Raw genomic sequence first — 225,563 nt, 5'->3', positions numbered from 1 at the left:
ACGGAAAGGCATGCTCAAACGCCAGCGCTTTTAAAAGATATGACAGAAGCCATGTTTTACTATTCCCTACACTCCTGGGTGTTAGTGCATCCTGGATGGTACCACACAGACAGTTCAGCTCTCCAAAGCCAGAGAATCCTGGGCTCTTTGCTGCAGAATTTGGGGCCACTTGAGCCGGTGGTTATCCCTGTGTTAATCAAAAAGCAGCTGTACAGCCCAGTCCAGAGGCTGACCATACAGCCTAACCCATCAACAGCACCCAAGCTGGCTTAGGCACCTGGGACCATCCCCCCACTTGCCCTGACTCTACCTTGCCATTCACAGAGGAAGGGGGAGCAAAAGGTGCAGCCATGGGCCCATGGGGACCCAGCAGCTCCTTCCCCTGCTCTGGTACAGAGCAAAACCCGCTGACCTGACCTTACCTGAGACAGCCACGCTGTGAGCCCAGCTGTGAGCTCCAGCGGCTGCCAGGCAGGTAGGACTGGCAGTAACTGGCATTGTGCTTGGGTTATGGGAAGGGGAAGTGTTCAGAAAGCTGGAACTGAGGTCACTGTATTCTGTTTGAGTCCCGTGGGAAGAAGATGCCACTTGTGCTCCCGACCCTGGTTGTGCTCCTGACTCTGGTTGTGCTCCTTACTCTGGTTGTGCTCCTGACTCTGGTTCCTTGTAAATGGCTGGAGGAGTCCAGAGGTGAGTGAACAAATAAAGAAACGATTTGCTCCTTGTGAGGTCCCCGGTGTCCACCTCTGACAGGGGAGCACAAAGGAGGAGCCACCCCAGCATCTGTGTCTGCTTCTGCCTCCCACCGGCCAGCCCGCATCCCTCTGTGCTTAACCCCCGCCTTGCCACATGCCACCTGCCCATGCCTTCCAGACTGCTACCTTTCTCTTTTTCTTTCTTTTCCTTTTCCTTTTTTTTCTTTCTCTCTCTTTTTCTTTTCCTATCTTATTCCTTCCCTTCCATTTATGTTTCTCTTCTGTTTATCCTTCCCTTCCTTTCCCTCCCCTTTATCCTTCCCTTCCCTTTCCCTTTATCCTTCCTTTCCCTTCCTTTTCCCCTTTCCGTTTTCCTTTGCCCTCTCCTCTCCTTTTCCTTCTTTTCTTTTCCCTTCCTATTTTATTTTCTATAAAGATTTCCTGCATTGCAGCTGTGAGGAAGACTCAGCGGAGCCTTCATCCAAGGAACAGCCATGCTGCAGCACAGCGCTGTCTCCACGCCAGCCAGCACAAAGGGTGAGCTCGGGGATCTCGGGCCCCACACCTGGCTGCTCCCCAGGCTTTGTGGCCAGCCCCTCTGGGCTGTGTCCAGGTAAAACACCAGATGATGGTTTGGCATCCGCTGCGTGTGCCTCCCGAGGAGCAAGGAACAACACAGTATCTTCCTGGGTCCCCGTGTGCATCGCAGCTGTCTTCAAAAGCAGAAAAGCAGAGGTCGGGCTGTGTTCAGAGAGGACAAGTGAAATCCTGAACCCTGCCCGGGGAAGAGATGGGAACAGTGAATCCAGGAGGCTGATTCCCAGCTAGGATGTGTTAAAACATCAAACTGGGGAAACTTGGGAAGAAATCATTCCACCTGAGTTCCCAAACTGCGAAAAGAAACAGTGTCTCCAGGAAACAGTAGATTCTAGCTACTCACAGAGAGGAAATCTTCTTCACCTGTTGGAACAGCGCAACAGGAATGCAAGGACTAGCAACTGCCTGCTCCTTCATCTTCTTCTTTGTGACTGTTCCAAGTCTCCTTTGGCTAAGGATATCATTAGTCAATTTAATTAACTAATGGAGGCAGGTAACTGGGAAATTGCTAGACCTATGAAGGACATGCCTGGCTTTAAGATGGACTCCCCACAGTGGGCAGATCCCTGTTTCATCATCTCCTCCTTCAGCTTCTTCAAAATGTTTTTTTTCGGTGGGTATTGTACAGTTCTCCCTTGCTACGCTCCTTGCCACAGCCACTGGAGTCCCCTTCTCTGGGGCATTGCCAGCGGTGTGGGAAATTGATAGAATGGACAAAGCACCTCTAATGCATAGAAGGAGAAAGTAAGCAAAAATAATAAGAATTAAGTAGATAACAGGGCTGGAGTCCCCAAGGTGGGGGAAGTGTGGAGGAACAAGCTAAAGGAAGACTTAGCTAAAGTTTGCTGTAAAATGGGCAGGTCAAAACTTATCTAAAAGCAAAAGCTTTGTTTTCTAACCATGGACCTATCCCCCTGCATGGGATCCCAAGCCCAAACCCCATGGAGGAATGAGCAAAATTGCTGATGGTTTTGCACTAACTTGCCTGAGAACATGGGGATTCTCATGCAGAAATGCATCATTGAGGAGGTGGAGAGCATTAACATCAGCTTTGGAGTTTATCAGGAAAGGAAAGCCAAGGCAGAAGAAGGTTTTTTAATGAGATGGGCACCCAGAGATCTGGAGGAGGCAGATCTTCAGGCATCCTTCAGGCATTGTCACAGAGAAGACTCCTGCGGCAAGGCTGGAGAGGAGGGGTAGGTTAATGGCAGACCTAAAATAGGAAGCCAAACAGGACCTGTCATGTTCTGCCCTTAGTGGTATGTCACTGAAACACATTTCTCTTTCCTCCTCTGAGGAGCATTTCGTCTTGCTCCATGAGGAGGAAAACAGTGTCACAGTGTCTCCTTTCCCCTATCCTGTGGTCAGAAACCCACTGACAGTCCACAGGGACTCATCCTTCCAGGCAGGAGACAGCGACTGAGGGAGCACGGCTGTGATCTGAGTGGCTGCTGGCACTCTGTGCATCACTGGGGCAACACCCTGGCTTTTCCCTGTCCAAGTAGGACCAAACTCTGCTCCAGCCTGGATTATCTCATCTTTTAAATGTGTCTGTGTCTTTTTCTTGACCAGGACATCCCATGATACCCATTTTTTTAAAGGAAATGTTGGTGGTGACTTCCTTACTTCGGGAACAGGTGCAGTTTCTGTAAACCCTAGCACAGAGGTTAGTCTGCTGGAACAGAGGCACTGTGAAGAGAAAGGAGGAGGAGGAGGGTGGGAGCAGGAATGTGTCCCACCACTCTTCCTGGAGACAACTGCAGGTTCTTCTGGCTCTCTAGAGCAATGACTGGGGAGTGCAGCAAAACAGTGCAGTATTTATTTATGTTCTTACTTCTAAATGAAAGTGGTGAGGTTCAGCCATCCTCAGCAGAGGGATCTTGTTTGTACACAGTAACCCTCCAAATGACAATGTGTTATTCTGAGTCCACATTGCCTGGAGCAATCACTCTTAGAAAGTCGCTTCACCTCTGCCTCTCCCTCCCCTGCACTGGCAAAAGGCACTGAACAGTATTGTTAAACAGCAAGCTTTCCAAGGTGGTGTAGGTGTTGCCCTCTTTAAAACAGCAGTCCAGACTGCCACACATCCCCTTTGAGACAGTGTCACCATGTGTGACCCTGAGGATGAGCTGGGCTGTGTTAGTAGAGGATGAGCAGAATACCCCTGTGCTTCTGTCTCCTGAGTTGAGACACTGGGCTTTTTTCCTCCGTGGCTTCTGCACACAGCCACTGCATTCTGTGGTGTTAAGCAAAACTGCTGACCTCCAAGCATGTAAATTATCCCCTCTGTAAGGTATGTGTTTTTATGTGAATAAACCCCATTCCCTATGCTAAATTATCTGGCAGCAGGATGAAGCAGTGGAGAAGCATCTCAGGAGTGCTCTACATGTCATTTGAGTGCTGTGAAGTTGTCATTGCTACCTTTACAAGTTTGGAAACATACTTGTTGCTTGCAGGTGATTTGAATACAGAAGTTCCCCTTCACTAACATCGCAGCAAAGTCTGCACTCTCTCAAAACCAGCATGGTTCCAGAGGTGTAATGGGGATGGCTTGTGAGCACAGAGTTACTCAGGTGTTTAATGGACAGGAGAATTATACACACATCACAAGGATTCTATAAAAAACCTCTCCAGCTTCTCTAAAAGCTTGCTCCCTTTGGGGGATTGGTCTGGATGCCTTTTCCTACCACACCTGCTGTGTTCTACTCCTTCTCCTGGGAAGCACACAGAGGGAGGGAGCTCAGGGAAGGTCTCTGGGAGCACTGCAGGTAGACCATGCCTCATGCCCTGAAGGGCTTCCTACTCACATCGGACAGACCTACACCCACAACCCTCCAACACCTGTTGTGTGTGTCCCAGCGATCCCCATCCCACTCGGGAGGTGCAGCTGGCATCATGCCCCAGCCCTCCCAGCCACACAGCAACAAGGGGTTTGCTGTGCTCTCCACCAGCGCAAGCTTCTGAACCACCTCAATGTGTCACTCTGTGGGATGAAGGTGATAACTCGATGGCTGCCTCTGGCAAACTCTGTGTCCCAGAGATGAAACCCACTCTCTTCTACAGCTTCTGGAGGGAAAAGTAACTGGTGGCTGCTGCTTCTGTCACAGCACAGCACACGGGGAAGCTTAACAAAGCCAAGGGAGAGGGCTGCTGGCATCTCTGGGTGAACTGGGAGCAGCTGTCGATGGATCCAGCTCTGGGCTTCACCACTCACCCCATCAGGGCTGGTGAAATGAATATGGGGAGGGAAACAGGGTCTCAGAACAGCGTCTCTGCTCATCTCTTGCTGAGCCAGGCAAGCGGCAGAGAGGATTTCCACTCAAATACCTACCCGAATAGCTAAAATCATCCTCTGCGGCATGTGGAAATAGAAGCCTTCATTTTCCCGCCTGCTAAAGCCACCTGCTGTTGTCTCCTCCTGTTTTCTACTTTTAGCTCATTAGTTCCACCACAACTACACTGTGCAGACTCGCTGCCTTTTACCAAAGGCACGTCAGAGGCAACTAAATGCATCTGAGCAGCTGTGTGACCCATTTGCTGCTGAAAAGCAGCATGGACCAGCATCGAGTCCCTGCTGAATGACAGCCCCAAGGAAGATGCAGCCCCCAAACTCCGACAGCTCCAAATACTACCAAGGTCTTCTTGTCATAGTCTGCTCCCTAACTCCTTCTGGGTGAGAAAGATGAGCCTCCATGGCTATAGTGATAATTTTATGAGTTGGCTTCTTAAATATCAAGCACAACAACTGCTCATGGAAGGGTGCTGCCAGCTTACTTTCTTGATGGTGATATCCATGCAAAAAGTTCCCATAATCTTCTACTAATCACAAGGAATGTGAGTGAAGCTCTGAAGAACTACACAACGATTTCCCACATGTCACCAGGTGCACTAGGTCAGGCTTAACCAGGGAAGGCTCTGCTTCAATTCCTTTCCTTTGCTGGGAAGGTGGTCTTCCTCTCCGACAGCAGAGAGCATTAACTGCATCAGCATCACCTTTACACTCAAAATACAGTTCCTCCTTGGCAAAGATGGAGGAAGAAAAGTGCCATGCAGCCGAGATAGGCAGGCAGGATTTGCTGGTTGTCTGGGTGTGTGGCAAATGCTTAACAGCATTCATGAGCTTCCGAAATGGGAAGAATAGCAAATGCACCAGAAGTTAAGAGAGAAGAGAGGTGTAAGGAAGGAATTTCTCATTGCTTTGCTAAACCATATTGGAACATGGGCGAGGAGAGGGGAAAACAAGTTCAAGGCTGAAGACAGCAGTGCAAACTGCTAAAATCAGGAGTAGCTTGAGAAGTTACTGAAGAAGCAGGAAAGAAAATACACAAAGAAAAGGTATGTGAATGAGGGGGCATGGGGAACAGGAGAATCTGGTGGAGAGAGGAGATTCTGGGACACACCACAGGACAATCACACTGTGGTGACAGCAGGCGGCTGTGGAAGTTCTGTGACCCCTGCCTATGGAAGAGAGCAGGAATGAACAGGATGAAGACATAGAGGGCATCATGCTTGTCCAGGAAGTCATCTCTGGCAGTGGATGACTCTAACCTGGAGCTTTCAGCTTGATCTACTTTCCACAACCAGTGCTTTCCCTACATGCCAAGCCCTCCTGTCTCCGCACCTCTGAGAACTAAGCCACCTCCTTGCCTCCAGCTACACTGAAGTTCCTTATTACAGAAAGTTGTTTTGAGATGAATCCATTTCTGTGGTGTTTTGCTGAGTACAAGCTATTAACATTTGAATCAATAATCATGGAACTCCTACAATTTCAAATCAGCAGAGAGGTCTGCAGAGAGAAGGTGATGTTTACAGTCCTAACGGGTTACCATTAATAAAGAAGCAAAACTTCAGGTTCAGAGAGTGCCACAGAAATAGTCTTATTTTTCTTCTTGCAGCTAATATGTTGTTTTTCTTCTGGGGTCAGACAACTCTTCACTTACTGAGTGAACAGTATGGATTTTTCACCACTGCCCTCCTCCTTTTTCCTCTTTCCCTTGTGCTGGCATGAATTTGCTCTTCCTGTCAGGCATCGGTTACTGCAAACCCACAACGATCTCATCTGCTTTTAACTTCCTCCTCTCGGCTCAGGGTCTGCGCTGCTGCTTCTCCATCACAGTGCCAGCTTCTTGCCAGAAACCAGCTCCGCCGCAGCCTGAGCTCAGGATCACGCTGACCCCAGCCTTCCGTCGGTGGCACTCCCTGCACTCACAGCTGCTCCACCTGAACCTCCGGTGAGACAGTACCACCGCTGGAGCTCTCCTTGCAGGAGATCAGTCATTGCAGCAGCCCTGTGCAACACCCGTGTGCTGGTTCTGAGGAGCAATCCCCTGGAGGGGCTGCTTGAACACGCTGTATTGAACCCGTCTCCCGCCCCCCGCCTTGATGCTGCTGCTTCTCCATCCTCTCCAAACCCCACTTGAACACACAGGGTTTCTCCAGAGCAGCAGCAAGATTCCAGCAAACCCTGACCTTCACCAAGGCTGTTCTCAGAGACAGTGGGAGCCCTTCAAATGATGGAGCCTACAGGGCACAAGGAGTGCTTTCCCCTGTAGTTCATTGCCTAAAACACATATATTTGTGTGGATGGGAGCACGTGTTGCACCGGCTCCGGTGTGGGCAAGTCTACAAGCAGGGTTCAGTCAAAAGGCACAGGGATCCCCAGTCATAAACTGGCCACAGAATCCTGTCAGGAACACTTCACTTGCTAACTTCAGCCTTCTGGCATGGGTAAGGATGGTGACTTAAGGAGGAGAGGGATGGAGGTGCAACATACTGCTCAGTAAGGAGGAGAGGGGCAGGTATAGAGACTGGGAGACAGGGGATAACAACTGGGGAAGGGAAATCGGGTGGGAACTTAAGGTCAGCATTTGAAAAGGGAAGCAGGGTGGAAAAAACCCAGGTGAAACAGTAAAGACATGGCTAAGAGTTGGGCAAAGGAGAATAGAGACTGACTACGAAGATAAGCAGCACCAGAGGTTTGTCAGGCTTTCTCTGTGCAAATATACATCAGACTTCATGGCAAGATGTCCATGTTGAAGAGCAAGGATCCTGCTGCCCTGAAAACATGAATGTGAAGGCATCAGGGAAGATAGGGCTGTACTTTATGACAAAAAAGGGGTGCTGACCAGGTCTGCATTGACAGTGCTGGTGCTGTGGATGTGTTGAACCCAGCCTGTTTGCGGGGTACAGCTCCCACAAGGAGACTGACTTCAGTCAGTCTCTCTGTTTCAAGCACTCTCTGTTTCAGTGCTTGCTACCCTTTTGACTTTGGCTTCTGCCAGAGGAAAAGGAAACACTGAGTATCATTGCCTGGCACGTGGGTCTTTCTAGACCAGATTTACCTGTGGCACCGGGAAGGATGTTGTATTTTATCTATGCAGGGATGTAAAACGCACTTCCTTGGGAACCACACCGTGTTCACACTCTTCCTCTGGCTCTGCTATATTCTCATCAAGACCCCAGCCAAAGAGAATAAGAGAAGCCAGCACCCCTGCTAGGGGCATATGTCTGAATAGGCGCAGGCTTAATAATGTCCTTATTTAAATATGTATAGAGCCAATTGTGAATTGTTAATGTAAAGCACGAACACGCTAAAACATTTTGGGGTGGCTCGGCTTTCCCTTGGCAGCCAGGTTAGGGCACCCTCCCCGAGGTCAACGCAAAGGGAAATACTGGTGTCTTCCCTTCTCCCGCTGCTTTGAAACCGGGATCTCTGCTGGGTTTATTCCCGGTCTTTTGTGGCTACTGCAAAGGAGCATCGTCCGGAAGGCACCGTGTGCTCGCTCCCCGGTGGCTGCAGCCCGCCCGGCCCTTTTCCAGCCGGGGCCCCCCGCCGCGATCCGCCGGCCCGGGGCTGCGGGCGGGGCGGGGGGGGGGGGGGAAGGCTCTCGGTGGGGTGTGAAGGGACACGAGGGGGGATGGGAGAGCAGCGGGCAGCTGGGGAAGGAGGGGCGGCGGGGGGACGGGAGGGCGCGTCCCGGGGGCCTGCCGGTGCCCGCGCTCCCGGCGCCGTCCCTTGCGCAGAGCCCCCCCGGCCCGCCTGCCGCTCCCCCCGGCCATTTTCCGAAGGGACGGCTCCCTCGGCTCTGTATGAGCGGGCGGCGGGAGGGCGGCGCGCCCCGCGCTCCTCGGCCATGTGGAGCTGGAGGCTGCGGGTGAGGCAGCGCTATGGGGGGCCGGGGTCCCCCCCACCTCCTCGGGGGTTTCGGCACGTCCATGCCTGCCGCCCGAGCCGCACACGCTATTCCAGCGCAGGAACCCCACCCTAAGGAAGCATCCGGGTAAAGCAGCTGTCGGAGGGGAAGGGAGCACGGAGGTGAGCCCGTGGAGCGTCCGACTGCCCCGACGCCATCAGGCCACCGCTGCCCCCCGCCGCCCCGCTCCCGCTCCCGCCTTCCCGAGGAATCTGGGGCAGCGTCGACCCTCAGCATCTGCTGGTGCAGCTCTGCCTCACCCAGCCCTCCCTTCCCTTCCCTTCCCAGACGGAAAGATGTCTTCCCTACTCACCTTCCCCAGGAAGCCAATCCCCCAGCCCTTTGGCAGGCTTTTTAATTAATCATTGGGCGGCAACAGTTGCTCTTGAAGGGGGAAAAGAGAGGGGAAAGCACCACCTATTAATTTTAAAAGCCTCCCCAACCATTTTATGGGCACATTTGTAGGTTCCTTGCAGTCAACACCCCACCTACTCAACTAGACATCGATTGAACTCGCTTCACCCCAAAGAGTTTTCTCTGGTCAAACACCCAGCTGCAAAGGGATGGTGCCTACATAAAGCCACTTTCCACTGCTGCTGCCCTTAAATTATCTGTTAGATTGGGCATGTGTCTGTGGAACCTGTTTTATGGGCTTGTAAATGCTATTAAATCTGTTGGGTTTTAGCAGGTAGTGCAAGTTCCTATCCAGCCTCTACTCGGGGACCTCCAGGGTAAACCAGGAATACAGATAATTCACATTTTGGACTTAAAATGGTGTATGTGGAGCCACCCACCAGCCCCAGCGCCGGTGCAGATCTGACTCCATCGGTGGGGCATGGCTGCTTGTTTGGAAGAAATACTACAGGATGAGTGGGAAAAGGGTAATTTCTCCCCTTCCCAAAGGGCTGTTCTCTGTGCTCACAGGCAGGTGTTTCGGGATGTGTCAAAGGAAAGTCAGCATTTCATCTGTGATGCTAATGAGCTGCACTGGCCACTATTGCTCTGTGTTTCCTCTAGGACTTGGTGGCTCCAGTCAAAGCAACCCCATCACGTCTATCCCGGATATTTCTTAATAACATTACACTGTTGAGCTGTTTTCCTGAGGAGTTTTGAACTTCTCCAGAACAAGAACTTTGTTATCAGGGATCACATCCTTGTTTTAGAACAACTCATTGCTGTGAGGGGAGAACCTTGGCCACAGCTGAGAGGGGCTTAGGTTTGGTGTTAATGTATCCCCCCTTGGTGCTGTTTGCTGTTTAATTTAGTTACTATATAGACTGGAGTTTTAAAATAGCAGCTAAGCATAATGCAGGTTCTTACTCCAAGGCAGGGAAAGGTTTTCATCTGTCACTTGATTAGTCATTGAGGAAGATTTCTAATGCAGGCAGGAGCACAGTGCTCTCCCATATCTAAAACTTACTCCCAGTTTGTTTCAGCGATGGTGTAAAAACAGTTATGGAAAAGAATGGATTTCCTGGAAATACTAAACACTGTATTTGGTATTTAATTGCAAAACAACACACCACTTTTGTTTTAACTCTCTGGTTACTAATTCTGGATTTTTTTTTAGCTCATTTCTAGTTTTAGATGTTCTCGCTCAGGATTTAAGAATATTTGTATCCTTCAAGTGTATAAAAAGAAGAACAATGATGTTAATAAAGATAGGAGCTATGAAGTCGGTTCTGAGATTATAAAATTTAAAAAACTTATCAGAAAATGTGTTAGATGAAAATATGAGTAACACTTTGTCAACAAAATAACAATAGAGGAGGAAAATCATACATTTGTAAATATACTGCAGATACAGAAGAAAATATTAGCTTTATTAATTCAGAAATCCCTGGATTTTGCCTATTGTATTAAATTCTGAGTATGGGTTCTACACACATGATGTTTACAACCAGAAACGGGCATTTGATAACCAGATCTCAGAATTTTCCACTGCTTGACCTACAGCTTCAGAACTGCAAAGCAGGTCCTGGTTTGTTCTGCCTTTCCACCAGGCTCTGCAGAAGTTTTGGGATGAGGCTGTTTGTGCACTGATAAAGAGGCTCCTGCTTCAGCTTTGCAACAAGATGCCCAACTTCTCAATAAAAGACAGAAAAAAAGAGCCCCCCCCCCCATCATTTTGTACAAGAACAAAACTAATCAATGGCAACTTTATTTGCAGCAGATGGAAACAGTGTACCTCTGCACAATAGGGTTCTTGTGGGGATTTTGGGTATGAAACTACCTATCTTTTTCACTCATAAGTTAGAGAGAGAACAAAATCTTCCCTTAGGCTACAGTTTTTCAAGGTTTTTTCTTCCTGCTCAAAGAGTTTTGAAGCTGTCCGGAAGCATGCATGGGGCAAAATTTATTTTTCTGATTGGAAAAGAAAGGGTTGTTCCTTCTTTCCCAATTAATTGGGACAACTGAACTTTGAAACCAGACATTTCACTGCTTCCCATTGGAATACTCCCATGAACCACTTCGAAGTTGGTTTTGAACCTCTGCAAGTTCCTTATAGGACATGGGGAAAACCATAAAATAAGTTGACAGCGTTTGCATCCAGAAAGCTGATCTGGTTTGTTCTGTTCCTTCACCAGCCACTGTTTGAAAACCCCATTAGCAGCTTGCGAGCACAACCTTTTAGCCAGGCCAGGGAGCGAGTTCCTAAAGAACAGAGCAGGCACCTGTTGGCCTTTGACTTGGGGGGAGCCAGGAAACACCACTGTCTGGCTCTTCCTATTGCTTGTTTCTCCCTGTCCACACTGTACTCAAAGTAAATAACCACAACTTGCTGAAAACATACACACATTCAAAACTAACAGCATCAGGGCTAGTTTGAGCTTCCCCAAGCCTAAGGCAGTGTTAAAAGTGGGCAATTAAAATTAAAAGGTGAGGATATAAAAAAGTTATATTCAATCAAATAATTAGACTGTACTATTGGTATGAAACATCCCCATTTATTCTCATCACCCTAGAAATGAAGATTTAATTTTATTTTTTTTTAATTTATTTTAAGGGAGAAAGCTCTGTTTTTATTAACTTGCCAGTGCTGCAGGGAAATTAACCAGAATTTCCTGAATTTCAGGGTTTAATTAAGCAAGTTGGACCCTGAGCTCAATGAGCTTACACTACAGCTCTGTTGCGTTACCATCAGAACTGCTCTTTGGATTTTTTTGTTTTGAAAACAATTAATTATTTCAGTTCAAAATGAGGATTTCAGCATTGAGTATTAATATTAGAAACCTGCACAGAGCTAAAACAAAGGAGTACAAAACACTTGTGAATTTTCCTTCCCTTTTTTCTGACATCATTGGATGGAAGGAAGAAGATTGAAGCGTGCAATTAACATCTCTTTTTTTTTTTTTTTTCACCCAAAGAACGAAAATAAACAAATTCTGCCATTTCTTTGCTAACACAACCTTGAATAAATTTTTACATTGCTAACTTATGGCAAATAAGGTGGCCATTAGCCTTGCCTCTAGCTGCTGCCTATGAGAATGTTTCACTGACTGTTTGCATATAGGCTGGGGCTTTATCACAGGTCTGATGCAAGAAAGCTGAATTTTTTCTCTGACCTCCGTGACCCCATTATGGTACTTTGTTAGTGTGCAATCTGTGAGCTCAGCCTCACTCCTACAGCACGACCAGACCTTCAAACAATGGGCTCAAACCAGACTTGCAAAAATTAGCTTCAAACTAGACTTGCAGGCTTAGGTTTGCCTAAATATGTACTTTGTTTCAGGTTTTCCTACTTGTTTTTCTAACTTTGGTTTAAGTAGCGCTTTAAAGGCATTTAAAGGCTCAGATAAAGTGTTTACTGTTGCAAAACTTTACAGAAACCAAAAACATTTCTGGAAGAAAAACCTGAATGTGAAATTTGTAGAAACTGCTACTTAGTCTAAGATATATTTGTGTGCCTCCAGTTGTATCAAGGATTGCTCAATTGAGATGTAAATTGAGCTTTAAAACAGGAATTAATTAGCATGAAAGTAAGGCTATATGTATGCACTTTAATTTTGCCAGACCAAGGCTTGTATTTATTTTCACAGGCTGTACCTATGAGGGTGCGGGGGATTTTTGTTTCAGATCTCTCTTCACCTACTTAAATATTTAACTTTTGTAGAAGTTTTAGTTCCCTGACTTAGATCCCTTTGGCAACAACCAGGCTGTACATAAAATGTTTTGGAAAAAAATATAAGGTCAAACTCCATTGAGCAATTAACTGTCAGAGAAGCAGAACTTGGGAGAGAAAAATATAGGTATTTCCTTACAGAAAAAGCTTGTGCCAGCCATTTTATACTGACAATACCTACTCAAATCGATCACTTGTAATCAAAATTCCCTACCATTTTATACCTAAACATTGTGTAAAATATCCTAAGGTAACCCATTGCAAAGGAAACAGTTACACGTTATGGCTTTCAGGAGAAACATAGAAGATTAAGCCTGATTTATTTTAAACCAGATAAAGAATAAGTGAAATGACCTAATGAAATTATTCAGATATAAGCACTAATGTCTGCAGGAGGAGCCAACAATCCTGCAGCTCTGCCTTCAGCCTCACAGGTAGTTTAAAATTGCCATATACTCCATGATTCTCCTGATTCAACTATTCAGCCTCCTTAAGAAACAGAGCAGAAACAAAAACTTGACCATGTTTAACATGAGGTTGCTTTCTGAGCTGCGGAAAAACTAGTAAGTAGCAAACGATAAAATACATACTGTGTTGAGGAAACACATTTTAAATACAAACATTCCTGACCACGTTCTTCAAAGGATTCATGAATGGCCAATTTAAACAGCTATTTTCATGAATGTTACATCAGAATCGGAGCACTTACTATACATTAAATTTGTAAAAGAACCAAAATCTAAACCAAACTATTGCCTGCAGTGGAAGGCAATGATTTCTTACCAACCTCAGGCAACAGAATAAATATATTTAGAGATATTAAATGAAATTAAATCAATCAAACAAAGAAAAACCTATGAAACTTCAGTAGCTAGCATCTCAAATTTTGCTTTACTATAACAAAGCCACTAATCTGTATCCAAAATAAGATTTTTTAGAAATATATTAAAACAAAAACGTTTCAGAGTTTTTCCAAAGGCCAGCATCACACCAGGATTTTTAGCGAAAAAGATTTTTCTTTCCTTATTAATAAATAATTGCTACTTGTAAGAAAATCCGGACATCAAAATCTGACCAGTACTAGGTATTAAAAAGCAAATTTAACTCTCCTTCCATGTAACTTTAAGATGTGAAAGGTCCTGGGGCTGAATTCACCACAGACCTATGATACTGCTCGCTGCAAACACCACTATCATACCAGTAAGGCAAAAGAGATTCTGGAGAGGAGGGTCTCATTGTTCTCGCCAAAGGGATTTCATGCTTGGGTTCCTGCCCCATTTTACTCCCTTACTTGATATTTTTTTCCCCTCCCTTGGCAAAAGAGCTCCTTGATCAAAGGAGGAGCAAACAAGAAATACATTCTGATTTCTCTAAAATGTAAGAAAACAAAACCAGAACAAAAAAACATCTGAGCAGAGTTAAAATGCACTTAAATAATGAGAAACACTTTTCCTTTTGAAATAATGCCTTCGTTTTCAGTTCTCCTCTCCTTGTAAAAGCCCCACAAAATATTTTGTAGCTAGAGGAAGCCATGTTGGCAATTCTTCCTGTCACTTGATCAAATAAACTTCTGAATTTGCCCGGCTGCATTACACATGATATATTTATATTTTCTCTACATTCCCTTTCCACCACAATTGCGAAGATCTCAGGTTTCAGATATCAAACTGAAATACGGTAAGTTCAGGTTTGAAAGTCCCCATTTTAAATCCAGCTGTGCCAAGCACAGGGAGCACTGATGAAAAGTTTATGTAGATAGAGGTTCAAAAAAGACTGTGAGCCATTTCCTCGTCATTTAAATGTCCCCGAAAGCATTTTTTTGTTTTGTTTTGCAAGATCTGTTTGCAAATGTTTGAAAGCTGAAAATAGATCAAGTGAGCAATCGGTGTTTGAATAAAGATATGCCTGGACGAAATGGAGTAAAATTTAAACACTTGCTTTTGGGTCAACATGCAGAGACTCGGTCTAAGCCACAGCCACAGTGTTTTATGTACCGGAATACTGATCTAGGAATCGTTTGTATTATTTTAATACAATAAGGCTGTGATAACGCCGCATCACTAAATGAAGAATTCCTGCAAATTTCCGGTAAGCAAAACAGCACAGACAGCTAACCTCGGTGTGATTCTTTTTTATTGGAAAACACTAGATCAGCGCTGCCGGCAAGGTTTTAGCCCGAGCCCTAACCCTCCCGGTGCAGCCGTGCCATTGATTCGTTTCGTTTCCCACCGGCACAGCCACCCGCCGCGCTCCCGCTCGACAATTCACCGGCGTTTGTGCGGAATTTTGCCATCAAAACTTCCAAGCGCGGCGGGCGGGGAGCGGCTCCCTTGCTGCAGCCGGCTCTCTGCGCGGCCCCGGGCAGCCTCACCGCTAACACCGAGCAGGGAAGAACCCGCTCCCGGCGACAGGAGCACAACCAACCGCCGACACCGAGCCGCCGCAGCAGCCGCCTCCCGCACAGCCCGGGGTGCGCGCCCGGGCCCGCCGGTAGCACCGCTCCAGCACTCGGGGCAGCCCCGATCACGGACACCCGCCGCCGCTGCCGCCCCGCTGCTCCCCGGTCCGGGCATCCTGCGGCGCCGGCCGCGCTTCCCCGTAAGGCGGCCTCTCCCCGCCGCTTCTTTGTTCGCCGCTGTGCCGGGCACGCCTGCGGCGAGGCGGCAGGGCTCCGCCGCTGGGCCGGGCGGCAGCAGAACCGGCACCTCTACGGCGTGGCACCCACTTACCCCTGACAAAGCCCCGGCCCGCCGCCGGGAGGGCGGGAGGGAGCGGCCCGGCTCTCCCGTCCCGTCCCGTCCCGTCCCTGCCCTGGCCGGTGGCGCCGCGCCCCCCACCCGCCGCCGCCCCTCGCCTCACCGCGCACCGCCCCCGCCGCGCGGCCACGGCCGCCGCTTTCGCGCCACGCGCCGCAGGGGCCGGCGCGGAAGCCAATGGGCGGCCGCGCCGCGGCGACGGGCGGCGCTGGTAGGCGCAAGGCGCAGCCAATGGGAGCCGGCGCCGCGCCACGGCCCGCGCCGCTTACTACGAGTTACTATGGCCGCCCGCGGCTGGGCGCGCGGGGTGGCTCCGCGTCCCCGGGGCTGGCGGCCCCTCACGGCTGAGGCGCGGGGATGGCATGGGACGGGACGGGAGCGATGGGAGGGCTCGGCGGCCGCGTGTCCAGCACCTTTGTCCCGTCCGGTCCCGTCGGCGAGGGGGGAAGATTCCTCCCCGCCTTCAGCGGCGGCTCCGCACCCGCGGCGGCGTGAGGAGGAGGCAGGGCCGGCGGGGAGGAGGCTGTGGGCCCGGCAGCCGTTAGGCCCCTCGGTGGCTGCCCGGCCCCGCTGCCCACCGCGCCTCAGCCGCAGATTCGGGCGGGAGTCTGCCCTGGTACCACAAAAAACACCCCTAAAAAGGCGTTTAATGGTAAATATTGAGGCTGCCGCCGGCGGGACAACGTGGTGCCGCCCCGGCGGGAGAGGAGGGCTGTGGTATGGGCTAGGGAGCAGGGAGGGAGCGCCCTGCCCACCGGTGCCCGTGGGACGGGGCCGGCGGAGACTGCCGGTGTCTCGCCCCGGAGGTGGGACGAAGCACATGGTTGAGCTTTAATTCCAAATGGCAGACTGTCGTAAAAGCCCTCGCTAATTAAAGGTTGGCTTTGCTCCCTAGTGTAGAATATTTATGTAAGTATTTTAACTTCTCCTCTGGCTGTGTGGGCAACAAACGTAAACATCGGAAATACAACGGAAATATTTTTTTTTTTTAATAATGCCTTTTCAGACAGAGAGATGGCTCGAAAAAAGACCTTCACTGTGAGACTGCTCTGCTGCGTGCTCACGCATTTGATCTGTGACTGCCAAAATAAATTGTATCTCAAATCATAGAGCTATATTCCCCATAACGTTAGTATTTGGGAATGCCCAGCTGACCTGGACCGTGCCCGTCTGCACTGGGAAGTGGGGGTTTGGCAGGCAGGAGGAGCAAGTTTTTGTTGTTGATTTGCCTTTTTTGGCATTCCAGGTTTGGGTTTACTCTTGAAACCACTAACCAACCAACCCACGCTCCTTGACAAACAAAGCTATACATTATTGAGCCTTACTTGATAAACAAAGCTATACATTATTGAGCCTTACGAAAAATATTTCAGCTTAGTAGCAAGATGCTTTCAGAGTATCAGAAATAACAATAATAAAAAGAGATTGCTAATAAGGAAGGGTTATATTTCCAATCATCTGATTACAAAACAGTTTATGATGTTATTGGACAACTGATGCACATTGTTATCATGAACTCGCAATCTTAATTTCTTAAAAAAAAAATTAAAGATTAAAAAATCTCCCAGCAAAACAGATTCTCAAACTAGAATATTAAATTAAATATATTCACCCTGCTTAAAATCTTTCACAGGAAATACCAGGTAACGTTATAGCCCAACCATGTAGAAGAGAGTATGAATCTATAATGCAGACTGCCTTATAGTTTTGGTACAAATCATATTTCTAAAGAATGCAATTAATCTACAAGAATGGTTACTAATTCCTTTCACAAGTTTAACTCAGAATCCAGTCATTTGGAGGGGGGGCGGTTTTAGCTTGGATGGCCAATAATTTATTTTAGCCAGACTGCACAAGATGGGGTTATGAAATACAAATTCATTTAGGAAAAGTGCCACATCCAGCATCAAAAAGTCAGAAGCAGGTTAATGTTGTAGGTGGAAAAAAAAAAATTACAAATTTCTTTCTATCCTCAAGATAATTATTTGCTAATTTTCTACAAAATGGAAGTTGTGATTAAATTCTGCTGAGCGGAACACAAACCACTTGGTTTCCTCAATCACAAGCTAACAATTAAAAGTTCATTAAAATGACACTGAGGTTAAACATTGGGTTGAAATCACAAATATGAGAGGGTTTTGGGTGTTTTTTTCTCCCCGGTAAGCCAAGCGCTCGGCTGCACACCACAAAAGGGCCGTATTCCCAACTTACTCCAACATTCCCCCAGCCCCTGCTCATTCCACAATGGTCCGGGGCTCCAGCCCTCATGGTGAGACATGTCTCCTTGCATCATACCACCACAGGCGAAATCCTCAGCCACTTCCCCCCGCTCCCGGCCCCTGTACCCCCTCCCCAGCCCAGCTGCCGCGGCTGGCGGGTGGAAGAGGCAGACCCTTGCCCATTCCCCGGCTTCTGAGGAGATTTAAATTCCCCCTCTTTAATTCTGTATTTGTCCCAAGTTAGGCACAAAACTATGAAGTGTTCCTCTTTACGACGGATTTCCAGGACATGTGGAAATCCATTCACTGCTCGCTAATAAAAGCATTTAACCATTTTCCATGGATATACCTATTAAAACGTACCGCAAGGAGCCTACCACGGAATAAATGAAACCTTCGGCTAAAGTGCGTTGAATTATTAAACAAAACCTGCTAGATCGCTATATTAAACACAGTGCTGGCTTTCATTTCCGTATCCTTTCTTCATCTTCAGGCAACGTTTTGTTTGCACTGGAAAGGCTCCACACCCCCAAACCCCTCCCCCACAAGCCCACCATTGTATCTGTACCAATGTGGAGAATTATGAATGGTTCCTTAGACTGGGCCGGGGGGTGGGGGAGCTAGGGAGGAGGGGGGTCGCCAAATCCCTTTGTGTGCCGTTACCAGCCGGGGGCAACGGAGCCTTCGCGTTTTCCCCCTTCGTCGTCCACCATTTCCCAGATGGAGCGTGGTCCCCCCGCCCCTCCCCGGGCCGGGCCGCGTCTCCCTCGCCCCAGGACTTTCCCCCCTCCTTCATCATCCCCCTAACTCTCCACCACCCCTTTGTCTTTTTTATTTTTACCCCCCCCCCCCCCTTTCTCCTCCTTTCCGTAGGGCTCAGCTCAAGGGGCGATGCGGGCACGTTACCATGTGGGGCTCCTCCGGGGCTGACAGAAACCCCCCGCCCCGCGCAGTCCCCCAGCACGCAGCCGCGGCGGCCGTGCGCGGGAGCGGAGCCCCGCTCTCCCTCCCCCCACACCACACCCCCTCTTCGCCTTCCTTCCCCCTCCTCTCCTTCCTCCCCCTCCCCCCCCGCCGACCCCCGGTGCCGGGGAGCGGGATCGCCCAGGCACGACCCCGATGAACAATCCCCACCGCCTGGCACGGCGGGGAGGAGCGGAGCGGAGCGGGGCGGGAGAGGGGGCCGGAGGGGGGGCGGGCATTGCGGTGCCTTTTCCCCTCCCTCCGCGGGCTCACACCCGCTCGCTCGGGGGGAGGTACTCCCGCCCAGCCGTTTTTGGGCGGCGGGGGCGCGCGGAGCGGACTCCCCCTGCGGAAGGGCAGAGGCGGTGCAGACCGGAGCCCACCCAACTCCGGTTTCCCCTTCCCCCGCCCTCCGGCCCTCTCTAAACTTGTCCTGTCCTGTCCAGCCTCCCCCCACCTCTCCTCCCCGTCCTTCACCCCGGCCCTCCTCCTCCTCCTCCTCCGTGAGTGTGTGCGCGCCCCATCCACTCGCTAATTGAAGAGCTGGGATTCCTCACGTGAGAAGTTGATTTGTAGTTTGAACACGTGGCTCATTCAAAAAGACGGAATATTCAAGTAATTTTTTTCTCTCTCTCCCTCCTTCCCTCCCCCCCTCCCCTTCTCTCTCCCCCCTTTTTTCACCCAGGGAAGGCGGCGCCTGCATGCACGTAGTGTGACATTTCCATAGTCCGCCTGCTGCTGCCAAAGGGGCTCGGGGGCAAGACAAAAAAAGTAGTTTTTTTTCTCCTTTCCTTTCCCCTCCCCTCCTCCTCTCCTCAGCCCGCCATCCGCGGCCGCGGCGCTGGGTGTTTCCCCCGCGCCCCCCATGCGCCCGGGTAGCACGGCAGGCACTTAGGGCTCCCGTTTGGAAAAGCTTTTTTTTTGCCCCTTTTTTTTCTTTTTTTTTTCCTTTTTTTTTTTTTTTTTTTTTTTTTACCCCTTGAGAGAGAGAGGGAGGGACACAAGCTGCAGATCTGATTTTTTTTTTTTCCCTCCCCTCCCCTGTCCTCTCTCTCTCTCTCTCCTTCCTCCATCGCATTTTGTTTTATTTTTCCCTTCCTCCCCACCTCCTCTCGCAAGACGAGGGTTGCAGCCCGCGGTGCGCGCCTCCCCGAGCCGCCAGGAAGATGAACAAGCTCTACATCGGCAACCTCGGCGAGAACGTCAGCCCCCTCGACCTGGAAAGTCTCTTTAAGGACTCCAAGATCCCCTTCTCGGGCCAGTTCCTGGTGAAGACGGGGTACGCTTTCGTGGACTGCCCCGATGAGAGCTGGGCCATGAAGGCCATCGAGGCACTTTCAGGTGAGCAGCCCCTTCAACTCCCCCCTTCTCTTTTCCGCAGCCCCGACGGCTCCAGCCTCCCGCGCACCTCCGCGGCCGCGGAGACTGGGCCGCGCCGCCGGTCTTGGGGTGGAGGGTATGGGGGGAAAGGCTGGGGAGGAGGGTTCCCCTCCACCCTGCTCCCCAGCCCCAGGTGAGGTGCGAACTGTTGTTTCCTTACCGCGGCTAGGGCCGCCCGGCCTCGCCGAGAAGGCTTTGCGCGGCGGCGGCGGCCCCCCGGGAGGGGCGAGCCCGGCGTGGCGGGGGAGCGGGGCCGGGGAGGGGCGGGAGCCCGGACCCGCGACTCGGCGGTTCCCATGTTTTTCCAAAGCCCGCTGCCAGCCCTGCCCGGCCGGGGGCCCTCGCTGCGCTGAGGTGGGGGGCTACGAGGGAGTGTAGTGACGGGAAGCAGGCTGCGCTCCGCGGGGCAGCGCTGCACACCCCGCCTTGGGCGCAGGCGGACCCCCCCCCCCCCCCGCAGCCCCTCGCAGGGGCCACCTCCCCCCGCAGGGAGCTGGGGTTCTCCGCTGCTTGGTGCAGGCCGCAAGGGCCGGGGGCGAGCCGCCGAATTGCCCCGAACTTGGAACTGGGGAGAGCCATGCCTGTCCCCCCCCGCGCTGCACTGCTATTTATTTCGGTTTCTCTTCGCTGCTCTCACGCACCCATCACCGCCTCCAGCAGCGCGCCGGCTCCTGGCCCCGACATCCTGTTTTTGTGTGCTTAAAAAAAAGAATTTAAATAGATAGAAATGTATTTCTTTCTCCGCGTGAAGCGGCTTTGCGGAGCTCTGCCGCGAAAGCTTCCCTGGAAAAGATGGGTTCGGGCTGCGCTCGGTGCCTTCGTTCGGCTCCCTTCCCGCTCCCTTCCGCGCAGAAATCTCCCGAAGTTGGAGGCCCGGCGGCCGCACCAGGGGCGGCGGAGCACCCGGTCGCCCTCCCCGGGACGGGGCGGCTCGGTAGAGCCGAGCTCGGCTCCCGCACACGGCGTTTCGCGCGTGTCTCCGAGATCGGGGCTGGGGCGGAGGAAGGGGGCCCGCTCAGGGGAGCTCCGGCTCGGTACCGGGCTCTGCCGCCTTCCCGGGGCTGTGCCGGGTCCTCGCTCCGCCCGTGCCTCGGTCGCCGATGAATGGGCTAACGTGTTGCGCTCCCGCTTCCTGCCTTGCACCCCTGCAAACCCGCGCCGGCAGATGGGGACTCGTGGGACACACAGCCGAGCTTAGCTATTTTCGCCTTTCCGTTTATCTCTCCAGGTAAAGTGGAGCTGCATGGGAAACTCATAGAAGTTGAACATTCAGTCCCTAAAAGACAAAGGTAATTTATTTCATTTTGCACCCCTTCTCTTGCTTCCCCCTTGCCCTCCGTTACCCAGTGAGAAGCAATTTGAAAAATGCTTAGGTTTGTGTTTCTTTTCCCTGTAGATAAATGGAGCGCTTTCTTAAACCCACAGGCATGCACTCTGTGCTGTCCTAGAGGTTTTCTAGAATCACCCCATGTATTTCTAATGTAGTCTCTTTGCTGGGCAGCAGTGCTAGTATTTAATTTATTAGAGGGTGGGGTGGGGGGGTGGGGGAAGAAGGGGTATTTTTGTGGGAGAAGCGAGTTATTATGGGCTGAAGGCAGATGATTGTGAAGATTTTAAAATTTAAAGTTCTGTGTGGAGGGTTCAGATCTGGGTATTATGAGGAAATGAAACGTGGTGTTGTGAACTGTGTAACGGGCAAGCACATCAGCTTTGCTCCAGCAAGAAAACGCATCTTGTAAATATACTGGTATACATATTTTTTTGGTCCTGCCATGCTGGAGTCTGCAGCGTTTTATAGGCACATAGTAGAAGTCTCATCTGTATTTGAGAGGATTTTTTCACCAGTATTTTGAGCTGGTCTATAGAAGCAGCAGGAGAATGACTTTTTCCCAATAAGGGCAGGATTTATGCACCCTTAATTTCTAAATGTATGTTTAATTTTTGCAAGGCAGTAATTTAGTTGGGCCTCACGTAAAGAAGCAATACTTGCAGTAAAGCAGGGTAGTATTTTTATACTGCCTATAGCAATTCAGCCTGCTGCTTTCACAAATATTTAGATTATAGAAAACCTGGCATGCACTAAAGGGTAAAACAAAATAGATCAAACTTTCCACGTGCTTGTTCCTGTACTCCATTATTCAATCTGGGAAGTATGTCTGTCTGTGTAACTTTGTTAGAAGGGGCTTCTACTATTTCAGGGCTATTTTTAAAAGTATGTTTTTTTTAAATACTTGATTTGAAGAGATGAATTGGTGGTCTTTATGGGCACTGTATCTTGATATTTTGAGATTTAGAACTTTAATCACTATTTAGTGTTAAAAGAAAGCTCCTCTTGAGAAAGTGTGGAGGATTTTTGCTCCAGTTAAGTGTGGAGGGAAACTCCTTCCTGGATCAATTTATACCATGTTAATCTATGTGATGCTATTTGTTTGATACTTTGCATTGGAAATTAATGTGCTGTGTGTGCGCTTCTATAATATGCAAGGTATATTGCTCTGATTTACAGTACCCTATATTTCAGACCCTTTGTATATAAAAATACTGTTGTAGGTGGAATATATTTTTAGATTTAAGAATAAAACTCCATGGGGCATATAAGAATTGACAATTTCTTATTAGTCTCTCTAATATGATAATAAATTTATTTATCTTCAGCTTACAGAAGTAGTATTCTATTTATGATGTTGAAAACTAATTAATTTTATTCAGATAAAGGTAAATTTAAAATCACTGATGACCCCCCCCAACTTTTACATATATATATATATATATATGTCTTCATTTAATGTGTTTAGAAGTATTTTCCTGTCCTGTCAGCTGAAATGGTGTAAAAGTCCATTCTTCATACTGGGTAGCATATCTTCCTGTTTGTCTGTGGATAACAGTGATCAGAAACATGCATCTGTCTGTAACTTGTTGAAAAGAATTCTGCACTGAACTTAAGCACTTTCCTAGGCAGGAGTTGCCTACATATAGACACATTTGAAAAATCATAAATGTAATTGTATTAGCATACCCCTATTCCTTCTCCCAGAGCCCTTATTTGTTAAAACACCGCTTCATTGTGCAGTATCATGTTGGAATGCATTAGATAGATTTCAGATTTATACTGCTGTTTAACAGAAAATTAAATTGCATTTCTCATAACTGTACTTCCTTCCTCTTTGTTTCCGCTCCCCCTCTCCCAAAATCAAATATAGAAAACCACTTAAAATTCATTCAGTAGCCTCCATATGTAAAAGTGACTCTCTCATTCCTTTCATAGATGTGTAATGCTTTTCTGTTGTCATGTTTTTGGGTTTTATTTTATTTTGGGGGGTGGTGGTGTCAAAAAGTTGAAGTTTTTTTGTCCTGTCTCTGTAACACTGCTTGCTGGGTGTGTATTTAGAGTTGTTTGGTAGCAGTTTGCAAATGTTGAGTATTTTGGCGAAAGTGGTTATTAAGGAGCTTCTAAAGTAACTTATTTGAAGTCTTTGTATCCCTTTGCACCAGGGGAAGGTGTAGATGCGGGTGGTGGGGGGGGTTGCTCATGAGGCCCACCCAAAGTGCTTGCACACTGCAGGGCCAGGAAGCGCTTACCATGGAGCCCTGTGCTCTCAGTGTGTGAGACATGGTCAGAGGTGTGACGCCATTAGTAAAGCAAAAGTGGGTGTGTCAAGTCTGTCTTTCAGCATGTGCACACGATTAATAGTTTGGTCAACTTATTACTTCATAAGAGCAAAAGTCGTCGTGTAGCGCGCTGAAATGATTCAATACATTGTATTGACCTCTGCTGCTGTGAGGCTGCTTCATGGAGAGCCCCGGCTCCCCTCCTTGAGACCTCCTTAAATAGGTTTTTATATATATAAACCCATATATTTATATATAGATATATTGTTGTTTTTTTTTTTAGTGGAGTGTGTATGTTGTAGCTGACAAAGGTAGTTTGTGAGTATCGTCCTCCAGAGGCTGCTGAGGTGCATGGGAGGAAAGGGTAAGGGTTTGGTAATCCATATCCTTGTCACAGAAAGGAAGGTCAAGAGGTGGTGTCAGCTAGGGTTGCCATAAAGTTGAGCTGAATGCAGAAGATGGTGGAGTGTGCCTAGCTTGTTACTCAGGCTGAAATACTTAGGCCCAGTAGTCACTGCATTCCAGCCCTTGCTGGATCTTCAGATTTGAAGTGGGCACACCCAGGTTTGCAAAATTACCTCCCTACCTGCTGTGGAAGGAAGGAGAGAGCTGTGTGTGTGGCTTTCTCCCTCCCCTCCCCCTTGGAAGCATTTAAAAACAGACAAGGGGATATGCTGTGGTTGAAAGAAGGGGCCTGGTCAAGGTTTCCTTGATGGAAGGGTGGAGAATTATTTTGGGGGAGGTGCAAAGTATTTAATAAGCTCGGAGTAGATGCCTGACTTACTATTGAAACCTCAAGGGAATGCCAAAGGAATGCAGCGTTTCTGCATACAGACCCCTCGGTGTGGAGGAAGGCTATGAGAATATTTCAAGGTTTAGGTCACTTTATGCAAAAGTTGGGGAAGGCATTGTGATAATTCTGCTGCTAGTCATGCTCTGTGAGAGAAGGCAGGGCACTGCTAGTGACAGTCTGTGCTGCTTAGATTGGTTTTCTTCTCGCAGAGCAGCAATGCAGGAGGACAGCGGCAGCCCATAGCATGTGTGCACCCTTGCCCATGGAACTCGTGGTGCCAGGCTTTGGGTACTACCTTGCTGCAATCCAAGAGCAGCTGGTATCTCACAAGGCGATGTAGCTGCAATCTGATTATTCAAATGGCCCTGATGTCACTTGTGTGTGATGAGGGGGGAGGGCAGGCGCTAACTCTAACTCTGGGCACCTGGGGGTGTGCCTGGTGTAGCCTCCTGGCCCTATCTCTCTTCCTCCCATGGGCTTTCCACCTGGACCTGGTCCACCATGGCTGCTCCATGGTCTTCAGGTGCCCAAAATACTCATGACACCTCAACTGTAGTAACGATGAGGTGGTTTTCCAATTAGAAGGTTAATTTTTTGTTTCCCCCCTACCTTGAGGGCTCTTTATCGAGAAAATAAATACGCTATGTTTCTTCTGGGGGATTTGTTTGGGAGAAGAGCAGAAGAGGGTAGCAAAGGTGTACCTTGTCAGTAACGCTGTCTCTTTATCAGCTGTGCTATGGGGAGTGCAATGACCTAATAACAGCTGAGCTTCACCTTTAATGCTGAACTATCTCAAGCCTGATATTAGCAAAAAAAAAACAAACCAAACCCCTCACACAACCACCTCTGTTCCATGGCTGTTGGATAGGCATCAGATTGTGTTGCTAATTTTCAGCATAATGAGGGCTCGTATCTTGTGCGCACAAGGCGATGGGAAATGTCTTTGTGAGGCTGAAGCATGTATTGTGGCTACAATGGCCACAGTTATTAAAAAAAGTAATTTAGTAGCATTGATTTTTAGTTTTACTTCTGTAAATATCAAGCAGGGAGAAACATGCTGAATGTAAGAAAATAGGAGAGAAAATGTGTCATTTATAGGCCATATTCGTGCTCTTTGCTGCAGAAAGAGGTGGAGGACCGTGCCTGGGCCCAAACTAGAATGTTTTTGAGAGTGAAGAGCCAGACTTTCTGCATAGTGATTTTGAGTTCTTATTTTCTGTTTCCACATTTATTTTTGCAAATGTGAACAGAAAAATTAGTGTGTATGTATATATATATTATTTTTTGTTTAAACCTTTGAAAGCTTACAATAAGAGTGGAAACAAACCTGGATAGTTGCAATTCTTACACAAACAAGTCAGTATGGCGAAAACAGATAATTCTTTGCTAACTGTGTTAAGTATTATGTTGTTGGATGTTTAATTTTTAACACTCCTCACACTGATCATTAATAATAGTAATTAAAAAAATCCCTTCTTGTTGCAGTATTTAAAGATAAGCTGGAGTGTATGAGAGAGCTCTCTAAATGCATGTCCTGAAAGGTTGGTCCTCCTCTCCCTTTGCTACTGCCCCATTAGGTACCATTATAGAAGGTACTCTGAGAACATACTTGCAGCAGATCTTTAATTGTGCATGGATACGGAAAATTTTGAAGAGGTGGAATATAAAAATACATTTTTGGAAGTGTCATTTGAGGGTAGCAAAAAATAATCAGGAAACATTTACATTTTCTAATTTTTCCCTTGCTTTCACCCCTCCTCATGGGGTAATAACATGTTCAACATTTTGAGACCTTGAAGGTGGTATTTTTGTGAAATGGGGCTGTGTTGATTTCAGTTGCTGTTTTAAGTGCAGAACATAGGACTTTGCAGTGCTGGAGTACTTTTAAGGCTTCTGGTTAGCAACTGCATGGACTTAACATGCTTTGTTTTGACCCCAAAATATCTTAAATGGCCTGGGATTTACCTATGTAGCAGAAAACGTGAGGCTTCCCATAATGGCTATGAGATGCACCCAGGCAGAATTAAAATACACCTGACACTTAACCACAGACACAGGGTTAGCCCTTCAGGGAACCTCACAAAAAAGCCTCTTTGCTCCTTAAACCTGCTCCTCTCCTTAATGTCATTTTAGCTTTTAGGATTTTATCCTCTTGGGATTTTGGTAATAAATACATAGTGCCATGGAGCACAGTTAAAGACACTTTTGTGGTGATTATGTCCTTACATGAGCTCAGGGAGACAGGCACAAGGCAACATTGCTGTGGGATTTCTTTTTTTTTTTCCTTGTAATTTCAGAGTCACATTTATGATTGGAATTTGATTATTTGGCATCAGTAAATAGATGGAGATGGATACAAAAATTAAATGCTAGAAGGTCCAAGTATAACTTATGTTTTATTGAGGGAGAGGGGAAGGTGCAAAAGTTTGAATAGGATTGATGCGCTTATCAATATTGAGGTGTTTTATGTAGTTACAGAGTGCTTCAGTATGCGTCAATATGATTATCTTTTTAATGTGTGTTCTCTCATTTTGTTTTCATATGCAAAATGTTTATCTGCACGTCAGTCCAATTTATCTCAAATGATGCAGAGTATAGAATTATATGTTGAGTTATATGCTAATTACTGTTGAAAGCTAAGAAAACCGTAAGTTTTCCTTATTTCTTCCCAAAATGTGACATTGTCACCAGAAATACTTGTGCATTATTTTATGGTTTGGTTTTAGTCTGAGGCTTCTATCCTTTTTTATTTTTACCCTGAGCATGTCAAGCGTATGCCTTTCCATTCTGCATCTTTGCAGTCTTACGAGTATTACATTTACAGTCCCAATAAAGAAAATGTTGAATGTGTCATCTAAAAATCATCCCATACGCCCAGGTCTAGGTTTTGCTGGGGAGATCAGTAAGCCCACTGCTTACTGGTGTTACTCAGCCTCTCTGGCCACATTTATCCTTGTGGGTATTTCAGTGGCAGTTGTTCCTTCTCATCACCTCAAATAAGTAATTTGGCTTTGAAAGTTTCTGTATAGGAGCACGAGGTCCTGTGTGTTTGGGCACTTTTTAGGTAATTAGGGAAAAATTCTCTCCTAGTTTTGCTTCTTTCCAGATCTGCAATGTTGGTTTGTGAGTTCATGTTGAAGGATGCATACATTTCACCAAGGAGAAAACCTTCATGTCTGTAGTTGGATACTTAGCAAATAGTGTATTACGAGAGTCAATATTATGGTAAATGTTAAAATACTCTAGGTGTAATGGCAATAAGAGTGGGGCTGAAAAGGTGGTGTTTTCCATTTGTTTTCTTTTAACTTTTTTTTCTGTAAGTGCATTGAAATTTTGAAATGGAAAAATATACTAAATTAATTATACTAAATTATATTAAATGTTATTTTGCTGAAGTGTATTATCACAGCAGCTGGCACAAGAGAAACCTGTAGTATAAAAGCTATCTTCTGTGCAACGCAACCTTAGCAGTAATGTATCTCTCCTATTGCCTGCCTTTTCATGTTGCAATGGAATTAACATCAACTAAACTCATCCTTTTGCAAATCTGGATGAAAAACTGCCTCTAAAAGGTAAAATGAGGCATTTGGTGTTTCTAGTAAAGTTAAAATTTGGATAGGAGTGAGCATAACAGTGTGCCAAAGAGGGATCTGACTCTTCTTGGGTATGGGACTAAGTATTGAAATAAAACTGTTTTGAAATGAAAGGTCTTCAGCTGGGAAGGGCCTTACTCCATTTTAATTTGTTGGGGTATCTTGATAATTTTGTGGCTGTACTCTGGTGAGAAATAATGGAGAGAGTGTTTTGAAGAGAATGTGTGTGTATGCGAGTCTCTGTGTGTATATATTTATACACACACACACATATTTTAAAATATTATATTACCATAAAAATAATTTGTAGTTTAAGAAAAGACCAGCTAAAAATATCTGGAGAATTTATAAAAATAGAAAGGTTGGTGTTTTTTTTGCTGGTACTAATACACTTGAACACAACCGGGGCTGAATGTTCACTTCTGAAAGATTAACTTTCATGCTCAGCTGAACTTTAGGAACGCCATTTTAAAATACTTAGTCTATGCCATGTGCCCAGTGCAATTTTCCCCTTTGAAAATAGCAGTGCTTTATTGGTTTTTGGTAAATAATTTTAATTTTCTAATGCTAAATGTACAGGCCCTAGGGTTTTCCTAAAAAATGGATCTTGCTTGAACTTAATGGAGCCTTAAATATTGTAGTGCAGAAATCAAAATTCCTGATAGAGGGAACTCGAGTCTGTGAACAAAAATTTCTGTTGGGGAGGGAAGAAAAACAATCTTAAGTTTTTAGTTGGGTTCACAAACACTTATTTCCCTGAAATCTGATGTTAAATAGTGGTTAGGGATGAAGCAAAAACCTTACTGTGTTTGGATTTGGAATTACCTGTTAAATATCTAGTACACATAGGTCAAGATGGAATTCTAATTTTCTAGGAGTAAGCAGGGCAGGAGGGCTAGCCATGAAAAGGAGGGGGTTAAAAACAGACCCAGCCTCGAGTGAGCTGTACTATGCAGTCACTTCACACAGCTTTCATCCTGGGGCCCGACCCTGTGAGCTCCCTGCCCCTTCTTCCCTGCCCTCAGAAGAAGTCCTTGGTGTGGTGAGGGGAGGCTCTTGGGAAACAGAGTTTGCAGAGTTGCTCTAGCTTAGACAGAGAAAATGCATATATTGATGAACAAAGGCAAAAGATAAAAGGGATTTTTCTTAAAAAAAAAACCCAGTATTTTTAAAACAGTTAAAGAACAGATCAGTAGGAAATCTATTTTCAGTGATAGAGTGGATTATTTGATTTATACATGTAGGGGAGGTTCTCTACTTGATGATGGCTTCCCGGTTATCATGGAAGAAGAGTTCATTTTTTTTTCCTTCTCACGTCTTAAAGTAAAAATCACAAAACAACATCTCTTTAGTACTTGAAAAACATAATCAGGTGTAATCTGTAGGATGTTTGAGGAATTTGCGTAGCAGTTTAATCCAAGATAGTAGACTATGCCTATAATGTAAACCATATCTTATTTTTCTCGTAATATGAATTAGAATTCTGATAAACTCGCTGTATAAACTTTTCCAGTGAAAATTTTGTGACAATCTTAAACAGCTAACGGTTGGGAAAAAAATATGAAATGTATTACTTTGTGTCTTGGAATATTCTGAAATAATATTTTAAGTGAGTTTGCTGATTGTATACCAGTGTGCACAGGTTCACCTCGCCAGCGAGGCACTGGTCTAGTACAGGTGTGTACTGCTGTGCTCTAAAGATCACAGAGGTCTTTCCTACCAAGGGAACTGGATCCCTAAATGAACCACATCTTTCTTTGTGGAAAAGTCTGGTGTGCAGAGGGAACTTTTCACCAGGGTCGGGTGAGAGGGATTTGGTACCAAGTGTCTTTCAGTGGTATTGGTCACAGTGGGAGCTGGTGTTGATCAGCAACAACAGTTTTTATACCAGGAGCTTTGTGTTAGTAGAAGTTTGGTTATTTAAGTAAGCTCTAGGTGGTGGTGGGTGGCAGTGTTACAGAGAGCTAAAAACTGCCTTTGCCAACGGGGAGATACTCCTTTTGACTGTAACCAAAGTGCTGGAGTATCTCGATACTTGTTACCTGATTGTATGAACTCTGCATCTGCACAGAAATTTTTAGTGTAGGATCCTTTTAAGAAATGTGCAACTTCCAAGGATGCTGAGCGTTTAAAACTGTCTACAAGTTCAGGTTTACTTTCAATCTCAAATATGTACTAAAACATGGTAAGCATATAGTTTAACATGTGGTCTTGTAGATTTAGTAACACAATGAGAGAATTGGAGGATCCTGGGTATAGCACAGGTGTTTAAGCTGTTTCTAGTAACCTGTGCAAAATACAGGAGAAATGGACAGTTCCTAAAGTCAAAGCAGAGATTTTTTTTTTTTAAATGCTCTGTAGTCATCACTAGATTTCTCTTCAGTTTAATGCTGGTGCTCAGTAGCAGTGGTGTAAGATCTTACTCTGCTAATACAGCTTCATTTAAAGAAGCGCCAGAATGCTCATTCTATTGAACTATTTTTCTTTAAAAAACACCCCAAAAGCCCCACACTAAGTTCTCATCATCAGAATGTCGGTCACCCCTTATTTCTGAACTGCAAAGAGTGTTTCTTAGTGATGGTCTGAGTTCTAGTAGCAAATGTCCCATTCTATTGGTTACCTTGCTTTGGGTTGCTGCTTGTTTTGTTTGCTTTAACAATGTGTTTGGATAGAATGAGTTCTATTCCTCTCTAGAAGTTTTCATTTTCTGTTATGCAGTTGAGAGGAAATTCTTCATAATAATGTGATTTCTACTCCTCCTACCCTGGCTGCTTTCTTAAATAAGAAGTGATTGTTGACATGTAAATATACCTGAAATTCTGCATTTGACACAAAACTGTAAATTTTTGCTGAAGGTTGTGGAGTGCACACCTTTGTACAACTGGGCTTCGTGACAGTTGTTCAATTAAACTCAAATCATGAGCAAAAATCGTATTTTCATGTACGTAGCATATGCTTATCCCATATAAAGTTAAAGTTGCCCATCACTCCTTGGAAGTAATCTTGGGAAAAGATTTAGAAGATTTATCATTATAATTTATAGAGCCCAACAGCTTTTAGATGGAGCTAATGATTGCTTTAGCTTTGTGTTTGACTAGCAATTTTGTGATTTTATTGAAGCATATACTCTGTGATTGGCTTTTGCCTGCCTCTGTGGCAAATAATAAGCTTATGTACGTTGCTTTTCTTCCTGGCCCTTTCGCTCACATCACCTGATCCACACAGTTCACTTATTGTGACTGTTGCTGGTTTTGCGTATGTTTAAGTTCACCATCTTAACATGAAAATGCTACTTCTGAATGCATGAACGACAGTACAGATACAGCATTGCACGTGTGGTTACGTCAGTCTCCCACTGTATAGCAGTGCTGTGTTGTGTACTGCAGCCCTTCAAAATGGCTTTTCAAATGCAAGTTCAAGCTGTCTTAACTTTTTAGCTGTAGAATGCTGGTGGAAATCATACATGGGTCTGTATTACAGAAAGCCACTCTTTGACATAGTTCTGCCTTGTGTCACTGGGTGTATCATTCTGGGTGGTACCCTTTAAGGGGTGGGGGGGGAAAGAGGGGGCGTGGGAATAAAGAAAGGGAAAAAAGGCAAGGCATGGAAAAGTCTGGCCAAAACTTAGTCGTGTTTCATCATGATGAAGTCCTGCAAGTTCCTGAGGGTGAAATGGTGTTTGAGAAGTGGCAGTCTTCTGGAGATGGCTGTGGTGCGTGTCTGACCTGATGGGACTTGGGGTCAACAAGGAGAGCTTTGGTTTTGAGGGGCTGAGCAGGTGCCTTGACCTGTTTCTTTTCCCTCTAACATCCAGCTTTGTGAACTTTCCTTGCACTCTGTGGATAACGTACATGTGGTTATGAACTATTAAAGCATGTCTTTGAGGTTTGGGGGAGGAGAGGGAGGGAGCTATTGCTTTGTCATGAGGCTTTTGGTAGCTCCAGTTCTGGTTGTTACTGGTAGTTGTCTCTTACTGTGTAGTACAATACTAGGCACAAAGCTGGTGCCAGCAAGGTTTGAAATGAGACGAATTTTGGGGGGAGCGATGGTGGGGGAGACGAATGAAGATGACATACAAACAGTAGTGTTGGCAGAAAACAATCAGTAACCCCTAAAGAAGGCTGATTTCTTTCTGCCATTGAATATTTATCATGTAACATCATAGTCTTCCTTATGCTGTTTTTTTTTTTTTTTTGGTAATTTTGTATTTTTAGCTTTTTCCCACTCTTTATTCCTTTAAAATGTTGTTCTTAAATCCTCAATTGTTGGGTATATCTGTGTGCAGCTGAATTTCAGAGCTTTGAAAGGCATATTTAAACTATGCAAAGCTATGCTTTTGGATAAAACCAGCTTGATCTACTAGTGGGGGCAAGTACCACCTAATTTAGGTATCTCTGTTACTAAATCAGTATTGTGCAATTGTAAAAATGAGAAAGTAATTACTGCCTTGGTCTTATAATAAGCTTGCACATCTGTATACACACTAAATATGAAGTAATTAACTTCTAAATAATTTATTAAACTTGGTCAAAATTATCATCATCGTTCACATGAACTTTATTCCTAATTTTGATTTAAATATTTAGCAAATTCTATGCCTTTGGAAACGACAAGTTACCAAATGAAAATAACCTTGACATTAATGATTAACTTGTAAGTTACACTTATGAATTAACTGGTTTTCTGTTAGTTTAAAACTGATCTTAATTTACAGTTTTGCTCAGTTTAATGCTAAGTGAACTAAAATAGTGTATATGCTACTCTGTGTAAAGAGCGTGGTTTCTCAGTGCAGAAATGTAAACTATTTTTTTTTGTTCTCTGATCTTAACAGTATTTAAATCTATAGTTACAGTGAAAAAGTCAATGTTTGCTGTGATCATCTTTAAAACATACACTATCTTCTGTCTATGTCTTCTGTGGAAAAGGAAATGAAAAATGATGGAGTTATTTAAAAGGTGATAGTGGCTATCCTATAATTGCTTTATATGTTATTTCTTAAAGTCATGGCAATTCTTTTACAGGATTATGAAAGTGGGGGGAAATTATTAAATATTAACTGTAAAGGTTTATTAAAGAAAATATACTCTTTATACAAGGGATTTTCAACATAACTTGCCTTTGAAAGAAATTGTAAAATTGAAATGTTGCGTAATTTAAAACTTGTGAACAACTGAATTTTAGTTGTTGACTTTTCCAGTTGAGCAGAATGAAGTGATGCTCTAAGGCTTTCACTAAGATCTGCTCTGAAAGCTCAGGAACTGCTTTCATACACTGTGTTAAGTAAGCCAGGGTGCACCAATCAAAGCTGCTATGGTGAAGCACAGAAGTTTGTTTCAGTAATTGATAAAAATGAAGTTTAATGGAAGATAAAACTGACAATATTTCTATAAAGTAAATATAAAAAATTGCAGAAGACTCTTTATGCACAAGCTGTGATGCTTTAACTATGCTGATACAAAATGTTTACTATGCATGTGGATTTACTAGTGTAGATGTACTTACCCAGAGCAAAATTACTGCCCTATAAAGAAAAGGAGAAAATAAGCTTTGTAGACAACAGAAAGCTTTGCATGGTTATTATTTTATAAACTTCTTTAAAGATGTTAAACATTTTCCGGTAACTTGTCTTTAGATCAAAACTTAATGTAGAAAATATTGCGTATGTGTGCAAAGTGTGTAATTGTTTAGCTTTATATCCCAACTAAAAGATGATGCATTGTACACTTTGAGGGGATAAAATTATTTGAGGGGGGAGTAAGCAGTTTTTCTAAGTAACTTGTAACTTTTTGCTGTAAGTACAGCTATGAAATAATTTTATTTGGTGCTGTTCTGACCACACAATTTCTGTGTAGTTGTATAGGATTTCATTTCTTGGGGAGAACTCTTCAGAGAAAATTGCTTAAAAGAAATGGCAATGCCTGATTTGTTTCTCTTTCAAGTAATTTAAGTATAGAAAAAGAAATGGCCTTTTTAATTCTGTATTTGATAACATTCAGCATAAAAGTGAGAAAGCCAAACAGAAGAGTGGTCACTTTCTATGACTTTTGGGTTTTGACAGGGCAAGAGAAAGGAAGGAAAATTGTTGGGTGGTGGTAGTGCAAAACCCACACGTTCTAGCACTCCTGTGGTAGAGGTGTTATGTCTCGTTTGCTTTGTCACCTAATCAGTTTAAGACCATGTGGAATTACCTTTAGTGAGGGCCAGCACTTGAGTGCTATTTCTTCTTCTTGGTGTTCAATTAGTTCAACAAAGTGTACTAGTAAAATAATTACTAAAGCATCAAAGTGAGAATTGGTATCTGTGCAGTGTCTTAGCTATCACGTGCATCAATTTAGACTTGAAAAAATTCCTTATGTTTTTTCTTTAATCTTGTGTCAGTAAGACTTATTGTACTAAATCCTTTGAGATGGATGAACTTATTTTAAAGCAAGAAAAGGAGGAAATATGTGGTAAATTTGATGTTTCTTCTGTTGTAAAACTGGTGAAGTGTTCTACTCTGTTCCAGTTTGTGTGGTCTTAGAAGGTTTAAAAGAAGGTATTTATCTTGCCGATATTTTTTAAACTCTTGGTTTGTTTTGAGCTTGAAGGGTGGGAAGTAGTAATGAGGAAATGGATTCTTTTTTAAAAATTATTATTTAAAAAGCCCTTAGCCATGTGAGCAGGTTACCTGCAGGTCTTCATTAGGCTTTGCTGGAACATCAGGTGATGAGCACAGTGTATCTTTTAAATGCCTAATTATCATGTCAGTATAAAGCTGTCCTCTTGCAAAGCTGAGTAATACATGTATTTGTGGAAAAAAAGTAATACAAATAGAAGTTTTGGCCAGGATGAATGCAGAGTGAAAGACATGCATGCATGTGCATGTACACGGACACACACATACACTGCATTCTCTGAGAGTGGTTTTAAACACTGGAAAAGCATGAAATGTGTGGCTGTATTTTTGAAATTGTTGATTTACTTTGTGCTCATTAAGTGTGCTTTTAGTTTATTTTGTTCTTTCAAGCACTAAGATTTTATTCATACATACCATTATATAGACAGTTGCCGAAGTGGTTTGCCCCTGTTAATATCCTTTTATATCGTAGAAGAGATTTGAAAATGCTAGCAAGCCTGCCTGTTAGCTGAAGTTTACATATGTACTTAAAATCAGACTAAGCAGGATTTTCCACTAATTCTAGTTATAGCGCATAAGCTTTTTGAAGTTAATGCTTTTAGCATCATGAGCATTTCAGTGTGTTTCCACTTCCCAAACCCCTCAGGAATCCTCACTTACTGAGACTGTTTTAGGAGCTGGACACTAATTTCTGCCATTTTTTGTTTGGTAAAGCTGTCTAGAAAAGGCACCAAAGAGGTTTTTCTTTTACAAGTTTGTGTGGGGGGTGAAACAGCAAGGCAGCAGAAAAGTATGCACTGGGACGAGTCCCTGAACTACCCTAATGCCTAGCTCAGTTTAAGTTCTAAAGTAGCTTGTTCTCAACCTGAAAGGTTTAAATCGGGTATTTAATAGCAGAAAAGTAGCGAATAGAGGTTCCCTGCTCTCTAAGCCTATGTAACAGAGGTCTCCCAATTATGTGGTTTAAGTGTATAGGTGGAGGAATTCCTGTTATTTTACTTCAAGCCTTATTTTGCTTTCCCTCTACCCTTCAAACCAGAACTGAATTTGATTGGTTAATCTGGAGCATTCAGTGAAGTTAAACTGAGTATGTTCAACTTTAGTTTCACTTAAACCTGACCTGAAAGAGACCAAAATGGGTCAGGCTCCCTGTCGATACCTGTGGCATAAGGAATCTGGAAAGCATTTCTGATGTTCTCTGCAAACAAGGCTTATGGTTGAAAGAGTTGGTTTCAAGAGCATGGTGGCCACTGAGTTAGTCTATGAATGCTGTTAATTTTGTTTGGATATTTCAATCTGAGATTTAAATGCTTCAATTTGAGAAGGGTAAATCACTGAACTATTGTTAAGGCAAGACCTGATCTGGTGCTGTACCTCCCCTACAAAAACAGTTGCTAGCGCTTCTACATTGTACATGATAGCTGTGTCACGTATTTCCATCGGGTTTCTAACTGATGTGCACACCCGTGTGGAGTAATGGTAGTAGGGAAGACACGTGAAATAAAAGCACTTGTGAGGGTTTAGCCAGCAGCTGCTTTGTGGAAGAAAGTATTTTGTTGGAATCCTTTTTATTTCCCTGTGTTGAGCTCCTCAGCCCCTAACTTGGACATGTATTGTAGGGACATTGTGTGCAGGTTTTGGTCTAGAGCTACTTCTGATAGCTGATGTAAAGTTTCACAGTTAGTCCATAATGGAAATACTGATTGATTCAACTAACTGGCAGCCCTTGTGGTCACTAGGAAGGCAAGTGACAGGGAGAGAAGAAGCCTTTGGCTATTTTGGTGGCTGTAGGAAAGGAAGGGTGGGGAGGAGAAAGATGAAAGATAAGCATTGTGTCCCATCCTTAGGGGACTACTGTTTCATACTGGTTAGGATTTTAAGTAGACGTTTTTCCTGCATGTTTATAAGCACTTTAGCATTTAAAGATGTTATTTTCATTTTTTCATATTCCTCCTGAGTGTTTTCACTGTTTTATCCACATACCAGTTAATTGCCAGTTAGTGCTGGGTTAAGAGACTAAACAGCAAGTGACCACAGCTCTAAAATGCTTGGTCAATAAAATCAGCTCAGTAGTATAATTAAGGGGTACAGACCCCTACTCTGAGGAGAAGGGAAAAAAACTGACATTTAGAGAGGAAAAAACCCCAGCAAAACACCAATCCTGCAACAAATGGGGTAAAAAAAAACCAACACAAACTCCTAAAACACCCTCCCCCCCCCCCAAACAACAAACCCCAGCAACCAACAGATACCCCTCCCCAGCCAAAGCCAGGACGACCTGCTCTCTTCCTTCTTCTCCCCGTAAGTAACTTCAGTTTCTCCAATGAGTTTTGTATGGGGGGAGAGAAAAGGTTTGAGATGTCAGAAGCTGCATAGGTAGATGAAAGCCCATTTTCCTAAAGGATACTGGAACTTCCCATCAAATTTAAATCAGTGTTTGATTCTTTAATTAAAAAAATTTAAAAATCTTAACAGCCTTTTCTTATTAATAACACCTGGAAAATGAAAGGGTTTTTTTTTTTTTTTAAATGAGAAATTCAACATTAATATGGTAATGGAGGAATCTTTAGAATTTTCTTTCTTTTTAACGTGTATTTATGGACCACTCCAGGGAATTTGCAAATAATGAATATAAGCTTTTAGTCTAATTAGTGATGTGAAGAATTGTCAGACTGAAATCCTGAAGCAAATGGTTATAGGTGAAAGCCAGTCAGACTTAACATTGGTTGATTTACCTATCTTGTAATGATGTAACTTGGATCTTCTGGTTGTGCTTCTTGTCATATCTTGTCCACAGATATCCAGTTGCTTTTGGGGTATTTGAGTTTATCCTGCAAGGAGAGCGTAGCCCTGTGCCTCATGGTTTGGCTGGTGGCTTAGGGAGTAGTATAGCTGCGTGGTATACTGGCCCCATGGACAGCTTTCTGATTGTTTGTCCTGGTGGAAAGTAGTAGTAAGCAAATCTGATGTTTCGCAGGCACTGGTAGGAAATTTGATCATCAGCACAGAGGGTTCTGTGAGGTAATCCAAGAGCTAGATTATCATCTTGAATGCTGAGATAATACAGCTCTCCAAAGCGGCTACTTTGGTGGGTTGCATGTGTGAGATGAAAGGGGAAAAGTGTAGTTAGGAGCCAACCATTATGTCTTGCATAAGCTTTTAGGAAAAAGATTTCTTTTGTTTAAATTTTGCGGAAAATCCTTACTCTGAGCGGTAGTACAGAGTGCTTTCAAATCCAGATCCGGGATCAAATAATGAAGCAACACAAAGAAGAGTACTGCTGCAGTTTGCCTGTGGCTTAGACAAGCTTTGCTTGAATTTCTGAATTGGGTCTGAAATTGGAGCAATAACATTTCCTCCTCAAGTATTTTGCTGTCCAGATCAGTGTGCAAAAATAAGAAGTAGTGGTGTTTGTTATCAAGTCAGTATTTGAAGCCATTTTCCTTTCATAAAGTAAGTTCATCAAGGCGAACTTTCAGGTTCACAATCTGATAAAATACAGTAGCTGTCATTAGTGTACTTCATAATATACAGCACTAGAAATCAATTACCTTTCAATAGAAGTGATATAAAAACCTCTGTTTGACACTCTACTGAACTTGAGTGGGTTTTGAACAGAAATTCTGCATAGCTTCTTTGTAAGTAGGGAGTGTGACCCTTTGCTTTTGTATTTATCAAAAATGTTAGGAATAAGCAGATTGAGATGTATATGTAACTGTGTGTATAGACATAAAATTTTATATATATAAAAAGATGGCTTAGAATGCACATTGCTTAAGATTTATTTGGATGGACTTACTCCTATTAAAATATTTTCAGGAATCAAATGTGAACAACTTGCAAAGACCAAAAGAATTGCTTAAACCCACAGAGTTTCAGTGTGAACTCAGGCAGCAAGCAGAGACTGCAGCACCTCTTACAGGACAAGCTGCTTCAGTGGCTTAATCTGTATCATTGCCTACATTTACAATGAAAAGAATGAGAACCCCCCTCCCTCACTCTGTAACTAAAAAGGCTGCCTCTGTTTTTTTTTTTTTCCCAACTACACTAATGTGAATTGAGAGTTAAGGATTATTATTTTGTTCTGTAAACCTACTTCCCCTCCCTAAAGAGCCTTAAAAACACTGATTCACTCTGGTGTGATCAAGCATCAGTATCTGAAGCAACCTGAGGGGGAGAAACTAATAAAGTCTGTGTGTGGGGGTAGCTTTTCGTGTTTGGCTTTTCTTGCCTGCATTTGTTTTGCTGGCTGCAGACTAAACAAGAAGGCACTTTTCCCCTTTCCTTTATAAATTCAGTTTTTGCTTTGCCTTTAGGAATCACTAACTTTGTCTCTGTGGTTGTTCATGTCAGGACTCTTTTATACAGAAGTTTTCTTTTCTCGCATGGCATTAGCCACAGCCCATAGCAGGTTTTCCACTGTGTGGTGGGTGTGTGTAGTTTTTTGGTTTTTTTCTTCTTAATATGTCATCTCCAGCTGTCTATGTAAAGTTTGTGCTGTCAGTGAAGTCAGCTTGAGAAATGACAGCTTTTATCTTCGTGCAACTCGGGAAGGAAAAGGGTTGTTGAGGCAAGTGGGTTTGCGGCGCATCAAGCATAGCTGTTGGAGCCAGGGGAGCACAAATTTGGAGGCAGTACTGGGGAGTAACAGCATTTGAGTATTGGCATACTCTGTGTCTGTTGGTGTGAGGTGTCAAGAGTTTTTCCAGATAACTGCCATAGCAGTGCCTGCGTAGAATGGATGAGATGAGTAAGTGCTTGCTCTTTGCATGTTCCGGAGAGTGGGAAAGGTAGAGCGTTTACTTTCAATCCCATCGGTATTGAGTTCAAACAATTGAGTGGACTAACACCGTTGATGTTCACCCGATCTCCTTTCAAACATGTTTAGTTTTGGGTGTTTTGGTTTTGTTTTTTTTCCATAGACTCTTGTTTAGAAAGAGTAGGTACGTGCTGTGAGGGTTTAAGGCATTAACGCTGTGCAGTTTATATGGCTGCTGAAATAAGAGACTATTACATGTTGAGAAATGGGAATTAAGGAGCAGCAGGTCCCTGGGGAGAGGGAGAAAGGATGGGGAGAAGAGTCTGGTAAGAGTTTGGCTGCAATGACAGTGTGGAATTGCTTTGATATTTGTGTATGCTCCCTTCTGAAAGAGTCCAATTCTGGCACACCTATGAGATACAGCATGACATACACAAAAGATTTTGAACTAGGAACGAAAGCATGATGCTTTATTGCTATTTGCTTTATCACTGCCTATCTCCTGTTTTTTACAGTTGTTGCCCCTTAAGGGGAGGTGCAGGTCTTGCGTGATTTTCCTTTGCTAAATGTCACATAAAACATACAGTGAGATCGTACTGGCAAGTGAAAACATATAGTGAGATTTTATTTAATGCGGGGTTGCAAAGTGGACTACTCTTGAGACCTGTTTAGTCCAAGAAGATTTTGATGGGTTGAAGAAAAAAGTGACGTATATAAAGAGGGCTGAGAGAGAAGAAAAGAGTACATATAAAAGGAAGAAAGCTGAAATTGTGTTTTTTGTTTTTTTTTTTCTTTTTCTTCCCTCCTCCCACCACCTTTTCTCTAAGACATACTTAGTATTTTCATATGTGTGGTGGGTTCTTGTGGGTTGGGAGCACTGGGTGTCCTTGTGCCTGTGTTATCTGTATTTACATAGGGAGCTTTACCTTCCAGAGATCGCTAAGATGGTTTTTAGTAAATTGTCCATCTTCATGGTACTTTGCCCTTTCTGTCTCTGCACACACAGGTAGCATAAATACACTGCTTTCCTTGTGAAGGGGCACAGTGATGTCTTTTTGTCTACTTGCTTTCAGTTTTGCAGAGATATTCAGGTCCCCCAAACACAAGGCTCCATATCTCAGCACCCCCAAAATAAGTATGCCAACGTATGGTCCTCAGCAGTGGCTTGAAGCAGCTGAATCTAGTTGCCTGCATAGTATCCAAAAAGAAGAATTAGAATTCATGTAATTCCTCATGAGAAAAGTAAATTATTGCCAAATAATTGCTACGGGCTAACAGAGAAGTCTGTTTTCTTCTTACTCAATAAAATGTGTTTTGGGTGTCTTTGAAGAAGAGAAACAAGTGGTAATACCTGTTCAAATGCTGTGAACTGTAGGTAGCTTTCAAAAACTTTCATATGATAGAGTGCACAAGCATAATTTGCCCAGACTTTTTTCTTCAGTTGATGCTCAATGCCTATTTAGAATGGAAGAAGTTAATTAAGAAATATGCTTAAACTGGAAAAAAGTGCATGCACAAGGTTTACATGAGTCACAAGATACGTCGGCTATGTTTCACTAAGGAATGCTATATATATACTAAGTGAGCCATATATTAAATAAAACTATTAAAATACCTTTGTGGAATTTGAAAGGACAATTTCTTGTCTTACACACTTGGTATGACTGCAATTAGTTATAAAGTAACAAATGTTTAGGTTATTTCAGGACAAAATAAACCAAAATCTTCTGTAGGTTTATGTTGCCTGGGGTGCGATAGCTATAGGAGCTTCGAGTATACTGTACTTCACTGAGGAAAATAGGTTATGAGGAAGATGGAAAGCACCCTATAAGAGCTGTCATTGTCTGAGATGGGAGGGTATTTCAGGGAAGATGCTCCCATGTTTTTTTCTTTCCTTTCTCTACCTATTGTGTAGGATTTTTGCCCCTGTGCAAAAACGCTTCCTGAAATCAGAGCCCATCCTCGTGGAAGCTGTTGCTGCTTCAGTCAACTCGGTCAGACCCAGCTTTGTCCCTTACTCTTTGCTATACATCTGCTTTTGGTTTGGGATTTTTCTTGGCGGAAGTCGAGAGCTGATCCTGTGCGCTCATGTGCACGCAGTAGAGGTGACTGCAAATCTGTAATGCCGTCCCACAGAGAGGAGCTGCACGGGGCTGCCAAAGTGCAGGAGGATGGGGAGGAGCAGTGCATCTGAGCCGTAGCTGTGCAGGTTATCGCAGCACATGGGGGATTCCAGCTCTGCTTGTTGCTAGCTCAGTGCTCGTGCTGGTCCTGGGAACACAAACCTACCTTTGTCATTTCTACGTGGTCATTTTGTGTGGGGAGAAGGTCAGAGGGGGGAAATGGGTTACAAGCTTTGTGTATTTTTAGGTAGTTTTAAGAAATATATATATACTTTTTTTTTTAATAGGAGCTCTTAGCAACTGAAATGGAGATGTCTCAAAGGTGATTGAGATCTTTTATCTTATGCTGGTTCTGCGCGATCCTCTCTTGCCCATGCAAAGCTTTATTAATTTTTTTCATTGTTGATTGTGATGCATCAATAATGTAAAAGAAAAAAATGATTAATTTTTCACATGCGTCAATAAACACCAGACTTCAGATATGTGCATTGGGTGCCAAGTTAAAATTACTCACAGTGCAGCCAAGCAACCGACAAAGGTGTAAATGGTTTCAAATTAAATGGTTGATATAGCTATTCTTGTCGTTTTTAAGTGACCTTTCAGTTTTGTTCAATAGGTGTCTCACTATTGCCATAAATTGAGGTGCACAGCGGGACTGCCCCCTTTCTGTGCTTGGCTTGCCATTTCCTTTGGTTCTTTATGAATGTGGTAGAAGAACTGGTAATTTCAAGGTGGCATTTCTTCCTTGCTCCTCTCCCTTCCTCTTCCTCCTCCCTTTCAAGATGTTCAAGTTATTTCTGTGCTGCAAATGTTGGCTGAAAAAAGTTTTTTAAATTGCATCAAACTTTTCAGTCCCTCAAAGTCGGGTTGGAAATAAAACAAACAACTCCAAACCTTGTATTATGTCCTTTACTGTTGAGTAAATGCAGAGATTGCTTTTTATTTTGGTCCATTTTGTAGGTGCTGGACAGTAAAGGAAAAGATATGTAGGTTTTCCTTCTGAAATGAAATGTGAGGTGCCAGTTGTGTGTATGAAACTTGTATATGTGCTTCTGGAAAGGACTTTTCCACCTCTCCTCTTCAGCAGTGAATCCACACTGCTCAGTGTGAGCATTTGTTGCCTAGCTTTGTATGGAGCTGGGGTGAGACCTGATGGTGTGCTGGCCAGGCTGTTGTGTGCTCAAATCTTTCTGTGGGTGGCATTCCTTGCTAAGAAATTAATGCATTTTAATTTTAATCTACAAGTGTGAAAGACTAATGGCACGACACAGTTTGAAGCACATTGAATAGCATATTGGCTGCCAATTCCATGGTTTGGGATTTTTCTGCATTAAAACTTCACAGTATTTTTAATATTGAAGGAACATCCCCTTTTATGTTCTACTTCAGGATGCCGCTTTCAAGTTTCAGGTTGCTGTGTGAGATTACTTTGATATTTTGGAGCAGTATATCACTCCTTTAGGGTGATTGTTTTGTACCAGCATCGCCAGCTGAGATTGTAGTTGAAGGAAATCTTTGCAGACTTCAAGGAAATTCCCCCCCCCCCCTTCCCTGTTACGGTGAAGCAGCTCCTGACACTTTCTTTGCTTTATCGGGAATGAAAGCTTAAAGGGAGCTGTGTGCAGCTTGGGTTTTCCTTCTCCCTTCTCCGCCTATTTAAATGATCGGATGCTGAAATTGGCTCTTGCTTGAGAGGGAGTGAAAACAGCTGAGAAATGCTGCGCAGCTGAGACCTGCTCATCTTTTCTGGGGAAAGTGTACTTATCACATGATTTTTGTGGTCACTGCAGCTTTGGGGCTCCATGTGAGGAGAAGCTTGGGCAAGGTGGCTTTGTGCTGAGAGCCCTGGCTGGGCAGCAAACAAAGCCTAGAGAAGAGCATTTCGAGATGTAAAACACTCACTGCAGGCATGTGTGGGTGGTTGGTGGTGGTGTGAGCGAAAGGAGTGTATTTTAAATGGATCTGAGGGGGGGAAATGAAAGTTTTTGATTTTATTGGTAGATGGGAGCATCTCTGGAACTTGTTTTGTTGCAAGATTTTGCTGGTCTGTGTAAGTTTAACAAACTTCTGCTATAACAAGTTCCTAAAACATGAAGTGCTTTTCTGTGAGAGGTCAGTATTGAGCAATTAAAACACTGAGTAAAACTAAGTGTTTGAACACACGGCACTTAGTCACTTTGGTGAACCAAAATGTAGTTGAGACCTAAGGTAGACTGAGCTATGTTGTCTCCTCTCCCTTCCCCAGGTCTACCCTGGGTAGCCAGACTGACCCAAGCAGCATGCCCTACCTGAGCCCATCTGAAACTGTGCTAATCTACACATTCCTGTGAATCCCAAGGGTTTTGTGGCATCTCTGGCATTTATTTGTTCTCTCACTTTGGGGGAAGGGAGGAGACAAAGGACTTGGCTGTGAAGGCAGCCAGCATGCTGCTGGGCTTTGCAGTAGCACTTCAAAGCGAATGTTTTGTTTACTAGATAAGTGAAGACTGATGTAAATTTGGGGTGAAAATACAATGAATTTACGGATTCTTGCCCCTTCCTCCTGATCAGAGATGGAGAAACCAGCCAATTAAATGTTAGGAAACAGTCCGCCATTAGGCTAATGAATATCTTAATATCAAAGCAAATGTATGTGTTCAAATTTACATTCTCTTCCTTGAAGGGATGTGGAATCCTGAAATACCTTCTTGGTGAATTTAAAAAAAAAAAAGTAGAGACAGAATTAAAACCCCAAATTCTTAAGTGTGTGGAGGGGAACCCAGCACAAATACACGAGATTATTGCACCCATTTATAATGCGGAGAATTAGATACTGAAGGCCTTAAAGCTGAAATAGAAACAGTCTTCAAGAAAAGTGGAGACCTCCTGAAATGTAACAGCTGTCAAACATGTAACAAGTATTTCTGCAACAGCTCTTTGGGCTCAAAATGGTTTTGACCTGACATTCCCCCCAGCAATCTGCTGGGGTTTGTTTCTTGAGTTGTGTATTTGGTTTTGCCCCTTTTAGTAGGACAGATGCTTAATGTATGACACTGTGTATAGTCTGTCTTGCAGTAATGTTTTCTTTCTGATTTTTTTTTTTTAAACTATTTTCTTTAATTTATCTGCAGGAGTCGGAAGCTTCAGATCAGAAATATCCCGCCTCACTTGCAGTGGGAGGTAGGAAGCTACTTTAAAAACTGGTATCTGTGCTAAAAACTGTTTCTGTTTCTCTCTTTATCCACAAGACTCTTCCCCTTCCCCCACCTTTCACTTGCTTTGCACACACCACTCATTCTGTTCTGGGGAAAAATCCTTTGGAAGAGGAAACAATAGAGCCTTCTAAGCAATTCAGATAACTGCCTTCATTTCTGCTCTCCGAGTTAACCATAAAAAATGTTGAAATGGATTCTTTGGTGAATGCTAACTTTCTGATGCAGTCACTCTCTTAGACTGAAAGCTTGCCCGTTTTGGACCTTTCTGGTGTCTGGTGTATGAGTTCAGTAAACTTGATACAAGTTCATATTTAAATACTTGGCCAATACTTTACAAAACCAGAAATTTAATGCTGATAATGTTGATCATTTTTCTTTTTTTTTTGTTTTTCCTTGTTTCTCCAAAGTGGTGGTGGGATGGCAAATTATTTGCTCATGCTCTTACAATTACTTGCTCTCACTAATATATTATATACTTGCTGTTAACACTCCATAGATAGTGCTATAATTTTTGTAGTAGATGTTCTCCTGTGAGAACAGATCTGCTTTCTTTATTGTTTTTTTACCTTGTATGTGTTTAAAATGTTGTTTTCATGTTTTACTAGTGGTAAGTCATCCTTTTGTCTGAGGGAGATTAGAGGATGGAGGGTTTGAAGCTAAAGCTCTGGCAGCATTGTTCTCTTAGCAGGTTTGGTCTGCCTTCTTGGTCTGCCTTTCCTTCTGTAGCTACTTCTTTGTTTGCCCTCCCTGATTGCTTCCTTGCTTTTGGAGAAAAATGGAAGCATTGCTCTGTCCACCCTAGGCTATCATCTGCAGGGTTTCTGTAAGAGATCAGCACACACCACATCTCATTGCTTCAATCTGCCCTTCTGGCATGTGCTGTCAATATAAGAATTTCTTCTGCACTTCCTGAGCCATGTGCTCCCCTCGGTTGAACCATATTCACCTTTTACTTCAAATTCAGAACTGCTTTTTCTTTGTCAAGCTTTTGGCAAGTGTAGTAATAAGAACGGTTGAGGGTGACTAATTTGAGGATTAACTTATATTTTGGTACAAACTTACTCTAAGGGTTTTGTATAGGAGTAGTATCAGAGCAGAGGCATATGATTCAGAAAAATGTGAATAAACACAGATGTAAGCCGAGCCCTGTTGAGCAAAGTACATAAAAATGCATCAACTTACGTATATGCATAAAAATGCATCAACTTGCGTATATGTAGCTAATACTGTTTATATGTTATAGGTATCTACCCTGTTTCTCATCTGCTTCTTGATTTTTTTTAAGTGATTTCCCTCTGCTTCTCCATTGTAGTGTCTGTGGTGACATCTGGTCTCAGACAGATGTTCTTTCTGCTCTACCTTTTTAAAACACTTTGCCTTCCTAAGGTTCCCAAGGAAGTGTTAAGATTGTCCCTATTAGCATCATCTCAGCCTTGTCTAGATACCCTCAAGCTGCTTGTACAGACCTGACCCTTGTTGGGGCACAGAATTTAGAGACCTCTGCAATACTTTTGCATTCTCTTTCAACATCAGGGCTGCTTGCCAAGCACAGTTTGTCCACAAACTTCCCGAAGTTTTCCTTTGTAAGTGCTGTCTGTCTGCCACTTCTGCACTAAGCAGGTAAGTTCTATATGCTCTCAAAAGAGTGCTGATGACAACATACAGCAACTGGTAACTCATTTAACCAGGGAATTGTCTCATGTCAAGGTTACCTTAGGCTCTGATATCATCTTTTTTTTTCTGGTGCTAAAAGACCTTGCAAAAACTTCCTTTGAGCTTTGTAAGAAAGTTTTGGATAATTCCTCCTTAAAACAAGACTGTTCTGCAACCAGTTGCTTGGTAGGGAGAGCTTGAAAGTTTATACATATAGAGAGGGATTTCTATTGAATCAGTGTTCTTGCATAAAGTTTTCTGAGGGGATGGTGTGTATGTGTACACATGTGGCAGCTGGAGCAATTTTACTCAGATTGTATCTTATAGTCCCTCTGTGCCAATCTGCTTGCCTCATCACTCCTTTGTTAATTACTTGAATCAAGACTGACTTCTAATGGGTGTGAAATCCTTAAAACCAAACCAAAAACAGCTGATGAAAGATGTCTCTAGGTTAGTTCAGTCTCTCAGCCCTCATGTATATTTGATATTGAAGCACAAAACACATACAGTACCCTGCAACACTTTTCTTTTTACAGTGACATAGGAACATGGGAAAAGAACAGATGAAAGATATATGTTACGATTTTTTTTTTTAATATAACTGTCATTAGGAAGGCTACTTTGTCATTCTTTGGAAAAGCAGGGTTTTTTTGTTTGTTTGTTTTTAAGTTCTGTTTAAGTAATTGTTTTAATTTTGTTCTTTGTAGAAAACATTTTACATGGGAAGCTCCTAAAAGTCAATGTATGTGTCTCTAGTTCAGTGCTTCGCAGCTGTTCTTGTTGCCAGTGTGTCATACAGTACCTGTAAGTCCTGGGCCACATGGGACTCTGACCCAGGGAGCATCTCTGTGTACACCCACATCTAACAGAGATGGTCCTTGGCTTACAACACATCACCCACAGCATCTCTTGTAATAAGGAAGCCATCCATGATGTTCTTAAATGCAGGTCGTTAGCATTGGAGAAAGCAGGTCTCGAAAAGCAGAAGGGATGCTGGTCCTACAGGAATGTAGCTGCAGTGTTTGTAGTGTGGAGTATAGCAGTGTTTGGTAGCAGTTCCCACTCCTGAGCACCCCAGAGAATAACATTTTCAAAACCAGAAAAATATTCAGGGAATAAATTGAGGCTTAATCTGTTTTGTGATACATCATCTGGAGAAGGTGTCTTGCTGTTGATACAGATGCTTTGGTTTCTATGTGGATGGAGGCTGGCTCCTAAGATGTGAAATGCCAGAGTAATGAATTTCCCATAAAAACCTTGGAACTGTTTCTCTGGTGTACCCTCTCATCTTTCTAGAGGCAAGTGCATCTATTTAGTGAAATCCAGAGTCTTTAGTAGAGTGGAAGAGAAAACATTAATGTTGAGGAAAGCTTGACTTCCACTTGGAAGAAACTGGGTATCCTGAAGAATCATGAGGTAGGACACTTGATCTATAGTTATTCCATATAGCTTGGAAAACTGGGTGTAAAAGGCCAGAGTAACCAGCATTTATTAATAAGACTTTTCATAAACCAAGTTCACAAATCCAGATTAACTATTCACTTTTCTGGATGGCATTTTGAGGAAAATGTTCCAATGAGTTTTCTCCTTCATATAGGTTGAAGCTACTGAACAAAATACTGACTCTTGGAACTAGTCGTAGCAGCTGGACTTGTAGTTGTTTCTGGCAGGTAACATAAGAGTTCCCTCTGTACTTAGCCCATTATGGTATAAGCAAAAAAGGTAAGGTAACAGCAACAGCTTTAAGATCATATTCAGGGTTAAGTGGTAGAAGAAAGGCAGATAATGACCTGCTATAACAAGCATATTAATATATACTTATTAATATGCTACTTAATATACAAGTTCCTACATTGTAAGAACCCTACAGGGTTGCTATCCTGAAGAGCTCATCTTTAAAATGCAGCTGTAAAAGATAAAATTCTAATGCATTCCAAGGCATTCAAGGTTAAGTTTGTACAGAACTTGCCTGGTAATTAATTTGAACTTCACAAGAGGATTTTTGGCGAGGTTCTGCAATGTTTCTGTATGTGTGGGTTGGTACTCTTGTACTCTTTGCCCAGCTAGAAGAAACTGGAGGTGGTGGGAAGGCAGCATCTTTCTCTGAACTATGAACATTTAAGACTTGAGTCAGACTGAGACTGGAGTCTGGACTGGTAGGAGTTTATCCAGAGTCACGTTCCAAGAGGTCACTTGCGTTTTTCTTTTTCCCTTACTCACACTGGTCTGTCTGGGTTTGAGGACTTTGAGGACCCTGGATCAGTGCCCATGCTCCATAAAAGTGTCATCACTTCTGGAGTCCATCTTCTTCCTTTTATTCTGCTTACATATAAATTGCATATAGAGGTTATTTTATCAATTTAGTAATATGAAGTACATGTGCGTGACCAGATTTTACTTTTTAAATAAATGTTTCAATTGTTCTCAAGTTTTTGGTGAAGCAAACCTTCAAATAACTAGTGGACCTCTTCTTAGTGATAGTAGGTGGGTATCATTGCTCCTCCTCCCTTTTACTCTCTTTACTCATCAAATACAAAGTCCAGATTGATGCTAAGAATCATGACAAGTGAAGGATTTAGCACACCACCTTCTCCCATTCTTCACACATACCAGTCTCATCTCCTTCTCATTGGAAACAAACACCCAGGCTATGGTCTCTGCAGAACAGTAAATAGCTCTTACTCTTTCCTGAACTGCAGTCTGTAACATACTGTTTTGACTCCTAATTTGTAACAGCAAGTAATCTCTCACTTCGCTTGCAAGTATTCAGCACTGGAGGTGTATTTGCAAGACAAAATGATATGCCTCCTAGGAGGAGGTCTACGTGTGGTGATTTAAAACTGAAGTACTTGGAGTTTGAGATTCAACATGGTGGGGATCCAAGTAGACTTCTTCTGAGAAGGAATTTTTATGTGAAATGTCACCTTTCTTATTTTCTTTTAAAACATTTTAAAACCAGCTTCCCCAGTGTAGAAGACGCTTCAAGAGATTTTTCTTTCCAAATATTTTTACCCTGTTTAGTGAATAAAGTGCAAGAGAACAGACTTTCAGGACACAGATGGTGCCAGAAACAGCACTTGCTGGCTCAGCAGGAAGGTAGCTGTTAAAGGGTTCCTGCTTATCTTCTGTGGGCTTATTTCCTTATCGTTTTTATGGAGCAGATAAACAGATACAGTGTTGATGAACTTTGTAACAAAAAAGGTAGACCGAAAGCCCAGCCTGTGAAGTGTGAACCAGTTGAGTGAGTAGAGAAGCAAGAAAAACATTGTGAATGTGTATTCCTAGCTTTGCTGTGAGACTTGCAGGTTGCTTTCGGGGACAGAAATGTGTGGGAAGGGACGTCTGATTTAGCTCTTCCAAAGGGAAAAAGGATGTTACTAAATAGGGTTTACTTTTCCTCACTTTTTCAAGGAAATGAAAAATGAAGTCTCATAGTTATGCTGAGACCTCTGTTTTAGTTTCTCCAAGCAGACGTAGTAATGAAAAAGGATTTCTGGATCAGAGCTGCATTGAGAATGCAGGCTCTTCCTTGAGATTTGTTAATGCAAGAAAGGTTTGAGCCACCTCCACCCATGTGTGTAATTTGTAAGTCAACCTCCAGTTTCCTCAAAAGAATTGAGTCTGATTTTGATTGTGAGTAAATGTAAGTAAATATTCTTACAGTGCACGTAACTCTTTGTCCTGAGGATCTGTAGTAGCTTGTGTACTTCTTTGAATTAGAATAGCTAAGTTGTGTGGGGTGGGTTGTTTATTGCCTGGTTTTCAATCTAGAGATGCAGTGTAAAAACTAATCTTGCTGAATGGTACCTGCTTAGGATGCAACTTATTATAGAACACCAAGGATATGAAGAGGACAGGTGGAGAACTTCTAGGTTTTAAGAAAGGAAAAGAAAAAATGAGACTCTTGCAATTAAGAATAAATTAGGATTATACAGAGCAGATATTTCTCATATAAAGCAAGATGTAAAGGGGAGATGCAGGAATGAACTGAGCTACAATTAAAAGAATTCAAAAAGGAAGAAGAAGCAACATTAAAGGGGTTTAAAGTGTATTGAAATATGATCTTTCACCTCAGGCCTCCTCCAAGAATCCTAATTTAATGTAAAGCTATAAAAATAATGTATAGCTATAAAAATGCAAGCAGAATGCTAAGTGCACACAAATTATCTGCTATTGCCTGCTAAGCATCGAAACATGTAGTAGGGATCTTTGCTTTCTCTTTCATTTTCAGTGTGCTACATCAGACACCAAGCTGTACTTTTTCCCAATTACTATTTGTCCTACTCAGCAGGAGAATGGAGAACATGTTAGCCTGTTCTCTGCAGCAGTCTTTTACTTATTTGAAGACCTCCAATTTTTAGGGAGGGCTAAGGAGAGAGTTTTAAGTTCTGTCAGTCTCTTCTGAGGACTCTTGTTTCTAGGCAATTGATTGTTCTTAAGTCTTTTACCTGGGAACATCGCATGAGCCTTCTCCAGAGTACTTTCTCTAGTTGAAGATCACTTTGAGCTCTTGTCTTGCCCTCTGGTACATTTGCACTCCATTTCAGTCTTGTGCCTTCTTCAATTTTAATAAACAAAAACCTGATAAAACACTTAGATGAGCTGGTCCCTGCAAACCCTATGAAATAAAGCTTGTCAGTTCAACAGTAGGCTAGTAACGACTATACCTGGCACTGATCACAAAGTCAACTTCTTGCCTGCTGTTGTAGAGGTGGTCGTGTTTACCTTATGAGTCTGTTGCGGGGGACAGTGACAAAAGCCTTCTAAAGAGAGTTATCCCGCACACAAAGACTATTAATTCTGCTATAATGAGAAACCAGTGAGATTTAGCAAGAATTATGCACATCAGACAAAGGGTAAATGTTGATCACCTGCTCATTTTGATTCCTAATTACAGGATAGAGCAGTCCCTGGGGCAATGAAGAGCCTTTGGACAACGCTGCCTCTTGCTGGTCTTGGATCTATACCCAGGGGAGCATGGGGGGTGCCTTTGTTCCTTTCCTGCCAATGGGAAAAGAAAGGATGATCTTTCCTTTTTGCCATCTGACTTGGGCCCCACAATCCAAGTTAACTATTTTTCCTGAGCTGCACACATTTCCCATCATGTAGCTGGGCCTTGCAGCAGGTGAGGCAATCTGATACAGAAAAGTGACCATGTCTATGGCAGACCACCCAGTTTTGTACTTAAGACAACATACTCTGGGTTATGTTGGGATTTTAATTGCCTGGCTTAATTATAGGGGGTGATATTTACAGGTATATGTGAGGTAATAAACACCTTTTGCAGGTGTTTAAAATATGGAGTGTGGGAGTGAAGGTCCTTGGATAAACATACAATAAGCCCATTTCTCGCTTGAAATGATTTATTCATCTGAGTGTGTTGGCTACAGTGGTGCTTACAGTTGTTATAAATAAGGGAAAAATCTAAAGGGGAAAGTAATTTTTCTTTGAGAATTGGGCTATAGTATTTTTTTACTTAAATCAGGATCATATTAAAAGTAGTTGATAGTGATGTTTTTATCAAAAGTCTGCCTTCATTTAAGAGTTAATATCCCAGACACCCCCACTGAAGGAACTTTTCTGTGCCTTTATTATAGTTGTAGGCTTAGAAAAGTAGCATTGCATTAGTTAAGATAACTTTTTCCTTAGGAAACTTGTATTGCAGTAGCTTAAGTAAGAAATAGAGAAGTTAGAGATGAGGTCAAGGCTCTGTTCAGTACCTGGAAGATACAGAAGGTGGTCTTCCAACCACAAGAGCTAACATAATGTTAGTACTTCTTCAAAGAAATCAGAAGACTCACCAGGTCAGAGCTAGCTTGATTGACACAGTTTAGAGACATGAAAGTTTCTCCTCTTTCCTTCGGGTGGCCAAGGTGGTAAGTTGAAAGAATATAATGCAGAAGATTTTGGGCTTGTGCTGCAGGAGATGTGGTGTTTGGTGGTTGTTCAGGCAGCCACTTTGACTCATATGGCAGAGGCAGAAAGGCTGGCTGAGCGACTTCTTCAGAAGATGCTGAAGTGCCAGAGCTTTTTGACCAGAATATTAAGCAAGCTGGGATAGCTGCTGGCTTCTCTGAACATGCTGAGCAGTGACTTTGGGTCATGGTTTGTGAGCTGTTGGTTAACCCTGCTGTGGAGGGGGCAGGACAAGGAGTGGAGGGAAGTATCTACTTGGAATTGAGACTTTTAGTCTGTCTCAGATGAGTCACACAGCTTTGTGATTCATTGTGTAGATCTCCTGTGATGGATTATGAGCTGCTTTTGGCTGCAATGTGGAAGCACAGAAAACCAGTGAGTTTTAAGTGTTAAATGTGGCCATTCCTACTAAGACATATAAAACCTTTATGTCTTTGGAGACATAGAGGGTGAAAAAAAAGAATGATTCAGTGTGACTTATCAGTGCAACTGTTTGATCCAAACTTTTCTCCCATCCAAATTTGTTCCATTGTCCTGTTTTTGAGAGGAGGAAAAAAAAAATCTGTTTTCTTGGGTATTTTTTGATTTTCTAGGCTAAAGGAAAGCACAACTTGTGATGTCTTAACTTTTCAGATATGTTCTAATACTAGAAACAGCAATTAGTGTGCAAGAATTTAGGCACTGTCACCATGGGTTGCTTGGCACTGTTAGGACAATGTGTTGCTCGCAAACCTGGAATAATATGGTTACTTGTTTACCCTGTCACTAACAGTGACTCCAAAACTTGAGAAATATTAAGACATACAAAGTGTGATTGCTTCAAAACACTTTTTGGGGAAACCAGTCATCAGATCTTATTTTTTATTTGCAATTCCAGAAAGGTATTGTAGAATGGCTTGGGTTAGAAGGGACCTTAAATATCATCTATTTTCAACTTCCTCCAATGGGCAGGGACACCTGCTAGACCAGGTTGCTCGAAGCCCCATCCAACCTGACCTTAAATACTGTCAGGAATGGGGCAGCCACAGCTTTTCTGGGCACCCTGTGCCAGTTAGTGTCTCACAGTGTCTGTGAAGACTTTTGGTCAAGGGCTCAGTTGCCAAAGTCTTGCACCCTTTAGCTATAATTTTTACTTAAGGAGTCACATTAATAACTCTTTATCCAGCATTGTAACATGTCCTTTCATAGAACTACAAAACCATTTGAGCTGGAAGGGATCTTAGGTGGTCTACAGTCCAGTATTCTGCTCAAAGCAAGGTCTGTATTGAATTCAGACCATATTGCATAAGGTTTTGTCCAGTCTTGAAAACCGCTAGGAATACAGTTTGTGCAAACTCTTTGGCTCATCAGTTCTAAGGATTAATGATTAGTGAGACTGGTTTTCCTTCTACCTGGTGAGGACATCTGTTGTGTCAACTTAAGCCTATTGTTTCTTGTACTTCTGCCCTGCACCCCTGGGAAGAGCTTGGTTCTATCTTCTCAATGACTTCTGGGGCAGGCTGCTGCTATGCTTCCCTCAAAGCCTTTCTGGGCTCAACCTCTCTTCACAGGAGAGGTGCTTCAGTCCCCAGCCATCTTGGGCAGGTCTTCACTAAACTGATTCCAGGTTCTCAGTTTCTGTCTTGTACGAAAGGTCCCAAAACTGGATACAGTCTCTACCTGTGATTGAAGCCCCAAAGTGAAATAAGCATCTGCTTTGTTAATTTCACATGTAATCACTTCATCTTGTTTCTCACTGGTACTCTAATAACATGAAAGACAAATGCCATGGGACTACTTGGTGAAAACCGTAGCTTCTAAAAACTCTTTTGATTTTGAATGCAACCTCAGTTTAGCAAGTTGTAATGAAAGTCACTAAGTATGTTTTTGCCCTATGAAAGAATACACCTTTTTGATAAGAAAAATGTATTGTTAAAGCTATTGACATAGTTTTTCCATGTCTCTTGCAGGTGAACTTAGTCTTTCCTACTTAATTATCCATGCTGCCTGGCATCTTAAAATCTTGCTCACTTTAGTTTTTCTCTGTGAAATGAGGAGCCAGTAGTTCTTACTGGTGTTGGATCTTCTCTGAAAATGCTGGTTTTAGATGCTGGGAGTGCAGCCCAAAAAATTCCTGATGAAATTAGATGGTGGTACCTTTTTTGTTAGCATGCATGAAGCTGCTGGTAGAGCTGTGTGCTTTTGTAAACAAAGATGCCATGCAGGTGTTGTAAAATTAATGTGATTAAGAAACTAGCTGCTTCTGTCCTGCTCTTGGAGAAGTTCTGAACTAATTTGTTACCTGCCTTGAAAGAAGATGCTACCACCAGGGATTGCCTCTTCAGTCTTACCGCTTGTATAATTTGAAAAGAATTGGAGGAAACGCATTAAAGAGTTGTTCCTCAGGCAATAATAGGAGAAATGTTAGCAGCTCTTACTCATGGCAGCCAAAGGAATAGAAAAATATTAACTTCAAGTGACTTTAATGATTCCTTTCTTAATCCATTTAATTTGTGCATAAAGAATGTAAAACCAGCAATACTGGGTCATAAAGAAGGCTTATGTATAGTCCTGTATCCATCTTGCTGTGTCTCGGGAGGGGTACAAGAATAAGGGCAAGGATATAGTGATAGCTCACTATATATAAAGCCAGTGTCCTGGCTTTCAGGATTTTGCAGCCCTGTAACCTACTGACCCAGAAATGGTGCCTTTGTGTTTGAGAAATTAATGCAGAATTTCTGTGAACATGCTTGTGAGCCAATGCAAACTCCAGCATCCATGGTACAGCAAAGTGAGGAGTTGCATGGGCTTAGGGCATGTTGCAGGAAGAACCACCTCATCTCACATGCTTTGAACTTGGACCTGCCTCCAAGCTTCTGTGTTGGAGGGAATAGTGAATAGTAGGCTCTCCATGACCTATTTCTCCCTATTTCCCTTATTATTTTAAGGACTTCTATTCCTCAGCCACTTCTCCAGGATGAAGAGCCATAGCCTGCTTAGTGATTCTAGTATGGAAGCAGCTTTCTATCCTTTGATGGTCTTTCTCCCATTTTTGGACGTTTTTACTGAGTTATTGGAGTTAAGGGACTGAATTTGCACCAGTTATGTCAGTCATTTTAGTTTATTTCACTTTTCCAAGGTAGTTGCTGTAAGAGACCTTGGTGCATGTCTTGGATTTTGCTTCTCCACCCTGAGTGCTATGTGCACCCCTACTCCAAAAGGTGCTGCTGTAAATCCAGTGGAATGGGGTTTGCTGCTCATATCTTAAGAGATCAGCAGACTTTTTTTGACAGCCATGGGAAAAATTGACATTATCAGCAGTGCAGATCCTCCCCTGGACTTGCTGCTGGTTGCCAGGAAATGTTACATTTGAATCATATGTGTACCACATGTTGGCCTAACTTTATGCAACTGGCTCTTGCGTGGAGGGAGGGAAACCAAATGTGCTTATTTTCAATGGGCAAGCTAGTTCTAGCCCAGTTGATTTTTCTATAAGGCAATGTAGTCAGCACATCTCACACTTCTGCTTAGGCATGTGGGATTTTTTTGCCTTGTTCAGTGACCAAGTAGAAAGCAGCTCTTGAGCCACGTCTCTAAGCAAATCTGCTGAGACTGTTGCAAAGGCTGTGGGGTTACTTTGCTGGTACAAGCCTTCTACTGTACTGCTGTTTGTACAAGCATGTTGCTTCATTGCTGCTGTGTTCCCCTTCCAAAGGGACCATTCTGATTGCAGTCTTGGCCATTCAAGACTGTGGCCCCATCTGTGTCTCTTCTCACAGCTTCTACTTGCTTTCATCTAGTGCTGTGGGAAAATCTTGAGTTGTTGGGTGCGTGTGGACAAAGAATAACTTGAGCACAGTTACAGAAGAAGCAAGACAGGTGAAACAAGCAGTGAAGCTGTTGTACCAAGCAAGGTGAAATGCTGCAGGCTTATGGGAGTGCAAGAGATGAGAATTCAATCTGCATCTGTATGCTTCCATTTCATCCAGCAGCTACTGCTCACTCCAAGAGTTTGGATGCTGTGGTAGGTCAGGTACTGGCTGCTGGGAAGAGGCTTGGAAGGCAACAGTGAGGACATGCAGAATATGTAGGAGATCTTTAAGATGGAGGTGAACACCAACAGAGTCAAATCTGCTGAGCAGGGGGAAGGGAGATGAAGTTGTGTTAATATATTTCCTATTTTAATTGTTTGTGTTATTCTAAAGCCTGAGGCTCCCTCTGATCCTGCACCCCAAATTGGTAGCCAAGTACATGTGGGCAGGGAACGAAGGGAATGTAACTTGAAATAGCCATCTTATTTTCAGACGCTTTGGATGCTGTGGCAATCAAAAGGGGGGGATGTGACTAAAAACCATCAAAACCACTTCCAAGCACATGCCTTTTAGTGGAGCAAATAGGCAGGATTTTTAGAGTATAACACAAACAGGAAATCACTCTAAAAACTACAGCCCACCATTAACTTTGAGGGGAGGGAAGATACAGTAAAACTATCCTTGCAAACAGCTGCCTTGTTAGAAAGCCTAATAGGGAATTGAATGCATGTTAGAACTTAATCCAAATCAGCATTTCTTGGGACAACTTTTATTGGGTGTTGGATTTTTGGTTGCTCTTAGTAATAGAATCAAGTTGTTGTTAGGTGAGTAGTAGATAGCTATTCATGCAGCACTTTCATTTATTTGCTTGCATAGTTCCCTTACTGATCTCTAGTACTCGGTGTGAGCAGCAAGCAGGAGGCCAACCTCAACTGTGCGCTCTGAAGTGGAGGGTTATAATGATACGCCAGTGGCCTCTAGGTAGGTGTTCCTCAGTCCTTTGTTGCACTGGATGTATAATTAATTCTGTAGCCTTCATTTGACTGCATGTAACAGCTGTCACCCTTTTGGATGTGGTCTGAGTTATGAGTCCTCTGTTGATGCTAGTGTGTGCTAGTGTCCTTGTGTAGATTCAGCAGGTTTTTGGTCTGGGAAACTTTCACATACTGCCTGCCTTTTCCTGGCATGTTGTTTTCTGGTCAACTATTTCTCTACCTGAACATGTAGCAATCCACAGGAGCCATTCATGTGAGCTTGCACTGAAGAAGTGATGTTCGTTAAATCCCAACTACAGGATGTTTCTTTTGAGTATGGGTATTCTGTGGACTTGTGGCATTCTTGCAGGGATAATGAGCTGATGCCATGCTACCTAACTGTAGTTTGTGGGTATTAGTTATTGCACCCCAAATGGTTGCTGGATTACATTACTATTGCAAGCTGAGATAACTTCAGTGTTTTAGTCGCTGAATCTTTATAGGAAATTTATTGCCCCTTCGTATCAGCCTCTTGCTAACATTGAGTAGTTAGTGTGCATTGTCATCCACCAGAAGGTTTGGTTTTCATACCCAGGAGGCATGTGTTCCTGATGATGTTCCACATGTAAAACTTCTAGTAGAAGAAAGGGTGCAGTGGAGGGATACTGAAGACTTGAAGTAGCTTCATGTCTGGGACTGCAGAAGGAAGGAATTAATGCTAGGTTAGCGACTGGGACTCTTCTGACCCTGCTATCTTCAATAAGCTATAATGGACTACATACACCTTCAGGAATGTATGCAGGTGGCTGTATAGCAGATATAAACTTCTTGTAGCTATGCTGTGCATACCCACTACAACTAGCCCTCAGATCTGAGATCCATAGCTCACCAGCTGTGAAATTCATCGAGGGATTGAAGAGGAGGGTAGAACGACTACAAAATGTGTTAGAAGAGAACCTGAGCTTTTGCTAGCTCAGAAGTGTTGGAGACAAGTGCCCATTCCTTCCATGGGCTTAACTTCTAATCTAAGCCAATGTCCAGTGATGCCTTTGGACTTTGCAGAAATGCACATGTTGGCAATTGTTTTATGTGGCCATAGGTTAGGAAAGTAACTTCTGTCTTTATGAAAAGTAAGAGATCTCTCTAAGTAGTGTCCTTATCTGACTACTGAAATATGTTAACCTGCTTCAACATGGAAGTGTGGGTTTATTTACAAAATAGTTATAAGCTATGTGGTACTTTGTTTCAGCTTGTCAAACTGTGGTCTTGCAGCTTCCCCAGGTTATGTGAGGCAGTGATGGGCTTGCAACTGCTATTGGTGCTTTGCTTTTTAAAGTCTTCAGGCAACCCTTTCCTCCATCCTTTTGGGAAGTCGCTGTCTGTTGCAAAAGTGAAGACAGGAACAACTTATTTGCTTCATACATTAGGAATACCTGATTTCTCTGATCACGCCAACAGTTCCCACTGATTTGCCAGAACCAACATGTTTAGTGGCCACCCTTCTGTTTGATTGTTCACATTCCCATTGTGAAACTATTAGTTTTTCCACCATTTAGATAGTGCCTTAATGCAGCTTCACAGAGGTGAACCAAGCAGTGGGTCATTGAGATCCCTGTAAGAGGTCTTAGAGCCACAGTCTCCAGTATTCTTGGACTTTGTTGACTGTTCTTCATTGCTGCCAATTCTTCCTGCGTATTAGCTTTTGAGCTTTGTGGATTAAAAGCGCTGCCCTACTACATGTAATTTGCTAGATGTCTGTCATCTTGACAAAGAAAGTGCAGTGCTGTCTTTTGCATATTTGCTGCAGCGGGACCAGCTGTTTTAGTAGTTGATGGGAGCTTCACAAGTGCAGAGGAGATCTTCAGGCCTTGAGGCTGCGGAGGGAGCTCATCAGGTCTGTCTGGCCATATGTGCTTTCCTTGCTGGGGTAGTGGTGAACCTGAAAACTTGCTGCTGGCAGTGCCAGGCTGCTGATGCAAAGCTGCTTGGCGCTGACCCTAGGCATCTGCAAGGTGGGAGATGTCCTGGGCTGCGGGGCAGCAGGTTTCTCACAGCAGAGCACAGCAGCTCTTGGTGTGCCTGCTGGAGATCACTGCTGCTGCTTCGGAAAGCTATCCCTCACAGTGCCATGTGCCAGTAAGGGTCACCGTATGCATTACCCTGTTAAGGTGGACACAGGCATGCACCTCTGCAGCATGTGTATATCTCCCAGGTATTTCTAAGGCCTTTAAGAAAATATTTTTAGTGAACAAGAGCACCACTGGGTTAAATATATAAATGGAAAAACTGTGGAGCTTCTGACTTGCAGCAGACTTGCCCTTTTCAGAGAAGTAGATGGAACAGGTTGTATGAAAGGATGTAATGGAAGTTATATGCTGGTTTCTGTACCAATACAACAACAACAAAAAAATGCATTTGGGGAATTAGCAGATTGTAGACTGCATTGTAGCTAGTGGAATGACAAATCTTTGAGCTCGAGTGGCATTTGACACTTTTGCTCTTTGGATTTGTTGTTTTAGTGGAAGTAAATGCAACCAAAAGTGATCAACAGCAGCACTGTGACTACTTCCTAGTGTGTATGCAGTAGAAAATATGGTCTCTCCAGCCTTCTTACCCCTGACCAAATTCAGGTGGTTGGGTTATGGACAGTGGAAACTTCCATTTTGCAAGTGACAGGAAAAAGTTGCCTTCAGTCTCAATGGGAAATTTTCAGTGAGTAATGATACAGCTAGTATGTAAAGTGTGAGAGTGGGCACTGCTGCCTCTGCTGCTGGTTACCTGTGTGCTTGTGCAGGGAAACCCCTTAAAAAACCCTGCTGACTGCTGCAGCATGTTGGCTTGGTTCACGGTTGCCCCTTGGGGTTATGGCAGATGTTCTTAACCTGTAAAAGTGAAGAGTTTTACTTTTTTTTTTTTTAAAAAAAGCTTCTAAAAACTTATTTCCCAAGTATTTATCTTTTGTGGTCTAATTTGAGCAAATAAAGGTACCAATTTGCTTCCCCACGAGTCTTTTCTCATTCAGGCAGTGGTAAGTTGATAATCAAGGGAGGAATCACTTTAATAATAGGTTTCAGAACAGTGATACCATCACATTCAAATTGTGACTAACAAGTTAATTATAGATAGTATGTATTAGTTCTGCTTTTCTTTTTGACATCTTAAACTTGGCAAAAGAAAAATGTGGATTATAAAAAGATTGAAAATTGAAGTCTAAAGTTGTTCCAGCATCTCATGCACAGTTGCTTACACTTAAAAAAAAAAAACCACCCCACTTTTAAATAGATCTTCTCAGGCTGTAGCCTGATGCCAGATGAACAGTTCAGGGGTATTTCGGTAGATCAGCAAAATTCAATTTTACCCTGAGATGAATCCCAAATTTTGTCTGCAAAGAAAAGTTAAAAACCAAAACCATCCCCTCCACAGACAACCCCCACACACTCCCTTTCTGTGCTTGTCTTTAAACCTGCTCATAAGCATTTTCACGACAATATCCAAAACAACACAATTGTGCTTGTCCATTAATTATTCTTGTTTGAAGCCCCTGCCTTCCTCCTTGCAAATTATTTCCTATACACCAGTTCATTTTCTTTCTCAGAGCTGGGCAAAACTGAGCCAAATAATAAGCTTCCATTACCTTACATGTTTTCTAACCTTTCTTACGTTGATGTTAGTAGAACAGAAAGTGTAGGTTGATGCATGCAGTCCTGTTGCATGCTGTTTTATCAGCAGGCAATTCCAACTATGGTTTCTAGACTTTCAAACTGACTCAAACTGTTTGGTGAGGCTTCATACTAGAAGGCTTACTGTCCCCAAATAAAACTCCCTGCTTGTGAGCCAAGGTCCTGTCCTTTTTGGCAAATAAGAGTGCTTTGTGATTCCCATCTTGCTTTTATTTCAACTTACTGTTGGAGGAAGCAGCTTTCTTCCTTTCCCCATCCCTGCCCCACCACCTTCTCTAAATCACAGCAGCTACATGGTAACATCTTTATGCTGTATTCCCTAGATGGTAGAGAGCCTTCCAGGATTTGTAGGACATGCAGCTTTCCTGAGGCTCTTGCTTCTATCAAAGACCAGGGAACGGGTGGGGGCAGAGGGCATCTCTTATCCTTATCGCGGGGACGAGTGTCCAGTCACATTGGTATGGGGAAGATATTTTATGAGCTTAAACTAAAGAGCTTTGGATCTCTGTGTGTGCATTTTTCAGTTTTTGTGATGTCCTGATGCCAAAGGTGTTGTGCTTTCCAAGTACAATAGCAGAAAGCTGGAGGATACAGAGACAGTTAGCGACCAGCAATGCTTGAAGATGCATATAGCAAAGGGGTGTGAAATTTTAAACCTATTTATTTTTGGGAGTGTGAGCAATTAGTAGCTGAACTATATAATTGTGAGTATTCTACAGTTTTTCAGATCCTTTTGGTCTCTCTTTTCCTATTAAGAGCATGAATTAAAGTTATAGCAACACTATAGTCTGTTGTAGGCATTAGAAATATTTATGGACAATGTTGCAAACATAACTCTACACTTAATAAACTATTTTACTAGCAACTATATGGATGCTTTCTGTGAATTCAGCTAAAATTCCTGATTCTATTTAATTTTAAGGAAAACTGGAATTAAGTTTCTAAATGCAAAAAAAAAAAAGCCTTTCTGTGTAAGTAGACCTGCAAGCAAGTTTTATATTGGCTGCTGGTCAAAGGAGCTGGTATTAATACAAAGGCTTTATATTCTCTGCTCACCCACAGCAGGAATCTTTATGTCTTTGATAAATGTCAGCATGTATATCAGATGCAAACAGGATCCTAAATTATGAAGAATTGATATGTTATTGCTGCCTTGTGAATAAGGCTATAACCTGTATAGTACTTGGCCTCCATCGGTTGTCTGTGGAGCATTAAGAATGCAAAAATCTACAAAATTGAATATAAAGGTGATAAGTGACCGTAAGTAGGCTTACAGCTCCTAATTCCCTATCCATTACCATCAAATCATAGTGATACTATCTACAGTTTTACAAGAATGTCAGTTGAATTTGGGGGTGGGGAGGAGGAGTATAATAAAAATTATCAGCACTACAGATGCTTCCTACAGAACTGATTGTGGGTTGCATTATTCGGTAAGCTGCCTTTGGAATGAAATTCTAGAGGGATTTCTTGCAGTTCTGCAGATTACCTGTCTGCTCAGTAAAAGCACAAGCAATGCTTTCCCTATGCTTTTTAAGTCTACCATGCCTTAACGTGTTCATTAAATTGTTTTTCTCACCCCACGGCATGTGTTGTTGCTTACCTACCCATCAGTGGACTGTAACTAATTTCTAGTGATCAGTGTGTTGTGATGCTTGTGGGGTATGGTGATCACCTGAACAGAGGTAACTAATGTGTAAATGTGCATTAAATTCTCCTTTATTTTTGCTAGCATTTTAATACACGTCATAGCTGCCTCTTGCTTGCTTTTGTGGCTTTGGCATATCTGACAGCATATCTTAAAGAAGTGTTGCTTTTCATTTCCTTCTCAGAGAGATCCAGATGTAGCAATGCTGCCTAAGGAAATCCTGCTGCTTGACTCCAGCTGCAGCTATAAGGGGTCATTAATGTGGTTGTCTTTCCTTTCTGCTGCCCCATGCTATTGTAGCTGTTGTCTCCTTTGTTGTGTATCTGTTGAGCTGCGATGGGTTTGGCTGATTATCAGTGATAAGAACTCACTCCTGGGAGCAAGAAGATGTACAAACTGGAGAGGAACTGTGGGAAACTAAAACACGTAGCTTCATCCTCCCTATTTTCTTGGGATATAGGATATATACGGTAACGCTGGAGTGTACATGAATGCCAAATTTAGTTCTTACTTCTGATGGTTACTTCATCAAAATGATCACCAAGTACTGTGAGTATGTGCGCTATCACCAAAATACACAACCCACAGAGCTGGTACTCTGTAGGCTGCAAATGCTATGGTTCATGCAGCTTGTGATGAAGTAGTGTGATCCACATTAGATCTGTTTTGGAATCATCAAAAAGTCAATTGAATGAGCAGGGCATTTACCCTCGAACATATGTCCTGCAAAAAGGTGATGAGATTTCAGTGGTTTTACTGGAATCTGGGGTTGTGTGTGGAGGCAAGACTCTGTAAAGGTATTTGTTGTTTTGGCTTTCTAATATTGGTGTAGGTGAGGAAATCTTCTTTAATATTCCTGAAGTGTGTTGTGCATTTAGAGATTCTTGGCAGTGTCTCCTGTTGCTCATGAAGAAAGAGTTCACTTTGTGTATTGAAGCTCTTCATAGCTCCTTCTCCAATACTCAAGAGATACCTGCTCTCCCTGCTTCGTAACTTGTGAATACTTGATTACAAAGGTGGTCCACGTCATCCTTGACAGTTTTCTCTGGGCTGTGTGGATGTTGGTGGGGCTTGCCAGGGTGTACAGATGTGGTTTCTATCTTTCAGGAGTCCTCTGGGTGGGTCTTGAAGCATGCAACCCTTGCCGGCACGGGCAGGCTCTCTGGGTTTGGCTGAGGCTGAGACGTTCCTAGAGTGCAAATGCTGTATTTTGTGTGATCTGGATTGGGATTCTGCCCATTTGGCTACACCCCGCCCTCAGCGACAGCCCAAAATAAACATTGCGCAAATCATGTGTCCCTCAAACAAGCAATCAGTGAAAATTGCTGTGCTTCCACCAAGATTAAGACTAATCAAAGTGGGCAGTGATTGCAGGAGTCGGTCTTTGCCTTGGAGTTTGGTCTAAAGAAGTCATTGCTGCCCCATGAAGGCGTGGAAAGAATATGAAATGACATAACCTACAAAAAGCTTTACCACTAATTGCTTTTTATGTTCTTCTGCTACACCACGATCTCTCTTGGTCTCATTTATTTTGGTGGAAAGTACTTCTGGTGAAGAGGAAAATTTTGTGTAGGCTAAGTAGGAGACGTTAGGTTTTTGCTGTGTGGTGGAACAAAACCTCTACAGTAAATGTACTTCAAAATTGTCATTAGTGAGCAAATCTTAAAAAAGAAATAATAGTAACTTAAATCAGTGGATGCCTGTGTGGCTCTAATTAGTTTTAAGGGGGGAAAACAGTTTGTATTGGAAATGTGTATAGTTTCATTTTATGAAGTCTGGTTTACTGTGTGAATAATTCCTTATAAATGTAGCTGGTGATTTAAGAGATGACTCATTAATGGTTTAAAAGCAGTATAGTAAAAAAAACTTGGTTGTTTGTGTGAGAGCTATTTTTATGTGGTGTAGGGTTTTTTTTAAGTTACTTTGGGAGTTAACTTTCAGTGGAATCCTTCTAACCATTTTCTACAGTGTAACTGTGATTCCCCACCTTGCCCATTGCTGGCTCTCTCTTTGCCTTTAATGCAGTGGCAACAAACTGGGAAATATGATGATGTCGGGGAAACTAAAGTATGGGCATATGTACAGCTTAAAGGAAGGGCTAGAATGAAGCTGGGTTTAAAATTATGGGAACCTTTATTTGTAGTACTACATCACATCCTGTTACTGCATTGAAGTCATGATTAAAAGCCACTATAATTCCAACTTGTGTGTCATCTCAGTGAATGAGGTTATTGGCTTGCCTGATTTAACACAAAGTTTTCCTTCCCTTTATGTTTCAGCTTTGGCTGACCAATTTCTCTATATGCAGGCAAAGCTTTTGCCTATAGTATTAGTAGTAATCTTAAGAAAAGAAAGTTCACTGTCATTAAGCTTGAGAAGAGTTAAAGCTCTGCATTTTGCGTCTGCTGTAATACCAGTTCTTCAGTGAGGCTTCTTTTTATGATTAGTTATGTAAATCACTGTTTTATTTGGCACTTTACTGGAGAGTATTGGACTTCAAAACTGCGCATACCATTTAAATCTTGCATCAATATAGGAATTAAAAATTAGAGTATTTAAATTTCGGAGAAGCATCACTACCTGTCCATTCTTCTATGAAGGCTTGTCTGTGTATGGAGTTGCAGGAAAAACTTACTGGAGGCTGGGTTCTGCACTCAAGCAATGAGCCTCTTAGGGAAGTTGTTGCCTTCACATCTTCCAATTAGCAGAACTTAATTCTAAAAATAGTCATTTAGGCTGGGCTTAAAGTAACAGGAACTCCAAATTCAGTGACTCGTGGGAGGTTCTAAACCAGTCTGCTTTTCTCAGCCTTGCCTCTTCATGTGTGTATAATGAGGTTTTGAAATCCATAGTGCTTTTTCATTATCTAAAAAATGTAAACGGTTTTGGGTGAACCTTCTGTCAGCCCCTCTGCTCATCTGAAAAAATGCCACATTTTCAGAACACATCCAGTGAAGATTCAGAGTATTAACTGAAGTTCTAAAATAAAATACTTGCCTTGTATAACACCGTGTAATGTTCTACTGATGTTAGATTAGAAACACTTTCACAGATGCCACTGAAAAGTTGGCCCATTTTGTATTAAGACAGGCAGTCCCTTTAAGTCAGTATGTGCTTTGTTTTTCTAGGCAAATTAACTCAGAATTAAGGGTTTGCTTTTTGATTTACTTAATAGTTTGAGGCAAAGTGGAATAAAACCAGCCTTGTGCATGACTGTGATTCAGTTTTATGCAACTGTATATCTATTTTGCAATTTTTTTTGTTTTGTTTTCCTGCTGCTTTTCAGTTTTGCTGCTGTTTCTCTTTCCTGAATCTCACCAACTCTCCCTGGTCCCCTTCCCAGCGGAGTGTAGCACTGACCAGCTTGGCTCCCATGTGCAATTCCTCCTCTCAAGCAGGTCCCGAGCTGGATGGCCCAGAGGTGCTGGCAGACTTTGCTGCTGGCAGGAGGTAACTGTGAGGTTGGAACTGAGGGCTAAAGGTGGCCCAGGGTGAGACAATTTGTTCTTTGAGTGATTGGGAAAGGTGAGGGGAGAAGAGCCACATTCAGTACTACTAGAGATCAAGGTTTTCAGGTCAATATGGAGCAATGCAATAAGTAGCTGCTTGGGCTTGGAGGGCAGATAACCCGTGTCCCTCACCCCTGGGTTGTGGGGTTTATCAGGTGTTTTTTCAGAAGTAGGACAGCCAAAAAGCTGAAGTTGGACTCTCCAGGCTGCAGTCATGTGGCTGCTCACAAAGCAGCTACGCTGGACTAGTTTTTGATAATGTAACCTATGGCGTGTGCAGATCACCTGCGTAACGGCACAGGAGTACAATTACATTTAAGTGTTGGGAGAGAAGCTGTAGCATAGGGATTAGGCCTACATCCCACTCTGTTTAAACGGGCACAGAAATAACTTGGAACTGAAGTGGTTTTTGTTTTATTCTGTTTTCCTTTATTCCTTTACAGTGTGTTGTGTAATGCGTTCTTTACCACCAAGTGCTGAAACTGAGGTGTTGTTAGGCAAACATCTGTTCCTATGGAAAATTAATGGGATTTATGTTGCTCAGCAGCTTATTTAGTAATGTAGCCAAAAACAAGATGCAAATATCTCCTCACTCTTCCCCCTCCTTCCCCCCCAGTTGTGCATGTTTGCTTGCTTTGCTGGCAACAGTAATTTTACACACCGGTTCCTGTGCTGTCCCTATTGACAGAACAGCACAGTATGCGGGTAAGTCACAGCTGACAAGGCTACATGAAGCTGTTAAGCAACAGTCATACTGGTAACCTTTAGAGACATGTCATGTCCACGTTTTGTACTGTCCATTCCTGCCTTCCAGCCTGTTTGCTGGTTGACCCTGTCTTCTTTCCTGATCTTTGTATGTATAGTACCGGATGTAGCTGTTGTGGGAACCTGCTGTTGGTGTATCTGTAGTTTGGAGACCGCACTGTCCAGCACACAGCACTTAAATGATTCGTTATCTACTAAAGTTTAAAAGGAAAAAAAATCTAAACATATTCTTGAAAGTCCTGTGTAAAGTTTCCTTAAAACTTAAGGTAGTATCTCAAACTAGTGGAAAAAAGAATGAGGAATTCAGTGTAGTTGTGGGGAGTTTCTACACCAGTAAAAAAGTCAAGTAAACTGACTAATTCTGTCTTCTGACTTCAGTCTTCATAACAGCTGAACAACTTCTTCCGTTAGGACTCTGGTGAACACATGGCAGACAAATCTTGATCCTTGCTAACTTTATCCATGTCCAGAATGAGCAGAGTATATCATGGGCAATTAATTATTACCTGATCTGGTATTTCTGTTCCTTGCAAACATGTTGAGGATGTTGCAAACCCCATATGATGATTAAATTGTAAGGTTTCCTGATGGAATAGGCACCGACATAACTTTAAGTAGCAAACCAACTTTTGGGTACAGAAACTTATTGTAACCTTAGAATGCTGCTTTTCCTGCTTGTACTTTTGTCCTATTAAAATCTTGTATTTATCGTTGTGTTTATCACCATGTTTCGGGCAGCTTAGTGCTCCATAGTTGTTCTGTCCATTTATATATGGCATATCCTTCTGCTAGCTTTCAGATTCAACTGGTGGGTGTTTAGCTATCTGACCTTGCCTCTGACCAAAGCATTTGTTTAGCTGCTTGTAGGTGGCTGAAGCATGGCTCTCCTGGTACCCATTTGCCACTAGAATGGAGGAAAACTAAATCACGTTTTCCATACTTTCATGGTAGCCTTTTGAATCTTTTAGTTCTTGTTGTCTGCCTCACTGCATAGCTTATTAGGTACATGTAAGGATACTCGGTGAGTCACCCAGTGTTGTGCAGTAAAGAATAGCTTGAAACTATTCAAATAATATTTCAAATAAAGGATGCTTGCTGGTGAAAAACGCAGCAAACTTGCCTGGGAGAGTGATTACAGAGGGTTGTGGGTGTGTAGATATTACTTGAAAGTAGAAGGCTAAGCGTTAAATGTATTGGTAAAACCCTTGTTGTTTGATAACTATTTTTATTAACAAAAAGAGCTACCAGATAATGCATGACTTCACAGTATTATGCACTGTGGTCTAGTTTTGGAAGTATTGAATAACACTGGAAATGGTGGCCAAGATGATAAAACTTCTTACTTCCTTTAGATGACTGTACAGGCTTTCATCCACAGATGAAAGATTTTCCTGGGGTTTTATTTTCTTGAGCAGCTGAAGCTAGAGGTACCGAAAAGTTTGAGAACTAGTCCTATGTGACCCTAAAATAGAAAACAAGTGGGGGATGCAAGGCTTTTTTATAGTGTCTCTCTATGTCTTTTCAATTTCTTTTTAGACCCTTTATCATTCTTGCCTATCTGAAATATTTACTTTTCACTTGAGAGAAGTTAATTCAGTCCATTTGCTTTCAGTTTGTCCTGCCCCAGCCCACTTAATGCTGCTTCAGGATTTGGAGTGCTATGCAGCCGTTTCCTTCCGATGCCATCAGAGTAGCATTGCGTCCCGGGGCCGTGTCAGGAGCAGTGACGCTGCCCCAGTGAGTCCCCTGGTAAAACTGAAACGGTCTCGTGTGATTATTCGCACGCAGATTCAGGCTCATCTCGCTGTAAATCAGCATGTGCTTGCCTACCTTGTTTTTCCTGTAAACTGCTGAAGCAGTGAAAGCGCTTTCTAGGCATGTGCCCTTGACACACAATGCTAAAAATAGGGCAGTTTAACATGGCTACAAACTCACAGGCTTCCTAGTTGTCTGAAAAGACACTCTCCTGTTTAAGCAATCATTTGAATAGGCACCCTTTATTCTGAAAATGAGTAAATACTCTTAAATATTCAGATCAGAGATGTTCTGGGCTTGGTTTTTGTATTTCATTCTAATGCATTCTGCTCCCAAATCTGTTTCTTCAATATGAGAAGTCAGGTGGCATACCTGTTCATAATGCTCTCAGTAACTTTTTCTAATCTTACTAAGATGGTGCAGAGGTAAGTTTCGTCCTTTTACAGCCTCTGCACTCTTTGTGATAGTGGTGCCTTTCTGAGCATTTTCAAGCCCTGCTTTTCCACTAGGAAAAAATGTCTTTCATTCTGGCTATTGACACCGTTACTGAAACTACTTCAGGTGCAGTTGAGACCTCATTAGAAGAATAATCACTTCTATTAGCTTGTCTGGTTTTATGACAGCTTTTGCCACACCTTTCTTCCAAAAAGCGGAACTAGTTAAGCCCATGAAATCATTTCATGCTGTTTTTTACTGGTGTTACACTGCATGTATCACATGAAGGTTGCTGTACGTCCCTCAGAGGTGTTGCTCAGAATCTGCCTTTGGGCCCATGTAGTTTGCTGTGTTACCAAATGGTGTTTCTCTTGGTCACACAGGAAGGTTTCCGTCAAAGCACAGCCCAGGACTGATTAAGTACAAAGCCTGCGTAAGAGAACCGGAGAGGTGGCTTGCTGTGCTCAGAGCAGAAAGGGTGCATGAGGCCTAGGGGAAGGGGAGGAGGAGAGAGATTTATTTTAACTAACTGTAGGCTTTATGTAGCTTCCTTCCTTCCTTGCTTCCTTTGCTCCCGGTTTTACCTTTATGGTAAGAGCATACAAGAGTCTATGTGGCTTTTAAGAAAGTTATCGCTGCTGCCCAAAATGTATTGGTGTTTTTGGGGTGGTTTTGCCCCAGATCATCCCCTGGGGCCTGTGACATGGTGTCCGGAAGGCACATGCATAGACAGGAGAGAGCACTGGGGCTGTGGCCCAGTCTGCTGCTATTTGGGGTGCCCACTACGAAGAGCTGAGAGAGGACTCCGATCATCCCCAGCTTGTGGGGAGAGGAAGCACAGTGGTCTAGCAGCCATGAAACCTTGAGGGCAGTGGAAACCTGGCGTGTGGTGAGGGGGGGGGCAGGCTGAAGGGCATTGTCCATGGGCCAGGACCAGGATGTGAAAGTATGGGGAGACAAAAGCAAGTGCTGGTTTGCACAGGGCTTTGTTTTGCTGGGTTGGTGCTGTTGTTTTCTCAAGCAGTAGTTCTTACAGCCTCCTCACATTGCCCCCACTGTTCAGCCTCCTGTTCCCCTGGTTTATTTGTCACCTGTTTAATGCTCAGCGGATCCACTACTGATGTAAAGGAATTTTCTGTGCCCCCCACCCCTCTCTACTCCCTTCATGTATATCCACAGACTCGAGGCTTCCCTCAGGCTTCTCTTTTGTAGCTGGTACGATAGCAAGTCTTTCAGCTGTTTCTTGGAGGTCATGTTTTGTGGGCTCTGGAGGGCTCTCACTCCTCTGCTGCAAATGCCTTCAAAGCAGTTTGTGTGTTTCTTCCAGTGGTGGCACATGGTGAGCAGCCAGCGCTGTTGGGGGAAAGACCTGTTAGGGCTAGGCAGGGAGAGGGAAGAGCCTTTGCAGGTTCAGTGCTGGGAAACAGCTTTTGCAGAGAGTTTTGTTCTGTGAATATAATCTGGCTTACTCCAAACTGATTGCCCTTGCAAACAAAATAGCTGTTGGTGCTGGCACTGTATCCTGCCTAATACCAAACGTTAGTGTTGCACAGGATTCCTTGGCACTTATATCAATCAAACTCTTGAGTGAGTTTCACTTTAAAATAATCCAAGATCCTTGAGAAAATGAATGTTTAGACTCTGTACTTCATCATTCTCTATTGCTTTAGAAGCAGAATTGAGGAGCTTGCAAGCTGTGCTTAGTTTCTTTCGCAGCTTGAGCCACTATAAAGTACAAGTTACACAGCATTAAAAGACAGAGACCAGGCTGTAAAACAGTCCAAATTAAGCTGTGCATTTCTAAATCATGAATAATTCTGAAAACCCTGTTGTAGGAGGGAAATGCATGTCCCTGTTTTGGTATTTTTGAATTGGATACAGAAATGACGTATGGCTGGGACAAAGAAAAGAGGAAGAACGTGACTCGTGAAGCATAAAAAAATATATATTTTGCACTTTTTCACAGCTCATAAGTGACAATCCAAAAGGAGAAGAAACACAGCTTAAAAAAAAAATAGATCTATGAACAAAAGGGCTTCCTCTGTTGGGAGCCAACAGATTGACACCCTTGCTGGGGTGGCCACAGAGCTGCTTCCTAAGCAGTGGTGGGGCTCAATTGGTGAGACCTGGGGCCAGCTGCCCCCTCCAGCTGCTTACACTCAGGTCACATCTGCCATGGCTCTTGGCATCAGCCACCTCAGGCTTGACCAGAGCTGTGGTGTGGAGCTGTGGTGTAGGAGACTGTGGAGCAGCAGGCACATGATTGGCTCCTGCCTCTTGTCTTTCCTCCCTCCTCACTCCCTGTTGCAAGGCAGCCTCTCCCTTCTTGCTGCTTGTGTGCCTTCAGGCCACTTTGTTCTGAGGTGTGTGGGCAAAATGAAGCCCTACCTGCCTGCCACAGTGACCAGGAGATGCTGTGTGGGAAACCTTGAGGTCTGTTTTAGCTCTCATGGTTTGTGCTCACAGCCTCCTCAACATGGACAGACGTTAGCAGGGCAAGAGCTCGTTTTCATGACACTTCACACAGCTGCGAGAGGCTCAACTGCTGTTTCTTGTCTCCAACTTTGCGGTCTTCCTAGCTTTTCTGGGGAAGTTATTGTTGTAAACAGGCATGTGCTTCACATATATGGTTTTGTGCTGGTGTTTTTAATGAGGGAAGAACATTACACGCTACACCAGTAATGTGCATTGCAGTCATTATACAGATGGCCATATCCTCACGTGGTCTGCTTCATACCAGATTTACAACTGCCTGTTCATTATTAGGCTCAGAGCTGACTACGAGTGGTGTTTGTGTAGTTGCCCGCGTATTTAAAGGTTACACAGATACAGTTCTCTTGGTAGAAAGTAGTAGAGAGCAGCTTTCTCTATCTAGCAGCTGATACTTGAGGGGGGGGGGGGAAATCCCAATAAAGCCAAATAAGTAAGACCGGCTGTTAAGGGTCTGGAATAGTTGCTGTTTCTGCTGAGAAGGGTAGGGGTGCTGAGTTCTTCTGCTGATTTGCTTTGGATTAAGGAATTTAACTTTGACATCCAAGTTGGAAAACTATGCATTTTTTTTTTGATCTGATAGTTTGGTGGTTTGTAACCACTGTTACAGCAAAACTTATATTTGCATGGGGTAGCTTAGAAGCATACACAATGGAGCATTTATTCAGATTTTATTATTATTGGCCAGTGTGAAGAAGTGATTGTATTTTAGATGAGAAAACATAATATTACATCCTCTCCGTGCATACTTTATTAGTCAGAATTTTGTAATTATGGTTCTAGTTAAGTTTGCAGTTGGTAACTTCAGAACTTTAACCGTTTGTCTTCTCCCCGATGGTTAGAAAATGAGTGTTTAATAGAACGGTTTGTAGTGACCTATGTCTGCTCTTTCCTCGTGGTGTAACAAATGAAGGACAAACGTACAACTAGTGCTATGATCTTACTAGGCAGGAAACATCTTGGGGGTGATGGGCTGGTGATGTGTGCTTATATATTGCAGTTTAAGCTTTTCATAGCCTTAAAGCTGGAAATGCAAGTATTCCTTGAAGTTACTAAAGCAGATTTAATAATAACTTTGTATTTCAAAGCTAATTACAGTTAAAACATATGGTATTTTCTGGTCACTGCTAATGTAACACAGTGCACCTCTTACAAACTCAAGTTGTTTCTGCTGCATTCATGGCATTGTTATAAATGGAAAGGTGTTCTCATATTGTCACTTGCTGTTCCATAGTGCTCCAAGTACTAAGTTTTTTTTATGGTCAATTCCCATTGCCCGTATTTGTAGACTATATAGTTACATACTTATATGTAAATACATAAATATATTTATAATATATTTATATTGACCATATTTAAAAAAAATCTATGGCAAAAAAACTGAAATGCAGAAAAAAAGCTGACCTCCAAACCCCTAATCCAAACCTTCACTTTCTTTTACTATCTACAGGTGTGATAAGCTCCATGTAACTTTAGCATTCTCTTGATCTAGAGCTTTGGTTTTCCCTTTTTTTTTTTTAAAACATTGCACACCTACTTGATATTCCTTTTACAATGCTTCTCATCTCCATTTAAGAGCATAATAGAAAGTAGATGTTGAGAAACTAAAGAATGTCCTCTTGAAACATTTTTTTCCTTACATACTTTATATTTTAACTGCAAGTGTTCACACAGCTGTCTGCATTCATATATATGTTTGCTTCTCCAGTATATGAACTGTGTAGTAGATGGATGGTTATGTTTTGTGCCTATGCTCTCACATACAGATTTATATTAACAAATCATGGTTTGTTTTATGTGCCTCTTTGTCTTTTAATGCTGCATAACTTACACTTCATAGTTGGCTCAAATTGGGAATGAAACTAAGGGGCTTGCAAACACCTTAGTACTGTTTCTAAAGCAGTAGAGAATGATGAAGTGCAGAGTCTAAACATTCACTTTCTGAAGTAACTTGGATAATTTTAAAGTGAAATTTATTCAAGGATTTGATGGATATAGGCTTACTTTAAACCAGTTACTGATATATCAAATAATATTTGTAGAGACAAGGGTTTTAGCAGATGATATTTTCCCAGTGCTGAGTAGAATGGCTGTAGGTATTTCCCTTTACATCAGGCTGCCCCCTCCTTCAAGATGAACATCCTCCTCTCAGCTAGCCCTGTCACATTATTCTCTTTAGCAAAGAGTCTCTCTGTGGCCCGGAGTTTGCTGTTCTTGTGCCATTTTAAAAAGTATTTAGACCACTTTGAGGGTAACTGAAGCAGGGGAAGTAAAATCCAACTAAAACGTGACATCCAAGAGACACCTGAGGTCATTAAGTCTTTCCACTGTCTTCTGTGAAGATGAAAGTCTTCACGTGTTTTAAATGTTTTAGTACCTGTTGTAATACAAGTGAAATGGTAGAAATTTTAATAAGTAAATAATAACTATAAAACCAGCAACAATATGGGAAAGGTATCTCTAGTAGCGAGTGTCTAAAAGTTTTTCATACTTTAAAAAACCTCCAGAGGTACAGATTCAATTGGTTGAAATTACTAAGGTGTAGCTGACTGCACCTTATGCTGGGTAAAATGACTTGTTTATAATTTGAGTAGCTCTGGTGATTCATATAGCTGTTTTCAGAATTTAGGGGGATGCATCAAAAGCCAAAACCACCTTCAGTCAAGGATCTAATTCATCAGACCAGCCTTGGTTCTGAAACCAGGTAGCTGTGGCTGTCACGGGACAAGTTCTAGACCTGGTCTTCCAGCTGCAGCCTTACTGTGGCATGAACACTAGTGCTTGGATTGACTTGAGTTACAGCAGATAAAGTTCAAGTGCTTTTAGTGACCTTCTGTAAGTCAGTGCTCTTTGCATGGAACTTTCAGTGTGTTCTTATTGACATTGGCCTCTTTGAAGTAGGGTGTGTGGGGAAACACCACAGGTGCCGCAATATTAGGATAAGGGAACACACGTACAGGGTGCGTACATATACAAAGTACAGGGTTCAGGTCTCGAGGTACAGGGTTTGTGTGTCTCATGGAAAGATGCACATGAAGCTTGCCCCACTGTATGGAGCTACTCTATATCTGTTTCTAAATTAGCTGTTCTTGGTGTTATGTTGCAAAACTTCCTGGTAGACCTGCTCTCAACTGCTGATGTAAGTTCTTGTCACTTTGGCTGAGGAGTATTTCATTTGAATATCTTTAGGAGGCCAGCTTGAGCTGTATTTAATCAAATAGTTTAAGCCTATGACAAGATGTTGAATTCAGTAAACAAAATTCCATATGTTCTACCAGCCTTTGAGATGTCACTTTTTAAATGAGCCAATCGTGAGTGAACATTATGCATCTTAAGCTAATGCTACCCAGAGTTCTTTGAGAAGTGTGTGCTCTGCACACATCCCACAACCTATATTTTTAGGCCTGAAGCAGCTTCTCATATCAGCTTGCTCTTCCATGCTCCGAGTCCTGCTATCCTGCAAGTAGGCGGGATATGAGTGAATATGTATAATATGTTGTGTGTGCATATATGCATATGTACACAGAAATATATGTGAAAGGAAAAGATACTTAAACTTTCAAGTAGTGGTCAGCTGCACATACTCAAGCACAAGCATCTGTAATCCATGTCTATAGCAGTGGCAGAGAAGACCTATGCAGGAGCATGAAAGGAAATAGTGAGCTGGACCACTTTTGTGAGCAAATCTTTTAAATCATCTTAAGGATGGATTTGCTAAGACTTATGTCTGCCAGCGTCAGAAACCAGCCTGAATGTTTTTCTAAGAGGTTTCTAGGAGAATGTACTAACATGGTTAATACGACAAAGATACTTGCACTTGTGAAGTATTTCTGTTTTCATTCTCACACGGTACAACTGGAGGTGAGCAAACCACTGTCTTTGTATTTTTCTTGTTAAAGCCTGCTTTTAGCTTTCCTTTTGTGGTGAATATCTAGCTGAAGGCATTGGTGCCCACACCTTAATAAGACACAGATGAGAGGAACTGGGTAATGCTTATTTGCTGGCACCTCTTTTTGTTTGTTTTTGAAATTAAGGACTGATAATTTAGTAACATGTAGTCACAGATGTAGTCAAAATGCAGATGAATCAGACTTCCTTTTTCCAGAATTTGGACAGAGATCTCTTGAGTTACAGTTTCCTGATTTCTTGTCTGAAGGTATCAAAATACCACAAGCACTGAAGCTTTTAATGGTAGTTTTAATGCAGCCCAAACAGTGAGGAATATAATCTCATACAGGCGTCATTGTTCAGAGACTTAAGTTCCCTATCAGTGGCATGTGAGCATTTATTCTCCAGTTAGATATTAGGGAGATGGGGGAGGATTTACTGAGCTAACTGTGGGTTTTTTTACTTAAAAAAAGAATGGCAGAAGTGAGAAAAGGGGAGTGATCACTTATTTCCTCCTCTGCTCCTCCAAAAGCCCATTGCTACCTTTGAGCTGCTCATTATTGCTTGGTTATCTTGGATCCCTGCAAGAAGTATCCTCTGTTCTTGTAAAAGTACTGAAGCAAAAGCTTGTGTCCTTAAGTTTTAGGCAAGACTCACAGAAGGAAAACAAATAAGCAAACAAAAAATGTCAACCAACAAAAAAACCCTACTACAGTTAGTATTGAGATTTGTTCTAGGGGGTGATTGCCAGAGTGGAGCAGCTGGTCCATCAGTCCAGAAGGCTGGTCTTTTTCCAGTCTGGAAATAGGTTGCTGCCATTTTTGTGTGTGTCCATTCCTGTAGTGATTCTTATTAAATGGGTAAGGGAAAAAAAATGAAATCTGTTTGTCTCTGAGCAGACAGAAATGAACATAGGATGAACCCTTTTTATAAGTTTAACCTCGGAAGACTCCAGTTGACTGAAACAGGATATCAGAGACTGTGTATCCAAATGGCTGCCAGAAAAACGAGGGTCCAGACTAATTTTTAAAAGTTAAGTTTATCTGTGGTAGAGCCTGGTCTGCACTTCAGGACCTGCCGCTACTGATAGAGGTTAAGGGGTGCCCTGCGTAGAACTGGTGGGAAACAATACAAGGCACAAAGCTGATATGTCTCCTTGTCACCGTCTATTCATATTTTCAGAGCGTTGACCCTGGGGCTATTCCTTTATTATATTGGAAAGCATGAGAGCCTTTATTAAACATAGAGGACACACCCTATGCATGTTGTAGTGTGCAGAGGCAAAACATGTCTGCCTTAATTGCCCTTTGGTTCCTGAACTCCCTCCATAACATGGGCTGGAGGGTGACAAAGGGGCTGCCAAGGTTGTTTTGTCCCTTTTCTTCTAGGAAAAGCTAATATAATCATTAAAATATATTTAAGTATCTGCCTCTTTCTTGTGAAAGCTCACCGTTGCAGATAAGGTTACATGCAGGAGTCTTCCTGCATGCCAGTTGAGAGTAACAGCAGATAACTTGGAGCCTGCAGCTAAGATGAGCATGTTGGAGTGTCTGTTTACAAATCAAATATTGGCCTGGCATGGCCTGCCCTGGCAGCAGAGCTGTGCTCGCGCTAAAATTAAAGAGGAGGCTGGAAAGGGAGACATTCCTCATATTCTGGGCTGGTCTCATTGGTTCAGCAGCATGTACCACTACTGTTCTGCTGGCATGGTAGCCAGCACAACTACAGTAGTACATTGTGCACTGGTGGGTAAGAGCTCAACAATAAGGGTCTAGAAAAGACCACTTTCCATAGGGAGGTTTTTAGAAGGCTGAATATTACCAAAATAATTTCACAAAGCTATATAATCTGAAAAGCAACTGAAGTGACTGCCCTTGATCTGCTGCCAGACCTCATGGGGTATTGCTTTCCACAGGCTGCTGCAGCACACTCGGCCATGTTACCCCATTCCATAATTTTTTTTCTGCCATAGCTGAGCTTACTATTTATGCTAGTTTGCAAGTTAAGCATGCTCTCGGCTAAGCAGAGGGAAAAGTAATTTTCCTGTTGCTATGTGGAGGAATGGCCAAATGCTTTCATGTATTTTTGGGGTGGTACAGAGTGTTTAGGCTTTAAATTCTAGCCAAGGGTGTTCAGGTTTCGAAGCCAGCCTCTGTGGCTGGCAGCAGCTCTTCTAGTGTTGTCAGCCCTGCTGCCAGGGACGTTGTGATGTCCTGGAGGGAACAATATGGCAGCCTCTCAGGCTGAACCTCTCAAATCCATTTACAGTCAAAAACCTTAAAACATGTTGATAAAAAGGTCTCCAAAGCACCGGGACATTTTTAAAGTAAGGAAAGCATCTGGAAATGGGATGTCCTCAGCTTCTTCTGCTCCTTCTCTTATTCCTCCTAGGAGCAGCTAGTCTGCAGAAAGGTGCTGTGTTAGTGCAAATGCCTATTCTTCACACCCAGTGTCCATATTTTGTCTAGTTCCTGATGCATTTTTGTCGGTTATTGGGAAATTTGCTTCTAGCTTCATGGAGGAAGAAGGTCATTTGTGTTTCTATGTTTTTCTTGGCATTTTAAATACTACTTGTCTTCTCTGGGATATCACACTGTATGTGCCTTGTTATTCGTAATTTAAAACCCTGTCTTTACCATAGAACATGTGCAACAGGCCCATCTTTATTCCATCAGCTCGTCTGAAGAGCATCTTGGAGTAACTCTGTACTGAGCAGAGCTCTGAAACGCTTTGTTACAGGGTCTCGTCTGTCATGCTTCATGTTCCTTTTTCTCTCCTCTCTCCTTTGGAGTATCTGGGCGATTGAAAATCATCATCAGTATTTTGTGTCTTAAGCTTTCTGGCTTCAGGGCTCCTTGTATGTTGCTGCTTCTGTATGCTGAGCTGTTTCCATCTCCCTGAAACCGAGCACTGGTGTGTGTGACAGTACATGGTTTATAAGAGTGTGTATTAGTCGGTTTCTGAGGCTTCTGCTGCTCCTCAGCTCTATCTCTCATTTATGTTCCCTTACACTCAGAAACTGCTCTTTTGTGGTCACTGACCTGGGATTCTGATCTTCCTATCTGCTCCCTTCTTCCCTCTGATGCTGCTTGTCCCTAAACTCTGTTGTCCAGAGTTTTGGGAGAACTCTTTCATGATGCCCCTCATAGTTTGAAAGCCCCACCTAGGAAGTATTGCTGGTAACTTGCTGGATGTCCTTTCCTAAGTGGTGCAGATCTGTTTCCCTGTGAAATCTCTCCTGGATGCTGCTGCCTTACTGTTCACTTCCATTGCCTTCAGCACTCAGGCAGCCTATTCACTCCTATGGCAGTAAGGAGGGCCTGCTTCAGGCTTTTGGAGGGGGCCAGGCTGGCTGAAGACAACCTGTGAACCAAAAAATCAGGTGGATGTTTGTGTTTCCTATTTCGCCCTTCTCCCCCTGCCCATAATATTTCCCTATGTAGCTGTTGCATTCATTGCCTACACCTTACAAGCTCTTTGAGGCAAGGGGCACCCTGATTTGTTGCTGCTTTTGTTATGCAGGGATGCTGTTTAATGTAAGAGGTGTATGTCACTAATGTTTTGAAATCAATTTTTCCCTTGCTCTAGCAGTCCTACTACTTGGTCTTTGCATCTCCTTGCTATGCTTAGCCCTGAGCAGCATATTGCATTCTCATCCAGATGCCATGAGCAGGGATTTAAGCACTGTGACTCCCTAAACATTCAGCAGACGAATAACCAAGATTTCAGTTCCTCTTACACCACCTCCTCTTTCTTCCCATGTCAATAGCAAAGCACTGAAGTACTCTTTCCCTCTCTGCCTAAAAATCTAGTTTCCCTTCTGTCAGGCTGAGTGTTTTGCTATGAATCAGTGAAAAATCAGAATGAAGTGTACATTCATACAGGCGTATAGCGGGGATTTACACTCCCACTTCCCTTATTTTAAACAGTGCTGGCTTTTTAAATGTCAAAAATTTTAAATTATAAGCATTTGAAGGAGAATGAGTTGTTTTGACAAGGAGAGATAGTTTATTGTATAGTATATGTGAAACTGGTAAATGGCATACAACTACAGTGCCCTGTACTATTGTTTGCCTTTACTCTTTATTACTACTACAGATGGTTTTGATTCATGTTCAGGGGAATATTGCTGTAGACAGTTAAAGTACTGTTAGTAGAGGGTAGCTTATGCAGCTACTTATAGAGCAGCAGTGAAAGAGGGCTGAAGCCACTTCTCCAGATACTTGCAGTGCCTGTTTTAGGAAGAAGAAAGAAGCTGCATTGAAATGGTGTATCTAGGTTTCTGGAAAATAAGTGCTTTGTTGTGTGTTTAAAAATGAAGGGCTTCAGTCTAGTATCTGGAGTTACCACATTGTTCAGATGCTTGTGCAAGAGTGATCCTTGCAAAGGACAGCTCTAATGGCTTTTTAGCTCCTAAATCCTAATGTCTTGGACAGAGCTGATTTAGTTGAACTGAAACTTTAGCTGTAAAATATAAGGCAGAGACTTGGGTGCAAACTTTCCTGTGGGGCCATTGGAGTGAGCAGACCTCCTTGGGGCAGCAGACCTCTGCAGTGTTGTATTTGATTTCCTGTGTTTTTTATAAGTAAGCCTGAGAAGTAGCAGGCAATTAACTATGTTCCAGAGCAAGCAATTATCTTTGAATAAAAGAACAAGAAACCATGTATCACCTGTGTTAGCTGGTAGTTCTACTTTCCTCTATGCATTCCAGTATTTGTGAGGATTATGGGTATTTCAGTTTTCAGGTCTGTGCCACTAGAGTATCAGTTACTCCAAAATGAGTGGAACAGTGTAAACTTGCTGGTTTTGATTACACCTCTTTTGTTTTCCCTTTTTAAGACGTGAAAACATATTCTAATTTTATTAATAATGAGGCTGTGCAATAAACTTCAGACCTGGAGAGCTTGCTGGTGACTGAATACACACTGCACTGCTGTGAATGGGAAACTCTTTTATCTCTCTTTGTAGGAGGCTCTGAATGCAAGTAGATGTAAGCAACAATCACTCTTGAACCACGTTAGGCGTAGTTAACTGATTTAACTATGGCTGTTCTTCTTGGATTGTTCCAGTCATCTTACTTGTCAATTTTGAAGGAGCAATCAAATGACACTTAAAAGCAATTTATAGTCTGCAGGCTGTCAGCTAGCACTCAGCAGTCATGCTCTGAATTGTTTTGTTTGGGTATATAGGTCAAATGGTATTAGCATAGTGCATCTTTTGCAATCTTTATTTCTAGTTCAGATAATTACATTCAAAAGTCTGTGTTTTTTGGTAAACATCCTGTTAAACCTTATCTCTCAGATTAATGCATGAGTTGGATATAATGCTGGTATAATTTAAGCTAGGCTTGGAAATCTCATAGCTCTTTGTAAATATGTGCTTAACAGAATTTCACGATAATCTCTTCAACTTCTGGGGGGGGTTTAATAACTTAGTTTTGAGTGTTTGAAATATGTATACTTTTATGATATATCTAAATGGTTAGCTGCTAGATAATGTGTCTTGCCACAGAAATTTTCTGCACTCAAAACCCCTTTGCTCCAAGGTTCATGTTAGTGCAGCTTGAAGACTTTGACGGCCCTAATTGTTGGTGTTTGCAAAGCTCTCCTCTGCACTAGCTAGTACTGTGGAGACTTTTCCTGCAGGTTTTATTTTAACCCAATTCTGCAGCTCAAAGTAACTCAGATACTTGAAGGTGGTGATCTCGCTTTACCAGGATCTCTGCTCCTTGCTCTAAAGTGCATGCAACTCATATTTTTTGTCTGATCCCAGGCTTAAATTCTTGAGTCTCACTTCAACCTCCTCTACTTCTTTCATGGCCTAATTCCTACAGCAGGGACTAGATAAGGTTGTCCTTATTCCTCACCTCTCCATGAAAATAGTCACACAAAACAGGTAGACTAAGAAAAACTTGTATTCTCCAGCTGTTGGGATGACTTCAGCAACTTTGATTATAGCTGTTACAACTACAGTGACTGAGGTGCCCCATGTATTATGAACCTGCTGGTCTACATTCTGGTACAGGATTTTTGCCATGCCAGCAAAATAACTGAGGAGGTGAGGTAGGTGACATGCACTGACAGCTTGAGGAAAAGTTTTGTACGAAGATATCCAGCAACCCAACCCATATATCTGTAAGCCTCTGTAAATGCAGGTAACAATTCCTTCCCTTCAGTAGGCTCAGAGACTAGCTGTTTAGAGGACAAACCTTCTCTTACATGTCTGGTCCACAGCAGTGCTGTCCTTTAGTAGGACTGCTGGGAAGCCAAGGCATGGCGTGCATCTTGGCTTTTAAATTGGTAGATGACCAATTTAAGAAGGGGGAAGGGAAATCCTGTGAATATAACTCAAGTAAAATGCTTCAAGCTTTTTATAGTTTTTTCCTGGTTATAAAGAGATTGAAGATATTCATGAAGTGGTTGTTAAGGACTTATCTTCTTCCTGAAAGCTTGTCATCTTGAGTCTTGTGCACAATAGAGGGAGAGTCTCAGATGTGATCTCCATCTCAGTATTAATATACTTTATTTTTATCTGTACTAATCTATGAACCCTAAATCCACATTACAGGATTTTCCTCTATGATTCCCCCTATCATTTTTCAATAGTTACAAGCAGATCTAGAGGAAATGCTTAATGTTAGAATATGGGACAATCGTCCCAGGGAAGTTTTTCCTGGGAATCAAGTGGTATCGAGCACTGAGTTGGCTTTGTTTCTACACTGCACCAGCACACCTGCACCAGAAGGAAAACTTTTCATATGTGTGGCCTCTTCATGAAACTATTCCTGTGCTCTTGTTGAGAAATTTCTTGGAACTTGTAATTATTGATCTGTTCTAAAAGATGATTCAAGAATTGATTTTTAGTCTGACAGATTCCCATTACAGTTGCAGGTTTCCAACTTTACAGAAGGCATTTTTTAAATGAAGGATCTATTATTATCCTGAAACTAAAAATATCAGATGAGCACCAGCCTCGTAGAACAGTAATGAAGCGGATTCAAGACTTTATATTAGCTACAGAAAATAGGTTTTGAAAGTGTCTTTTGCACACACATGTGCACACATACACAGGGAGAAGAGTAAAGTGTAGAGGAGAAATACAATTCTCCCTGACAAACCTTTCAATTGAAAAGATGTTTCTGGTAATGATATAGAGTTAGCAAAGTTGGGAAGACTGAGAGGTCAAGGGGGAAAGGAAAAAAGTAACTGTTTCCTTTCTGGTTTTCATGTCACTGAGCAGGACATTGCAACTTGCACTGTGTGGCTGAGCAGCAGTCTTCCTGACAGAGACCAGGGCTGGATGCCTCCATAGGAAGGTGTCAAAACTGCCAATAAAACACCAGTTGTATTTTAATACAGTGCTGTGAGCGAAGCAGAAAATCCATTGTTCATCCCTGTGTATTTTCCAAACATTCTTTAAAAATTTGCTGGCTCCCTTGCTTTTGTGTAGTCTATCATTTAATCAAAGTTGGGCAATGGATACTCACTGGATAGTAATGATTTTATGGTTTGCTCTTTTTTTTTTCTTTTTTTTTTTTAAACTTCCTTTTGGCAAACTACAAATGGGATCGTGGAAGCAGTGGAGAGTGTTTCCACTTAAACCGGCTGCCTCAATGCGAGAGGAGGCAGATGAACACGAGCTAAGTGTTGCTGCTGCTTCCTACTACGTTTCACAACTCCCATCTGCCAGCCCGGCATGTGATCCTTCCCTCACGCCGAGCCGCAGAAATGTTCTGGTAGCCCGTCTGCCCAAGGAGGAGGAAGGGGGCCCCATCAGTGCCCACAAGGAGATCCTGGGAATGGGGATCAGCTGCATTAAACAACAGTTGCTGCCTTTAAGGGCCCATCTGCGTGACAGTGCTTTTTAATTTTGTGGAAATCAGGATGGGTACCGCATCAGAAGTGCTTGCATTAGTGCTAACCTGGTTCTTAAGCTCAGGCATTATCTGAAACTGCTCTTGGAGTTACACCTTTAACATGATGAGAGGGGAGATTAATGCAGTATTGTAGCAGATATTGTGCTGTGCTTAATTACGTTCGGATAATGTTGCATAAATACTTATTTCTGTGTTTTCAAACTTGTTTTCATTTAATTTAGATGAAGGGTGAATCGAAGCTGCCAATTTGGCTATCTCTACGTGATTCGTTATTTCATAATACCTGTATCATATTCCCTTTCGATCCTTTCCAAACTGAATTATCCTGTTCCCTTTAATCTCTTTGTAAAGGAGGCCACCCATGCACCTAATGAGTGGTTTGTTGGTTTTGGGTTTTCTTTTTTTTTTTCCTTTCTCTAAACATTTCAAATACTGCTTTTTCATTTTTTTTTTAACCTTAGAGATCGCTTAATGCCATTTGTCAGCCTTGATACTAAGATTTCTTTTTTTTTTCGTCCCGTACTTCCTTAGTGTAATGTGCACTAATCTTTCCTCCCTATCACACATTGAAGAGATTCTTTCCTGTTTAGGGTGTAATGTGGTAACATGAAAGCAGGCAAATTTTTGCTTGCTGCATTGAGGACCTGGGCTAACCTTGTAGCCCAAAAATTTCTTTGCAATTTCTTCTATTTTCAGAGCTTCATTACAATATTGTCAGTGACTTTTTTCATCTTCCATTGTATGAATTTTTACTTGAAGATCAGTATCAGGACTTTCTTTCCTTCATCTGTAGTGGTTTACCATGTTGCTTACACTTGTTGGATTCCTGTAAATTGTTTTCTTTAGAAGCTAACCTCCTTCCTTTTGTAAATTATGCTAATTATACTTTATGTGATTTCTTTGATTTAGCAGATTTAAGGCAAAACCTTTTCAATGTTTTTCTTGAATACCAATATGGTTTCAAAGCATTTAGTCCTCTTTTTCCGTTACCTTTTTATTTTATATATGTGGTGTGTGCGATTATATACATATAAATATAAAATATATAAATATGTATATAAATAAATGTAAATGGTCCAGCAGTATTATCTGGAAATACTTTTAAACACATATGGTATGCGGAGTTGGTTACAATAGCTGTAGTTATGGTTGCATGAGATGTTCTACCTGAGACCTATCATCAGTTGCTTTATAACTTTTTCTTAACTTGAAACACTGAAGTTGAAACAGTCCAAATCATCTCTTCTTTAGTACAATTAATCAACTTATTTTTTGAGTGTTTCAGATGTTCCATAATGAGAACAAGGTAAATAGGGTTTGCTCTTGGGCCTGTAGGAGGGATGTTGGCTCAGGCGGGAGGATGGCTCTGCTGTCAAGTAGCAAGTCCAGCTTGTGCAGAGGAGATTACTTGTCAGTAAGAGTTGTGCCCCTGTTACTCGTGACACACTTCCTTAATTGTGCAGCAAGTTGAGGACTTTCAGGAAGACAAACTCCTTTGACTAGAGAAATTGAATGCTGCCATGGCAAACTGAATTCTGCACCTCTTGGTCTCTGGTGCTGAGCACACTGTTAAAGCAGAAGTTGCTGTTGGTTACTTAGAGTGTGCCTTGACTTCAGTTTGTCTTGTGATGAGCCTCAGGTCCCTCTTGCAGAAGTGCTGTGTTCTTCTTGCTACCAGAAGTGACTTTGAAGCTGCTCTTTGAACACACAGGCGTGCCGAGTGCTGTGGAAAATCAAGCCCTTGGTGTCCAAATTGGTCACTCAATTAGTAGTTCCTTTGTCAATTTTGTCTTTGTTCTCTGTGGTTCAGATTTACATTCTTAAAACCCTGGTAATGCCACCTAAACAGAATTGTATTATAGGGTAAACTTATTAATAGTTTCGAACATTTGGATGTAACTGTAAGTTCCCAGGAGAAGAATTCACTCCAGGGTTTGTATGGGATGTGGTAAATAAGCCAGAGTTATTGTTTTCAGGCGCTGCCTTTCTGGTGTGTGCAAACAATGACTTCAGCAGCTTCCAGACTTATTTTTCTGATTCTTCCAGACTATAGTCATGGTTTCTTGAGACAGTAAACTGGGTATTGGAGGGCCTACAAGATGAAAAACACCATCACCATATGCTGCAGTGTATTGAGCCATCACAAAGTGGCTTTGCCTATTCAAATGTCTTCACAAGGTTTTGGAGGAATAACTTTGTCCTGGCAGACCATGTGCTGTTTTGGGTGCTCCATGTCCATGCTCCTCTGACTTTACAAGGGGCCAGCATGTTCTTTCTTTTTTGGTGAAAATGGGTGAAGTTACCATATTTAAGTTATGACTGGTGGCAGTGGTCCAGACAGGCTGCCCAGCCTGGGAGGTGTGCTGGGTGACCTGGGGCCAAGCTCACCTGGACTCCACACAGGTGATGCAGGGTTACCCCATTGCATCTTTCAAAAATAACTGCTTCCTCAGACATTTATTAGGGGCTTCTTCATGTTTAATTTTCTGCACAGCCGTGCTAGCTGGGCCCATTGTTGAGGATGTGCTTTCTACCAATGAAAAGATTATGCCAAACTGAAGCTGCTTCAAAGACCCATTTTGGTATCATCAATTGCTGGCAGCTGGTGGGGCTGCAAGAACAGTGGTGGCTTTGCAAGGTCCTGTTTCACACATGGAAGTCGCAAAATGCCAGCTCTGCTTGTGCTGCGCTGCACACTGGGTGTCACACCAGGCCAGTTTGAGCTGCATTAATATAAGTAATTGAAAATTGTCTTTTTCTTGTGGACTTAATTATAGCAACAGAGTACTTGAACTGTGTGTAGATCACATTAATGGTTTCAGCCAGGCTTGTTATCTGGAGTGATGTCCCCTCCTTTCCTTACTTGTCTTTTTTGTTTTCTCTCAACCCATCTTTCCTCTTTCGAATCAAAAAGCAACTTGCACTAATAACTTCTTTCCTCAAATTGTTGCCTGACTCCCCCTCCACCCCTTCTTTGTTAAATTACCCAGGATGGTCAAGGCCTTTGCAGACAAAAATTTCCACGTGGTGTTCTACCGAATGATCCTGATCCTCCTATCTCTTTGCCTCTGCTGTTTGTGATTTGTTGTGTTGTCTAATTTTAACTCCTAATCAATGTGACAGGAGTCATGGAAACGAGGGCGATGGTCTAATGTATTTGCTCTACATGAGTAGAGAAAATAACTTCAGGTTCTACAGCACTACTGTGAAGATCCCATCGCTAAGTGCATGTGTGAGAGAGAAACAATATGGATAACTGTGCTTATGGACCAGATGTCTTGAGATTAATTTGCTTATGGCGTAGGGCAGAAATCCTACAGCACCATAAGATGATGTGTATGAAATAGTCTGTTCTGAAAGTGCAGAAAACAACTGCTCTGCTTTGTTCAAAGGTGCTACTTCTAAACCTGTGAAATCTGTATGAGAACTGGGATATTTTAATGTGTGCTTTGAGCTCTTGGCTCTACTGAAGAGTAATGTTTCCTTGTTTCTTTTTTCCTTGTAAAGCAGTCTCAATTTGTGGGGCTTGGTGTAGGGTAATGCTCTTTATAATGAAGTCAGAATTGGCTTTTAGAGCTTGATGAATGAAAGTCCACAGTATAAGACTGCAGCTTTTTGTGAGAGAGACATCTGTGCTATAACAAGAGCAGGAGACCCAATTTAGACAACTGCTAGAAGGAGAGCTCAAGAAAAGGAAAGACTTTTTTTCCAGCTTAGATTAAATATTTGTACAAATAAACTTTTCTTTTCAGCTGCTCATCAGAATTGCTGCTGCACCACCAGCTTGGCTTTGAATTTTGTTCTGATTGCCCAACAAGGCTGTACATGAAGAGTGTTACGGAAGAGCAGCTTAAACAAAACATGTTTGTTTTGCAGCAGAGCTAGAGGCTTTGGGCTAGAGAGGAAAAAAAACAGGGAGAGGGAAAAGACTGTGAAGAGAAATAGGAAAAAACTAAGGATGCGAATAGAAACTGGCTATTGCAGTAAATACAAGTGAAGCAAGAAACATGCAGGAGTTCAGTTGTGTGTTTTGAAAGTGAGTTACAATAGAAGGTCTGGCTTCTAAGACAGTTGTAATGACTTTTCCCAACTGAATCAGCTGGGTCATTTAAAAGTGTTCTCACCCATGAAGCTTGTTCCTCACATGCACACGTGCATATACCTAGACTGCTGCTGAAACTTTACTAGTGTGTTTTAAATACAGCCTGGTTAAAAGACCAACTGTGTGGCTGATCACACTTGAAACCTTGCTGCTTGAGAACAGTGGTGATGAAAATGCAAGCATCCAGAAAGAATAGTGCTGTGGAGAACAAGTGTCTTTAACCTAAGAGGATTTTTTTCTCATTTCAGTTAAAGAAAACTCCGATTGTTTACGGAAACTTCTCATAAATCTGTTTGGTAAAGCAACACTTTTAAGAATATGGGAACTCAAATCACTTGGATTAAAGCCCAGACGGACAGTGTTTCTGACTGACACAGCTCAAAAGAGGGTTAAGGAGCAGCATAAGTGGAGAGCTCCTGGTGAAGATGGGTGGGATGCTCTCTGTGCCATCCTGAGCTATTCCTCAGTATTAACAGCAAAGGACCCTTTTGGCTCTTGGGCTTCTTGGAGCAGATGCAAGACTAGTTGATTGAGAGGTTTCTGATGACTGATCAGAAACATGCTGAAAGTAGTAGTTTTTTGAGAAAATATAGTATCTTTAAAAACTTTCGTGGCTTCAGCTTTAAAGCATTTTGTTTCTTGAAGCTGATGACATTAATACGTATGTCTTAACGTAAAGGTATGCTTAGCTTAGAATATCAATTTGATATGGAAATAGTTCACAAAATATTGATTAATAATTATGTAGCAGAGTTTTGTGGTACCTCTGGCATTCCAGTTTTGATCTTTTCCTTTATGATTAAGGATGACAGTGAAATTCTGTGATATTGAAGCAATGCCTCTTTAGGGTAGAGTGGCATGAGCTGGTGATCTGTGCAGTTGAAATTTAACAAATTTCTGTGTGTCTGAACTAACTAAAGACTGTAGCTCACATTGTAGTACGGTCTGCTGTGTAGTACAGCAAGGGTGTTGAAACACCGTAGGGACAAAGAAATTGCTTTATCAGACTAATGAACTCTTTAGTATCCTATTTCAGGTAAACATCTCAGAATGAGCTCTAAGCCAGGGACTTACTTTGCTTTTCTTGTTTTAAAACCCTGAGCCCCACCTGAGATTCTGCTCACCTGCTGATCTCAGTGGAGGCACAATTACCACTTAAGTTGTCTGTGGAAGAAGGCTTTCCTCTAATCTCATGCGGTGACTCTCCTGGCTTGCGTTGGAAGTACGGCTGCAGACCTGCAAGACCTTACAACCCTACTACTAGTCTGTGCCAACATTTCAGTTGTCTTGAAAGGCTCTTCCACAGCCTTTTAATTTACTTGAATCCCCTGGAGCATGAGGAATATCTAGCGGATTTCAGAGCAGATTTTACTTTAGTTTCAAATTGTCAGACCTGAGCAGTGGCAGAAAAATTTAGTTTTTAGGGGATTGAAAAGGCAAACTCTGAGTAGGCTAATCTCTATTTGTAGAAGGAGAGGACAATTAACAACTTGTCTATGAAAACGAAACAGTTGCCAACAAAACTTACTAGACCCTGTACAAGAAAGATACAGAAATTCTGCAGTTGGAAGTAGTAGTGCAGTGCTTTGCCTTTTAAATACCTGGTTTGAAATGTTACCTTTGAAATGTCTGAGCAATTTCCTTTTTAGTAGGTGGTAAAGATTGGAAATTATACTGGTGGAAGTTGTCATTAAGTTTGGGCATATAAACTGCAATTTATCTTAAAAATGTCTTTTATATTGTAATAAAAATATATAGTGCAGTAATAAATTATAATTTTGAATTCTTAATCTCATGAGGTTGTAAACTCTGAATTTTACATTTTTAGGGACTGGGGTTTTGTACACGTACAGTTGTTGGTTATACCAAACGGGAGTGTACTGCAGTGAGAAGCTGCACAGATGTGTTTTTATGCCTACTGCTTTCTTTCTATCCCTGCTTCCTTGTTTTGTTCCTTTCCCAAAAGGGGTTGTTCCATTTCATACTGACATTTTGCCCGAAGAGACCGACCAAAGTGAAGAATGACATGTTGGTCACAGAAGATATTGCAAGTTTACATTTTCACTTCTTGGTGTAAATAGTGAACTTTTCCAGCATCATTTTAATTCTCGAGACAAAACATTTAGGATGCAGTAAACCACAGTGATGTACTTATGTTCTGTGCTAGTTACTGCCACAGTCACATTACTTCTCACCAGGAAGAAAATGAATTATATAAAGTGGGAATTTTAGGAAGATATAACTGTGGGTATTGTTTTAACTGTAATATTCTGGCACTTGGGGTTTCCTAAAAGGCTCATTGTCTCTTGCCCCTTCATCCTCCATTTGACTAGAATAAACCAATGTGTGCCAAATAAAATCACTTTATTTGGATTTCTTTTGCCCTATGTCATATGGTTTTAGCCCTTCCTCTCTACCTTTCTGCCAAAGGACAAATTGCTTCTTTCAAATAATGATGAAGAGACTGTTGTGCGAGTGATTCCTCTGGAACAGGTCTTTGGGAAGACTGTTAAAATAATTGCGGAACAGCTCTTTATGTACTGGTTATTCTGATTAACTTCTCTATATAGACAAGCCGCCTCTAAGTAAGAGAATGACATTGTTATACTGGGCAGGGGAAAAAAGACAAACCCAAACAACGCAAAGTTACACATATGTGCTTGGGATGCATGGAAAGGTTTTATTTCAGATTTGCTCTTCTCTGATTCTTCCTGCCTGTGCTTTAGCCCACTCTGAGGATAGGTGACTTCGAAGTTTATTTTCAGAGTGTGTGACTTGCAGTGCCATGTGCCTTCTTGGAATTATGTTCTATATTTTCACATTCATGAGGTTTCACATGCAGATTGTCTGATGTGAGAGAAAACAAGCAACATGTGCTTGTTCTTCTCAAAATAGTCAACATTTCTTCCTTATTGGAGTGGATGCCTTGAATGCTTTATGTTCTGATAAAATTATTACATGTTTTACTAGTTTTACAGCCTGGATTTTGTTAATCTGTTTTGAAGTTTAAACCTGTCGTTTCTTTTACCTCTTCATAGGTGCTGGACAGTTTGTTAGCTCAGTATGGAACAGTGGAGAACTGTGAGCAAGGTATGGCTCTGCTCTCAAATTGCTTTTAAATTTGGAGTGGGAAGTGAGCACACACTGAACCTTTTTTTTGTTGCATTTTTCTCTCTAGTGAACACTGACACGGAGACTGCAGTTGTAAATGTAACATATGGCAATAAGGACCAGGCTAGACAGTAAGTTTTTAATGTACTTGTTACTGTTGTCTCACTTGCATTTTGGGATTCACATTGTTGTGATTTTATATGCAACTTCCCTTCTGATTTATGTATTGATAAAATGATCATGTAAGCATTAACTTTTAAGACAGTCTCTTAGTCTTCCCCTCACCAAGCCTCGTGTGTTTTATCCTTATTTGTTATGTTTTATTATTATATTTTCCTGCACTTTGATTAAAAATAACTTTGAAAAGTGAAAATTTGGGTAGAAATATTTGATGAGAAAGGGCAGAAAGTCAGTGATTTGCAATGACAGATGATGGGAGTTATTGCTTAACGATTCTTAGTCATGTTTTAAAAAGTGTTGTGATGCTCTTTTACAGTGCCTGTTCTGTGTATGTCTGGTTAGCAGCTGCATTCTTCCCCTATTTGTTTGCTATTTTGATACAATTTTCCCTTAAGAAATATTTTTTTTTAATTAGAAAATTTAATGCTGCTTACAAGCACAAAAAAAAAGGTCATAATCTGAAACCTAAAATAATTTATTTGGGTTTTTTGAACTTTGGGGCGCATATTTTATGCTTGCTTATATCTTCAGTAATCAATAACTTTCAATTTAGGTATTAAAATTGAAAAACATAATGCTTAACTTAATGGTTGCATATCACTTTCCTTCAAAACTCCATATTATATATTATGCTATAGGTTTAATTTTTATTTTCCACCACAGGTAGAAAAAGGAGTTGTGTGCTCCTTAATTTTAGATCTGGTGACACAAACATTTCTTCCCCATCTTTTTAGTTGTAGCATGTTAAACAAAACCAAGCCCACCGACTAGCCTACAATGATCTTTTTATCTTTGAAGTTTCTGCCACCTTGTGGCTAACTGGGATCAGCAGTTAAGATGCAGAGTACACTTATGGTATACATTAATTTAAAATTACAAATGAAATTATATTTGTACATATAATTAAGTAATTATGACTCCTGTGTAACTTGAATGCAACACATGTATTTAATCTTTCAAAGTGTTAGGTTACTTGTTAGAGTATTCTAAACAAATGTGATGGGAAACTTGTGTCAGTGGTGTCTCCTGCGTACACTGGAGCTGGAGGAAGCAATCTTTGTCTGAATTCACTATTCAACTTTTTTCAAAACCAGAATCATTCATCAGGTTCTTCAGGTTCTTTTGGTTTTAATTCTGTTGTTCAGTAATTACAAATGTTGGATTTTTAGGTCTGAAGAAACCTGTGGTGCAATATTAAAAATTAATGCTCCATGTGCCAGTTCCTTCTTTGAAAACGTAAGAAGGAAGTACCTAAAATACTATGGAAAGAAGCATGATGTGTATTTTTGAGCTGTCTGTCATCTGTGGTGTGGGTTCCTGGACTTGTGCAGTCCCTTTTGAAGTCAAAACCAACAGGGTACAGTTTCTCTACCTTCAAACTCTGCTTGTTAATTATGAAGGTCAATCCTGAGGAAATGCTGAGATAAGCCAAGATTTTTGCAGAAGTGTCTGACATGTGATTTCTCACACAAAACAGAATTTAGTGACAATAACTGAAAACATCTTTAATCTGAAGCAGGTGAATTAGCATCCAGCATGAATTGTTGGAGGAGGACCTGAAGTGATAGAGGCCAAATGATGACATAGAGTTTCTTTGCCTTGGAACAGGTAGGGCAAGTGGAGGAGCCTTGATTTGCTATTGTGAATGGCTTGGTATGGACACAGAGTTTTCTAAGGGGATGAGACCATTTTCTGTACAGATTGTCTGGGTTCAGAATGCAACCTTGCAACCGTTTAGAAACCCCTAAGAGAAGTGGCCAGATAGAGGTTTTTGTAGGAAAAAAAAAAGGAATTGTAATGGAGTGTCACTACAGGACCTGTGCATGTGTGTATTTCCGTGGTGACTGTGGTGGTGTTTCACATGAATGGCTTTTCCAGCCATGACATAGCTTTTCTTTGTGGAACTGGCTGTGGAGGATAGCAGTGGCTGTGGAGGGGGACTGGTATGCAAGAGCTTATAGCTGATAAAAGGCAGTATTGATTACCCTATGCAGTGCAAGGAGTAGCAACAACTGACTATATCAAAAGCAAGGAGTAGCAAGAACTGTGACTATATCAAAAGCAAGACGTAGCAAGAACTGACTATATCAAAAGCTGTTTAAAATTGTTGAGAATCAACAGCTGATAACAAGCTTTGTATTTTGAAATTTAGCTGTTTAGGGTAACTGATGCTTTTAGCCATGACTTTTGAAGCAAGCACTGCGTCATGAAGGTGCCTGTGCTACCACATACAGTGGGTTCCCAGTTCTAATTATGTCTTTTGTGCCCTTTCTGCGACACATACTAACCTCACAGTTAGTGCTGGCTGACAAAACAGGCAACGTTGGCTACTTCCCTGCTGAATAGACTGTATGGCATTGCTGTGCCTGTTGGAGTGTGTACCAGCAGTGCTGTGTGGTGAAGGTGCTCAAGCACAGTCTGGAGATAGTTTTGATGAGCAGTTCTAAACAAGTGTGGTATGCATTGCTTGGAGGATGTTACTTTTGAACAGAACTTTAGGTTCCACCCAGCTGGGAAAGTGAGCTGTCTTGCAAGTCTAACTGTTGTGGCAGAGGTGTGCTTTTATCTCTAGGTTGGAACTGCAGCTGCTGCATATTCACTACAGGGCTGCATCCAAAATCAACTTGGAAACTGAAACTGGTGAAGAATGCTGCAGTCCTTTTGAGAAGCACATCTTCGACAGAGCATGTAGCACCCAAAATCTAAGACAATTATTGGCTTCTAGATAGAATGAAGGTCAATGGCTTTGACCTGTCACAGTGATGCCTCTCTTTCCTAGCTGGACAGGCATGATGTTATCTTGGCAGAAAAAGCAGGATGCTGCTTTTTGTCTTTGAGGCCAAGGAGGGGAGCCAGCATGGCTGGTAGGTTTGTGGAGAGAGGTATGCACAGAGCCATGCACAGGCCTGCGAAAACCATCCTTTGCTCTCTGGGACTGTGCACAGTGAGAAGAAGGCTGGGTCTGCCAGCCAGAGCAGTGATCCCATTCCTCTCCTCCTCTCCTGGAAGTGCCTGGGAGGATGAGGGAGTTGTTCCAACTCAGAAACTATGCCTGCTGCTGTCCTTCCCGGAAGATGGAGGAGGTCTTACAAAGCATGTACATCTTGTTATGGCATATGCAATTATTGAATGTCATGGTGAGATATGGAATATTTGGACAAGTTCAGAGGAGAAGCAGCAGAGCCTGGGGCCCACTGTTTGGTTTGAACACACAAGCAGCTACATGTAGGTACTGAGAAAACTTGGGACTTGCTTGCCAAAGGGCACCCCCGCTTTTCCCAATATTGATCCCTAACTGAAACCAACGGGAGGTGCTGACAGTGTCCTTGTGATGTGCTGCCACCTCAGTTACAGCTGTTGTATTCAGAAGTTACACCACCTTCTCTTTCCCTCCCCAGAATGTTCCAGTGCGTAGGTGTCTAGTGCTTGCTACAGGATTTAACCCCACCCAAGATTTCAGAAGGGAAATTTTGTGCAAGGCTGGCATCACATATATATGGACTGGGTGTATATTGGCTTAGTATGGGTCTGGGTGTTTGGTTTTTATTTCATTTTTTAGCTCAGGAATGAGATGTGCTTGTTGGTTGTTATCTCATAACTAGTGGTGTATTATAATAAATATAAGGAGCTCAGGGGACGTGAATTACTTTGAGTGTTAACACGCTAGTGGTCACCTTATAATTAAAATAATTGCAAAAAGAAAAGTATTCTCTTCCCCCACCCTTTCAATGAAGCACAAAGCTGTGTGCACACAACATGTATCCTTGATGAACGAGTAAGAGTTCGTGCAACTAATACTTTCACATACCATTGTGGGTCAGGGCTAATGTTGCCATAGGAACGATAATACTGAAAATTCAGTGGTGTATGGTTATAAGCTTCTTTTTTTTTATTTATTTTCAGAAATAGTAATGAAATTTTAATTTCATTATTTTAATATTAATAGATATTTTTATTTAATGTACAGAAATGCTATTATGCCAAAGAAAAATTACCCTGTATATCTGTCTTCTCAGTATGCAAATGTTTCTGTTCAGGGAGGAAAAAAGAAAGGTGGTGTACGTACAAGCTGCGTGTGGGAGTGAAATATGTTCTCCATCTAGTGCTTAGTGTCATTACACTATCAATGGATGAATGATTTCCAGCACAAGACTCAGTGCTTTTACTGTATTCATTTATCTAAGATGTTTAACCTCCACTAGCTTCCAAGGGGGAAGGCTGGGCAAACATCCTCTCACAGGGAGCTTGGGAGAGGACAGTGGTGAGATGTCACATTAATGGGGTGACTGATTTAGAAAATACTTGTTTAAAGGTTTAATTTTTATGTAGCGATCCTCTTCTAAGCACGCATCACGTGAACATAAGCCAGACTACTATACATCTTAGCAGAGCCTGCTAAGTATCTTCTGCAGTCCCTTGATGAATTTGGATTTTTAGTTAATTTTTTCTCCATCGTTGACCTCATTAAGTGACACTGAGGTTTTTAGCCCTAGTGTAAAAGATGGTTTGTGGGTTGTTTCAGTAGGTACCAGTAGTGCCCTCTGACAGGGGTAACCTGCACAGCCCTTACCCAACTTGTGGTCGTGGAAGGAGACTCCAGCCCTGTTTGGGAAGGCAGAGAGGTTTGCAGAAAGGCAGAGGTGGTGTTGCTGTGGTGTGCCAATGTGAGTATATGCTTTACTAAAGGAGCTGGATTTAACATGTATTTGGTGGATTGCAAGAGTGATGATAGCTTTAACTAAAACCGGTACCACTAGTGCTGTGAGGAACCAGTCATTCACTTTCCTCTTAGGTTCAGCCTATAAAATATGGAGAACTCTGGCTCAGAGGGTGAATTGTTATTTTCCTCTAGTAATACCTAGACAAGTGATAGTACTATACTGTAGTGTCTCTGGTATCTAACTAGAGCAGTGAACTCTAAAGCAGATTTGCCTTCAAACACTTTCCCCAAACCAGTCCATCCCGTACTGTTATTTTTCCATGTTATCATATGGCTTTGGTGGCCAGGGATTTTTCCTTGCTGACATAATTGATTTTCCACAATGGCAAAATTCTCAGTTGGCTTTGAACTTCATAGAATCATAGAATAGTTAGGGTTGGAAAGGACCTTACGATCATCAAGTTCCAACCCCCCTCAATTCAGGGTACTTACAGTCATATAGAACAGCTTAGCAATTCCTAAATTGTTCTTAAGTAGAACAATTCCAACTCTTTTCCAGGAAGGGTATGGTGCATATATCTATATATATATATGTATCTATACACCTGTGCCAGCTGTTCCAATATTTGTTGTGAAAATATGATAGGTATGTGGGTTGGTTGCAAACAAGAAGCCTTATCTTTTCTTCCCCTATCACTTCTAAGGAAGAGTGAGAAACCTTGTGCACTGATTTAATATAAGGTTTTGTGTTAGTTCTGGGATTCTGGTCTAAGACATTTTTAAGTCAGAGGAGACTGAAGCATTTTGGGAAAGATCTTGTCTGATCTTGTCAAATGAATGCATGGAAGGGAATGAGTTGGGATGGATGTCAATCCAGAGCCTACCAGCATGTTCACAAAACTGTTGGTGCTCATCGCTCCAACATCCTGAGGTTTGGTTCCAAAAGAAATAGGGTTTGTGCAACTGCATTGCCCGGTGGTGCCATTTCCTTCGCTGGCAGCAATTCAGCTTTTTGGCTGATTTCAGTAAAACTCAACCCAGAAATAGAGGTCTCAGTTATTTGCAACCACAAGAACTTAGTATGTTCAGGCTGCATAAAAAGAAAAGACTCCAGACCCCTTTCCAAGATAGGATCTCCATGGAGAGAATCTCCAGTGAAATGCCTTTCAAGCATTAGAAATCTCTGCAGAAACTAACACTTGAGAGATGAACTCATAAGAACACAAGCTTCACAAGTCTGGCTGCTCACTGTCCTTACGGTTTTGTAAACATTGCTTTCTGTAAAATAAAATGCTCTTCAAAGTCCATGGAGTAAAAGTCAGAAAATGTCAGCTCTGAAATAGCCTCAGCAAATTTTAATTCAGCTCTCTTTTGCCATATGCTGTAAGAGATTCTTCTGTTATGGGAGCAATTACACTCTTGCCCTGTTCCCAAAGGGCCTGTGTCTCATTTGGTGAACAGAAGTATGTAATGAGCAGTGATCAGTTATTCAATATTTTGCTTTCCTTGTTGTCCATTGGTGTTGCCTTGGGCCTTACTTATTATCAGTCCTTATCAAACACAAAGACACAAATTGCTTGTTTTCTCATAAGCTTTTTACTGTCCAATTGGAATAGTTAGAGGACACTGGTCCAACCCCTGGGGGTTGAGGGATGTGTTATCCTCTGTACCATATACTACTTCTTACCTGCAAAGCTGCTGCTTGGCTTTGACAGCTGCTTGAGACCCAGACTGCCAGATGGGACACTCGGGAGATGAATAGTACTTGTCACTAGCTACCCTTGAAAATTTAAGTGATTGGCTAGCGTCATCCTTTATCTCTGCAGTAGAGGTAGGAGTAAAAGTGTTTGCTAAACTGTCAGTAACCACCTGCAAATGTGTGTCTCCCAAACGGAGGTACTGAGTTAAGTACCTGAATTTCAGAGGCCTTGCTGTAGAGCATACGGTTATTGGAGCTTTGTAATGAAAATGTTGATAGGTTCTTAATGAAAGATGGGAACCTCCTCCCTCCCACTCCTGTAAACACAATCTATCAGTAATCTTTGGTCCAAGATTAAGCCTGGCATTTATAAACTACCCCAAATCAATGTGTGTTTCAGTGATATTGAAGTATCACTAATAATCTGAATAATAATGCCTTCTATAATGAAACTTGAAATGCCTTTCTTGTGCAAACATCTTAATTTTATATTACTAGCTTACCAGTGTGCTGCATGTAGCTTAGTTATTCCTGCTGTTTCCTGGCTCTTTAATCATAGACTCTACTTTGTGAGTAGAAGATCTTCTACCTTCCAGAAATTTTAAGTTTAGAGTTATGCTCCTTCAGACAAGAGGAGATGACCAGCAGGTCAGCTTGACTTTCAGACTTGACCCCACCTTGGTCAGAAAGAGGGTTGGGCAGAGGGAGAGCTCAGAGACCGGATGGCTATTCAGTGTGGCGGACCATGGTGTGCATTTGGGCAGTAGCTCTCTGTGATATTTAAGAGGGCTCTGCTTTGCCTAAAAGCACAAGATAACTTGAAATGCCATCTAAATGCCTTCTAACACCTTTGCATCTGTGGAGTATTTAATGGGCATGTTGACTTTAATTTCCTGGTTAACTATCAAACATGCTTACAACATGACTAGCTGGTAAGTTGCAGGGTGCTGTCATGGTTTGCTAAATGGCATCTCAAATGCCATTGAAGAGCTTTGAACACCTTCTTTCCTGCTGAGGATGAAGCAGGAGCTGTTTTTCATATCTTGTTTTTTTTTTCTCTTTTTCTTTTTTTCCTGTCATAGCTACATCAGTTATTGCAAAAGCTCCAGCCAAATAGCTATGCTGGCAAAAACCCTAATGAAGGTGCTGTGATAGCAGCTAAAATGTTTTCCCTCTGGTGCAGTTTTAATTCTATTTGGGAAACTGATTTTAATTAAATCAGGCAAAAGAATGCTTTTGAGTGTATAAGCTCTGTCTCCTGTGAGGTTTTGCTGATAGGGTTGCACCAGCAAAACCTTTAAAGTGCACAGAAGCCCAGAGAGAGCAAGAACTAACTTGTAGTCCTTAATATGGTGACTTACACAACTTTTTTTCTTTTTCTTTTTTTTAAATCAAAATCTTCACTGAAGAATTTTGAATGTAGCTTTTCATCTTGGAACCAGTTCTTAGCTTTGTCATGTGATTTAGAGCAGAAGTCCCTATCTGAATGACTTGTCATTTTATAAGGCCCTGCATGTGATTGTGGTTTGTTTTTTTTCCTCTCCTCTCTCCTCCCCTTTGCAAATAAACAGAGCAATAGAAAAACTGAACGGGTTTCAGCTTGAAAACTATTCCTTGAAAGTTGCATACATCCCTGATGAAATGGCAGCCCAGCAACCCCCGCAACAGCATCCCCAGGGAAGACGTGGATTTGGACAGAGGGGTCCTCCGAGGCAAGGGTCACCCGGTGCAACCACAAGGCAGAAACCACAGTCAGACGTTCCTCTGCGGATGCTGGTTCCCACACAGTTCGTAGGAGCCATTATCGGGAAAGAAGGAGCGACAATCAGGAACATCACAAAACAGACTCAGTCCAAGTAAGTTATTTCATAGAACTGTAATTGTAAGTTTTAATACTGTGTCCTCATCTCCCATGTAAAGGGAAACTTGTAAAACTTCACAACCTGTGTGGTCAGAGAACAACTGAAAATAGCAGCGGATAGGAAATCTCTGGCAAGGTTTATATAAGGACTGGCTTCTGTCCTTGGCTTATGTTCACATCCTATCTGACTTGTTTCTTCCTTTTTTTCAAAAACATGAAATTAGGCAGTGCTAACAGGATGGTACTTGAGGCCAGGGAGTTTGCTTACAGATGTACTAATAAGATTCTGGCTCAAAAAGTGGAAAAGCTGTGGTATGTTGGTCTGTGGGACCTACAGTCAGTGTGGCGATGTATCCAAGTCTTTTAAGCGTTTATTCTAGCTTTAGTTTAATTTAGGCCATTCTGAGGTCTTATACGTGTTTTAGTGTGTGTGTGGGGGAGATAACCTTTTTATCTCTTCTCACTACCCCTTATACCTCATCCCCAATGAATACATTTGTTGCTAGCAAGTTGCAGACCACATCAAAACACGGAGTAAGGAAATGTATGGGAGGCAAAAAGCAAGCCGCCAAGTGACCTAAGAAGCTTAGAGCACTAGGATCTAGAGATGCTGGAGGAGATTTTCAGTGCATGTTAAATCCCTACCCACAAGGAAGGGCTTAGTGGGAGGTGGGGATCATATTCAAAGAATTCTTCTAGGGTACCCCTAAAAGCAGAGAGTGAAAGATGCTGTCTTCAACAGTACCCTGGTATGAGCCTCTGGCTCTGTAGTTACAGAAGGCAGGACCCAGAAATGAGCTGTATGTGAGGTGTATGAGTGTGGAGTGGCTTCAGTTTTGAGAGCAGTTAATGAGGATAAGGGAGTCCTCTCTAATTAGACTCCCACCCTCCCAGCAAAGAGGCTCCCCACCTTCCCCTTCCCCCCCCCCCCCCCCAACTCCAGGATCATCATCATGATCCTACTTCCAACCTCTCATTAGCGGGTTGTAACCCAGGAGACTATTTGCTGTGTTTAATAACACAGGTTTAAGAGATTTGTGGTGTCCTGACAAGACTTGGCTGTAGTTTGCCTATGGATAACTAATTTTTTAGGTAAGATCTAAACCATCTAATTCCTGGACTATAAAAATCCTGAAAGATTGGCATAAGGAAAGTTTTTATCTCTTACAAGAAGGCTGGATTGAGTGGAAATAATTGCAGGCTGCAGACTTACAGATTTGTGACTTCAGGAATGATGTTTTCATTGGTTTGGGGATAAAAAAGAAATGTCATCTAATTTCAGTTGCACTAAGGATTGCCATAGGCTTCTTAGAAAATGCTGCATCGTTAACCAAAGTAAATTTTCAATGTCAAAAAAACCTGGTAAAAAATAAAAGGTTTATTGAAAAAGCAGAATGGTTGTTTCGGTTTGGTAATGGCTATTATTTGGGGGAGAGGGGAGGAAGCAAAAAGCAGAAGTAGGAAGAGTATGTGACCCAAGTCATGGCAGAGGACAAATAATATCCAAGGCATTATCTTGATGCAGATCCTAATTAGTTATTGCGAATTTCCTAGAGCTACATAAATGATGATGTAGACTGAGGCTTGTAGTTTTAAAGTGGAGTTAGTGAAAGGTAATGTCAGGACAAATTTTCAGCTTAAAGCATAGGAAAGTAATCTTGAGGATGAATGCAAGTTCTACAGTGCTCCTTGCTAGCAGAGAAATGCTAGGAAACTGCTGCTGTGGTCATTAGAAAAGACAAAGTGGAACAAAGCCTGATGGTCCTGTAGCTGCACACTCGTTAGTGGAGTGACAGGGCTGGAAGAGTATTGGGAAAGCTTGATGAAATTTTGTCTTCACTGGTTTACAGTAGATTGTCTTCCAGCTCCCCTGAATAACTTCATGGGAGTTTGATGAGAAAAAGAGATCCCAGTGTTCACAAAGATGGGGTTTAGCTGGTAAAATCAGGGTAGGGCAGGCTCATCATAACACACACACACAAAATAGCATTTGAGAGGTTTTGGTTGTATACTTTACAGAATTAAGTCACTTATATGTAGTCAGTGTTAGCTCAAAGTTAACTAGTTTTATAAGAGTTGAAAATATGCAAGGCTTAACGTATAGTATGTGGTTACAGTTAGTGTTTTTCTTTCCAGAATCGATATTCATCGTAAAGAGAATGCAGGTGCTGCTGAGAAACCAATTACCATCCACTCAACTCCTGAAGGCTGCTCAACGGCTTGTAAAATTATTATGGAGATCATGCAAAAGGAAGCTCAAGATACTAAATTGTGAGTAAAAGGCATTTCATTGTGGAAGCATTAAAAATTCTGAATCCTTGTTGACTCTGTTTAAAGAAGTAGTCTTTAAAAACAATTAACAAGTGAATCTTTGTTGCTGTTATCCACATTTGAGTAGGTCAAAAAAGGAACCAAGACTTTTTTCATTAGGACAGTCTACTTGTTTAATTAGTCCCAGCAAACATCAATGTTTTCACCCATTGCCTGGCTGTGATTTTAAGGTGAACTGGAGCAAATACTGAAGTTTCTTGAGCAACTAAAAGCTTTTAATCAGAGTCAGCATAACAAGTTGTGAGTGCTCACTGAAAGCGTTAAGATATATTTCTTCCTTCCCAACAGCTCTTGCTACTTCAGTCTGAGCTTTAGCAGGTATGAAGCTGTAGATGATAGTGCTGAAATGTGCATTGCACTTGGACTCATTCGGCATTTAGTATAAACATGTGTAAGTAGATGGGAGTCATAGACATTTCTATGAAATTTATCCATAACATGCAGAAAAACTTGGTCTCCAAAAGTCTCACTGGATGTAACCTCCATTACAGTACAGAAGAAATTCCCTTGAAGATATTGGCACATAACAACTTTGTTGGCCGACTTATTGGCAAAGAAGGAAGAAACCTGAAGAAAATTGAACAGGACACAGATACTAAAATCACGATATCTCCGTAAGTTTTTGGTGGCCTACTCTTTTGGTGAGATGTCTCAAATAGCGATGCTGCTCTGATACATTCAGGTACAGAGTTCTTACAGAAATGTGTGTTTTGAAGGCTGAGATAACAGCCTTTCTGAGGCCTTTTTATAATGTGGATTAAACTGTTACTTAAGCTCAGTTACGTTTAATGTAAACAGTGAGTCTTCATTGTAAACTAAGTCAAGAGCAAGCCTAAAAATAACATAGGCTATGTGGAGCCTGTGTTAGACTGTATTTTAAGTGTCAGTTGTTTTTAACATATTATACCATATGTAATGATGAGCGTTTGAAACTATAAGTCTGTATGAGTTCTGAGCTATGTGTGAAAATGAAACTAGTGATGTTTTAGTTTCTGGTATAGATTAAATTTTTGGACGAGGGGAAGGAAATAAAATAAATGAATAGTGAAAAGAGTAATTTTAGTAGCAGTTCTGTCCCTCTTGGCCACTAGCAGCCAAACTGGGATAGGTTGAGTTGTGTGCTTCAAAGTAACAGCTTTTGGTCTCTGAGCTTGTGAAGGTAACTGAGACTTGTTCAGATTTAGCTGAGATTAAACAAGAGTTTTCACCTTCACTGGAAATCTGCACATCACTGATTAAATCAACATCTTTGTAGAAGCTTGGCTGTTAATAATAGTTTTACTGTGGCGCAGTGTCTTCAGAGAACCTCCTGTTCTGAATAATGAGTAGTACTCTGGTGTGAACTTTCAAGCATCTGAAGCCACCCTGGACTTAGGCTTTAGAAAGAAAGGGTGAGAATAAGGCTTATAAACTGTAGGAAAGGGAGAAAATTTGAAAGATAGATGAAGGTCTAGGAAGATGTGAATACATGCAGGAGACAAAAGGTGTGCTGCAGAAAGTATCTCGAAGGCAAGGAAGCTAAGAGTGAATGAGGTTCCTTAAAAAGAGGAAATTGAGTTGTGTGGATGAAGCTGAGACCTTTCTGAAGGTACGTAAATGTTAATGGAATTAGTCAGATGAAAGGTGAATCAATTGGAGAAAAAGAACCCAAATAAGTGTTTCAATAATAGGTTTTGTCAGATCAGCATGCTTTCTTAAACGCGTTGGCATAAACATTTTGTTTGTAGACAGTACACAGACTGTTAGTGCCCTTTCTTAAAAGGGGGGTGGGAAATGTATCGGGTAAATGGGATAATGGTCTTCATTCCATGAAACCCACTTGTCCTTACTGATGATGACACAAATAACACTGTCTATAAACACTCAGAGTATTTTTTTTTAATGTAGCAAGTTAATGATGTATTTGCATTAAAATCATGGCATCAAGATTATATTTATGCTATGCCTGAAATAGCCCCATGAAGTTGCCTGGTTTGACTGGTGCATAGAAGAGAGCATATATGCCCATTTATTCTGTTTTGTCTAATTAGTCTTTCTCCTGATCTCTTCATTTAGGCTTTTTGGTAAGCTTGTTCATAAAGTTAAAGGCAGCTGGTTTGGGAAAGTGTTTCCTCTCTTCTTTGGGGTGTTTTCCACCGCTTTCTTTCCCAAGGCAGTAACTCAGTGCTCGCACACTGGAAACTTAAGGATTGCCTTGTAGATGCGTTTCATGCTTGCTTCTGCTTAACTAAGATGCTCAGGTTGCCATACTGCCTGCTGGCAAGAAAGCAAGCCTTGCATGCTTCTTCCTTTCTCCTTCCTGCCATGGGCCTCCTCGTTCTGCCTGCATTTTGCTCTGTCCTTTTTTCTTTTATCCTTTTTTCTTCTTGCCCTCACCTGTCCAACTTGCCTTTCCTCAGTACATGGATATGCCATGGCTTCCCAGTCTGTTTCTTCCACTTTGCTATAGTAGGCCAGTGTTTGAACAAAGAACTAGTTTACTGTGGTAACCCTTTCAGTTTCCCTGAGGAGTCACTAGCTTTTTGCAGCAAATGTTAACTTGCACACAGCTTTTGGTTTTCCCCTTTGGAGGATTTGGAGGCTCTCCTGCAGTTTCACTGAGGGCTGGGCTTTTTTCTGCTCCTACCTTAAGAGATTCACAATTGTTCTCAAGAAAAGAAAGTTTCTCATGCTCTGTGTTTCTGGGATGTCTAAAACTGTCTGAAGCCCTGCCTTTGTTGGCAGGGCTGGTGTGGAGAGCAAAGCTGAGGGGTGCTGCACTGCTCTGTAGCTCATGTTCTCGCAGAGTGTGATGGTTTCCATCTTGTGCTGCACCTAAGCACGTATCAACCATCTGATGCCAAACCTCACTGCGGTGTTTTTTGTTGCACTTGCTGTGGGGACAGTTTCTCCAGATTCTCTGAGAACTGTTTGAGGCCTGTTATGAATTGATATTGTGTTCTTTGGAGAGCAAACGTGACATGCTCGGATGTCACCATACTCAAATGATAAACCTGGATTACCCTCTGCTGTTTGCTAATTACCTGTGCTTCTGTTTCATTTGCAGATTGCAGGACTTGACACTCTATAATCCGGAAAGGACCATTACGGTTAAAGGCAGTATTGAAACTTGTGCCAAGGCTGAGGAAGAAATTATGAAGAAAATCAGGGAGTCCTATGAAAATGATATTGCTGCTATGAATGTGAGTTGTCCTGTGGCATGGGCCCTTTCTGGAGCTAGAACCATAGAAAGATTTAGGTGTGAGAGGCCTCCGGAGGTCACCTGGCCCAGTAGTCATCTGCTCAGTATAGAGCCTGCTTCAGAGTTAAATGAGACTATGTAGGGGCTTGTTCCCCCTTGAACACCTCCACGGGTAGAATGCCCATAGTCTCTCTGGGAAGCCTGTGCCCTGTCTCATTGCTCTCATGGTGAAAAGTCTTTCCTAGTATCACAACAGAACTTCCCTGTTGCAGCCTCTCTCTGTTGCCTCTTGTATTAATTCCTGGCACTTGGGTGAGGGTTTTTTATTATTTATGTACAAATGTTAATGAAGGCTTTTTCTAATTTGTTTTGAGTAAGGGAACTGAGAAATTGATTTAGATTGAGGAAATGAATGAGCATTTCACTTCTTGTTGCAAAAGCCCAAAGGAATGTGTTTTTATGTACTGTTGTGGTTTATGTGTTCTAGTTTGCATACGTTAAGGTAGTGTCTTCATTTTAAAAGCACAACAGCATAAAGAAAGATTTCTCCTGCTTTTGATAATGTAATTTAAGAAGGCTTTATTAAAGTTTTTCTTGATATAGATGATAAAGGCATGTAGCTATTCAAAGATGATTGGTGATTATATAATAAAACCCCCACACCTTGTTAGTTTGCCAAAGTGTTACTAATGCATATTGAGAAATGATTGAGATTTTTTGATAAGCCATGAAGAGCTTTTTGTGTGTCCGCATCTTATGGTCTAGACTTGGACTGGAAACACTGTTTTCAGTTTACAGTAATCTATGATTTTCTAGAAATGGCCATTCTTCATGGTTTTCCTGCTGGCTGGAGAGAATATTCTCCTTGCCTTTTTTTCCCCTCCCTCTCATCCTACAAGCACATTGCAGGACAGAAACTACACACGAGAACACAATCAAGTATTTTATAGTAGTATATTTTTGCTTCATATTGTGAGCAGGAACACAAGGTGAGCTTGAGGCTATTCTCCTGTCTGGCAAAGGTGTGGTAAGCAGAAAGCTACCTCTGTTACTGGATGGATTTCAAATTCAATGTGTAGGGATTATTAGGGTAGGTTTTCAGCTGGTGGAATTTTGGGATATTTTGGTGTCTCATGATTTGCTTATGCTGATGGCTTGAGATGGTGTCAGTCTCTAGCTGAGGCATTTCTGAAGCATAGTCATTTTACTGGCGATAATCTGGAAAAGTGGAAAGGGGTATTGACAAATTTTGTACCATGGACAACAAATGCTTCCTACTGCATGATGCTGCCACTTCTCTCAGGTGTGGTCAAGCAACAGACATAAACTTTATAGTTGATGCTTTTGCAATAAATGCTGGGGTTATCTCGCTTCATCTCTTGCAAGACATGGGAGGAAAAGTATATAGGAGGAAGAATGGGGTTTTACTGTGGCATATACACCCCCAGTGTATGAAAAGTCAGAACATGTGCATGGGCTTTCTGGTTCTACAGACTGTCTTTCTTAGTATAAAGCCAAAATTACTACCTTATTTATCTAATAATCTTGTTCACTCTAGAAGCAAATACTACCATTGCCAGATTGTCTTGCTGTGAAGTTTGTCATATTTTTCACTGGATAAGTTGTAGCAAGTGATTCCCAGCTGCTTTTCCCACTTACGTGTTTTTAATGTTATTGGTCTGTGCATGTGTCTGGAAAATAGGTTTGAAACAGAGTCCTTGGGGTAATGGAGAGGACTTTTTTTTTTCTTTCTAAATAACATACTGACATCTCTTAAGAGGTTTAATAGCCTGTGCCAACCACGATCCTGATTAAAGTTAATAACCAGGATTGTAAATCTTAAACAACTCTTTTGCCATTGCAGCTTCAAGCACATTTAATTCCTGGATTAAATCTGAATGCCTTGGGTCTGTTCCCACCTTCTTCTTCAGGAATACCACCTCCCGCAGTGAGTGTTGCCTCTGCTGCTGCTGCTGCTTCATATCCACCATTTGGGGTAAGGGAATATCTGATTTTTGATGGTTAGTGGGTAGTGATACCAATCTATACAATGCTGCTGTTCAAAATTATTCAGTTTGCTGTAATTTTGCCCCAGAGATCTGGGAATTGTGTTCTGTGAGTTTTCTAAATGTTGTCGGTCTTCCTGCTTGCACATAGGAAATATTTCCTGTGGCTGCTGTTGGGAAGAGGCATTCATTGGTCATTTAGTGAAATGCTCAGTGGAACCAGATAAATGGTGTTTCTTAGAAAAGTGTGTTAGATCCTGTTTCCTAGAGGATTTGAATTATTACAGAAAAATCTCATATAAAATGGGATTTAAAAATTGCTGGAATTTGCAATTAATGTTAGTCTGCAATCGTATTTCTGTTGATATGGAAGGAAAAAAAAAGGTCTTGTCATAAAATGGGGATCTCTTTGTAGTTAAAATCTGCTTGAATTTAGTAGTTTTATAAATCTACAAGCCCTGTTGATTGTAGTATTGCTATATATGTAGGATTTAAATTACATGGATTGATCTCCAGAAAGCTGTGATTTACTTGCCACATTGCTCTCTAAGAAATACATGAAAATAATTCAATAGAATCTTATTCAAATCAAATGCTGATTAGTAATCATAAATTAGGTCTTTTGCTGTGAGCAAAATATAGTTATTGTATGGGAAAGCTCCAGAGTCTTTCTGGAAAGAGGTGGTGCTCTGCTATTCAAGAAAAGACAACCTCATTATACAGAAGGTGATTTTTCATCTCTTCCCTGTGGTGGATGTTAGCAGCTCAATGGAAGATGAATTTTCAAAATGAACTTGTAACAAGTGGATGACAGAGCTTTACAAGCTATGACGTGGCTGACTTTGCCCTCTTCTTTGCTCAACAGTGACATCTAGAGAGCTAAGTCTGGGACTCTTCATGAACTAGAAAAGTGAAAAATGCAGGGCAGCACATTTAACTTTATCATATAACTCAAGTGGGTCTATATATATATTGCACTAAAGGGTAGTTATTGCCTAACCATTTTTCCCAGAGGAAGCAGCCAAGAAAATGTCACTGCAAGGAACAGGAAAAAATCCACACTTGCATCATTGTTTGTGGGGAGGAACAAGTTGGGTGTTATGAATGTATGATAAACTAAATGGAGTATAATAGTGGCTTTATCAGGAAAAAGTGCTCGAGTGAAAACCACAATGCAATATGTTCATACTCGGTTATTTTACTGCTAGTAAGAGTGCCTCTATTTATGACAAATTTTCTCCCTTTCAAAGTCCCTCTGAACTTTGATTTCAGAGTGGCAGTCTGAAAAATACAGGTTTTTTGCTTAATTATATTGTATAAAGTGTCATCTGTGGTAATGGATTGCCTCAATGTATTCTCTTTTTTTTAAGAGAAATTAGGGGTGATTTCTTAACAGTATGGAACTTTCCTTAGTGGTAATGAAAAGTCTAGATTTTTCTTTTTTTACTACAGATTTTTGAACGGCTTTGCTGGTCTTGAGATGCTTGCTATAAACCTACAGTTCTGTCCCTCACTTGGTTTATATTAATTTCATATTTTGTTGTGGCTCTTTATTGCTTTTGCTTTAAATATGCACCTAAACAGTGCATGTTGAATAAGAATTGAAATCTGTAATTTGAACTTATTCCTGTCTGTCCCTCTGTTGCTAGTGCATGGTTTTTGGCCTGCTGGGTTCTCTGGCAGTTTTGTGGCTTCTGGAAATAGGATAGCGGCAACAGCTGGAAAATGGCATCAAGAAACAACTGTCCTTGTGTAAAAGTGTAGAAGCACTGCAGGTGGAAGGATCACGCTGTCTGAGCTGTCTCTTGCTCCTGTTCATACTGTATGCTCAGTCCTCTGAATAAGCTATCACTACAGATAGTCTAGAAGTATGAGAAGTTGACATGCAAAAAAAGGGAGTAACCTTTGACTTCTTTTTTTTTTTTTTTTGGAGGTTGTGCCTGGTACCAAGACTACCCCTAAATGTGATACTAAGGGCTTCTGAAATAAATGCATGGATAACTGAAACTCTCTCACCTTTTCTTACTTCTGACCTTGGTTGGAAAAAGAGCAGGTGGTTCTGTGAGTTTCAGGCAAGTCAGTCCCTCTGGTTACTTGGAGTAGCTGTCTCTTGCTGGTGAGAGGAAATAGAAGTATGAGTTTATCTTTTAATGGTTGTGGTTTTCCAGAAAACAAAGCTTCCATAGTTTATTCTTTTTTACTCTATTTGACAAAGACTTTTAAATCATGTTTGTGCATGAAGTTAGTTTCTGTAATGTCTGAGTTTTATGCCTCTTAATCTTTTTTTACTCTACCAGAATGATTTTTAAGACAGTGATTAGATAAGTTATTGGGACATGTAGAAGTAGAAAGCAAAAGAAAAGTGCTGTCTGTATTTTGAAGAAGAAATGGAAACAATCTGAAAGGCTGAAGGCAGCTGCAGGGTGGGATCTAGGAGAGCTCATAAGGGATTTTAAAAACAAAATTAGTAAAAGATAATCTGTGTAAGTAAAAGATAATCTGTGTAAGTAAAAGAGGCTTCAGGGAAAGGTCTTAGAAGCATTAATAAAGAAATCAAAGGGAGACTTTATGTCCATTCAGCTATAAGCTATTCATTACCAAGTTCCTTGTTCTGGCAAAAGCATTTGGGCAACTCAAGTCCCTTGAGCTTGTTTTGAGTGGATGTTCTTGTACGCTTGGGAGCACTGGTTAGCTGGCACTGAGGATATCCCTTTCAGGCAGCTGGAAATCCTTTCTGAAAGTGCTGCCGGCATCAGGGTGTAAGAAGTGAATCCTGCTGCTGCCTTGCTTATTTTTGCCAGTGAAAATTCTGCCTTCTGCTCAGGGTGAGACATGGGTGGCTCTTCCCTGTCCCCTGTTTAGCTGAGCAAAGGTGTGTTCCTTGGCAATTTCAACTGCAGTGTTAACAGGGGCCTCTTGGCATCTAATGTCATTGAAATCTTTTTATGAATGCGTGCTTGCAAACCATGCAGTGAGCCCTGGGACCCCACTATGATGTGCTTGAGGGTTATGAAGCTGTTGTTTTAATATCTTTGTATGAACCCTTTCTTCACCTTGTTGTGGAGATGGACTCAAAAGTGGCTCTCCCTTGAGTCAGAAGAGGTAGGTGGGTGAGATTTCTGCATTTGCAGAAGAATTTCCATATGGACCTGATCCCTCATACATACTATTTTCTCTTGACAAGGTGTTGCTGTGACCTTGTGTAGGATTTGTTCCCAAAGAAACTGAGGTGTCATCTGAGTTATTGAAACAAGTGTCTGTCACATTCCTGATGCTGCTTTTTCATATGGGTGGAGAGAGAAGAATCTGCGTAGTAAACAGATCTAGGATTTTGTTATGTTGCTAGAGCTTGAAGTGACAGGTCTGAACACCCATATATTCAGCTGTAGCCAAGTATTCCTAAAATGGAGTGTTCAGGAACTTGGGAATGAGTAATTGGATAAGTTTAGCTGTGTTAACATGAGCATTGTGATGCTTCATCCTATCCCTCTTCGTGCAACGCTTTTTAAGGCATTTTTAACAAGAACATAAACACTGTTATCCAGCTGCTACAGGAATAGTCCAGTGTCACAAACTTAGGGGATGGTGACGTTATCAAATGCTGGTTTGCATTTAATGTCTTGGACTGGGTCATGTTCAGAAGAACAATTTCCATGTGACTGAGATACCTCGTTCTCAATATTCCGTCTCCATGATGCTTCACAATGGTCTGTAACACCAATGTCTTATTGTGTGGAGCCTCCTCTCATTTAATCTAATGAGATCCAGTTTCTGTCTCACTAGGAACCTGATTGCTGCTTTACCCTTTGTCCTGGCAGTGGAGCCTATACAGGAAGGCACAGGCTGCCTTTGTCCCTGTCTGTGTACAGGTATAATAAACGTGTGTGCGCATCCACTGCACGTGGCTAACAGACTCTGAGCACTGCATCTTTAAATATAAATAATCAAAGCCGTTTGATTATTTATATTTAGCCATCACTAGCAACAATTCTTTATGCTGCATCTGTATAATTTATTTACAAAGTCCAAGTTCTGTTTGCCTGCTTAAAGTGCTCACTTTTGTGTAGCCATTTAAAATAGGTGCAATGGAATTGCATATTGTGTCTTGATTCCTGAATTTTCCTGAATTTTCCTGTCTTTTTGCAGAAGCCAACATCTGTATACTTTTCTCTGGCCTCCTAAAATGCAAGCAAATGGGAACATGTGGGAATCACTGAAATATTTTAAGGTTTAATGGAAATGTAGGACTTAAGAAATGTCTCAGTTAATATCAGGAGCTAAAAACTTTTTACTGTCAAATGGGTATGATTTTCTCTTCCTTCCTGGTGATATGATAGAATTAATAGGGCTTTTTTTATGAATATGTGCCCTTGTGTGAGAAAACTTAACTCTGCACTGAAATGCTTGTGTGTGTTGCAGTTCTGAAACAATCACAGGTAGTTTTGTTAGCCTGCCCACAGTCATTCAGGATGAGCATCATGACCTGAGCACCTGTGCAAAGAATGGGGATTTATATGAGGACAGTAAGATTCTGCAGAAGTGGATATGCCCAGTACTTATGTTTTCCAGAAGATATGTTACCACAGAAAAATGTTTTGGAAAGTATGTCAGCCAAACTGCTTCAGATGTGGTGTTTTACTGCTCAAAGCTGTCTTGATGAAGTCGTTGCTTCTGTCTTCTGAACTCTGGGGAGAATATACATGTACTTGTCTCCCAAGAATAGAAGCTTGTTCTCATGTAACACTGAATATTTTAAAGCTCCAAACAAATGAGAAATCTTTGTCTTAAAGTTCAACTGTGCAGTCATGCAACAAAACCACCTGGCTCATCCACTGGGGTTAAGTGGGTAGCACCCTTTTTATAATTGAAACTTTGCGTGTTTAGTTGTACATCTGACTGCATTGCTTTTGTAGCCTTTGGGTCTGAAATTTGGCATTCCAAGGGTATGGGAGAAGGTAGGCTAACTTGTGGAGAGCTCATCCTGCATTTCAGTGTCCTGAAACAGGGTGGTAGAATTAATTCCCTTGCTATCTATTGCATGGCAGATATACTGGAATGTATAGGAAGGTAAGAAGTGTAGACACTTTTCTTCCTCAAGAGGAGTTCATGCTGGTTGCTCTCCTGCATCTGTAAGGTCCTGTAAGAGATGGCTGAACTGCTGTGTGAAAGTTTACTAAGGCGAAGAGATGTGCCTCTGCTTGCAGTAGGACTGCTTTCTCTACTGGTCTTTTTGCACAACGATTGTAGCTTCTTGAGTCTCTACCCTCAAAAAGCACTCTTTCTAACCTCTTCTTGAGCCTCACTATTAATTTTCAGGTTATGTGATGTGCATATAAGCTTGGGGGGTGGGGTGGGGTGTAAGAAAGGGAGTGTATGAGATAGGTAGTTTCCTACAGTAAATAAAACCAAGAAATCAAGCCACCCTTTTCTGATCACAAAAAAACATCTTGGACACCTAGGCTGATAGGTTGCTTTCCTTTATTCTTTTTGCCATCTCCTGAAGCTTTTTGTTGCAGGTGAGGAATATGTCAATGGAAAACTTTCTCCTTAGAAGATGTGGTCAAGAAAGAGATTCCTTCTTTATTCTCCAGTAATTTTCTATAATAATAATTGTAAAGAAGAGATCTTTGATATCACATACATGTAAGAGAAGAAATAACTGTTGTGCTTTTGGCAGGAAAGGAAAGTAATTTAAAATGAAAAATTGGTTCATTTGAGGGTCTTCATTTGTTGCCCTGAGCATAGATGAGAGAGACAAGGAAGAGGAAAAACTGTCATATGTTTCCAGGTACATTGACTCTTAATTGGTGGCATGTTGGGCTCCTTTGGATGCCTGGGTTTGAAAGGATTAGCTAGTGCAACCATTACACCTAAACTACTCAGGGGTAGTAATGTATGTATACCTATAATGTGTGTAGTTGTAAGTGGCTTTGCCTTAATTTGGCTAGCTTGTTAAGCAGTAGATTTTGTGAGTAGCTGTCCTACAGCTAAAAGAGGATGTGGTTTTGGGGGGTGAAGAAAGATTTGCCAGTGTTTGTACAAAATGGTTTTATATCAATGAAATGAAAACCATACATGTACAAGCACACACAGTCTTGAGGAGGGCACTAGAGGACAACAGCACTGTCTGGAAAAACCTACTATCAGCTAATTAGGCTGCTTTTGAAGCTTCTAACCTCAATGCCTTGAATACACCTTTCCTGCTGCTTAGTTTCTTAAAATCATTAATGATGCATTTTTTGGACAACTAAGACATTTGCTCCATGGTACATAATATTGTGGGATTGTTCTGCCCGATGGAGAAAAAGTTGGTCCTCCCACCGCCCCAAAGTCTTCTGCTCCTACCATGCTGTGTTGGCAGGGAGCCACGTCCGGAGTAATCAGAAACTATTCTGCCTCTGGAGATGGACTCTCCCCCAGTGAGGGAAGCAGAAATGCAGTTGGCACTGTATGATGTAAAAAGATCTGGCAAGTTGACAGTTGGTATGGTTCTTTTTTCCTGAGGTGTTGAAGCCTCCAGTTATTCTTAATAGTTCTTTCCACAGTTCTGAGGTTGTCAGAATGCAAATAGGATCGCCTGCTAACAAGTAATGCACATTTTAAAAATGAAAATGGCTTCTTTCTCACTGCAGGTTTGAGTATGTGTGATATTTATACTTCCTTGGGACAAGAGAGAAGAATTTTTGTTGGTACCATGCTACCAGATTCTTGTCATGGGAAGAAGATTTAATCTGTGCTCCCTTGAACATCGCAGACTCCCAAGCTCTAAGTACCAGGCTCAGCATCTTCTGGATGTTAAACTAAATGGGAAATTTAATTCCTTAAGGTGCCAGATAATATTTACTTACTAGACTGTGCTGGGCTCCATCAGGCCAGAAACAAAAATAGGTCAAGTCCTCATTCTGGTGTACCTGGCTCCATTTCTGGTTGGTTTGTCCATTAAACATAATGGAACAATAAGCGACCTTTCTGTGTTTTCACAGCCTGTTTCCTTGCAGCTGCCAAGGAATCTGAGCAGTGTCTTTGTAAACCAGAGCTGATGAATACCTGTATCTTTTCAAAGGCACAGATTTCCTGGGCAACTTCTAAGAGTTTTGAATACCCCTGTGGCTGGTGTGTCCCAGCCATGATTTTTGAAGTGGAAATGTTTCTATACGTTTGCAGTATTGCAACACCAAATACCTATGTTTGCTGCTTGTGAATGACCAGCAAAATTCTTGCTTACGTAGTTTCACAATCTGTTCCTTATGTTGATTCCTGCTTTTGGCTGTCTATTCAGAATAAAAGGTGGCAGATTGCATTTTTTGGCATTGTGGCCGATCAGATTTTGCAAAAACAAAAAGTTCATGCCATGTTCAGAAATATGTCAGACCTGTTCCTGCTTGTGAAATGCCTTATAAGCAGCCTGCCAGAAAATGTTCCTTCTCTGCTTCTGTGTTTTCTACCCCTTCATTCCTGGCTAGGTTTTCATGTTGGAAACACTTCTGATAGGTGTGGTCCTGTTAGTGACTTCTAGTACCTGAGGAGATCCCTGTGGCTTGCCAGGTAGAAGACAATGGTGATGAAAAGTACTAAAGTTGAGAGCCAAGAAGTGAAGTGAGTCGTAGTACTGAGATGATTTTAGTAGCATTTCACATAAGGTACTGACCACTGTGTAATAACCAGCTGTGTCTGAGTTTCAGGTGTTGAAATGCAGTAGTCCCCAGACTGGAAATGCAGACAGGGGTTATCTGTTATGTTTTCAACGAAGGGGATAAGACCAGCTCAGGTGGCTGGATAAAGGGTTCCCTCCAGCACAATGTGCTTTCTGGGTGTCCAGGACTGTTGTGAGGGGAGGACAGGTATAGCTGCATGTCTTTTCCGTGAGCTATTACCTCAGAAAGGGTCATGCTCTTGGTTCATCTAGTGACACGAGTGCTTCTTAGGTCATGCAGCAGTAACGCCTGCAGGCTAAGGGGGAGCCAGTTCTGCTCTGAACACAGCAGACGTTCACCAGCCTGAAGATCTTGACGGCTGAGGGAGGTGGCACGATGATCTCCTGGCCACACTTAGAAGGCTGCTGCAAGTGTGATGTTGAAGCTGCTGTGGGGAAGTTCCTTGTTGAAATCCTTCCTACCACTCCTCTGCCTCTCACATCAATCTGGGATTCATGTGAAGATGAAGCCTTGGGTGGATGGTGGTAATACAGCTTGTGCATGGGAAAATGGATGATGCTTCAGGGTGTCTGGAGGAAAGTTAAAAATACACATTGCTGCTATTAATTTATGTTTTCCTAACTCTTGAATGACCAAATTCAGCAGTGAAGAGCTCTGTTACCTTCTGCGTACAGTCCTGGCTTTTCAGGGAATGCATGTGACAGAAAAATTCTAACTCACAGCATGGGCTTAAATTTGTTCTAAGTAAACCCAGAAAGCTTGGAAGCTGGGAGGAGGTGAAGCTTCATTTTAACCTGCACTGGCAGCGCTAATTAAGCTGATGTACAAGATGGTGACCTTAAGAGGTATTTACAAGGATGTTGTAAAACTGTTGATCATGTTAGATGTATCTACCAAGACTTTAAATAGGTTTTCCTTAATGAGCCTCTTGTTTCCAACAAAGGCTTAAACTTCTAGTGTTACTACTGGAAAATGAATACATTAGAATTTCTTTCACTGGTGTCAAAAGCTTATTTTTTATTAATGCATTGAATCCTACTGGAATGTGTTCAAGGATACTTGGCTTAAAGTTGGTTTCCCCTTGCTGCAAGTTTTCATTACTAAATAAATAAGAGCATTTAGCATAGCTGTAGGCCAGGATAATTCTTCACAGTGCATTGCAAAAACGTGGTTTAAATTTTGGCTTTGGGTCTGGTAGGGGGTTTGAATAAAATGATACCTCATTTCCTGACAAAACTTTGGGTATTCTGAAGACCAAGTGAGTCATCTGTAACTCTGCCTTGCCTTGGTGACAGTGATCCTGGCAGTTAGGTAGGGGAGTAATGGCAAAAGAGAATTTAATGCAGTCATCTATTAGCTGTATGTTTACTTTACACAGTGGATTTGTTTACTGTTTAAAAACAAAGAACCACCAGTAATCCACTAGGCTAGATGGTAGCCAAACATTGGCTGAGAATGTTCCATGAAGGCTTAAAATAGCTTTTAATTATTTCCCTCTCAGCTAAAAAAAAATGACGCTGGCTAGAAATGGATAACATGACTTTGTGACTTAAAATAAATGTCTTATTCTAAGGTAATTCATTTGCAATGCATTTAGAGTAAATGAAAACATGTACTGGAGATGCATAACGGGCACAGAAACCAGCAAAGATCTGATTCTGTTCCCATTGGTGTCTGGCACAAAATCCTATTTACTTCAGTGGGTACAGTATTTTTAAAGATTTACAGCCTTATCCCAAATGTTGCCATGGATTTACCAACCACATGCGTTTGATGGAGCAAGGGGTCTATGGAGACACTTAAAAACACGACTGGAAAAAAAATTGTGTTGTTGGCAAGCTTGCAGAAAAAGACTGAGATTAATGCTGAAGTTAATATAAGGGACATAAATAACAAACATGTCCCCTTACCAGCCCTGCAGTGGGTGAGATCATACACTCATAGTGACTGGGGAAGCTGTAGACTGACCAAGCAGCAACATCAGATGAAAGAAAGAAAGGGGGTGGGGGCTTGTCTCGGGGAAGAACAGAGGAGGCAAAACTTTTATGTTGGTGTGTTTGGGGTGGTTTTTTTGTGTGGTTTTATTTTTGGGGGGGCTTTAAATTATAATTTATTTCTTTTTAAATATAATTTCCCAAATGCAGTGTCTACTTCCCCAACTCTGATGGTTTCAGACCTACTTTTTTTACATCCCATGATCCATCTGAAGAATCATAGGTTCATTTTTCTGAGCCTTCATCCTTGCATGGCTGTGCTTTGGCTGTTATGCAAGTGCAAGATGAGGAGGAATACTTTTCCTTCTGATGACCTACTGGGTAAGGGAAAAAGCTCTCCTTCCTGTGTGTGATTTTGGGCAGTTTGTAGGACTGATGCAACAGGCCTTGGCAGAAGTGTTACAGTAAGCTTACCCCAAGGGCACCCTGTTGGTTCTGTACAGATCTTTTGCAAGCAGAAGTTGCAGAAATAAGAGTGAGTCTGCAGATTTTCTTGGCTGGAAGTCCTCAGCTTGTATCTCTGCTGTGGACCAGTAGCTCTTGTGTAGGGGAGGGCATGGAGCAATATGCCAAGGAGGGGAAGAGCCTCACCACAGCTGAGGCTCTGAAAGCTAAGAAATGCTAAGCCAGTTTGCAAAGAGTAAACTGTAACATGGTAGGGATGACAACAGAGAAGTGATTCTCCTGGGAAAGTCTTCTGTGTAGGGCTGTAGAGTCTGGCTGGAGCGAAGGGAACCATACTGATGGTACCTGCAGCACAGGGGCTCCAGGAGAGCCCAGTAGTGTAATAGGGAAGCAGCCAGGGGTTACAGGGTTTTAGTAACAGAAGAGGCTAGGTCTTGGATAGAGGTGGTGGGAATTTGAAAGAGAAACACTTGGCATAGTCTGTTAGGCTAGGGACAGATGGTTGGTGTTCAGGGACTTGCAGGAGGTATGTAAGGAGGTGTATCCAAGCTGCCACAGGAAAAAACATTGGAGTAGACTAAAACGTTAGAGCTACTGGTGTGCAGAAGCAGTTGCTTAGCTTCATACAATGGGGTAGATTAACTTACGTCTCTGTGTTAGATCACTGTTTTCAACCCTGATTTGAATGAGCAAGCAGGAAATCTGATTTGACTTACCAAGTTTTACATCTATACTTTAGTTACCTTTCTGAAAGCCTTAATGTAGTCTGTGCCACCACAGCTACCCTTTGCTAACATAGTGAATATATTTAAACAAGCAGGCAGGTTACCATTTGCTCTGGTTAATGTATTTTTTCCATTTTCTGTTAAAAAATGATGAGTGGGTTTTTTCTTATTTTTGATTAATTTTTAACTTCTGATTTTCATCAGGCTACATTTGGGTAGAAATCAGAATGCAATTAATGAACAAAAGCAGCATTTAAAATTGTTTTTATTAGTTAAATGTGCTGGATATAGATGAAAAATGCTTATCAAGCCTGGTTTGTGTCTAAAGCATACTGACTTCTGTAGAAACAAAGCAAGTATTATCGGCTGTTTATGAACTGAATTAATTGTTTCTTGTTACTGTGGTTTTCAGGAATCTCTTTCTTGGAACTAAGAAATCTTGGTTTCTGAATTTTGGATTCTGGAGGGTTGTTTTCTTTTTTTATTTAATTCTAAGAAATAAGCTCTCTATCTGAGTCAACATCCCGGTGTTGTCGAACTGTGTGTCCCAGCTACATGAGACACAACTTCTCTCCCCAGAGGAAGTCTTCCTGCCCCATGGCCTGGAAGCGTGTGTAGCTTGCTTTATCTTGTTTGGATCCTCTCAGTGTTAGGGTGGACTAGTCCTGAGCCTGTCCCACAAATATTGTTAGGGCAGAAGGAGGTGGTCTGTGTATCACAGACCTCTGAGGCACTTACTTGTGAATTGTGGTGGATGTATGGACCATCCACCTTGAAGATCCTTGGTTACTTATTTAAAAGATTAAGGTTTTTGCATATATCTGTCAGTTCCCAGGACTGGGCCGGTTTTGAGTAAACTATTTTCTCATGTGGGGGGAAAATAAAGTGAATGGGGAAGAGGACAAAATTGCACAGAATTCTCCATATACAGGAGACCTTACTGTTGTCAAAATTAGTGATTAATTCCATGACTTAATGAACTTTACAACTCCAGCTCTTCAACATTTAGACTGAAAAGTATTTAAGTTTGTAACTATACCATAAAGGCCTTTAAAATTATGAGGCAAAAAAGAGGAATTGCAGGATGCTTTCTGTCATTACAGGCGGGTATCCTCCAAGAGATATACATATATAGGTATTAATTTTCGTTTTTAATTTTTAAGTATATGTTTAAGCAAACTTGGCCTTCTTAAGGGACTGAACGTTGAAGCTCAAATTTCACACAGTGGGAAATCGCCTTCCTAAATTTAGTACATCTAACATATGTTTAAGATCTAGGAATCTATTTCTGATATAATTCATGCTCAAAGTTCCTGGAAAGCTCTATGACTTATGTGGCATGGCATGGGGAAGATTAAATTATAGCTGATTTTCTTCCATCCTAAGATCCCCAGAAGCATCTGAAAGATTGATGGGTGGTGTAGTCATTGCATTATGTTTTGATGTGTTTCTTTTGGAGGATAGTCTTCCAGTAAATACAAAAGGATTTCAAAATTATTGTGGGTAAGAAGGTGGACAGATAATAAATTGAACTTGGTGTTGTTATACTCTCTTAAAAGCCTTAGCTAGACTTGATTTCTGCCAGAAGGAAAAAGAAAGAGCTGCTGTGTTTGATGTTCATGCTTTAAAACAAGTCCAACAGGGTGGGTTTTTTGAGTGGTTAAAAATCACTGTGGGTAAGGAAATGGAAGTAATTTCTCTAAATCCTGCATGACGTTATACTGGAGATGGGTTTGGTTGTACATATGTGCCACTGTCTGAGAAGTGACAATGTAGACACAGCTCTGTACCAACAAATTCTCCACTGCTCCCTAATAAGCACAGATTACTACTGCGCCAGAAGTTTAACATTAAAGATCCTCTCCCCAAAATAATAATGAAGTCCTTTAGGAAAAAAAGAAGTTGAAATGCATCACCAAGTCAAACTGTGAGGAGGGATGGGGGGAGAGGGCTACAGTGAGCTGACTGTACTTTTGGAAAGACACATGTACATCTTCTGTCTACCATTGCTGCCCATGTTTCATATTTAAGGGTGAGGCAGCAGAAAGGAATTTCAGTGGTGAATTGAATCTAGCCAAGAAAGTGGCTTCAAATCAAGCTTTGTTAAGAGGAGAGGAAAACTGCTGCAGGCAGATAGGCAACAGAGGGAAGGCAGGGACTATTTGCAAAAAAGTAATGAAATTTGATTTGTTCCTATGGCAGAGAAATGTCTGGGGGTGGGTTCAGGTGTGTAAATTTGTGAAAATCGAGTCAAGTTATATATTTTGTTTGTATCTGTGCTATATGACTTAGCTGGGGAGTTTGTGTGTGCTAGCTCAAATCTTAACTGGGTGGCTGGAGCTGCACTTGGGAAGGAAGACTTTGGCAGTGGCTTTTTGCAGGAGCTGGAGTGTTGGTGGAGGTAGGGGTCAAGGAGACGAATGAGCAAGGGGTGGCTAAGCTGTCTTAGTATGGGTCCTTGCAACACATCCAGAAAGAAGCCCAAATGCCTCATGAATTTGTATCTGTTTAGAAACCGTTCTCAGAAGTGGTGAGATCAACCAGGTACCTAGAATAGTGTTTCCACATTACTGGAAATCTTGCTGGATTCACAATGAACATGTAAAAGGGCTTACTATGAGTGTGCTCAAAGGATGTTTGTAATAATAGGAGGAGAAATTGAGTAATCTTCTGGAAAGTGGTTTAACACACACTGAAATGACTGGTATCTTTCATTAGAAACACGTTTCAGGGCGTAGTTTTGAGATCATTTTAAACTGATCTGTAGGCAGATTGAAAGGTGCTCCTGTGCCCTGACCTAATTGTTGTTGCTTCCTCCCTCCTTCCAAGACTGCCACTTGTGTGGCTCTCTGGTTATTCAGGTCAGGGACCCACTGTGTACCTTAAGAATCAGCTGGATCAGCAATCCTGCTGCCCACAAAGCACATAGGGGGGCAGTGGGGAGGTGGGTGTGGAGGGCTGCATCCTGTATCCAGGGAAAACGTGGGCTTAAACCAGCTTAAACTGACTGTGAATCCTGATGCCTTGTATGTGTGAAAACACAGGGTAAATTGTGTAACTGCTGAAAGCACCTAAAGCAACCAGCAGAATGTGTTTCTATTCTCAATATCCTATTTTGGGGTTTCTTCACCTGGTACATGGAGCTGTGCCTGGAATTTGTTTCCCCTGAGGTAACAGTTGACTTGTGTTTACCAAAAATAAAGTGGTAAAACTTGGAAACAAGCATTTTGTTCTGATTTGTTTACAGTTAATGCATCAGGACTTTGCTTCACCTCAAAAGAAGTTACTGAAATTAAAAATAAGTGGAGAGAGATCCTTTTAGGATTGCTTTCTGCTGTGTTGCGTATAGCGTATCTTTTCCTGAAAATATCACTGAAAAAGCTGCTTCAGTGAGCTGCTGTATGTGGGTCTGTATCCCTACCAAAATATACAAGCAAGCAAAGCTCAATGAACCTGGCTGGTCCCACGTGCTCCGCTCAGTGATGCTCAGGCTGGTCTGCATGGTGGGCACTGAGAAAGTGAGGAATGAGGATGGCTGTGTTATCTTCAAATACCTCTTTGAAAATACATAAGAGGGCTACATGGAGGAAGAAATATTTGAAATGGGGGGGAGTCCTAGTTCAAAGAAGGGCTCGAGCAAAATGCATTTGAGAAGTAACCCTTACATGAGTGGGTAGATTGATGGTACAGTGGCATAGTTGGGTACTCAGCAGTGATCTGTTAGCCCAGGATGAGCTCTTCTGGTAGAATAGTTATGGCTTATTGTGGCATATGTAACCCTGAGGTTTGATCATCACTATGTAGCACGTAGAGAGGATCTCAAGTGTTACGTTGCGCTCTCCAGCTGGGGCCTCTGCTTGAAAGCAATAGGAAGCTTCAGTGGTGCCTGATACACAGTGGGTACAATGTTAAGGTCCTCTTGCTTTTGAGAATGCCTTATCTGGTGTTTAATTTACTAGCCTGCTTGAGGCCTGCTGCCAAGGCTCCAACTGTTGCATAATGTTACACAGGAGGAATAGCTGGCAGTTTTCAAGCTCTGGCTATCATTCCAGATCACTCCCACACAAAGGAAATTGTAGTGTAGATGTAACTCTGAGGGTTTTTGTGCTGCTCTCAGCACAATCCAAAATTAAACAAATAACTAGGAAAACTAGAAAGAGTTTGCCTGCTCAGGCTGTAGCCCTTCTGCTTTATAGCAGCCTCATCGGCAGAGTCTTGCATGGGGAACAGCATCCAGTGACAGGTAAGAATGAAAAGCTCGCAAAGAAGCAGCACCGCAGTAGTTTTTTTAAAGATCTAAGTGTTAAAATTGCAAGTGTTTCATAAAAGATGAAAGAATCCTCTTTTGGCTTAAACTGTTCTTTCATGTTCTGTAGATTTTGTGATTCCCAGAAAAGCCATACCTTTAATAATGAGACATCACAGGGCATTATAAGATTTCCCCCTTGTTTCCATGCATGCCTGTTCAGTACCCGTTTTCCTGTCAGCCTGAATTGTAATGTTCAAAAACATTCACTGCATATTTCCTTCTTCCCCACAGCAACAGCCCGAGTCTGAGACTGTTCATCTGTTCATCCCAGCCTTGGCAGTTGGAGCTATTATTGGCAAGCAGGGACAGCACATCAAACAACTTTCTCGTTTTGCAGGCGCATCCATTAAGGTATTATTACACTGACTAACTTTCTGTCTTATTCTCCGTGAGACTCTCAGCAAGTTTGCACAAGCCGTATTTTCATGAATGTCCTCCCCCACTCCATGCTTAGAATGTGATATGATAAATGGTACATGTGTTTATAAATCATCTTTTAATCTTCTTTGAGACAAGATAATTAGAAGCATGTTTTCAAACGTCTCCTGAGGTGTGAAATATAAGCTGCAAAGAAAACTACTTTGGTGGTCCCGATTTCTTAGAAACAGACTTATGTCTTAATGATGCACTGCTTAAAGGCTTTCTTCTTGCTTTCAGTAAAGTGAAAATTGGAGAGGCAAATTTCCCTTCTAAAAACAGCAGCACAGGTGAAATCTCCTGCTGCTGTGGCTGCTCTTGCTCTCTTTCAGATGGATTGGTCTGGGCTGTGAAGCCCAGATTGCTCCATGTTGAAGTGTGTATATTCTAATATCGCCCATGAACTCCAAGCTCATGGGGTCAGTCAGTTCTTTAGCATCATGTTTACCTCAGCACCCTGATGCTTTACCATCCAGCTGTTAGTGTGTTGACTGCCCCAGTGTAGCTAAGAACAAGAAGGTTTGCAGAGGTTGACCTAACAGAAGCTTAGGTTTGAATTTTAGCAAATTTGGTGAAATCCTCCTTGGCTGTGTATAGGAGTTGGTACCCATTGCAATTGTAGGAAGGCCTTGGATTTCTGCTACTAATGTCATTGTAACTACAACTATCTTCTCTAGATGCTTGAGATTTTTCTTGTAAATAGCCAGTTCTGCTGTTCTATGATGTAAAGATAATATTTTGGCCTAAATTAAAAAAGAAAAAGTTAATCTGCTTCCTGTGCAGGAAAACGTCAAACATTTTCTTCTCAGTTCTCTTTCTGCTCAGATGTGGCCTGTTTAGTGAGTGCTATGGGAGGGATCTGCCAAAGGTCAAGGGTAGAGGGTTGGAAGCTGTCTACGCTGAGTTGAGTGTGGTGAAGCCAGCGAGGCTAGGCTTGGCTTGGAAGGTGTTCATCTAAGTGTGCAGAGCAAAGTAATTGGGGAACCCTCATGAATGAGCCTTGTGTGTGGTTTGCAGAATGCCAATCCATTAACTGGCCAGTCAACCAACTGGCGTGTTGCCCAGTTCCATCCTTTGTTGAACAGTACATTACATAGTAGTTATACTACCCAGATGGTTTACATTAGTAGAGCACTAATAATCATATTTTATGGGAAAAAAATGGAATAGAAGAACGAGGGGTTGATTTTTCTTTATCAAACCTGTCTTGCATGGAGGTGCGATGTACTATGTGTATTTCCGCTTCCTCTCTCCTTTCCCATAGTTTGTATCTATAGATTAAGTGACATATGGAAGGTACTGCTAGGTGGAGAGAGAAATGTGAAACAACCTGGACCTCCAAGAACCTGTCCAAACTAGTTCTTTAGTTGGTCTTTGGAAGATGGTTTAGTGGAAAGGGAGTTTCCCATGCTTCTTATGCACCTGGCTAACAGTGGCCTCGGGCTGCTTCTACTGGCTGGCACCCTTCTACCCACTGCATTTAACATATCTGTATTAATTGAAATTCACTTAAGTTTGCTAAACCCCTGGTTGTCTTTTGTTCCTTCAGTAGGAATTAAGTAAAGAAGTTTTTGGTGGAAATAGGATTAAATGTCAACAGAATTTATACAGATGCAGGGTGTGCTTGCTATAAATTGGGAAGTTGCATGCGTGCGTGCTTAGCAATGAAAATAAAAATGCACCTTCATCTGTAATCTGACAGAACAATAGGGAGCAATGTGCTTTATTCTGTGTGAAAGTGTTAAAGATGACAGTTAGTGGTAACTTATTAAAAACTTCTCAACTTCCCTCATGTTGACCACCTGCCCTTTATCACAACTTTTAGACAAAATAATAAATTGTGATCAGCAAGGAATACATGCTTTTAGCTAAGAGTTGGAGGGAGTGCTGCCTGAGTAACTTTTAACTTGCCAAACTGTAGTAATCGTACTGTGGAGGAAGCAAGTCTTTGTGCATGACACTGAACTTTTGAGTTGTGCTCTGGGTTGTTGCAGATGAAAACATTTTGCATCCTAATGTGCTCATCCTGAGCATTGTATATCTGACGAAACTCATTAGCCACAAAGTAAGACTAGATAAAATGCAGATGCACAGGGGTTCTGGTTAAGTCTGCAGTGCCCAGCCCATCATTTCAGAGGTGCATGTGGCTACTGATGAGCTCAGGTTGTGTCCCTTTGCTGGGGGGGGGGAGCTGGTTGCTTGGTAATGTAGGCTTGGTGTGGGGCTCCAGCAGACTGAACTGTTCAGCAAAGGAGACCAGCCAGAGATATCTGGGCTGCCTGCTGCCTACCCTGTACTGCAGTGCTGGGACCTGTTGGTAACCATTGGGATCTCCTTGGTTATATATTACTCTCAGATTAGCCCTTCCTGTCTCCAAAGGAGTTGGGAATGAGTGTTTTGGGTGTACGAAGTTGTCAGCTTGTGGCTTTGACATATGGAAGACTGCTTTTTTTTCAGGTTAGGAATGTAAAACTGTTTCTCTCAGAAGTTAAAAATGCACCACTTGGATGCTATTTGTATGTATATAACTTCTCCTTCCAAGAGCAGACAGACAAAATTAACACTGAAGTCTCTTATGCTGACCCTTCAAACATTGAAATGTTAGTCAGTAAGTGTTTCTTTCATAGCCCTCAGCTATGTTTTACTCCAACTTCTGAGAACAGGACATTCTAAGATAAAAGTTAAGCGAGGAAGATCCCAGAACATTTTAACACATCTAAGATGTAACTAAGGCTTGATGGAAAAATATTTGTCCTAAAATTTCAATAAAGGTACTGGTGTTCACTAGAAAAATATGAGGTGACTGAGAGGCAAACTGCAGTGTCCTTGTTACGTGAATGGCAGTTGTCAGGCTGAGATGTGTTCAGTCAGCTGCCTCCAAATGTGCCTTGAAATTTTGCCCCTCTAAAACAATTGTGGTTCAAAGAATAAATGGGATTTAGTCTGTGCGTGCCCTTACCACAACGTCTTGTCATATAAATGTACTGCTGTAAAATGAACGTGTATTTTTAGGTATAGCCAACTGGAATGCAGAAGTTGTATGAAAAATAAATATGCAAAACAGATAAGTAGTATGTAATGTCTTCTGCAACTGAGGGCTCAATATGAATAACTACATAAACTTTTGTTAGCAAAATTCTTTAGTGAAAATGATGCATGGTGACTGGTAATTTGTCTGAAATAAGCTACAGCTGTTAAATATGAATAACATCCCTATGCCAACAGCTAAGATGAAATCTTGTCGTGTTTAATATATTGTTCATTTAACAGCAGCTATTTAATACTAGGTGCAACAATGGAAATGTCAGTTGTGATAAACAAAAGATTCATCCCGAATGTCAGAGGCTAGCTTGACTTATTTAATGCCACTGAAGTCCAAGAACAGCACCCATAGATATTACTTTAGTGGTGACATGAACTGCTAAAGATCCTACAGGCGTCTCTGTCTCAGCTCTGGTGGAGCTTAATTTTCATATGGGTCACACAAGTATCTGTACATAGAAACCCCTTAGAAACTGCTAACTTCTTGTCCAGGACAGAGGGACCTGAATCAGTTTTGGATCTGATTAGTTACAACAGTAACATGATCTTCTTTTTTCAAGGGTATGGATGCAAACTTTTGCTAACGAGCAAAACTCGTTAGACTATTAAAGTTAGTGGGTAGGGATGGAAGTCACAGTCCACTAACGGCATTCGTCTTTTTGAAGGTTACATATATACTACCACTCATAGTCACATGAAAATGGCTTGTGAGATTTTGCTGTATGTGGATGAGTAGCTATGCTTTTAATTTTCAGAAGTAAATTTGCTTATGGTTTAGCTGATTTCTCTGTAGTTCATTATAGCTAATTAATGCACTTTAAAGAGAACAAACCTGTTATGACTGAAGTATAAAGCTACTGCTGTAACGAATAATTTTTCACTTTTGAACAGAATGTGAGACTGAAACAGGGAGGAGGTGGCTTTAAACTATTCCTTCAAAAGACAACTACCAAAAGCTATGCTTATCTATTCCAGATTGCCCCTGCTGAAGGACCAGATGCCAAGCTGAGAATGGTTATCATCACTGGACCTCCAGAAGCTCAGTTCAAGGTATAACATATAAAAACTTGTCATTCTGTAGTGGCCTTTGGACTCTAAGGAATACTGAAAACAAACCACTTGGTTCCAAGTACCAGTCTATTAAGAATTTTATAAACACTTGATTTTTGCTTCCCTTTTGCTGAAAGTTATCTCGTATGAATGAGTAATGCAGTACTATCAGAGGCCACATTCTGGTCACCTGAAAACTGGTGCAAGTTTCATGTAGGTTAGAATCAAGTCTAGCATGAAAATATGGCCATACTACATTCGTGTTTTTCCCTTTTACTTACAAGCACAATAGTTCAGTCTTTCTAGTCTGTCTTAATACATACAGTTCAGTGTATTTAATTGAAATAACAAAGCCGACAAGACGAGAGACTGAGTCTTACCAGGTTACTGTTGCATGCCAAATGGAAAATGCTTTTTGGATAGCTCTACAGATAAATACAGGATTTCTAATTGTATTTCCACTACAACTACAAGGAGATACTCAATCTGATTATCCCATTTGTGTTCAAATTGAGTTCTGGAGTGGCCTTTTCCCTTAACTGCCAAGGGATAAATCTAGTTATCCCAAAAGGAGTTGACCATTTTAGGAACGATGCAGACAGCTCAGTGAAGCAGTGCAGCAGTGGCTTCATCACAGATAAGGCTCAGAGCAGGTAGAAAGTTACCTGAGAGTTCATGTGCTAGCGTCATTCTCTTGCCTGTTCTTGGTTTTGTCTTTATGTTTTTGCTTCAGGACATCTTGCAAGAAGGAGGTGCACAAACTTCAGGTATATCTATAATCAGTTTCACTAATGCCTTTAGGAGTTTTGGAGCTGTACCAGGGCAGGCATTTTGCAGTGGTAATAGTGAACTAGATACACATAGGATTAATGCTCAGTTACCATATACATTTGAGAAGCCACTGAAGGCAAAGCATCATTTAGAAGTTCTGCCCCCTTGAGGTTTTCTGTGTGCATGTGGGCTTGGCCACATGGTATGTTCCACATATGGGGTGCTCTTGTGACCTAGGAGCAGCACAAGGTCAGATTCTGGCTACCTTTTCTTTCCATCAGGTACCACTGCATTTACTCTCCAGGAATAATAGAACAAAATAGATTATAAATCTATAAATATATATATTAATCTATTATAAATATATATAAATATATATTTAAATACATATATTTCTAAATATATATATAAACTTATATAGATTTATGATAGAGTATTAGCCCTTATCCTGACTGTTAACACAGGCAAAGGCTTGACCTCAGGTGTCTTTCCTAAAATAGACTTGACGCCCACAGAGTTATTTTGCCAGCTTTTCTCCTCAACCTAGATCATGCAAGGAGGAAAACCTCTGTTTTCTGCAGCCCATATATTGGTTAAAACCACATCAGTTATTCACTTCTCTACACTTGGGCTTCTCCCTGCAAGGAGGAATCAATGTACTAGGACAGCTGATGTTCCTGGATATTCTGGTGTTGTTAAGAAGGGTTATCCCTTGGGGCTCTCTTCAGCTCCAGTCCTTGTAGTCTTTTACTACTCTTTGAGCAACGTCCTCCTGACTTAGATGGACAGAAGCGGATTCAGCCCTTTCTTTTATCACCACTGTTAATGTGAAGCATGCTTTACAGTCAGAGCAAAGCTTCATTAATGCTTAAACTCTGCTTAAGAAGGGTCTTCTCTGTCTTTGAGAGTAAGGTATTGCTTGGTAGGCACCAAGAATCTGGGTGTGTAACACCTTGAAGAGGGAATAGCTGCTGCCCAGATAAGTAACTTGGAGAGGTGGCGTCATCCCAGAGCCTGTGAGTTTGGCATCCTTTCCCTACTACATTGTATTCTGCTGGCTGATTCATGTCTGTGGTAGCTGCAGTGGCTGCACCCCTTTCTTTCCCAGCTGCAGTAGCCTGAGGATGTTGTGGTATGCAGTGCTATTACTAGCAGGGCAACGGGAAGAGAGTATGCCACTATTTACAGCCTCTGTTGCAGTGCTCCCTACAGTTTAGGTGTACCCATGACACCAGTATTCAGAGATTACCATGTTGCCTTGGACCTTAGACATGTGCAAGCAAAGTGGAATCTAGTCTAGTCGGTGTACTTCAGCCTCTATTTTACTATGAAGGAGCTGCAGCCCAGTTAGATTATTTTCTTTCCTTAAAGACTCTTTCAAGAGCCAAAAGATTTGGGATGATGGAAGTATATTTATGACTTTAAAAAAGTCAACATCCCACCTTGTTCTATGATTCAGTAGTAATGCATGTTTCCTACAGTACCTCTCTTACTGAGCCCTCCAGCCTGTGCAGATTGTCAAGGTGTTACACACACAAAAAGTGTTGCTATTGAAATGAAAGAGCTATGCTGGTCTCTAACAAATTTGGAAGTAGTTTCAAAATCTCCAGCTCAAGATGATGGCTGGGAGCAGTATTCTATCTGCTCTTTGCAAACCTTTCTGAAGTGTTTTCCTGGAGAAGGAATTTCTGATTCTAGGGCTGATGATGGTGCCAGAATGTGTTAGTTCTACTGAGTTCTCATATGGCTTTTCTGTGTAGTTACTTTCAGCTCCAAGGTCACAAAATGCCTTTCATCTTACCCATTCTAGGGTAGTATGAATTTTTGGCTTTTAGGAGATGAGCTAGAAATAAGTCAAAATAAGCTGCCACTACGTAAAATAATTATCGCATCATACAATCTTCTTGGACTTTACATATTCCATTACAGTAGTGGCCTGTAAAATGGTTGTATTTAGCATGTATGCAGTGACAGGCTGGTGAGCATGATTTAAAGAAGGTGACAAAAAATCTGAACTGGAAAGGCTTTGTGGTCCTACACTTACAGTCTTTTCAGAGCATCTCTCTTCAGTACCTCAATAGAAATGTTCTTTTGATCCCTCTAGAAGATGCAGGCTAGAAGATTGGTTACCATTTATCACATTCATCAGATTATTCACAGATCAGTGACAGGGAATAAGGATATAAATGCGTTTAAAAATCAGCAACTTTCATCAGCTTAGTCTCAGTGGACATTCTTCTTGCTACCTGGCACTTGTGTGTTCCACAGAAAAGAACCGTGTGCTGCTTGGAGTAATACTGATCCCATGGTGCTGTTTAGATCTCATTTGATTTTTCACTTTAGAAAACTGAGCAAGCTCAGATTTGTTTGTTTTTACACAATGTGTTGTAATGGGTTGTCGAAGGGAGGTGTTTGCTCTAACTGGAGGCTTTATCCCATGACTTGTTTGGGGGGGGGGGCTTTTCTCTTCCAGTTTAACATCTTTAAAAGAATGGTTTCCTGAGGCAATTAATTGCATTCTGTGCTTCTGGGTGTAATAAGAAATGCTTCAGTCAGGCAGTTTTTCTCTCCACCACTCTTTACCGAAGCGCAATGATTTCTCTTAAAAGCTGTGTTTCTTCTGAAAAGCAGAATAATGATTGCTGTGAAACTGCTCCATGATTCCTGGTTTGTCATTCAGTCTTTAAGGCTGGGCAGTGGTGCTTCCTAGTTTGGTACAAAGACTTCTTTTAAAGAAATAGTTACAGCATTTTATTTTTTTTTTTTTAGGGAAAACACTCTGTCAGGGCTATGTATTGAGAATTCTCCTTTCTGTGGGCTTTCTTGCTGGTAACTGGATTTCAGTAAACACATTCTCTAACTGAAAGCACTTTTGCAGGCTCAAGGCAGAATCTATGGAAAACTTAAAGAAGAAAATTTCTTTGGACCTAAAGAAGAAGTGAAACTTGAGGCTCATATAAAAGTGCCATCCTATGCTGCTGGTAGAGTTATTGGTAAAGGAGGCAAAACAGTAAGTAGCTGAAATAATACTTGTACTGTTATGTTTCTTATTTCGGTGTATCTGTATGTATAAGGCTTAAACATTCAACTAACTAATACCTAATCCTAAATTAAAGCAGGGACTATTTTCTTTGCTGTACTTATTAAGCTTTCCTTTCTTCTACTGAGGAGTCAAGAGAAGCCAATCTCTAGCCAATACTCTTAACAAAAATCAATAGCCAGAGTCAGATCTGCAGGGCTTTATTGATATAAATGTAGTTCTGCTGTTTAGAGTGAATGTTACAACTCAAGACCTGCTTCTGTGAACCTTAACTTATGCCAGATTTAGCCAAAAGATTTCACTAATCTCATTTAATAAAGATTAAATCCACTGTGCCTGAAGATGGCATTTCTGGTCACAACTGAATGAAAGCATAACTTCTAAAACATTGGTAGGAAATCAAGACATATTCAGACCTCAGTGTTACAAAAACCTCTATTTTTGCTTCAGCTTAATTGATGGCATTTCTTAGGCTTAGTTTATTGCTTAAAATAACATCAATCCTGAAAAGGTGCCGGTACTCCAGTATTCTCATATGGTTGTGAGTTAGGAGCTGGCTGATATTTGCAAAGAAATGGTTCAGTCTTGGGTCTCCATCCTTGAGTACAATGGGATCTTGAAGTTAAGTGTCAGGAGGCAACATGGCCTCTTTCATTGCCTGCAGTGGTGAAAGGGCTTAAGGGCAAACATCTCTGAAAAGCTGTTCATCTGAACCATTTTTATTGAATAATGCTATGTGTTTCTCAAATAAAATGTGTGTAAACAGGACAAAGATTTTAATTCTCCTTAGCACTATGGAAGCTGATAGGTTACTGAAAATAATCTGGATACTTCTCAGTGATCTGTTTGGAGTTCTCCATCTTGTGGAGGTTTTTCAAGGAAAAATATATAAATACTTTGCCTTTTTTTTTCTTCCCTACATTACACACTGGATGAGTTTTCTGACCTTAAACTTGTAAGCTTAACTGTAAACACTGTGGCATCTATTTGCTTTTTTTAAGTCGTATATTTAACACCTTCTGTGTGTTGTATTTAGTCTTTAAAACACTTCCACAAACCTAGAGAACTGGGTGCTAATTTATGTTAGAGACACAAGAAGGCTCATCTTGCAAAGCACACACACACGCTGCTGCACAAAGATGGTTTCTGTTAGTGGGCTTCTTTTTTTAAACCATAATTTAGAGGATGTTGTCTCTGGTCAGCAGTATCTCTGAGGTTTGGTGGTTATGGGATATGTTTGTTTACAATTTTCTACTATCTATTTATAGGTAAATGAGCTTCAAAACTTGACAAGTGCAGAAGTTGTAGTCCCTCGTGACCAGACACCTGATGAAAATGATCAGGTGGTTGTGAAAATAACTGGTCACTTCTATGCATGCCAGGTAGGAAGAAATGGAATGAACTTGTGTTGCCTTGATGTTTTCATGATCTTTCTTTCCTATCAATGTTCAGAGCCAAGAAGACTCTTATGATACAGAAGGCACTGATTGCCAGGCTGCTGTAGTTGTCTTGCTGCAATAAACTTCCCACGTGCCTGTGAGAGTTTTATCGCAATATTGCACTGTTACATATGTAAAACAATCTTCTTAAATTCTCCTATTGATATATATAGACTCTGGCGCTGCTAAAACTTTTAAAGCAAAAGAAAAGCCAGGTTGTGGTGGGACTGAAATTTGGATGGGAGATAAAAGGCATCTCATAATACCTGGCAAGGACTGCATCTGTACGTGCAATTTGTCCACATGGCCCAATCTGTTGATTTAGTATCATTAAGAAAAGGATCATAAGATTTCTTCCCTCACTTAACTCTTAGTTTAGACTGATTCCTTTTGATACTTTGCTACAGGTGGCTTGTAGTTCAGGAAGAAGGTGGGGTGGCTGGTACTCCTTAGTCTGACCTTCTGGATTCCCTGGTGCATAAAACAGTTGTCCACTCTCTGTTAAAACAGTGGGTGTTTTTATAAAACATCAGTATCTCCAGAGGAGTAAAATGCAAGTAGCCTGTAGCCCAAATAATCTTGATGTGGGTAGCTGCCTTCCTATGCTCATGCTTTCTGTATTACTGATGTGAAAACTGACCATGCAGGTAGTTGTGCTAGGTGGAAAAACAGTTGAACTTTAAGTTGTGCATCATGACTAACCCAAGTGTATTTTAACTAATGAGCAACCTTGTCGGTACGAGGAACTTGGTTATTCCAGATTTTCTTACTCCCAGTAGCACCTATAGTCGGTTGTAGACAGCAGTCACTGGAGCATGGCACCATGATGGGTTGTTTCTTCTTCTTTCTGTCCTTCAGCTTGCTCAGAGAAAAATTCAGGAAATACTGGCTCAGGTAAGAAGGCAGCAGCAGCAGCAAAAAACATTGCAAAGTGGACAGCCTCAGCCAAGACGGAAATAAAGGTTTAGGAAATGGCCCATCAGAGACAGATGCCAGACCAAAGACAGACTGTGCGACAGAGAGACGGGTGGTGAGCACCTGTTGAAGTTGTATGCAGAAGATCCACCAAGCCAATCACCTGTTCGAGGACCAGGCAACCGCTGAACGCTGTCTCTGAGAATGTATTCTTTAGGCTCTCTCAAACTTTTGAAACCCAGCTTTAAAAATAAGGACCCCTTCACTTCCCTTTTGTTCTATTCTCACAATTTAACATAAACTCGTTAGTCTTTTTTATTGTTCTTATTATTCCCCAACAATTTTAGAACTTGGTTTAATGAAGCTTTCTCTTCTGAGTTCACTGGTTTAAAAAGTAAAGAAAAAACAACAAAAAAAAAAGAAAAAAGAAAAACAAAAAAAGAAAAGGCATTGCTCTTATAGGTCCAGTTGTCAAAGAACAACCACATTTGGCGGGTGGGATTGCGGGTGGGCTAGGGTTAGAGCAAGGGAATCGACAAGAGTTTAAGTGTTAGTCCCAACGTTGAAACAAGTGGCATTTTTTAAAGAATTTGGTTGCATTTTTACATAACACTGCCATGAATAACCTAAGGGAAGTGTTGAATGGTGTTGGCCAGGGCATAAAAAGATAAATATGCATTTTTACTAAACTACCTCAGGCATTTAGTACCTCAATGAGAAATTGTTCCTTTTTTGCTTTTTTTTTTTTTTGGTATTTTGTATACTTTATAAAGCTTAATAGTTCTTGAGCATTTTATTTTTTTAAAAAAAAGACTAAAATTTGATCAGCCACCAGCCAGGAGTACTTACAGACTTATCGGGGAAAAATATAGCAGAGCACTTCTAGCTGCTGGCTGACGGGAGTAAGGTGGGTAAAAAAAACACGGCCTCAGGTTTGCTGAGGGCTTCAACACCATCATTTGTCTAAAGGAGAAAAAAAAAATTCAGTGAATGTTCAAAAGCTAGTGAATGATGCCAACATTCTGATAGCAGCAATGCCGTTTAGTTTTCTTTTAAGATGGGATGAAAAAGTTTGTGACGGTACTTTATTGGGAACAGGACAAGGAAGTGATGGCAAGAGGCTGGGGTTGGGGGAAAAAATTTAGAAGGCTGCAAGAGGCTGAATTTTTTTTTTTGTGCTACTTGATTGAATGCATGAACCCTTTGTGCCTTTGACCATCACTACCTAATAATGCTACATTTAACCATTTGCAGCCCATTTGGACTTTGCCATTTTGTTCAAAGAGCAAGCTTCATCTTCAGTTTGATAGAACAGTTGATCTGCCGGAGCCTATTTGGGGCCAGGAGGGTCTCCGCTGTCGGCAGATCACATCATACTGCTTTCAGTTACCACGATGGGGGAAGGTCAAACAGTGTTTGATCACATAGAAAGATAATGAAAGGCTAAGTTTACATATCCAGCCGCTGTTATGGGCCACACTAAGCCACTTTGAAGGTTTTAAAAACTATTACAAGTTAAACAAACAAAACCAACCACCTCTCTAGCCTGGCTTATAATAGATGCAGCAGGATTTATGCACGTTCTGCAACCAACCATTAGAGGAGAAGAAAAAAAACCCAACAAACCTAAATGTCAAAAGGCAGGGATAACAGGAAAGTTACCAAATTTTTGAATTTCCAAATGTAATTTGAATGATGATTGTGGTAATAGTGACACATTCAAGTTTCTACAATAAACTTCAGTCTACCTCAGTTTAAGAAAAAGAAAAAACTAAGTATGTGGCAACACATGGTGCATAAAGACTGCTGTGTGTGTGTGAGTGTGCGCGCGCGCGCCTGTGTGTGTGGTCGACAGAGCCATGCTATTACCTCTGAACCTTTTTTTGTGATGTTTTTTGTGCATGAGATGATCAGAATCACCATGCTGCACTGATTTGAGGGGCACAACGAGCAAAAACATTTGTTTCATCATTTTGTTATCTACCTCTTAGGTTCATGTTGAAATAGAGGCATTACTACATAGACTAGATGATTTTCCCAAAGATCATTGTTGTACAGATTAGCTAATTTTGAAAATGGTCTGAAGTGGTTTTTTCCTGCATCTCTTCTTTACTAATTGGTTTAAAAACCACAAACTTATGTTGTAGTTTTAGCAAAGAGAAATGAGTTTCTTTTTTTCCTTTTTTGACAGTGACCTTCACCTAGCCTTTAGGAGGATAATGTTTTTTGTTCTTACAATGAATTTAAAATTACTGAAGTATGAGAAGTCATAGCGTTTTAATTTCTGTTGAGGCTTAAGTCAGTCCGACATTCCTTTCTTAACATTTGAGAAGGATTTGACTTCATGATTTTCCAGAAAAATGACTTTACATAGGTGCTGCATTTACATCAGCTGATTTAAATACTGTCATCTCTCGTTAAATTTCTAGACTTAATATGGTAAATCATGTTTTTCTTTTCAATTGAAACTTGGGAATATGGAGTATTTGGGAATAGCTAGAAAGTAAATACTGTAAATGATTTCAATATCCACAAAGTATGGATCATTTTTCATCTGTAATGTGCCCCCCAATGCAGCTCCACTTGCCAGATGCCTCTGAATGGAATAAAGAGTTTAACTCCTATCATCAGATAAAGTCGTGTGGTGTTTTTTTAAGTTAATGAGGCATAGGGACAGACTGTTTCGTGGTACTTTGGTTGAAGGTGGTTTTTTGTCCGTAATAACTGGATAAGGATGAACACTCATTCACAGATATTCATTCCATAGCTACCAGGGCAGCCAGCAGCCAGGTTATAATGTTTGTACTTCCTAATGCAAGCAGTGACTTCTGTCACTTCTAGTTTATCTTCCCCCTCCCATACAACAATGCCATACAGTCTGTAGTACAACCTGCAGTCCATGGTTTCAGCTTCATGCAGCTCCCTGAGGCTGGTTTGCTGTGGGAGGGATGTGTGCTTGACCGTCCTGACCCAGGGCAAACAAGAACGAATCTTTAACAGGTTTGAACTGAGAACTGAATTGCAGTGATTTCTGGGGAGCTGGGCTTTACCCAGATTACTTTTGGCGTGCTCAGCATGATGAGGCTGTGCAGTCAACATGGCCCTAAAAACCTGGATAGGCAGAACTAGTCCCACTAGCAAGGAAATCTGATGGCAGGCAACCTGTTATCTCACTCCTACCACCATGCCTGAACATGCACCACTTGCCAGTGAGGTGGTATGGCCTCTCCATTTAAATCCTCTTTAACATTTGGAATAGAAATGAAACTACATGTTTAAGTGACTGCTTTAGTGAGAGAGAGGGGCTGGAGAATGAAGGAGCATCACGAATAATGTAATTCTGTGATTTTGAAAGAGGAGTGGAAAACAAAACTGGTTTTCCAAACACTTGCAGCCTCCTACTTGTCTTCACAACCCATTTTGGGGGGCCAACCCACGAGAAAGAGGGAATTGAAGAAATGATGTCTGCAGAAGACACTGCATAGGGTATTGCATTTCACAGGGAACTCTTGGCTCAATTTGCCACACCAGTACGGAGCTACCTTCTCAGAACCAGCATCATAAGAAGTTATGCCTCCCTCTGTATCGCTGGTGCATTTGTGACAGCTAAACCCCTGACTGTTTTAAGCATTCGCTTAATCATGATGCTTTTATTTGCTTCTAACCTTCCAAAGCTTTTATTCCTAAGCTGCAATTCCAAAGGCATGCGCTCTTTGTATTAGTTTCCATTAAACAACGCATGTATGTTGTGCAGGACAGCATGGTCTTGATGTACCAGGGCACAGGACTTCTAAAGGAATGTGAAAAATCATAGCGTAAGCACTCGAGCTGGGCTGTATGTAGCAGATGTTCCCTCAACTGATGGACACACACTGCTTGATAACGAAGTTACTCAAATGCAGTGCAGGAATTCAGTGAAATGACTACTGAAGTTCCACCTTGATAACTGTTTCTCCTGTTCATCCCATCATCAAGGGATCCTGCAGAGTCAAACCTGCACCTGCCTCTGTAAAAAGGACTGAATGATGAATCTCTAGACTCACTGGACAAGCTGCTGTGTTTATTTCACACAGAAATCACCTGATCCATAGAACTGAAACCATTCCCAACTGTTTCACCTCCAAAAGGGGTTTAATGTTGCACAGTACTGATCATCTAAAGCAGCTTTAATTCCCAGATCCCATGTCAAAGGCTCCCCTGGGCAGGCAGGTAACCTGGCTGAAGAATGGCAGTAGCTCAGCACAGACTATGATGGCTTCTGTTCAATGGGGGATGAGGCAGTTCTTTTCCTGAGCCTGCAGTCCTGATTGTTTAATACCAACCAATGACTGCTCCTCTTCACAATGTGCTCTGGCAGCAAATTCAGTTACTTTTTTATTTTACTGGTTTTTGTCTCCTCAGTTAATTCTATTTGCACTTTTCTTTGTCTTGCCTTGCAGACTACGACCTCTTTGCAGCTGTAGGAGTCCCAGCCTGCTCCCAGGGAAGCTGGTCCCTACCTTTTTCTGTTCTATTCTGAGAGCTCTTTTTGTTACAAGATACTGTATGTAGTTCCAGTTACTAAATATGGATTCATACAGCCTCATAATGGTTGCTGAGCCTGCCCCTATTCATCTAGCATTACTTATCTTCAGCCACAGCAGTAAAAGGCAAATGGTTTTGGGGAACGATCCAAAGTTACTCCTACATATCCCTCCTAGGAGGAAATGTTTGATTTAGAACCCATCACTCTTAAGACAGCCAAGGTTATCTTTTCCCCCATGTGGATTACTTACAAATATCATGAAACATTCATGACAGCATTCATGAAGCATGAAAATCTTTCTCTGCAGTCAGACTTACCATTTATTTTGAGGGCAAAGATGTTTTATCTACCTGCACAGTTTAACCACATTTAATAAATGGTCCTTGTTTAAATTGCAGAACTATCTGCTGCCTGGTATTGAACAGCAAGTGAACTCAGGGGCAGTTATTCCTCAAGGAACAGCAAGAAAAAGTGACCAGTCAGAAATGAAGGAGAAGGTTGGTTACCTGTTTCTTAAAAACCAACCCACCCCTTCCCCTGGAACACAACCATAAGCAGGAAAAGCAAGGTCACACACAGCAGCTGATGTGTAGGGAACACATGCAGGCAGGGCCTTCAACTATTTTGTGGGGCTGTAGGGGGAAAAGTGATTACCCTAAAGATCTACTGTTCCCGTTTCCTGATGCACAGCTGAGCAAGCTTCTCCAGAAGAGATCCTAATCCAGTAACAAAAACACTGTCCTGTAGTTGAGAAAAGCATCTTGCTTTGGTGTGGTAACACAACCAGACAAGTTGTGTTACCATCTTGAAGCTCTACTAACTGGTTATTAGACCGTGCTGCAATCAAAGAATACACTGCACAACTTGTGGAAGTGCTGAAGAGACCATCAACAGCAAATAATGCTCAGTGACGAAAGGGTTTCCTTTAGAGCTACTTTTGCCCATCTCAAAGGAACCCAGGGTGTACACTGTCATAGTACATTTGCTTAGCATCCTTTTCCAGAAACTAGGTGAGAGGAAAACCAGCAAAGGAGCCAGCTGCACACTTAGAATGAGCTGAATGTTTTAACATAAAGACAAGGAATTGAAGCTCTTCAGGGCTGTGTTTTTTTTATTACTATTACTAAAACCAGATTGGCCTTGGGTGAAAAAACTGACTGTTTTGTTAACTCAAGGCACATTTGTCACTGCTGCTCTCAGCTCATGTGCTCAGTAACAGCAGTCTCTTTCTTCTCTTCCAGAGCAGAGCATGACTTGCTTCATCTTGACCAGAAGCAAATGGCTTAATACCAGAAGCCTCATCTAAACTGTACTATTTCACATAGTTTTATCTTGCAAACCTCAAGTCTTCTTGCATTGCTTCTACAAGCAGGCCTTTCAAAGAAAAGCAATTACTCTAGAGGCTAAACATGAGTTTCAGGGTAAGGAGCTTAAGCAGCTCTTTGCCGTGCTCTTCTCACTGCAAATTCTACTGCAACAGTGACTCCCCGAGGAAGCTCCCTTATGATAGGATTCCCTCTTTGATATTTTATGGCTGGAATCAAGGCTTCCTTTCCAACCTCCAGGATACTATGAGTGATCATATCTGTAGCTTGTTCAGAACTTTAGCTACCTACATCCAATAAACACTGTTTCGTACTGATCAAGTGTAGTGACTGCTAAGTCACTAATGAAGTCTGTATGTGCCTCTCAGACCCGGGCAAGCACACTCATTTCTCTTTACACTCAACAGCTGTATGAAGTTCTTTCTCCAGATGATCACTGTGGTCTGGAGTCAGTCTAAAGACGAAGTCTTCTGGTAGTGACTGTGGAGTCATCTGTGCTAACTGGTCATCGTAGGAACCAAGGGTCCATAGCTTCTCCAATTCATAAACTTCTCGTGCCTCTGGCAGCATGAAATGCACCACTACGCTACCTGCACAGAACAGAATTCACAATAAATTAAGGTGAACTGTAAAGCCCTACTATGTTTCCAGCTGCACAAAGAGCTCAAGTCTTCCAACCCCATTCTGGCTAGATGTAACAGGTCAGCTGATGGAGGTCTCCTCTTACACTGCTGATTGAAGTTCTTGAACAGTGTTAGGAATTGGGTAGTCTTTTAAAAGACTCTGAGAATACAGCCAAGAGAATGAGAGGGACAACACCCTGGCTTAAATTAAAATGCTTTCACAAGACTCCAGACCAAAGAAGTTACAACTTCTAGGGGACAGAAGGCAGTAAGTAAAAAGAAATTTTACTTGGAAGAGACCGCTGATGGCCCTTCAGCTTTCCTGTATCACCAATAACATTGAGCTATAGCCAAGTGAATTTCCTTAGGTGTGTTGCTCACATCTTTCAGGTAGTTTTTACAATGAAATAGGTCCAAATTTTGACATAATAAGATTTTTCTTACAGGTTTTCATTAATCCTGTGCAAACAATAGTAGAGAACATTAATTCCAATATACTTCTAATGCAGTTTTTTTCTGGTTATGCCCTTAAATTTCAACTGCTTTTCAGTTAAACTATAAAACCCATTAACAGTAAAGTAACCAAGGTTTAATTTTGCTGGCTGCAGTGCTCCATCCACCCATGTCTGCTTTTAAGCAGAGCTCACAGTGAAGGAGAAGTGCTTTCCGAATGCAGTCTTCTACGGTTGTGTAGAGAGCTTCACGCTTGTAGAATAAAGAATTAAATTCAATTTCTTAGGACTGATGTTTTGCTCCATGTCATGGTATGATCTGGACAGTGGACAAATCTTGTTCAACAGGTCACTACTAAGGCAGCAAGCAAAGAGCCCCACTCACCCAAAGAGGAATTACATAAACCCTAGAAAACTGCCTGCAGTAGTCTTTCTGTTTCCATCACTGTTACCTTCAATTTATTAAGAGCTGGTTTAGCCATATGAAGAGTAGTTACTGCTTTCTTCTCAGTGCCAATGATCTTTAGTGAAAAATTATTTAGTACCGCAACAACTGGGACTGCAAAACAGCAGAGTATTGTGAACTCTTCACAGCTATCAAGGTACATGGTGAGATGCTTCCTTCAACAGAGAGCTCATGCAGAACTTCCCATGTGTCAGATTCACAAATATTTACCAAAATCAATGCACAGCCAGTCATCTGTCTCTTTCCCTTCAATCCGCGTATGAGGGCTGCTTTCTTCTTTGCAATACTTGTACTGAGAGAAGAAACAATGGCAGAAAATTAAACACATAATGTTTACTTAAAAGCAACCAAACTTAACAGATAAACTGACCTTGCTGAGTTGTCTAGAGTTGTCTTGAATCTTAAATGGATTAGATCATGTTAGATTTGGGATCTGCACCCAAAAAAAAAACAAAAAATCCCAAACAAACCAAAACACTTGCAGCCTTGAAAACAAGTACAGATTTCTCAGTGGGATTTAGTATCAAATCTAGAACCCTAATACTCAGAATTCCCATATAGTTATCTATCCATGAATTTTATAGGTGCCCATTTTTTCCTCAAGATGAACACTGAATACAATTGCTTGGCATTCAAGTAGCCTTTCAGTTACCTGTGGCTGCCATTACCACTAATTTTATTTCCTTTCAGATACCTTTCGTTGTTTTATATTGGCTAGTTAAGGATGCAGAACTGGAAATGCCAAGTTTACCCTCTTCTCAGATGGAAGGACGTGGGAAGAAAACAAGTTTCAACCCGTGTCATGAGGAAAGCATTCAAACAAACCTCCTGTCTCTTGAGTACATGCTCTCAACACTTACAGCCAGATGGGAGGCAAGCATGACTGGCACACAGGTTCTCAAGCTATGAACCACTCTGTGTGTGGGGGAGCTCAAAGCACAACTGCAAATGCTCAGTTAAGGCAAAGTGGTTTGTTCCATGTGCAACATGGTGGCCTTCATATATGACAGCTCAGAGGCTCAGCTCCTCCCACCTAGGCGCTCACCACACCTAAAGAAGTTTGACAACTAGAAGCTTAAGTACTGTTACTTTCAGATCTGGCCATAACCTACTTGTTTCTTTACAAGAAGCATCCAGAGAAAACAAAATGTGAAGTCAACTGCATCTTCACAGAGCTCCCTTATTCCAATTTCTACTTTAGCTGAAGCAGTCAAAAAACAAATACTGAAACTTTTTTCAAGCTCAAATTAAAACCCAAGCAATTATTAAACCAAACACTTATTTCAGCACAAGGCCACAACCAGAACAGAGACTGAAACTGCCTGGCTGCTGTCAGCCTTTTCTGCCAGGGAAGGCACAATACAGTGTAACAGGTTGTAACAGCACGGCTAGCTAGCAAATGAGTCCCACTTCAAGGGGAAAGCAATTCTCACAAAATACCACCATTCCTGCGCCTTCCCATACAGTGCTGGCTGCTCGACAACAGCCTCAGTCTGCAAACCAGAATGGAGAACTTTCAAAATGTAATTCAGAACTAGTTCACCTTCCTTTCTTTCAGTTAGCTTGTGAGATGTCCTCAAAAGCAGGTAACTGCCAATGTCCATGAAAGTCTGCTTAAAATCCTAAAGAGTCCTGCATGCACTGCCATCAGCTATTTAAATAGGCATATCTCCCCTGCAACTTTCCTTCAGCCTTGTCTTTAAAGGCTGTGTAACGGTGAACAGATTACAAGAGAGTTGTGTTAATTTCGTCCTCTAACATGAAACCAGATGGGAAGTGGTAAGCAGTAGCTGGGACTTTGCTATTTACAAGTTACTGCAAGGAAAGCAAGACTCATGCTTCACATGAGCGCCTCTGCTTTTTAGTGTAGATCATGCATCACCATAATGGTTTAGGTACTGTAATGGTAAAGCCAGCCCGCGGCCTACCAGCACTCCTGAGCACCTGCTCTGCTTTACATCTTAAGGTTCAGCCTACTTTTTGCCTAGAAAATTTTCAATGCCGGAAAAGCTTGGCCACTCGTGAGTGCTTGCTCAGGCTTCCCAGGTTTGAGGATGCCAGGTCTCCCCAGCAGCTCTGCCCTTGCAGAGCTCCTGGTCTGGGGCAGATGGAAAGCTGTCAGTGTAATGCTAGCAAGTTATGCAAGTAACAGAGTACCTATTAATCACTTAAATTTAGTACGTTCAAAAATCACGTTAATACAACTTCTGCCGTCTTGAGGCAGAATTTTAGTTTGCGAATTTCACATCACTCTTGTTCAAGCCACCAAACTGTGCTAACGTCATTGCTGCTCTAAATACAGAGAGCTCTGGTTTTTAAATAAATTATCTATGTTTTGAGTAGTAGCACTACAGGAAAAACATTACAGTTAGTCGCTAGATGCATTCAGGACTAAATAACATAAGGATAATTTGTTTCTTCTTGTCTGGTACACCCATATATGTGCAATCCTGAGAAAATTCCTGTCACAACATTTAAAACCATTCCCGAAACCCCAGAGAGTGCAGGGGGAACTGTCTTACCATTTTCAGCATGTACTGTGCCATTGCATGGAGATGTCGTGGTGAAGATCCGCTGACGATTATGAAATAATCACAGTATTTGACTTCTGGAGGTAGCTGGATGACACAGATGTTTTTAGCATTCTCCTGCCTCAGCAGAGCTACAACAAAGTCAATGTTGAACTTGGGAAGCACGGTATCTGGAACACACAGAAAAAATAATACAGTGGCAATTTCTCTTTTTAATTGCAAAAATCAACCACTTCAGAAGATATCAAATGGCAACGAAACGATTTACAGCCTAAGCCGTGTTTGGTTTGATAGTGACAATGCAGCACGAACATCAGATTTTAACAAATGATTTTTAAAGCCACCAAAGTTGAGAACTAAGCACCCTTCTGGTATGTAACACTACCGCTAGATACAGCAGTTAGCAAACATCAGGGTTTCTTTTAGGTAACTTATCTCTTCTTGTTATTACTTAAGAGTCAATGCTATCATGAGCTATTTCTCAATTAAAACGAATGAAACTCAACTACTTCAACAGACATTATTAAAAGAACAGGGAAAAAAGTCAAAACATTTCAGCACAATGCTTGTCAACAGGCCCATGATAACACGTGCTGATGAAATTACTCTAAAATCATAGGTAGATTAAATCAGTATATTGAAAATGGAGCTGATGCGATGCTGTGTAAAGGTACTTTTTATCTTCACCTGAATAAAGCCATTTCTTTTTCTTTCTCCCTAATCTGTTCTTCCACAGAGGATCATGATATTGTAGACAAAGCTTTAGTCTTTCAACAGTTTAAGCAAGCCAGTTTAGAAACTAGTAAATTAGTGCAACTACCTTCTGTTCACACCATGAAATCTGTTTATTTCTAATTTGTCCTAATTAGGTAGATGCCACTTGTGCGCATACTGAAGACATAATTTGAATCTGTCAGCAATGCATGCTTGCCACTATAAAGTGAATGTTAGTGCAGCCCAAGCACCACCACAAAGCCAAGCTGTATATTTACCAATATGAAGAAAAAGCCAAACAAAAGAACAATAGCTACATATAATTATATGCATGAATGGGGATATGAAACTGGATCAGATCTCTGTAAATGAAGTCCCCCTTTGAGCTTAGGGACTCATGCACTCTTTCAACATTTGCTGTGGTCACACATGCAGAAAATTAGCAGTGGCCACAGCTCCTCCAGACGCAGTGGTTACAAAAGTTAAATATTTGCCTCATAGCCACATGTGAATTCTCCAGTGCTTACTTAGGGAATGAATGCTCTAAACAACCCCAGGCACACTCTGCCACACTGAACGCCATGGTCAGATCTGGGCCAGAGATGTGCAGAGCAGCTACAACAAACCAGCTCTGTGCACGCAATGCTTACACCCATAACCAGCCATTCTGCTACTGTAACTGTTCTCTGTACCGGGTAATTTTTTTGCTAGTGTACATCAGAGAATCACACCTCCAACTTAGTACCACTGCCCTCACATAAGTTCCTGTATGTATCCACGCACGGGCTCGGTCTATGCTAACTGCCGACTCCCTGCTTTACAGCGAGCCTTGGGAGGCAACGCTGGCTCAGCACAAACGCCGTGACCCCGAATCCTGTGGTGTCAGCTGAGGTGAGAACGACTCCATCGTATCAGGCACTCCCAGGATCCTCCCGCAGCTGCAGAATGAGATTGTGTCCCAGTTACTTTATTCCCGAGGCGTTACATTTTGCATAGGGCACCATTCCACAGAGCTGGAAAGCACAGGGCAGAGCCACGGGCCTTCGGGTCGGCGGCCCCACTGACGTGCCGCTTCACAGCCATGCCTGGGCCTGACAAGCCAGGGCCTTACCTCCAACGGAGACCGCAACACCGCGTTAACCAGCGTTAACACCCGCAGGGTTACAGACTATGAGGGCTCTTGAGCAGAGCCCTACTATAAGGGGCGGGCCCGCTCGACACCCGCACTCTCTCACCCGTTGTGAGGAGCTGGCCTGCGGCAGACCCCTGGAACACCTCCAGAACAGTGAAGCCAGTCACGAGAGAATCAGACCCATAAACCCAGCGGGACGTTAAATGCACCGTGTCCCGGGTCGCGCACCGCTGCTTTACCCCGCCAGCTCACCCCTCCACGGCCCCGGCTAGGCCGCCCTACCTGCCACCTGAGGCCGCTCCGCCACCGCCCCCAGCACCCCAGCTCCTCCTCCGCCGCCGCCGCCTGCCGCGCCCCGGGCCGGCGCGCACCCACGGCGGGGAGCCCCTGCCACCCAGCGGGGCGGCTGTGGGCGGAGGGCACCCCCCGCCGCGGCGGGGACAGGCCACAACACCCGGCGTCCCGCCGCCACCGCCCGCCACATGCCCGCCGCCGCGCCCCGGGGCTGGGACCCGCCCCTTCCCCGCATGCCGCCCAGCGATTGGAGAGCGGCGGTGACCCCTCCCGCCCCCCTCGTCTCATTGGCCCATGGTGCCGTCGGTCGGACAGCGCCGCTGGGCGCGTGCGCAGTGCGTGTATTGAGGCGTCGGTGGGCGCTCCTCTCCTTGTGGGCCAGCTGAGGGCCGGGGACCGGTGGGACTGAGGCGGCGGCGGCGGCGGCGGGGTTGAGTGCTTGTCCCCGGGGCGCCCCACGGGAAGAGGAAAGCCCGCTGGGGCCGTTCGTGTCCTGTCCGCGCACTGCCCAGCCGCGCTGTGGGGGTTAGGGTGTGGAGATGGGGACATCGGGGCTGGGCGGTGGCTGGTCCCCGTTTTGCGCTTCTCGTCAGTGTTTTCTGAAGGTGTCAGAGCCACGAGGCGGTAAAATGGGAGGGTCGAGGGGAAGTGCCGGTACCCGGACACCGGGCACCAGCGCTCAGCGTGTCTGGGAGGTGGAAAGGAGCAGACGCGAAACGTGGGCAGGCCGTACAAACCCCAGTCGCCGTATCCGGGTTCAAGCCTAGTGCAGGCCTACAAGGGTGCAGCAGGTTTCAAATTAGTACATTTTTCTCGGGGAAAGCGTGCTCTACATTTGTAGTTCTCCCATAGTGTTCATGGTGCAGGGCGGTAGCCTTGCTGTATTTGTTTTGCTACGGGGGATGTTGTCGGGTTAAAAAGCTATGACCTAGGCAAGTTCACGCATTTGTGTTTACTGTGGGTGAAACGTGTTTCCCTCCACCCCCTTCCCCAGAGATGCTGGTTTTTACACTGTCAGTAAAATAAAAGTGTTACTGTTCAGCCTCTTTTACCTCCCATGCTGAGTATGATGGTAAAACAATAGTAGTAAGACTTAAAAGGCATAATTGTGTGAGTTGTAAAACCTATAGTGATAAAGCTTTAGCTTCAAAGGAAATGTGACTAAGCTATACAAGACTGAAGTTACACTGACAGGCCACACAGTCTCTTGCAGATTCCTTCAGGGGCTGGTCTTCAGCTTACAAATACTTTTGGTGAGAAAAAAAATGTTGCATCTGATGAGTCTCTTAATTGTGTGCTATAAAAAGTGGTCAAGAAGAAAAGGAGGGAGGAACAAAAGGAGTGGTTTGAAATGGTACTTCATTTTCAAAGTAATCTTTAGCAAACTTGTTAGCTGGCTAATGTTTCCATTTCTCTTGATGACATGTTTGAAACAATGTTCTTTCTAAAGATGATGTACATCTATGTTTGATGTCCTTTTTTGATGTTATGCCTCCAGAGGGAATGCCTGAAACCTATCTTCTAACATTTGCTGACATTCACAAATCTGTTGTTTGACAGTTGTTCTTGCCTTTGAAGGACATGAAGTTCATCTGTATCCTAATCTGTTCTGAAGCTGAGTTCCTCAGCTGTCATCTGATTGTTAAGAAAGTCTCCTCCTTCTCAGGTTTGTGGTGCTGTTGCTCTGAGTACTGGGGAGGCTGCAAAAATGGCTATTTAACCAATAGTACCAGATGTTCGTAAGTGAGCTAGAACTAAGGCAAATCTATTTGTGTTTCTGTAGGCAGATACTGTTTTGATTGGTAATTGGACAATTCATCAAGTTGCTTATCTGACAGTATCTCTGAGAGAAAGGAAATGTACTCTTTAAAATCATTAGATGGTTTATTTTTCAACCCAGCAGTTAGATTCCATTGTATAAAAGTGAAGATGTAGGAAATGGAAGTTACAGATGAAAAGGCAAAATCAAATTACACAAATTCAATATTCCCACATGATATTTAAAGGAGCACAGTGCAAGCTATTCTGTATACTTAGGTTAAAAGATAAAGTTCTTAAAGGATGCCCAAAAGCTGTTTCCTATGCAAAAGCTTAAGATGTCTGTGCTCCAAACATGCAGTGTTTTACTGACACAAGGTGCTTTCTACGTATAGCCCAGGTCAGTGGTAGCTGCCATCAGCACTGACTGTAAGCATTATAGCTGTGACAGATTTAATTTTTTCATGCTGCATTACAGGTCATCTTAAGCTTTCCATTAAAACCCTGTCCCGACTCAAACTAATGCAACAAATACAAATTACAGTAATTCCTGTCAGCAGTCTGGCTGATAACAGAGGACATAACATTTGCGCAGTAATTTTTGCAGGAAATGTGTTTTCTATTTAAGTCAGAAAGCGGTTTTAGATGCTCAGTTATGGTTAGACAATAGGGTGTTACGTTGAAGGAAGATAGAACAATGGTGACTGTGGTGCTGTTAATAATATAACTGAAATGGCCAGAAAAGAATTTAAATAATTGGAGAACCTGGAAACAAAATAAGAATAGAAGCTGCTGAATTTTAGAACTGAAGAACTAATCTCATAGGTATGATGGAATCTCCATATTTTTTTTTTTATATCCTTAAATCATTAAAAGGTGTCCATGCACTGGGAAAATGGTGGTGAATACTAGACTGAGATTAAGAATGATGAGTATTTGACAGGTCTGCAAAGATACCAGGAAATATGTTTATGCTTATATATTGCCTCAGGACCTAAGAACAATATGTATTGAGATCTGGCAGGTAAATAAGCTAATTGTATGGAAGTACAGATCTTCAAAGAATTTAGTGTTTAGAAATGGATTGTGTAAGGTCATTTGCCCCTCCCAATTGAAAGTTAACTTTGTTTTGATTATAACCCTTAATATTAACAGCAAAGCTCTTACAACTGTTTAAAGCATTTTTGGTCTGTTTCATCATCTCAGTAAACCTTATTAGCAGTATCTTCTCCTATACAAATAAGATGCTCTTCTTATCATCCAGTAATCCAGCCTTCAACAGTTTCCTTCTGGTCTTGCAATGTGAAATGTCACAATGCAGAATGATGAGCATGTATGGATAGAAGACCAGATTACTTGGGAAAGGCCTCAACATGAGTTTTCTTAACACAGAACTGCAGCTAGAGTGAAGGCACATTGGTTTTGCAGAAGTTTACACTTCCTAAGCTTTTTGCATCATGCAAAAGCAGAAGCTGGAGCATAGTGCATATAGAGCATTATTTACATTCGGGTTTTCATTTATTTGATTAAGTGGTTGAAGATGGAGCAGGAGAGAAATTAAAAGAGAAGGGGAAAAGAGAATTGAATTCTTCCCCTTCCTGCTAGAATCCTCGTTCTGCTGACCTTTGTACATGGAGCACATACCTGCCCTCTGAGGAGCAGCAGTGCCAGCTCAGTGTCTCAAGGCCAACAGAAGCAAAGAAACAAAAGGCAGCATCAGCAATTGCATCTAAGGATCATACATGGAGAGCCCAGCACATGGGCCTCATCTTGTTGCTTGGGTATCTGTGGTCTAGTTTATAGTGAGACTTACACACTGGTAGACATGTCCAGTAGGAAACTAAATGTGTCCAGCCCTATTTTCTGGCACTGAGGCCAACTGGCATGTAATGAGCTGCATCCATGCTGTTGAACCCTGCAAAACAGGGTGGCTGCTGCCAAACTCCTGGTGGGGCACAGTGCCTCTGGTGGTTCCCAGAATCTGGGGTTTGCTTGGTGGGGAGCTAGCTCACATGGAGCAAGACTGTGCTAGGACCTCCTAAACAGTGTAACAGCGTCAGCAGTTCAGTGGCAATGCCTGGGAATAGGCCATGGCACGTTTCATTCCACAGGCATAACACATGCTTGCCCCCTGTGTCTGTTTTTCTATTTCTTTCTAACTAAGGCATGAATGCTGCTAAGGCAGTAAGTAGCTGTAAGGGACTGTGTGTTTAAAATGTAACTATTTACAAGGTTGGATTATTTGTTTAATTAGCCTTTTTTTACCACCTGCAGATTGTGGATCTGATCACTTCTGCAGCTAATTAACCTAGAAGTCAGAAAACCCAGATAAAGGGTATGGGGTGAATCAGAACACTCTATCCTAGATCACAAGCAAGAACAGCAAGTACTCAAAACTATATCCTTGTTTTTGCAAAGGACTATTTTAGTGTTTCTAATTGCACCAAGCCCCCAAAAGTTAACATTCCGTCTGTATGTGCTTTCACCTTACGCCTGTTTTTTTAATAAGAAAAAAGCATCAAAGGACAGTTCAGATATGAGTTCTATACGTAACCTAACCAGTGTTAGACTAAAGGTTTAAACAATGCCTGGTTTGCTTTTCAGCAGAGGATTTTTCTCAGTGCTACTAGGGAAGAAAATTGCTTTGAAATTGCTGAAGTAAGCAGTTAGTCCCTCATGGTTGTCTGCTTGTCCTGTGCTTCTCTCAATAGGCTTGTATTGCTTGTACCTCCTGCAAGGAATGTGCACAGTTAGTTGCTGAAAGCTGTTCAAATGAAAATCCACATTTAGCATGTGACCAGTGTATAAGAGAATCATGTATTCATGACACATACTCTCTCTCCTCCTTCGCTTTTCAAACCCATCTAATGGTTAACAGTCAGCAGTGGTGACTAAGGCTTGGTTAATGAGAAGGTTCTGTTGCTCTGTGGAGGTGTTTCTTTCTCACCACTGACTGCAAAGGGTGAGTCTTGGTGCAGTCTTCGCTTCATGAGAAACATCCAAGCTCATGATGCAGGAACACGTGCTTTTGTTAACTACTTTCCTGCATGCCCAGCACCCTTTCCCCAAAAATTTGCCAATTTAATGAAGAATGTTGATGATTAGTTCTTGATCTGTCAGTCATTAACAAAGACTTCTTCTGAGAGTTTTAGAGCTAAATTTTGCTAGGTCTTAACTGCATATATGCATCACATCGGGTAGTTTGAGTTTGCTTACTGCTTACATGCAGTTCCCAGGCCTCCTAGTATTACTGTTTGTGCTTATGAGCACAGAATGTGATTTCCTGTGGAAGTCTTGAATATTTGGATATTTTCCAATGGTTTTGTGGCTTAATCCAATAATCTCATTTTCTTGAATATTTACCATAATATTTGTGAATCACAATAAAAAAGAAACAAAAATATAGCTAATGCAAATTTGTTAGTTTTGTTAATTTAAAGTAATATTTTTGACAGTTCCTTGAACTGTTTTTAATACCAGAAACTAGCAACTTACTTGTAAAGGACAAAAGCCCCAATGGTGGCCAGTACTGCCAGCACACCGAGGAAGATAAAGACACCTTCTGTTTTTCTTGATGATGATCCTAGAGTTCAGAAAGTAGTTTGATTAAAAATGAGCCTGGTTTTTACAGTGAAACAAGTAAAAGTGATGTTTTCTTTACAAAATCTGATTGCTGTACAGAGTGAAGTACACTTAATACTTCTAATATGCTAAACGTTGGAGGTCAGTGACTTTGGCAGGAGGTGGTACTTTCACAGCCTAATCAGTTTAATTCTGAGTTCCGCCAGTGTGAGTTTGGTTTTGCCAGTTTTCCCATATGAGTGAGACACATGGCTGCCCTTCCAGCATGGAAGGCAATGGAGAGTCTTGCTGGCACCCCATGGGGTGAGGTTGATTTACTCCTTACCAGTGCTATGCTAGGGGAACATTTACACCAAGAGTATGGGAGATGCAGTCTTTTCATGAGCTTTAATATTAGAATCAGCTTCAGTTTTCTCTTAGAGGTGATGACCAGGGGAAAGGGGATAAAAAAACAGGTTTCTTAAATGTTACTGTTTGTTGGAGTCCCATATGCTAAGATTGCAGAGTGTGGCTGAGAGCTTTATGGACTTAAGCTTATTTACCTTATCCAAGAGCTGAGGGCTCTGCTATTTTAAAGTGCTCATTTCAGGAATGGAACTTAGAGCTCTGCCAGTTATTGAACTCTGCTCTCTGATCTGTCATCAACCATTTCACCCACATCTACTCCTAATTGCATCATATCTGATGGAAGAAGCCAAATCATTACAAATATTTTTTAAGTTCTGCTAAATATCTTAATTTTCAAGTCCACAGATTGTACCTTTATTGAATTTATGAACACTGAGATGCATCCTTGGTCTTCATATTAACAATAGTGTTTATACAATGAAGTATCTTAGAGGTGCATGTTTGCTTCCCTTTTCAGTTATTAATTTATAATTGCTGTCTATGAAAATCAAGATATCAACTCAGGGTTTACCATTTACTTGGTATATTGCTGTCTATGAAAATCAAGATATCAACTCAGGGTTTACCATTTACTTGGTATATGTGCCTCTTATATTTCCCAGTTTGTTGACACAATTCTTTGTGAAGTCTTGACTTCATTCCTGGTTTACACAATATTTTAGCTGAGACTTTGGCAAAAGGGATTTACCTTATTTTATTAATAAGGTAGGTTCTAGGGCTAGTTTTCAAAGCAACATATACTGATGGGATAAGACATACTGATGGGATGGGTCTAAATCATAGGATTCAACTCATTCAATAGCAGCTTAAGCAAGTTAAGTGCGGATGTTTTGTGCAATGCCTATGTAACCCAGGCACAGTCATGCCAGATTTCAAGGGCCAGATGTTTAGGCACCAAATACTCAAGCACCAGATAATGGGATTTCCAGAAATTCGTAAATACTTGCTTTCTCTTGAACTGAGTGGAAAATTGTGGCACATGAGAAATGTTTGCAAACATTAGATGGGCTCCCTCAGAAGATAAATCAGCAACCTCTCTTAGATCCTAATTCCGCTTTGATTATAGCGGAAGCCCCAAAATGCATCTTAGATTTACCCTCTGGAGGAAACCTAGGAAGACCAGCCTTGTTAGGCTAAAGTTAGCTTCTGTGAATACAGTGCTGAAAAATCTTGCTGCGTACTGATTGTCATCTGTAGGAGCTGGAATGCATTTATAGGTCAGGCATTGTGCCTTAGTCATCACAAATTGATTTTGGTGCAACTAAATTTATACCTAAATAAAATCAGCCAAAACTACTGTGGCGAAGGGTCAGTTGCTTGGCTGATAGTAATTAAAGAGTTCAGAAGAGTCACTAGGACATTGTCGTGGGAGGTCAGGAGAGGAATGGAGTGTGAGCAGAGAGACAGCATGATCATTTAGACTTCTGACTGAGGCTGAGTTTAATACCTGGTTCTGGTAAAGACTGCTTGGATAATCATGAGCAAGACATAGTGATACTCATCCAACCAAAGGGAAACCTCCTGTTCTGAAATAGTTAGCCTGGCCAGACTGTACACAGTCTTTCCAGAACCTGATTCATCTTTTCCTCATGTAGAAATAGAAACCTGGTCAAGGTCAATGGGCTACATAGAGGACCCAAGGCAGCCAGCTCAGCTACAGACTTTGATTCCGTCTCAAGTGAGCTGAATTCCTCTCTGTCTCTCTTATTTCTCCATGTGTGGATAGGCTGACTGGCCTGTCCCTACCTGCTTTTCTGCCCAACAGAATTATTCTGTGGAAAAATAAGTTATGGCTTAAGAACTGTTTATAGTCTGTGATACTGAAGGATTTGTATAATTACTGTACTCATTGGATCGTAATCACCAATGAAGCCAAGTTCTAATATCTGAAATTCCCATAGGGAAATAATTGTGTCTTTATCTTTGCATGGACTCTTACAAAAGCTGGTGCAGTCTCAGCTGAGGCCTCCAGGCATAACCAAACCCCCATATAAATTCCTGTGCTCTTTTCCCCTGCAGGGAAGTAACCACCAGGAGAAGCTATTCACAGATGACCCACATCTGCTCTGTGGACTCACCTCCATTTACAGAAATCAGCGCGCTGGTAAGGGCTTGACTTGTGTCATCCCCCAAGGTGATGTTTATGCAGTATGTTCCAGGTTCCTCAAAAGCTCTCCTGATGGTGAGTAAGCATTCATCGGTGATGGTGACGGGGTCACATACCACAGACTTGGACTCCTGACATGTGGGGTCAGAAACTACTGTGCAGACGTCTGTGGGGAGACTGAGATGGGAAGAGAGAAGAACACATTACATCTGTGGAGTGACCTTAGCCCAGTTTATAGACACATTGCACTCATGCCCCAGTTTTATGCTGGTGTATTTTTACTGAAATGAGTGGCACTATAAAGATTTAAGAGTGTTTTATTAATATATTATGTATTTATTTTATACATAGCTGTACATTGTGTGTGTATATATATATATCTATCTCTGTGGTTTTTTTCTATAAAATGCATATATGCAATCTGTAAAATCATGTGTTTGGTTTACATATCATTTAACATTTTATGGAGATCACAGAATTACCTGCCTCAAAACATCTTATATAATCTGTTACCTTTAATACACATCATTAAGAAAGGAATGTGGATTCTTATGTGTAGTATCATGTGCCAAAAAAGTGAACACTAACTTATGAGTGGTTAATTGTTATCCAGTTACATTACCAAGATGATTCTTGTACTTCTCAGTCCTCTCAACAATAATCCCCTTCTAGGAGCTAGGAATATTAGTGCAATGTTTTTCTATCCAAGAAATTGCTTGGACACATCCATTTACTTTTAAGTGTCAAAAAATCATAGACAGAAAGAAAGGGTTTCCTTCCAATTTCAGTAGACTGCTTCCCATTTTCCAGTAAGTGCTGAAATCTTGTCTTGGCCAAGAAAACACAGAATTGTTTCTCTCTGCTATCTAGTTGTGTTTTTTTTTTACTGAGGCTTGACATTTGTTCTGAATCCTGCAAGCCTGGCAGTAAACCCTGTTTTCATAGTTTACAAATGAGACTTGCATTATCTTTAGTTCCAGTCAAGAAATAGAAACACTGCAGTTCCCAGCTTTTGTTCATGCAGCTGTATCTAAGCACAGACTGTGTTCCAGCACCTAATTAAAGAGGGAAGACTGGCAGATTCAGTCACACACTTACCTCCCTTGGCAGGTAACAACAAAGTCAACCAGTGAGTTTTCAGCTTGACTTTCTGTCATCTGGATGCTCATCATCTGTATAATATTTACCTCAAGGATTCCCTCTGGGAGAGGAAGCAGATGTCAGTGGTAGAACACATGACAAGCTCTGAAGCCTGTATGTATGGAACATCAAGTGTTTGGCTGATACTTGGTTCAGGTCTTGTTTTCCATAGCTTTCTCCCTCCCTTAGCACTCCTCTTGAACAGTTTGAAAGCTGAGGGATTTTCCAGTGCTTTTGCTTTGGGGCTGCTCCTTTCTGCTCTATTTTATTTTTCCATTATTATTATTTAGTTATTTATTTTACTGAGCCACTTTCCTGTCCCACTCCCTGTGACTTTTGTTCATGCCAAGGTCAATTCAACCTTATGTGACTCCCATCAGGCTAGTATGTTCCAGGTGTGGCAGGTTCAGAAGCTGATTATATAGAAAGTAGTGGTATGGTGCACATCCCCACTAGCCATTTTCCAGCCTGAGTGCCTGGAAACACCGTATGTAGCATAGGGGGAGCCATCAGCAGGCATCCAGACCAGTGCCTGGCCTTGCATCTCTGAAATCAAGAGTCTATAATCTCTGCTATTTAGGTTTTGGCAGAGCGTGTAAAGAAACCAAAGTCAGCCAGTTAGCTGTCTGTGCATTAATCTCTTAAAATGTCAGCTATGTCCAGAGAAGGATCTTATTGTGGGTCTTGCGTATTTGATAAAATTGAACCTAAATAAATACTATCTCTACCATACATTGTTGTTGTTAACCCCAGTCTTCCATTCAGGTGTTGACCCATATCCTTACCTACGACAGAGATACCGCTTCTATAGTATCCATTTCTGTAAATATGGCAGCCTTCATCTGGATTATCTTCCATTGACTCGACAGTGGTAGAATAGTCTTCATTAGAAGCTGCTCCAGCAATTACTGTTGAGTTGAAGGAGAAAGAATAGATGCATGGCTTTAGAACAAGTTCTGCTTAGAGGTATTCTGATCATGGCCATATGTCTCAACTATATTCATTACCTAGGTCATTAGTCACTTTGGTTTGCAGCTGTGCAGTCACATATGTATCTGTATGGGATCACAGTAATCAGCCTTAAAGAAAACACGTGCCCAGCTGTAGAACCCTGAGGTGTTCTGGGTAGCCTCACTCTAAAAGCCACCTTGCTAGTGAGCCATCTCTGTGAAATAAAAGTGAGACTGCAAGGTTTGTTATAATTAAACTCTTCTTTAAAATTCCCAAATCAATTACAGAAGAAATCCAAAGGCCAATAAAGGGTTTAAAATGCTCTTTTAAAAAGAAGGTATTTCCTCATTGCTCTACATTACAGCTAGTGGAAAAATGAAGAGGGGAAGTGGTGAAAATTATATCTTTGCATTCATTTTTCATTCTCACTCAGCATTTTGGTAAAAGCACATGTTAAAATTCTGAAATTTGAAAAATATAGCCACATTTACAATTGAATAGTATTATAACTACCCAGCCTGAAACTGCTGGCCTTTTGCAAACCTTAGAACCACTGAGATGATAAACAAATGCTGAACATAATGAAAGTTATTTTGAAATGTGAAAGTGCATAAATTTAAAGTGGAAAAGCAGTTCTGGGATAATGCTACATGGAAATCCCATATTTTGGAATATGAGTAAGTTTATTTTCTAGTTTAATCCAATCTCATTTAGTTTCAGGTGGATGTTAATACAAACCAGAAAGGAACTGGTTAGAAGAGTATTGTGAAATACCTCTTTCTCACTTAAAACTTACATCTTACCTCAGAGGGTGGTGCTGAGTAGGCAAGGCTAAAACCACCAGACCTGGTGTGGTAGAGGGTATAAAACTAAATCTATATGTACTGCATGTCCACATGAAGACCTTATATGCTGTCACTGTGGTGGTAGAACTGGATGTGTCATGTGTTAAATGTGTAAGTGATGGCTACCATAGAATCATAGAAGAGTTTTGTAGAATCATTGAATGGTTTGGGTTGGAAAGGACCTTAAGATCATCCAGTTCCAACCCCCCTGCCATGGCAGGAATGCCTCACACTAGACCATGTCACCCAAGGTTCTGTCCAACCTGGCCTTGAACACTGACAGGGATAGAGCATTTACTACTTCTTTGGGGAACCTGTTCCAGTGCCAATCGTTTCTCAGCCTTTCAGCTAAGATCAAGTGTAGTGTAGAGTTTATGCTTATTGATTCTGTCTCTAAACCAATTTATAGAGGGTTTGCAGAGCTTTGCAGCTCTTTCATTGATGACAGTAAAACTTCTAATGGTATGAACCTAGAATATCAGAATTTAGTTTTAGCATAACTCTGAGTATCATCGCTGTTCAATAAACTCTTACCTGCTGAGGTGGGCAGTGGTGCAGTGGGTGTCACTGGCTTACAAGGTACAGGTATGATGGCTTGGACAGTTAAATTTGGAGTGAAGTTTCCTTGCAGAGTATAGGTGTGAGACACCACAGGACTGCTGGCTACAAATAAGCCACTTCCATCTCCAAAGTTCCACTTGTAAGAGATGGCAGAATTATTAAGATAGTAGCTGGGATCATGGATCTTCACATCAAATGTGATTGGTGAGTCTTTGATAAAAATGGAGTCTGAGATGTTGCGATCATGTTTTTGGAACATACTCACAGATAGTGGAATTTTGTCTGGAGTGGGGGGAAAAAAAGGAAGTAAATAATTAAAGCATACATACCTGCTGCAAACAACAAACAGCAGCAAAGTTCCTGAACAGCAACAGTCAGAATGTGAGACATGAATATCTTTAACATGGGTTTCTACTTTAATTTGGTTTACTGATCTGAGGGGTGAATGTCAGTAGGAAACAGTTACCCAGAAACAAATGAGGAATCCCAGGCATCTGTGGAATATTGCATTTCCTCTCATAAATAATTTTTCATTACAAAGTAGAGGTATCACAACTGAGCTAGATACAAAGGTCAATTACACTACTCAGGGCAATTTACCAGAGATTCCACTTTCATATCAAAAACCTTTCTTAGGCCAATGTCTTCTTTTTGTGCCAGATAATGCTTGTGCTGAATTCTTTTAACACCTAAACAATACCCCCAATATTTTATTAGAGTTTATTCTGGCACACTCACCTGTCACAACATAAATGGCACTTGCTCTTGCAATTGGAACGTATGATGAGTGCCCTCTCCTGTAAATGGATACTGCCATCACGTGTTTGCCAAGAGTGATATTTGCTGTGTTGACTGAAAACATTGCTGAAGATCGTCCAGTTCTCTGATAGTACTGACCTGAAACACAACATGAAGTTTTCTCCTTCAGACAAGCTACAAGTTGTTTTAAGAGAAGCAATATATCTGTGAATCTTGGATTGTCTAACACAAAATGAATAGTTTAGAATTGTGTTTCAGTTACTTGGCAGGTGGGTTTTGGAAGACTGAATACTTTTACAATGTGTTTACTCCCATTATTTATGTGGGGTTTTTTGAAGGTGTCAGAAACATGCCCCAGATTTCAATAATCTAAGAAAAATTAGCACCTGTATCTTTCCAAAGCAATTTTGTTACATTAAGTCATTAGGATTATGTACTGGATGTTGTTACCTCTTAGGCACTTTAAGTGATCTTGTGTTTGCACTTTCAGTGTAGCAAGAAGATATAATACCTCTTTCTTCATACCCTAGAGCCCTTTGTGTATGTTTGCTTATTTGTGTTTGTAACAGCTCTTGGGGTAGGTATTACCTCTACCTAAAATTTGGGACATTATTATTGTTACTACTCATGCTGATACTGATGATAATATTGATTTAGCCCAGCTATCTTAGGATACTAAGGTTTAGTATGTAGGCCATGGCAGGAATAGCCCAACAGTTACATTCCCAGGAGCTGGAAATGCTGAAAATTGGCATCTGCAACCAGAGCAGTACCACACAGTCAGTGGCAGTTTTCAGTTATCCAGAGGCAAGAAGTGCTGCACCATTTAACCAATCTGAAGATACACAGTGCTATGGTCTCTCTTAAAGGTAAGGATCTGAAGTGGCAGTGAGCGGTCAACAAATCATCTGACTTACCTGCTCAGACCCATCTGACCCCTTCCTAGAAAAGGAACCTGCTCAGACCCATCTGACCCCTTCCTAGAAAAGGATCTTTGGGTACTACTGAAATTACTTTTCTTCAGTGGTAGTACTGTGAATGCAGATTTAAAGAGAATCTCCTGGTAATTCATGATTTCCAGGCAAAGCAGCTGATGGCCTCTCTGGAATGTGGTGAATGAATTTGGGATCTCCACTTAAGAGTGTGAAATCCTTTTTAAAGGACTTCTAATAACATACTTGACAATTGAGCTACAGAATGCAGAATGAATATAAGCTTTGCAGTGTCAGCCAAACCAAAGGATGTGTTATGGTACTAACCAAATGTGTGAAACACGTAGACAAAGTTCCTTCTCCTCCAGCCAGGATAATGAGGGAAAGGTCTCCCATCTGGGAATACGTTATGGCTGTGGTTGCTTGTGCAGTTTTCCCAGCCACAGTTGTCAATCCATTCAGTCCAGTTGTAGACATAGACTTGCTGATCCTGGGAAACTGGAAAATCTAAGTGTAGAAATAGGACATGAGAAGTGTGCAGAAAGGCAGGGAGCAGGAGGCGGACACCCCAGTTTACAGCAGTTACAAGAGGTTTTAAACATCTAAAACGAGGTTTTAAACATTCTAAAGTTGTGCTTTGTTTTTTAATGTAAACACACCATTATTCTGGCTTGGCATTATTTTATTTAGAAGCCTAAAAAGACTTTAATGTCACATGGGCCAGACAGTTTGAAACTCCTTGCCCAAAACTTGCTGTTGACTACACAGGATGCTACTGTTTCACTGGAGTTAATGGGGCTACCTGAACCTTTGGCAAGCAGAATCTAAAATGGTGAATAGCAATAGCAGCCACGGAAGTGCTGTGGGGAAGTGACTTTGTTTTGCTAGAAAAGTTTTCTATGGCACCTTTAAATAACTCAGACATGACTTTCAGTTCCTTTCTTAATAATGAGAAGGCAGTTTCTTTCCCCAAACAGCAAAACAGATCTTAAGTAGAGAATGGATGTCAGCTGTTAACAAAACATTAGGCAATCAAAAAGTAGAACTGAGGCTGACAAAGTTGCTGACATGCCTTGAAATGGAAATTGGTTTGATCTGTAAAACAATTTGTTGAACATTTACGAATTCAGAGGAGGAAAAGTGCAGCAGCCTGTTCTGCTCTAGATCCAGAAGCTTCAAACAGTGGGATTATGATAGTTTTTTTGCTCTGTGTGATGGTAAATAAGCTGAAAAAGGTGATTCTCTGATGAAAAGATTGCTTGATTTTTAAATTCTGTGTTTTCATCTTTGTTTTTAAATCTTAAAATGTGGGAATGTGAGATTTACTCTTTCCAAAGAGTTTTTCAAGATGCAGATAATGGTTAGCGTGTTCTACAATTCCCAACTGGGAAAAATAAATAAACCAGCTGTATAAATTGACAGCTGTATAAATTTTGGAGAACACAGTGTGACTGTGCAACCTTGTGACTGAGTTGAAGAGCAGTAACAGCTTTGTTAGGAAGCAAAATTAATATCACTGGTTTGTGAAGGCAAATCTTCAATTGGTTGGTCATTATATATAGTGGGTACAGAACAGTAAACATACCATAGCAATCTTCTGAGGAGAGAACCTGGTGTAGCACAGGTTAGACATGAGTGTAGTTACCAGTTAAAAGCGCCATGGCGTGTCATAGGATGTACCTATGTTGTTTTCAAGGATTCATGACCTGTTCACATCAGCAGCAAAGTCAGACACGTGTACAGTGCAGGGAGATTGCAGTTACCTACCCTGGGTACAGTTTCTCTCATATACTATGTTGCCGTCATTATCTTCTTTCTGGCACTTGGGAAACTGGAGAGTTACAACAAAAGTCACATTGGATCCTACCAGTGCTGGGCTGTCAGTGTCCAATTTGACTGTCACCCTTCCGCCTGTAGAAAAGAAAATTGGTCTTCACTGCAGTAAAAGATGCATCAGAGCAGCAGCTACCTGCAGCTGTGCACTATTTACATTACAAATGCTTTATTGCATCCTCTAAGGGGGTTTATGCTTCTAAGTCACTTGCACTCTTATCTAAACCCCAACTTAGAACAATCAGAGGGATTCATCATTTCTCTCCACATCATTTAGTGGTCTGTCACCAGTTTCCTTCTGAGAGCTAAGAATATGGAGTTTTACTCATAGGGGTCAAAGGAGAATATTTTTGTTTCTCTCCAGAGATACAGCCTTTAGACCTCAGCTCAGACCAGGTGATGATAAACAGGGTCTTCACCAAAGTCATCAAGCTAAAGCCCACAATGCCCTACCAAGGTAGCAGTTGAAGCTGTCGGTCCTCTAGGGCGTATTTCAAGTAATGGATTGTCCTAGAGCCATCAATACTTCATAAATATTAATGTCTGAGGCTATGAGTCATGGGAAGTCATTTCCTGTAACAACTCACTGTTCTGCTTCCTCAGAAAATGCCCTGGGAATGGTATCAGAGCCAACTGTCTCTAATTTGCTGTTCCTCACAGCAGTGATGGATATTGCCCCAATGAAAAAGCACTATAGCACCTGTGCACTTCAGTGAGGTGGATTTTCTGGCCAATTTTTTCAGTGTATTTGAAATGCATATGTGCAATCACCTTTCCAGCAGTCCTTCCATCTGGGATCTCCTTCTTTCCAGAAAGGATAAAGCTTTTCATTCCATTTATTTTGATCACTAGACCAGCCTTGTAGCTTCTTGTAGGATATGACAGGAGAAGTACTTCCCTGGCCCAGCACGTCTTGAAACCCTGGAGAAAAAATGAACATGCCATGTAATAGCATTTTCCTTACCACTCTAAAAGACATTGCTCTTATGCTGAACAGCTTTCCTATTATGACTATATTCTTGTTCTGATTAGAAAACTCTTCACTAGGAGAAAGTTAGAGTTTTATCATTGCAGCTATAAATATATCAACTATAACCAACATAAAGACAATTCCACCATTGTCAGACTGACACACTTTTACTTGCACTATTGCAAGCTTTCCAGAGAAAGAATAAAAGAATAAGAATTAAACTTAGCTAGAGGTATTAAAGATAACAGGAAGGGATTCTACAAGTACATAGCAAATAAAAAACAGACTAGGGAGAATGTAGGCCTCCTCAGGAAGCTCTCAGGAGAACTGGCTACTCAGGATTTGGAGAAGGCTGAGGTTCTGAATGACTTCTTTGCCTCGGTCTTCACTGGCAAAGGCTCTGACCAAACCACCCAAGTCTTGGAAGGTAGATGCAGGGACTGTGAGAATGAAGACCTTAGGCTCACTGTAGGAGGGGATCTGGTTCGAGACCATCTTAAAAATCTGAACGTGCACAAGTCCATGGGACCTGATGAAATCCATCCGTGGGTCCTGAAGAAGCTGGCGAATGAAGTTGCTAAGCCACTGGCCATCATATTTGAGAAATCATGGCAGTCGGGTGAAGTTCCCAATGACTGGAAAAAGGGAAATATAACCCCCATTTTCAAGAAGGGGAAAATGGATGACCCCGGGAATTACAGACCAGTCAGTCTCACCTCTGTGCCTGGCAAAATCTTGGAGCAGATTCTCCTGGAAGGCATGCTAAGGCACATGAAAATCAACAAGGTGCTTGGTGACAGCCAGCATGGCTTCACTAAGGGGAAATCCTGCCTGACCAGTTTGGTGGCCTTCTATGATGGGGCTACAGAACTGATGGACAGGGGTAGAGCAGTTGATGTCATCTACCTGGACTTGTGCGAAACATTCGACACTGTCCCACACGACATCCTTGTCTCTAAATTGGAGAGACATCAATTTGATGGATGGACCACTCAGTGGATAAAGAACTGGCTGGATGGCTGCACACAAAGAGTTGTGGTCAATGGCTCAATGTCCAGCTGGAGACCAGTAACAAGTGGTGTCCCTCAGGGATCGGTGTTGGGACCTATCTTGTTCAACATCTTTGTCGCTGACATGGACAGTGGGATTGAGTGCGCCCTCAGCAAGTTTGCCGATGACACCAAGCTGTGTGGTTCGGTTGGTACCCTGGAGGGAAGGAATGCCATCCAGAGGGACCTTGACACGCTTGTGAGGTGGGCTGATGCCAACCTCATGAAGTTTAACCATGCCAAGTGCAAGGTCCTACACCTGGGTCAGAGCAATCCCAGGCACAGCTACAGGTTGGGCAGAGAAGAGATTCAGAGCAGCCCTGCGGAGAAGGACTTGGGGGTGTTGGTTGATGAGAAAATGAACATGGGCAGGCAGTGTGCGCTCGCAGCCCAGAAAGCCAACCGTATCCTGGGCTGCATCAAAAGGAGTGTGACCAGCAGGTCGAAGGAGGTGATCCTGCCCCTCTGCTCTGCTCTTGTGAGACCTCACCTGGAGTATTGTGTGCAGTTCTGGTGTCCTCAACATAAAAAGGACATGGAACTGTTGGAACAAGTCCAGAGAAGGGCCACGAGGGTGATCAGGGGACTGGAGCACCTCCTGTATGAAGACAGGCTGAGAAAGTTGGGGCTGTTCAGCTTGGAGAAGAGAAGGCTGCGTGGAGACCTCATAGCAGCCTTCCAGTATCTGAAGGGGGCCTATAGGGATGCTGGGGAGGGACTCTTCATTAGGGACTGTAGTGACAGGACAAGGGGTAACGGGTTAAAACTTAAACAGGGGAAGTTTAGATTGGATGTAAGGAGGAAATTCTTTCCTGTTAGGGTGGTGAGGCACTGGAATGGGTTGCCCAGGGAGGTTGTGAATGCTCCATCCCTGACAGTGTTCAAGGCCAGGTTGGACGAGGCCTTGGCTGATATGATTTAGCGTAAGGTGTCCCTGCCCACGGCAGGGGGGTTGGAACTAGATGATCTTCAGGTCCTTTCCAACCCTAATTATTCTATGATTCTATGAAAAAGGTCTAAAACGTTTTGATCATATCAGAGCAATTGTTTGTATGAATGGATATAACCCTGCAACGATCAGGCTGGTTGTACAGATGTTGCTTGATTGGTGATGGCTTTGTGCTTGCCTGTAAAACGCTAACAGGATAAATTCACTCAGTGTCTGAATTATGCTCTAGTGGAAGTTATGCCGGGAATTAACTTTGACCCAGTGAAGCTGCTTTGGTGAGTTGGCTGGTTGGTTGGGTGGGAGGGGTGGAATCAATTGTAACAGAAGCTGGTATTCCCAGAAAAGGAAATTTAGAGCTGAATAGTAAATTCAATGTGTTTATAATACAACAACAAAAACATATGAACTTTCATGCCTATTACTTTAAAATGGCTCAGATATTAAATCACTTTAATAACCTCTTTCTTCTCATATTACTACAAATGACTGGCTCAAGCTTTTCCCAGGCCTTCTAGGATCTGTCTTTCTGTCACAAAGTACACATAATGAAAAGCAAAGAAAATAGCCAAGTAACCTGTAGGAACACGTCAATAACTGTGGGATGCCATAAAAAGATGTTCCTAAGTAGGCTCATAGGCAGAGTCCCATGAATGCCTGGAGGCCTTAAACAACTCTGTCATGTTAATCAAGTAACTGCTGGGCGTGCCATTCAGTCACAACATCAAGGGATTTCTGCTTTTCATGGCTTCATTTTAAAGGCAGCTGATGCTGAATGCTGCTGAGGTTTATACCCAAGTACAACAAAGAGCTGGATCACTTCAAGGAAAATGCAGAGACCTGTAAGAAGGGCAAGAATATCCCTGTTGCTGTAATATAACTGGCTGTGCTGGAATTCCTCCAAGTTTTGGGAAAGGTACAAAGCAGGTATAGCCTGTCTAAGCACAGTCTTTATGGGCATGTGACTCCTAATTTTACTGCGAGGGAGAACCAGAGAAACAGCACTGCAGAAGAGCTGCTTCCTCTTGATGTTTCATTGCCCAGTGAAATTTCTGCTGGGCAGGAAGCACACCCCTTGGCCAGTCCCATCTCAATGGTCTCTCTGAACTGATGCTGGTAGCTCTCTCTCCCAGGACCAAAAAGTTCAAGGAAGAGAACAGATTTTGCCTGCAGACATACTCTCCTACAGTCTTTTGCCCTACAGGAACACTCCACAGTCTCACTTAAATCACTTGATCGAGTTTTTCTTCCAAATGTAATATATTTTGATGTGAGCAAAGCATAAAGCGTCATGACTGATATTTATTTCATGGTCTGTATCACATGCTGTATTGTTTTCAGTCTTGATCAGAAGGTAATGTCCTTCAGAAATTTTTGTCAGGAAAAAAACAGATTAGCAACTATAAAAGTGTTTCACAAAGGCTTGTGAAGTTCAATTACATTTTAGGTCATTAAATTAATGTGCCATCTTATTTGAAAGCAAGTGACTGGGGACTTTTCCTGATTTCTTTTTCTCATTCTCTTTGATTTTTTATCTCAAATTTAATAAATAACAATGTTTTGGCTTTGTCAGATCAAAACATTTCAATCATTGTTTTCTTCCCAAATGCTTGATTCATCAACAAGAGCTGGAGCACTTTTAATTTTATAAATGCTTTTAATTTTGAATCTTCAATAACAAGCCTTGAATTCATAAGTCATTTTCTTGTCCAGCTTTGGTAATAATTGTGGTCACTGCTCCTAAATCACAAGCTCCTCAGGCATTTCTGTGCCTCCCTGATGTGCTTTGTTTATTTCAATCAAATATAAAACATTTTACAAGCTTCAGGACAAGACAAAGACATTTTTTCAGATGAGCAAAGACTTCAGCACTGGTTTCTCTAACACATGGAACTGAAGATTTTCAGTTGCTGAATTTAAAGGACCAAAGGCTTTAATGTATTTCTCCTTTAACAATGAAAACCACTCAAGAACAGATGTTGGTCATAACCAAAATTAGAGCAATTCACTTCAAAATAGAGAGACTAATATTACACTCAAAGGAACTGATTACTGTAATAGTTCTGGTGAGGTGATCATAGGAGAAAAGATCTTTCTTACACTCTGATTGACTTTCTTCCTTCTCATTCTGGTTTTCATTTTGGTGAAAAATGTAGCAAAGACAAGAAGTTCAGCATTTCCTGTGATAGTGTGTTAGCCATGACAGAGAGAACAAAAGCCAGTGCTGTAACAACAGCAACAAAAAGATGACCCAGCTGAAGAAGTTGAAAGGGTATTATAAGTAAAAAGGCTGATATGGCTCAGCTAAGATGACGGAAAACAATGTGAGCTTTCTAAAGTTATGTATAGAAAAGTAATAAAGCAGGACAAAAAAAAAAAGGAATTTGAGGAACAACTTAAAAAACATCAAACTTACTAATTATCTTTTTTTCAAATACAAAAGTAGTAGAGAGCTTGCCAGAAAGTCTGTAGGGGCAAAGGATGATGTAGATACAAAAGAAGCATTCAGGGATAATAAAGGGATAGCATGAAAGTTAAGTATATTAGTTTAAATTTTCATTCACAGAAGAGGAGCGTAAGAGGTTTCAGTGCTAGAATTTTTCTTTGCGATGATGGAGAATCTCTCTCAAAATGAAGTGTTGGCACAAAGGAAAAATAAAATAATAGAGCAAACCAAAATGATGAAGAAGTTGGCTAGATAGGATAGCTCACAAAGTATGGACGTTATTCAAGAGTGAAATAAATGAGCTATTAACCGTAGCATGTAACATCTTGTTTCAAAACTGCTTTAGTGGCCAAGAAACAAAAGTTGGCAAATGTGATGACAGTGTTTAAAAACTGTTTAAAAACACTTCCAGGGAAGATTTAGAGGATTACAAAAAGTTTGAGCCTCAAATTGGAGAAGCTTGTAAAAACAGCAGTGAGGAACAGAATTAGCAGATACAGTGCATTAATATGATATGCCATGAGAGCAGTGCATTCCTCACAAATGGATTCGAGTTACGCTGAGGGAGCCAGAGAGCATGGGAGCAGGGCTGGCCTGCTTGTTATTGTCTGCTTGAGTTCCAGACAGCATTTGGTGAAGTCCCACAGTAAAGGCACATAAAGGGTCTGTGTTACCATGGAGTAAGAATGGAGGAATTCACATGAATAAAGAATTGATTAAGATACATGAGCCAGAAGTTAAAGTGTCCAGTTTTCTCAATTGCTGAAATAATTTTTAATGTTCATAATCTGGAAAACAGATTTAAGCTGCTAAAGAGAGCATCTGAAACTAGTAGACGGAAGGACTTAAGAGGCTCAATGACTCAAGAATAAAGCTGTACTAAATTCAGCATAGTTAAATGTAACTGACAGAATGAGGGGCCCTGAACTAGCTATTGCTACTCAGAAGCAAGGTCTTGGAGCTTTACAGTTTTGAATGCAGTGATCATTGGTAGCTGTAAAACTAGGAAGAGGTTAGATAGAGACCAGAGATGAAATTATCATTACAGCATTGTAAAATTCCATGTATGTTCATGTCTTAAACACTTCACGCTGCTCTGTTCTCTGCAGATCAAGCAGGGTATAAGAAAACAAAGTTCAGAGATAGGTGGTGAGGATGCTACAAAGGGTTAGAATTGTTTCTATATGAGGAACAGCTAAATAAACTGTGTCTTCAGCCTGGAGAAGGGGTGACAGAGCAGAATTCAAAGCCAGAATGATGAACACCATGGAGGCAGGAGCAATTTGTCACTCTTTCTGGAAGTACAGAAGTTAAGGAGAATGAAATGAAACCAGCAGGTTACAGGTTCTAAGTGCACAAAGGGTATTTCTTCACACAAAGCACAGTTAAGGTGTGAAATTTCTTGCTGGCAGCGTATTGTGTGTATGTCAAAAATTTACACAGTTGTAATCAAAACCCAAGTGCATGAATGGGTGGAAGAAAAGTACAGGAAAAACTGTTAAATACAATGACTGCATCTGACAGAGGCACTTCTGGTGCTGGGAAGGTGTCCTGAGTAAATGCCAGTGTACGCTTGCCTGGTTATACACCTATTACTGTGTCCCATTGGAAAGAGTTACGAGGCTAGGTGGACCCTCAGCTGGAGCTCAGCTTTTAACTTCTTCACTTTCCTTACTGTAGATTCTGTAATTTAAGCCTAAAATCCCATTTCTGGGATCCCAGCCCTGAACTCAGGAACTCAACCTAAGACTTGAGTCAAGCTGGGAGCCCAGAAAAAAGCAAAGGACCAGCCCTGCGCCTGCTCACTGTGGCTTTAGGATTTAATTCCTCAGCTGGGCTCCCCGGGTTTGGGGATCCACAGGTCAGGGCATCCCAGTGGGGAGCACTGCCTCTGACCTGGCTTCTCCCAGCCACAGCTGAGCTGAGCAACCTGGAAGAAGTCCATTCTACATGTGCCCTTCTAGCCACACTTCAGCTGGGGAGCTATTGCTAGAAATGTGTTGAAGTGAGCCAAGGCACAGTCAGCGCTGTGTATCTGTGGAGCTCAGGGAATCAATAACTGAACAGCTCTTGGAGTATTTTTCTAGCTCAAGTGACATTTCTACCCAGAGCCAGACAACCCAAGTGGAGCTAGCTGTCACCTCCTGCTTCCCAAGCACACCTCCAGCAACCTCTGCACCTGCACGGAGCAGCCATTCTTACTGCCCTGGCTCAGGACATTGAACCCGCAGGGACAGGGAGAGGGGACAGGGTGAAGGAGGCACTCACGTGTGGCAGCAGCACACAGCACTGCTTCGGCCAGGAGCAGGAATCCGAGGTGTCGGCGAGCACCGCTCATGGTGCTGGAGCCCCTGCGTCAGCTCAGGGGAGCAGAGAGTGCCGGTGCCTGCACACGGTAACTCCTCCGGTCCCCACTGAGAAGTGAGACTGAAGTTTCCCCACTGCTCTGCTTTCTGATTAAATGAAGGGCCCCGGGACTCATCATGTGATGGAATTAAGCAGAGATGCATGATTTTGGATTCAGCTTCTTTCGGCTCATGTGCTTATGACTCACTCCTTTTGCTTTCAGCATTCCCTGGGATTTCTGAGAGACCTGTTTGGAGCCACACCATTTACCTTGCGGGCATTTTTATACTGGTTTTGCACTATGATCAATTTTTGTACTTAATTTGTTTTTAAATTAGGAACACTTATTTCCAGAAATCCAAATTAACTCTTGCCCCAGCTTGATTTGCAAGCATTACAGCAACAGCTCACTGCATTTGCTGGACCCATCACTACTTAACCTTGTGTCTCTCCCCACATCCTGGGGAACAGCTGTAGACTAAATGGAGATGGGCCAATTCTAACACATCTCTGGCCTTGGCTCCTGATGAGAGTTGATTGTAAAGGAAAATGTTATTTAGACATTTAGCGGGCACATGCATGCACCGTTTAACAACAGCTGCACAATACAATGTGTGAGGTGCGATCACAGACCATATGCAGTGATGGCCAGTCAATATCTAGCTCACAAGTTGCTATGACCTATACACAGACAAGTACTTCATTGTATTTATTTCATGGTGTGCTGAGATTACAGGAAAAGCAGACTTTGCTGCCCAAGCTAGTAACAAAGTACAACCGATGGCTCAAGAGGAATAGCATAATACAGGCAGATTTGCAAACACTACACTTAATGGCTCAAATTCAGGTTCCCCATGCTTCACCAGCCCAGGTGTTCTCTTGCAGACAGTGCAGCAACTCAATTTTGTGCAGCCCTGGCAACCTTGTGAGGTTTCTTCCTTCTGTTTGTAGCAAAGAACAAGCTTTGGTGAGACAACATGGCACGGAAACAAGTATGGAGTTCAGTAGTGTTTTCAGTGATGCCAAAGTATAGCACTGGCAAGTGAGACATTGGCTAGCCAGAAAGCAACAAGTTGGGCAACACTAAAACAGTTTTGTTTTGGGCAGGGCCAGTGGAAGTCTCTAAGTCCAAGTCACTTTCAACGCAATGAAGGCATTTCCCAGTGGAAGGAGGTTTCAGAACTGAGACTACTCACTATTTTTGGGTTTATTTGTTCTTAGTTCCTTCCATTTTTCTACAATTTGCTATTGGTTAGCTGGTTTTGTCATTACTCAGGGCACCCCAGCCAGTATTTTGCTCAGTAACTCAGGCTCTGATGTACACTCGTGCAATCTTACGTACATAGACTCTGTGCTTCAGCACCCTCCTGGCTGGAGCCAATCTTCCCTCATCTGCCAGCCAAGGAAAAGGGTGAAGGCAATAGCCTTAGGGATACCAAGCTTGTTTGAACTAAGTCCTCGTTATCTGGCAGAAAGGAGAGGGAGCATAAATCAAAGTCTGTGACTGATTATGCAAAAAAAAAAAAAGAGTGCAGCATCCTCATGTGATTGTTGCTTTTTTTATTCAATCAACTGTATTCCCAGCTGACACGTCAGGCTTCTGAACCATTCACAATTATTTTTTAAACCATGTAGGACGTTAACGTCTTGCACTCCTTTGTTTCCAGGTTGTTGATCCTAGAAACGAAAAGTGACCTTCAAACAGTGTGCTTCAGCACTGGGGTCCTGATCCAAAGTCTGCTGTAGAGAAAAGAGGTTTGAATGCCCATTCCCACCAGGGTTTTGAGGACCTCCAGAGGAAAACTGCTCACAACAAATGCCTGTTAATTAAAAAGATTATCAGCCTAAAAACAATAACGTTGGTTAGGATGGAATTCTTCGCCATGTCATTTGAGACATGAAATTGTTACTTGAAGCACTGAGTGACGCTCTCAATAAGGGCCAGCTGGTGGAAATTACTAAACATGTTGTAAATAGACTTTGGAGGCACTGAGGATCAGGCCTGTGGTTAGAGGAATCAAAACCCACCCGGGCTGGGGTAATGACTAAAAGGTGGCCATGCTGTGACACTCCTGTCCATCCCTTCTTCCTCCTCAGCTCATGCGCCTTAGACTACACATTCCTGAAGGGCTGACACGGGAAATGGTTGGATTCTCTTGTGCTGTGGCTGCAGCAGACACTGTCAGCAAGAAAAGAGGGGAGGAGAATGCCAGATAAGAAGGGAAGAAAGAGGAAGGAGAAACAGAGGTGTAAAAGGAGTGAAGAGAAGAATAAAAAAGCCAAGGAAAAGTATGAGAAGAGAAGGCTGAAGGTACCATCTGAAAACTGAGCTGATTTCTCCAAGTGTCTCAGCCGTAGCTATGAAAATGAGTCCACCTGAAACACTGAGGAGTTGCTTCAAATCAGTTGATCATCACCAGCTCTTAAATTAACTTTATAGCTTTTACATCATTATTCTTGGTCTCTGAGAAACAGCTTTGCAGATAAAGCAACTGAACTGAATTGTGCAGCTGTAAAAGAGAAAAGATTTAAATTATAGCCTAAATATTCTCCCAGCAAAGAAGAACACATTCAGAGAGATTTAGGGCTTAATCTGACAAAGAAGTGGGTGGGTAGGAGGTGCTTGGTACTTCACAGCTTTAGCACCTCAGTTATTAAAACTCATTGAGGAGATATACATCTCTGCTACCTGAAGGCCTGTCAGATGACAGGGTGTGAACACATCATGTGTACCTGCATGTCTAGACTGTGACAGAGCTGGCATGCTCGCACTGCTATCACACTGCCATCAACATTAGTACAGGAATTGTTAATCACTGCTCACAGAAACCTTAAAATCAAGGGGATAAAAAAAAAAAGGGGGGGATTTGAAGGATGAACTTGGCTTTTGGCCAAACCAGCAAAGGAAAACGAGACAATCTTGTTCTGGCAACCAGCTACTTTAAGTAAATGCTGTCTGCCATGACCAGTGGTCTCTTGAGGGAACTCTGCTTGAGGCTGAACAAATCCCTTTCTGGGAAGAAATCATCTGTGTCTCGCATCACACAGGGCATTGGCCATCAGCTGACTGAACTGAACATGTAAACAAAGCTGTGCTGGCAGTCAGGAGTCTTGCTTGTTATACAGGGGAAAAAAAGCTCTGCAAAAGCTCATGATCCATTTATGGCACCATCCAGGTCAGTTTGTCACTGAAAAATGAATTAACTATGGACAATCAGGCTTTTAGTAACTCCAGCATCTTCATTTTTTTGCTTTTGTGGTAGCTGAAGGCAGGCATTTTACCATTTTTTTATGGCAAGATACTTCCTTGCAGTCACACTTCTCCAAATTCCTGTGCTGGTGCTGATGTTTTCCAAACTTAGTACTTGACCACAGCATAGGATCACAGCGTGACCACAGCATGAGGAGCAGCTGAAGGAACTGCGGTTGAGCCTGACTGAAGGGAGGCTGAGGGGACACCTAACCTCTCTCTACAACTATAAGAAAGGAGGTTGTAGTGAGGTGAATGTTGGTCTCTTATCACAAGTACTAGGATGAGAGGAAATGTCCTCAGATTGCACCCGTGGAGGTTTACATTGGATATTAGGAAAAATTTCATCACCAGAAAGGTTGTCAAGCACTGGAACAGGCTGCCCTGAAAAGGGGTTGAGTCACCATCCCTGGAGGTATTTAAGAGGCGTAGATGTGGCACTTAAGGACATGCTTTAGTGGTGGACTTGGTGTTGCTAGGTTAATGGTTGGACTCAAAAGCCATTTTTGGCCTGAATTTCCTCTGTAGGGAAGGGTCAGATCAGCACGCCAGCTCCCTGCCTTTTCAGGAGTGCCTCTCTGTTGGTCTATCCCTATGAATGCTAAACTCACAACACAGTCCCAGCCATGTGTGTGACAGTGCCCCGAAACTCCTCATGAAAGCAGCTTGTGGGGAAGGGAGGGGAACCCAAGAAACCTCTGCAGTGCTTTGACATCAGCAATCCTCACAAGAGCTCAGCCTTGAGATACAGACCCACAGAGGACCCCAGTCCAATCATCCAACACAGGTGGAGTGGTCTTCTCTGCCATGGAAGTTCTTACTAATCTGTGCAGATGACCAGCAGCTGAAGACAAGACGTAATGACAGATACTGACCCTCTAGACCGCATCACACATCTGTTTTTAAAGGTGTGTGAACAAAGTGAGTTTATTCAGTGTCTCTAGGCACGTTTGTTTGGAGTTTTTTGACTATGGTGTCAGTGCAAGGAGGAGTGTAGCTATCCTGGTAGTCCCAGCACACTGCTGCCTTAGCCCATGGTCTCCTAAAGACCCCTGTAAGCTTCTGTCATGCTCTGTGTGCACCTCAGCTGACCCACTTTTGGTTTGGAAGCTGCCACTGTTCCTTTACAAAGTCTGGACATTGGGTTTACTGTACTACTTATCTCATGCTGATTTGATGAACTGTTAGCTACATGGTTTATATTCAAAATGATTCATCAAGGCCCAGTCCTCATCCAATCAAGAGAGCAGATAATTGCTGTGAAAGTGCATGAATATGACTGTGTGAGACCCATATTTTATATCATATTATAATGAAATCCATTCAGGCCTCTCTATTGCTCAGAGAGGATTTAGAAGACAGATTTTGTATCATTTGGCTCAAGAGAGAGCAACCAAATCATTGCTGAAAAGCTCTGATTTCTCTAAAGACATTAATTGCTATTCTGGCTAAGAAAAAGTAATTCAGGATCAATGAAACCAGCAAAACCCAACCAGAAAGGTGATGGTTCAAAGGAAATACACTTAACAAGAACATCTGACTGTGTAGTCATTGGGAGGACAGTGAAGGACACAGTCTCACAGCCAGTCTGCTCCTTTAAAGCTTTTCTAAGAAACAATATAAACTGAATGTACTCAGTTCTGCCTTATTCCCTGTATATGCTGTGTTTCAGTTATTATGGGCTGCGGATGAGAGTTCAGCACAGAAGCTCAGTTATTTTACTGTCCAGCGAAATTGCCTTGGCTGCTCAAGAAATCACCTCAGCACTTCCCTGAAATAGGAGTCAGAATAAATGAAAATGCTGGCAGCTGAACCTCAGCATAACTTACTCTTTCATGTGTTAACAGTGAGACTATGGGCAGAATTCTGCTTGGCTTTTTTTTTTTTTGACTGTATTCCCACTGATTCACAGCATTAATTCAGACAGTAACCTTTTCTTTAGTGGCTAGACCCAGCAGTGAACATACAGGCAATGGAGAGGGGGCAATAAAGATGAATGCATTATGTAGTGATCAGCTTTCTGTCTAGAATCCCAGTTAAATAATAACATTTATGGCATAAAAAAAAGGCAAACTCTGAGCAAGCAGAGCTGTTGTGTTCCAAGTGATGTGTTGCGCTCACACTAGGACTGAAATCCACCTGAATCTTCCTCCTGTGGCTTATTTGAGAGCCTGGAGGTAAACTGAAGGAGAAAGGGCAGGTAGGTTTTGGTGTGGGTTGGGTTTTTCCAGGTTTGCCTGCTGGCACTTGCACGGAGCAGTCACGGCTTGGTGGGACTGTGCATTAACCAGTGAGGCACAGGAGGAGCACTCTGGTTGTGCCGCAACTTGCCCGTACCCATGTGCATGCACGCAGCACCACATCAACTCATCTTCAGCTGCTGCAGAGCAGTGATGGCAGGATCAGGCCCTTACATTGCGATACAGCACTGACAGGACAGGGGAGGAAGACCAGGCTAGTAATGCAGCCCCAGATCAGCATGGGTTACTGCCCCGGAGGGGCTCCTGCTTGCAAAACATGAACAGGAACTGCTGGTTTTCTTCACTGGGGGAAAAGTGTGTTTTTAATGCCTTGTTCTCAAATGCATTACATAATAATCTCTAACAATTCTGTTCATGTGGCCAAGGAAATACATAATTACATACATTAAATATATAGGAGTTAGTCTTCTGAGTTTATTTATAACCTTTATTTATATTCTCTGTGATAGGAGCAGTAGATTTGCAGTGATTCTGTTTTAAATCTCCATTGCAATATGGATATTTTATTTCAACTTTCTTTGCCAGTGCTGGAAAACCTAACATGACTTTATTGTGCTACTTTACAAGAACCAAAAAATTGATTTAATACAGCAGCCTACTTGCAATCCCTGGCTTAAGTGAAATTCTAAGGGTAAAATCTCTCTGTCTAGCATGCGTAATGCCCTGATCACCGGAGCTATGAGCTCTGCATGGGAAATACTGTATGACTTGATAACAATCATTACAGAAAATGTGTGTGCATCGCTTAACAGAAAAATCTGGTTCTTAGAGCTGTAGTTTAAATTCTCTCTCCTAAAAGAGCAAAATAGCTTAACAAATCTTCCCTCAGCCATGCTGCTCACTTGCTGCTGGTTTCTCAGAGCACTACTGTTCATCAGTGTGCTGGAAGAAAGAGAAAGCAGTTCCATGCCTAACACGAGGGGTTACATTTTCACTGCAAAAGGTTCAGTTCTGCTGCATGTGGAAGGAAGTTGAATAGTTCTAAAAAATAATTCAGATCCAATGTAAGATAGTTGCAGTTCTTCTCAGTAAAGGACATTATCACAGAATCACAGCATCATATCCAATTATATCGTTATACCCAATTTGAATACTATGAATGTAACCCTGTACTCTTAAGTGTCTGATATCAAAGTATAAAAGAATGGAATAGTCCTGAAAAGAAAATAAAGAAATGAGAAGCAGAAGTGAAGAGGAAGGAAATGGATTGTACATTCAGGTCTCAATAAATTCCCACTGATTTGTCATCCTACAGTTGTCATGAGTGGTATTCAGATAAAGGCAAAAAAAATATGGTTTTATGAAATGAGAATAAAAAGATAAAATTAAAATAGAGATAATTTGATCTCTTAGTTACCAATTGATTGCTACATTTCCAAGCACCTAGTTCTTCCATTATTACACAATAAAAAAGAACTTTCGACAAGAAAAACTAGTTATTGAATGGAGCTTTGTAGAATGAAAAATAAAAACATAAAAATTGGCATTTGATTTGCTAAGACATAGATGCCAAGGAAGCTCAAGGTGTAAATCATTCTTTACTGACCAGTGTTCTTAACAGTTCAACTTCTGGGGATGTGCTCATAACAAATATAAACTACATTAGATGGGTGCTGAGCACAGACGTATTACTAATACATTTCCATGTACTTGAACTATATTTGAATAAAGAAGTTTAATCAAGATGTTGACAGATGGAAAGAAAGGTAGTATACAGCCCTGATGGCTATACTTATTTTATTTAGAATATAACGAGAAGTCAGAACTTCTTTACCTTGTCATGGTGTTTGTTGATGAAATCCAAAAGTCTGAAGCTGGGAGCTGAGTGGATGAAGCTGCTTACCTGTTGTGGCAGCTGGATTACTGCATTTCACCCCGATACCCATTTATGTGCCCCTGCCCTTCTGTACCCCTACACTTCCCCTTGGTACATACAAATGTTTACATTTTTAGAAAGAAGTAATCTAGTGAGCACTAAACTCAGCTGGAGGTCACTGATCAGTGAAAATAAGAGAATGAACCTGATGGTGACAACACCGTCTGATGCTATTAGCCTGGGTGATGCTGCTGCTTGGCAGTGGGTTCAGAAGAGTAAACAGCATCACTGAAGCACTGTGCCACTGGGCTGGAGCACTGGCGGCAGCAGCAGCCACTTTTCAGACCGGTATTTTGCATGGATATGGTTTCCACCAATACCTCAGAAGAAATCCAGCTCTGGGTTACAGTGATGTCTTTAACTGTACAGAACTGTCTCGTTAAACCCCAGCTGAACCATCAGAACACTGAGATCAGTTTGTTTGCTTTAATTTTTTGCTTGTGTCTTAACACGTAGCACAGAAGTGACGTAGGATGCAGATCTCCCTGCTGAGTGGAGCAAGTCAAGAAGCTTCATAGTTAATGCCCAGGGCCATGTGGCTGAGGAGAGAAGGTAGGGAGACTTCTCAGAAAGAAAATGCTAGAGACATTGCTAGTGTCTGGAGGTGCCTTGCAGAGGGTCTGTGAGCCATGGTTCTTCATCATCCTCTCCATCTTGGCTGTCCAAACAGTGAGAGGGAACGCATGATGAGTTGGGGTGTTTAAACATCTGCGGCTGGGAAAAAGGTGTATGAATATGAACAAGGAAACTCCACTGCCACTCTCTGGGTAAACAACTTTGCTTTCTACAAGTAAGGGAGGAAAATCAAGAGGAGGAAGGGTAACACTTGTAGCAAAATGAGGGCTGCAAGAAAAACAATACTTAAAAATACCACACAGCTGCATATATAATTATCATTAACCACCATCAGTGCTCTGCCTGCTGCACTGAGGAATGGCAGTGTGTTCCTGACCCCATACATCCCCCCAGTGCCTCTAATACCCTGTTAAGGACTCATGCTCGCAGTGATTAAAAACGTTTGAAGGCAACCTTGATTTATTTCTTTAATTCATATGAAATAGGAAGGTTCTGAGAGAAAGTGATCAAAGATGACATTCTGGTTCAGTGGAGCAGCCCACCAAAACATCATAAGCCAGCCCCCCTTCCTGCTGAATAACCCAGCATGGTCTTCCCAGGAGCTAATACAGTCTCTTCCTGGGATGGACACTTCACTGACAACTGCTCCTCCATTTAAGCAGCTAAAAATGTTTCTGGCTATCTAAATTCAGTGGAAAACTGCATGAAAATTGCAAAGTATTTAATTAAGAATTCGGTGCCATATCTTCAAGGCTCTTAGAATTACAATAACCATAAATAAAACATGTAAGGAACAAACTACATTATGAAAATTTTTAATTCAAATGTAGCATGGCTTAAGGATGCTATTTGAGTATCTTGAAAGGCACAGCGAGGATGTTTACACTCTTCCATAGTCACATGCTTCAAGCATCAGTTGACAGTTGTCGGAAAGCTTCAAAATGGTGTGTTCACAAAGGTAGGAGTCAAAAGCCCCAGAAAATACAGTCTACTTGGAATTTTGGCTCAAATTACAGAACCTGCCCCTTCATCACAACTCTGTTCTGAAAGCAGAGGGATGTACAGACTCTTGCTTATCTGTAACTTGTTTTACAGTTCCCATTCCTGTGGTATTTGAATGCTTTTCATGGGTTTTCAGATCACACAGAACTGTGCCTTATAATGTATTTAAAACAGAAGTGATTTTTAAATAATAATAATAAAAGTTTCAGGTTATTTGCAACAGAAGAAAGGTGATTTCCTCTTGGGTGGTGTTATGGGGAGCTTTGAGATGGCTTCTCCTTAAAACAAGTATCTTTGACACACAAAAAAGTCTTTGGCTTTCAAGAGCGACATCTGGTTAGAACACAAATGAGAACTATTCACTATTTAAATCAGAGCAAATATAGACTAAGAGAAAGCAGGCAGTTTAAAAGAGACTCCATCCCTACTCACTGCATTCTTGTCGGATGGGTTCTTTTGTTATGCCTCAGTCTAGGGCCATTTCATGGTCTGTAGTAATGTCTGTAATGGTCTGTTTCCTAGTAGTGGCCTTTGATTAAGTTCCCTTCTGAATCCTAATTCCTTCAGTGTTTAAGTCAGTCCTCTAATGCTTTTGCAGAAGGTTCTGAGGAGGAAGAGATAGGGACAAGTTTTTTGCTAATGATAATTTACAGCAATAGTGCTGAGAGCAGGCAGCTCTGTGCTTCAAGAGATAACACAGCCTTGAGGGAGAGCTTTTAAATGCAGTTCAAAAATTGCTGGCCTGGGACAGTCTGGGAGGCCAGAGGGTATCATCAGCACCAAGCAGCCATTCACTCACCACCCTTCTTCCCCCTCCCCTCCAGGATGGGGAGGAGAACTGAAAGAATGTAAACTCCATGGGTTAAGAACAGTCCAATAACTAAAGTATAATATAAAACTACTACTAATAATAATAATAACTATAAGGGAAATAACAACGGGAGAGAATATAAAACTAAAAGGGAAAGGGAAAAACCAATAAACATAAGTGATGCACAATACAGTTGCTCATCACCTGCTGACCTATACCCAGCCCAACCCCAGCAGTGATCTGGGCCTTCTGGGTGACTCCCCTCAGTTTATATACTGGGCATGACGTGCTCTGCTTTTGGCTGCTTTGGGTCAGATGTCCTAGTTCTGCTTCCTCATGGCTTCCCATGCCCCTCCTCACTGGCAGAGCATGAGACTGGAAAGTCTTTTATCAGGGTAAGCACTACTGAGCATCAGTGTGTTATCAGCACACAACTAAAACATCAGTGTGTTATCAGCATTGTTCCCAGGCTAAAGTCAAAACCACTGCACCAGCTATTAGGAAGAAGAAAAAAACCTCAACTGTTACAGCTGAAACCATGCCAGGTATTTAACTCTATCTCTTTTATACCTGCAAACCACTGAAAGGAAGCATTTTTGTATCAGTCTACACAACCTTCAATTTATCTTTAAAGTCTCCAAATAAGCATGTATTGGTTTAAATCCCAGAGGCCTATAGCATGTTTTCAAACCTAACAGGGTGAGGAATTTAAAGTGTATTAGGAATAAAGACAAGACTTACCTGATTAGTTAAGAGGGCTCCTTTGATGTTTGTATCTTCCCAAGTTTCTCTGTAATTAAGAACTGGCAAAACAAACTTGCTAATAGAACCACTTAGCATTAGTACTACAGCAGTATTTAGTGGGCATAATCAGCTATCACTGCTTTGTACTGAGCATTTCATGACCATGTAATGATCATCCAGGCAGCCAAGTGCCGATATTGCTGGAGCGTTCTCATGTGCTCTTGCAGTTCTACAGTACGGCCTTGGCTCAGCCGGTCTTCTATTTACCATACCAGTTTTCGTGCCCTAGATAAAGACAACCCTCCTTATTACTTCACTATTATCTATGTAATTCATTGATCACAAGCAGAGGTTGCTCGTGTATTCACTCAAGCTCTTGTGGTAGCCATAGGGGCAGCAGGTAATCTTTGGCGGCTTCCAACTTGGCCAATGCAGGTAGCAACACTTGGGAGGCAGGAAGAGAGTGCAGCAGCAGAGAATGAGAGTAAGTAGCATGCTTACACCTTTTTTCATGTGATCAGGGTAGTGCTATGGTGATCCAGGGGACAAACCTCAGTGGAATCTATGTGCTCTCAGAGAGGAGAAGGTGCATGGAGGTGCAATCCTCTGCTAGGGACCCAAGCAAACTTGTACAGTCATCCTTTACATGTTATCATTGTAAGGGACTTCTCAACACCTGCTTCCTTGCTCTTGCCCTCTCAGGTTGCAATGGGCTGCAGCTGAAACAATCAAGATGAACTGTGGCAGTGGCAGGTATTCTAGGAGCAGCACAATAGGGCTGAAAGCTTGATCTAGTGTTTTTCTGCTGTTCTCTTTCTGTTTGTCTATGCTTGAACAGGGGAAGTCTTTTCTGACTGTTTCAAAAACCTTATCAAGCCTTGTATGATATCTATAAGAGGTCACCATCTGGAGATGATAGTATATAAAGACATAGAAGCTATGTTAAGTTAGATGGGATGTGGTTACTGGTTCAGTGGAAAGCCCATCAGAGCAGTGCTCTGGAGTCTGTCCAAGCTTCACTTTACTGGTGAGTCTGAATATTCTTACTTAGACCTGGGTTGTCTTGAATGTTTTGGATCCTTTTTGGGGGCAGTGGTTGCTTTGCAAAGTAAAGGAGGCTGCATAGACTGATGATGCATGGTCAAGTATCTCCAGTTTGAACAGTGGGAGCCAGGGGCTGTTTGGGCTTCTTGAGTCTGCCATGTGTGGTGAAAAAACATCTCGCAATCATCTCAGTTCATTCACATTCAGGCTCTCCTGTACCCTAGGCCTTATGGAGTAAGTTTTGTTAGGTTTAAGGTTATAATCTGAATGAATGAATGAATGAATGAATGAATGAATGAATGAATGAATGAATATGCTGTAAATCTCCTCAGCTGATATTTATCACCAGTACTTTCTTCAAAATAATCTGAGGATATGTGAAATGTCTTGAAAATCTTAATGTGTTTTGGCAGAAATGGTATTCTCTGCCAAAGGAAATGCAGTATGTGTCACACAATAGGGTGAAGGGTCAGGGATGCAGTAATGGGTTAGTGAACAATTATTGCTAGAAGCTGGCCAGAAGACAAAATATATGTTAATAGTTAGATTGTTATTTCCAGTTTCATTTAATGGATTGCTTATGGTTTCTGTTTCATTGTAGAAGCTCTTCTGCAATGATCCTGTTTCCCCCATGAGCTCTGGGAGGCTGGAAGGCCCTACAATAGTGGGAGCCTAGGAATGATGAGGCTTGGGACCCACCAGAACTGATCTTGGATCATGGCTAATTTACTTAATTTCAATTAAGTATGAAACCAGCAGTGAGTTAGCAATCAGTGTGAAGTTAGGAGCCTCAGTTCTTTGTTGTATCTAAACTTACATCGCATTGCTCCTTGTTTCTGGATCAACTTCATGTTTGAACACAGAAGAAGTTTGCTTTGATATGTGAAACAAGTTGGTTTTGACCCATAGACTGTGTGTGTGAAACTTAGTTTCCTCCCAACAGCCCTTTGTCCTCTGTAATACTCCAATGAGCCAAAAGTCTGGCAAACTAGATCCTAGGTTTACATGTGTGCTGATCAGTCAGCCAGTTGCTAACAGCACTCCTAGCAGCTGAGCTTTGCCTGTTTTTCTTTCAGTTGCAACACTAATTTTGGTCTCCTTCCTCATCCTGCTGCCAATTCTTACTACAGCTATGAGAATATAGTCATCTTTGAGACTTAAGCACCTGGTAATTGGCCATGGGGTGAAAAAGAAGTGACCGGTGCAGAAGGAATCGCAGGCAGATGATCAGAGAGTATAATCAAAACCATGTTATTTTCTTAGGAAACCTGCTAAAATTGAGTAATTTGAATATAAACCACAAAACACCATGAATTGGACTTCAGCAGTTTTCTGGCTCCTTTGCGCTGTGCCAGAAATTTGAGTTGCCATTTGGAGGTCCCGCTTCCATAGGGACATATTTTACATGGCCTCTGGCCAGCATCACAGCTCTGGGGCATATTTTGTTGAGATGGGTCCACACTGAGGGTCTGTGAGAGCTGAGTGACTCGGCTGTTCAGTCCTCTGGCTCTTGAATCACCACAAGACCTTGTGTCAGAGTGGGGATGCTGTAAAAGCAATGTATTTCCTCTTCCTGTACACCAAGTGCTGCAATATATACAGAGCCCTAAGTAAATCATCTAGGATGCATAGCTATAAATTACAGCCACACACACACTCTAACAGGTTTTTAAGAACAACAAAGCCTCACCACATAGTTCTCCTGTATTCCTTAGTAACTCTGTAAGACTCCCTCTGTTCATGACTCTTTCTGTTATTGTTGGAAGATTAAACCTTCTCAAAGTACATCATCATAAGGATGGAATCTGTCCAGTGACTACTTAAGTCAGAGAAAGCCTCTTTGCTGCCTGAACCAGCTTGTTGCAGCTGTGATCAAGAAGTGCCTTGTGTACATTTATTTGTTTGTTATCCAGTACTGTATTTAATATTGAGGCACTCTGCTAATCTCTTCAGTGATATTTTTCCAAACTGAAATTAGATAAACAGAGGAAAAAAAGGTCAGCAAGAGTCCCCTATTTTATCAGCACAGATAAGACAGCCTTATATGAATGTTATCAGATGTCCAACATAACTTGGTTACCTCAGTATTGGCAACCAGAGGTATTTCCTGCTGCAAGGATTAACTTATATTGCTTGTGTTATTTCTATAATATATGCTCTTTGATAGGCATTACTGTGAAAAGGATGGACTTGTGCTTCAACCACATAACCAGAAGTTGGGATGTCCAGGCTTTTTCCTCTGACGGTATCATGGATGTCATCAAACTTGCCTAAGTACTTTGTGGACATCTGTCTGCCCCCACCCTTTTTTCTTCCTTATCCTCTGTACAGCATTGCTCAGAAGGGAAAAATAGGAGAAAGTTAATCTGATTGTTAGCAGGTACAGACAATGAAGCAACTGTCAGCAGACAGACTGCAGTCGTTGCTGTGTGGAGGCCCAGAGGTGCTTCCTCCTTACCTGGTTGTACACCTGAGGGATGCCTCCACCGCACAGCTTGGGATAGAAACCATCCCTGTAGCATGCTTCCTGCTGATGCGTGGGGGACTAGAAGACAAGCCAAACAGGAAGGGGTGTGTGTGTGTGTGTGTATACATATATATATATATATATATAGTGTATCCTTTAGGAGAAAAGAAGCCTTCTGACCTGTTTCAGACAAACATCTGGAGAACCAGAAGCAGTCTTCTCAGGGGCGGAGGGGACCTTTGCTATCTCTGGGTCCTCAGAAGTACAGCAAGGAAGTACAGGGAAGAACAGGTGGGAGGAGCTGACCAGTGCTTTTAGAAGATGATTAAAGGTTAAAGGGTTTTATTTTGCTAAAAATCTCGTAAGATACAGAGTTTAATGTATGACTAAAGGGAACTAATGGGACAGAAGCTTGAAACAGCACAGGCTGGAAAGACGCTGGAGCTGTATCAGCATCTGCCTGTGATGTACAGCTCTGCTTGTGTTCTCGGGCTAGCTTGTACGTGTCTCAGTTCATGAATCCTGTGTCCCAACAGGGTCACCAGTGTTGTGTGCACTGCCATGTGAATTCCCATGTAGGCTTCAGGAAGAGGCACAGACCCCTGGAGAGGAGGGGGTTCTGGTGGCCATTTCCCTCCACAAAACCTCCATGGGGAGGCCAAAGGAGTTGTGTCCCCTGGTATGCAAAAGCATGTGACCACGGAACTTGGGGGGGAGTGGGAGGCAGGCAGGGCAGCAGGTAAAGGCATCGGGCTCCAGGAAGTCAGGTAAGTTAGATAGAGATGTCTGAAGCAGACATCTACAGTAACTTGTGAGACAGCCTTATCTCGAGGCAGGCAGATCTGCCTGCAGGCCAGGTCTCTCTTTTATGCTATGCCAAGTTCCTACTGTGAAGTTCAAGCTTTGCAAAGGTCGGTTGATCCCCAGCCACATGGGAGCTGCTGAGCAAAGGGCCATGGGAGAGCACTGAAGGCTCTCTTGCCCAAAAGACTTAATGTATACTGAACACAGAGGGTTCTTCTCCACCTCATCGACTGTCCATTTATCATACAGAAGCAGTAAGTGATACCAGGCTTCTTTTTAAAAATGCAGCCCATGGTTATAAACTGCTGTTTCAGTTTTATATTGTTTCAGTTCTATTTCATCATCACAGATACTTCAGGCAAAGCCCATACTTGCAGAAGTAAGCTACCTCTCTGTGCCTATGAAGAACACTTTAATACTGAAGTGCATCACACGTCAGAGATGTACAGATACTTGTCAGGCAGAGAAAAATGCAACAGCACTGGCGAGATGAAAAGCTAAGCTATTGGAGATCAAAACTGTACCTCTTTAGTTTCCCTTTAAAGGGATGTGAAATGTAGCTCTACCTGCACACACACAAATGAATCCTGTTTGATTCATGCAAGAGGGTGTGTTTATTTTGTATAGTTAGAACTCATCACATTACTTTGCAGGGCATATGCAATGGGCACAATTCATGTGATTTGCTTAGATAAGGCTCCATGGAAGACTCACAGAAGCATGACTCGATGCTGACTAGAAAGCATTTAGTTTGCTAAGAGTGGACTGCTAAAAGGAAACAGAAATTCAGGTGGAACAGGATATAATTGCTGCAGGTACTTTAAAACCACCAGATCACTTTTCAGATGAGTCCTATGTAGCTAGCAACATAACAGATCTGCCTGCTGGAAGGGGCAAGACATAAAAAACTTGTTTCTTAAGTCTCTCATGTGACATGGTAAGAACAAGCCCTACTGCCTGCGGAGGAAAGACAAAGCAGTCTGCATACCCAAACTGTTGATCAGCCTGCTGGCATTTAAGTCCTGTTGTTCTTGCTCTTCCTCCCTCCATTTTACGATCTGTTTTTGCTCTTGTGCAGGAGGCTAAGTCCCACCAGGGAGCCCCCTGCACAATACAGTGATGTAAGAATGTGCCTAGCGTTATTGTGTGGACCAAACTGAAAACTTGCAACAGCATTGCAGGTTAAATACGAATATTGCCTAAGGTTCAGTTGCTGAGATCTGCTGTTTTTCTTTTATTTGGTTATTCTTAACAGAAAAACCAGGCAACTGCATATGAAAGTTTCAAGACCAAGAGCCATATTCACTCCTAGTGTTAGGGCCCTAACCTGCCTCTTTAAACTCAAGGGAGAGAGGCTCTCTCTTTATGACTAGCACCCCTAAATCATTGCCAGGAGAGGTGGCAGGCACATAGAGCTGCCTGCCCCAAATGCCCAGCATTACACTGTTGTGCTTGTGTGTTTTGGTTCAAAGACAACGGATCAGATCTACTTGCGTTGACTACTGTTGCAACGCTGAGAACATGAAGTAGTAGTCCTGACAGGTAGGGATTTGTTCCTAGTGTTTTGGTTTTGACATGGCCAGATCTTAACAGAGGAAGAAAAGGACTTTCCCAGGTGGGAAACTTCCTGTTCAAGACACCTCCAAGCAAGTACCACAATATTCTGCTTCCTAGTTTCCCATTTCCTCCTTTTTGAGAGGGTACCCTTTCAATAAGTCAGTCATTCCATCCCACAGCCAATGCTTTCACCAAGTAGGAATTATTCAGCTCTGAAGTTTCTGCCTAAATCCTCCTTTACAATTGCTTTGCCTGCCCTCTGAATCTCCTTCTACTCGTCATGCAGCTCTGGCAACTGTGTGCTCAGAACCAAGCACAGCATTAGCACAGCTGTAGGAGATTCCTACAGCTCAAACTACATTATACTGATCTAAGCCACTGTGGCTTCATATCTCACTGTTGGTACTTCTCAACTCTACAGTTTTCTGTCTTTCTGAATACCAGTAGTCTAATTTTTATCTTCAGTTGTTGTATATGAGCTCAAATACAATTAGATATGTACTCATATTGTCTAAACACTACCTATGGCTTTCTTCCTCCTCTGTGGGCCAGGTAAATACAAATTACAGTTTACCCTCTACATCAGGACATTAGATGGAGTATAAACAAAAAGTGTTCACTTAGTTGTCAGTGTTTATGGCTAATCACTAACCCTAATCACTGCTAACGTCCTTCACCTTGTAAATGCCTGTATCAAACACCTTACCCTTTAGTAAGGTGTTTGATACAGAAAATTTACATCTTTGCTACCAGATGATGTCTTTAGAATCTTCTCAAAGTATTTGCAACCATCAGCAGAACAAGTACCTTTTCCCTGGTGCTCTATCACTTATCTGAATAATTACCAGAACTATAGCAAGTCCATTAGCTGATTCCCTTGCTGACCCGTACAGTAGATTATCTGGACTCCTCCTGTGCTGCAGTAAGCTCACATTTCACAAATATTTTCTTACTTGCCTTTTATCAGCTACTGCATTTCATCCTTATTGATTTTCAACTGCCCCTCATTCCAAGTGTTTTTAACTAGATTTCCTCCATTTCAGAGTTATCAATCTCAATTCAGTGCTCCTGTATTAATAGGCCTTTTTGTATTCCTTTCCCCCCAGACACGTTTGTGAAAGCTCTTCTTTCCTTATCGTGCTGGCTGTGGTTAATTTATTGTTGTCAATACCCTTAGCTTTATTCTCTGAAGCTTATTTGCAGTTTCTTCAGTGTAAGGCTGCCTTGCCACTTTCTGCTGCATGTAATGAAACTACAGAGCACAGGGTTACTATGATATTTAAGACAGAATTGTAATGCTTTCTCAGGCTTGTTTCCCTTTTTCCTCTCTTCTCTGCTACTAGCTTGTATTTTGAGATCCCCCTGTGCTGCTACCATCACCTGGAGGAAAAAGGGCAGAGAAAATTCCCTTTGCTAGATACTGGGCTGCTTCCTTTGCTGGGGTAGTGGAGGGTTTTTCTCTTGCATGCAGCCAGTCTCAAGTGCTGCTGCCTGAGGATTAATCCAGGATCTCTTGGAAACCAAAACTTCAAATCATTCTTCAAATTAATTGTTGGTACCACACCACAGGAATTTCAGTGACTCATAAATCCTGTTATTTCAAAGTAAGGGAAGTACTTGAAAATATCACATGGAGCTTGAATGTTCTAGCCCATTTCACAGACCATGTTGTACTAATCGGGACACGTTACACCTCTTTGCTTGGATATTCATCTCCTGTTTCCTGTTCTAAAATGAAGTACAGTAAGTGAGATCTGTGAGTTTGCTGCCACCTTACTGTGTTTTTATATGCCAGACCAGAATATTATGACTTTCTGGAAAGCAGCCATATGTCAAACAAAAAAGCAGTCGCAAAAAGGAAAAGTTAAGAAAAATGAAAGGATTGTAGCTAAAAGGAAGATATTATTTAGCTACCTTTGTACTTGCAAGCAACTTTGATATCAAATACACCAAAAGCAGAACAGGATGAACAGCAGAACAGCAACAAAAAAGGAAATTTAGTACAAATATTGGGAAAGATTGCTTTGATCTACTGACAAATTGTTGCTTATTTTCTGAAGCTTAGTAAGCCCACTAGAACAATACCATTTCTTCCTGTTCTATCCTATCCTTATTGCTACTTCTGCAGCCAAATACACAGCTTGCTTTTTGCTAGCTAAGTTGCATCACACTGCTCTCTGCCATCTTTTGAGATGGTCAGAAGCCCATTTGGGATGAAACACTGACTCTCAGTATCTCTGCAATACTGATTTTTTTTTTTTTTTTTCTTTTCTGAGGGTGAGAAAAAAGATGCATTTTAAAAAACAAACCTAAATTGGGAGTACCTCCCTTGTTGTGAGGGTGCTGAGGCGCTGGCACAGGTTGCCCAGAGAAGCTGTGGCTGCCCCATCCCTGGCAGTGTTCAAGGCCAGGCTGGACTGGGGCCTGGAGCAACCTGCTCTAGTGGAAGGTGTCTCTGCCTGTGGCAGGGGGTTGGAACTGGATGAGCTTTAAGGTCCTTTCCAACACAAACCATTCTATGATTCTATTTCTTAATTGCAGTGTGACACAAGACTTCAAAGTTATCTTCTCTGCTGTAGGTTAGAATCATGTTTGAGAAGATCTGGCAGTGTTCTTTTGGGCATGTACAGTAGATTATCCAGATTTTTCATGTTCTTACAATTTTTAAGTTCTTCCATTTAAAAAAGCTCTTGCACATTTTTGAGCCTTGAAAGCTCTTGGCACAGCTTAACAGCAATGGCCTACTGAGCTACTCTGAAGAAAGACCAAAGGCTTCAGTTCATCACTTCAAAAGCAAACTACTTTAAGCTCCTGTGTAACAAAGCAGCAGCAGTGAGGTACAGCAGCTCAAAAACCTTGCAGCAGCCTTACGCATAAAGACACTTCAACTTAGCCTGGGCATTCACCAGAGGTGAGTCTGTCCTTAACTGGGACTTAAGACTGTTGCTCTGTTAAAGTAGTCATTCAAGAGAATGGTCATTAGGAATAAAAGATCAGGAGAAAAAGCACAGGTGACTTCAAAATTATTACTACTTTACACGTAAGGCAAAACCATTCACAGTCCTCTAAAACATGCCAAGGGATCCTTCAGGTTTATTAGCAACGCTTAATTCTGTACTTTTACCCTAAAATATACTCTTGCCAGGTTAGAATGCTGTTTTAATGTAACAAAAATTATAGGAACTTTAAAAGTCATGGTAGCTGGGTTGGAGAATCACTAAAGCTTCACGAATGAAACAGGGGAAAGTGTATATAGCGTGTAATAGGATGAGTTCATGGAGTGATGGAATTCATCTGACAAGCCACAAATGTATTTGTTTGTTGTTAAACTCCCTTTTGTAAACATTTATTTAACAACTTCTGTAAAGAGATGGGATATATGCAAATACAGATTTTGGTATGGTCCTCAGTTCCTGTGTCAAAATCCAGGTAAGCTGAGTGAGCCCTGACAGATGTACCTGTCTTAGTTTGCTCTGGACATCTCACTTGGAAACACATTCCATAAGAATTAAATGGAACTCTGGGCTACTGTACCAGTATTTTGTTTGTGAGCTGCAGGAAGCCTGCCCTGGGTCACTACCAACAATAATAAAAACCAGATGCTTTATTTCATTTACAAAACAATCACCAGAAAAATTCATATAAACAAACCAGTATTATAACATAACATCTACACTGAGCATGTGGACTGAGGCACCTGGATTTCTATGACACCTGCAGCACCCACACATGGCCTATCATTCTAAAAGTTAAATTCATTCACACTATCTTAGCATTATGGACCTTTGGTAGGAAGCACAGATATAGCAAAGTCTTAAGTAGGACTACAGGGTCCATAGCAAGAACTGAAAAGTTATCTATCTTCAAGTGTTAAAGGGACAATCAATTTATTTATGTAGATCCTGGAGTAAACTTTTGCTTTTCTCTTGAGGTTTAGTAATTTTAAACCACTACTGGGAGGGCCCTGGTCAAGAACAAATGTTCTCTTCACCTGGCTTTGTACCCTCTCTAGAAAATTTCTGACCCCTGCTTTACAGCATCTAGGCAAAATATCACTAAAGCCAATATACACACCCATCAATTTTGACAGAATTTTGTTTTCTGGTTCTCAATTCACATACATGTAGTGCATGATTTTACAATTGCTTGCAAAGTTTGATCAAAGAGGTGCCAAAACAGCAAACCACAAGCTCCTTATTCATGATGAATGGTTTCAAGGCTGCCCTCCCCTAACTGTATTACACTAATGTGTGCATTATGACCTGAAGCAGAACAGCTAACACTAGCTGAACTAGATCAGCTGGGACAGGTAACGGACTCCTGGGTGAGAGGAAGATGTAGCTGGGTAGAGACCACATAGGAGCCCTCTCTCCAAACACAGTTGTCAAAAGCTGCACCAAGTAAGAGGCAAATGACAAAGTGGTCCAACAACAAGCAGTCTGGCAGTGCAGCTGTTTCTTTCTAGCATTCTATCCACAGTAGACTCCGAATATCTAACCAAAGCACTCACACTTTTGACAAAGCCTTCTTAATATAGTTTTTGACCAGAATTTCACAGTACAGAATATAAAAGGGAACTTAAAATGTTCATTAGTTCATTTCTTGGAACATAAAAGGTACATTCCAAAATAACCAAGAAACTATAAAATAGTGTTGTAATGTTTGTACCTTTGAGTTTATCACTGCAGAAGACATGGAGAAGAAACAAAAACTCAAGTTTGTTTTCAGCTGGATTTACTCTATTTCATTATTCAATCACAAAGCGGTGGAGTGAGGTATCGGAGAAGTAACAAAACCATGTTATTTCAGAATAAACTTTAAAAGTTCTAAATATTTAAGAGTTCTAATGGTGGTGGCTTAAGAGGAATCTTTCCAATTGTAAACTTTTTTGCTTCAAATTGTTTCAAGTCTTCAGCTGACAGTTCGCTCTTTGGTGTAAATAACTTTTCTGATGAAGTATTGTTTGTGACTGCAGAAGGCGCTGACATTAAGGTCTGTCCAGAGTCACTGGCAGTCTGTCCAAATAGAGTACTGCCTGAATGGGAGGGAGAAGTTGCTACTGGTGCACTAAAATCTCCAAAGACTTTAGGTGGAGTGATGTTTGAAGAGCTCACAGCAGAAGTAGTGCCAAACCCTGAAAACCCAGAAGTTCCAAAACCACTAGTTTTTTCAGAAGTTTTAAATGAGAAGGAGGCTGCAGTCGGAGCTGCTGGGCTGCCAAAACCAGCAGATTGGGATACACTAAGAGAGGATGTCGCACCAAATGCAGGAGGATTACAACCACCAGAAGAGCTCCCAAAAGCAGAGGTGTTTCCAGACGATGCATTGACGAGACTGGAACTTGTTTTAAAGGAGAAACTGCTAACACTGCTACTGCTGCTGATCACAGGAAAGCCTGCAATTATGAAGTTGATACAAAAAAATGTTAGAATGAGCACATCTGTGGAACTAACCACTGCTGTATTTCAATAATGCAGAAGAAAAACTCAATGTTTAACTGCTGGCTCTTAAAGCGGGGACTTACTTGACAACCCAAAGCTCAACGACTGCTGTCCTCCAAATCCAAAGGCAGGCAACGATTGAGTGACTGTGTTCTTTAGTTCGGATAGCTTAAAAAATTACAAATATATAAATGAAAATAAGATTCCAAAACAGGGAAATGTCTTTCAATGAATACTTGAAGCAAAAATATAGTTGCCTAGTCCAACTTAATACAACTTAGACACTGAAGACTTCCATCACAATTGCATGCTCTTGCAGCGATCAACAAAATGCTCTGTGCCTATACACTATTCTAAAACTCTCCAGAAACACAAACATATTACAGTTTATAGACTTTTCTGTCAGACAGTGACTCAAACACCAATTTGAGCTCTTGTTCCCATCTTTTACGTATTTCAGTGAGTGTTTTATGACCGTATATCATTGCTTTGATTTACCTTGTTCTCTCACCTTGCTTCTTTCACCTTCAGCATTAAAAATACCAGGGCAGTATGATCATACTATTGAAACTTCAGGCACATCCTGCATATTCCACTTAAATCAACTTATTCTGTCTCCCTGGCCACTTAATACTGCCTTTAACCCCAGGATTCTCTTCTGACACATCTAGATTCATGAGAGTGTTATCACCTTCTCAGGACCAATGACTCTTTGTATCTCTGAATTTTACCCAGTTTCTCTCCCACCTAGCTTATCAATTTCTCATTCTCGCATTACCAAAATGCTCTATTTCTCCTAAGATGGCCTGGAGGACAATTCTGGTCTGGTCTGCTGATTATACCTTAGAATAGTCAAAATCAGCACATGGAAAAAATGGTGGGGTGGATATTAGCCTCTTACTGTACATCTACATGATCAGATCCCAACCTTAAGCTATGGTTGCTTTCATATGGCTTGCAATGATAGTATTTCAAACCTGGGGATGCAGCTGCTGCCTTGCTAACATGGAACCCTCCTGACTCACCGTTTTCCCTAGTTAACTAAAGGGTTTTACAATACCTGCCTGAAATTCATGAATTTCATAACTCCAGAGAAAGGTGGAGTTAAGACCCAAAACTGCATTCACAGACTTTCATGTTCACCTGGCTCAGGCAGTGCTAGAATATTCAGTCATGTTCCTATACCTACAAAATCACACAGATGGACAGACGGGGCAGTTTTCAAACTGCAGTTATTATTTTCTTATGTAATTCCTCCTTACACCTTTTCTACCTTCTCTAACATTTCCAGGAGCATTCTAAGATTACTGTCAAGGCCTTCATGCCACCAGTCGCCAAACAAACACTTTCACACCAAGTGCTTCTTCACGGCTACAAGTACCAGAATATAACACATCGTAGCTGACATATTCAGAACAGTTCATAGATTGACAGTGAATGTAGGAATTAGACACCGTCATGTCTCAGCTATTTAGGTGCAAACAAGGATGCCCTAGAAGAATCATGTATATGTGGTTGTAAAAGAGTATCCTGCAATCTTCAAAGCAATACCTATTACCTATTTCTATAGAGGCAGTAGAAGCATAGTTAAATACTTTGATTCTATGGAATATTTGCAAGTTTTCTTTATTAAAAACAAAGTGGCATATTCCAACTACCATGTCTTAGATATCTTTTTAGCAGAAATTAAAATGCAAATGCTAATTTGCAGGACAGTTTAGTAGGATGTGTCTAAAAAAACATGAATCTAAACCAACCACATTTGCCCAAGATGAATAAAGAGATGACATCAGGAACAGATATATTTTACCTTTCATTAGGACTTACCAAGGCTGCTTTTGTTGATGCATTTAAAACTTTCAACTGGAGCAGCCGAGTTTTCCATTGGTCTGCTAACTGTTGGACAGAATTTATCTAAAAAGGGGGAAAAGAAAAGCATGTTTTTATTAGTGGTGAAGACTTAATAAAAAAGAAAATAAAGAGTGATCTGACAACTGAACTGAAAGAAATTTTCCAGAAATTTTGTTAAGCCAAGAAGACAAGATTTTTGCTTTCCTGAAACTTCAAGGTGAGGAGCTGCAATATTTGTTATATTAACACAGAAGTCCTTTAAATTCTCTTACTATTGCCCTTAAATCAACTTTCTTTACATAGCAGTATGATTACAAAAAAAATCTTGGGCTTTCTAAATCTAAGTTCTATCACTAGCTCTATTAGGCACTTGGGAAAAAAAAACCTCAACAACAAACTACACACTAAATATGTAAGTTTTAAGTATATGTGAAGAAACTTTTCAATCCTTGCTTTATTTCTGGCCTGTATACTTATGTACTTGCTCATTAAGCTGAAGTCCTAAGATTTGCTTTAGCTGCTCCCACATTTTCAGAAAGCCCCCCACTCACTTTCATAATATTGTAATTTACACACTTTAATAGAACCAACCTTAAATTTTGCAAAGCTTAATATTTTAAGTCCTTAATTTAAATCAGCCCATTTCATGTAATCCAACTGACTAATGCACAGAATATATGCTACCAATAAATAGTGCCTGTGTTTTGATAACTATGATGAAAGTATTAAACAAGAAACTGGAATGTCTTAAAAATAACTTTCCAAGAATTCCTAACCTGAATTTCCTATATTTAAATTTATCAACACACCTTATTCAAAGCTCGGCCTAAATGAATCTTCCTTAAAAAATAAACAATAAAACATAAGAGTGCCCTAAATGCCTGTAAGAGTGGAACAAGTTATCTTTTTGCAAATAAATTCCTTAATTTTTCAAAAGAATCTTACATCACAAACATCAGTAACTCTTTTGTGTCTAGGCACATGCTGGAAGATCATGTTGCTTGGTATCAGCTCTTGCACAACAGACTGGAAAATTTAGATTCTGACCCAGCTTAAGAATAGAAACATGCTTTGTACAAGACAAGTACTTAAAACACTTTGTAACAGAACTGTATCATACAGTTTTCAACTACACATTGAGACTTGCATTTAGTGCTTCAGTGAGACCAAAAATTTCTGCTTTCTAACAGCCAGGCAGAGTGTACTGTTAAATCACTGCAGTTCATTTTAATTGAAGGTTTGTTGCTGGGTTGGGTTTTTTTTAGCTTTATCTCCTGTCTCTGAAAATGCAATTTGGATAATTCTAAACACATGAAGCAAGAGTGGTGACAACAGCAATTCCTTGTGTAATACAGAACCACGGAGAAGAGGAAAGAGTGCATTGTAGCTTGAGTTAGTTTGTACTTTCATCTATTCAGTAGCCTAATTGCTTTCCTAGCACAAAACATTAAACTCTGCTAGCTTCCTTGATATTGATGGGACTATGCTAGACGAACAATACATATAAATTTAAATACACTTATTTAAAAACATACATGTTACTTCTTCTCTAGAAATGTTTATACCACCATTAAAGAATTATCTATTTTCCACATTAATCTCCTGCAACAAAGGTATGTAAAATAACAAGATCAAATAAACTTCCCTGTGTTCTACCTACAGCACTATATAACCAGCTGTAACAATCAAACTAACAGCACATGCAGTATTAAACTTTTAAGACAGTATTCAAGTGACTACAAATAATATACAAAAGCAGGAACAAGACTAGGTCAAGGAATGTCTAGACTGAGAAAAGACCACACATTTATCTGAAACTAGCTAAAAGTCTATTGCCACCACTTCCTGTAGAGCTGATGTGTCAAGACACTAGGCCACCAGTTTTAGAAGCTCAGATCTGACAGTTTGAGCTTGTGCTGTCAGACAGAAATAGGAAGTTATGGTACAGCATACAGACTAATAGCTATTTTCGCATTCTATTTGGTGCTCAGTAATTTAAAAACATTTTGGCATTCTCATAATCTGCTAGAGTTTGGTAATTAAATGAGTCGAGATTTGCCACTCAAAGAACAGTAACAAGTCCTACCCCAAAATGTGTCTACACAAGTCAGCATTTTTAAAATACTTACATAGTTCTGAATGTTATTGTTTGCTCTGCAGTTATAATACTCCAGATGCAACTCTTCTGGCGAGAAATCTCGAAAGCCTGTAAGAAAAGGATAATCAAAAACCTCTCCAAGAAAATACTGAGGGCAGTTCCTCAATAGGTATGAAGAAATGTGCCATGGTACATTATCTGTAATAAGTCGGTCACAGCTAGGGACACAAAAAGGATGTATTATAGAACCTCAAATATGTGAATGTCCAAAACAAACTTGCCATAATCCAACATTCCTTTGTTTTACCACAAAGCCAATCATCACCTTGCAAATGGTTCTGCAGAGGTACAACAGTGTGGACAAGTGTAAGAAAAATCCTAAACAGCAGCAATACATAGCAACAGTAAAAATATTACCTGAGACATTCAGCTTTTCTTTCACTGGTGAATACGATGAAAATATCCATTGTCCTGAAGATTCCCAAGTTTCCATGTCTTTCACTACACTTTCACTAGAAAACAAAATAAAAGAAAACAAAATAAAAAAACAGATGCAGGTGAAAATATATGGTCAAAACAATACCACCAGAAGCAACTGCCTGGTTTAAATCCAAAGCCAGATTCAAATACCTGCTGCCATGAAAATTAATGAAGACAGACACTAGTTGGAATGAACAAGAGAAGTACTCAGTTGTTTGTAGGAAAAAAAAAAGCACTTATGTGGCAAGATACATAAATGTCCCTACAAAGCATTTTCTTTATCATCTGACTGCAAGTAAATCAAACAGCGCCTTCAAAGAAGAAAATAAATCCCAAAACAGGCAATGTATTTTTAGTTCTTGTATGGCAGATGATGTCACAGTATTTCCCTGAAGCTGTAAATCACAACAGAATTTAAAACCTTCTCAATACTGGTTGATTTTACAATATAGAGGAGTGTGCACACATTATTAAATAGCAAAAATCAGGGAAGAAAAAAGGGAAAGTGATGCATTCTATACAAGTTTTTGGAAAAGAATCGAAAGTGTAATAATCCAGACATTGCAAAATAGAAGCTACATCAGCAAAAGTAAATCCAAATGTAAACAAACAAGGAATGGTTGAAAAACTGAAATGGACAAGCAGATGGCTACACAGTAACAAAGATTCTAAGTATTCTGGATGTTTGTAACACAACATGCATTCATGTTTGAGAAAGTGAATAAATAACCTGTTAAGCATTTTCTTAATGTATCTTAAAATACAATGGAAAGTGGTTCCAAAACCTTGCTTCTTCAGGAAATCAGCAACACTGCTTGTTGCTTCTCATCACCTGCTCTGTAATCATCTTGAACCTCCCAGTCACTCTCAATTGACTCAAAAACAGACGCATGCGAAACCAGGTTTCAATAGTTTTACTAATGGCAGAACAATTTGTTATCTTAATTGTCAGGAAAACTAAAACAAATCGTTCACTTTCTCAGAGTGTTGTGCTTTGGTTTTTTAATGGTTGAGATGCTGTCCAAGGGGCTCCGACCCCTTCTTTTTAAGTACTGACATCTTTGTTTCCTTCCTTATCTTCCTGCCCACAACTTAAACACCATGCCACCTTAGTAATATGCAGTTGTCCAGCTGCCCAATCCAGGTTCAAAGCAAGGATTGCTTTCTTCCCACACCAGCATAACTCAAGAGAACCAAATGGAGCAATGTTTTCTATGGTTCTTTTTACACATCCCACTTTCTTCCTCACAATCATGTCCTCTACACATACTATTCCTAATAAGTCAGTAAGCTTTCAAACTGCTCATTATAAACGTTTTCAGTAAGACAGGACTATAACTTACAGAAGTCTCTCCTCTTCATCTTTGTAGCCATCAGCAATGTTTTGATTGTTCACTAATACAGAAAATCTGTTCTGTGAAAAGTCCCCATTTCCGCTGCTGCCCCCTGATGATCCAAAGCCAGAGGAGGCAGAAAGTCCTCTTCCATAATCTCTGCTGCCACCCCACACATTAGACTTAAAGGTAGATGGCTGGATAACATTGGTGTGTCTCTGGTTAGCGCTACCCCATCCTCCTCTGCTTGTACCTTCCAATTAAAAGAGAAACAAACAACAGAAATTAAAACTCATTAAGGTATTAACCAATATAACATCAACAAAAACTGTGAGTACAATTATTTTTATGCTGGCAATCAGATGCTTGAAAAGAAAATGTAGGTTATTTCCTAATGAGTTAACCTGATTATTAATTAAGCTTAACCTAGTGCATTACCCTGGTTAGTTCTGGTATCAGAAGTAAAGAATCATCACCATACCATCACCTCACGTCACCATACCAACAACACGGGGCACTGCAGAAAAGAGACTATTTCAGTTTTGCTTATGTTGTTCCATAAAGTAACTACCCCAGAAGGAAAAGAATGAATTTAACTCACAGTACCTTTACAGTAAGGGCTCCTGCCTACATTGTTACAGCTGAGGCTCTGCGCATAGCTAAGACCTCCCAAGTTAAGTTTTGAGACCCTGGACCCATTTGTGTGTGACAGACAATTCCTGATCCTCCTTCAACGGGTGATGAGCAACGGCAGCCCTGTTACTGTCCTCACACGACTGTATCCCTCTGCTCCCCATCACGTCTCTCGCGTACCAAAAGCTTCCAAAGGCGCGTATCCCATTCGAACTAAGCTACCCTTCAAAGGGTACAAGGCGCAGGTGCTGTTCCTATCAGCGAGGTTTCCGGAGTTACTGGCCTATTTCCTCCGTTACCGTGGCACAACTTGCGGTACCTCCGCCAGAACCCAACCCCACAAGCGCCCCCGCAGGCACTACCGCCGACAGCTCAGGCCAAGCACTGAGTCCCCGCACCGGGCCAGGCCGGAGGCTGCAGGCCTCTGCAGGCCGCCGCGTTCGGGAGTACCTTGGTAGGAGGTCGCGGAGGGCCCGTATCGTACGCCGCCGCGAGGATGCTCGTTCCAGCACCTCTCCCCGAAGCGGCAGCGGCCCTGCAGGAAGAACTGACAGATGGCCATGAAGGCCCCGCCGCCAAACAACGCCGCACGGACGTCAGAAGATGGCGCCGAAGGGGGAGGAGGCAGCGTCCCGGCCACCGCCCCAGGCAACTGGCGTCACAGCAGGCACGGCAGCCTCGGCGCGGTCCGAGGGAACGTGTGAGGCCCGCTGGCAGCCTGTGGGACACGTATATCGGTGCACATGGCCGTACAGGCCCGGTCTGGGGCACGAACAGCTCAGACACCGAACCGGATCTAACCATGGTGGATGGAAACTGTGGCGCGGTAAATGCCATGGGGAAAATCCTCACGGAACTAGCAGTGTACGTGAAGGCGAGCACCGAGGTTGAGCCGTGTATGAGCAAACGGCCCTGCCACCGGGAGCGCCCCTTGTGGGGCACTCAAGGTACACTCAAGGGTATCAACAAGGTGCGGTTCAACCATCTGCTCCTCCCTTGTAGGTGGAAGCTTTTCAGTAGCTTGAAAACAAAGTCAGAGGGGGCATCACAATTTTAAAAGCATCTACGAAAGAACATAGAGCCTGTACACTCTGAGAAGTACACAGTTGACTCCAGCTGCTTGTTAGAGGAGTGACACCTTTGTTTTGTGGCTCCGAAAAATGGAAAGGGGAGGAAATGACAACATTCACTTTCTCCTGAATAAAGAACTGAGTTGCAGGAACTGATACCAAGCCATGAGTGCATCTGCTACTTCCTGTAGATGCAGACTTGTTAGGATAAAGGAAGAAAACCAAGAGGCTGTCTACAAAGCAGCACTGACTTTGAAAACTGGATTTTATACTACAAATGGGCACATGGAGGATCTTCAGAAATAAACCAGGCTAAAAATCCACACCACCAGCAATGCACAAGGTATAGGTAGGTAAGCACCAGCTTTTTAAGTTCACTCGTCTCATAGAAAATGAGCAAAATTAGCAAATTAGAAGAGAGGTGACAAAATCAGGGTGAAGATACTAAGCTAGCATGGGCGCAAGACAGACATACGTACACTGTATAGTCTTCCACGAGCTGGAAGATGTACACAGTATTGACACCCACAGCTGGACAAGCTGAACTTACACACTGGAGAAAAGTTACTACTTTGTTGGCTGCAAACATCTACAGAACTATATGCTTACAAACCAGACATTAATAACCATGTGCAACTTTAGAAGACTTCTAGAAAATATCTTTAATGACTTGGTTCATGCCATTTTAAAAACAGTCATTTTCAAGAAGAAAAATCAATACATTTGTTGTATTGACTTTGCTTTCTCATTCCTATTCCCATCTTTAGTCATAGCTTGGCATTCACAGTATGTACAGTCTGATACCTGGGAAGATATATTGAAAATTAATCCCAAGTTTCCAACTTGCTAATTATAGTGCACAATTATTGTGGACTTCCCCACCGTCCCCTTACCTCAGGACAATAGAAAAAAAAACAAGTCTTTCCGTGAAAGCCCCCCAAAATGCCAGAGGTCATTAGCGAAGTGTTTATCTAATCTATATATATGGCCTGTCTAACTTAAAAAAAAATATCAATAAGCAGTCATGCAAATGATGGAAGTCAGTCACTGGAAGAGAGCCAGCTGTCATGATCTAGAGGGCTGCATAACCTATCCCCATGCACTGTGGGAATCATTTATTATACTGCTGTCCTTGGTCTTTCCTGAGGAAAAAATAAAAAAATCTTCATTGCATCCTAGCAAGATTTTGGCAGGTAGGTATAAATGAGAGGATTCTTTGCTCGTCATTTCTCATGACCCAAGCTGCATTTACTCACCTTTATTAAATGAAGAAGTCTCCGCAACTGAGCTCAGTAAAGTGTCATTTAACCAGAAATCTTATCTTCATCAGATGCTTTGAGTTTTTCTGAATAATTGGACTGGGTCTATTTTTGACAAGGCCACACACAGTTCTTTTACAGGAATATGCCATATGATCTCAGCTAGATAAGCAGATTCTCAAAACACATCCCCATCTCTTAAAACAGACAAGAAAATGGGCATGACAAAAATCCATGTAATACAATATGCTGTATATACAAATTGAAAGACTGCAGCTCAGTTTTTCCTATTACTCAGTTTAACAAAATTCAGTAAAACATGGAAGCAAAGCACCACTAGCCATCTTTCCCCAAGTCCTTGAAGAATGTCTCAGCATCGCCTATGGGTCTTCAAGTCTCTAAAGTTTCTTCATTTGCCCCACAAGTGTCTACAACACAGATTAAACAACTTGTCACTGGGAAAGCACGGACTTTGGAGTTAGCTATCCACTTGTCTGTTTCAGTATTATATTCAAGAATGTGCCCTAATCGACCAACACCCTGAAAACCAGCCAGGACATAGACTACAGATCCCACAGCAGCACACTTCACTGTTACACCTTTCCATGGCATTGGAGACACCATCTTCCATTCATTCATCTTGATATCGTAATATTCTACATTATCAAGGCCACCTACAAAGCAATGAAATAGATAATTGCTTATTACATCATACCATGGACTGAACTAGAGCATAAAAAAAAAACCTAAGTCAAATAATTTGTATTTTCTAGGTTTAGATTAGAAGGTACAGGTTTCTAAACTACAGTTTTACCCTTTTATAAATACAGAAAGAGAAAAATAAGGAGACTAAAAGCGAGATGTAACAAATTTCACATTGTATGCTTTCTAGAGATTCTAACGTTACTTCATGAACAGAAGAACTACAATACCAAATTCCTTCTGGATTTGTGGCTAGTGACTAAAACTCAGGAATCCACCCGAAACTTCCCTATAGTGAGAGCATTTTATTCTAGAGGGGTCACCACTACCCTTTACCTAAATTTGGTCATTTACTGATACAGGATGTCTCTCTTCATTAGGATATTAAAATCAGCCAAGTTTAAAAGCCCAAGTCCTTTTGAAAAGGGCCAAGAGAATCAGAAGTTATTAGGGAAGAGTAGATTTTATGACTAAGATTTACTTCTTTAGGAAACAGGGTAGTAATATCTACAAACATCCTGTTATCCCTATTTAACAATTGTAATAAGGGTCACAGTTTTCATTTTCAGTCCTGCATTCTTAGATCTGAGAGATTAAGAAAACTTTATATCATGCTAAGAGGTACAAATATTTTGCCTCAGATATGACTCTTCTCCATATATTACAGTAAGAACAATTAATCAGGCTACAGAATAAGAACTGCAAAATAATAACTTTAACTTATTTGCTCAATAGTACACACTTCTGAAATGAGCATTCGGTGAATAACTTAACATTTAACAAAATGGCAGCTCTGGCTATAAGTGATTAATATAATGTTTGCAAAAAAAAAAACCTCCTGATTTTTTGCATCAGAAATCAATCATTCTGGAGTAGTTTTAATAGCTAATTAAAATACAAGAGATATTCTAAAATAGTATTAATCTGAAATCAAATATTCCAATGACCATAAATGGTAGTTAATAAACCTCATAGCTGAGAACTTTCCATTTCAAAAAAGCACTTCAGAAACCCTATGTAATTAAAATTCAGTTCTCCTGGGAAATAAAATATTATTCTAGGTTTAAAGGCAAGGAGAAGACAGGCAGATCATAAATGACTTGCTAATGACAGTAAGTCATATTTCAAAGCTAAGGCAGTCAAAGAAGTTTTCACTTTTTCATTGCTTTAAAATGGCTGATTAGCTTTAAGTCTTTAGACTGAAGTACCTAAAATAATAGCTACACCTGTCTCAAAAAGAATGCTGAAAGCTCTCAAAATACATGATGAATAAAAAATTTAAAAATCAATCTTTTCTCAGATGACTGGTTTAGCCATATTAACTACTGCAGAACTGGGCTACAGTCTGGGTGCATACCTGGGTTTGGGAGTACTGTCATTAGTAAAAAGAGTGAAAAATAAGCAAGTAAAGCAGGAAGCTGCAAGAAAGAAGGCAACAATGGTGTCACAACAACAGGACATGTTTTATGGTACTGCTCAAAGTTTTTCAGCTGAACAGAGCAGAATGAATGCTTTGTAGAAGAAAAAAGGCCCCCATGAAACCTAGTGTGACTAGCTAGAGAACTGGCAGAATTCAAGTACCTAAGCCATTTTGTCCACCCACAGCAAATATTTTGTCCTTCACAAACACCAGACCATGATTCTTTCTGGCTTCAATCATTGGACATAGCTCAGTCCACCTAGGGAAAAAGAAAACCAAACAGGCAAACTCACTATACAGTTTCTAGTAAATAAGTAAATAAATAAAACCTAGCATTAGGAAAACAAATACAGAAAAAAGCTGCTTAAGAAAAACTGCCTTTTAAGTGAAACTACAGATAACTTGTTTATTACAGCTTAACTCAGCAAAAGTCCTTACCACATATAATTTTTCATCCATACTTTAGTTATTTACAGAGCAAGTAAAGCCACAAGTGACCAAAAATAATCAGAATTAATACTTACGTTTCGGTGGCTGGATCATAGACTTCACAGGAATTTAGGACTCTTCCAGATACATTGTTTCCCAAGCTTCCTCCACACACGTAAATGAGACCATTCGCCTCCACCATCCCATGGCTGCATCGCTGAGTCAGCATGCTGGGCTTTGTGTGCCAGCTTTCTGTTCTCGTGTCATAGCATTCAAATAAATACAGTGCAGAATTTCCTTAAAAAAACAGAAACCCACCAAAGTGGCATTAATTTTTATGGTTGTCTTTCAAGAGAAGAGTCTAACAGTAATTTATTTGTTGAAAAGGGAAAGCTGCTTTCCCACCTCCAAAAGCAAAAGTAACCAACTTGAAACTTGGGGCTATTCAGAAATTGCCTACTTGTAATTCTTTGGACTCTTTTGTTGCAAAATATGCAAGTAAGTTTATAAAACTGCTATTTGTGTTTAAAACCAGAAACAAATGATGGGGGTTTTGTTTGGGCTTTTTTTTTTTTGGGGGGGGGGGGGGGAAGGAATAAACACTGAACAAAAATGTATATAAATTACTAATCATTTGTCGTAATCTCCTCCTACTCTCACTACTTAGAAATATGTTGAATTTTCATGTGTGAAGATGAAACCAGCCTTATAAACTTAGTACGGATTCACGTAAGTCTTTTTTCTCTAAGCAGTGTGACTTGCCCAATTCCCTGCATACTTGTTGCCTCTGGAACTTGATTATGCTGTAACCCACTCCTGAATTATTAGCAACCACAAGACAGCTACCCCTCACCATGTTACATTCTTCCTGGGGACTAGCAGATAGTATTTTCTGGAAGTGCAAGGTCTGTGTACTACTTCCTCAAGGGCAAATAAAGCTATTACTGAAATAAAAAAGTTTTTCTAGTGAAGTTAGATGGGAACTGAAAGACTCATGCTCATGAACCGTAGCCAAAGCAGAGAAGGATGGATACAACTTTCTCAGAAAACAACTTCTCCCCTTTTGTTTCAATAGATATATTCATCTAGAACAGTTAAAGGTGCCTTTCTTTGCAATTCTTTTTCCTTGGCTTTCTACTTCTAAAAATCTAAGTGTGTCACACTAGCAGCTAGGGATTTGAGCCCTCAAAACAATACTACATTTCTAGATCCAAAACCAGGAGCAGACTTCTATAAACTGCATTTGTTTACTCCTACCATGTAATTCTCAGTATCATGAAGAACCGTATCAAGTGGGACATATTTTTTCCTTGATGTAAATACACATCCTTATTGCTCTGAAGCTGTAGAATCTCTCATCCATGGGAAGTAACAGCAGAACTGTCTTTAATGTCTTTTTTTTAAAAAGGTAAAAGATTCCATTTTCAGTATGCTGTCAGTATAATTTTAAATATTGTTTTCCTGCACCTAAATACAGTGGAAGAATTTAGTATGTTTAACTTCCAAACTCTGCTTGCTATTGCAAATAAAACAGTACCCCCAAGAGTTCAAAAAGGGGAACTGAGCCCTGTTTTCTGTAGTGGACTAGCACAGTAATTAGTTTTCCAAACTCCTCAATCAGTGCAGAAAGCACGCAATTTTTAGATTCCTCTACAGCTAAACACACTGCAGCATTTTCTCCAAATAATGGTTTCACATAATTGCATGCTCCAAAGCAGAAAATGCTAGATTTGGCATAGACAGACTTTTCCAAAAAAGCAGTGTTCACTGGGTTCCAAAGAAGAAAAGAGTATAGGGAAAATAAACTCCATTATTAATTTTTAGCTTTTACTATTCTGTCTTGAATAATATCTATGGGAAGCAAAGGGACAGTATGCAGTTATGCAATGGTAGATTTAAAAGAAAACTCCTAAATTAAAACTTCCATTATAGTTGTATTAACTAATTACAGTGTATTAGAAAATAAACTATACAATCAAAGTTTGTATCATACTCCCTCCTGAGCTGACGTGGGAAACTACAAGATTTAGCAGACTGTAGTGTTTCAAGTTTGCCCATGAAAGCCTAATTTAATGGGAAAGGTGCCATTTCACAGTTATTACACTAGGTGGCGGGTAGGAACTGCCTAATCTGCTGCTACATTAACCCTTCAAAAGTATTTTAGGAGTCAGCTAACATTACCTAAATAAGTTCCCATTAAGTGATTCAGTCTTAAGCATCGATTATGACCTCTTTTCATCTTCTCACCTCCCTCTGCAGCAAGGCAGAACTCAAAAGGACCTAACAGAAAGTTTCTCCTGGCTCTAGGTTTTGTTTGTGTTGACTTCCTTTTTTTCTTCCTGCAGAACACAGTTTTTTTTAAAGCTCTGTATTTTTTGGATATAGCATACCTACATTCCAACTTTTGATTTATTTGTATCAGATCTAGACAAAACAAATTTTAAAATGTTGCTGTAACACCCAGCAACACCCGTCTTTTTTTGGAGGAAAAACCCTAAAGGTCTTTTTTTTTTTTTTACTAATATCTAAAGAAAGTCATTTTCCTTCATTTACTGAAGCAGACTAACTGGATAACAAACTATCAGATGATAACATCTGTCATTTGACCAAAAAACTGACAAATTCCTTCACAGGGCCATGTACCATTTCACTACAAAAAGCACAGTGCTAAAAGCTCCCCCCGGCCCGCTTAAAAAAAGGCCTCATCAGGCCCAACGTATGTTGTAAACAACAAATGCCATTGCCAAAATGCAGCTATTCTGGTCATACATCACAGAAAACATTAAACCACGCTGAGTTCTGTGCATTTATAGAAGTAAAGAGCTGAGTGGGACTGCCAAAATCTATTTCCCTGTCCCTAGTTAACTTTCCGAAGAGTTGCAGTGTACTTGATGCTTAATGTAAATTTTAATCATTTCAATCAGTGAAACCATTTTAAAAACATAACAGAAATAGGTTATTGGATTGTGGGGAGGATAAAAATCTTAAATATAGAAAAATAAACTCATTAGGCTAACATGGCAACGTGCAGCTTCTTTTCAACAGTCATGCAAAAACCAGAAAAATTTCCAGGTCTTTGTGCCTTTTTTTATTTTTTTGGTTTGTTTTAAAGATTTTTAGTGTCTTACCCACTTCTGAACCACCAGATGTATAAATTTTGCCCTCAGCAGCACAGGCTGCAAGGCTATCTCGAGGTGTTGGAGGTCCTAGCTTGGAATACCAGCTATCCTTCACCACATTGTAGCAGTCCATTCGCTTTATAGGGAAGAGCTGGGAACCACCCAAAATATAAACTACGTTGTCCCAGAAGACACAAGCTGCATCCCTGCGCTTTTCAAAGGGACATCGGATGTCTGTCCAGCTGTAATCCTGCATTACAAAGAACAAGTAATGTCTAATAGATTATAACACTTACCTGCACAGCGAGTGTTTTCAAACAGAGCTTTTCATAGAGATTTAGATACGTTCAGTTTTAAAGTTCCTTGTCAAAACACACATGAATACTGTTTATTGAAGAATACTCCTCAGGCGTACTCTTGAAAAAAATCTCTTAGACACAGACATAGTTAGCTGCAACAAACCATGACATTATGCATTTCTATTCCCTCATTCCCTGTGTGCACCCAGTACAGCTTCCCTGAAACACAGTGTTTTTTCCCCCAACAGAACTGACCTCCTGCTGCTATCATGTCAGAAACAATGCATGTGATCAGTAAAGTTAGGACTGCATTTTGTTTTATAGGAATGGAAAAAAGACATCTTTACACATAGTAACAGATTCTTTCTAAAGAATAAAATACAGAATGCACCAAACAAAGGCGATGGAAAAAAAAGATAATATCCAAATTGACAAGCAACTCAGTTAAAAAGCTCTGATACATACTTTATTACCATGACAACTAGAAGCTTATTTACAGAATTTACAAAACACAAATGATCTATAGCTATCCACAGTTGATAGCATAAGAAATAGGGCAATGCTCCATCACAAATATTGGCAGTCATGTTGCCTAGAAACTGAATCTTGCTTGGATTGGCAAGATCAGCAAGCATCAAATATGGGCAGTAACGCTACCCAAAACCGTAAGAACACCAAAGTCAGCAACTGATGGCAGACCGGGATAGATTACAGCACAAGAAACACTTCTTGAGTAACAGCATCTCACATATTCCATGAGCACAGCTTGTGGTCCTGTACTGAATAGGAAAGTATGGGACCTTAACTGTTATCTGTGCCACCTCAAGATAGTCTAGCTCAACCTGCTGAATGACCTTCATTGGAATGATTCACACAAGACGTTACATCATTACATTTTCTTAGCAAGGACATACTTCAAACACCTTAGTCAATGAGGAAGAACAGCGACTCCTACATGGGGGTTCAAAGAAAGAGAGGCAGAGCATGTTATAGTCCAAAACATCTTACAATCTTTTCTTGTAGCATCCCCCATATCAAGAAGAGCTGGCAGGTGCATGTGGCCCTTTATGGTGAGAAACAGGTCCTGGGGCATCCTAGAAAGGAAAGCCATACTACAGCATGGCAAAATAAATAGCTGCATAAATCTTAAGAAAATGTCTTAGTGCATTGTGCAAGATCAACATAATTCTAGCTCAAACTTCTGGCACTTTTACAAAAAATCCCGTTGTTTATTGCTATAAAGGGCTGTGATCTGACCCACTTATGGCTTCAGTTCATAGCTACCATTTCATCCACACCTTTATCAAATAAAAAGCCATAACCTGAGCATACTCGGCAGTATCCTCCTCTTTCAGCAGGAAGCAGTTTAGGTCATTCTCTCGTAACGCTCTTCAGTGCTAGCCTGCACCACATAGAACTGATTTCAGTTTATGCATTTTACACACTTAAGAATTATGCTGAAGAGTTGCTTTACGCCACAGTCAAGATCCATACAGCCCTGGGCAGTGGCAAACCTCATTTCTTGGGGGCGAGTAGGGAAAAGAAAGCCCAAGATAAGCATGTGGTGACACTTTCCTTGCTGATCTTTGTTTTCAACAAATAGTGGTGCAGGACACCAGAGGCAGAAGCGGTACCTTTGCATTTAATAGTTTTTGAAAGGGTTTTTTTTTCCTCTTTCACTGATTTAATCACTTATTAAAACTGTCTGAACTCCTACAGGCACAAGACCTTGTGACAAGAATGGCACATGTAATCATGGGCCACATGAAAAAGTACCTCCATTTGCTCAAGACTTTTCCATCATTTTCACCTGATACCTGTTCTTTCAAGTTTGTCAGGGAGAACAGCAGACGCATATAGTATGGACAGCCTCCCCACTACTAGCTTATTGACTACAGCTCTTTCCTCATAAAAGGTATGCCCTTTCCTTTATTCATTAAGAGATACCATTGGTAGGCATCTGTTACTTGCTGAATTGTGCACTTAAGAAATTAAAACTTGCAGCCATTTCTGGTCCCTAGAGACAGCAGTTTCAAGAAAATAAGAATATTGCTGCCTCAAAAATCCCAGAAAGTCATGTATAAATTCTTATCAAGAATTCGTAAAACTGAAAGTATTTTATTGGGGGGTGGGGTGGGGGGGGTGGGAAAGAAGCTAAAAAAAAAATCTGTGGAAAATACTACAAGAAACTGCTTCCTACCACTGTTAATAAAACATCTAGGATTTCTAGTAGAGTTCTGAAAACATCTCTACTCAAAATAGTGCCAGATTAGGTTGCTCCACAAGTTTTATGCCCGTCTGCATCTGTCCTGTTGCTCTCTTGATGAAGTAATCAATAGAAATCAACAGATTTCTATTCAATAGAAATATCAGTTACAGTGCAACAAAGACAACAAATAGAGACTTAAAATAGTACTGCTAATAGCCTTAACAAATAACACACAGTATCCAATCCATTCTTATTTAAAGAGTCCTTTCTGACAACAGGGAAATGAAGAACAGCATTAGAAACTATTTCTGTGTGCAACACAATTAGTGAAAATTAAAGTTGTTTGCACTAGGTTTTACAATATTTTAATTATTGACATTTATATCATTACAACTGAGAAAATACTTTAAATACTTTCAGGAAAAAACATAACCATCGTTTTGAACTGTTTCTTTAGCTGATATATTAATTAAGTCATTGAATTTAATTAAAATCAGAAGTGAAGGAATAGGTTACTATTCAATCAGTTCAACAGAAACCAAACAAAATGTTAATTCTTCCCTAAGGTCCTAGCCTTGCAAAAGTACATACACAGCCTTGATTTTCTGCTCTGTAACACTATCATGTTTTGATAAGACTAATTAAAGCAAGTTAAACATGGTATAGTCTGAAGCATTGGAGCCTTCAATCCCACATGTATTTTACACGCACACTATACTAATTCAACAGGGGTTCTGTATCCTTGGTTTGTTGCATTTAAGAAGACACTGTCACAGTTAATTAAAGATCAAACTCAGATACATGAGCAAAACATCAGAAAAAGACCTTTAAATAGCTTAGAGTTGGAAATGAAGTGAAAGCTATTCAACAACACATGACAGGCTAGCTAAGAATATCCAAGAAAGCATACAAACACACTAGGAAAACATTCAAGGAAGACATGCTTGTTAGAATCAAGATCTCCAATTACCTACTTTTTTCCTTTTCCTCTCCTGCCCCCCCCCCATCTATATGAAAAGCTATAAAGCTTGATCAGAGGCAGTGCTGCAAGATTTCTTCCAAACTGCATTCTTTTTTGGTGTTATGTGTGGACAAGTAGTCCACGAAAAAATTAAGCTATTTTACTCTATGCTTTAATGGAGACTTACATAGATACGACTTTTTGTCCACAAAACAGATTACTTTGTAATATAATATTTTAGGTCTGATTGAAGATCACCTAACTACATATGTAATTTTCTTTTCGGTTACAAGTCTTTACCTGTCACTCCCATTAAGCATGCATTGAGATTATTAGTTTTCAAACAATATTATATTTTCAGAAAATACATGGTGACAACTGGGAAGGGAGGGAGAAATTATGTTAGTTTATAAAGAGCGATTAAGCAAACCCCCCATCTTTTGAGTTCTGACCACCACTGACATTAGGCACTTACAGAATTTAACTTATCAGTTAGGTTGGTAAAGAGACCACATGCACACTACACTGATAATACTGCTGCCAATTAGTGACTGGGATAATAAGTCTCAAAGCTAGTTTCCATCCTGCCTAAAATTAGCTTTGCTCCAAAATAAGTAACTGGAGAGTAAGAGAAAGAATCTTTGATCTGATTTCTTTCTAATAAAAGAAAGGTCAGAGCATACTGGGTGAATTACAACTTGTTAAAATGCCAAAACCAACTGTGTGAAAAGGATAAATAACCTGATCAAAGGTTTCCCCAACTCAGACCTTGGAAAGGAGAGAATTATCTGCTCTGTTACCCTCACCTCCTCACCCCCAGCTGGAGTACTGTTTATCTTACTCAAGTATGTGCATGAAGAAAAAAAGGTGGTGATTATTTAGAAATTTGTAATTCCCAATAAAAATACACATTCAATGTTTCTCAAACTAAGTCAGCAAAGCTGTTAGGTTTTTTTTCCTCCAGACTTGAAGGGTGCTCAAAGGTGGCTTCAATTTTATCTTACATAAAGGGAATAGGAAAGATGAGTTTAAAACACATCCCAAGGGCTCATTCATTCTGAATTCAATTTGACAGGGATCACATTGACTATAAAGTTCACACAGGTAACACACAAAACTGTTTGAAATTACAAAGACCACTTACTATGCTGAGTTAGGACAACAAGAATTTCTGCAACAAAATTTTACACATATGTGATCCCATAACTTGAGAGCACTGATGTTTATGTAGCAACTTTTTTTTCTGTACTACTGCATGTGCTTGCCTGGTAAAACAGTGCAGGGATAATACTTCTGCATGCAGCTAATGTTTCTAGAACATCTAGTCTGCATAGTTGAAATATACACCATGCCTGTGGCTTGATCTTATTCAGGAAACATGGAAAAAAAGTTTCAGGCAAAGCTTGCTTGCTCTACATTAGCCATCTCTTTTTTTTGTTGTTGTTGTAGAAACTCACTCTTTTCCACTTACATAATACTTATCTCCCAGTTCTTCTCCTTACATACTTTTAGGAAGAAACAGAATTGTGAACCATTGGGATTTAGAAGTGGTTGCATATTTATAACAAATGTACTGAAAAGCCACCTTCCCAGTTTAAAACTGGGTTCTACACTAACATACAAGCCAATAATTTGTGCTAAAAAAGAAACTGCTTTGAGTTGTTCTCTGAACACATACATGCATACACATGCTTACAGACTTTCATATGTTCCTATGCGATTGCTTGATGTTTCAGTGGCCTTTTATTTATTTCCAGCTGTGGGATGCACATACCAATCAATTCTCAAATCAGATTTATCAGAACTCTGTATCTAATATTGCCAATAAACAAACACATAACCATTCTATTCAAATTGAAGTATTACATCTAGGTACACAGATTTGAAAATACCTAATTAACCATACTCTTCCAACTATATCCCCAAGAGGCAGGGAATACATCCTTCCTAATAGCATATTGCAGATCATTATGTCTTAATTAATATTATCAGCAAATAAAACATGTAAGATTACAAGCAGTGAATCTTAATGCATTCTGAGGTAACGATTACCTTTGGATTAAAATATCTGCAGGACTGGGGCTGTGAGCCTCCAAATAAAGCAATGCGGTAATCATGTTTTTTTCTTCTTGGCCGTGTACCTTCCACTAACTCTTCTCTGTCTTCTGGGGAAAGTAGATGGTATCGCATGCCACCTAGAAGGAAGACAACAAGTGTTGCAGGTCCGGTGTAGCTCATAAATGGAAAGGGATGTTGCAGAGGATGGGAGAGGGAAAGAGAAAGGAGGGAAAGGGGGAAAAAAATCAAGTTTCTACATTATACCTATACAGCTTTGATTTAAAAGGAAAAGCAGCACAGCAGTACATGAGGATGGGAGCATACTCAGATGAACATCCTATTTCAAACTGCCTGCTCCATGTGAAAACCGGACATGGATACAGACTCCTGTTATACACCAGCTGACTGATCAGCTCGTTTAGCCAGTATAAGCAAGCACCTGAGTTTGTCACAATGAAACAGGCAAAAGGAAATAACCCCTCCAAAAAAATAAAAAGCAAAACAAAACCCCCCAAAAAACAAACAAAAAAAAAAACACAAAACAAACAAGCAAACAAAAAAAGAAGCCAAACAAAAAGAATAGCAAAACTGGGAGCCTAAAGAGGGCAATACTAACATTAAAAGAAGGGACTTGAATGCAGTGAGAAGTCAACCATGCTGGCCTCCTTGCCCCCCAATTTCTCATTCACAAGGAAAGCATCTCTAGCCCATTTACCTCATGAAAACCCCTCACTTCTGTCCTAGCTTGACAATGCAAAATATTAGTTACAAGTGGTATTACAAAAATAAGCATTCTCCTAAGAAATGTTCCAAAGAAAGTAAAAATGTTAGTGACATTACAAGCCACTAATACCAGAAACAAAAATCCTTATTTCTTAAACAATGCACCCGAATCCATGTCACACAAGAAGTATGACTGAGATGTTGATGGTCATCAAGTACAATACTTACCAACATTTAGGTTAATTTGAATCTTGTTCATTGAGACTGAAGGAAAACAACTGCATCTCATTTTTTAGCTCTACATTAAAATGAAGCCAACTAGGTAATTGCTACTGGAATTAAAAAATTTCTTTCCTGGAAATTTATCAACATCTAGGCTTTTCTTTCTTAGATGGCAACAGTCCACAAAAGCCGTTTCCTAAGAAGGGAAGCTTGCTTCCTATCTCATCTGCACTTCAAGAATGCAACTGTTTGTAGGCTCAAAGGTCAGTATCTACTAGAAATAAATACAGTGCAACATATACCTAACATTCTAATTTGCTTAGGGAAGCTTTATGATATTCAGAATTTTGACATAAAATATTTCTTTTAATTCACATGCTGACATGAACAATGTTGAAGTTACTCGCCTGTCTCAAAGGCACCCTAACACTTCCAATTACCCTAATGACTCATTAACAAAATCTCCATTTCATTACTTGTCATGGAATTCCTGTCATTTGCTAGAAAAGAAAGTCACACTCTGTTACATAAATTGCATTTTATTTACATGCTAATCCGACTTGAACTAAACAAAGCATCCTAGAGGGAACAGTCAGATAAATTTAATGTGAAAGCATTGTCAGAGCATTTTACAGCAAACAGTTTTCAGATTCCACAGCATATTGTTTTAAATGTTCAGAACATAAAAGATTTCAAGTAGAGGTCAACTTACTGATCACCATTTTAAGGCATTCTGGGTTATCCTGAATAAGTGGTTCAGCCTGAACTGTTTTACTTAAGAAGTTCTTTGATATAAGAGGAAATCGGACTTTAGCAAGAATATCAACCATGTACGGCTGGCGATTTGGCTCATCATACTTCAGCCATCTGACTGCTGCATCGTAAACCTTAAGCAAGGGACAAGAAAAGGATAAGGTAATCACCACACAGACAAATAAACCAAATTGATTCTTCTCCCTGTTGAACGTTAATTCATACTAACGTTTTCGTATGTGGGGATCCATAACCATCTTCCAAAAAACCCCAACAAACCAACCAAAGCCCCTAAAAGAAAATGCTCAGACCTGAAGTAAAACAAATATGCAACCACAGAATAAAACCCATCTACAAACCTGAAAAAATAAAACAATTATTTCAGATATTCAGTTTTTTTCTCCTCCAAATGGGAAGCATAAATCTGCAATTCACATTTATGTGAGTAACCCCTGTAACAAGATGAAGTCTAATATGAATTGAATTCTATGCCGTAAAACAGGTAATATTTCATCAGAAGTGTTAAAATAGCTTCTACTTGATACAGTCTCTTGAGCTGACAAACTGTTTGTGTTAGTGTTGGGGATCCCAATAAATTGCTATTGTTATGCCTTAAGGGACAATTTAAATTAAAGCTTTTAGCTGCACACTATCATAAATTTACCATTCAGAGAATCTCTCAGTCTTCTCTTTACAGGAAATGATAACGGGTTTTCTTAGAGGGTAGGGAGGACAGAACAGGGAAGGTTACAAACAGATCTTGCCTGGGTCAGGAAGGAATGAAAGGAAAATCCATTATTACCTGCGTACCAAGATACTTCCACAGTGCTCTCAGACAGATCAAGATTATCTACTATGCTGCCACTTCACAGTCAGCACTGACTTCATTACAAGTGATAGCAGTGTCAATGCCTACTCCTGTAGCTGAAGCTAATCACAGCTATCAGTGGTAACTGAGATAGAATGCGGAAAGACATTTCATGGCAGAGTTAGAGTTACTCAGAGGAACTGCTAGACCGTCTCAGCTAAAATTCTGTAAAATGACCAGGGAGAGTAAAGAAATTAAAAAAAAAAGTAAGGCTCAATTCCATCAGCTAAGTAAATTCAACAGAATGACGGGGACAGGAACATCGTATCCCTTCATCAGCAGGGACACTCCTTGCATGCAGGAAAACCAAGACAGTTGGTAATTAAGGCTATCTTCCCTTTTTTTTTCTTAAATGTAAATATGCTTTACACCAATACAGAAGTTAACTCTAACATCAACTTTGTAGCAGTACTCCTGGAAAAATCAGATTCCTATAGTACTGCTGGCAAACTCTTGCAGTTTCATACTGCACACTGCTACTTTCCTGAACGAATTTTAACGATGCCATATTACCTACACAAAATTTCTGCCATTGCTGCCAATTTAAAGCATGCTATGCTACCTTACCAACGGAACTTCAAGAATGTAAATTCCAAAGTGGGGACTTCCGGTTGTAAGTCAAACACCACTTCCAGCTTTGAGAATGTCACCCTGAAACCTGGAATTTTCCCAGCACATGGCAAGATGTTGAACTGCGACATTAACTTATACTTGTAACCAGCCAATTATCATATTCAATCACCCGATATTACACCCCCCTGTTAGTAATCCTCTTTTCACTGAAGCTTTTTACTGCAGCAGATTCACCGAATTATTGTGGTTTCTTCAGTATAAGCTGAACTTCACAGTCAGGGAAACATCCATTTATATCTAAGTGGATACACATACCAGCTTGGCTGTGAGATCCCTCTGTTGCACTTCAAAGGTATGAGTCAACTTACAATAACATATGCAAACTTAAATTACCTAATTCAAGCTAGAAAGGCAAGATTTCAGTTTGTTTTCAACATATTTGGGAAGCTACAACAATCCTGCAATCACCTCTTTGGGCTCCGGTGCAGGCATCTATACTCTTCCTATCTCCCTGCAGCAGGAAGAACAAGCTGGCAAACAAACATTTAGGGCTGTGCTATAAGCTGAATCAAGCTTTCCAAGTGGGATAATTGTGGAAGTAATTTCTACCACAGGTTACAACTTTCAATTGAGTGAAAGTCCAGGCTCCTTTCAGCCACCTAAACATTTGTTGATTTTTTTTGTGCCCACTTCCTTCCATCAATACCCCACTGGCAATCCATCTAGCATTATGTTCATCTTGCTTCCAAGTCCCTCAGTTCCCCAAGCTTGTGTATGCACATGTTTCCATCAAAAGCAATTTCTCCCTGGAACAAGCTGAGCCCCTGCTCAGGTAGATACACGCATCCATTAAGGCACATTTTGCTTAACACTCTGAAGTAGTCAACTTTCACTGATAGCACATAAACCCTAATCTAGGAGCAACTGCTATCGTACATCAAACTTAATTCAGCTCACGTATGTGAGATATCTTGATAAAGGAAACTGTTTTGCTTACTCCCTTTATGACATCTTTCTTCCTAGTCTGGTAAAAGAACACATACATAGCAGCCTTCCAGTACCTGAAGGGGGCTGTAAGGATGCTGGCAAAGGACTCTTCATTAGGGACTGTAGTGACAGGACAAGGGGTAATGGGTTAGAACTTAAACAGGAAGTTTAGATTGGATATAAAGAAGAAGTTCTTTATTGTAAGGGTGGGGAGGCACTGGAATGGGTTGCCCAGAGAAATTGTGAATACTCTATCCCTGGCGGTGTTCAAGGCCAGGCTGGACATAGCCTTGGGTGACATGGTTTAGTGTGAGGTGTCCCTGCCCATGGCAGGGGAGTTAGAACTAGATTATCTTAAGGTCTTTTCCAACCCTAACTATTCTAGGATTCTATATTAATAGCCACACATAAAATGTGGATATTCATTAATATTTGGTTTTGACCAAGCTAGGATGTACCTTTTGTTCTACAATGTAGCAAGCACTATGTGCATCATATACTGTAGGAACATCAGACTTGAGATACTTTAAACCAGCTCTTGGTTATAAAAAAAGATGGTGAAGTTCAGTGCTCTTAGCTGGTATGAAAGAGTGATCTCACCTGGTCTTCTGCCCTCACTGTCAACGTATCTTGATTCAAGAGATGTGTCACACGTTTAACATCAAGCTGAAGAAATTCATCTGTCTTGTAAACTTCAGTGAAATGCTGATGGATAAAGTCATCTGCAGTGGCTTTCAGTTCTGGACAGTCTAAGCATTCTGCTAACACACTTATACCTGTGAGGGGAAAATTAAGAAAAAAGAAAACCAAAACAACTTCCAAACTTGAACTGCAATTACCTTTGATATATTACAATAGAATAAGATTACTGTAATTTCAGTGATACTTGCAACCCCAGTTTACTATTACCATGCTTTTATCTTTTCTTTAAAACACATGCTGTCATAACTCATCTGCAACTCAAGGCAAACTAAGATAAGCACAAGCTGCTGATCCATAGCCCTCCCAAGCTAACTGAGAATCAGACCTGAAGCACTTACTGTATTAACTCCCTCCAGCACTACTTCCTCACTGTTTCTTTCCCCATTATGAAGCAGGTAACAGTACCTTAACCAGTTCTGAGCCATATCACAATAACAAAATCTAACCAGAACAGCTTGAGAAACTAGATCCAGGTTTTACAACCTGATCTGCTCATGTGGCAGCAGTCACCTATGAAGCCCAAACTTCCTTCAAGAGTCACAATGAACCGAGACTTTTCTATACAAGTCAGCACAAAAAAAGTCAAATGGTTAATGCTGCAAGGGCAGAAGATTGTATAAAGGTGTAAATAGCAACTTCTACTGAACAGCACCATTTCCAGCCTTCCCATTAGAAACCAGGCAAGCACATACAGAGGTGGTGGCAAGCGAATGCTCCATATCCCTGGCAGTGTTTAAGGCCAGGCTGGACAGGGCTTTGAGCAACCTGGTCTAGTGAAAGGTGTCCCTGCCCATGGCAGATGGGGTCTGAATCAGATAATCTTTGAAGGTGCCTTCCAGACCAAATATAATTCTATGAAGTGTGGTAAAACTCACCAACCCTGGGCTGCAATGAGCCTGAGCTGCTCTAAAAAAACAAACCCAAAACCAAAAAACCCTCAAGCAACACACAGGAAGGAATATGCCTCAAAGCAAGCATAAGTAGCATTTTCCTTAGAAGGTAATGTATTTCTTCCAGAAGTCATTTCAGAGCCACAGCCACAACTGCACCAAAGTGTCAGTGGAATCACTGTAATTCAGATACTTGCAAAACATTCCTACTGATATTATAAACATCTGTAACATAATAGAGATGTTACTAGGAGAATTATTTGACCAACTGCAATAAGAAATCCTATAAACAAGTTTATCTTTAATCTCTGATTAAAGTGCACCAAATCTTAAGCATGAAAAAGTTCTACTTGTTGTTTACCTTTTGTGCAACACCAAATTCATACTAGAACTAGAGAACATACTAATACCAGACCGGCCTGGATGACATTTATGGATTTCAGTCAAAACGAAGAGCAACCAAAACCACGAGTAACCTAAACTTACCCTGCTTATACTTCAGGAAGATATGCCAGTTTTGTAGAAATTACAACTCTCAAGTTTTGTCTCCAAGTGCAGTAACAACAACTGAAAGCTTCACCTTACTAAACAGCTGAGATTCTCTAACAAACAATAAGCTCCCACAGCACTGCCAAGCTGGGATGAGACCTAGCACAGTCAGCAGGCACTGATACTGGCAAAACAACTGTCAGATTGTTTTATCTATGGCAAGGGACAACAGTTCAGATTTGGAACAAAATATTAATGTGAAAGTATTTTTACATGCCTGGATTTAGCCAAACATTAGACAATACTGCTTTTCAGGAAAAGTGACGTTAAAAAATAAATGGTAAACTTAAAGTTCGCATTTCTCTTACCGAGACAATTAGAAGCATCAACTTGTTCTTTTAAGAAGTCCACACACATTTTTTTCACAGGTTCAATTTGGTATTGGTTTGCTGCATCTAGTAAAGACTGGACATTATTGCTGTTAACCGAGATTCTGCAAAACAGAAGGTGTAAAATTAGCATCACTGGAATTACCTACTTTGTTGTAGTAAAAAAGCAACTTACACCAATTCACATAAATGGCAAAATTATCTCCCTGCTCTTTACCCAAGAATCTTTCACATACATACTGCAGACTTGTGTGATTAGCCCCTTTCACAAAACCGAAAGCAAAGGGAGCCTTTTATCTGATAGTCTCCTGCTCCCAAATAGGCATCAGCAAAATCTGTCTAAACTCATCATCAAGACTGCTCTGGCCGATTGGCCCAGCATGCAGAAGCAGATCAACCAGTTTGGCAGTGCTTCAAGAGAAGGTACACAGGGCACAGACAAAGGCTTCAGCATCAGGGAAGGCAACCATATTACTAGGGTGGTGACACTGACTGTCTCTCATCACCAATGGAGTGTATTTCTTAAAGAAAGGAGAGAAAGAGAGGACCTAAGGAGAGTTAATCCCGTTAGTACAAAGATGAAAAGCCTGGCATCCATTGGTCAGGAAAGCTTATTAAGTAGCACTGTTTACAATCCTAGTCATCTGTACAAGCTCTGTTTAAAAAGGAAAACAACCACGTCAGCAACCCAAGATAGGAGGGAACTGCTGTTCACAGAACAGTTATCTACCCTGTCTGACCTGAGACTAAGGTATTTTTACTCCTGGAAATGGTTCTATGTGATAGCTACCAGGGCCATAAAGAGAAACCCTGCTGATACCAATAAGGGCCTGAATTTCAGAACAATGGGAAAGACCATTTGACTCCACCACTGAAGTCAAAAGCTTGAAGTGCTTTGAATTGCTTTATAGAAACACCTACTGTTCTCTTTAGTCTGTAGGGCTTCCTGCTGATTAAATAAAAAGGAAAAGGGAAAAAGGATAGAAGGGTCTAGTCACATCAGCCTGTAAACAAACTATTGTAATGGTAACAAACCTGATGAATCATAAAAGCATTATTTTAAGATGTTATCATTTACAACTGGAAAGCTTCCTAGAAAAAGTGTCAGCTTTAAGTAACAAAACTACCTTGCAGTATAAGCAAACTCCACAAGCTGTTCAATAATGTCAGGTTCTGCATCTTTTAGCTCCACTTCAAAGGACTTCGATTCAAGCATGTTTGCTGCAAATAGATTAAAAGACAAATTATATCAATAAGTCATTCTTGTTATTGTACATTTTGCAAACAGTAGGAAATAAAGTAATTGTACAAAGTACCCTGTACTCTGCACTTGTGAGGCCGCACCCAGAATGCTGTGTTCATTTCTGGGCCCCTCACTACAAGACATACATTGAAGTGCTGTAGCAGGTCCACAAAAGAGCAAAGAAGCTGGTGAAGGGTCTGGAGAGTAAGTTTTGAGAGTGTCAAAAGCTATTTCCACATTCAAGCTGGTAATGAGAGACAGCTCTGAGCTCCCCACATCCAGACACAGCACTGTAGGTTTGCTCACAGACGGTTACAAGCTGACCATTGAAACCACAATTGTTTTATTTCTACTCAATTTTAATGTGTTTTATAGCACAGTAATTTTACAATTCCTGGCTAAGGCATGCAAAAGTAAGGCAGCTACGACATAATTGAATTTGTAAAGATAGAATAAATGCAAAGATGTTTACTCTTCTGAAAGCCCATTTTATATGTGGAAGTGCCTAGTGGATAACAATGGAGAGAGAAATTCTGTCATGGGGGTAAAAACTCCCAGTTTTCAGGTTAAGACAGAGAGAGAGCAACTCTAATACAGTGTATGGGCCCCAATTAATAAGACAATTTACATACGAAGTAACACTTGACCTGATCAGAAGAGTTAAAAGGGAAAATGAGGGGAAGGGTTAATGGAGATGAAAGGAAGAAGACACAAAATGAGGAAATCTTCACTTATGCTTACCCTGAAATTAATTGCTTTTGTAAAATAAACAGCTTGTCAGCCACAAGTCCAACAGGATATCATCACAAAAGCTTGTAATAAATAAATTCTGAAAACACTTACTAGTAAACATCAGGTTAAAAAAATGACTGGCTGAAGCAAGCACAACACGGTGAGCTGGGATCTTTCTGTCTTGAACCATAAGAATCACATCACACAGAGTTTTCTAAAGCAGAGGAAAAAAAGCCAGACAAATAAACCCCACAAAGATGAGCACTAAAAAAAAAAAAAAATCCTTCAGCAATATTTCTTTAAAAACAGCTTATAGAAATTCATCACTTTTCTCAATATACACAACTCAAGAGCATTATGTAATAAAAAGATTTCCTGAAAGTCAAAGTTCAGCTCAATAACCTGGAGAACTAGCAAAGTTCAGTTTACCCATGAATATGTACCTGAGAATGGCCACAAATAACAAACTCTGATTAAAGCTCTCATGCATCTTGGCTATTCTAAGGCCTCTCTGGGTGCAGAAAAAAAACTGTCAACCAAAACAGCTCATTTTCATTTCTTCTCCTGGGATGTTTCTGGGTGCGACTGTTCCATTTCAACTAATGCTCTTCAGAGATTGTGTGTATTTCTTTCCAGGAGGACCCACTGGTGTCACTGAGTGGCCTCAACGAGGCAGCAGATGTGTTACATCAACCAAAGGACACACCCAAGGGTGAGCTTCATTAGGGCGCTTCACCTTCCAAATAACAGGTTCAGCAACACCTCACAACTCTGTCCCATCTTCATTCCCAATTACTTCAGTCCTGGCTGACCTCCACCCAGCTGCAAAGTTGCAACACAGGATTTACCTGCATGCTGCCAAATAGCTCTGTAAAACCCACGAAGACATGAGACATATTTTGTTGGAGATGAACAAGGCCTCCATGCACTAAAACACTAGCCCCCAATATCTTACCAGTTCTAAGTGCAGGCTTGTCCATAGTTCAAACTCCCATACTTATGGAAGCTGTCTCTAGATACCAGCTCACACAAAAAACAGCCTCTTTAAAACTAGCTGTGCTTTCCAATCGGCCCACTTTCCCACAGCACTAAACTAATGCAGATAAATAGCTAGTGCTCCATATGCATGTTGCTATTTCCATCACAGGAAATTTTTAACTCGCATCGTATTTAGATTTTATAACCACAGCACAGTTCCCAACTTAGCAAAAATACAAGAAGAGCTACTTATAAATCCTCTTAAATTTTAGCACAGCTAATCAGCTGAACTAGTGCATTGTCCTCTGACTCCTGCTGACTTCCTAATTTGATCCTGCATAATCACATAGTTAATCTCTTCTTACAAAGAACTAAAGTATGAGTGTCATGAACTATGCAGGAATTTCTGGAGTGGTCACCAGTGGGCAGGATATGCAAAGCCATCAACTGAGGTTTCACAGCACTTAAACCCTGATCTTCCCTCTCCCTGTTCAGAGTACCTCCTAACTAGATAAGAGTTGGCACTCTATTATACTGAAAGATGAGGTCCTTATGCAGAACAACATTGTGGTACCACATACTGGAGTATGTGACATGGTAAAGGACTGCAGTTTCCTTGCCCTAGAAGCTGTATATACATCTAATGGAGACACTGGAACAGGTTACCCAGAGAAGCTGTGGGTGCCCCTTCCCTGACCGGGTTGGACAGGGCTTCGAGCAACCTGGTCTAGTGTCCCTGCCCATAGGCAGGAAGGCTGGAACTGGATGAACTTTAAGGTCCCTCCCAACCCAAACCATTCTATGATTCTGTATACACAGACTTACACAGATCATCCTTCTGCTAATGTACCAAAAATTTAAGCTTTTGTCAGCATTTCTTTCAGTTTGGACAGCTCAACTGAAATACACCTGTATGACTAGTTTTGGTTACAGCTCTTGCTCTACTGGTAATCAGAAGAGTCATCTTTAATAATCATTGTACTACAGACCTAGGAAGCTGATCATTCCAAAAGGTCAGAATTTGTAAAGCTGAGGCCACCCGTGCCCTGTACTGGTTTCTTAAGTGTGATGGCCAGATGCACTCAGCATGAAGTACAAGAAATGCTACCTGTGAAACCAAACCATGGCCCCAGTCACTCCTCTGCTCCCACTGCACCTTCAGTACGCTGACACCGTTCACAGTATTTGTTCAGAAAAGAGTTCCTGGTCAAAATTCATTATCACCCTCTTTACACCCCTCCTTGAAAAAGCTACGTGAAACCCCTAACTGGAGAAACTCGGCTATGAATCGCAGTTTAACTCCTGCCCTACAACAGGCATGGCATCATTAGATAAAGCAGCAGATCCGCTGTGCCTTCAGCCTTCAGCACCACCAATACGCCGTTCCAGGTGAAAGCTGGACTCGTTACACTCGCCGTGCCGGCACACAGCAGCGCTCACGGGGACCTTAGCCTACTAACTCGCGCACTCAGCACGCGGCCTGCCTCGGCGGTACCGGCCTCCCAGCGCCTTCGTTGTGGTTGCTCGTCGCAGCCAAACCCCAGCGACAGAAAACCCGAGCAAACCTTCAGGCGGGAGACAGGACCTGGCTACGGGGCAGCGCTACCAGCACCGGCGGGGCTCGGCGCTTACAGTAATGACCGCGTGCCTGGCCGGGAGCCCGCGACAGAGCCGCCGCGACGGAGGCCGTACCTGCTTGCGCATGGTGTTCATGACTCCCATGAAGCTCGCCAGCAGCTTCGCCTCCTCGTGGGCAGCGAGCTTCTTCTCCGTCTTCTTCTTGCTGCTCTTGTCCGACCCAGGGTCGGCCATGCTCCCCCGCCCTCACCGCCGCGGACACCGCCGGCCCGCCACCCCCACAGGGGTACATGCGACGCCCGCCAGCTGCCGACCAGCGGCTGCCGACGCTTGGCCAGGGGAGCAGACAGACAGGAGGGGGAGGCGGAGGCAATGACCGGACCCTCCGAAACCGGAGGGCCGCTTGCCGGGGCGGCAGCTGAGGCCTTCGGACGCGGGGCGGGGCGAGGCGAGGCGCGCTGACGACATCGGCCAGCGCGGCCCGCACGCGGGATAAACAAAGAGCGGAGGGGCTTGAGCGCGTCACGTGGCAGGCAGGAGTTCGCGCCTGCGCACTGCCGGGGGGGGGGGGTGGCTAGTAGCCTGAGGGCATGGGCGGGGGTTCGTTTTGGGGGTACTGGGGTGTCCGTGGGTTCGGGTTTGCCCTTCTCTGTCCGGCCCGAGGGGCTGTCGGGGTCCGTGCGGGTGGGCAGGGCGCGAAGGGTTGCTGTGCGGGGTTGGGGGCGGGCCCGGCGGTGCAGGGACAGCGTGTGTCAGGCTCGGGTGGGCTGAAAAGAGGAACAAATGCGAATCGGAGGCAAACACTGACAACTCTTGGCCGCGTCCAGCCCTCTTCCAGAAGTAATGTTGGTCAAAAACCACTTCCAGATGTGTTGGTTAAAATACCGTGTGGTCCTGTGATGCCATCTCTGGTTTCTGAGTAGGGTTGTGACAGCCAAAGCTGCACTTCACTGCAGACTTGCGGTTTGTGCGTTTGTATCACAGTATGCCAGAGATTGGAAGGGACCTCAAAAGATCATCTAGTCCAATCCCCCTGCCGGAGCAGGAACACCTAGATAATGTTACACAGGAATGTGTCCAGGCGGGTTTTGAATGTCTCCAGGGAAGGAGACTCCACAGCCTCCCTGGGCAGCCTGTTCCAGTGTTCCGTCACCCTCACTGAGAAGAAGTTTCTTCTCAAGTTTAAGTGGAACCTCTTGTGTTCCAGTTTGTACCCATTACCCCTTGTCCTATCATTGTTTGCCACTGAGTAGAGCCTGGCTCCATCCTCGTGACACTCCCCCTTTATATATTTATAGACACTAATAAGGTCACCCCTCAGTCTCCTCCAAACTATAGAGACCCAGCTCCCTCAGCCTTTCCTCATAAGGGAGATGCTCCACTCCCTGAATCATCTTTGTTGCCCTGCGCTGGACTCTCTCCAGCAGCTCCCTGTCCTTCTTGAACTGAGGGGCCCAGAACTGGACACAATATTCCAGATGGGGTCTCACCAGGGCAGAGTAGAGGGGAAGGAGGACCTCTCTCGACCTACTAACCACCACCCTTCTAATACCCCCCAGGATGCCATTGGCCTTCTTGGCCACAAGGGCACAGTGTTGGCTCATGGTCATCCTGTCGTCCACTAGGACCCCCAGGTCTCTCTCTCCCTAAACTGCTCTCTAACAGGTCGTTCCCCAACCTATACTGGAACCTGGGGTTGTTCCTGCCCAGATGCAGGACTCTACACTTTCCCTTGTTATATTTCATCAAGTTATTCCCTGCCAACTCTCCAGCCTGTCCAGGTCTCGCTGGATGGCAGCACAGCCTTCTGGCGTGTCAGCCACTCCTCCCAGCTTAGTGTCATCAGCAAACTTGCTGATAGTACACTCAATTCCCTCATCTAAATCACTGATGAATATATTAAATCATACTGGTCCCAGTACTGACCCCTGAGGCACTCCACTAGTTACAGGCCTCCAACTAGACTCCGCCCCATAGACTACAACTCTCTGGCTTCTCTCCTTCGGCCAGTTCGCAGTCCACCTCACTACCTGATCATCCAGTCCACACTTCCTCAGTTTAGCCGTGAGGATGCTGTGGGAGACTGTGTCAAATGCTTTGCTGACTTCAAGGTAGACCACATCCACCGCTCTGCCATCATCCATCCACCGTGTTATTTCCTCATAAAAGGCTAAGAGATTGGTCAAACATGATTTCCCCCTGGTGAAGCCATGTTGACTGCCCCTAATAACCCTCTTATCCTTGATATGCCTTAAGATGGCACCAAGGATAAGGTGTTCCATCACTTTCCCAGGGATGGAGGTGAGGCTGACCGGTCTATAGTTACCCGGGTCCTCCTTCTTGCCCTTTTTGAAGACTGGAGTGACATTTGCTTTCCTCCAGTCCTCAGGCACCTCTCCCGTTTCCCAGGACTTGGTAAAGATGATGGAGAGCGGTCTAGCAATGACTTCCGCCAGTTCCCTCAGCACCCGCGGGTGCATCCCATCTGGACCCATGGATTTATGGACGTCCAGATTGCTCAACTGGTCTCTAACCCATTCCTCATCGACTAAGGCAAACTGCTCCGTTGACCTGACTTCGTCTAAGGTCTCAGGGGTACAGGGCTCTTCAGGACTGCCTGCAGCAGAGTAGACAGAGACAAAGAAGGCATTCAGTAACTCTGCCATCTCTGTATCTTCTGTCACCAGGGCACCCATCCCGTTCATCAGTGGGCCTACGTTGCCTCTGGTGTTAGTTTTGTCTGCCATGTACTTGAAAAAGCTCTTTTTGCTGTCCTTGACCCTTCTCGCCAGGTTTAATTCTAAGGAGGCCTTAGTCCTCCTAGCTGCCTTCCTACATCCTCTAGCAGCAGCCTTATATTCCTCCCAAGTGGCCAGCCCCTCCTTCCATGGCCTGTAAACTCTCCTCTTCCACTTGAGCATACCCAGCAATTCCCTATTTAGCCATGCAGGTCTCCTGGCCCTCTTCCTTGACTTCCTACGTGTCGGGATGCTCTGATCTTGAGCTCGGAAAAAGCAATCCTTGAATGCCAACCAACTATCTTGGGCCCCTTTACCTTCAAACAGCCTTGCCCATGGGATTTCCCCTTGTATGATGTTTCTAATTGTAATTCCACAGAGATAACAAGGTGTTAAAACTTAATGCTGTGTCTTGAAGGGCGGGAGGTTTGTGTGTGGATTAAAGTGAGACTTTGTTTTATAAATGAAAGGAATGAGTGGGTTTGTTCCTGGTACCACATACCCTATGGTAAGCCTTTAATAAGATGGACTTTGTACTCTGATATTCATAGAGTCATAGAATGGTTTGGGTTGGAAGAGACCTTAAAGCTCACCCAGTTCGAACCTCTGCCACGGGCAGGGACACCTTCCACTAGAGCAGGTTGCTCCAAGCCCCGTCCAACCTGGCCTTGAATACTGCCAGGGATGGGGCAGACACAGCTTCTCTGGGTACCCTGTGCCAGCGCCTCACCACCCTCATAGTAAAGAACTTCCTAATCACAGTATCACAGTATCACAGTATGCTAGAGATTGGAAGGGACCTCAAAAGATCATCTAGTCCAATCCCCCTGCCGGAGCAGGAACACCTAGATAATGTTACACAGGAATGTGTCCAGGCGGGTTTTGAATGTCTCCAGGGAAGGAGACTCCACAGCCTCCCTGGGCAGCCTGTTCCAGTGTTCCGTCACCCTCACTGAGAAGAAGTTTCTTCTCAAGTTTAAGTGGAACCTCTTGTGTTCCAGTTTGTACCCATTACCCCTTGTCCTATCATTGTTTGCCACTGAGTAGAGCCTGGCTCCATCCTCGTGACACTCCCCCTTTATATATTTATATACACTAATAAGGTCACCCCTCAGTCTCCTCCAAACTATAGAGACCCAGCTCCCTCAGTCTTTCCTCATAAGGGAGATGCTCCACTCCCTTAATCATCTTTGTTGCCCTGCGCTGGACTCTCTCCAGCAGCTCCCTGTCCTTCTTGAACTGAGGGTCCCAGAACTGGACACAATATTCCAGATGGGGTCTCACCAGGGCAGAGTAGAGGGGAAGGAGGACCTCTCTCGACCTACTAACCACCCCCCTTCTAATACACCCCAGGATGCCATTGGCCTTCTTAGCCACAAGGGCACAGTGTTGGCTCATGGTCATCCTGTCGTCCACTAGGACCCCCAGGTCCCTCTCCCCTACACTGCTCTCTATAACTGGAACCTGGGGTTGTTCCTGCACAGATGCAGGACTCTACACTTTCCCTTGTTATATTTCATCCAGTTATTCCCTGCCCAACTCTCCAGCCTGTCCAGGTCTCGCTGGATGGCAGCACAGCCTTCTGGCATGTCAGCCACTCCTCCCAGCTTAGTGTCATCAGCAAACTTGCTGATAGTACACTCAATTCCCTCATCTAAATCATTGATGAATATATTAAATAATACCCGTCCCAGTACTGATCCTTGAGGCACTCCACTAGTTACAGGCCTCCAACTAGACTCCGCCCCATAGACTACAACTCTCTGGCTTCTCTCCTTCAGCCAGTTCGCAGTCCACCTCACTACCTGATCATCCAGTCCACACTTCCTCAATTTAGCCGTGAGGATGCTGTGGGAGACTGTGTCAAATGCTTTGCTGAAGTCAAGGTAGACCACATCCACCGCTCTGCCATCATCCATCCACCGTGTTATTTCCTCATAAAAGGCTAAGAGATTGGTCAAACATGATTTCCCCCTGGTGAAACCATGTTGACTGCCCCTCATAACCCTCTTATCCTTGATGTTTACTCTAAGTCTACCCTCTTTCAGTGTAAAGCCCCGTGCTCTGTTACTGCATGCCCTTGTATAAAGCCCCTCTCCAGTTTTTCTGTAGGCCCCTTTTAGGCACTGGAAAATGCTTTAAGGTCTTGGCAGAGCCTTCTCTTGGCCAGACTGAACAACTCTGTCAGGCTGTCTCCATAGCAGAAGTGCTCCCGCCCTCTGATCATCTTCGCGGCCTCCTCTGGACTTGTTCCATCAGGTCCATGGTTCTGCCATCTCACAGTTATTACTACATGGAATTAGTAAGGGTTGGAATGCATTTATCATTTATTTCATTGAAATTAACAGACTGATGCAGCTATCACTTGACTTTACAGAGTTCATTATATAACAGTAAAACTGAGAAATTACTCCTGTCTTACCACAGTAATAGCCTGAGAAAACAGGGGATGTACATATGGCCAGTTTCAGATTTTGCAATGTAAAGAGTTTACCTGTCCAGTTTTAATTTCAGGTCAAAAGCAATTGTAAGATGCCTACTTTATGTGTAGGATACATATAATAGCTGTGTTAGGCTCCTGGGTGCATTCCCTTGTCATGGGAGCTTGGTTGGCTGATTTAAGGAGTTCAGCTGGGTGAGTCCAAGGTTGGCTCCTTTGCTGGTAAGAGCTGTGGTGGGGTAAGCTAAAAGGGAGGGCTTGCCCCTCCTGTCCTTGAGGAGCTGCTTTTAAGTGGAGAATTTACCTCTGGCTCCTGTTAAACTGATAGACACTGTGTGTTATCTTCCTTTGTACTGCACTGCCCCTGGGGTAGGCAGAGTTACTTGACCTAATGATCAGCAACAGTCATACAGCATAGTGGCATTAGTCATGGCATTAGAGGAGCCGTCCAGGGAGGTGTGTGTAATGCAGACAGGCAGCTAACAAAATGTCTGTATTCAGATCAGGCTCCAGTGAGCAGTCAGCCATACCAAAATCTTGTGTGCATCCCCAGTGGGATTTCAGACTGAGGGTAACCTGTGATGCAGGGAACCTCTGTGCTCTGTAAGGGACATGTACCACAAAGCCAGTTTCTTCCATCAAGTTTTCACTACTGCAGGCCACAGTATGAGATGAGCAGGTTGTGAGGGAGCAACAATGAGCATGTTGGATGGTAAACCAGGAGCAGAGCTTGATACCGCACCAACAATGAACTGGCTTGCTATGTAACAGAGTTCTAGATTAGATTTAAATGCTCTGGAGAGTAAATGTCATTTTATCTGAGGTAAGATTCTGTATTCCTTTTTGATGAAAACCAGCTATTGTTTCTGTCTCTGTGTGTGCGCACCTATGTACATGCACTGCCATGTGTAATTAAACAAAG

General features: G+C 41.7%; 5 protein-coding genes and 1 long non-coding RNA gene across 10 annotated transcripts; 2 read left to right on the top strand and 4 right to left on the bottom strand.

The window, feature by feature from the left end:
- The first annotated feature begins 18,820 nt into the window (after nt 1-18,820).
- IGF2BP3 (insulin like growth factor 2 mRNA binding protein 3) lies at nt 18,821-134,522 on the top strand. Of its 3 annotated transcripts, XM_062622528.1 has the most exons (17): nt 18,821-19,103; nt 19,232-19,317; nt 19,666-19,887; nt 21,155-21,215; nt 44,530-44,578; nt 90,134-90,185; nt 90,274-90,337; nt 98,317-98,601; nt 100,743-100,877; nt 101,429-101,551; nt 103,984-104,119; nt 105,983-106,114; nt 121,444-121,563; nt 125,647-125,721; nt 129,371-129,502; nt 130,801-130,914; nt 131,830-134,522. In XM_062622528.1, exons 3-17 carry the CDS (start codon nt 19,713-19,715, stop codon nt 131,929-131,931), a joined length of 1,755 nt encoding a protein of 584 aa, XP_062478512.1. In that variant the 5' UTR covers nt 18,821-19,103; nt 19,232-19,317; nt 19,666-19,712; the 3' UTR covers nt 131,932-134,522. The 3 variants fall into 3 exon arrangements, with proteins under 3 accessions (XP_062478512.1, XP_062478511.1, XP_062478513.1); XM_062622527.1 differs by lacking the exon at nt 19,232-19,317 and having other exon boundaries at nt 18,821-19,161; XM_062622529.1 differs by lacking the exons at nt 18,821-19,103; nt 19,232-19,317; nt 19,666-19,887; nt 44,530-44,578 and having other exon boundaries at nt 21,166-21,215.
- A 2,973-nt stretch (nt 134,523-137,495) lies between these two features.
- On the bottom strand, nt 137,496-144,143 carry MALSU1 (mitochondrial assembly of ribosomal large subunit 1). The gene is made up of 4 exons (XM_062622526.1): nt 143,937-144,143; nt 141,800-141,978; nt 139,488-139,569; nt 137,496-138,326 (listed from the first exon to the last, which is right to left on the bottom strand). Exons 1-4 carry the CDS (start codon nt 144,136-144,138, stop codon nt 138,121-138,123), a joined length of 669 nt encoding a protein of 222 aa, XP_062478510.1. The 5' UTR covers nt 144,139-144,143; the 3' UTR covers nt 137,496-138,120.
- Nucleotides 144,144-147,450: 3,307 nt separating this feature from the next.
- On the bottom strand, nt 147,451-166,706 carry GPNMB (glycoprotein nmb). The gene is made up of 11 exons (XM_062622524.1): nt 166,504-166,706; nt 159,596-159,745; nt 158,759-158,902; nt 157,319-157,498; nt 156,039-156,197; nt 155,274-155,582; nt 153,729-153,851; nt 152,902-153,004; nt 151,775-151,980; nt 149,202-149,289; nt 147,451-148,437 (listed from the first exon to the last, which is right to left on the bottom strand). Exons 1-11 carry the CDS (start codon nt 166,571-166,573, stop codon nt 148,284-148,286), a joined length of 1,686 nt encoding a protein of 561 aa, XP_062478508.1. The 5' UTR covers nt 166,574-166,706; the 3' UTR covers nt 147,451-148,283.
- LOC134165584 (uncharacterized) lies at nt 150,233-171,833 on the top strand. Its single transcript, XR_009965575.1, has 3 exons — nt 150,233-151,374; nt 151,716-151,800; nt 168,249-171,833. It is a non-coding gene; the product is annotated as an uncharacterized LOC134165584 (long non-coding RNA).
- Nucleotides 171,834-187,551: 15,718 nt separating this feature from the next.
- NUP42 (nucleoporin 42) lies at nt 187,552-195,476 on the bottom strand. Of its 3 annotated transcripts, XM_062622544.1 has the most exons (7): nt 195,261-195,472; nt 194,187-194,430; nt 192,781-192,875; nt 192,395-192,471; nt 190,242-190,328; nt 188,498-188,582; nt 187,552-188,368 (listed from the first exon to the last, which is right to left on the bottom strand). In XM_062622544.1, the coding sequence occupies exons 1-7, from the start codon at nt 195,370-195,372 to the stop codon at nt 187,800-187,802; spliced, it is 1,269 nt and encodes a 422-aa protein (XP_062478528.1). In that variant the 5' UTR covers nt 195,373-195,472; the 3' UTR covers nt 187,552-187,799. The 3 variants fall into 3 exon arrangements, with proteins under 3 accessions (XP_062478528.1, XP_062478529.1, XP_062478530.1); XM_062622546.1 differs by lacking the exon at nt 188,498-188,582 and having other exon boundaries at nt 188,218-188,368; nt 195,261-195,476; XM_062622545.1 differs by lacking the exons at nt 188,498-188,582; nt 192,395-192,471 and having other exon boundaries at nt 195,261-195,474.
- Nucleotides 195,477-196,527: 1,051 nt separating this feature from the next.
- On the bottom strand, nt 196,528-219,836 carry KLHL7 (kelch like family member 7). Its single transcript, XM_062622523.1, has 11 exons — nt 219,578-219,836; nt 217,019-217,121; nt 216,060-216,153; nt 214,912-215,036; nt 213,063-213,238; nt 209,994-210,168; nt 208,331-208,473; nt 202,819-203,059; nt 199,786-199,987; nt 199,423-199,520; nt 196,528-197,813 (listed from the first exon to the last, which is right to left on the bottom strand). The coding sequence occupies exons 1-11, from the start codon at nt 219,695-219,697 to the stop codon at nt 197,530-197,532; spliced, it is 1,761 nt and encodes a 586-aa protein (XP_062478507.1). The 5' UTR covers nt 219,698-219,836; the 3' UTR covers nt 196,528-197,529.
- Nucleotides 219,837-225,563: the final 5,727 nt, after the last annotated feature.

The sequence above is a fragment of the Pezoporus occidentalis genome, unplaced genomic scaffold (assembly GCF_034315485.1).
Source record: "Pezoporus occidentalis ecotype Australia unplaced genomic scaffold, CSIRO_AGI_Poc_V1 ctg243, whole genome shotgun sequence".
Classification (NCBI taxonomy): Eukaryota; Metazoa; Chordata; class Aves; order Psittaciformes; family Psittacidae; genus Pezoporus; species Pezoporus occidentalis.
The sequence above is the reverse complement of the archived record's forward strand: the minus strand, read 5'-3'. Positions and strand labels throughout refer to the sequence as shown.

Excerpts from the sequence above, each read along its gene's own strand:
- KLHL7 (XM_062622523.1), bottom strand. The coding sequence starts at position 219,697 with ATGGCCGACCCTGGGTCGGACAAGAGCAGCAAGAAGAAGACGGAGAAG. Across the intron at positions 210,169-213,062 it reads CAGTGAGGGCAGAAGACCAG|GTTTACGATGCAGCAGTCAG; the intron begins GTGAGATCACTC and ends CCCTTGCTTAAG. Across the intron at positions 199,988-202,818 it reads ATCTGGTGGTTCAGAAGTGG|GAAATTCTGCACTGTATTTA; the intron begins GTAAGACACTAA and ends TGTTTTTTTAAG.
- GPNMB (XM_062622524.1), bottom strand. The coding sequence starts at position 166,573 with ATGAGCGGTGCTCGCCGACACCTCGGATTCCTGCTCCTGGCCGAAGCA. Across the intron at positions 153,852-155,273 it reads ACCACTGCCCACCTCAGCAG|TAATTGCTGGAGCAGCTTCT; the intron begins GTAAGAGTTTAT and ends TCAACTCAACAG. Across the intron at positions 153,005-153,728 it reads AAGCGGTATCTCTGTCGTAG|AGGGAATCCTTGAGGTAAAT; the intron begins GTAAGGATATGG and ends TTCCTCTCCCAG.
- MALSU1 (XM_062622526.1), bottom strand. The coding sequence starts at position 144,138 with ATGTGGCGGGCGGTGGCGGCGGGACGCCGGGTGTTGTGGCCTGTCCCC. Across the intron at positions 139,570-141,799 it reads CACAGTACATGCTGAAAATG|TACAAGTATTGCAAAGAAGA; the intron begins GTAAGACAGTTC and ends TTCTTCTCTCAG. Across the intron at positions 138,327-139,487 it reads CTGGCTGTGCATTGATTTTG|GTAGCGTAGTGGTGCATTTC; the intron begins GTAAATATTTGT and ends TGTTCTGTGCAG.
- NUP42 (XM_062622544.1), bottom strand. The coding sequence starts at position 195,372 with ATGGCCATCTGTCAGTTCTTCCTGCAGGGCCGCTGCCGCTTCGGGGAG. Across the intron at positions 192,876-194,186 it reads GATGAAGAGGAGAGACTTCT|TGAAAGTGTAGTGAAAGACA; the intron begins GTAAGTTATAGT and ends TTTGTTTTCTAG. Across the intron at positions 190,329-192,394 it reads ACAATAACATTCAGAACTAT|ATAAATTCTGTCCAACAGTT; the intron begins GTAAGTATTTTA and ends CCCCCTTTTTAG.
- IGF2BP3 (XM_062622528.1), top strand. The coding sequence starts at position 19,713 with ATGAACAAGCTCTACATCGGCAACCTCGGCGAGAACGTCAGCCCCCTC. Across the intron at positions 90,186-90,273 it reads AGTGGAGAACTGTGAGCAAG|TGAACACTGACACGGAGACT; the intron begins GTATGGCTCTGC and ends TTTTCTCTCTAG. Across the intron at positions 125,722-129,370 it reads CTCCAGAAGCTCAGTTCAAG|GCTCAAGGCAGAATCTATGG; the intron begins GTATAACATATA and ends GCACTTTTGCAG.